Below are 288,358 nucleotides of genomic sequence, written 5' to 3'. Positions count from 1 at the left end.
ATGAATCCCATGAGATACGTCTATTCTGTGCTAATTACAAGCTTGCAAACTTATACAGAAAGCAGGCACACCTTATTTGTGAGCTATCAGCTTTTCTGCAGCCTTGGCACATAGCTGCACTAACCGCAAACCAAAGAGATTCAGCGTGAAATCTCAACATGAACATGCTTATAACAGCTATTTCTTTATTCAGTCAGCTATGTCCAGTGACACGGAACAAAAAGAGATAAAGCTAAAAGGAGAAAACTCTTAATTTGAGAAAGGAAACTCTCCCCATGCCTAGGTACAGGGTAGATCTGATGCCTTGAGAAGGAGAGCAGGAGGGCCAGGGACACTTGCCTGAGCTGGAAGTAGGACACTGAAGTTACAGTCCAATGATCTTTTCCATAAGGAAAACCCAGTGCTATTAAATTGATGTTCTAAGGACAGCAAATTGATTCACTGGGTTTTTCTGATGTTTCAGTAAGACAATACCCATCAATTTTTGACACCGTTCACAGCCCTGGAGATACACTGTTGAATGTATCATATGCTCTAGTATATGAGATGCCTGTGTACAAGCTGCAGCCTTCAAGAGGAGAACTTGTCATTAAGAAATTGCCCCACCTAAACCTGCCAATATTTGTACTATGGTGGCAGGAGAAGCAGCTCAAGTAACAGTGGCAGATACCGAAGGGACATCAGAGATTTAAAATTTGCCTGCTTCTGATTTTCTTACCTTTTTTTTTCCTTCAGGTAGCCTCAATGTTTGATGTATTTTAATGTTAGACCCTTATGGGGAAAGAAAAGAAAACGAGCCAGCAAGGCAATAAATTACACCCTCCGATGCAATTATAATGGCACTGAACACCACAGACTCGTTCTGCAGAGGTTAAGACTCAATTATTTAAGCAGAGAGATTGTAGAAAGACTCCAGTACTGAAAAAAATGCCTTTTTGCTCTTATGTGAATTAAGATGAATTAAAATGCCTAGCTGACAGAATATCAGTCAGAAGTAGCTGAAAGAAGATCACATTCATTTCTTTCGTGTTAAAGCCATTAGCTTAAAACAGACTCTAATTGGTTTTAGTCTGATGGTGAAAGCAGGGCTGCTATTTTTTTCAGCGGGCAGTGTCAATTCAGCAAGAATACCTCCAGTCGGGGCCAGACTCTGAGAGAATCAGTCAGGATGAGTTTCTCTGCTAGACAGGTACTCGGCCATTCATGCATGGAATTCCATTCTTCAAGTATCCAGAATTCATCAGAGTTAAAATCGCCGAACACCAGAAACAAAACAGAAGAGTTGCAGCCAGACCTAAGTTCAGCACTGGAAAAAAACGATGTCTCAAACACTAGTGAAAGGGCTCAATAGCTTCCAACTACTGTGACTTGCAAAGAAGAATATGCAACAGTTCCCCACGCTATGAAAATTACTTTTCCTCCATGGCTGGTGGCTAAAGATTCACGTTACAAATCAGTGCTGTTTCACCCATCTGTTTGTACTTCATGAGAACATGATAGCTTGGATTTCATGGGAGCTTACTGAAATTAGAGGACCTGAATCAAGCCCGCAGGATCAGGGTTTATTAACACGCAAGAAAATGCTCAAAGACTAAAATAGGCAGAGTCAATTGATTTCTACATTATTAGGCTGTAGTATGATCCAGAAATAAAATACCCATTCCAGAGTAATTTCTGGGGAAAATCTAAACAGAGTCCTTATTATGAGAACACTGAATTGTGGTACCCAACTCGACAAATTTATCCATTTTCATTAGAAATTGCATTTCTATGTAATTTTATCCCAGCGGGTTTTCTGAGCCAGCCTCTGTCATTACGTATTCACAGACAGACAGCAAATGGAGACTGAGTAGTTTTTGAGTGATGGAATGACAGCGATTTTTGACAGATACGCAAGCAGTGGGAGAGCTATTTGGAAGTGTTATTAATAAATGGTCAACAAATAACTAGAATTAACAGTTGAGCTAATATGAATGCGTATTCACATGGATCTATTAGCACACATACATAGGCGTGCAAGAGACAGAACAGCAAGTTAGAGACCGTCTATATAAACATACTGGATTATAAATGAAGAGACATTGCAGAGCAACCCTCCCCATCACGAGGAGGAGGAGAAGAAGAAACTACTTGTATTCCCTCTCACTCATGATGCTTAAAGCACTTTTCTCTAAAGCAGGCAATGGTGGCTGCCCTCACACAGACTCCTGAAATGAGAACAGCTGCTATGAATGAGACAGGGTTAACTTTCAGCCCCTCAGGGGGGCACGTGCTAGGGAGCAGCAGCAGCAGGAACAGGGCAAACAACACAAATGAAAAAGATCTGGTAGGGTGGAGCTGTGCCAGCAAGCAGGAGCAGGAAAGAGATCACTGACAGTGAGGTGGGACAGCAACCCAGGCAATCAGTATGGGAACAAGACAGCAAAAGCCAGGAGAATCAGCTGGAGTTTCTCCAGACCTGACCCGGCACGCCTTGCTCTCCTCCACCTTCTGTAGGTGCTCAGGTAGTAAAGATGCCAGCTGGAAAGGCAACAGGGTTGAGTCACGCACATGGATAGCGATTTAAAGGAGGTTTTATAGCCATTTCCTTGGATACCCGCTGCCTTTCAGCTACCTTCCTGTGTCATTCAAGAAACATTGCCAGATTAGAGTCAGTGAGGGGGATAGCAAGACATGGTTTTCCTTGTGTTGAAAAAAGCTAGCCCTGTCCTCTGCCTGCAGTGAAGACCAACAGTTGTACACTTCCACAGCTCTCTGAAAGGATGAGTCATTCCAGAGTGCTGTTATTAATTCATCAAGTACGGATACATGTCCCAGGGACATCCTGTCAGGCTCACATACAAAATAATGCAAAGTGTAAACTATTAATTCAACTCTTACTCATACAATTTTGACTCTGAACAGCCTAAGGAGACAATAAACAAAAGCAAGGTTTTACAGGGCTCGGCATTTAAACACTTCTCCATCTTTTCATTTCTTCTTAGCTCACATGTTCTGTTTAGACACAACAAAAAGAGAGAAAAAACTGACTGGCCACTGTCCATTAGGGCTGGAATTCTCAGTAATCAGGAGTGATAACCAATCTAAAGTAAGACCTGTAGCTCTGATACGTACTGCAAGGTGGATGCAGATAACTGAAGCAATAAAATGGAAGGAGGGATATAAAAGGCTAAGGAAAAAACAACCAGTAGTGCTGTATAATTTTATATGCAGTTACAAGTCAGGATCATGTGAGAAGCAATTATTTTCTCTATAGTCAAAATCCTAGTGCTGGAGATTACTTCAGTACTACAGAGTATTTAAAAGAGAAAGGCTTGAAAGCCCAGAGGGTATAATAGCATTTGTACGATTTGAAGAGACGTGACAAACATGCTCATCAGGATTATTTTCACAAAACCCTAATTTTTAAAACATAAACCATGTGCCAAGTAAAACCCTCTCATATCTTCCCCATTCCTAAGAAAACCTGGCTGATGTTCACGTCCTCTCTGTATGCATTCATCCAATGCTTTAGGACAAGAGACAAAGGCTATTTTAGCCACCCTCACAGCTACAAGGCTGTGTAGGTCTAATGTACAGTACCGTAAGATCTCAGACCTGTTCAAACATGATAAGCAAACCACCCAAAATACTGAATATAACAAATAATTGTGCCTCTACTGAGGGAAAAGTATAACTGTATAAAGACTGTTTTTACCATTTTGTTAATTAAGCTTCGTAAACATATACACCTGAGAAAAAATAGATTTCATTACCTGCAATTATAGGCATCACATCCCATGTATACTTTTACCAATGTTTAAACATAGGTCCTTTGATCTTCAAGAGGGGTCTTTCTACAGCTTGAATTGAGCTTCAGCCTGCAACTTACCTAACTAAGCCAGCCATGACAGAGCACTTTGAAAGAAACTATACAAGACACAGCGGAGCCACGCTGTGGACCAGCAATCATGAATTCTATATCCTGGTATCAAAATCAAGGCCAAAACTAGGAAAAACACAGTGCCGTTCAGTATGACTGCACTCCTCTGTGCCATCAAGAGGCTCATCAGACATGACTTCCTACTGCTTTCTTGAGAACTTGGGCTTGCTCTATTCAGATGACCAGAGAAAAGTGCTCCAACCCGTCACGGGCAGGGTGACTTGCCTGGACAAGGACTACCCTTGGGTTATTCAGCCCTATTCAAGATGCCACTCTTCTATGCAAGCTCAAAGCCAGTTAGTGATGAGACAGGAACAGTCCTGTGGATTTTGAACTGAAACTCATATAACAACAGGGAGAGCAAAATAGGTCCTTATACTGAGGCAGCCATTCCTAGCATGGTCCCGCTGAAAACCTACTTGTGGTATGACCAGCTTAAGCTGCCTGGAGCAGAAAACTGGATGGATGTACAAACAATACATGAAGGATGCAGGTTTATAGGTCTGGAAAATTCTCCATCTGCCTTCTCAAGTGGTTCCAGCTTCTCACTCATATTAAACATAATTCTGAGCTGTGTTTCAACAGTACTGCTAAAACAAAGTGCTTTAGGGAGTAGATATCCACTTTCCCAACCTCTGCTTGATGCCCTGCAAAGAATAAGTGCAATGCTACTGCCAGTTCAGAAGCAGCAATGCTGTAAAGGAAATAATGTACCATTTTAATCTCCCAAACCCCTGGTTTTCTGCAGGTATTTATAATTCTAATACAAACTGCAGAAAATGCACTGTGTGTGCAGCTTGCTTTCCTGTGACCTCATGAGGCCCTTCTCATTATAATCATGGTAAAAGTGCTTTAACTACATTCACATAGATTCAGATGAGTCTGTATTAATATGCAGCAGCAAAATGGCAAAGCACAGGATTCTGTTTACCCAAGAGTGTTTGGCTGGAAGCAGGACCTGGTTTTGATAATGGAGTTGTGAGGCCGGTCCTTTATGGGGTTCACGCTTCTACATGCCAGCCTCGGTGTATGACTAAAACTGTTTGGACTGGAAAAGTCACTCTGTTTGCCCTCTGTGCTGCAGACAGTGATGACTAACAATATCATCGAATGAAAATACAGCGCTGATGCAATCACACCTGGAATACTGCACCCTGTGCCAACGCTGCCATTACCAACAAGCTATTAGCAGACCAGAAGGTGCTCAGAAGAAAGGGAAAAGATCATTAAAGAGGTGGTGCAATTGTCTTAGAGAGACTAGGAGAGCTAAGTGGTGTTCAGCTAGGTTAGCATGGAAGAAGGACAAGTTTATTGAAAGCTCTCATTTGAACTCTCCACTGTATTTAGAAGGCCTTTGCTGGGAGGGTGTCTCAGGGCAACAGTCTTCCAGGGGTGGCTGGAAGTGCACATGGATCTCATTTCCCAGAGAGACAGAGATGCCAGCAGTATTTCCCAGCAGCAATGAAAACTGATTCCTTCAATAGTAATTGGAAACACACCTAAGCAAAACGTTGAGGGCCTGAACCCAAAGCACCTCCTTAAATTATCTAGGAGCAATTGCTGGTGAAATCTGCAAGAGCTCAACACTTAAACAGCTCAGACATGGTTTACCAGTGTGACCGAAACACTTACAGAATAAACCTCATTGACTTCCATGGGACTTCCCATGCCGAGATGTAAATGGAACTGAGTTACTTTAAAATCTGAAGAGGCAGCTACCTACAATTCTGCACAGAAGGGAAGAAAGGCAGAAGTCACACACTGCAAAGTGCTGTAGCCACATTCTAGCTCAAATACTAAGAGCACTCAGGAAGAAAAGGGAACGACTTAAAAATAACTAGAGGGTCAGTACCAGCTACATTATAACTGCTTTATAAGCATAAAGCAGAAGAAACCCACTCCACCTGGGAGAAGGAGGGAGGATAATGATTGACAATAATTAGGACTGAAAACAAATACAATACACCTGAACTCCAAACAAGAAGCAGCCCTACCCACAGTTCCTTCAGGTAAAGACACACACACTGCTGCCAAGCTCAGGCTCACTTCAGTCCTTCTCCAGGGGACGTAGTCTGACTTTGACCACATTCTGAGTAAAACCACATAGTTCAGCTGCCCTGGACAAGACCTCCGAGCATCACCCTGTTTCTGAGGTGTTGGAAAGCAACAGGGCTGGATGATGCTGGAATTCAATAGCAGCCTTTTTCTTTTAGGATCTAGTGACAAGCATAAATATCTAAAGCAATTCAAACAGAAACTTCACCTTAACAAAGCATTATTTATCCCTTCAATACAATCATTAAAACCCAAGTACACAGCACCTAGTGCACAAAGTTAGCATAAAGAGTCCCTAAAATATGGTAGCTAGAACAAAAAAGACATAAAAATCAATCTGTGGGAGGAGCTTTACCATGTGTTTTACACAATCCCTCTGCGTCAGGCCATATGATCTAATGCTAGTGGTATGTCTGTTACATAAATCAGCATACATGCCATCCTGAAGAACATACTGTGAGTGCCAGCTGTCCTCATGGGGCGTGCAGCCACAACAGCAGGATGTGTAACAGGGTTTGAGGCAGGGCTTCTGCCTTCTGATGTCCTGCCGCTGCGCAAGAGGCTGGCCACTGCATTCAAATATGAGAGAAAATGACATTTCTCTTCATCTTTACATTTACTTCCCTCTCCTCCTATCTCTCCCTTTACATTTTTTCAAGATCCCTCACCTGGTATTTTTGCCAGGTGGTATACATGAGGCCTCCTTGCATTTCTTTTTCATGTGCCACTCAACTCTGACACTCCTTGGGCGGATCTTTCTTCCTCTCCTTCCCCCCAGCCTGGCATCCCTCTTTCTCAATGCTGGCTTCTTTATGCCCATTTGTAAGCTTTCACTTTTCATAACTTGCTAGCAGTCAAAAGTTTTATCACTTAATTTCTTTTTTGACAGTTCTTTCCCATTCTCCAATACAATATCCTCACCTTTAGCGTTAATTCCTGCTTGCCTGTCACTGGACAGATTCTTACATTCAGCCGGTTAATACTGTGTGGACATCCAGAGAGCAGATAATCTTTGGTTTTGAAGTAGGTATGTATTATGCATAACTCATTCCCCACAGTTATAATGAGCTCTTTCGTTTCTGGAAATGACTGCTCTTCTTATTCTGACTGCAAGGAACAAGATACATTACAACAGACTGCAAAACCAGCGCTGTATACCATGTACTGACAAACTTACAAGAAAGCCTTTAGGTTACTGGTACACACGATGTGCAAACAAGAGCAGTTTCCTCCAGCACAGTGCCCACCACTCTTGCTCTATTAAGAATGAAGCAGTTTGCAGTGTTTGGCTTCCATGGTTTCAAAAACAAAATAGCAGAACTAATACCAGCTGATTCTTATCCATAATTTATGTCCTCCATATGCAGACTGCCTGCCACTAAAAGGTTCGGAAGTAAGGTGTTGAAGCATCTGCATCTCAAGGGCTTACAGACATGGTGAGAGGCCATGTATGCAAACACCCGGCTGGGCACGGGCACAGGCACAGCAAGAGACATTTGGCCGCTGGCTTGCATGTGCCACGCTGACATGCCCGCAGGCCTTCTCATGTCAATGCAACAGCTTGCAGCTCTAAGCCTCTGGCTGTTCGCATGTCTGGCTCTCACGTTTGACTCTCTCCTCTAGCAGCCTTGCCTCTCGCTTCCAAAGGAAGTACTGGGATACCTCAATTCCCCAACAAACAATAATGCTACCCCCCAGAGGGGACAGTGCTACTAATGTGAAACTGTGACAGCTCCAGTCCCTCTTTCACCACTGAAACAGTTTTGATGCTGCATATATCTGGGACTCTTACCAATAGTGCACTTACATCACAGTAACACTGCCAGATGTTTTGCCAATATCAAACAAGCAAGCAGTCTTGCAGCATTAGTAATCACATTCTACAAAAAATGGGAATTCTTTCACCTAGTTACAGAGGATTTCACATGGGTCACCCCAGATTTGCACCAGGTAACCCAAAGATTCACAGAGCCATCTAAAAGCCTTCTATCATCAATCTCTAATCTGCTTTGGGACTAAAACTGCTGTAAATCCCCTATCCTAACTCAGTGGTAAGAATCACCCATAGGTTCTGCTCTCTTGCACCCCTGACCTGTGAATATGGCGATATGATCCTACCCTCCACTGCCACCATCATGCCCAAAGTGCTCATGGATTCTCATTCTTTACTCATGCAATCCAGGCATATTTACAAACAAATCAAACACAAAGGCTCTTTGTTGTGAAAGCTGCGTTTGTCCTCTGAACTGTATCCTTTCTAAGGAACTCCACCGTATTGTTCAGCCTCTGTCAGAACACATGAATCAAGCCTCATCAGTGCCTCAGCACAAAAAGCAGTGGAACACCACTGCTGTCACAGCTTGATGGGGTGCTTTATCCAGCCAAGCAGTCCCATGGAGAATTCTGAAAACTGTCTTGTTGAAGACAACGCAGCAGAGAACCATGGTTTAATGAAACAAATACACCAAGTTGCAGTCAAATGCATCTTCAGTCTGTGTCTGCTCTCCTCGGTAATTCCACCTACTTATTAGCTGTGACAATTCACACTAACCTCCCCTTAACCTGGAACTCTGAGAGCAGACACTATTAGATGTGATACAGGAAGGAATCCACAAGGTGATATAATACCATGTTTCCTGTACGTTTTCACTGCAGCATGATTTGGCCTCTCTTCTCCCCACTGGTTTCCCTAGATCTGACCAACTTAAAACCAAAAGAACTGCAGAACAGAGAACCCTCACATAGGATACTCCAGAGGAGGCAGGAAAACGTCAAAAGAAAGATCAACACGTTTGCCCAGAATACCACTTGGAGAATGACCCATTGATATATTTGGATAGCAGCTAATACCATACTGCACATAACTGCATCCTTACTATTCCCAGTAAATCAACAGGCTTTCTGCAGCATTTGTACTGGTCTCATATAAACCATTTTTCCTGTAGTAGTCATGGGTCTTATAAAAGAAACAACGTGAGGACAAAAATCTCCACAACCTGACTTGTACCTGAAACTGAGTTATTTAAAAGCTTCCTGGTTAAATAAGACTTCCCTATCAAAGTATTTAGTAGATGGACTCCAAGCAAAGCACAGATCCTCCTGCTATTGCCTCCTCCCCCTCCACAAAGGTTCTCAACCCTTTCAGCCTAGTTTCCCTTTCAGCTTCATTGCCTTACCAGTACGCATTGGCTACTAGCCAGTTTCCCTTTAACCACAGCTGTTCCTACTGAACCTGCCCTGTTCAAATGCTTCAGGCACCCATTTACTGTGAGACCTTGGGCTATCCCTTCAGTCCAGACTCCAACTTCTACATGCTATCTCTGAGCCAGCAGCAGCCAAAAGGTGTAATCTGTAACTCTGGACCACAAAGGGCAGCACCATGCAGTGTGATGTTAAGTCATAATCCTATAGAACCTAATGTCTAAATACAGATTTTGAGCTAAACTTCAGAGATTATGAATGTGGCCTTTGGAAGTGGTACATCTCTGCTAGACACTGTCAGGAAGCACCACCCTACATTTTAAAGCAAGAACTGGAGAGCCATCACTTTTTAAGTGGCAATTACCACTTGTTCAGAGAGAGGGAGATTGTTTGGTCCAGAGGTTATGGCACTGGCTGGTGCTGTGGCAATAAGCACCTTGAGAAACCCTGGGTAAGCCATTGGTCTGCATGGGTCTGGCTACACACATGCAAATACCCATGCAGCTGGAATGGAACAACATTGAGGAAAGGTAACAGAAGTGGTGGCTGATAATCCAAGTGCAATAGCTAAGTGCATTAGAAGTGAAAAGCTAAGGTGTATTTTAAAACCTGAATAGGTGCAATTTTATTAGATTTACAGGAAGACAAGAATACAATGGTTCCCAGAAGTCAATGCAGAACTGCAACAAAGCCAGTTTCAGATAAACACAACTCATTTTGTCCATACCAATGATCCATTTTCATATGGACATTATCAAAGGCTGAAGATGTAAGGGCAAATATCTTTATCATTAAATCAAAGAAGAAACAAACTTCTTGGATCTATTACATTAAATACAGAAGAATGTGCTAAAAAGGTTCTAACTGGCACTCATACTTTTCCTGAATTCTCAATTTACTTAAAGTTTTACTTACAATGTCTCAAAAACAACTGTAGAGGTTTTTATACTTGTCATATACGCAGTTCTTCATATCATGCAAGAACATATTCTCTCAATTTAGAGGTGCCAGGCATGTATGTAAAACAGAGGTGGCAGTCAAGAACAGATCAGACCTGAGCATCCCCACAGAAACTTCCTTCATCACCATCACTTTGCCTAACCACCAGATAAAGGTCCCTGCTTCCTTGACTGAACCTTCACTGAATTCCGCTGCCCCAGGTTGCCCCCCGCCTTCCTTCCTTGTGCTAGAATTGACTGCGAGTTGCAGAGAGGCAATTCCATGTGCTTGATGCAAAAGACCTTGGCCTGTGGTCTGTTTAAGTAATTGGCAGAGTATCGTGATGCAGAGAGCTGGCACGGCTTTTCTGCACGGTAGCCGAATTTCACTTGGGCAGAAGCCATCACCTCCCTCTGCAAAACCCTCTTTGAGGGCTTTAGGCAAATGTTTCCAGTTTGTACGCCCACAGGTTGCAACAGTTATGCTCATAATTATTAAAGAAAATTAACTTCTCTGTAAAGAGCAAATCATGGGAAAACCATGCTCTTTAGTGGGGTCAAACCCCACCTGGAGAGCAAAACATAAAAAGAAGAGGGAAAAAAAGCAAAAGCGTTCCTGAGATAACAGCAACAGCGAAGTGCTCTTTTATCCTAGGCTGTAATGTATTATTTCAGAAGGTGCTATCACTTGATGATTATGTTACTTTCATTGTATATAATGATTAATGGTAATTGCTTCTGTACTTCAGTGTTTTTCAGGGAACACTGTGGGTTCCAATGAATACATTAGTGCCTCCTTGTTGTAAACACACTCCTTACAACTTGGCCTGCAACACAGAGTTAGATAGGAAGCAGTTGAGATGAGTGGGTTTTGCCTTGTTTTGATTTTTCTGGGAGAGAAGGGTTTTTTCCTCTGAAGTGAAGGAGGAAATTATTCAAGAACTTCTACTTTAATCTAGCCACGAGTCTAAGTCTTCCTAATGCATCTACAATTCCAAGTCCCTCTTAGATTTGGTTTAGTGTTAGGCCTGTGATCAAAGAATACAATTTCTTTTGCATTCCCAGGCTTTCCTAATAGTGGAGAATGCCACCCCAACAACCCCATCTCCCCCTTTCTGTTTTTCTCAGGAACCATTTTATCCCTAGATCCCACACCATCCCACTATCCTCAGATATCCTTTAGGTAATGATCCACATAAAGAAAACATCTTATTTGTGCAAACCTCCCTCAGACTGGTTTATGAGTGTAACCCTTGCTCTCTCTTGTGGTGCCTCAATTCTCACGTATTTTTAAGTACCCTCCCACCCCTGCTGAAGTCCCACTGCAAGGACAGTGAAGTACTACAGCAGATTGCCTACGGAGGTGCTGGGTCTCCATCATCAGAGGCCTTTAAAAACAGATTAGACAGTATCTGCCAGAAACAGTTTATGTATTACTTATCCTGCCTTAAGGCAGAACAGACTAGATGATTTTCTGTCATGCTATGACTGTCAATGGGATTTTTGTACCTACATCACCTAAGGATTTATGAAATGAGTAATCTCATATTTTTCGGACCAAAGCATTAAGTTGATGAACTCTAAGATATTGCAGCAGTTCCCTTTACCACGCTACAGATAACACTAATACCTTGGTTACATCAGTGAAGCATTGTTTTATAAGAGTTAACTTTGATAACAACAGCTGCATAAGGCTGAAATGATCCTCTGCTCAAAGTGAATGAGCCATCTCAGCCCTATTTAAAGGTCTGCTAAAGGGCTAAAATGGGATTATAAGCGTCCCAAGACTTTCCCCTGATGATGTGATTTCCTTCTGCGTTGGCAGCCCACCAAGCCAAAGGCCTCCTTCAAAAGACTTGCATGGGACTGGTGGCATGTAACCTATACGGAGATCATCTGCAAGGTAAGGATTTTATATGAAGCATACTGGAGAGTAATTATTCTTCTATAATAGAATGTTGATGCTATATGATGCCACACAATTCATGTAAATGTATACAAATTAAATAATAGTCTTCCCATAGCAACCATATTAGCATAATCAGTTGTTGCTATTACAAAATATTACCACATGGTCATTGAGAAATAAAACCACTCTTCAATACAGCAGTGAAAAGCTGAGATTCCATCTTCAAATTCCCTACTTGCTTCAAGGCAAAATTCCAGAGGGATGTGATTCACGGAGCTGTTGGCTTGTTGCACATGAAATTATGCATGCAACCATGCTGAATTTTCATCATATGACAAAAAAGCTAAGAAAACATAGGTACAATGTTATTTATGTCATACACACATACTACGCAATATGGTTTTGCTGCTTCTTTACCAATAGAATGCCACACTATCATTTCATGCAAGGAAAATAAAAAGACCTTGGTTTAGATAGCAAGATTTCTTATCTGAAATTTCCACTGCAGGCAGAAATAGACTCAGATATTTGTGCCAAGCACACTTTTACAGGAGAGATCTCTAGTTTCTTTTTCAACCTCTAACAACTATGTAAAAGGTCAGAGTTGTAGGAAGTTTCTGGGTAACTCTGTGCAGATGGAAAGATATTCTCTGTACACCAAACAAACAGGACCCCAACACCAATCCTTTCAATCATAGTGCCTGAAGTTATTCAGAGTCCGAGATCCTGAAATGATCAAAGTTATGTGGGTCTGGTAGTAATGATTTATGCATTTAATTTCTGCTGGTCAGATAACATCCATCTGCTGAAATCTCTCAGAGTCAGGCACAAAAGGTTCTGACCAAGGATGTCTGTAAAAGTCATATCTGGGCCTTCAGTAGAAGAGTTTGGTCAGTGCCTCACCCTTTCCTTGCAGACTGGATCTTGGGGTCCTGGCTAACCTTCCACTGGATAGGGCTTCCCAAGTCAATAAAGGAAAACAATGAGAGCACGCCACAGCAGGGTAATTAATAGAGAAAATGAGGGATCACTTCTTCTCTGGTCCAGTTACATTTAAGCTCAAGCAGAGTACAAAGGTGGAAGCCACGGTGTGTGATGTTTAGGGCATTTAGGAGACTGTAATTCAAGATAAGACCGAAATCAGTGAGATCTGCGCTTCTTTCTATAACATGTGCCTAACTGCTAGCCAGTTTATTATTCTGTATTAATCTACATTTCCCAATTCTCAGATTTCACATATCTCTTCTCCTTTGTCATTACTCTTTATGTGAGTAACTTCAGAGGGTGTCCTTTTGGTTCTACCTCAAGAGACAAAGAGCTACACATTGACATTTCCTATGAAAGAGAATTCTTGTTTTCATGAACTCAAGACAATTTTAGATTTGAATTTAGGACCATACTCATGAATATTCACCAGTGCTTTAGTTACAGGGATAACTTTTAAATGCCTCTTTCATTTTGCTTTTTCAGATCCAAAGCTAGATAGACTGTACAGAATCCAATGTATCATGTTTGAAGGGTTGAAGGGTAGCTGGGATTTATTCCACAACAGCTAATTGGGATCTCTGCTTTTGGACTTCACCTGCATCCTTCTGCCAATATAATTCTTTATGTCATCCTGGTAAAGCCATCAGAATGTCAGGAGAGATTAATTTGATTCCCCAAGATTAAAGCAGTGAACACATCCATTTAATCCAGAATTTTGCAAGACAGTCTCTTAATCATCAACAAGGAAGAAGGGTTATGCACTAATAAGAATTTTATAATCACTAAGCAAAAGACAGGGCTTTCTAGTTGTTCTCTAGTTTGGCAGGTTTGCAAATAGCTCCTGATGAGAACAAACAAAGTGGTTTCACTGCTCTTCATCAGTGCTTCACTTCAACACATCAGCCTTGCTTTGTCAACAGGAATAATTCAGGTGAGCCTTGGAAATGTGACTCTGAATGCATAGAGCTCTACCAGGAAACCCTCTCCCAGTGCTTTATGACAGTAACCATATTGTTCTGGTGCTCTGTCAGGTAAATACATACGATATGAGAGCCTTGAACTTTGAACCAAACAGGTATCTGCTGCTGCCTCCGTGGGTTGATGACATGTTGCATTAGAATGGCAGGTTGGGAAAGGCAGGCTGCCAGGCTGGTGGCTTGCAGGAAGTCCTCTGACCCTGCTCCTCACCACTGTTTTGCAGGAGGGACAGATGGCCTATGATACAGAGGATATTCAGTACCATGGCATTAATCTATAGTAGTAGGGGAATGACTCTCAACATTTTGACAGTATCAAGCCTATATTTCCATTGTATTCTGTTAAGTTTATTCTTCCCTTCCCTATTCATACTGGTCACAAAAGTCCTTCCCTACCAAACCTGTCTTACACTTATTCCACTTTTTCACCCCACTGACATATTTACACCAGCAGCAAAAAAGACCACTCTCTGTGTACAACAGCATGGTAATGCCTGATGGCTCCTCTTCCTCCTCTCACCCACAGCACTGTCTTCATAACAGCCTGAGTGGCCTTTGAAGAGAAAAAAAAGTGCAAGCAGACTGTCCTTAATTTGTTTTCTGAACCGCCTCTGTACACCAAATTAATATTGACAGACGTTTTCACATCTGGGGGTTCTGTATTGGTTGGCCTATTCAATCAAAAACTTCAGTGATTTCTTTCCCCCCTTGGAGAGATTCTTTGATGTAACAGAAGCTGGGGCTTTCAAAATGAGGAGCCAGTCTAGAGCTCATGGAAGTTACAGATCAATAGGGGCGGCGTGAAGCAGCCTGGCACTGTGCAAAAGCACCAGCCTGCTCTGCTGCTGCATCTCAATTATGCTGTGTGACACACCTGCTGTCCTAGCCCTGCTTTTCCCTCGAGGCAAGCCTGCTAATGTGCTAATTTACATGGTGCATAACAGGGGATTTGGAATGGAGGCCTTAAGAGACTCATTTTCACCTGGTGCCTTATTAGGGATTTGAGCCCACCTCGCTGGAGATGAAAAGCCAATGAGTGCAAGTCATTTGCGTCATTTAGTTCTCAATAGGTAGCCAGTTAGTGAATAATGGACTTTCAATGACTTTGTGCAGGTCGTTCCCTTTAACAGATGCTCTTTTGTGAAGCTGCTATCCTGTAACAGTTTTGATGGTTTTCTTTGTGCATTAACTATACATTCAGGAGCTATTTATCCCTTTGTCATTAAACAAAATCAGATTAATGACATGTTAATAGTAAAAAACCAACAGTTACATATTTTGCATTTCTACCGTATTTGGTATCTTACTGCTTTCAGAGGCAGGCTGGCTGCAGAGGAGAGAGCTCTTACAGGTGTGTTAATGATAAAAAGAGACAAAGAAAGGTTTGGCTGCAGCTCTGCAAACTCCCAAACCTCTCTGGGACCACAGAACAACTGAAGCTAGCAGGGACATCAGGAGATTGTCTAGGCTGACTCTCCTGTCTCGACAAGCGTCAGCTGGAGCAGGCTGACCAAGGCCACGTCTAGCTGAGTTTCGAGTATCTCCAAGAACAGAAACTCCACAAACTCTCTGGAGAATCTGCTCCACAACACCAGAGAAAAAGCTTTCTTCTTATGTTTAAATGGAATTTCTTGTATTTCAGTTCATGATCCATCACTCTTTGTCCTTTCACTGAGAACCACTGACAGAGCCTGGCTTCATCTTCTTTACTCCCTCCCAAGAGGTAGTTAAGCACATTGGTAAGATACACAAGATTAAACAATGTCAACTTCTACAGCTTCTCTTCACACAACAGATACCACAGAGTCCCTTAATCATCTTAGTGGACTTGCTCCAGTACGTCCATGTCTCTGTAATGGGGAACCCACAATGGGCACATCACTCCAGATGTGGTCTCACCAGGGCTGGGTAGAGGGAAAGGATCACATCCTTCATCCTGCTGGTGACACTCTTCCTAATGCAGGCCACAATGCTGTTGGCAGCCCTTGCCACAAGGGCACATTGCACATCACCAGATTCAGCTTCAGGTGGGCTTTGACATTCCTTACCTGATCTCTGCACATTTGGACAATGCCTCTGTATTGCCCTCAAGGTCACCTGTTCCTGCTTCCAGTTCTGGTATGCTTCCATTTTATATTTTATATATTCTGAAATGCTGCCTATCATGAGATTTTAAGGAACTGTAGTAAGAATTAAAGGTATTTAGACAACATCACAGGGTAGATGCCTTAGCCTCTTGGGATGGGATTTATTCCATCCAGTTTTAATGATCAGAAAGACACATATTGAGTCCAAGTTAATCATCCCATAAAATTAATCTTACAGTGATGAACAATCTCCTGGAGGTGATTGTCTCTCCTGACTGAGTACAGAAGCCCTGACTACACACATACAGTTTAGCTCACATCTGATTTTCAGATGACTAAAACAAATCCCTTGCCTCAAACCCCACTGTCCATTTTGAGCAGACAGCAAGGGAAATAAGTGTGTCATACATATATGCGTTTATGTGTGTGTCCACTAACTTGCACACATGTACAGGTGCTGAAGAACTCAGCTCCAGAAAGGGAAAGCCCTTATTTCTGTGACCTTTGAAACAGTAAGCCCCCAGCCACAGTGTGTTGCCTGTACCAGAGATGGAGCCATAGACAGAATTCTTTTGTTTCTCCCTAGACAGAAGTTACAAGACCTCATAAAGCTACAACCGTCCACTGCATAGAAAGTGATTTCTGCTTAGTAATGATGAAAAATAGAGAGCATTGAAGCCAGGAAAAACAGAACTGACAGACAGGCTGCCAATGCATTACATGGGCTTTAGGCTGGTATATCTGCACCCTTCAGTTGGCTCTACATTTGAAGTTAAGGTGCTGTGCCTTCGTTTCTGCTTGCCCTTCATTTACAACCCACGCTCCCAAGTCAAGAGCACTGACAGAAATACAGCTACACAGGTACACAAGGATTTTGCAGGTAAGGCTGGGTTCACTCAGGAAACATGTAACAGGCTTCAAGAACCACATTACCCGAGTAGGCAGAACTTGCTGACAACTCCATACCTTTAGAAGCTGGCTCAGAATTACTTCAAAAGGTCATGTTCTGAGTCAGATGGAGAGCTTGTACCTTAATACCGGCGGTTCTGTGTAAAGCGCTTTGCTTCCCCTCTTGTACGGATAAATACATTGGTTGCTTGTATTTATTGCATTGTTCTCTGACCAGGAGGCCAGGCAACCATTCCTCACAGCACTTCGGAAGCAGCATCTATATCTTTTGTGATTTAGCTACCTATCAGGCAGCAGAAGGCTGGCAAAAAGCCCCATCGATGAACACTGCGTGGGATAGGGGAAGATATTGAGTCTATTTTGAGACCAATCTGCAACTGGTAAAAGTTTAACTGCTGCCCAAGGGAGAAGACATTCTTTATTATCAAAAGACGTGCTCACATTTCTTTCTTTGATGTAACATTTGAGTAACAAGCAGTTGAAACAAAAAAACTCTAATCGGTAGCAATTAAGTGATAATGAAACCACAGCGATTAAAACATTAAAGTTAGTCAGAATTCAAACGCGTCTGTCTGGATGCGTGGAGTTAGATGCTTTCAAAATCCCAAGCCCGGCAATCTGTATCGAAAATTAAACATTTTCATTAACTTTTGATTGTTCTTCTCCAAGGACCATTAACGCCGTGTATTTGGACAGTACGGGCTGGTGCCCACAGTTTAAACAACTCAAGAGCTTTCTTGAATAATCTCAATTTATCCAATCTGTTCCCCTTTGGTTTGAACCCCAGGGGTAACAACAGCCTTCAGGGCCCTGCTGTTAAGCACTGACACAAAACATTGAAGCCTGAGATTGTCTCTTCCGTATCTGTCAAATGTGTGAGCCTGACAAAGATCTTAATGGAGCAGGGATTTTGCATGTGCCACATTCTCCTGTCTGGAGAGGCAGATAATGCAGAAGTACAGCTTGAGCACCAGGCAGGGGCACAGCCGATTTCAGAGAAAACTGTAACAAATGAGGGCTTTAGCTTATCAATCCCCACAAGCTGTTGTGTTTAGCTGCTGCCGTTCAGGTCCTAAGGTCTGTGAAAGCACAACGCTGCCTTGATGACAGCCCGTCATTGTGCTCAGCAGCATAACATCACATCTACTGCAGCGATGCATCTCCTGAACTGAACTCGGGAGCCCAGACACTGAGCTGCAGCCAAGTGCCACTTTTAGGTATCCAGTTGCCCGGGACTGGGCTAAAGAGGTCAGGCAGCTGCCCTAGAGCAGACCTGTGAGGACCTGGCCTTGCTGGAGCCATGTCAGGCAGTGGGAAATAGAGGTCAGCAATGAATGCCGGGACCCAGCTTAAGTGAAGTGGGCAGCCACCCTAGCCTGCTCTGCAATGAGCTGAGAGGGGCAGGACCCTAAGGGAGCATGAACCTAACTAAATACCTAAGGAGAAGCCTTTCTCTCCTCGTTGACATCAGAGTGCTAACCCGGACTGGACTGTTGACCCGACACCTTAGCCTAGGGAGCAAAGTTAAGCTAACACCCCTTTAAGGACCTTGAGCAGGTCTGCAGAGCAATCCATTTCCCCACTCAAGTTTCAGAAATGCGTTTGGAAACGTCTGGTTTCCTATACTCAGGCAAGACAACGAAGCAGGGCTGAATTTCAGGGATTGCGTGCAAAAGGACACGACCAAGGCACCGAAAGCGAGTTTCAGATAAAATCCCAAGCATGCATGCAATACTGAAAACTGCTTTTCCCCATCTCGCGTCATTAATACCCAAACCCACACCTGCATGTTAAAATCACTGTTTCATATAATTGCTCTTTTACATAGGAGCGCAGATCGATACCTTACTGTGGAGCGCTTCAGTACCCCCTGCATTTCTGTACACTATGCATCTCCACATGGCTTTTCAACTGGCGGCAGTTTTGGATCCAGTCTGGTGGCAGTTTTGGATCCGATCTGGGGTTTTTGCTTCTCCCAGGGGACATTAGGGGAGGCAGTAGGGCTCGACTCACAGTTCAGCATTCCATGCCCATAGCTTGGCCTCTGAAAATTACAGACTGCAAAGCTGAGCTCCTCCCATCCCCTTTTTAAAACTCTCTGAATCCCACCCAGTAAGCTCAGCACTTTCTGAGAACTAAAATGTGTTAAATATCCTGTAGCAAACAAAGCCTGCTTCAGCGGTGATTGAAGTACTAGGCTGTCTAGACACTTGGAAGTAAATCCAATACATACTATTGATTAAAACACATGACTCCTAACATTAGGCAACACCTTTCAATGATCCCAGGGCATCTACCCATCACTACGCTTATGCTTATAGCAGTTAGGGGAGGCAGCTGAACAGGTCAAACAGATCATGAGTAGTCCTATATATTCCATGGAATAAAAGAGTCAGAAAAGAGGTGGGTGCAAGTTTACATGCAAACAGGGAGGGACATCAGAGAAAACAGCTAAAAGAAGATAAAACTGTTACTGGTGTACATGCTATTTTACATTGTCCTGCTTTTCACTTCTCCCTGCTTTTCTATTCCACACTATAAAAATTATGGCTCCTTACACCAGCCTTCTAATGAATTACCGCCAGGATCCAAACTCTCAGCAATACCCAATACACAGTGCTGCTGAAGTTCACCTCCACAGCCCTGGCACTCATTTAATACCAACATTACCCCGAGTGTAACTTAAATCTGCTCTAAATTAAACTGGCTGGCTGAGTTTGGGAAAAAAGTTAATTCCCTACAGTAGAAAGAACCAAAATATTGCTGCTGGCCAAGCCACCCACATACCCTTTTTTCAAAGTAAATGTTTTCACTGATGTCTTCTCTGAAGTGACCAAGCAACTGCTCGTTTAAATTTCCTAACTGTGGCTCTCTTGAGAGCACCATGGCATCCTCCGTTGTACATAGCTGCCTTCTGCGCTAGGACGTAATTCAACCCATGCATATGTCCCGCTCCCTCCCGAGCATGCTGCAGGCCAGCCGTCACGTTGGGACACAGCATTGGCAGGTGGCTTGGCACCTCTGAGCGCTGCAGGCTGGGGCCACTTCCCTACACATGGCCACAGCAACATTTCCTGCTGTCTTTACATGTAAAAGAAAAGGAAAGTTTTCCATTCTTGTTTTTTACTTCAACAAATGTGCGTATCTGCCTTAAAATGGTCTAAAGAAGTGGAAGCTATGTCCTTTATCAGAACTACCCCAAACCAAAGTTACAGTCTTCTGCCTGCCTTTATTTTTGGTTTTATTTTTGACAACCCAGGGATGCGAGTATTCATCTTTCTTATGCTTCCACAGTTCCCCTTACATTGGCAGCTCTTCTATCTTTCCATTAGAGGTCAGTGTTGAAATCAGTCTCTCTTAGGTATTTCTTCCTGTAGAGGTTAATTAAAAAAGACAAAGGGCCAGATACTCTACTGCCTTCTGTTTTGCACTGTCATTTGCAGACCTGGATCCATTAGCAACCCAACGTGCTGGATTCACAGCTCTTCCGCCACCCTCCAGTATGGACCATTAGGCTGTATTAATATGGAGTAGGATGGAGAAAACAGCTACTGAAGCAGTGCTTAAATATTTCAAGATTGATGCAAAGGTTTTGGCAGGCAGCCTGGTCACTGAAACAGGGCAGAGGAAGAAGGCATCCGAGCTCAGCAGTGGGTTTCAACTTTTGGGATTCATAGCTGTTGTAAATCCATTTCACTGAGGAAGGGAGCTGTGCCTATGAACTGTTCCTCCACAGCGACACAACCTACCTCTTATAAATCTGCCATTAAATTTACTGGGCAGAGCAAGGAAACGTTACCTGCTCTGAATCACTCTTTCATTTTGTATCAGTACTAGCATATCAAGCTAGGAAGTGTAAATGGCCATAAGGCTGAGTGGCAATAGAGAATCAAAATAAAACCCGTTTCACCCTCTCAAATTAATTTGGTTTTGCTTGTGTGGTTTCTCTGTCATTCTTCCAGTTCTCCAGTCATCCATAGACTCCGAGGTTAAACAAGACATGAATTATAAACACAGGATGCATATAGAAAAAAAGACTACTATAAATTCTTTAGATACAGTTTAAAGAAAGAAAATAAACAGGGCACAGGCCTGGGCTGGACAACATTTTTCCCCGGACTGCCTTTCCTGGAAAACTGCATTTTCAACTACATTAAATATTTCCACAGTCGAAAGCCTGAAAACCAAAATATTTTGCTTTGAAAATGCTTCCTGGTATCTCAAGCATAATGTAGTTCAGTTAGCCCATATCTTCATTCTTCCTATTTAACTGTGATGCACTGTATGTCTCAGCTTCAGTGACGTGAAAATCACCCTGGAAGCTTTCGACTGGCCAGGGAATTTGGTTTAGAGGAGGCAAAGAAGAGGTTGGTACCCAGGAATACAGCACCCAAGCATTCTGACAGTTTTTAAACCGAGATGAAGAGTACATTAAACCCACAAAGGTCTAGGACTTGAGTGTTTGCTTTCTCCTGTGGGTTACTGTTTTCTCAACTGCCTTGGAAGCACTATGTGTCCCTCAGTAGTGCTCTTTAGAAAGCACGGAAGGAGGAGCTGCAATCAGTAACACACATTTTCCCATCTTCATGAGTGAGTGATGAACAGCAGCTGAAATACAGACACAGTTCTATTCTCAGCATTGCCCTCACTGACTCATCACTTCATGTCTGTTATAAAGCTCAGGGAATTTCTCAAAGGGGTAATGTGAGGCTTGGTTAATTTTATAAACTGCTTTATGGCCACCATTACCTGGATGTTGCAGAAATTGAATGTAAAAGAGCTCAACCTTGAATGAAAGGTGAGGTAGAAGCATAAAATATGAGCGCTACAAGAGGAAAAAACATTTATAAAAGGAATCTTCCAATCACATGTCTGCCATCATACACTTATTCTCCACTTCTGTGGGTCAGATTCTGTATGTCTTACTTCTGCTGAATAGTAAATACAGCTACACGGGGAAGCATGACTTCCTGAGAGAGCTGAAGCCCACTGTGAGGGTGGGACAAACTTGTTTGTCATGATGAAAGAGCACCTTACTTTCTCCGAGAGCAAAAGTTATTCTAGAGTAGAGTAGAGGCCTCATCCCAAGTGAATATAACCCGACTGCAGCCGAATAAGGTACCAAGAGCAGTTTCAAAACCAGGATCAAATAACAAATGAAAAATCAAATGGAATCACTAATACCACTGGTTTTCATGATTTAAAACCTTTTGGCACCTGCAAGAAGAGACAGAACTGGCAATGCTGCCACGCTTGGGGTTTCTGGGGTAATACAGAACCATGGTTTCCAGATAAAATATATCAGACTTCACAAACAGTAATCTTAAAGCTCTTTGTAACAATTCAGTGTGTAATTCAAATGGCCTCTACACTACCAACATCTAACATATTTATGCTGGCAGGGCTGTCAGTGCATTTTTGTTAGAAGAAGCTTGGAGGTCTGCTACAAATAATCTCCAAAGAGTAACTCTAATTAGCGGCTAAAGTTGGCATATTTCCTGCTATCTGAAATTAGATCAGAGAGTTAGGCTGAGATGAAAAAGCCTTATTAACTCCCTAGGCTTCCAGTTCCTGTTTATGGGTGGAAATTAATGTTTTGAACTTTATCAGCTATTATCTAAAGAAGTCTGGAGTCAGTGGTAACAGAGAGACTGGAGAGAGACTTTGCTGCCAGTGGCTTCTGTTGAAGTACCATAGGCACTCTACATAAATATCCACAGGGAAACTTTATTTAACAGCTACATGCAACTGAACAGGAGTCAGGAAAGATGGACAAGTGGCCAGCACGGCTGCCTGGCAATTACAAGAAGTGGAAGGCATTCCTTGCTCCAAGGTACTATTTAATCATTTCTACATGACCTACAAAAAGTCACTCTTTGGGGGACAGTGAAACTGGGGGGGGGGGGGGGGGGAATTCACAAAAGGTTGGCTCCAGTTAAGCAAATCTTTGTTTTTCCTATAGCTTGTGGAACTGGAGCGGCTCCTCCAGACAAAGGAGCCCAGTTTTTTTGGTGGTCAGTGACCACAGTTTGCCTTTGTGTAGACATCTGTTTGTTTTCAAGTTGTCATCTCTATAACAGAGATAGCACTGCTCCACCTCATGGGAACGCTAGGCAGATGAATGCTTCCTGGAGACCTTGACCTACCCTGGACAGGCACATCAGAAGCAAACACCATAGCCCTCTCCCCGCATGTCTCTCCAGCTTCCCTGGGGCTTAGGGCCTTTCAGCCTGACTTCCACCCAACTTCAGCAGCATGAGGTTTGCCATGGCTCCACGTTCCTCCCCTTTTTAGCTCTGCACAACTTGGAAGACATTAAAACGCATCAGCTCCTTTTAGAGCTCAGGGACAGGCAGACAGGCAGTAGAAAGGAAGGCACAAGAAACCATCCTCCTGGGAAATATATTTAAACTTCAGTTCTCCGAGTTCCTAAACAAGGAGGAAATCTGTCAAGTTGTATTTTGCTCAAGTAAACACATAGGAAGGGAGGCAATTTTTACATCCTGGGCCTAAGCACAGAAAACCAATGTAATTCTAGAGTCAGCATGTAGACAAAGGAGGAAACATGTTATTAGGTCAGGCTACTCTTGTTTAGGCAGAACCATTGAGGATTTAGGCTTAATTTTAGTTCTGGTAATCAGCCTGAGCAGACAAATCAATGTCTTAAGCTCTTGATAGCTACAGAGAAAATAGTATAGTCAGGCTTGTATTTCCAAAGAAAACTGTGGTTTTAAAGCAATCCATTATCCCATCAGACACGGTGGAAATTTTCTGCAGAATCCATCTACCACAACACAAAGATGTACAATTTAATCAAATCCGCAATGGAAACCGAATCTTCACAGACAGAATGCCAGCGTATCTTCACCCTCTCCTCCACACCACACACAGACCCTTGCATTTATGGTTTGAGATCACTCTTCCGCACCTTTCATTTCTAGCATGAGTGCTTTTTAACGCTATCTCTCCAGTTTTATTCCTTAAGAGGACAGTCAGGCTCTGAATAAAAAGACCTTAAGGGAAACAGGAAGAATTTACCTGTTTGGGCTTGTCATCACAGCAAAATCAACATAACTGAACTGTTGTCCCAGGAATGGATCCCATCCAAACAAACAGCCTCTTTCCTAAAGCCTAACTATGTTCTAAAGCCAAGTTGGTGGCAGCAAAGAAGCCAGGGGTCAAAACTCAAGTGCTACCAAGCCAAACACCATACAGGAAGGAATACAGGCAGCACCTAGTTGCATACGAACAGAGCTGCAGTATCATCCTCAAGGTCTGTGCCCAAGACATTTAAGCAAGTTCTCTCAGTACCTTCCAGCAAGCTACAGCTGAGCATGGCAGAGAAAGCACCAGGTGCATCTCTGAAGTCTCAGGACTTAACACAGACATGTTCAGGGTGAACAACTCAAGTGGGCTGGGGTTCTAGGGCAGAAGCCTGCAGAAGCAGTCTCATATCTGTCACCATAACATTAGATGGCAAAAGCAAAGCTGCTTTACATCCCCAGCAGAGCGACTGGTGAATCAAATGAGCCTTCAGCAACTAAACTACAGTAAGAATTACACTGGCAGACTGCAGCAGCTTGCAGAAATGTCTTTGTACAGTCACTATGAGTTTCATGTGTCCCTGTGAATGCTATCTGAACCCTGTATTCTTAGGGAATTATACCATCCATTTGGTAGGAAGACCTAGACACTGGCAGGGTTGTCCAGGAATGGGAGCTCAGGCACTCAGGAATCCCTCACCTGCACTGCTGAAGTGAGCAATGGGCCATCAGCCAAGAGAATATGCCTGGCTTTGGATATGCTCTGCAATAACATGCTGAGGGTGAGGGCTTAAATATTTAGGCTGAGATAATACCAGTTAAAACAGGATCAAAGAGTGACAAAGGTGGTTTAACAAAGGGGAATTCTTCAGCCAAAAGGAGTCCATTTATTGCCAGAGGCCAACGTGGAGAGACCCTGTTTTTCCTGGGTACTTAAACCAACCTAGGGACAAGGCTCGGTGTGATGATTATTACAGATCTGTCATATTTTACATCTTAACTGTGTGAATGTTTCTTTTGCTAAGCCTGTCCCCTTAGTGTACTACCCTATTGCCCCCAGCAGGTCTAACTAGGTGAAAACCACCAACCAGCAAACTATGGACAGTTTGGGAGGCTGAAGAAGCAACCTCTGAAGCTGAATGAATGCCTACAAGATTCAGTGCTATGGGGATGTGTAATAAGGACACTTAGAACTATTAAAAAGGTGTATCTTCATGTAGACCCAGGGAAACCAATGTCTATGGGATAATGTACTTTGAACTAATCATAACAGTCTGGAGAACATTAAAAGAGAAGGGTAAGACCTGGTTTTAACACAGATATCATACGCTTTTGCTAAAGGACCTGTTAATATTCTGAACTAGTTTTCCAGCTGTGGTTAATATGCTCTGGCTTCAGATCCATCTGGGAGAACACAAGGCAGCTCGTTATGATTGCTCCACCCTAGAAATGGTTCCACTTTGGTCCACTCCCCACTATGTGCAGTAGCCCCAGGGGAATCTTCAGCTTACTGGACATTCCTGTTATCTGACCTCTGAGATTTGGTAGAGTGGCATAGAGGAGATGTGGCACCTTAAAGAAGCTGAAGCCTAGCATTCCCAGGACCAGGTCAAATGAAAGATGCTATCCTGTGCTCTCTGCACTGGGAAGGCTGATACACAATACTCCAAGACCTTTTCCTTTGTTGACCCTCTCCTGATGTCCTTGGCAAAAAAGCAGAGGCAGCATGCCCACACCTTGAGCACAGAGAAAGCTCACAAGAGCTTGTGGGCATTGCGTGCTCCGTGTCCTGACCATATGCGCACAGCCTGTGCAAGCATGCCCACAGATGAGCTAATACACACTCAGGCACCTGCTCTCTTGGGTGTGCTCCAGTCGTTCTTGTGCTGAACTGTATCAGTGAGAACTTCAAGCTGCCCTGGAATACAGCACGGACACAGCAAGCGTGTCAGCAGTTCCTAACGTCCCAGTGACAAACCTGCTGGGTTCTCGAACACCAAATGCACAATACCAACCAAAGACAAAGTAAGTGAGTGTCAAAGAGCCCCTTTAGCAAACAGTCACTGCTGCTTCCCTGTTCACACCACAGCAGCAAGGAAAGGGTTTCCGTTAGTATATTAAGCTAATGAAATGTTAATTCAGTGTTATAAATGGTCAGCTCATCCTCATCGGCTTTATAAAGTCGTGTGCAGTGTTGCTGTAATGTATATGCCATTACTTGTTAGAGAAGATAACATAAGGAAGTATACCTTATACATGGAGCAGAAGTGGCTGAGTCCTATGCACAGTGGTTTTAAAGTAACTTTCTTCCCTGCTTCTGGCAGCTGCATCAAGTATTCCTGAACCCTACTCATCCATAGAGTTTACTTTAAAAAAGCACAGGTCAGGATGTAAATCTACTGGATTTAGAGTCCAGTAAAAGCATAAACTGAGAAACTGCTGAAAATGCAGCAAAATAATATGACAGATTTCCAGTCTGGTATGTCACCTTCTTAAGTCTCTGCATGTCACCTTCTTAAGTCACAGTGAGTTCTATTCTGGTTGAGTGTGACTGTTGCTTTAAGCACACAGAGTGGTATCTACAATTTTCCGATCCTCTTATTGCTGAAGAGGAAGCACAGTGCATGTACCAACGCACCTGGTCATCCTTCACCGATCCTTGAAGTAATTATAGAGAGCTCTCCTGTAGTGCTGTGCTGACACACTATTCTGTACAACATTAAAAAAACCCAAGCTAAACCCAAGTTATTACAGACTGCACTAGACAAGACTTTGGGATAGTTGAAACAACTTGAAGGAATGTTAGGATTGCAGAAGAATGCTGAAGCTATTTCCTAAAACACTCAAGAATTAGGATGCAAGAAGAAGAAATAGGGGAGCCCCAAACTGTGATTTTATGGAAGGTGTGCATGAGAAATCACACATTTGGTTATGGTAAGCTGTCCATTTTTCTCTGTATAAACATTCAGTGGCCATGTTTTCAAGCACTGAGGAGTCACTAGAGACCAAGATAAATGGTGGCACTATTAATGGAGGGAGATGGTATCACCGGCATCAGAGTCGGTGCAGAAAGCTGCATAGCCACAGGCTGATGCAAGTGACACAAGTGGATTGCTTTTCTAAATTTAACTGTCAAAAATGACAGCAGTGCTGTCTCTTCATAGAATCATCTCCTCCATGTTTCAGCAGAGGGCTACAAATGAATAGAAGTAACGCGAATTATCTCCTGTGGATCTCAGTTTCCTGCAAAAGACCCATGAGAATCATCTCTGCCGGTAACGCAGGTGAAGTTCCCAGTTTGGTTTAAATCATGCATGCATCTGAAGAAGGGCATCGCCAAAGGAACTTCCCATTTTTGTGCACTACATATGTTGACCATTCTCAAGTTTGACAGCAAATCCAAGGTCAAGATCAACGCACACACATTCCACAGAGCAGCACAAGCAGAAATGAATGAAGTGTACCTTGTAACTGCTGCAGGTCAGGTCCAAATGAGGCATTTGCATTTGGCAAGAGGTGCTTTGTCCAGCACTGACTTCAGAAAGGTTTGCTACAGCAGAATTTTGCATGCTGTTTTCATGACAGAATACTTGTATCAACCTCATTGTTCAGTACCACTTTATACCACACATCTTTTATGATGCTCCTTATTATCCTGGATGATCCAAAATGCCTCTCTGTAGTCAGTCACAGTAACTTGCAGTGCTGTGAAACATTTCATGGATTATCTGTATAAAAGTGGTACCACATACCAACATGGCCCAGCACAAAGAAGTGCAGAATGCTGTCTCTCTGGTTCAATACCACTAAGACTAGAGCAATAGGTGGACTTATGGCTGTGGACGCTAGTCATTCTCCTATGCCCATATGCATGTCTTCTAAGAAAGCACAACAGTGAACTTCCCAGCGTTAATGTAAAGCTTGTGGAATGCAGTTACCTGACTGGTTTGGCAAGGTACTGGTACAATTCCATCAGCTTCCTCGCCTACAGCAGTTCTGATAAAATGGCATTTTAGCCAGCTACGTATAACTGCTGATGCTCAGTAAAGAAAATCACAAACGCAGGGTAAGAATGACCCAAGTCAACCCGAGGTATCCTCTCCAACTGACTGATCTCCTCCTTGAAAAGTAACATCTATACATTAATCTTATCCCAAAAGAGCAACATAGGATTGTCAGTTTACTATTGTAATGGCTGTCAGAACAAATCAGACCAGGTCACCTCAGTCAGTGAGGACTAGATGTGGCTTATCAGTACCTTTGCGAGAAAACAGTGAACTAAGAGGATGCTGATAAATATCTGTTACCCTTAACAACCCTAACCTCCACTGTAACACCATAACCAGTTGTCTCTGAGCTCAAGGATCCACTGTTGCACTTGAATATCCTTTCTCTCTGGTAGTGCAAATGTTAGAAGGGTAAGTATTAAGAGCTATTAGTGCCTCTGACCAGCTGCATGGGTGCTTCTATTGGGAAAATTCCTGCTTTCACGTGACTGCCTATTTTTGCTTCTGCTCTGTGCCACAAGTGTCACGTAAGACAAATAGAAAAGGGCCTAAGGACTGTACTGAGTCTTTCAAACTGCCAAAGTATTTAAATGCACTGCAACATCTGCACTTTCCCTGGATCAAACCTCTCCAATATTACAGAATCTGCTGCTGGAATTGGCTGAAAAGCCCAGCTGAAGAAGCCAGACCAGAACTCCAGACCACACTCCCAGATCGGCACGTTGGCTCAGCATTTTGACAGCACTGCAGAAAACCAGTGATTGCTTTTGCCATTAAAAGAAACACAGATGGTATATAGCTGGAGTACTGCTATCAGGTTCTAGCCTACAGCCCTTCTAATGAGCCAACCAGGAAACACCATGCCCCCACACTACTCAATAATAATTTTTTCTTTATACTACCCCAAATCCCATTCTGTTCCTTAAAACCTTTTGTTCAAGGACTCCATAACCAATTCAGCTAGGCAAACGCTAATTTCATCATAGCTGGTAAACAGAGGGCTCATTCAGATCTTAAAACTGGAAGCAGAACAAGATTTTGCCATCAGAAAGATGAAGGCATAGGACAAGCATCGGTCTGGCCTGTAATGGGAAGAGGAGGGTAAGGAACAGGCCTGGCCAGAGAGCCAAGCTGAGCATCTTGGAGAATGATGCTGTGAGTTTATTATGTAGGTGAGTACTAAAGTTTTCAACTGTGGTGGATTAACCCTGGCCAGAAGCCAAGCACCCAGGACACCTCTAACTCACCCCCACCCTGCTCTTTGGGATGCGGGGCAAAATAGGAAGAGCAAAAGCCAATAACTCACGGGCTGAGACAGTTTAATAGCTGAAGGAAAGAAGGAACAAAGAAGCGATGCAAAGGCATCATCACCAGCCCCCAGAAGCAGCCTGATGCCCAGCCAGGCTCTGAGCAATGAAAGAAAAATCCCTCATCTTCTTGTTTTACCCAGCTTTTATTGCTGAGCATGATGTTATATGGTACGGGATATCCCTTTGGTCAATCCAGGTCAGCTGTCCTGCTGTGTCCTCTCCTAACCCCCAGCCTACTCACTGGCAGAGGGGTTAGAGTGGGAAAAAGAAAGCTGTGACACTAGGCACACACTGCTCAGGAGTAGCCAAAACACTGGTGGGTTATCAACACTGGTTTAGCCACAAGCCCTAAACAGCACCATACAGACCAAACACATCAACTTAGGTAAAGAAAAGAAAACCAGCACTCCTCTTAACTTTCAGCTTGAATTAAAGGGAAAAAGTGATGTCTTCCTTGGCAAGACAGTGACTAAAGCTGTGTCCCAAGCAAACAGGCAATTTGGGAATGGTATCACCATAAAATTCATCAGATGGCTGGCATAGCATATTGAAGTGCTAATCCATCATTTCCTCACTGCATTAAGAAATCATAACTTTACTTAAGGTAGGCTTTATAGTTACCAACAAGTCTGAGCTTGGGATCAGATAGGAGTATGCTGTAAATAACTGATTCAGAAAATCAGAAGTTGTGTCCTCAAGAAGTCACTCACTCTAACGGGACACAATCAAGGACTGTCAATGTGTTCCTAACCAATGTAATTTTTATGGATGGCTGTGTGAAATATGACATCTAGAATGCAGGTAGCCTGGTTTGGCATTCACACCTCTGGATTATGCCTCTCCTGAGACAAAGCAGCATCACTTGCCAGTAAGTACAGTGACTTCAGATCTGTTCCTATGATAAACTGCACAGCACTGTACCATGGAAGTTGGTCTTCTGTGTTTTATACCAATTGTTGCTTATGAACCAAATTACTTAAGATGCCAATATAAAAACTGCTAAAATAAAGTACTTATGATTGTGGAATTACAGCTCTTCAGATCAAGAATGGGGACTCCTAAAAGGGAAAGAAGGGTGCCTCATAAAATACTGGTGACTGCAGTCAACCAAAAGGGAGGGGAAAAGTCATTAAATCATGGAATTCTGTTTCATTAGGCAGGATAATTAAAAGTGCAGACAAGGAGCTCCTGCTCTGTAGATTGCAAGATCACAGCCACGGGTGGTGGGTGAAGAAATACAAAATGTTTTCATATATATAATAAGGTATATAATGCCGGGGTGATACATATCTTAAAGTCATCAGAGGACCGGGAAGATGAGAGCAGACACCTGAAAACCGAACTTGACAGACAAGTCACTGGTAGATGATAAACCAAGGACTTTTTGATAGGAAGGATCTGACAGTAAAAACAACCTTTCTGTTACAGCACAGCCAGCTCAGGGCAACACAAAAGCATCATTACAGCTGCCCAGAAGGAAGATATTGAGGTCCCTTCTGCATCACCTGGGGAGAACTCAGGTATCCAGTTTTCTAATCTCAGTTCTGTTGTAGTTGTAACCCTGGCCAAATGATTACAGAGCAAAATCAAAGTTACAAAGCCCTTCCCAGGTAATCCAGGGCATTTTGCAATCTGCACAGATTTATAACTCACAAAAGCCATCATTAAGTGGCATTCTTCCCCAGCAGGAGCGAGCCTCCTCATGGTGGCAGCTCTTGCCCCTCTCCTGAGCAGGAGGTAGAAAGATAACATCAACATGACTGCTCTTGACACAGCATTTGACAATGGAGTCCATTGATCTGCTTGACACTGGGGTAAGATTCACTGGAGGACTTGAGGCCTGTGTTATGTCTAGAATAACTTTGAGAATATTCCAGTTGTTTCTGTGCATGACATATAACAGGCATCCCCAGGGATATGCCATAAATCCCGGGTAGATTCAGTGAACACACTGGGAAAACTGCAGGTGCAGCTGTTTTTCTAGAAATGATGATGACACTGATAGGAAAGGAGAAGCCTAATTCAGTGCTCTGCCTGTGGCCTTGCAAGCATGTCCTTCCATCTACTCCCACCCCAGCAACACAGGCTCCAAGCCTGTTTGTAGCAAACGAAGTTTTGCTCCCCATGTGTATGAGATTGCAAATGGAGTAGTTCATAGAATATCACAGAATGGTTTGGGTTGGAAAGAACCTTAAAGCCCATCCGGCTCCAACCCCTGCCACAGGCAGGGACACCTTCCGCTAGAGCAGGTTGCTCCAAGCCCGTGTGTCCAACCTGGCCTTGAACGCTGCCAGGGATGGGGCAGCCACAGCTTCTCTGGGCAGCCACAGCTTCTCTGGGCACCCTGTGCCAGCGCCTCAGCACCCTCACAGGGAAGAGCTTCTGCCTAAGAGCTCATCTCAGTCTCCCCTCTTTCAGTTCAAAGCCATTCCCCCTCATCCTGTCGCTACATGCCCTTGTAAAAAGTCCCTCTCCAGCTTTCTTGTAGGTCCCCTTTAGGTACTGGAAGGCTGATACAAGGTTTTCCTTGGAGCCTTCTCTTCTCCGGGCTGAACAAGCCCAACTCTCTCAGCCTGTTTTCATAGGAGAGGGGCTCCAGCTTCTGATCAGCTTTCATGGCACTGCATTGGACTCGCTCCAACAAGCTCCACATCCTTCTTATGTTGAGGACAGCATTGAACACAGTACTCCAGGTGGGATCTCATGAGAGTGGAGTAGAGGGGGAGAATCACCTCCTTTGACCTTCCAGTTTCCTCAGTCTTAACAGGAATTATAAAGGTTAAGAAAACCATTTTTAGGTTGGATGAAGTTATCAAAGCATTTTTCAGTGCTTTATTCAAAGACAAAGATGAAGGAAAAACGCTGGAAATGGAAGCAGGGCATCCCATGAGCTCAACTGAATAAAAGATCAAAAGGGGAAAAGCTGTGTGAAATAATTCTCCACCTAGGACTCAATCTGCATTGAAACTCAATTTACAAATGAATGAATGAACGATGGAGATCAGCTTAAGGGATGGGAGTTCCAATCTCCATCATTATTACTATATGAGAAATCGCAATCACAGCAGTCAAAATACTCACTAAAAATGGCACCTTCAGCCCAATTCTGCCTTTACAGTAATTCTATGTTTATGCAATTTCAGTTTGTAAAAGGTTCATTGATTTTCCTGACCATCTACAAAGAAAACAATATTTTATTTGAAGGACATGCTTGCATTTTAAGATCCAGGAAAACCACTGCTGATCCAGCAGAAGAGGGAGCTGGTTTGCTCCTGCAAATGTATTCAAACAAAAGGAACTCTTCCTTTGTCTACTTTCTATTCTGTTATTAGATTAAAAAATGCTATGCTTAGTGTCTAGGAAAAGCATAAACATACACAAGTAGTATTTTAATGATAACTAATCTATTTATTATTACAGAGCTGAAAAGTTCCTGGAAATAGGTATGAGACTGGGAACCCAGGGAAGTTAAAGCATAACATAAAATGCAGGTGAATGATGCAAAATACTTAATGCAAGTGAAGCTTTGATAACAATAAAGTCAAGTCTGCCATAACTGGTAACCAAGTCATACCAGAACAGAACAAGTCCCACACAAGGCAGTATTCCTCAGTGAAAAATCGAATACCTGGTCCCTGAAGCCAGAACACATGACAAGTCAACTAGTGAAACGACTGGAAGTTCTCAGCATTATCATTAAGTACAGGCCAAACCAATGTTCTTATTTTCTTGTAATTCTAAAGCATGTAGTACCTAGTGCTCAACAAAAATGACACACTTTGAATTAGTTATATTGCTGCAGACTTAAATGATACCCGGCTAGGTATTCAAAAAACCTGGCTGCCTTTCCATTTACATGTCAACAGTGCAAGCGATGCAATGAAACAGGATAATTTACAAATGCAGAGATACTGGCAAACTCATTCCTCCAGACTGCACAATGTATTCACTATTTACCATGAGCATTGCTCAGAAAGCATTCACAACTGGTCCCAGTAATTCACATCATGCGCTCATTGCAGCCACCAAGCCATCTGCTTCCTGACCGAATGACTCCCAGGCCACAAGCAGCCCTCCCCATGTTCTGATTCAAACATATAAATATTCACACCAGCATTCACAGATGGATATATGTTGGCAGGAGTATCTATAACACTTCCCTTCCTGAGAACTAAAGCTTTTTAGGAAATAAATCTGTGGTGGAAAGGGAAAAGAGGTCAGGCATTCTGTAAAGTACATGTATGTGGATGGATATTTGGAAACCTTTCTCAAATGATACTTGCTCACCTTTAATCACAGCCATTCCACCTAAAAGAGAAAAAAAGATACAGCAAAATCTTCTCCCTGTCATGTGCCTCTCCATCACATTTGTCACTCCCAAGGCTTTTCCACCTAATAATTCTCAAACCTATCCTCAAACAAATCATAAAGCCTAAACAGACAGAACAAGCTCATCTGTTTAAAACTAAAAGGCTGTAATACCAGAAGAGGCCTGTGCTGACCTAAGACCATACTGATGTTAAAAGCTGAGGCCACCCAAGGCCCCCAAGCCCAGAGCCTATTTATTTATAACAGTTATTGTGTTTCACATCACATTTGGCTCGTCCTTCATTTGCGTGTCAAATGCCTTTGACGAAAGAGGTAATTAAACATTTCCAAGGCTATTTAGTTAGTATTATGGTTTTAATGAAAATTAATAATGCAGTAACAAAACTCAACTGCCTGATTACCTCCCCCCCCGTTTTCTCTTTCTTGTTTTTCAGTTCTAAGTGCAAAGCAAAACTGGGAGGGGACTTTGCCCTTGAAAACCAGGTAATGTTTTACAGCATGTTTTGAATTCAGTTTGCACTCACAGCACACACACACGCAGCTGTCATCCCACTTTGATAGTGGGAGCGGACTAAGATTAGAGCAGCAAATGCCCATGACCTTGAGAATTATCACTACTGATATAACAAGCAGCTTATAGGCGTGTAGACACATACAGGAAGCCAAAGCACTCGAGTCAGATCCTCACAGCTATTGTTGCATCTCCTGGAAGACTTGAGAAAGGCTATTTTTAAAACTGTATGGCTTCAGGGTCAAAATGTTCTTGCTTGAATCTCGTTCCAGCTAATGGGTCTCCTCTCTTGCAAGTACTTAGTGACTTTCCTGGTTTTCTGCTACATAGAAAGGACTCAAATTACAATGATAGCCACGTAAAACCATAAACAGATGTACAATACTGAGCATGGTGGTCCACATATACTCTAACATAAATGGAAGTCTCAATTCTCAGGCAAGTCTGTACTCAGCCACTCTAGTAGGTACTATAGCAGAGATTCAAGGAAGCCCTTTTGAAAGCTTTATTCCTTCCTTTCAACTCCAATTCTATGTGCCCTGGGCCAAAGAACATGGAAAAAATTAAGTCTGAACAAGTAAAATTACTCTTGCATTCTAGGAGGAAGAGAGTGAAGGGAAAGGAACACATACATCCATAGGAAGCACAGGGGTATATTTAGCCAAAGTTCATGATAGGTCTTAATTTTCTCTAAACCTCAGCTTCTCCTGGACTTGTTTGTTTATTACCAACCTCATATCTAGCCGTTGAAAGAGTAGAGAATATCCTTAAAATATGAAGCAAACTACATAACCATAGCTCTTCCACTTTTCTCACAGCATTGCATATTTAATGTTCCTCCTTAGGCTGCAGATCCTGAGAGGATAGGGGAATGACAACGCAAGATTTTCCATTTTCATTAGAAATAGTTTCTTCTTATCATCGACAGTTGCAGAGAAAATGCATTCACAAATGTAATTCAGAAGCACTCTACAGGCTGCGAACCTGGAGAGGAAGGGAATCAAAAGTGTATTACCATAAATAAACCCAAGGTATGGGGCTGGGAGGGGAGGAATAAGCATTCTTACAGCGTCAGAAGTAATGGAGCTAGCAGTATGACCTGACTTTGAAGACCACCTACAAACAACAACCTAATGCTGCTTCAGATGCTAAAGATACTTCAGGTGGTGATGCTGCTTATGATGCCACTCCTGGGCAGAAAAAAGAGGGTTGACCACACAAGCAAGATTTATATCAGGCATTGTTTCTATCGTTCAAACCACCTGTACATCATTCACAGTGGTTCAGACTACCAAAGGTGGCACAGAAAGCTAGGATTTAAAACTACAAACCTTTTAAGCTATACAGCAAGGTTACAGCAGGTATAATTCCTTCTCTTTGGACAGGAAACTCAACTTTCATAAGCCTGGGGAACCAATAAGGCAAAAGTGATGCAAATAGATGTTACAGAAAAGAGGACAGAGATAGCTTGGGAGAGAGGCAAAGAAGGGACAGATGGCTGTAAAGGGCAAAGCTACTCTGTCTATATACAGAGGTGTTATTTGCTAGCAAATAGCTTTATTAATGGCACTATTAACCTCTCTTTGAACATAACATTTTTGCCACGATTTCCCACTCTCTCTGCCCTAACTGCATCAGGGACTGCTATGCTAAATTTGGGTGTCACACTGACATGCTTGGCACCGGATGAAATGTCTGTGCTGGAAGCTGCAAGTGGAGCTGTGCTCACATCTCCAGCTCCCAGCTGACGAAGCACACTAGGGCTGTAGGCAAGGCATCAAATCAAGCTGAACACGCTCTGCTGGGCTTGCTCACTTAGTCCCAGCAGCAGCACTGGCCAGGGCCAGCAGGAGAGTGGGAGAAAAAGCACTGGCAGCATCATGAGGACACTGGCTTGAAGAGGGCAAACCTGAACAGAGCAGAAGGTTGTGGCAGGCACAACTGTGAGTGTCCTTCTGAAAGCTTTGGGAAACAGCAGCCTATTCATTTATCCCCTTAGCTGCTATTGCTGGCAGGGCCGAATCAAGGGTAGCAACAGCGAGGAGTTTAGGCAGAAGTTTCCCAGCCTGAACAGCCCATGGTTCTATTATGTGTCTCTATAATGAAGTGTTTCACTGATGCCAAAACAGTTCAAAGAGCAGATACTCTGAAAATGGTATTCTCAGCTGCATTTTTCAGCACTCTGCCTCTTGAGCAAGACTGGCTCACAATTAGTTATGTTGGCAGCCAGCATTGCATTGCACCTAGTGAGACACACACAGTAACTGAATGTGACATGCCACCATAATGACAGATCAAACTAGGACATTTCAGAAGACAAAGTGCTCCAATACGAGAGGCTTAAAAAGGCACTAAAGAATTTATGGAGAATGAAATGCAACTTCAGGGAGGTTGATGAAATTATCAGCCTCACCGAGAGCAAACACAGAGCTAAATGGCAGGCTCACATAACCCCGTGCTACTGACAGCCTTGATGGGAGTCCCGCTACATTCGGGTTCTCAACTGAATGCGATCACATCAGTAGCATCAGACACACACAAAAAAATTAAAAATATTAAAAAAAAACAGAGAAGAAATTTAAAACTTTTTCAAGTGTTTAAACACTGATATTTTACATTAAGAATGAATGTTAAATGGAATTAGTGAGTAGGATCTGGTAGAAGGTTTTTATTGGCACTTTCTTTTTACTTGTCATTACAGGTATATTTTTAAAAGATGTTTGGTTTCCTTTAAGTATCTCCAAATTTTCACAAGGAAAAAAAAAAAAAGGTATTTTAGTATTTTAGAGGGGAAAAAAAAGTGCTTTCTACAAAGTCATTCTGCTCCCCTCCAAAAATCCCCACCAGTGTTCCCAGTAAAAGTTCAAATACACTTCATGGATTAAATACAACTCTCCTCTCCCTTCCCCATCACCACACACTGCCTTACTTCATGTTGCCCTCCTACTAAAAGGACCAAGAGTCTGATTCAGCCATGGCTGACTTAACGACAGCTGAAAGCACTCAGTTCTCTGTGGAAAGGAGTCAATGTCTCACAGTGTAAGTCCTTAAGATGTGGAGAGCAGCGGTGCCTTTATTCCAGCTTGCTACCTGCAGGCAGGTGGATGTATCGCTACCAGCGCTGGGTAACTCTTCATTTTCTGCATGAGGAGCAATGGCATTAGGGAGGACCTGGCAGGAACTGGGCAATGGGGCAGTTTTTGTTATGCAAGACCGATCCGGTAGAGCTCAGCCACCAAGTGAAGAAACCCCTGCCAGCTTCCTTGGCTCTGCGCTGGCAAACGCAGCCCATGCCTTTGGCATATGTAAATGTTCCCCTGCAACTCAGCAGAAACAGCTTCAGTTCCTCCCCCACAGAAGACTTTCTGTGAGACCCTGAGAAAGTCACATAAGGACAGGGTTTTAAAAATACCTAAGTATTTCCATTTTAATGTTTCTAAACCATACAGACGGGGCTCGTAGTTATCGATGTGTTAGGAGTATGATGCTTACACCAGCAATGAAAGGAATGTGTGACCAAGCTGCATAATACGAGTTGTGAGGTATCCGAGTAATATACTACATGGGCCGTAACAACCACACACAGGTTCTGAAGTGTAATTTGCATCCTCCTTAAAGAACAACCATAGCCTTTTCACAAGAAATGATCTTTTAAATACCTAAGCATCCTTACCTACTTCCTACAGGTTTGCACCTTCTGTTTGGGGCTCCTTCTCCAACCTGAGCCTCACATGTGCCCCATATTATACCCACCAGGCAAGAAATCCCATATGCTCTGGCTTATCTGTAGTTACATGCATACATATTGGCAGAGCAGAGTGTATGCACTAATTGATTAGCTAGCTTACGCAACTGTCCAGGTTCCATCTCATTTCCCACAGTATGGGCAGCACTTGGATAGATTTTCTCTTCCCCTGATGCCAGTTTACAAGCAGTTATCTTTAAGATAATTTCAAATATGCCTGGAATGGGGGGCAAATGCTCTAAACTTACAAGACACACAAAACAACTGTATAAACTTTACATATATATATATATAGGTAGACTACAACACTGCGCACCTAAACCACTTATCAAGGGATGCTAGATGGCACCCATTGGTATGTCTGATATGCAAATGCACTGCATTACATTTTGAAAGCCATGCAGGCTAGAAAGGAGGAAAGGAAAGCCACCTGCACCGCCTAACCCACATAAACAGAAGGCCATGGAATGTTGGCTTCCAGACGCCAAAATGTCTCAATGAAATCTGCATCTCCAGCACGCACAATGTCATGGCACAGCCAGCATCTCTACAAGAATAAAGCACTGTATTTGCACAGAAACCCAAGACATTATTGGAGATTACTTGAGCCTCCATTTTCAGTCTCAATGTCACAGGTGCTTCCAAACACCTTAAACGCTAATTTAGGGAAGGTACATTGGGACTGTACAGATTCTCCTTACTCACATGACATGGGCTGCATGGGAGTAACATGAGAGAAGAGGGACAGGAGAGGTTAAAGTAAAGCTGCTTAGTCCTTCCATGGTCCACTCTGTATCTTCCTAAAAGGTACTGACAGCCAGAAACCAGCCCTGGCCCTAAATGCAAACAGAAAGCATCAAGAGAGATTACATGCAAAAAGGAGAATTACCGGTTGGACACCAACAGAATGTACTCAGAACATCTTTAAAAACAGAAAACATACAGAGTACAAGACCTTATGTTCTTCCCTCATTAGGAAACTCACAGGCTTGAAAGAAGCCATAAGGAAGACACTATCCATTTTGAGCTGGCATAGGCTATCTCTCACAAGGAGGACTGCTTCAGCTCTCATAGAAGCACAGAGCTACACATTAAATTAATGCTTTCACCTCCTCTACTTTTCTTTGGGCCTGTGATGCTCTCTGTTAGAGAGCAAACCAGAGTATCTCCCATTGAAACTTCCCCAGTGCTGACCCGGAGCCTGAGCTTCCAGTGACCTCCTGCATACTGACACCCTCTGTTTAATTCAGGGAAGCTGGAGCACATAAGGCTCCCACTGGAGCTGAGGCCACTCAGTGTGCTGCAGGAGGCTTCCATGGCCCAGCTTCTATATGAAGCTGACAACAAAACCCAACTGCTCAGGCACAGCTGCGGCAGAAGGGCCCCTCTTACTGAACTTGCCTGTGATATGCCAAGCCCTGCTGAGGCTGTGGAAATCAGGTTTACAATAGCAGCTGCAGCCATTAGCTCCCTCTTTTGTGACTTCCAGCATTATTATGCTGTTTGCGAACCTTGCTTCAAATGACCAGACTATAGGCTGCGAGAGATGAGACTTAGCAAAAGAAGCACATGTACACACTGAACACACAAAGTGTGACCAACCCCAGTGGCAAGGTTGTGCTAACAGCTTGTTATTTAGCAACATAAAATCACTGCTAAGATAATAATACAGGCAGCCTAAAACTCCAGCAGCCCTTTGACTGAGAAAACAGAGAGACTTGGGAAAAAAGCCCTTTTCACGTCGTTCCGCATGGCGGTTAAATGGACACAGGATACAAAAACCTCGAAGAAAACAATTACCTTTCTGCCAGGAAAAAATACACCCATTTTGCTCCCGTATGATGCACAGGGGGCAAAAAGCACTCTTCTCACAGCAGAAAAAGGCTGAAGAATGGTTTGGAAAAGTTCTGCTGTAAATTGAACTTCTAAAAGCAGCTGTCCTTTATCCCCTTCCCTCTCCCATACAGAACAGCCTTCTACTTTCAGCCTGCGTCTTGACCAGGACATCAGAGAGCACAGCAGCAAAACTAAAACGAAATACATGTATTTAAAGGCCTGTTCCACGTTTGAAAGCTGAACAGACTGTGGTTACATAGTCACACATTAACTGATACAATCGTACTTGTGCAATTATCTATTGCAGACACAGATTTAGTGCTTCAAAGGCATGCTGCAGGCGCCCATGCATATGGAAACGGGGACTGTGCAGAGGATGCAGAGACCACTGAGGCAGTTTATGTCCAACATGGCTTATTGCTTCAGGCACCAGACTGTGTTTGTGTGGCCCTAACTGCACGCAGGGCTGGTGCAGGTGTGGTTGTGCTCATGTGGCAATGCACCTCTGAACACATGGAGCACAGTGCAGACATGCTACATTGCTCTGCCTGGAGCCAGCTCTGGTTCAGAGCTGATCCCACACAGCTGGTCATACAACACACACTCCAGAGCTCCTCAGCACACGCAGGGCTGCTTACCACATGTGCTCTGCATATCTATCCTGCTTCAAGGATGCAAGCTACCTCCAGGCATTTGTGCTTGTAAACCTTTCCAGATGGGAGCACACTGAGCAATACAAAGACACCAAAGTTGGTTTACATGAGCCCCTCTTCATTCAGAAACAAGAATATCAAAGCTTCCGTAATCCAGGATATCCTTGTTGCCCCTTGCCATATACAATGACAACCACGCAGGAGACATGCAGATGCCATTAATCCAGGCATATCCATGCTAAACGGCACAGCTGAAGAGGCACAGGCATCGCTGTCAGAGAAGCCGTGTTAATTTACATCATCTCGGGATCAGTATGCAAGGGACCACACCAGAGCAGAGGTGGCAAGGATAATTGCAGTCACAACCAATTTGTTCCTACTGAGCTGAAAGTACAATTTCTGATTTGGCAGGGCTAATAAGCAACTGACCCACTTACACCCCTTGTTTACAAGAGTTTGGCTCTGTGACCTAGGGAGGGAGACAACCCAGCATACAGCACGCTTCACTGTATGGCTGCTAATTGTCTTGGATAACCCTTTATTTAGATAAATAATTTACTGGGTGTACCCCGCCAAGAAGACACCTGAGCCCTACATAATCTGCCAATGCTGACTTTAATGATCCACGTCCAGCACATGGGCACCACCGTTCCCATCCTGCTCCGCGAGCACCCCAATAAGTCTTGGGCCCATCTGTGCAGAAGGACAGCTGAAATGACCTAGGACTAACAATGGCAAGGCCCAGGATGGAGCAACATCAGTCTGAACACAGCTCCTGTGGGATCTGATGGATGTCCCCAGGGAAGGCACTGCAGATGAGGCCTCACTACAGAGACCTATTATCCCTGGCCCCTGGTGCAAGTGGCTGAATTATTTGTAGTAAAACAATTGAGTCAACTTAGACACTTCTTTTGAGCCTTGAAATGTAAAATGAGTAGGATCAAATCTGTGAGTAAGTCTATTGTTCAGCTGGTTTCGGTGGGCAACAAATCTATTCTGATTTATGAAGCTGTTGGGATGCATTTAGCCATTCAAACGTAACATCAGCTATATACCTTTTGTAAGGGATGAACCTAAGCCTCAGTAAAACCCTCAGCTTTGAAAGTCTTAAAAACTCTCAAATTAGGCTGAAACCTAACCTTGTAAAAGGTGTGCATTTAGACCTGGTGCTTTTTAATCCATTACAAGTAACAGATGTTTTTGACTGATGTGTTTGTATCTTCTCAAAGTACCAGAATAGGCACTGTAAGCTCTGAATACAAATGGAAGAGATTTTATTCCCATCAGGAATATGACAGCTGCTTCGTACTCATTGCCTGACATACAATTTTAAAGGAAAACTGTGACAACTGAAATACTTAAAGTTTGTCAAAACGTAGTTTGACTGCTTCTGAAAAGCATATGCTTGTTGCCAGTGTACATTGCAGCAACTCCGTATCACGTAGCCCAGTAGTGCAAGAACATCCCTTTAGATTTCATAACACATTACTATCTATTAGTGAGATATTTATGCTGGTCTACACTTTATTATCTCAGACTCTAAATACTGCAACATTCTCTAAGTGCCCATTTCTTCAGCTATATCTATCAGTACCCTTTCCTTGCCTAGTTTGTCCCATTAAGACCTGTTGGTTTAATTTTAGGGGTAAAAGCTTGCAAGATGAAGCTAGATACAGTGATGACAACCCGCGCATGGAGAGCTCAGAATATTTACACAATAGCCCAAACTGAACATAGTCACAGTCAAATGTTTATCACTGCGAGAACAGAGAAGTGCATGCTATTGCTAATCCTCCTTGTTCTACAGCTGAACAGTTTTAGTCTCCAGGACAGCGAGTGAAGAAATGTTTACCAGCATTACATGTCTCCACCATACAACAGAGCTGTAAGCACATCACACAGAAAGACACCACATGTCAGTATTTCAGCCTCAAGCAAGTGCTTGCATTCAAAACCAAAGGTATTGGTAACCTTTCTGCCAGATGTATTTGTCAGAGAGCTCCATGTTCAAATGCAGGCTCCTCTAAATATTAACTAAGATCAGGGATGTAGAAAAACGTAAACAGCTTCCCTAGCCACTATAAGCAGATACTGCTCTCCCTTTTGTAAACACTGAGTGGGGATATAAAAGAAGAAAAACATTTTAGTATTAAAAAGATGGGAAGGCAGGGGGGGGAGAAGTACTACTGATGGTGAAAGAAAACCCCAATCCCAGTATCTTCATTTTTAAGTTTCAATACAAATGAACACCAAATACCTGCTATTCAAGTATTCCTGGCAGTATTCCCCAGCTTTAGCTCCCTCATGCATCTCTGGTTATTTCGTAAAGGCAAACACCTTTTTCATTTGCTACCATTCTTCCTTCACTGTATCCTCTATTTGCCAACCACCTCAGTTTGTTGGCAGAGAGCAGCAACATCCAAGCAAGTCAGGCAGGTGCAAGGCCAGGCGCCCAGAAAAGGTCTTGTCCCACATTTCTGGAGCATTTTATTGCTCTATGACATATGTACCACATAAAGCCAGAAGACAGGAGTCTGCACTCTCTGTAGTAGATAGCAAGCTGTCTCCTCCTTTAAATTCTTCCACTTTGTCCTACCTCACTACTCTCATGGATGTTGCCTTCACGTAGTCCTTCAATAAACTTTTCTATAAATGCTTCTACACCTCTCATCAGCTTCAACATCACTAGAGCCAGGTTTTCCTGCTCCTGACCACAACTTCCTGTAGCATGATCCAGATTCCTATCAGACGCCAGTTCTATCGTGATCAACAAGAAGGTTCATGAGCATTCATAATCACGGTAGACAGGTAATACCGTAGTTAATCAGTACTACACGTGGCTCACCCTTGATGCTTTAAAACACATAACAGAGATAACCTGATGCACATACCTTCATTCATAATGCTCTCAGTTCAATTATTATCACACACCAGGATTAATATTAGTCACAGTTTGTTCACCCAGATGCCTGAAACATATGGGATGTGCCACTCCAGCTACCAGATCACACGTAACATTTCTTCCTTCCATTTTGCAGCAGGTGGTGGAAGACAAACCCTTCTCAGTGGGCTCCAGACCACAGGCTTACACATGGCCATGACTGGGAAACTGAGTACCAGTTTAGCGAAGAGCACCAGTTTACCAGTAGCAATGCAGCCTTCTCATTAGACCGTGTATCAATGAACACTGCTTTAGACTCTCCATACATGATTTCACATTTCATGTGTGTGAAGCAGGCATTAGTACCCAATTTATAGCAAGAAAGCAGAAGTTGGGCAAACTTCCTAGTGGAGCAAGAAGTTCCCTGCTTCACCACTGTGAGAGCTGCTGATGCTAGAAATACCTGGAGAAATAAAAAGGGAAATAACTACTTTGTAAAGCAGATCCTCTGCCTAGAAACAGAGTGAGAGAATGAAGAGTTCAGATTTGGGAGCTTAAAAGATGCTGCCCCCAGAGATCCCCCACAACCTGGAACAAACTGGGGCATTTTCAGCTCATCTAGAGACAGACAGGATTGCACAGCTGTGTGTGCTGGGTATGTGTTTCTGCGCTGAAATCTCCACACTGTTTTGGATAGGAATAAGACCTTTCTCGATATTGGTAATTAGATCAACTCATTCTATAAGCTGAAAAGGTCAGCAGGCCCTGAGAGCCCTGAGCAGCTGAACTAATAAATGATATTAAGCATTAATATCCCAACAACACAGAAAGGTTAAGACATGCGGTTACCTTTTTGTTTCCAGTTTTCAACAAAGAACAATATGCCGTTTCTCACTTGGCAGTCATGAGTTACAACTCCTTAGTCATAAAGGAAAACCCAGTCCTTTATATTTTCCTGATGATTCAGGCAGACCCCTGTATATTTTTCTTCACATAAACGTTCTGACTGGTGATTTGATTCATCTCAATTTACAGCTTCTTCTTACCCTCCCAACAAAGCTCTAAAACTGGCATTAAGGCTAAAAAGCATGACAATTCATGAATACCGCTTCTTACTATTTGGTAAACGGCTCCTGTGTGTCTGCTTTTGCTTTTCTAGGGAGTCGTCATCTTTCACTGCTCTTGCATGTGTAGGTCCTGCAGCAGTACCTCTACTGCTGCCCATGCTACAGTCTCTATCAGTTTGTCATCCCTCCCATATGTAGTAGGCTGGTCTCCACTTTCTCCTCTAAGTGCCCAGTGACCCAGCATATGTTTTATTTGTGGATTTAATAAAAACGTTTCCCTCAGAATAAGGGAGATTCAGAAGATGTTGCTGCTGAGGTAACTATAGAGCCAAAGTAATGGGAATGCATTTCACTCGGATCTTGAAACAAACGAGAAACAAAGCCTGTACTGCAGTGAAGCCTCCATCACTACCCATCACCATGGAACGCTGCCTTCTAGGGACTACAGACCAATGTACCATAGGACACAGGGGAAGAGAAGAAGGTTGGTGTGCCAAGCCCAGCAGACCAGTGACTACCCAGGGTATCAGGAAACAAGATTATCTCTTTTCAGCCTGCCATGAACTTCCTTTCCAGCCCCAAAGCCACCCTCTGAGCTTCCACGTTTTAGGACCCCTTTTTAATAAAGCAAGTAGAGCTGTACCTTTGTGAAATGTTCTGGGTAGAAAGCACCAGATAGGTCTTCTCTAGAAGCCACACAACCTCTAGAGGCCACACAACCTCTAGAAGCCACACAACCTCTAGAAGCCACACAACCTCTAGAAGCCACACAACCTCTAGAAGCCACACAACCTCTAGAAGCCACACAACCTCTAGAAGCCACACAACCTCTAGAAGCCACACAACCTCTAGAAGCCACACAACCTCTAGAAGCCACACAACCTCTAGAAGCCACACAACCTCTAGAAGCCACACAACCTCTAGAAGCCACACAACCTCTAGAAGCCACACAACCTCTAGAAGCCACACAACCTCTAGAAGCCACACAACCTCTAGAAGCCACACAACCTCTAGAAGCCACACAACCTCTAGAAGCCACACAAGTTATCTGGTGTCCTTCCTTCTGACTTATTTATCAGACTGTTTTCTGTGGAGTGCAAAATCTGTATCAAAATGCACACTGAGGTATCAGCCAGTGGTGCCTTACAGGAAAGAGTGATTTTGCTGTGGGTACTCTGAAAATACAGCAGTGACCAGGTCTATGCAGACAGCTTGAGAAAAGTTCTGGCCTCAACCTCCTTCCATGACCTTCCATTGTTTCCAGAGGTTCTCACAAGGTTATCCTGACCTCTTAGGTGAAATGTTACATGATCCACAAGAATCTCAGTGTCATGCTCATTGGTGAATTCACAGAGCAAACGTACTTTATGTCAAGAACAGAGGATTCTGTCATCTGTCCCATTAATTACTCCCTTCTGAATTCAAGTCATAGCAACAGCTTTCAGCTCCCCACACTGACTTTCTTCATTCTGACCCATTTTTCCCTCCCTCAGGCACAACTCTTCATGGGAGCGGTATAAGGGATTCCTGGTTAGCATGGGAGATGCAGTCTCATTTTTCCCCATGCTGGTACTAATGGACCTCATCAGAGTGAATAATTTATCTTCTTCTTGATATATTTGGTCATGTCAACTCCAAGAATTATTCTGCCAGTCAGGTTAACGTTAACACCCCAGTATCAACTCTTCAAAGCTTTAACTAGATCAGGTATGATATAGGCATGTCATGGGGATAGTTTTCATCTATGTGACTCAGGGAAAAGTGAAAATCAGGTGTAGGGGGCTTTCTTTCTTCCCCTGTATTTGTCTCTCTCCATTCAGCCTCTCTCATATATTTTCACACAATCAGGGGTTACGCTGCAACAACTGGCATTGCATCCTCTTAGATCCTCCTTAAATTGTGGGATGTTTTAGTTTTGTCCCAGTACGTCCCATGCTATTCTCTTTAAAAGTGAATACACTTCGTGGCAGGAGTTGTATGAGTAAGAGGGAAAAGTATATATACTAAAAAAAGATTAATCCCTATTTTCCCTGTGCATAAGCATCCTTCTGTCCTATTATCTATGCTCCAAACATCTGGCTTTAGATCATTAGACTCCCAATGCAGTTATAGCTGGGGATGATGTATAGCGGAAAGAGGAAGAACAGCAGAAGCAAAATTCTCATAACACCTTCTGGGCCTGATTTAGAGAAGGCAGCAATCATGGGGAGCATCAGCTAGAACAAGCTGCTGCTTCAGTTAGCTACAGATACAAGGGGCAGTAAGATGAAGAGACAGGATTCATGCTTCAAGACAAAAGCCTGTGGAAAATGGCACACTTTGGTGGGTGCAGGACAGAGACCACGGAAAAGCACTTTTACAAATGAATGTAAGTATGATGCCCTTCTACACATCCCATTCCTGTCTCCCCATAGCAGCTCCTATCTCCCTTTTCCCACAAAGCAAGCTGGGGCCTGCAGACTGCAGGTATTTGATCACCCTTTAGGTAGCAACGCTGATTAAAAGACATCTCTCCCCTTCCCTGCTATCTTCTATCAGTTATTACCCTCTGTCGGAAACCACTTCCCCCGAGTTGGGAAGTGAATGTCACACAAACACACGCTGCTCTGCTGGGTGTGCTGCTCCACAGGAGCTCTCCCTCATACCCTTCAGAATAGAACAGCAGGTTAGTTTAAATTTTTAATTGGGTGGTTTGAGCAAACCTGGCTAATGTTCCCTAATGGGTGGTTTAGGGAGTGCTCACACTGATCACTGCGCTAGAGGCAGTAATTCCTCATTTTGTGGGTAATGATGAGACGCCCGAGGCAAAAACCATCTCCAGCTAGCTGGGCTGGAACTGAAAAGAGGTATATTTTTACTCCTGTCTTAAAGCAGATATAAGGTTTAACATCTTTGAGATACATCTAGCAGATCACCTAATACATTCTAATGTGAAAACATCAAACCCCGTCTGAGACAAACACAAAATGCTGTTTAAAAAGTCACTGATTAAAACACATAAGCTAACATACCACCTTCTTTATCTTGTCAAAGGTCAAGACTGCCTTCTCCACCAGATCCCAGGGTCCCACACACCCTCCCCAGCTGAATCTTGCACTAGAATCTTCCATCATTCTTCACACTACTTTGGCTAAGCACACAATGCATTGATCACATTAAATGTGCAGGTTATCTCAGTCTTATTGTGGTTCTTCCATCCTCATGAGGTTTTCCCCTTTCCAAGAGATACCAGTAGAAACAAGCTCGTGGAATGGAGTTGTTATTGTGATTTAAAAGGAAAACATAGATATCCCCAATTCAGAAAGATGCTAAAGGCTCTTGCAAACCACATTTGAGACTACTTCTCTTATAGTCACATCTTGCCCCCCATGAAGAAATAAGACATTGATCTTTTTACCAAAAGCAGCATTATAAATCAAGGACAGAGGTCTAGAAAGATCCTGTCCTGGATCACCCAGACACTGCTTTTACCACCAGAAGCCACGAAACATACATAAATGTCTGCAATTACTGAAAATTTTAACAAGAAAGAATAAACTTCCTGAAGTTAGAATTTTAGCCCCTGTAACACGTCCTGAAACCGTCTCCTCCATCACCTCGGCTGACACAAATTGTCCAAACTTTGGTGTCTGCCTCCATAAAAGGCAGTAGCACATCACTGTCTCCTGGGTCACCAGGACCTTGCCTAGCAGTGTGTAGTATCATCATCCCTTCTATATTAAGATGAGAACTAGAGCTGGTTTAGTGGTTGGTGAAGGTTGCTGAGAAAAGACTCCTGATTATGCTGCCCTGAAGGACACAGAAGTTTTTGTGGGAAGAAGAGGCCAATTCTATTTCAGTCTCCTACAGAACAAGCCACCACAGCTGCACTGTCATTACGCAGGGTAGGGTCCCAGCTTTAAATGACACTTTCAGTTAAATCCTTATTATTTCTTTAATTCCATCTCATCTAGTACAGGAAACGTCAAGAAAAGAAAACCTGCTTTAAAACTGAATTTTCTATTTTGGATATTGTGAAGTCAAAGCATTTTCTCAAACGGGCGAAAGAGGGATGAAGTCTTCCCTGCTCAGAACCTGTGCCCAGTTGTCCTGGTTTAAGCCCAGCCGGTAACTCAGAAGCGGTAGCCGGTAGCTCAGAACACAGCACTGCACCAGCTACTAAGGAGCAAAACCACTGCTACTGCTGAACCAAGGCCAGCACTGAAACATGGACTAGCAAAACCAAAGCATCTACAGCACTAAGAACTGGAACGAATTTCCAGGTTTGAGTTTCAGAAAAGCTCTCGACTGAAATAAAAAATTCTGTAGGAGAAAATGTTTGCAGGTAAACTGAACAGAAAACTAAACAGAAAACTAAACCTTGCAGGACAATTGCTGCCTCACTACTTACAAGGTTTTGGTGAGGGGATTTTGATTTGAAATGGGAAAATATTTTTTCTATTCATTGCATCAAAATGCACCCAGCATGAAAAGCACAGGACCGAAATCCACTCTGAGATCCAGGATTTTGGGGCCGGTTGAGACTGTGTTTGCTCAAGCCTTTTTCTCAGAGTTAGCTATTCCTAGGTAACTCTTTTCATACCTGAGATCTCCCAGTTGTCATGCCAGAGCTGTTGGTTCTGGGCAGAAGATCACTTACGAAGGACTGAATGGCAAAAGTAAGAGGTCAAATCAGCCTAGGTTACTGTTTCAAATGACTCTGGGGACACGCAGCTTTGAGACTAATTCCCTATTTGCGTCACATGGACCCTAATTTTGTATCTTCTAAGCACACGATAAGTCTCTGGTTTGTTCCTGGTATTTAGGGAAATTGCTTTTGCGATTGCAGTGTGGCAAAGACGTACATAAGACAGCTTTCAGCTAACCAGCTTATACCAAGCGGAAGGCGCTATCAGTCTATCACTTCTTGGTAGGCGGCTCCCAATACCTCTGCTATGTTTACCTTACCTTAAAGCACAATTCAAAGTGTAGACATGCTTTTCACATGTCTCAGCAGAAACAACCCTGGGCTACACCCTCAGGTGTGTACAGATGGATAGCGATAGGAGTGACAAGCCTGTAACACTCCTAGGTCTTTGCAGCGCAGAAACCTGATGGGAGGCTGGGCTGCTCTGGTTGCTGAAAGCCAGCCTGCATTAACTCTACCCTGTACAGGCAGAGTTCCAAAGGTTGCAGGAAGGGAGGTAATAGAGCTACATGAGGGATGCCCTCAGCTTACTACTGATAAAAAGGGAGGGCTGCCCAAACATGTGTTTGTCTAAAAGTTGTTTTCCTGACGCTGTGAAGGTAAAAAAAAGGAAAGAACCTAAAAAAGTTGTTTTCAAATGGACAGACGGTGAGACCTGAATAGCCAGGGATCAGTTTCAAGCAATGTTAGTATGCACTGGTGCTTTCAGCAGGGAAGTCACTGTTAACCACTACGTCTGGCCTGAACATGCGTGGGCAAAGCTTGGCTATTTTAATTACTTTATCGATTATTTCCTTAGGTCATCATTCTGAAATCTCAGAATGAAACACAATGAACTGGGGGAAAAAATGCAAAGCTTGTTCTTTGCAAGCAGAGCTGTATAGGAAATAACTGCCCTGAATATTCCAGCTCTAATGAGCACAGCTAGGTGCACATCTGTGCTTCTACCCACACGTGTTTTGGTTAATCTGTGCTCTTCACAAGCCTGTATTGTATGAAAATATTAAGTGCAATGAAGAATTGATATGGTGCAGTTATGAAACTTCTAGAATAGCACACATGGAGACTTAATATGCAGCTCAAGTAAAGCAGGCCCTGACCCAGCAAAGCACTCCAACACATGCTTTATGTTAAGTCTGAATATTGTCACTGAAAGCAAATGAGAGCACTTGTGTGCTCAAAGTGTTTTGCTGGATTAAAGCCTAAAGAAAGAGGGGAACTGCACAAAAGACTTTTTATGACAAGCAAGAGAGAATTCCCACCAGTGCTGTCAGAAACAAACAAATAGAAAAGACTGGACACCTTCTCCACTGGTTACTAGGACATCTAACTCCCATTTACCCATGCCACATAAACCTCAGATTCCCAGGAGTACAAAGAAAAACCCCCAAACCCTGAAACAAAACAAAAAGTTAAGGCTGAAAATCTACACAGTTAAGAGAAAAAGAGGGAAGCTGTTTTCCTTTTAACTTGTTTTCAATGTACCATTTTAGGTGCCTGGAAAACCATGACCTTACAGGAAAAACTCTCACCAGCTTCTAAAGCAAACGATCTTACGTGTTACTTCAGTAGCATACAGGCATCTTGGGAAAAACAAAAATGAGTCCATGGTCACACAGAAGTAGGTACATGCAAAAACCATCAGCCAGGGGAAGTTACCACTTAGAGATATACCAGAATGCTGAGCAGCCCTGCTGGGAAGAGCACATCACAGGGATGGAGCAAACTGGACATGATTTTATTTCACCCCAGGCCAGCAGAATGGTTCTGGCCCCCTGAAATGCAATCTCCCATCTCTTTTCTGCAGAGAGGTGTGCAGACCTGCACTGTCGCTCCCACTCTGAGACAGAGGTAGATGCCGGCAGCCAAGCAAAACAACGGATCAACATGGCTAACTGAAAAATGGGAAGCCAAGAGTGGAAAAAGATCAAACTTCATTTACTTCACCTTCTCTGTTACTGCTGCACCTCAGTCGCCTTGTGTGAACTGCAAGCGTGAGCATGACTGCGTGATTGATTGTACCTAAAGAAATGATTCTGCAAACAGTAGCCTTATGTCAATAGCTTTTAGATTTTCTGTGCTGAATCACAAAACCTTGGCCTGCAAACACGGCGAGGAAAGCAGCAGATACATCTCGCCCAATCTGATGATTAAGCCTCGGTGAAAAGTCACACATCCCAAACAGAATCATGCCAAACCACTCTCCCCTTGTCCTGTCAAAAAGCGTTCACCCACTGGACTGCTAATAGCTTACAGGTTTTGTGTAACTCTGCATAAATGCATTCGTATTTTATTTCTCTGCTTGGATTCAGGTAACAAAGTTGTTATCTATCATTTCAGACCCATGTAAAAGCCCCAGGCTGCTGTCAGAGTACCTCAGAGACTTAAACCTTTGACATGGAGGGAAGCAGTAGCTGGTGTAAAGTCAGCTCACCTTAACAGCATGCTTTCTGGGAACAGAATGCAGTCTCATCGAGAATGAAGAAAACTTGCATTTGAATTTGGAAAAAGAAAACCTGTATTTCCTTAACCAAAGCTAGTTTAGGAGGCTTTTTTCCCTCCTCACCTCATTTCCACAGCCTATCAGTAAGACTACTTTTAAAGAGGGGTTTTACTCAATTCTGTATCAGAATGCCTTCTTTACTTCAGTCAAACATTTTCAGACTATTAAGGAAGTGTGGCAATGAGTCATTTCCAGCAGTTCGAGATGCACATTTGGTACACCTCATGCACCTCTGACACTCATCTCACCCAGCTGAGGGCAGTCTCTTGCACACAATATGCACTCCTCATGCGAAACCCAACCACAGGCACATCTTGGCTCACGGTTTTGGGACGCTTTAAGCCTCAGACACCAGTCTCAGAACAATCATACTGAAAAAGACAACTTTCCCAGTGTCAAAGATTACTTCCCTTGAGGCTTCTTAGTTCCTTCTTCTCAGACCATTTTCCTTCCTTCATACTCATGTCTTCTTTCTTATCTACCTCTCCCCTGCTTCTTTTTCCAACCCAGTTGTCTCCTTTATTCTCTTCAGTCTTTATGTCCTTCCTCTGTCCCCCTGTACTTCACCCTTCAGTAAAAAGAAGAGAACCCATCTCCATTATTTGTGCATATGTCCCCAAACAGACATTTGTTTGGGACTTGATTCATGGATGTCTCTCTTAAAATTCATCCTGACACCCAAAAAAGAGCAATGCCTACAGCAGCAAAGCCGTTACAAACTTGTAAGGAAAGATCAAATATTCTCTGAAGGTCTTTCTCAGAGAATCACCATCTGCTCACTTTTTTTAACAGGGAGTTAGGGCACCAGTGAATTGGAAACATCTTAATCCCCGTTATGGAAAAAAAAACCCCGAATACCTTAACATTTCTGAGAGTAAACAGTGATCAAACTGAGTAAGGGTGGATAAACAAGATGCTTTGGGGTTTGTTTTGTACGTGTGTAAAATGGGTTCTCTTCTCTCAAGGACTGTTTTCTTATCATTGTTAATTTCCACGTGTTGTGTGAACTATTCTTCATTTGGGAGCTTTTGCACATCAGTTTGGCTTGAAGGAAGACATCAGACATACTTTACTGCTTAGCTATCCTGCTGAGTCCAAACAAATAGTTCCATTAGGTGACATCGCCCTTACTAACATCTAAGTCATTCCACCTACACCATGCTCCTTCAGCAGCACTTGCACACAATGAAATGGAACATGGAAAAAAAGAAATCGGAAAACGTTGCCAGCTGGGCTGAGTCATCTGCACTTGTGAACGTCTCATGAACTGCTCTGCAGCTCCAAGTTGAATCGAGACATTAAACGCTGCACATGTGTAAAACCGCACACAAACACTTAAATCTCTTCATATAGCTACATCCCTGCCCTCACAAAACCATCCTACCTGACTGCTGTAATGACTACCTCATAGAAAAACTGAACAAGTGGTGAAATGGCTGTGATCTCCTTATACATACAGATGATTAGAGAAGGCAGATCATTTCACATCTCTGTGAAGCGAATTACCTAGCTACTGCTCTACATACACAATACTGAAAAGGAAGATGAATACTCCACTCTGGTTTCTCACATCATAGCTGCTGGATGCTGGCATTTCCATCTGCCTGGGAGTTATCTGCTGGTTATTGTCAAACCATGTGCTCAAGAAGAGGGGCACATGCTCACCAAAACTGAGGTAGAAGGAGTTTATCCTTCTTTTGTCTTTGCCTTAGTGGGAAGCGTCTTTAGAAGACCCCTAAGAACACTCTTCTACTGCTGCAGTCGCTGTCTTTTCGGCAATCCCTATTTTTATAGCACTTAATAAATTACTATTAGTTAAATGAAGTCTAAATGAGACTTCAGTATTCTTTCACCTTTGAACAAACATGACTGGATACATTCCAACATAAAAACATGACCCTTTCTGTCCCTGCTCTTATGTTGGCTTCTTACACAAGAAATAAATCAATGCAGTAACTTTCCTTACTTTAAAGAAATTAAAATACAGGTGCTTTTCCTGAATCCTCTGCTGGTCTCTTGTTTGTTTTTTTTTTTTTTCCCCTAATATCATGTATGCTAGCTGTGGTGCTCTAGAACACTACTAAAGAAGAATAACACATAGATAAGAAATTGGTAGCTTCTGCACTCAAGAAATGATAGCCTTGAGATTAAAAAAAAACAACTTTCAAAATGAGGAAAAAAAGAAGCACTTTCAGGAGATTCTTCCTCATCTTTTGTCTCTTCTACATTTTGGTTTTTACCCCAGCAGATTTTAATACTTTTAGTACAGCTCTCCTAACATCATCTTTTGTCACTGGTCACCTGCTAGGACATCACAGTGACGGTCTTGCCACACCACTGGCTTGCTAAGCAGAGCACAGTGATGGCAGATATTCATGACCACAATTTCACTAGTGGGTTGTGTCAAGTTTTCCCTAATTCTCCAATCTCTGCTCACCTAGTAGCAGCCAGTTTGCAGGACTTTTATACATCTCTCATTTATGGAATATCTGAAAATCTAAATACCCACATTTACAGAGACAGTTATACCCCTACAGATGGAGATAGGGTGTTGGGGGTTTGTTTGGTTTCAGGGTTTTTTTAAAGTGTTTTACTTACCTAAATGAATATATATTTGCACATTTAGGCACTTCAGTCTGTTCCTATCCAGCCCTAAATAGTCTATGGAATAGCAACTTAAACAGATAACCGCTGCTTTTAAATCATTCTTAATTGGTCCAACCTCAACTGAAACACATCCTTGCATACCACATGTCAATGACTTTGAAAGTATTAAGCCATTATTTGTTAAGTTTGTATCTAAGGTTGGCACATGTCTTTGCAGTTTCTCAAGGCATCCTAATGGCCTCTAAGAGTATGTTTAACTGCAAGTCAAGCCCAAGTTTGAAGCTGTTCTCCAGGTTAAACCTGCTCACTCTCTTTGTTGCTTCTACACAAACATACACCCAGGTACAGACTGCGGACAAGCAGTCTCAGGAACACCCTGAGGTGGAGCCTGAACACTGACAGCAAGATAATACAGGTTGACCTCTGCTCCTGGTGATGGGGGCAAAACTTACACATCCAGGACCAAGCAGGTCTTATTCTATCCTAAGCTCTGCCTAAGCACAGCCTGAACATTTCAAGTCCAAGCCATGGCTAGTCTGTACACTTGGATTAAGAGCCAGCAACGTGGAACCACACAGACCACAGAAGTCACCATGATTAACTTGCTCTTAATTTCCTAACACATTCAAAACTAAACAACTGAAAGGGAAAAATAAATCAGGGCAAAGGTCCTTCAGCATCCTCACCAGAGTTTCAGATTTATACAGGACAAGGTTCAGGCAAAAGAGCTCATGCTTGGACAGAGAAGAGGACTTCCACAGAGAAAATTACCTGGCAAAAACTAAATCCATGGCGTGTCCTCCTTTTAAGTACACTGGCTTAAGTCCTCCCTGCACACACGCCTATAGAAAAGAGAGCAGAACTTGCCCCTTCCCCTGTTCTAAACCAGGCCCTTTACATTCCAACTTGTAACTGACCCTTGCATCAGTCCTCGTTAGCTGTTGGAACAGAGTTAAAATGCAAGAGGGGAGCAGTCAGTGTTCACCAGGAATACCTGTTTCCACTTACCCTGCCAGACACGTGAACCAGCACCAGCAGCTGTGCGAGATGCACCCAGCAGCCGCAAGGTCAGGGAGGAGCACATACACAGAGAGAGAGAACACCAAGCACGAGTTCATTAACCCACTCTTACTCGTCCTAGCACGAAATCCAATAGACAGAGCTTGAGGCACAGTGCCCTAAGTTTAACATCTTTAAAGGCAGACGGGAAAATCCAAGAACATTTATGGGGAATAAGAAAAATCAGGCATGTGCCCACTCTGGGAGGAAGCGAGATGCCTAATGGCAGTTACTGCACACTGCTTCATCTAAAGAGACTGCAGGAAAGGAAAAGATTAAACCAATTTTACTTCATCTTCCTTATTTCTAAAGCACGTGTAAAGGGCATGGGATGAGGTGCAAAATACTACTAATAAAATCCTCTCTCAAACTGCTTGGGTTCATAGGATGTTAAAAAAACCAACAAACGAATGCAACAAAACCAACTTAACACCACCCCCTCCCCATCTTTTCACCTGACCTTTTGATGAACGTCTTTGGCAGTGTTCTCAAGGCAAGGATCAATACCTATTTCCTAAGACATTTATTTAGGGCTTTAAGACTTCCAATTGGGCCCTGCTGGGGAAGTTGTTCCCCCTTCCCCCAACACCTTACTTTTTTACTTAAAAAAGAAAAGAAAAGGGGGGAAAGGAGGGAACGAAAAGGAGGGAACGAAAAGGAGGGAACGAAAAGGAGGGAACGAAAAGGAGGGAACGAAAAGGAGGGAACGAAAAGGAGGGAACGAAAAGGAGGGAACGAAAAGGAGGGAACGAAAAGGAGGGAACGAAAAGGAGGGAACGAAAAGGAGGGAACGAAAAGGAGGGAACGAAAAGGAGGGAACGAAAAGGAGGGAACGAAAAGGAGGGAACGAAAAGGAGGGAACGAAAAGGAGGGAACGAAAAGGAGGGAACGAAAAGGAGGGAACGAAAAGGAGGGAACGAAAAGGAGGGAACGAAAAGGAGGGAACGAAAAGGAGGGAACGAAAAGGAGGGAACGAAAAGGAGGGAACGAAAAGGAGGGAACGAAAAGGAGGGAACGAAAAGGAGGGAACAGAAGGAAAAAGGTCTTATTTTGATCGTATATTCCACCCACTCTCTCATCTATCACATTTCCTTTAATCTCACAGGTCTCCTCTGACAAACCCTCTCCTTATTGCAGTGCTGCAGTTCAGAGCCGCCTACCACAGCTGGGTTTCGAAGACCATCATCCATCAAGGTTCAGCACATTTTAGGAAGACATTCATTTCAGGCAAGCTGGGTTAATTGTGAGGCTGTATGCTTACAGTGCTATTCATTTCTTTCCAGAACATCCCATACATACAGTTTTCTGCTGGAGGGAGAAAGTCTGGAAAAGAGTATCCAGGTAATGCAGCACTGTTAGGAAAGGCTTAAGGCCAAGTATTGCTCTATTACTCCCATATAGCTACTGTTTTCAATAGGAAAACCACACAAACAGAATTTAACCCTCCGCTTTGCCCTTGCCAGGTTCTCTCCAGACTTGCATGACTGATGCTAGCCAGAGTCCTAGAGGTAATGTTTCTGATGCTAGATTTATTTGTTTAACTTTTCAGTGACCGCATGAACAGAATCCACATAATTCCAGGAAAAGAAACAAGTGCCTTCTGAAACTCATCAGAAATTGCTCATCTGTTAGTCACCACAATCATTACGACAGCAGGGTTTCCCAAAAAGCACTGCAGGAGCAGCAAAGAAGGAAAGCAAGCACACCTCTTCTAATTTTACTGGGATTTTAAGGAGCAAAATGTATTAGTTAAGTAAGTAGTACCAGATTTTATACTGTACAAAGGACACAGACATGTCTAGGTCCCTGTTTCTTGGGCATATACTCACGTTATCACAACTTGACAAGCACAGTAAGAATGTTGCATTAGGCTTCTACATAGCTGTTCAAGTGGGTTTGTAAATCAGCTGTGCCTTTTTCACCAGCGTGAACTTCAGAAAGGCTGGAAAGAGTAAGCATGGGCATTGCTAGACTGGCAATATCTCTCAGTGCTAGACCAAAGGTAAAAGGCATGGTAACTGGCAACAGGACATATTTTTACACAATCACTGTGTTGTATGACCTGTGTACATTGAGAACAGCTATTGAGCTAGACTGAGGAGAGAGTGGGTACCCATGGTGTTCTTTGGATTGATATCATTCTTCCCTCTTTTCCTATGACTTCTATACAATACTGGTTTGATTACCTTGGAAAAAGGTATTGCCTGTACCTACACAAAAGAAATTAAATCAGAAAGGAACGCTAGAAAAGTTGCAGACTTTTGTCATAGAAACGGCTCACCAGAGAGAAATCCACGTGGCACAAACTGAACCCTGCAATTTGAGAATGGTGCATTCAGTGACCCTGGATTAAGAGGGATAAAAACTGCCAACTTTACTGTCTGATCACTGGAACGAGATGGGAAGTAAATACAACTGGAAATCATTATGCCTTGTGATTTTATTTTTAGCTTCTCTTTGTTTGCTGAGTGCACTTGGCATAAATCTTACAGTTTAGAGATGGAACAACTCTTAATAGGCCCTCTAATACATCCTTCTACAGTTTCCTAATAGACCCCTGTGGAGCATTCACTGGTACACTGGCCTGTCTGTATGTTCTGTGGGGTTTCCAACATTTCCTTTGAAAACCATGCTACATCTAATACATAAATTATTCCACCTGGAAAAGGCTGGGTTGCAACCTGTCTGCCCTTCTGATTTGGTCTGCTCTCTTTTTCCAGCCTATTCCTCCCAGGAGAGGAGTCTGAGATGCTGGGAATTCCCAGTATGAAAAAGGCTGAGACTTGTTGATTACTAAGGGCTTTCCCTTTATAACACTGGCTGCTGTTTAGCCTAACTGCTTCCTACCTCTGGGTTTCTCCCATTTCACATGCCCACACTGATTCCTCTCATTTGTCTTCATCTGGCACGTGAACCATCTGAGGATGATCCTGTGCAACATTGGCCGCTGCTCAGCCAAGTTAGGTACATTACACGCTTTCAGTCTTTCCTTGTCAGCAATCATGCCAGCCCCCCTAATCATCTGGGTTGCTCTGTGCAGAATTTCCTCTGATTTGCCTGTATCTGAGCACCAGGAGCATTCAGAAACAGCATCTGGAACTGCTTCATAATCTTATGCAAGTTTTGAACTGCACTTGGACAAAGTATGGAACAAGGGAAGATGCAATTTAAATTCCAAGTGGCCAATTACCCCAAGAGCTGCATTCAAACTCCTTGCAATTCCATGCCACAACATGCTCTACCTTTCAGAGAAGAGCTAGGGAAAGCAGTGGGCAATGCAACACACACCATATGCTCAGGGTATTTTTTTACCAGTAAAAACCAGAGCCAAGACCTCCTTGATGTGGTCTTTAATCGGAAAGCTCTGACACATCAACAGATCTCAGCTGTTGCACTACCACCAGCAGTGAGTTGTACCAAAAAGGACGCAATCCATATTGGGTTTCACAGACCAGATAAAAGCCCTTTGAGCCGGACTTCTAAATAAACTGAAAGCTAATTTAGGTATCTGTCTCTCCACCCTGTAAGAGACAGAGCACTGCAAACAGGTTACCATCTCTCCTCTAAGTGTTGCTTCCAGTACGTCTTAGGTAGAAGGCAGGGCGAAGGAAGTCTCCTAATGCAAAAGCATGCTTCATTCTCTAAAGGTTGCAGCTGAGAAGAAAATGACTGGATCCTCTCCCACCAGTGAACCCTATCTCCAGCCTCCTTTTTAGGTGTCATTTGAAGACAAATAATTACATTAGTTAAAAACTCTGAAACTATAACACTGTGTTACTGAGAATGAAAGAGCATCTTAGCTGGTATATGATGGAAGGCGTGCACATACAATGAGAATGCTTTCCCCATCTCCAGACTGAAAATTAGTTTTAAAAACCTGCTTAAATTGAACACAAAAGGAGAGGAATCTTGTAGTTGTGAGCATTTACATGCTGTCCTCAGGAAACGCTCAGCTTGAATAATGAAACTGCAGCTCAGAGATGCCAATAAAAAAAAAGAACTGGCATATAAATCATGTTGCTTTATGGTAATAGCAGCTTTCTTGCCAAAAGGTGGCTCTTAATTTTCTGTTCTATTACACTTGTAAATGTGTTCACTTTTCCCAACAAGAAAGCACTAAACCAAAATGGGTGTCAGTGTTCCCTGCGAGGGACCACACCCCGAATCCTTGCTGATTTCCAACTGGCTTATGCTAGTGTAAATATGGGATAACAGTGCCAAACCAGGTCTCACAGCCAGATCCTCAGTGAATATAAACTAACACTTCAACCAACTGCTATGTCTGAGAATAGGCCTCTGTCTCTGACAGTAAACAACTTTCTATTATGCCTTACAGGGCTCTGCACAGAGCCTCACTAAGGCCGTAGTTAACATGGGGTTTTATTCTCCCTACCTGTGGAAGACGCTTATCAGCACGAAGCAAAGCAATTATACGAATGGACGTCAGCCACTTAGTGTTTATTATTCAATGGCATGACAAGGAACACGAGGTTTGTACAGCTCTGGCTGGAACTGCTTTACCACCAGAGAAGGGATCAAGCGATAAGCTAGACTGGAACTAATCTGACAGTACTATTGCCGATGTCATATCTGTTCATTGGCTACATGATCGTGTGAGCTTCACAGTTAACACCAGTTCTGATCCATTCTGAGGTAGTCTTACACAAGAGCTACCGTGTTCCAACACATTCTGATACTACAGTGTTTTTTTTCATGCAACTGTAATGCCATTTATTGCATTTTTCTTGGAAAAGAGAAAAGGGAAGTGAACTTTACGGAGGGCCTGCCAGACTGCCATAGGGACAGCGCCCAATGGAAACATCTATCAGCTCAACGATAGCCAAGATACAATGGAAAGCTGACCCACTGCACCATTTCTTTCAGAGAAACACAGTACCTTCAGCGTACACATCCAAAAGATCTTTAATTTAGTCTTCTTAACATGATCTTCGTCAGACACAGCAAGCAGAGAAGGCACCTCTTCCAGCCCCTCTGCTCCCTGGGGGTTCCCAAGGAGAAAATAACTATCAGGGACTGTAACACCTTTTCCATGGAAAGCTTTTCCTGCTGGTGGTCCTCCCTTTGGGAAAGCTCTCTCTCTGTACTGTAGAGGAGCATCCCTAGGATTTGCAGCAGTTGTGTTAAGGGTCCGGGGCATGGCTCCGTGAAAGCTTCCTGGGACTCCCCAGGCCTGGGAAGGTGGAAGAGGACCTCCCTCAAGTTGTCCTGTGGGTGAGCAGCCACAAACCACATGGGCTCTGATTCATACAGACACACCTCGTCCAGGGACACCACAGGCTGCCCCTCACCACCTACCTCTTTCCCTGTGTCCTGCCACATCAGATGGCAACAACCTTTGGTGAAGGATTTGGGGCCTGAGATGATACAGGAGTGCTTTCTGATTGCTTCCCATTGTGCTTGGTTTTCCCAGCATTTTTTATCTGCACTCCTCTCAGGATTTACCTTGCACCCTTTCTTCTCTCTGTTTACAGGATAGCCTGATTACAGCAAATTACCAGCTTTACAATGAATTTATGATTTGGATCATGCAGAATGATTTTAAGAGCAGAAAATACATATTATGTTAGTTTTCCTATGAAGTTTCCAGGTTTTCTACTATTCTGGGGAAGAGGGGGTAGAGAATAAATAATGTTTGACTAGTGGTGAGTTTTAAACTTTGCCCTGTGCTATTCAGTGGGGCCTGACTAACAGGGAAGAGACTGAGAAGTGGAAAGACAGCCTGAGGGACTTCAGCATCCTTCTGTGGCCTCTGAGGATCAGCCAGACCAAGAGACCTGATGCCTGGCATGGATGCTGTGCCTTCAGAGATCAGCTCCTTGGGTTCTCTCTTTAGCACTGTCAGACACAGTCTCATTTCTGATTTTTCACACACACACACAGAGCTTTCCTTATATTTCCCTTCACTTCACACCACTGCTCAATGATACCCAAGATCCCCTTGTCTTCAACCAGAGGTGAGCAGCTTTCTCCCAAGGCTTTCTCCTCAGCACAGCTAACAGTCTTCTCAATTCAGCATTGCTCTGAAGCCTCTGCACCCTTTAAAAAAGGCTAAACATTTTTGCTTGCCAAAGGCTCTGTGAGTCATAGGGAACATGACTCCTGCGGTATAAACAAAGTTCAAGACTGAGGTTACACAGTCTATAAGAGGAAAGCTCTCCGGCAGTGGAAACAATAGCAGGTCCAGATGCCAGACCTCCCTCAGCAGATGCTGTCCCAAAGCCCCTGCATGCAAAAGAAAGGTCACATTACAGCCCCCTGATCTGAAGACACCGTGGTTCAATTTATATGGCTATACAGCTCTTCCCTCAGATGTAAATGTAAACTAATGAGTTTACTTTTTATTAGCCAAGTAGTTAATCATGGGAGCAATTTTTGGTTTACTGCATATTTTATACATTCAAGGCACATCATGGCTGCATGGGCTGCTCTTGGGAGGCAGTGGAAGTCAATGGGAATATCAATAGGAGTATCAAGGGAGGTATTGTCTTTTTGTTACATAAATACATGTGATAAGATCACACCATCTGTTTACTGTCAGGATCACTTCCAGCATGGGGCCCTTACTGCGGCCGTTAAGAGATGTGGTTGCTCCTAAGAGAAATTTTTCAAGACAAAACCAAAATGCAATAGTGCATTTTGCCACCAGAAATACCAAAACGTTTTTATTTTCCCAAAAAGGTTTCCTCAACATCAGCAGGAAAATATGAGCTCAAGTATTGGGTTGGTTATGATGCACTTTACACGTTTTAGTGAAGATAGTTTTCTGTGGATGTATTTTAATCTTGCAACCAACAGATTATGCTTATTTGGGCATACACCAAAAATAAACAAAAGAGATCAGATTAACCATGTAACTCTTTTCCAGTAAGCTTTAAACTCGTTTCCTCAATGATATAATTTTAACATCCTTTGGGGGTAAACGCCAGTGAGATACTTTCAGAGAAAGCTTCAAAGGCAGATGAGCATAATGTCACTGCTGGATATGCCACATTTAAAACTGTACTTCAGGAAAGGGTGTGGAAAAAAGAAAGATCAATGGGAATGCTTCAGGAGATCCCACTCTGTTCTCCCTAACCCAAAAAGGCCCCCCAAAGCCCCCATCCCTATTGCAAAGCATAGCCTTTCGCACCAGCAACGTGGATGAAGACTAAACGGCTTTGTTCTGAACACTCCCTTGTATGTCGCATGGACATGGCTGAAGCAGTGACATGGCAATTACGGCTACACAAAGCCCATTCTGTAAACTGCAGAAGCTATGATAATTCTGGTCCCCAGGCCTGTCTGTGGGACTGCCAGAGCAGATGGGATGTGAACGGCACCAGTTAAATCATTCTCCAGATTAACATGCGAGTGCTTTGTGGCATCTCTTGTGGACACAGCAGATCTGTTTCTCTCTCACCAGTTTGCTATGGGGCAAAGCTCTGCCATTCACTTTTGCTCTGCTTTTATCAGGGAGCAGGACCGGCAGCTTGGTAGACCGTATGGGTTTCTGGTGGTGGTGGTGTTTTCCCCTCCTATAACTTAAGGGGAAAGCTAGACAAGATGCAACTTTTCTCTAAATTGGAACCATGGGCTAGCCATATTACAGGCTCCATTCTCTCTTTTTCCAACAGGCCTCTCCACTCCTCTGCTCCCTTCAACGTATTTTTGCCCAGTTTAACTATTTATTAAATAGCACTAATTAGATTCAGATAGTATCTCTCATGGTAATCTTATGTTGAAAAATTGCTTTGATGTAACAAAGAAGTTGTATTTTTTTTCCCCTTGTTGCCATGCCAAGCAACAGGCAATTGCTACAGTCATTTACAAGAATAACGATACAAGTGAACTTAAAGACAACTGATTAGTCCCAAATGCAGCTTAACTTCACTTTTCTCGTATGCTTGCCTGACCTGTTCTTAAAAGCCTCCAACGACAAAGACTTCATAACCTCTGCAGATGATTTATTCTGGCGATTCACTTGTTGGAAGTTTTTCTCCACAGCTATCCTTAATTTCTCATACTGCAATTGAAGCCTGTTATATCCTGCTCTACCTGGAGTGAACTACAGGACAAAAACCTTCCTTTTCACTTCCCAGCAGCATATATGAAAAGTTATTTTGCCCCCATCCTTCTTGACATAGTATTTTTTCCTCTAGACTAAATTACTCCATTCTTTCAAACTCTTTCAAACATAGGTCATTTCTCCAAGCAGAAAAGGTGTTGGAAAGTATCAACTGCTGGACACCTGACAATTGGAAATGCTTTAGCTAAACACCTGTTCAGTTAGCAAGCATAACTGCTTTCAACAAAATTAGCAAATGACTGGAGCCATCAGCAAGACTCATCCACATGGGAATACAAAGTCTCCACCAGCAAGTACATGGTTGAACTAGTTACTCTTCATCTTTTGTCTGTAAAGACAGCTTCAGAATGAGCACTTATCAACAGATTTCTTGCATTTATCAGTAATTCAGTTTCCAAAATAGAAGTAAAACAAAGACACAGTTTTTAGACTTGCTCAGTCTGCTAGATTTGGCATCTTCCTATCCCAGTGACTAAGCACAGCCATGTTACTGCTTGACTTAATTACGTATCTGATAGCAGTAACTCTACAATATGGAAAAAGCAAGAGTTTTTAGAGCTTCACAGCACGAAAATACCAATACTACATCAATCTCCAGCTTAGAAGTAGTCCTGGATTCTTCAGAAAATAAGAAGTTTGATCTTGGCAGCACCTATGAATAACACTTTCTACAATCTCCAGTTGGCTGGAGACTCAACCCTATCCTGGATAATGCTGATCTGGCTTTGTCACTTATCTCAATTCTAACACAGTGATCTGGCATGAATCCTCAGCCCTTGAGAAACTCCAGCTAAGAAGAGATCATCCCATGCCTCTCCAGGAATACTGCTGCCAAGAGCACATCAAACCTCCAACGTTCTGCCCTATGGAGCCATGCCAAGTTCAAAGTTTCCATCTTTATCTTTGAAGCGGTCCATAGCCTGGCCTGTACACTTGGAAATTTTAGAGCAAAACAAAAGGTACAGGATAATTTGGCATGCTTTTATGTGTGTGTATACATGTACACCATTCCTTCAACAGGCTACAGTGACCCTGAGGAACTAAAAAAAACCCCAAAACTTCTCCACTTTATATGCTGGGTATGTTTAACACTTTAAAAGTAAAGGAATCCCAGTTTCCTATCTATACATAGCACCTTAAGCCCGTTGCAGTTTTATTTTAACTGAAAGGAGGACAGCAGAATCTCTTCATGAGTTTTTGATATATCACAATCCCAACTTTTGAAGCTGAGATAAAAGGAAGGTGGCTTCTCAAGAGTTTCCATAAGGCTTAAAATAAACTATTTATAAACAAATAGCATCTGAACATTATTTAGGTAATATTGCACAGCAACATTAAGAAAGCCACAAAAAGTTGTTTACCTTTGGCATTAAACCCTGTTTACCTGCTATGGCTGATAAACAAAAGGGTAGCTCTGACGCAGTCAGGAGTAAGCACGTAAAGTGAAGTTCTTCTCCCAAGGAACTTCCACCACTGACTTCACCCATCTCATTTACTTCTTGACCGCAGTGATTTTCCTGGCTTATGTCAGTGTAACATTCTGTTCTTTGGAGGGATGTCCTGCACTTCACTGACTGCACAACAACACAAGTATACCGGTTACCCTAAAAGTGGCTCTTCAACTAACCAAAGTAGATTTCCACTCTTCCCCACTTAGATTAGTTGGCGACTGCATGTATTTCCATCAGCCTGCTAGCAAGTACATTTCTGATCTCTCCAGCTCCAGTAGGTTGCCATGTATAATCTCAATCCGTTAGAGCAGCATTGAAGGTAACTGTGTACCTTCACCTTCCCATGGCAATCAACATAAATATCCCCTTCTTTCTCTTACAGCGATACTGGGTGGCTACTATATGCTTTCTCCTTGTGGAAACTAACATAACCATAGTATTTAGATGCAGAAATTAAACAGGTGGCTAGCTATAAAGTTTTAAAATGCCTTTCAGTAAGGTACAATTACTGGCTGATTACCTTTTAAGTGATGTCTTAAACTTGTACTTCTCAATTGATCTTTCTGTTATGGACACAAGACAGAGCAAAGTAAGAAAAAACATTGACTTCACCTATTTATTTCCTGCAGGAAGCTCTCACTTTGCTCCTGGACTCCTTCAGGAGCAAGTGCTTCTGCTAAAACAACCTGCCTAAAGAAGCAATCTTGATGAAGAATACTGGAAACTAATCTAAAAGATTTAGTTGGGAAACTAAAAGGAAAAAAAAAAATCATTCTGGCTTATCTTATTTTTTGGACAAAGACGCCAATAAAACTGCGATCTCACCATGAAGCACATTCCAAAGGGTTCTGCTAAGCTTGGGCATGCCTCAAAGGGACTCTGATGCCTCTTGGAAAATATTCTGGTTTAGAACAATTACAGTTCTATATTTTTCCTGGGTTTCTCTTCTTTTTCTTCTCTGCCACGAAAAATCCCAAGGTTTTACTTGAATGAAACCAGCTGCTCCTGTGGCTTAAAGAATACCTGAAGTTATAATGCTTGGATTATGAAAAAGCTATCACTTAGTTGGTAGTTGCACTTAAAAACACACTTTGGGCTCTCTAACAGTCAGTAAGTCCCCAAAATGGAAGATGTTCAGGGCTCACGAAGTGACTTTCAGCCTGGTATAAGCACCTAAATTTCCCAGGCATCACATGGAATTTGTGGTTGGCAGCACTTGCTTGACATGCAAAAGCCCAGCAAAAAGGAACAGTTAATATACCTAACATCCCATCTCCTGTAAGTCTATTTGGAACAGGAAAGGCAGTGCTCCTAGTACCTACTCTTCTTTCCTGGCAAGTCTTTTGTGGATCACAATGCTACTAGCAAAGTTTGGTAAAGCAACTTCACATTTCACTCTTTGGGTTCATTATTCCATTGCAAAGTCAACCACCCTTTGGCTCTGTCTTCTCTCTAGAGGCCTACATAGAAAAGAGCTTCATCCTCTCTTACAGAAGGCTGCAAAAGAAAGGAGGTTTTATTTATTTATCCATGTATTAAAAGGTTGTTTTTGTAGTTTGTCTTTCTTGTGGAGAGAAGCAGAGTATGTCAATCAATTGTAACTATCCATCAGCATGCAGAGCACTGCACAATAGACCAGAACTCCTATTCTTAGGGTTACCAGCATGCCTACAGTAACGTAAAAACATAGTTGCAGAGGCAAGATTAGAACAAGTAAATATCTACTGCATAAGAACATTTGTAATAATATATTCTGTTAAATCATTTCTATTAATAAGGCTTAGTGAAATGCTTACAAATTATATACTTGGTACGATTAAAAATGTCCCTTCTCTTTTTTGAGCTCGAGAGATTAGTAAGGAGCAAAGCAGGGCACAACAGATGATCATGTTTCTGCCTTCACAGGAACATGCTGTCTTGGAACTGTAAGACCTCAGATCTCCCACTTTCTTCTATCCTAAATGAAATCAGTTGGTAATGAGCCTTCTTTCTCCACATTACAGCTATTAGAGTTTGTAACCAGAGGGACACAAACTTGCTTGATAAATTCTTGATTACATACCCTCTGGCTAAGCTTTTCACAAGGTGAGCCTGCACTTCAGGGACTGCAGTAACAAGATGTTGCTAACTTTAGAGTAATTAGCTCAGGAGCTTAGCATTGTAGCCATGGCAGAGTGAGCTACAGGCTTAAAACCCAAGTTCAATTAACCTATGCAGTGTTCCATGCCACCGCGTCAAATATGCGTAGCATGGTAACAGAAAGCTATTTTGAGTAGATCTATACTACTCCCAAACTTACTAGTACAGATCAGACACATTCTGGACTAGCCTTAATTGTTCCCAAGCACATGGTCCTTAAATAAGACTGGAAAGCATACAATTTATAATTTAATTACGTATCTGAGGAGGTCACACAGAACCCAAGCACTCCTTTTACGTAGCTGCAGAGGGAAATCTCAGTTAATAATTTAATGGTGGGGTTTATCAAGCTCTTCCACATATATAAAGACCTCTATTGATCCAGAATGGAACTACAAGATATGGCGTGTATACGTCTCCACATGTCTCCTCCAACAGCTTTCAAGTGCTGGCAAGGAGATGTAAGCTCATCTCCTCACCCCCTCAGACGATGTTATGTTGTCACAGCAGGAAGCAGATGGGAGCTCTAGTGAATTTTTTAGGGGTCAGTGCCTGAAAATACAGTTCCTGAGCAAACTCTTTAGCATAACAACGTGCAGCAATCATGCCTGAGTCTGCTGTTAGCAAGGCTGGGATCTAACTGGAGAGTTAAGCTAGGCTTTGATTGTTCCTGCAGTTTCTTAAGTTTACATGCTTTGGCAGCTATCACCCAGCTCAACCTGGGAAAGCTCAGAAGGAAAGGGTCCCCCCCCCACACTTGTTTGCTCTCGTGCTCTCTGGGCAAGCTCTTACAAAATCATGGTTCTAAATGAAAGTGATTTTCAAGGCTGTGGGACTCAGCAGACTCATTTGAAACAATTCGCAATGAAAAACCACCTCAGACAAACATTAATTGAAATGTTCAGGAACAAGATTAAGGCAGGGGGAACCAATTGGCTGGATCCTGAGTTCTTACAGCTCCTAGGAAAGAGTCCAATTTAAAAGACCTTGGAAAAATACGCTTTAAGCAAAGCCAAAGGCCCATGCCAGCCATGAAGCAAGTGCTCAAAACACAACCATTATCTGGTTAGATCACCATTATTTTCATTGAAAAAAGGAATCCATAAAGGTAAAACAACCAAATGAAGAACATGTTAAACGTCAGGAAGAGGGATGGGGGCAGAAGTCTCTATTTACATGAAGCTGTCCTTGATTTCAATGTACCACATGAAGGTTGAGACAACTACTTGGAGAAGAACTACAGACTATAACTGCACCTGCAGGGCCAGACCCGAACCCCACACATTTTCTCCTCTATGTTACTTCAGTGTCTTAGAGCAAGGGTGGAGTTTTCCTGCAACACTGGGACCCTCAAGCAGTACAAAAAGAACAAAGGTCCTACCTAAGAGCAAGAGGTACACTTCTCACAGGCTGTAGTAGGGGATGGAGAACAGTTAGAACATGGAACATTTGACAGTAGAGCACACGGAGCTGTGCCAACTGATGCAAGCTAAAGCTTACCCTTTGGATTCTCTAAAATATGCCAAGAACTGATGCAATCTCAGTGCTGTCCTAGGAAGAGAACAGAAAGATACCCCCTCTCTAGACTACACCAGCTCTAGTGCCATGCTTCATAAGCCATGATATTTGGTTCAAGTCTATATAAGAAATGCAGGTGTGTCCCGATATATCCTACTGCTAACATTGGAAAATATCAATTTATCAGGTAGTGTCATTTAAGGTGGTCTTGTGATTTGCAGCCATAGGGATCCCAAGGGTTTAGCGTAGTATGCAGCCTCGCACAATGCTGCCTGTGGTGATGCTTTCTACAATAAGGGCCAAAGTCTCAAAAGCTCAACTGATCCTTAAAATAGAAATTAGAATCACTCTCATAAAATGAAGAGCTTTTTCCCCTTAACTGAGCCAATTCAAATGAAATGACAGTATCTCGCAGTGTTTCTTCTAGACTTTCAACTTTTTGGATCATACAGCCTAAAAAGTCTCTTCTGTGTGAGGAAATGAGACTCGTGCTTTTGTCTGCGATGCCTTTGACGGCAGCATTCAAAGCCATGTTCTAAAGCTCACTAGCAAAGATGATTAAGGAGATCATAGTCCATGTTTGATTTTTTTGTGAGGAAAGGGAAATCTAGACTCAAATGGGTATTTCTGCCATTATTTAACAGAGAAACCTTGCTAACGTTGGCTTCTGTGTATCCCAAGCGCAGACAGCAATCTCACCTTAAGGCTGAGGACAGAATACAATGCCCCAGCAATAACTGCTCTGCAAACACTATGCACCTCCCAGTTTTTTCTCCACCCAGAGCAGTCACAGGTTGCTGTGGCAAGTTCTTCAGTGCTTTTTAATACACTGATACAGTATTATTAATTACACTGATACAGTGTATTAAAATACAATGCTTTTTACAAACACTGATGTTGTCCTGCTTCCAGGTTTAGCCTGACCAAAGGCTCTTGTCCAAGGTGAGCAGCGATGCTTTCTGGTACAGGGACAAGCACCAAGAGCACCCTTTCCTTCTGCCCACATGCACAGAGAGACAGAAGCACAAAACCCTTGGGGGAAAAGGCAAACTCTACATTGGAACCTGCTTGCCCAAAGAGCAGAAGGCCAGTTAGCCTTCCTTGCAGCTTGTCAGTGTCTCCATAGATGGAAAAGAAGAGATTCTTGGAAAGGGAATTGCTGAGAGCAAGGATTTAACCCAAATTTCAGGGAGGAGCTTGGGTAGGTAATAGTGCTGTTTACCCCACATTTGCTTCTAGAGTTTCACCCTGGGCAGAAGCAAAATGTGAATACACTGGTAAGTTCCTACACAGTGTGACACTTCCAGAAAGACTGAATTTTATATTAGATGAACACACCTGCAATCAGTAAATGGGGACAGTGCCAGCAACAGCTAATACAAATGTATGTCTCTGAAACAAAAGCATCCATATGCAATAATAACAGGTTAGATAGCCCCAGCGTGCCTTTGCAAAGGTAAGAACAGGCAGATGAAGGACAGCAAAATACAACTTCCCAGACTCCCAAAACCTCAGCTGCCTCTTTTCTACCAGTATGCAGACACCAACAGCTCTTTGAGCTGCACGCACACTCACTCACACAAACAGTTAACCTCTGAAAATCACCCTCTCATTTGATTAAAAGACCCTCCATCTCAATGTCCTTTTTGCTTCTTGTTTTGGTGCATCTGCGTTCCCTGGGTGAGGTGATCTTGGCAGGGCTGCTGTCCCACAGAACCAAATACCTTCTTTTGTAACAAAGCTCACCAAGAGACTTCCTTCCCATTTAAAATTCCTTTTACATGGTCAAGTAGCCATAAAACCATCTACAGGGCCCACCACCACCTGAGACAAAGCTATACAAGGGCCACACAAGAGGGCAGAAAGCAAAACAGCAGAACACCAGAGCAGAGGACACACAAAAGGAGAAGAAAGCAGCAGGAAGTCAAAGTATTGCATGATTTACGTGAGGAAGTAAGAAAGATGCAGCTCCTGTCCCCATTTCTCAACCCTCACCATTACTTCTACTGGTGCTCCTTGCTGCTAGCCTGATCCAAGCTGTGACTGTTTCTGGTCCTCAGGAAGACAGCCAACACACACTCAGGAAATGTGCCCCTGAGAGCATCTGCTGGGGAGGGAAAAAACCCCAAACAGATACACACACACACTTCTGATAGGGGCTGGCTAGAAATCAGACTGAATTATGAGCAAAGCCACTATGAACATTCCTTGTTAGTAAGCAGGATTACATGTAAGGAAATGCCTGACTTCTAGCATAAACTCTTCCTATTCCACCTTGCTGTGGATTTTGACAAACTGCCTAGCTCAAAATGGGTTAGATCATTTCTCTTTTTATTACAGGAATTCTGTATGCTTCTTGAACCAAGATCTACATTTTCACAAGCCCAAATTTCTCAGAAGAGAACCCGCTTCAACTAATTTATATACAATTTCTGCCTCACCAATATGCCACCCTGCACTCTTCCCTCACTCCACAGCATAGTCTTGGTTATACTGATAGTTCTCCAAGAGCAGAAGCAGCTATTTACAGCACGTGAGCTCTTATGCAGACCCATCCATACCACTCTACCTACCAACTGGATGGCAATAAAAGGTAAACAGTAGAAAGAAATGAGATAGCTGGCAAAGCTGTAAGCAATAGTTTGAGAAAGATCTTTTCCATCTGCATGCATCTGACCTCACTGGTATTCACAACTGATTAATATCAACTGCCATGGTCAACACTTAACTCGCACAGAAAGCTGCTGCTAGTTTAACTTCATTACCATTGACATGTGAACCGTGTAGTTACAGTGGATGACTATTAAGAATTATTTATGGCCAGCGATTTGCACAGAGCATGCCTGTCTAATGCTGGGAGTCGGGGAATGAATCTCTGATAACACTTCACAAGCTGTCCACCTCTGCAATGAGCTGCTTTACCTCTTCCCTCTCTTGCACGGCCACCACTCACGCTTGTCCTACCACGGGTGCAATGTGTTCTCACATGTAAAACTCAGGCTTCTTTCACACTTGTGGGTAGGGTAGGAAGCTGCAACAGGATCATGCTTCTTGTTTGATGAGAAATGCCAGGGAAGGTGAGAAAAGCTAGATGAAAAAGGTGAAGGCGCTGGAAGCAAAGGAAAATGCACTGGTGCAATGTGTTTTATTACTCTAGGCTTCTGGCTCAGAAAGACACCTAGGAGTCCAGCTCGTCTCAGACGCCTAAAGAGCAAATTCCACTTTGCCTCTGCAATTACAGGTGCAGCTATTGAAGTTTTATGTAGTGGACAAAGCCCTTAACCTCCTCCTCTGGCACTGAGTAGAGCTGTAAACTTAACTTCATACACATGCTGATGTGTTAGGCTGGGTTAAGGCCACAGCACTAGGTAACTTTCAGCATCAGCTCAGCATGCATCATGAAACAGCTCCAATCTACCACTGCACAAGGCTCCCATGAGCAACCACCTCTGAGTGACTAATGAAGAACCACAGAATCATGGAATGGTTTGGATTGGAAGGGACCTTCAGAGGTCTTCTGGTCCAGCCCCCTGCAATAAGCAAGGACATCTTCAACTAGATCAGGTTGCTCAGAACCATATCCAGCCTGGCCTTGAATGTCTCCAGGGGTGGTGCATCCACCACCTCCCTGGGCAACCTGGGCCAGTGCTTTATCTCCCTCATTGTAAAAACTTTCTTCCTCACATCTAGCCTGAATCTCTCCTCTTTTAGTTGGGTAAAAGGCTAAACCCACTACCCCTCGTCCTATTGCAGCAGGCCCTGCTAAAAAGTCCCTCTCCATCTTTCTTACAGGCCCCTTCAAGAACTAAAAGGCCACAATAAGGTCTCCCCAGAGCCTTCTCCAGGCTGAACAACCCCAACTCTCTCAGCCTATCATCATACAGGAGGTGCTCCATCCCTCTCATCATTTTTGTGGCCTCCTCTGGACCCACTCCAACAGGTCCATGTCTTTCCCATACCGAGGACTCCAGAGCTGGATGCAGTGCTCCAGGTGGGGTGTCATAAGAGCAGAGTAGAGGGGCAGAATCACCTTCCATGTCCTGCTGGACCTGCTGCTTTGAATGCAGTCAAAGATACAATGGGCATTCCTGGCTGCAAGTGGAAGGAATTAGACATGCTTCTAGACGGAGCACTGAACAACGAGGCCCTGCATGGCCGTAACTGTTAATTGTGGTAGCAATCAGAAACTAAAACTGTGGTCTACAGGAAATTCCAACTTTCTGAAATTCATTTTTCTGCTGTATCTGAAAGAAAACCAGATTTTTCTCATGAAATCTAAATTGAACCCCTCTGGGCTTTTCAATAAGTTCTTTGCTCAGATTCAGAAGTTTTTTCTTATTGTTTTTTCTTATTTTATAATACAATGCAAAATACATGTAAAACAAAGCCAAATGCCTAGGCAAACAATCTTACTGATACTTGATTTTCAATTTCTTTACATGCATCTGCACTGAAAATGCCATGTTCCAGTACAAATATCTGTGTTTCAGTGAAATAGCATTTCCCAAGAGGAAATGTCTTTTCAATTAATTTTCCAGCGTCTCAGTTCCTTTCATGATACCCATCTTGGATGACAAGGAAAGTAATTTACTGCAAGTTTGAAAAAGGGGAGGCTAAATTCCGTCTTCTTGCCTCTGTGTCTCTGTCTGCTCGCAGGAGGGGAGCTGCTTCAGAATCACAGTGTTTTTAGAAGCCAGAATTAACTCTTCCTCCACCACATCACAAGAAATGAAATCTGGTTTCCTATCACTCTTCTTCTTCTGGTTGGGTTTTCTTGTAACTACGGAGGTGAAAACTGAAGAGTTTCCTGCCATTTCCCCGTCTCTATCATGGCATCTCATAGCAATTGGGAAACATTGCAGCGTTTCCCTCAGTTGAAACAGCAATTGACCCTTTTTCCTGTATTTAGTCTTCTATTTCCCTCAAAATTTAAAGAAATTTGAATCCTTTGGACATCACTATCATATTTGTCTGGGAATGCTCTGACATTACAGGCAGGCAGGCATGGCATGGTCACAGAAGCATCATCTCTTACGGACGCAGTAGAAAAAGAACATTGCAATAGCTGCCTGTATGTGCGATTCTTGGAAAGATCCCCCTGCTCTTTTGCAGCCCCATTCAGGCAAGGAGCTGTCTGTTATGAGATAATTAGCAGTGTGATGAGCAATTCGCATATGAAAAGTGTTACATAAATCCCAATATCATTATAGCTAAGAACAGGGTGATAATTACAGCGAAGATTGCCTGAAGAGTTTCACTTCTAGTTCGGGGGATTATTATTTTTTCCCCAAGCACTCATAACTCTACTTAGCCCAGTCCAACTCTCTTTGCTCCAGTGAAGTCAACTTCAGTGAGACCACTGATGCAGTGTATTTTCCCCCTGCTGTCTGCCTGGAGCTGGTCTTCTGGAAGACTCAATTAAAGGAACGCAGCTGCTGTTGAGAGCAGTTTGCTGTGGTGGGTGCAGCAGAGAGCTATACGTTTGGATTTAAGAAGAGCTTTGACTTTCACTGATAATCACAGAACCAACTAGTTTGGAAAATACCCTTAAGACCATCAAGTCCAAACATTACCCCGGCACTGCCAAGACCACCATTAAACCATATCTCTGAGGGCATCATCTACACAAGTTTTAAACACTTGCAGGGATGGTGATTCCACCGCTTCCCTGGGCAGCCTGTTCCAATGCCTCAGCACCCTTTTGGTGAAGAAATTGTTCCTAACATCCAATGTCTTAAGCGTTCCTCCAGCACTTGAGCCGCTTGCATTCCCACACACAAAATTCAGGTTATAGGTTCATTGGATCCCTGCCATGTGCGCAAGGTACCATACACCAGCAGCTGGTTAGTAACCAACCACGTAGGCTTTTAGCTGTAGCACGTCAATGGTCCCCTAACTTCTGCCCAGGCAGGGCCAGAGTGGCCCAATTCTCTTTCACTTCCTTCGTATTTATATATAAGAAAAAACAGAAGTATCACTCAGACTCTCCCTTAATGATTTTGTCCATCATTAGGAAGCCAACTCAAAGCTCTGGCATTGCTTAGGCCTGAAAACAAAGTGGTACAAGAAGAAACAACACCGTGACATTTAGGATTACTTCAGTGTAATGGGTCTTAAGAGTGGCACTGGCCTTCCCTCAGGCAGACAGTCTGTCAGATCTGTTCTGAGCCTTGTGAAGTCCCTGCCTGGTTGCTGAGATTCACCAGCAAAATCATTCTGGGGCATTAAGGCTGGACAAGAGATGAGTTCTTCATCAGAACAGAAAGAAAACTATGCTTTGTGAGGTCCCATCAACAAAGCTTAAAGCAAGTTTAGAGGTCAGTGTAATAAATAGTGCATTTACATTTGCAAATAGACTAGCACACAAAATGTAGAGGAAGGGTGGTGGTTTGCTACTTGATTTTAAAGCCAGTTTCAGAGACCTCAATGAAACCATGTATTTGATTAACTCATTCTTACAATCTAAACAGAGCTAGCTGGAGAACGACTGACAATTGTATTTCAGTCCATTTTTGCCAATGAAAGGATGAAGCACGCATAGGGCTGCTATCCCACGCCTTCACCTACTGCCATTATGGTAATACACAAACAAAGAAAACAAAAAGCTTTCTGAACCCTGCTTCTGCAAACGTCTGACCAGAAGCAGAATGTGTCAGCTGCCTTCCCCAAAGCAAAACATGCCATTTCTCTAAGTATGGCCACAAAGGCAAGGATAGAATCATAGAATAGTTAGGGTCCTTTCCAACCCTATTCTATGATCCTATCTGTGCCTTTGTGTCCATACTTACAGAAGGATCCTTGTGTGCTCTGCAAACCTGTAAAACACAAATAAAAATACTTGCCCCAGCCAAGTCCTCTCAAAAATAAGGTAGAGAAAACACTTCAGTAACATCTCGCTGCATGTGGGTATTTCAGACTCACAACACGCTATTTGGCCAAAGACCCAAGAGGAGGAGTTAGTTATCCCCCTGCCTAAAAAGCCAAACTTTGTCTAGCATGGGAAAAGCAGAGGAGGAGACAGATAATTTTCAGAGAACAGCCATGATGACTTTCCAAGGTTGTAATTATTATTCTACTGCTCAGTTTTAATTCTTTTGAGTAAACATATTGATTTTTGTCTTTTTCATATCAAAACTTTTCAATCCATATTCTAAGGTCATGTGCCAACCTGAGGCTTAACCTCCAACACCAAAGGCAGACAAATTAACACTGGCACTGTTGATTTGAAGTGTCATAAGAAGTTTACAAAGTTTAATATAGAGAAGATTGTGACACCCAAGGGACACTAGGGAAGAACCACAAACTGTGACCTTCAGGATGTCTGACTTTGCAGACACAGTTCTTTCACTGTTGGGTTTTTTTTCTCTTTCACGCCTTCAGTTTTTGGCTGTAGGGTTGCGTTTGGGTGGTTTTGGTTTGGTGGTTTGGGGTTTTTTTGTCTGCTCCTGTCTGAAATTCTAATTAAGACAAGGTTCCCAAATGCTACTGCTTGGAGCTCACAGGGGAGCCCCTCGAGAACGCTTCACATAGCTCACAGTAATAGTTTTATGCACAACATGAAAGCAGGCTTATACAACATTCTGCAGCCAACTGCGGCTATTCAAGACTCCTTGATAGATATGATGGCCATCCGTAACCTTGTATTCTACCACTTAGTATCAATGCTCTTCTCAGAGACGACAGGAAGTATTGCTTAACAGTGCTCAGCAAGTCAGCCTTACTTCTCTATTTTAATGTTTTATTATGGGTTTTGCTTATGTATCTTAGCTCAGCCCCGGGTCTTGCTGCCCAACTTCTCCACAAGCAGGTTTTTCACTGCCTCTTTCCACAGTTCACTTGCTGTTATAAAGTTGCCATGATTTTACCTCCGTAACTAGAAGACACACCTGAAAGCAGCACAGCCTAGAAGAGCCAAAGAAAACGAAGCAGTGAAACGGTGGATTAAATATTCAAATCGACTGCCTTCTTGCCCTGTTTCTATGCATGACCGTAACTTCCTTTTACTGAATGGAGAATGTTACTTCTGAGCAGTGCTCACACTGAAAGGTCCCCAGCCACCCAGCAAGGAAAACTCTGAGGGTTGTCCTCTCCACCCCACTGTCACCATGCTAACCAGGAACCCTGTCCTATGTGCTCTCCTACTTAGGCCAAACGCTTGCAAGTCAGCTTTGCAGATACGACACGACTGCCTCCAGGGATGACACTACCAATGGACTGAGCCTGGGATTTCCTTGGAGAAACAAGAATGAAACTCCTAGCAAGTCTGGAGCACACAAATACACAAACACAGAGCATTTGGAGCAAATCTCATAGGTATCACCCCAGAAACTCGAGTTCTTGCTAGCCAGCAGAGAAAATTAAAATGCCGATGAGGACATGAGGCAATACAGAATAGAAGCCACCACAGCAACTCTCAATACATTTATTTCTTACTGATAATTTCGATGGGGATTGCCATTTTGGTGCATTTTACTGAAAAGTGGGTTCCACAGTATGCTAAGCAACTCTGGCTTTTAGATATTATGCCTAGCACTTTTCTCCATCTAAGCTTCGATGAAATCCACTGAGCTTGAACACGGTCTTAAGTGCATTACTGCCCAGGACAAGAACGTTTAGCATTCCTTTCTTTAAGAGATGCAAATTTGTACTTGTCTGCTGTTTGTGGATTATCTCCCTCAGCTTGCAAATGACCAACAAGAAAGTGATGAAGTGAGGAAACTGAACTTGCTCTTCATTCAGTGTAAACCCTTTGCAAAGCTACAGCTTCACCATTTCCTTTCCTTGGGTAAATAATCTGAAATGGCGTAAGCAGTCATAGTGGGTGACTGGAAACAGAAACCCTCAAAGTCCAGGACGATTGAAAGATACCACGAGTGATGACATATTTTCTGCTAAATCCACTCATCTATTTTCAGACACTTCTGTTTGTGTTGGCTTGCCAACAGCTTACTAAAAAGCAATGAGATATATGCAACATCTGTGCAAGTAATACAACTACCACACAGGCTAAAATACTAGTACGGCTGTATACGTGTACATAAACCAAAAACAGTAATGTGCACGCTACCCTAATCCAAATCTTTATATAGATGTGCCTCTGATCAATGGATGTCTGTGAGGTTTTGATTTAAATCACACTTAAAACCTGAAGAAGAAGAGAGTGGAAATGTCTGGCACAGTGGGTTACAATGCAACAACAGATAACTTTCTCGGAGCATGGCTCCCCGTGGCAATGTTCGGATTCATGAGGCAAAAACTGTGTCCTAACAGTCCCTGACATAGCTGAGGATTCACCCCAAAATGCTGGATATTGAGGAAGGTTGGACCATAGAAAGCCCTGATTTCTGCTCTAGTTTATGTTTTGTAAGGTGCTGTATCCCTTTGGCTGAGCTCCTGTAGGTGGTAGTGTTGGTATAACACACAAAATTACCTCTTGGGACACTGCCCAACCCTCCAGTAGACTTCATTCTTTAAGGCAATGTTGGCTTACTGCCAGGTTATGCTTCCTCTAAGAATGGTACTCCTTATTCTTAGGCTCTATAAACAAATCATTAAATTACACTAATATCCCTATTTGCTCCAGAAACAGTAGCACCTGTGGTGTCAGAACAGCAACCCAGGAGAGCATACACCAGCACCTCTGGCTAAGGGGTGGCTTCACTGCAAGGATCTGAGTTCAGCTTGATGCAGCTCTCTCAGTTTCTCTTGTCATACCCAATGACAGCAACTCAGCACTGCTAAAGCCCCAGCAAGGGCAACAGGCCACTCCACCTCTCTTTCCTTACCTTGATGACATCCATGGTCCTGCTGCTTACTCTCTTTAGCAGTGCAAGTAGTAGTGGCTGCTGTATCTTGGCAATGACTTGTTCCACCTCAAAGCTGTGTTTTAATTCAGCAAGAAACCCCATTTTAGTTCCCTCTCCCCCTTCTCTGGGCAAATTTAAATGAACTGTTAATGTCAAACACGGTAAAGATGAGGCAGATCCACTGAACGACAGAATGAATCAAACGCTTTAGTTGCAAAAGAGTAGGCTGGCAAGTCTCTGTTAAAAAGCCCACGCAGTAAATTCAGATCTGCTCTTTCCCCCTACTAATGAAATCGGCTCTTTGACAGCGTAATATCTGTGTCAGAATAGTCCAAGAAGAAAGAACTGCCCTTGCATACACTTCCATGAGATCTGAAGATTCACAGGACAAAAATGAAGATACAGCTGAATAACTAGAGGAAGCAGTAAATCTTTATTTTAGGGAGTATTAAGCAGCTGCTAGATTTCCAGACCTCTGCTTCACACAGGGTCCATCCCTTGCAGCTCACCCATGGCTTTCAAAAATCTCATCCTTGCACTTTATCTGACAGAGCATAGCACAAAAAATGCAAATCCGGAAGGAAAGTGAGCTTAGCTGTTAGAATTATGCACATATCTCTGCCCTCTGAATAAGGTTCGATGCTGAGGATCTCTGCAACTTTTGCATGCGTATCAGGAGCAAGCACTCCCCTTGCTTAGAAGTGACACATTCCTAATTTTAAGTACGGCATACAAAACCTCATCCTCTTTAATCAACCGTTCAGCCCCGATTGGTGGCAATTCAAAATAACCTCTTTCTGACAGTGTTTTCATAGTGAGCATGAAATAATTCAGTCTGGTGCTCAGAGACCTGACACACACATCACAAATGGTACGTGTTAGCTGAGCCACCGTGTCTTAACTACCCTTCTGCATTACTGGCAGAGCTCCTCCACCAGAAGCAGAAAAGAACAGGAAGAGAAAGGCTGTTTTGTGCTTACCCTGAAGGTTACTGATATAGCAAGTTTCACAAGCCTGAAGTTCAGATATACAAAAGGGAGTCTCCTGAAGTGAATTGCTATTAAGGAAATACCACAGAGTCTCTGCTGGAAAAGCAAGACTTCGATGGCCATTCCTTGAGATCCATTGTAATGAATTCCGTTCACCCTAGACTGACGTACTGCCTAGGAAAGATTCTGAAGCACATGGCTGCCACTATTACTACTGAACTGCTGATCTCCAAGACTTTCTGGGAAGCTTTAGCCTACCCATTGCAAGCAAAGCTTTCAGCAATTCCTCTTTCGCAACCTTAGTCTTCTAAAGGATCAAATTAAATGATAGCTCAAATATAAGCCAAACAAATCACTTGAAACCTGAACCAAAGAAGATCATGCTTCTATCACCAAAGCTGTTAGGTATTTACCACTGTCCTTCTGTCTCACTTTGCTCTGTAACATAAGACTACATGAAATTCTAAGAATAGCAGAACAACGGGAAAATAATACCCAGAGACAGACTCATGCATTCCCAGATGTAATTTATTCTGGCCTCTTTTATTCCCCTCTCACTATTTTTCCAGGAACTTGAAGACGAGTGGTTACTACTCATGGAAACACTGAGCTTCTCTTATTTGCAGAAATACTCACAGACTGTGTGTGGAAAGAAGTTCTGCCTAAAGAAGACAATGTGCTATTAAACATACTAAACATACCTCCAGGTAAGTAAGAAACTCGGTCTGGTTTGTCGGGCAACCAAACTTGAGTGTGGGTGACCACAAGGTTTATTGAACAAACAATCCATCCTTACTGATTCACAGGTACAATAAATAAACTGCTGCTTGCAAACGCAGCAGATTCCACTTAGCAGGATCACTTACTGAGAATTAAACCAGAAGGGGGCTGGGTGTCAAGAGGGAAAACCAAAAAAGCCCTGGTTTTTAACCAGAGATGCCTACGTAGAAAACGTTTCCAGCAGACAATTTTCATACCCAATTGCTCGGTTGCTAAACAAGTAGTGTCTGCTTCATACATATTCATTCAGCCACAAACACCCTGCGTTACAAACCTAATTAAGTCTAGGAAAGAGAATGCAAGAGTTGAAAGAATGAAGGGAACTAGTAAAGGAAAGCAAATCACTTCGGCTCTGGTCTGCTGTTTTGAATCCAATTCATATTAGTACATATGAGGTTGTAACCTTCTGGTGTCTGATTGTGAATTGGCCCATGTGAAACGAGTTGGCACACTTTACCCTGTCCTGCTAAATGTAATGCTTGGCAACTTCCTCCTCTCCTCCTCTTTTGCACAGACATGCACACCCTTCTCAAAACCAGATACCATTGGCAATCATAAAGATAGAGCAAAGCTTACGAATGCCTGTACGTAATTGACTTCTGAGCTCTTAGACAGCATGAATGCAGGGAACAGAAGCATGACAGTGAAGTATAAGCATCCACAACCATTTTCCTCAAGGATGTAATCTGTTTCTCACTACAGAATTTTCTTGCCTGGTCTGACCATCATTTTTCTGTTACTACAGAGTTGCTGTCATGCATTGAATGCTAACAGCTGGCCAGTTTCTGATTAGAGAACCCAAATAATAATATCCTCTCAATTTCAGATGCCTTAAAGCTAAAAAGCTGAACTAAAGAAAGATTTTATGTTCTCCCATGCATAAAAATGAAGTTATAATAAGAAAGATCTAGAACTTGTCCAACAGAAAGAATGTTATAATTTTTTGTACTAACAGATTGAAATAAGCTTTTTTTTTCCCTTCAAGCCAATAAAGTGTTAACTGGCTACAGTTTTCATAAGCTTCATGAACATATTTGTGGAGCTTGGATTCAGTTTTGAAATAGCTATAAATCACTATAATTTGGCACCAATATTTCATAAAGACAGAGGATATGTAGAAAAATTTTATTTGCTGCAACAATCAGTCAAGATTATCTTACTTAAATAGCACCTGTAATCTAAAACCTACAGGTTTGATATTAAAGTCACCTGCCAAGTACAGTCTGAATTTGCCTTCACAGGTGCTGTGAGCCAGGAAAGCTCTACATGAGGTATGACCTGGTTTTGATGTCCTTCAAGCACTAAAGAGCAGAGCATGTTTAGTGCTACCAGCCCTCATCACTTCAGCCTTGACTAAGGCAGAGGCAGTAAACTATAGTTTTGATATAACTCAGTATTTCTTGACACTTTGGAGCAAAACATCAAGATCTGCTTTCAAAGAGAAAAGATGGGGATGCAGAATTAGCAGCAACCACTTGCAAACCAATTTTCCCAGTTTCCTGCTGAAACAAAACAGCAGCAATGACAAAATGCCCTTGCATTCTGCTTAGTCCCACCTGTTTGCAAAGCAGGCTTTCCTGGCATGCCGGGAGGACAAACAGAAACAAACCTCACTGTTCCAGTGCCAGCTGAACTGAAGCCACTGAGCTGAACACAAAGTTATTCTTACTTGCTTTGTCTTCTCTCAGGATCACCCTTTACTGTGGAGGAAAAGACCCCAGGCAAGTCAGTGATGTACCTAAACACGTGTGAACAACGTAGTTAGAGAGCAATTCAGCCCCAAAGCATCTGGATTATGCTCCACCAGAGGTTGTTCAACAGTGAGATTCACGTGGCTGAAGAGGAACGGTTCCTGTAGCAGAGGCATGGGTACGTCAGGGTGCTGGGGGGGGGGTTGGGGTTTTATTTCACTTTGTTTTTCTCAGGGAAATCGTTAGAGTCCATTTTGAGGCTCAACCTTCACCTTAACATGCATAAGCCCCCAAGTGAGGTTCAGGGCTGCAAGACAGGTTAAGAGCTCCAAGTCCAAGTCGGCCCCCAGGTCCTGCTGAGCACAGGTCCCAGCATCAACAGCTTCCTCCCCTTTTTACCCTGGACAGGGAATGCAGACACAGGCTGCAAACTAAAGAGCTCTTTGCAAAATGATTTAGTCTACAACAGTATTTGACAAGCTCATAGAAACCAAGACAGTTCAGGGCCCTCCTGCAGAGCCCTCACAATCAATTTTTAGTGTCGTACAATTGATGGTGGCTGAAGCTAAGATGCCAACAGAACTTACAGTGATTAAAGACAGTCCTACAAGTGCTCTCCAGCACCAATAGTCTCTAAACTAATTTAGCCACATCAGTAGCACTTACACATTGGTAGTGGCTGGCCTTGTTTACACATTATCACTTCTAAAGCAACAGCTGAATTCAACAGCTTGTAAGCCTCCCTCCCACGAAAATCTCACCGTGTAGGTGTGGAGGCCTCAGAGGTGCAAAGGCAGGAAGGAGCTGTCAATACCACTGCGTGATGGCTATGGCAGAACGACACACACAGACTACGCGCAACAGTCTCTCACTGCTCCCTTACTTGAATAGCACGCTTCTGCTCACAGAGGTCTGCAAGAGCAGCATATATAGCATCAAGATGTAAATACATTAAAATGATTGCTCCATCACCCGACATCACAGGAAACATTCAGCCTAACTGTATAGATTCAAGTGCTTTGAAATGTGCCACGAGGGGCTCTGAGGCTAAAAAGAATCCAAGTGCCAAGCCATCCGAGTTTGTGTTTGGTTGGGGCTTTTTCCTCTCCTTTTATGTTCTTTAACATACATGTTTAATTGCTTGAATCTGTGCCTTGCAGAAAGTGCCTGAAGTGGCACGAAGCCTGTGTGCGGAAGGGGAAGATGAACTGTAGGGGCACCAAATTTGTGCCTGGAGCTGGAACATGCTAGGCTGAAGATGGCAGGATTGGTGGGGAACACATGGCCATTGGGCGAGGAGATGCTTTTCTATTAGCTGAGGTGTGGGAGAGCTCAAAACCAGCCTCAGCATTTCAAACACAGAACAATGCTGACGCAGTCTGGGTTCAGTGCTGGACTAAAAATGGTTTTAGCTCGTCCTGCAAAAAATGCAGTGAGCACAGTTGGAGGATGGGAATGCTGCTGCCAGTGCTGGAAGAGCTGAGGAACTTCCTGAATACTTCTGTCTAAAACAAACAAGAGGCTTTCCAGGAAGTTCTGAGTAACCATCTGACCTTGTGCGTAGCTCAACAGCTACAGAGGGAAGAAACTATCCCGAGACGGAGAGACAAGGATTTAAACGAACCAGAACTCCCAAAACTAACACAATTCAGGAGTTCACAGACACCTGAAGGGCCTTCCCTCCCCCCCAGAGTTTAAAGTTCTCCCTGTCTTCACATGGGCCTCTTACTGCTTTCTTCAACTAAAACAGCTTCTGTCTTTGGAGAGGATGGGAGCATCTGTTCTCTACAAGAGATCACTGTATCTCTAAGCATCATAACACAGAAGAATTAAGAGACCTTGCAGCCTACGTGGTTTGGACAGGGATCCCCACCCATAGACACAGAACCAGCTCCCGATACCAACACTACTCTGTGAGCAGCTCTTCCACCCAAACCACATTAACCAGAAGTAAAAATGCCATGACCTTTCCAGCCAGGCAATGCTTTTTATGCTTTGGATTTGGATGCTCCTGCACTAGGAAGCTTCAAAGGGACTAAAATAAGGAGACAAAACTGAAGGAAAAGGAGATGAACAGACCTGAGAAAATGAGCTTTGCCATGCCTACAAATGGACACTGCAGGAATCTTGACACTGAATATCTCTCTAATTTAATTATGAGTACAACACTGTGTTTATTTTATGAATATGCACATACATAAATACATGTAAACAACTCTCTATTCATGTGCTACAGCTGCCCGCCTCAGGTCTTAATAGTGGTTGCCTTTATGGCTGTGTAAACACCTCTAGGCACCAGAGGAAATGGAATTAAATCCCTGGAAATTCAAAGGGGGCCACAAACAAACACATACACCCACCCCCACTGCATCACTGGTCTCTGCTGTTGCTGTCACTACATAAATCACAACAGCAATGCTGTAGGTTAGCAACAGCTCTAGGGTCACAGATATGCATCTAGTGTGTTCTCAAGCCATGTCTACCATTCACCCTTAGCTATGGGTATTTCCATGTAGACCCCACGGTAGAAACCTTAACTAATGTCATACATAGACCACAGGTCATTGGGTTGCTCTGCAAAAGGTTTGCCATGCTTTAAGCTAATTTCACCTTGTGTGCAAAAACACCCTAAGCGCGCACCCTGTCTCTGAGATAACCTTCTTTAACCTTTCATATCAGCACAGAAGCATTTCAGTGGTTTCTCACATCCAACTCAATCCTCTGAAGGATCAGAACAAGACATGAAAGAAAAGGTGGATTACAAAGGGGAAATTAAACAGCAGTGTTCTGGCCTGTCAGAAATGAGCAGTTTTAGGTTGTGCAGATGACAAAAATGCATCTTTTTATTTCAAAGTGGCAAACACCAGCACTGATTTTTTTTTTTTCCCAGTCTGCACTATTTTTGAAGACAAACTGATTCTGAAGTGTACATTGCCCCTTACTGCAGAGTTCGGGTGGGCTGCAGGGCTTGTTCACCTTCAGACATTTCAGGCTAGGATTGCAAGCAGATGCATGGATGACTACCCTACCCCCCTCCTTTCCTGCAGGAGAAAACGAAACAGCCAAGGGTGATGATTTCTTTAGAGCACGCACCAAAACACTCAAGACAATGGGAGTTTCATTTCAGACTCCTAAACCAGGGCAACACTTGCAACCTGCAAACTTTCAGTCCTGATGTGCTCAGGAGGAGGAAAGGACAGCTGCGTGTCAGCATCAATCTCCTCTGTGAAAACACAAACCGAACTCTGCGCCCTTTGATCTGACGGTGACAGACAGTGGAATGACTCAAGACACCACTTGTTTCCACTACAGCTTCAAGAAAAAATGAAGCAGAAAGTAGTTACAACTTGCACGAATGCTGACACCTTAGCAGACGCAAGCATTTGCTAAATGCAACGCTGGTCTTTCTCTGCCTTCCGTTTCTGCAGTTGTATTTGTGTTTACGTCCACACAAACACCCTCCTTTTGCACACGTCAGATTCCAGCTGCAGGCTGGAAAATAAACTTCAGATGGAAAAGTAGGCCTGATTTTGATCTTACAAATGCTGGTATTACGTAGGAGATTAACAAACCCCGTGATGGTACTCCAATGCAAAACCGGACTCTGACTGGACATCTCCCTTCTGACTCTTATGCTCTGTGGTTTATGCCACTAATTTGACAAACTGGCTGCTACCCAGGTACTCAAGACTATGCTTAAAGTTACAAGTAAAGGAATAAGATTTTTTTTTTAAGGACTCTCAACAGATATAATGCATTTTTATTATTAATACATTTCTGTATAAAACCTTCACTGCTGATACTGCAAAAGGAAGAAATCCCATTGAAACAGATTGGAAAACAATACTAAGATACTTACCTTCTTTGTCTCCAGCTCTGGATTTGGGATACCAACACCTGTGATACCACAATTGGAGCACATTATGACTCACCCACAGCAAATAGCTTCCACAAAGCATGCAGGGAACAGGAGCTCATGAGATTGGCTCAGTGTTTGAGGGACTTCAAGCCACACTCAGTGCCAGGGCAGGGCAAGGCAATGCTGTTCAATGTAACTCCGTGAATCCCTAACTTGCAGTTCATCTCCACGTGACAATGAGGATGAAAGCAGGGGCAGTGTCCTGGTCTACGTACCACTAACATACAGAGCTTCCTTGAAAAAAGCAGTCCCATGATTATTTGTGGGAGTGGAGACTGGGGGAGTCTCTGAAGAACCAGTTCATCAAAGGTTTTGATAGAGTAAATAAAACCTGGTTTGGTTTGGAGGGTTTGGTTTTGTATGGATGGATGTTTGTTTGTTTCCTCTGGCAACTCTGACATTCAGGGATCATGAAGCATTCCTGTATGCTAACCATACACTGCAGCACCTCTGCAAACTGTAAGGCACGACTATGTCCATTGTACAGGACGAAAACCAGATCCAGAGAAGATACAGGCAACATTCTCAAGAACGTCTATTAATTTTGGAAACCTTGGGAATTAAGGGCATTCTAACTGCCAATCTCTCCATAAGTGAAGTACCAGGTGCTCAAATAACAGTCTGAAAAGTTCACAGCACTTCAAAGGAAAAAAGACCAGATCTTGGTCTCAGATGTTAAGAACTTCAAAACGAATGGTCCTTCTTTGAAGCATTAACCTTATAACTGCACTAAGAGTCTATGCCGAGTCAGTGACAGAGCTGGAAACAGTTTCTGCATCCTCACTGCTTAGGAAACTAGGTAGTTGTGCTTTCCCCCTTCCAACACTTTGGTGAGCATATGGATTTCATCTGTTATCCAAGCTGACCAACCCTGTAACCCAGCAGCTGACCTCCAGCCAGAAGGCAAACGTGGAGGCCACATTAGAAACCGCATCCATACTTTCGGCATTCTGACCGTGTGTTCATATAGAACATGGATAATACTACTTTGTTTTTCTTCTTCTCAAATCTATTTCATGCCTCTCAAACATACATTTACGAAGCCCCTGCACAGTAAGTGCATGTCTGCAACAGAGGCCATTTCCAGCGTCTGGCTTGGGCTTTTCACTTTTACTGCCTTAGACATCCACTTCTATTAGACCTATGAACAAGGCTATGAACTGAGTAGAAATGCACAGGTTAGCAGACAGTCCTCCACAGCCCAAGGAAAAACGTGCTGTTAAATAAAATGCTGCTACAGAGTGCACAAGACAAAGTTTAATGTTAATTCCTGAAAATGAGCTTGCAGGTCTTACATTTAAACGGATGCTTTTACCAGAGCATGAGTGGCAAACACAACCTGCAGCAATAATGAATATGCCCACGGTACATTAGGAAGGAATGGCCAATGTGTATTCTTTCCCCCATTTATATTCTGATCCTTTCTAACCACACATAACTAAGTTAGGGATGAATTTATTAGGACAGTGTGAGAATTTTGTACAATGAGTGAGTACCCCATGGGACTATTCCTTCCCATAAATGAGTCCAACCCTGATGAAAATGAACCCTGACAACTGTGCTCTATGCTCTGAAGAAAGGGTCTGGGACAAAGCTGCGTTAAGAAAAAGCAGGACACCTGGTAACACAAGTTCAATCACTTTACCCTGACCAGAACCTGTGTATGTACTGAAAGAGCAGAGGCATGCAACCTAAGGGACCTCTCCATCATACACTGGCCATTCGTACAAGGTTAGGTCCTCCTGAAAAATGCTTTCTGATTGATATTTACCCTGAAAATCAGAATAGCACATGGAGTATTTCAATGGCAAATAGTTAGTAAAGAGCCTCCCTGTCTATCCTAATTACTTTAAAAGCAGAAAACACTGCTTTCACCCACGCTCCTTTGCCTTTGCGTCATTTACACTTGAGCTTCAGGCCTCAATGCTTCAAAGGCACAGAGCAGTTTCTCATTAGGGTTAGGGTTGGTAAGGGGGATTTAGCTAATGGGAAATCCCATGTGCAGAACTCCTTCCATCACCTGTGGTTCTGCTGGAGGGCAATGATTAACTGGGAAGTATCTGGACTGTGAGCATGAGCAGAATTCCTTTACAGGGGGTGAGAGAAAAGCCAATGCTAAAGTTGGGTGGAAGCTGTCCTGTAGCAGACAGCCCTATCTCTACCCTAACGGTCCTGGGGGAAATGGAAACCATAGAGTGTGGGTAGGGATTGGGGTCCCTGTAGGATTCCCTGAAGGCTCTTGGGAATACCAACTGCCAAGAGTCCCAGATGCTCTCCTCACAGCCAGGCAGGGGCCAGCCTCTTGCAGTCAAAGCACTGCAAGTCACATACAGCTCATCCCCCACAACTTGTGTTAAACAGCATTTTGTCACTAGTGTCACCCAGCTGGGGCAGTCCTGAGAGAACAGAACATTTCCTACCGAGGGGCTCGTTCCTGTCTCCCCTGGGTGACCTGTCATCCGAAACAGATGAAGTTAAATTCAGTTTAACAGCTGACAAAAATCACAGCCTGTAGCAGTAAGGCTGCAAAGGCACTAAGTAACTGAATAGCAGGATAACATGGTACGATTGCATCCTCACATTTCTTGTTTCCTGTGCGGTAAGCATGCTGCAGAACTAAAATCTCACCCTACACTTCAAATATGAAACACTGCTCCCCGAATGCCCTGCACGTCCCCTTATTATTTACATGAAACTGGGGAAAGGCTCACTAAAACGTTAGATTTCCTCATTAATTGTCATTTGGTTGAATTTGGTATCTTCGTGCAAACATCAACAGCTACAGAAGGCTGCAGAAAATGGAGATCCTCCTACAGCAGTTATTTAGATTGCAAGCTCTCATATGCAGAGCTAGCAGAGCTTTTGTGCAAAGTGCAGCACCCAGCCCAGCAGCGCTCAGATCCAGAGGTACAACTCCAGTAAGCATAAATTTATGCAGAATTAGACAAAAGCTGTAAAGAAAAGGAGGGGAACTATAGGCAGTATTTCATCTTCAAAATACACCACAAGCAATACCCTAACGTAATACAAGAGCAGCCAGTATAACTGAATACATTCAGCTTGGCTAGGCCAGGCACTTAAAAAGCCACCCATTTTCAAAGAGTTTTCAAAGCCAATAACCTATTCAAGACAGCTGGGCTTCCATAGTCCTGAGCTTCATTTCATACATCTCTCCTCCATGATCCTGCCTGCTCTGCTACTGGCCTCCAGAATCCACCATCTGCTTCTAAAGTGGTAAATGGAATCTGAAAACTGAAATAAACCAAGATATGCTCAAGTTTGGAGTCTATCCTGCCCTGTATCACTGACCAAGTTTTTCCCACTTCCTACAGCACTATCCACCTTAATGATGTGCTTTACATGAATAAAAAGATGAGGAAAACTGTCAATTTAACCAAAACATACCTGGGGGCAGCAGCTGAGGGTCAAGAAAGATTTAATCATCCTTGGTCCAGTCATTTTGAATCTCACTCTATGCTGAAGAAGAAACTGAGATACCCTTGTACGTATTTTCCACTCCCAATAGTGTGAATAAACTCATTGAAATTCACTATACACAAAACTGCAAAACCCAATTTTGTTGTCTAAAGTATGCAGTTAAAAATAAGTGTTCAATCAGCTCTAAGAGTGGAGGATTTAAATGTTCTGTCAATACTGAATGGAGTTTCATACTTCGCATCAGAACAGGGGTACCATTTTACTAAGCGTGCTTTGACTGCTTTCTCCAGACTAGATGTGTAGCGTGTATCTGACACGCCATCTCAGAGAGTCAGAAACATTGAGTTATCATCTACATTTAAATAATGGATCATATCCAGAAACTCAAACAGCAGTTTTAGAGATGTGCATAGCAATCCTCATTTCACATTACGGGAAACGGAGACACAATGACGTTAAGTCACCCAGTGAAGGTCACCCAGCACATTAGCTGCATCCCCTCCTACTCATCCTTTTGATCACACTGAAGCACAGCTGAACAACAGTCTAGGTCACAGTGCCTGACCTGTCTGAAAACTCGCCTCCTACAACACACGCTTCAACTGAGGCATCTGGGATCTTCGCCCTTGGTGATAAGCACTCTCTCCTGACAGGAAGCATGGGGTGGGGGAGAATGAAACGACCCAGGCTCTAGTCCAGACTTCTCAGCCTGCAGCTCATCAAATCACTGCACATCCTGTCTCACCAGTGTCCTTGAGAACCCACCCTTACCTTCAGGGGGCCAGGCCTGAGCCCTTCATCTGCCACATACATGCACTGGCACTTTTCTATCATCACATAACGCTTTCAAACTGGAGCACAGAATGCAAACTACCACTACCTTGGCACAAACAAACGCAATCATTTCAGCTAGTCAGAGAAGAAAATCATTGATCCTGATGTGGACCGCATGCCATATCCATCATACAAATCCCACCAAAAACTCTTAGCAAGAATTAAGTCTTCTACATCTGTTTTATTCACTGAGAATTTCTCTGACAATCGTGATAAATACACCAGCCAGGTGGAGCAATATAGTGGTAACTTGTTGAAATAGTTCTACACTGCTAATTAGTTACAGTAGTGTCCTCTTTCATTGCTTCCTCTGTGATGCTTAGATGCTATCTTTCTGAGCAACAATCCTTTACATATGTACATGGTTCTGCACCCAGACTGGACCATGCTTTACTTTCACCCAAGTCAAGTATGGTTGCAAATTGTCAAACACCGTTATCAGTTGTCCAAAGGGGCAAAGTGAAAGTAGAAGAGTGCTCAAGTCAGTAATTTCTATCAAGGAATACGCGTGGCTGCATCCAATGAGCTTTGATTTTCTTGTCTGACTTACGAAATATCATAACAAGGGGCAGATGCCCTGCAAAGGCTACGATTATCTTCACCATCTGAGGATCTGACTCAGGAGAAGAAATTTAATAAAGCAGGGTTGAAGCCAATACATCACAAGCACCTCTACTCCACAGAAACATGACCATGCAGTGACCCTGCTCTTGTCTGTACACTGCAAACTATTACCATGAAAGTCTGCCAAGAAAACATGATAGGAATAATGTACTTATCTGCTGGGTTTTGTCAATGCTGAAAGTATTTTCTGGCTACTTTCTTGCCCTCCATGACACACAAAAACTTTCAACTATGGATGCTGTGGCTCTTGGATTTGTGTGTGCGCTTGTTGAAACTGAAAAACAGATTTCTCAGGGCATTCTGGCTCTAGACCCTTGTAAAGCCAGTATTTCTTTTAGAGATCAAGTGTTAGAGTGATGCTGAAAAAATACAGATGCTAACATTAAACACTTCTTGCTCAAAGACTGCTATACATCCTTCCTGTCATAACCGCCCAACTGAATGGGCTTTGCTGCAGATGAGGGACACAAACCCTCAAAAAACAACCCAAAAGAGGCTACTTCCACATATTTTTTAATGACCTTTAATGTAATGAGAATCATGCACAAGACACTTCCCTCATCATGCTTCTTTTCCAAGGAAAGCCATCCGGAAGTCCTTGCGTTCATAGCGATCTCCTAGCAGACCACAGTGTTTATTTGTTAACACTCAGGATGTTCCAGGAAGAGATTATCGGTATTTCTGAGCTGGTTATAGTTATTCATAATGCAGCAAAGGAATGGAAAATGAGAACGGGCAGCTGGCTGCCTGCTGCCATTGAGGGCCTCTCCCTTTTAGTCAAAAGGTACAAAATGAGATGAAGCAGCAAAGAAGGAAGAGGAAGAATGTTTCTAACAAACTCAGTGACTGGACCTGCAATTCGGGTAGCACAGCTTCGTCTGTCCTCATTTCTTCCCGCAAATTCAGCTCTGATGCAAACTTCGACACAAGTTCCTTGTTGCTCCCAACTCACTCAAAGTCTTTTCAGCGCAGCACTGTCTTTGATTAACAGTCTTCCCATTTGGCCATTGAGGCTTTCCTGATTCAAGAGGGTCTTCATCAGGACCTGCTGTGTTCACCTCCGTACTCTTTGTTAAATCCTTCTTGCAAATTCCTAATTCCCAAGACACTTTCTTCTCCCTAAAAGCCCACAAGACGTTTTGGGGATGTTTCCTTTCATTTTGACAGGGGTGAGTTTCTTGGTTTTGTTTCACTTTTGACTTTTTTAAAAGTCTATTGCTGAAACAAACGAGGGGAGGTGTCTCCAGGGCAGCATCTGCCAGCACCACTTGGTGCTCAGGATCACAGAGCATCCCCTAAGTGAGACTTGAGTCACCAAAGCTAGAGCTGTGCTCTGGGCAGTGCTACGCTCCAGGTTCCGTCAGGCTGAGCTCCACGCCATGTGTTCAACCCCTCTGGTTTCATCATCCATACCCCCTGTTGTCATTCACAGTGCCTGAGGGCCCGAGGGTTCAGGAAAATTGGCAGCACTCCTGTCAATAAAGCAAGGTTTAGTGTCCGACATTTCAGGAGATAGCTTTGAAGGGAAAACCCATATTAACTATTTGAAGATAATACTACATTCTTCCGTGTTCCTGTAATTCATCACGCAGCACAGGAAGCCTGAGAGCAGCACTGCTTTACGAGGGGACACCCTCTTTCTTAGCGGTGACCATAACCACGATGTGTCTGCAGCAAGTTTGTGTGTGGAAATTGCACAGGCATGACATAAATCACCTCAGATTTCCTAGCAATAACATGACCCCAAGGCAACATATTAAGTACATTAAAAATGAATTACATGGTGGCCTGACGCAACGTCAGCAGACCCCATGTCAGACCTACCCTGAGGGGGGAATGTGCCCTCCAGCTTTTCCATAACAACTGTCTTTTTACAGTGAGTTAATTACCTACAGATCCTGTGTGTTTAGAAGACAAATAACAAGACCAGCTGATTTCAAAACAACTTAAAACAGACATGAAAATGCATCTCTAGAGCCTCATTTGCACTGGTGCACAGTATATAAGTCTAGGTAACATAGAATCACAAAAGAGTTAGGGCTGGAAGGGTCCTTAAGATCATCCAGTTCCAACCCCCCTGCCATGGGCAGGGACACCTCACACTAAACCATCTCACCCAAGGCCTCGTCCAGCCTGGCCCTGAACACTGGCAGGGATGGAGCATTCACAGCTTCCTTGGGCAACCCATTCCAGTGCCTCACCACCCTAACAGTAAAATCACTGCTTACAGCAGATGAGGGGACACACAGGTTGGTGCTGTAAAATCTCTCAGGAGCTTGGGGATGGTCACATTAGAGCTCACAAAGGAGGTGACATGCAGGAACACTCCCAGCCAGACTCACCAGCTGTGTATACCCCATTTGTCCTCAATTACAACTGCATGGTGGGGCTTTCTGAGACTCTGCGCTTCCCCAGACAGAGCTCCCACCTCCCAAAGCAGTGTGCAGGGTTCTGCATCTGCATCTTTATGCTAAAGAGATGGATGGTGAACTTAATCAACCAGTCATTAAAGATGAGCTTCCTATAAGCCTGATGCTACTCAATTAGTCCATTAGAATGGAGATTACGAATCCTGACAGAGAATTTAAAATCATAGCGTTCATGTTTCTATAATATTCAAGGCCAAACTCCCATAACTTCAACTAATTTGGGTCAGAATGTTGGTTTTGATCCTGTGCATTACAAAATAAGCTCTGCTTTCTATACATGCAGATCCAACAAGCCATAAAGACCACAAATTCCCTTTGCAGTAAAATTGAGGAAGTTTGGACTTTTGAGCTGTCAAATGTGGGCGCTCAGTTCATTTCCATATCTGGTTTCTCAAATGGGTCAGACCTTCCTCAAAAGTAGGCGTCACACGTAATACAGATGCTTGGACTGTGGAACTGAGATTTGATGCAAAGTCTGCCCATAGCACTGTTCCTTCTTCTCATGCTTGCAGCTGGGCAGAAAAAACCTACAAATCACCAGCATCCACCTACTCACCTTTCCTATGCACGTACAAATGGACAGCAGTATTTGGTTTTCATAGAAAACTAAGAAAACAAAGGATCATAAATTCATCTGCTTACATTCTTCTTTATCTAAGATAGCTAACAGAGGTCCAAGAGAGTACATCTCTATCTCCTAATGAGTGCTGGGGTGGTGTGGTAGTTTCTACAAAGGTGAAAATGATGGGGAAAAACAAGTAAGGTTCACTGTCCTCAGAACAAGGTAGATGCCAGCTCCAATTCTTGCTTATTTACTTAAACTTCCCTTAAAAATTCTTATGAATGACTTTTGCAAATGTGCTGCTGCTCTCCATTTCCAAGCCTTTGCAACAGCATCTAAATTTAAAGGGATCACATTCAACGTACATGCTTTATTTTGTAAAAGGGCCTAACTGATGCACCTAAGGAAGGGGTTTTTCATTATCCCCATGCCAGGTATTACATACATGGCAAACCAAAACACTCTTATCTTAAAAATGTAGCTCACCTGTCCTCTGAAAATGCTCTATTAATTCTTCTTCTTATTGTCCCTATACTCGAGCTGCCAACATACATGTCAATTAGTAATTTATATTGCTTTCCACCCTTTTTGTTAACTGTCAATCTTCATTTTCCTCATTAAACCTTATCGAATGGTGGGGATGAAGTCCTCCTCGGGTCATACTCTTGAAACATCCTTTTAGCTGACCTGCGTTTAGTGCGAGCACCATGTCGTATGAAATCTCTTTTCAGGAAATGGAGACCAAAACCGTATGTGCAAAAGTGCACGTGGGTTCTTCAATACAGTGAAAAGTGGCAAAAATCACCTCCCAGCCCCAGAAGAAATTGCTTTGTATCTGTACCCTATAATACAATCAGACACCTTTTGAAATACCACTGAACTGAGAACTCATTCAGTTTAAGCAGTAATTGTCCCCTTCTTTTTCTTTCAGGCTAGTCCCCAGAGGAGTCTCTGATCTGCTTGTACTGTGTTTGGACCCTTCATCACAGCACCTAAGTTTATTCTGTCCTGTGTTCTCTATACACCTGCTCCTCAAGCCTCTCTGGTGCTTCCGCAGGGTTCTCTTCGTAGGCACACATCTCACACCAAACCCACTAGCCCAAGTGTATCAAATATTCTGAGTTTATCCTGTGTCCTGTTGTTGCATTCTCAAGGCACAAGTGAAATTCAGCCCCCCTTCTGAGGGGATGCTGTAGGTATTTGAGCCCTCAAAGAAACATTATAACAGGAGAAGAAACTGTGAGAAATACACCTTGAAATGCAGTGGCATAAGATGCCTATCGGGTCAGCAAGGTATATGCACAGGTTAGGCAAGTCATTGGGTTTGACCCAACCTCCTGATGTAAAAACTGCTACAATTCTTAGGACCCAAGATTTAAATTCCCCATGAAAACAACTGAGAAAGCTGGCAAACTGTTTCAGCTCAGATCTGGAGAACCCCTCTTCCTTCTGACCAGTGTTTAAATGCAATGGTAGGAAGAGTACCCAAAAACAGGCTTTATACAAGCCACGTGCAGAAAGATCACAAATAGGACAGGAAATCCCTATTGATAGGATACACACCCCAAACTTACATTATCAAATCAAGCCTATGAGTCAATTCAATTCAAATGGTCCTGAGGGGAGGAACCCATCAAGCCCACAAGTATAAAGCTTGGAAGTGAAGCCTACAAATAAAAGTTACAGCAACAAAACAGCTGACAGTGCTGTGGCTCCTCCAATGAGCATGAACTCATAAAACTCTAAAATCTAGGATGAGCAGTGTAGTTCGGAGCCTTTGCTATGAGCAAAAAGCAATTTTCCACTACTTGGCCAAAGCAGGAGAAAAATCAAAATGGGAAAATTTGACTTTCTACACGAGTGGGCTCAAATCAATGCTTAGCTCCTCTGTCAACAGTTTTTAGAGGTGTTTGAAGGAGGACGGGGAATTAGGGGCCATGAAACCAATAAGAGGGAGGAAATGGTTACCAGAAGCTGCAAGCTGTAAGGAGAACTTGCTTAGGAGTTTATTTTCAGGTTGATCAATTCCAGATACTAAACAAAATATATATAATAAAATAATAATAAAAATAAATAAAATAATAATTAATAATAAAATAAATAAGATAATAAATAAAATAAAAATAATAAAAAAAAAAGCCCAAACAAAAAAGGCTTTCTTTGTTGAAGGAAGGAGCAGTGGGGTTTGGCTGCCTAAGCTCCTTGCAAGTGAATTAGACCAAGCAGGCAACGAACCTGTAAGGATACCATGCTCTGGCCATCCCCTAGTGAACGGTTAGTGACACCCCACACTGACTCCAGCTCTCTCCTGAGTGCAACACTGCCTGATGCTAGGTTTTGGCAGAAGGCAGTTCTGCAGTGAGCATTTTCAAGTGCACCTCATTTTGACTGATTTTTGTTATTTTCTTTTCAAATCCCTTCCTCACAAGCCATTGCACTTTGTTTTCCTGCCTGGCCACGTGCCTCAGCATCTACCTGTCCTTCATTCCTTCTCGCCACCCCTGAAAGAAAGGAAGGAATTCTTTCCTCTGTATTACTATGGCAACGCCTTGGCACTGGAATTAGAATCCTTTGCATGAAGTGCTGGGCAAACAAGTATTTCCCCAGAGTCTCTCAGGAGAGCCGGCCCACAAAAGTTATTATAGCAAGAGAGTTATGCCAGGAACTGGACTTCAGGCCATAACTATGTCTGACTTACTGCTTTACCGGGCCCCTCTCCAACCGAGCAGCAGGATTTAAGCGTCTGCTTGAAAAGCTCTCTCCCCCAAACACCTGGAAACACGGACTGCGGTCAGGCAGAATAAAGCGTAGCAGAGAAATGGAAGAGTGAAACGCCTGGAGAAGCCGTGAGTTCTCAGCCACACCAAAGTCCCTCTGAAATCCAGGCATGTGGAGAAGCCATAAGAAGCCAGTCAGTTTGCCTGCTTCTTCTGCAGTTTAGTGAACTTAATGGGCAGGGCTAGCTTAGGTTATCAGAGCAAGAGCCCCGATGGAGTCTGATGCCTCCGGGAAGCTGCCTGCGTGGATGGGTGCTCTGCCTGAAGAGACAGGCAAGAGAGCTTAAAAATGAACTAGAACTGGGCTGCCTGATGTGGCAGCTGGCCTTAAGTCCTCCCTCAGACACACACCAACAGGATTTTCCATCTGTGAGAGGACCAGCTTTCTGCCCAAGCGGGAAAGTGTCAGCAGGCTGCATCTGCAAGAGGAGGAAAAGAGAAGGAAAAGGAAGAAAAGGGAGTTTGAGTCAGCAGGAATCACTGCTCTTCTTCCTATGGCTTTGCACTGGCAGAGGAGTCGATGTGTCTGCACACTGCCACAGATGAACCAGTCACACCTACAGCCGCTCTGGTGCTGATGGATTATTGCCTGTTGGCACAGTGTCTCCCCTGTCCCAGTTAAGATCACTACAATAAGCCCATCTCTCCTGCACTTGTAGCTCTGTACTAACCCCTGTGGGGTCTTGCAGTCTTTATGAATGGGGGCTCTGCAAGGTACAAATTAACTTTACAGTGCTTTAACTTCACACGGTGCAGCCCCTATCCCTGGCTTTCCTGCACAGACTTATTACCTGAGGCAACAGAGAGGCTGGTCTCAACCCCAACAGGAGACCTCAGTGATTTCATTTTAACAGCCTGAAGCCTAAAGAAAGCTTTTGCAGAGTCCCACTGAACTCAGGCAGGGCTTTCAGAGGACTATCATCTCATCCAAAGTCACTTGCATGTCATGACATTAAGAAGGCAGCAAGTATATTCTTTCTTTCCATGCCCTTCAAGCAAACTGGCTGTTCTCAGAGCAGTCAGCTCTGGAAATGGCTTCTTTTCAAACAACTGGGGTGATCTGAGAGTAGGTGTTTCCTCCAGGAAAACCAGTGAAGAGTACACGGCAACAAGTCATGACTTTGACATTCTTACTTTCTTTTTAGGTTTTGAATGCTGGGGAATGGAGGAAACCTTTGTCTCCAGCTCCTGCGTGGGCTGGAGTATCAGTATCTGAAAGAAGATGAGAGATTCCCGGCCTGTAACAACAGTTTGGAGACATGAGGCTTCATGCAAACCACCCCAAAAATCTGAAGACCTGAAAACATTTCTGCTTCACACAGCTGAATGGTGCTCCACAATGCCTATTAACTAGCCTTCAGCAGAGGCAGTGGTAGCTTCCACAAAGACATAGTCATGAAGAGTGCAAAGGCCCTGCTCTTCTGTGCCCAAGACAGGCTTCTTTTTGGGGGGGTTTGGATTGTTTTGGGGTTTTGGGGAAGGGAAGGCTTCAGTTATTTCAGAAACAGGAGAGAGAAATTAATGGAAAATTAAACGTCTCAAGTTTTGCTGTATGAGCTGAAGTCAGTGCATCTGTTTTAGGTGTATTCTTCTCTATTATTAAGTTACCTTACTTCTTAAAACAACTCCAAACATTCTTTATTTGTTCAACTAAGATGGAAAACCCCAACTCAAACGTGCTGAGAATGAGGCTGCCTTGCATTAGGCATCTCCATGATGCAGGCACGAGTGAATGTCTCCCATTACAGCTCAGAGGCAAGTTATGTCTAGGCTGTAAGCTAGGCAAAACAAGTCTGTATCACATTTTTGTATCCATCACCTGGTAGCATGTAAACTGTACATTCAGTGAATTGCATCCTTTCATCAGGAATAACGTTTTATGCACCTATGGTCTGGGCCATTCTCATTGTAGTGACATAATACAGAGAGAATATAAACATAGAGAGGGGTTAACAGCTTGATGCGTCAAGTAAGGGGACAGTCAAGGCTAACTTGATTGTTAACATGCTGAGGATGCTACATGGAGATCTTGGGGGTAAAAATGGAGAGCCAAGACAAGCCTCTAGCACATAAGCACTTGGCCTGGAAAGCAGAAATGGAGGGCATAACTACTTGTAATGTTATTTAGGACCCATGGTTATATCCTGTCGATACTGTGCTGAAAGAAGCCAGCTCCTGGAAGAAAGAAGAATTCCACACCCTAAGTAACCTGATTGGTTTTAGATGTCAAACTCTGTGGTATCGATCACATCCTTGACTGCAAATTAAAGTAACACCTACTGAGCAGCTCTTTCAGGTGGCAGATAAAAGGAGAGATTAAAGGTCTGTTTCTGTTAGCCTTAATGTAGCATGTGTGTGACATTCCACTGGTGCATGTGGTATGTGGTGATAAACCAACGTGCAATAGTGGAAAATGAGTCCACGAAACAGCTCAGGAAAGCAGTATCCCAACAAGAAGACACGGCTCTGGGGAACCCTTTGTGAAACACTCACTTGATCCAGCTGCTCTTCTCTGAAATCCTAAATAGTCAAGAGAATTCTGGAATAGCAGCTTAAGGTTAAAGAAAAGTTCTAGGACACATGAGTGACAGATAATTCCATCCTCTGGGTGAGGAGATAACAGAGCTTGTTTTTCTGTTTCACCTTTTTTTCCCCAAACTTCTTCCCTCCCCTCTAATAGCTTCCATTTCATCCATTTTCATACATAGTCCCTCAGTATGCCAATGACATTCATGGTACTCTTCGCTGGGCTTGGGCAGCATGTGGCATATTGCACAGGCATGCTCATTCAGCCCTGCAGCACATAGGGAACAGTTGGCAAAGACGATTTCCCTGTATTACTGACAGTTCGGACACAATGCCTATGGTCCCACTTAAAACACATCACAGCTGATGTAGGTCCCACCCATAAAAGTCAGTGAGGATGCATCACTGTCTACAAAGCTGACTTGGGCTTAGCTGACAACAGTATCTGTTGGAGGACTAGAAGAAAACCAACACATATGGACAAAGAAAAAGGATCTTGATTTTAGTATTGCCTTAGTCCTAACATCACTACTGACAGAGGCATTCATTTCATTTACAAGCAAGATTAGCCCTAGAATTGATGGACTAGGCTGTAGCCCAGATTCATAAACCACTGTGTACTGAAACTTGGTCATGCTTCCATGGCCTTTACTTGTGTAAAACACCAAACTTGTGGCTGCCATCCAGCAAGAAGAGTCTGTATGTGAGGCAATGGAAAATGCTGAGGGAAAGAGCTCTTCTCCCTCTAGCACTACTTAATAGCTTCACCATACCACCTTCAAGGCAACAGCAGTAAGCCTTCCTCTCTGTTCCAGCTATTCTATTTCTTGCTTACCATTCCTTTCTATTGCAAGAGCCGCTTTATCTTTGTGGCAGTGAAATTAAATGTTGCCTATATGGCTGAAAGCTTTAAGCCATCTGTTAATACCTTTGTGAATTACACACAGTGATGGTATTCTGCTTTGAATGTTGTTAAAAAAGAACATGCCACAGAGGTGGAACAAGGTCACTCACAAACTTCATGAGCCAGGGAAAAATTCCAACCCCGTGCAGACCAAAGGACACAGCATTAAAAAAAGGAATCAGGCAAAAGGAGAACCTACTGGTAGGTCCTCTCTTTCACATCAAAAAGTGCACAAGCCTCCAAATGCTGCAGCACAATACAGACTGTATCACCATTTCCCTTCTACAGTGACAAGTCCAGGGGAAAGCGGAAGATTTAGCTTCCTGAAACTAGCCACAGAATTTCTGGGAAATAAGAGGAAGAACATTCAATCCATCTAAGTTCACTGAACAATGGGGTAAGAAAAGATCTTCCCTAAAGTACGGACCTCAGAGTTGCTACTTGCTGAACCAAAAGACAGAGTGGCAACCCTGATTCAATCAGGGATTCATCAATGAGAAGTATAAAGGCTGCAAAAGCCAGCAGTATTTTTCAGCAGCTATAAGGTCAACTGGTCAGTTAATAGTCACCAAGATACCAGCAGTATACAGACACGTCACAGGTCTCTATTATCATCTATCACTAAGATGACCTGGTACTTAAATAAATGAAACCAAACATGCCACAGGATGACTGCTCTTATTTTTGACGGGTACTTCACTTTTCTTCTGGCCATCCAGACACAATGAAGAAAACTGAGCAGAAACCCGAGCATTAATGACAGAAGAAAAGCTGGCAATGCTGGATGAAATTTAGCAGATTTGTCTAAGTCAACTGAAAAGCTTCTCTTGCTCTTTACAAGCTATTAAAACGTAGTATTTTGCCACCAGGATTGAGTCAAAGCAGTAAACTCCTCCACCGGTACTTAGTGAATGCATCATTCATTAGAAACACTAAAAACAGCAAAACTGCCATTATTTCATAGAAAAGAAGAGTGCATTAAGAACCCTCTTAAAAAGCAAGAGTCCATTCTGTGAATATCTGCCAACCATGACATCTTCCACAGTTCAGTGCATAGTCTTATCCAGGAGCAAGTCTCCCCTTGGAACACAAGCCATCCTCTTTCCCAAAAAGCACACATGGATATCTAGGATGTCAATAAGCCAGGGCACCAAAGAGCTTTTTCCAATCACCTCTCAAAATGAATTATTGTGGCTCTGCTGAAAATAAGTCTCTGTGCTCATATAGAATAGGACGCTTATTTGTATTTTGCTTTGGAAAACATAGTTCACTCCAATGTTGGTTCCATTCCCAATTCAAAACCTCTCCCGAAATGGAACCGCCACCCTTCACACGTTTCTAATGTGTGACCACTACAGAACAACACTTCCACACTGCAGTTTCATTTTCCCTGTGGCTGCACTAGTGCCTGTAGCCTTTTTCTTCGCTAACTTCTGAAGGATCTAAACCACGTGTTAAAATGATGTGCTGAAATAAGGCCAGCGAGAATAAGTAATTACCAGTGTCTTCTTCCCTCCCATTTTGCCACTGTATTATTAACATGTAATTAGGAGTCTAATTTTTAGTTAGGTGTTTAAAAAACCTTGAAGCAGAGAGTTTTAAATTATTAATGAGCCATTTTTTAAAAGGCAAACTGTAATAAGCGCACCCTCTCCTTCACATATTTAATGATCATAATGGTTTAACACATTATTCTTCAATTACTAAGGACAGGTTTGCAGAGAAAGGCAGTATTTTCTCTAATTGGAGGTACTAAATTTCCCTTATAGCCATGATGGGGTCTCAAGCTATGAAAACTACGTTCAAAGTGTCAGGCTAAAAATGCATAGGGGAGATAATATTTCAAACACCGGAAGGTATTGCTATATCTGTATAGATGCCTTTTCACTGCCAGAGATGCTTCTTGTTGGAAAGATACTGCTATCAAATACTTACTTGGTAAGGCAGCTATTAACCAAAAATGTGAGAGAAACACGGGTCTGTAACAATAGACAATCACAGAACAATAAGGGGCTGTTGCTTGTTTGATACCCTGTAACCCGTTTGACAGCTAGCTCCTCTTTAGATTCTAAAGGCAGCAGGGAATTTCATCATCAGGAGAGGGCCTACAAAGTCAACCGATGCCTGCTCAGCATACCACTGCCCACTAAGGACAGTGATCCCTGAAGTGCAAAGTATTCCAGCCCTTGAGCGCAACACAGGGTTGTGAGCTGCAGGACTTCCTACACTCAGAAGGTTCAGTATTCGCTTGCAGCATGTGACCCTTCTTTCTCTCAATCCATCCAAACCTATGCAAGTGGGTCTTCTTGCAAAGAGCCACCAGCTTGGGTGAGGTTAATGAAAGCTCACTTCTTCATGAGGGCACCACTTGCAGATGCAGAGCACAGCATTCATTAACAGGAGTTATAGGCCATTTAACAAAATGCAGAATAACCCCTTTCTAATTAATTTTCCATACATTTTGAGGCTGAGACTGTTACAAGGCTGAATCCACTCACACAGCTTGTTCTGCACCCTGACACCATACTCAAACATACCTAGAAGGTAAACCAGAAAGTCTCTGCTTTTTCCAGCATCTCTTCAGATTTACATCTGGACATCACCTTGGGTACCAGACTTCTGAATGTACCAAAATATCAGCTTTCAGTTAAGAAGTGAGATGTTAGCAGAAAGAGAAGGAAAAGTCTGAAGTCTGCTGATGCAACAGTGTCAGCATGTATAAAGTATACGCAGGTGGGTATACTGCTGGTTACAGGCCAGCCAGAGTGTTGTTAACCCTGGAAATGGAAGCATGAATAAAGCACAGTGTACACATTCAAACTGGCTGGACACAGCCAGCCTGGGTCCAGATCCTGGTAGTCACATGGCACTAAGTCCAGTCTAATAGATGAAATTTGCAGCGCTGCTTTCAGACCCTAACTGGTAGCTCCACGGCACGATACTGGGGGGGGCTGACAAGATGAGATGTCCTCTGCCTTGAGGAATATGCTATACCTCCTTTTGCAGCATCTGCATGACTCCTGGCAGCCCTCGTACAATACCTTGGCTCCTTGCTTAAGTTCTGCAAGGGGATTATTCCGTATCCACTTCCCTGAGGCCCCTGACAATACATCCCTGAGAGTTTCTCTAAGTACGACAGTAAGAAAATGGAAAACGGCATCTATTCTATCCATAACAATTACAGGAACTTACTGAAAAACAGCAATTAACATGAAGACCCCTACTAAGGCAAGGGGAAGATCCCTCTGTAAAACAACTATTCCGAGGTCAGAGCAGATCTATGCCACTGAAGCAGGGTCATGAACGTTTCTATCACGAGCAGCCCCTGGGACCAGACGAGCATAAATCAGCCTAGTTTTCTTACCATCTGGAATGCAGCATGTATAATTGCAGATATTAGGGGATTTTCTGATTTTATTGTCATGGTTGCAGATAGCAGCACGCGTCTTCATGTGTTCTCTCCACTTACAGTGCTCTATAAACCAAAACACTTGCTAATAACCCTAAAGCTGTTTGAGTTCTTAGCAAAAGCAAACCAAAGTAAACTTCTTCACACAAGCAAACTCAAGAACAAATTGTTAAGGTAGTATGTTATGCCACAAAATTCATGAGGAAACCACACAGAGTTTCCAACACATTATAAAAAGTCATTTCAAAAGGTTTATTAGCCAAGATACGTACTTCGTTGTGGGAAATGATTTTGAGACCATCTTTGGATTACCCACCATCAGGTTCCACAAAAGCCTATCCTAAGTACAGGACTATTTGATGCTTTCCTTAATAAACTGGCTGATGAAAAAGGCAGCAAGATTAATTTTGCAGGTACATCAAGCTGGGAGTGACTGCCAATCTGCTGGAGGATACAATGAGAATTCAAAATGATCCCAACAAAAAGCGAACGAGAGGTCTGAAAAAAACAAGGAAGCAATTCAACCAGTAAAATGCAGTAAAAATCCAACTAGCATGCTGAGGCAAAGGTTCTAGGCATATGCTGAGTGGGAATAAATGGGTCAAAAGGGCACTGATATATAAATTCCTGAGCAAAAGCATCTCAAGCTCCAGATGGGTCAGAACTCCTAACACACTCTTCTATAATGCCATAAGCTGTCAGCAACAAGCTAAACCCCCAAGCAAGCAACATAGGGTAGATCAGTAGTCCCCCCTACCTGCTCGATTACGCTCTAAAGCATTAGGCTGTCAACGTGATCAGGCGTGTGAAATCCCCTAAGTTACAGACCTTGGTTTGGAAATATTCAGAGATTAAAACAATTGCTCCTGATTTCTCCAGGAATACAGTGCAAAAACCTTTGCTAGCAATCAAGGCTTCAAAGAGCAATTCATCTCTAAGCCCCACAGATGCCATAATGAAAGAGAAAGCTCTAACGTATGTAAGAGGAATAAGGAAACGATGGCCAGCGTACACATCTCTTCTGGATCTGGACCTACTAAGACAGCTAGGCATGGGACAAAAAGATGAGGTGCTACATAAGGTCAGGGTTTCTTCCATTATTTTTTTTCTTCCAACTGTGTTTAAAACAATAAAAAATGACTAGCAATTTTGCTTATCACCTTCTGTATTAAAGAAATGTACCGTAAGTAAAGCGACCTGATTTGCATACTGATTTAGTTTGTATGTTGACACAACTCCAGCAAAGAACTGGGATTCCTAGTAAACAGGAATTAAGGATGGAGTGATGATCTATTCATCTAATTGCGTGGGAGTTTGAGAGCAGTACCAGATGTCATCTTTCCCCTGCTCCCATACTTCAGCACCATGCAGCATACCAAGGACGAACTTTAACACTCCCTCTCTCCCCGCTGGCTCCTGGAAAAACAGCTCATTCCTCAAGCACGTCTTAAACCTTGTTCTTGGAAAGACGAGCTGGTAAAATATGAAGCATTAATCAGCAGACATTTTAATTCTCTCTCTTGCTCTCACACAGTATCACAGTATGCTAGAGATTGGAAGGGACCTCAAAAGATCATCTAGTCCAATCCCCCTGCCATGGGCAGGGACACCTCACACTAAACCATCTCACCCAAGGCCTCATCCAACCTGGCCTTGAACACTGCCAGGGATGGAGCATTCACAGCCTCCCTGGGCAACCCATTCCAGTGCCTCACCACCCTAACAGGAAAGAATTTCCTCCTTATATCCAATCTAAACTTCCCCTGTTTAAGTTTTAACCCGTTACCCCTTGTCCTGTCACTACAGTCCCTAATGAAGAGTCCCTCCCCAGCATCTCTATAGGCCCCCTTCAGGTATCAGTTCACTCCACTGTAAAACATCTCCAGAAACACTATTTTTTGCTTCATTTTCCCCTTAAGCAAATGCCAGGAAATAGAGTCAATATCTTTTCAGAAGTCTGGATTTCAAAATCACACTTATCACTCCTCACAAAGAATTATTCTTCCTGTAATCGGTGCCAAGCAATTCCTAGGCACATTAGTACAGCAGCTCATTGGGATTCATATGTGAAAGTAATGCAATGTTTAATAATTTACTTAGAGAACACTGTCATCTCTCTAAATGTTTCCTGAAGCCGTCAGGATTAACATTTATGTTGGTGCAATTGACGACGAACATTCTTGAGGGTTTTGCCAACATAAATATGACCTGTTTAAGCCAACTGCTCTCCAAAAGCACAGATTTCAGCGGTGGGTTTTTGTCCTGCAGAGGTTTTATCTTGGCACTGGTCAACCACTCCCCATTTTCTGCCAGCTTCAGTGATGCAGAGCATCTGCTCTCAGGTTTTGGCACAGGCACAAATGGATAACTGGGAATCACAAAACTGTGTTACCAGCTTTGAAAGGTTAGACAGTGAGGTCAAAATAATCTGTTGTTCCAGAAGCTGAAGGTATGCCACTATTCCGGGATGTTGCTTTGGGCTTACCCCACCTCAGATGAACCTGATTTTTATTCCAGGGAATAGTTCCTTGTATGAAGGAAATGCAGCTATCTAAATAAATTCAACAAAATCATGCAATTAAGGGTGAGGAAATGCTCACGCCTTTTCAGGATTGCAGCAGCTACACATGCTTATCCAAGCTCATGTTTCCGGCTATCTAGGGACAAGAAGTATAACCTATACGTGTACACCCGTGGGCAAAAGAGAGGGCGAGGTTTATTATAATGGTTACTAAAGTTCATTGTTCTTCTACAAACTATGACTCATGCTTTAAGCTGAATTTTATTACAGACATTAGTCTAGTCAAATAGTAAAAGCTATAATGCAAGCCAACTATTTGACTTTCACTGATTTTAATATTACAAAGTAGGGAGGGAAAAGCCGATTTGCCCAGAACAGTGGTGCTTAACAGCATCATAGACATCGCTAGAGATTCTTAGGTAGGGGCCCCAGCCCTTCTGTGATTTCAAGTCCTAGGACAATTTTAAGAGAAGAAGCATCAGGCACAACATTTGGACCCAAATAGATGTGTTGGAAAACGGACATTATCCTTATTCCATTGACTGGCACATGCAAAGAAACAACACAGCTGGACCTTCAGCTCTCAAAAAAATGCTATAATTTACCTCTAATCAGATAAATTCTGAGAGTTTACTATAGCCAAAAACTGGCATCTGAAGTAAATTCACAGCAATATAACACCAAGTCACTCAAACATGGAGATCAAGTCATTAAAAGGCCCACAGCCCTTCTACGCATGATGCCAACAAGTCAACAGTCCTTTCATCTTCACCACCACCATCAAAAAAGCATCTTTGTTTGTAGAAACAGCATAAGTACATAAATATAAACTGGAATACTTAAAGACAAGAAAGCATCTTTTTCAAGCGCACAGGCTTAGCATCCAACCTGCTGTCAATTATTAAGGCCAGGCTCTGTTCTGAAGAACACCAGGGAGCTGTTAACTACAATGAAACTACAGATGGATTTAACAGATAAGCTCTAGCAAATTGTGCTGTTGCACTTTATAACCTTGTTTTACCCTGCAGCTCACCCACCCTTCCATCCTTAGAGGACCAAGAGGAAGGAATATATGCATGCATCTCAATGGTTTAAGTGAAACAGGAGCAAGCCACCAGCCTCTGACATAATCATCACAGGAGTGGTTCTCAGCCAGAAAGTAAATGTGATTTTGCCTCACTGCTGCTCTATCCTCTCCTTGTTTGTGCTGCTGCCACCCTGCATGCTCAGCATGAATAAGTCATTATAAGAAACTTGCACACAAACTTAACTCATTAAATGAGAAACTTGTCACCCCAAACTTCAGCTGTGTCTTAGTTATTGCTGCATTCTCCAGTAAAAATATTTGGGTATTACTGATCAGAGAATAATTAGTACCATTACTGCACATCAAATTCCTTCAAAGGGAAGTACTGCTGTAAGATTTCATCTTTCACAGCTAAACCCAGCAGTTTACCTGCTATAGTCACTGAATTTCCCAAGAAACCTCTTACAGATAATGCTTTTCTGAATATTTAAATATGCACTTTCCTTTGCATCTCAACACAGCCTATAAAAGTTCAGTATTTCAACACTGCTTGGGACTCAGCTTGTCATTAAACAGTTTGGAATTGTATACCCCATTGTAACACTGTACTCCAAAAAAACATGTTATTTTAAGTCCATCTGTCATTATGCGCATTCAGCAACATGCACTTCCTAGGTGGCCACTGCAGAGCTTCGTGCTTGGATCCAAGTAACTGATACAGTTTAATAATGCAATGTATCCTGCTGCTTATGTGCTCAGCTTGATGTTCAAAATACAAGCGAATGCAGAGAGGAAAAATGAGCACAGCTGCTTAGGCAAAACACAGAAATAACTCTGGGGGTTGTGTTTGGCCTTAGACAGCAACCAAACCTTGGAGGTTCGAGTACATTTTGTTCATCATCTCTGTCCCAGCATCCATGGCTTACTTTCATGCATCTCTGTATCTGCTGACTCAAGTGGAGGAAGGAAGTGAAACCTCCCAATGGGAGAACCTGCACATATGGGATTATGTCCCAGTTGCCACTCTGCCTGCTCTGATTCTTTCCAGTTGTTCTGCACTCTTTACCCAAGCTGGTATGTTGGTTACCACAGGCGCTGCAATACCTACCTTAATATTCCAAGAGACCACAACTAAGAGTTTGAGTGCAGTACTTTAGAAAGAGAGCCTAAACACAGGAGCCTAGCTGCACAAAGATTTAGCCATCAGAAGAGTTAATGATACAGTCGCTACATTTGTCTGACATAGGAAGGAAGTTCACATAAAATGAGTGTACATCTCTTCATGACGCACGACACAAATAACATTACACTCACTTCTTAGTCACATTTGTAAGATTCCTTGCGTTAGGAGAAGATTTCATGGCTTGCCAACAACAGACATTCCCAAAGGGTCTCTCCTCCCGAGTACCAGACGCATACAGACACACACACTCAGAATTGAGCAATTCATCCAGTGATGTTTCTCATTAATTCAATCTTAAAAACGGCTCATGAGAAAACACATTGGAGCGGAACGCGAGAGTTACAGCTGTGAGGAACATCCTGAAGCTCATGACAAATTCATAGGCTATACTCAGAACCTGCTGATGGGAAGTGCAACTACCCTTTTAAGGAAAGGGACAGAAGACAAGACAGTCACGTGTAGCCACATCACTGTGTGTATATGTATTTCTAGAAATGTTTAAAAATAGAAAGTGAGAAACTAACAAAAATGGTTGGGCAGTTGCATAACACCATTAAAGCGCTGGTGTATGGAGAGGGTGAATGAAAAAGTCAACAAGAGGGAAACTAACAAAGAATTGATGTGAATGTTGGGAGACTCCAGTCAGCACTGGCTGAGAATCCTATCTGTTGTCCTTTCAATTCTGGAAACCTATTACGGGTACTCTTAAGACCCTCAAGATTTACCACATAGCCACTAGTGCTGTAATTGAATGTACGAATCCAATGCCCTGTGCTTGCTCAAACCCTGGTGAAACAGCTAGAGATGAAATCCACTGCAAAGCTTTGCTTTTGTCCCATTAGAAATTGTAAGATTCTTTTCTTAACCAGAATGTAAACCTGAAATAATGATGAAATAAAAAGTGAAAATTCCTATTTCTGGACTTGCATAAAGATACTGTGACATTTCAGAAGTGACTGCCACAACTTCGTGAAATCAATCAGAAAATATCTGTTTTGAGCTAACACCACAAAACTCTCTCCTCCAAACCTACAGCGGTAGGTCTGGAAACTGTAGTTTGACACTACTTGCCCACTCCTCCTGTCTGACTCAGAGCCAGTAGACAAGGACTACACAGGGCTTTGGTGTATCCAATGAAAGTGCAGATGGGAGCAAGGCAAAGGTAGGACAAAACGCATCACACATGCAGTAGTTCAGAGAGAAAGCCCAAACTGTGAGGCTAGCAGGACATTCAAGAGAATAAAATTCTTCTCTGTGTACTGCAGACAGCTCTAAAGCTCTCAATCTGGAGACCGGTTTGGTACCAAACTCTGCTTTTCAGTGATTTGTGAAGCTAAATGTTCAAGCTTCAGCCAGACCAATACATTTCTTTTCAGTTTTCATAGCACCAAATTAGAGAAAATCATTACTAAATATTTTCTCCAGCTGCAAATTTTCATTATACAACAACTGTCAGAAATTTTCCAGCCAACTATAAATTGAAGTTACAGTATTTAAGCCACAATAACTTCAAAAATGGTAATGTAAATGAAGGGAAATCCATAAAAATTGTCCTTCTATTCTAAAAGCAACAGTTGTAAGAATATTAAAGTTTAAATTATAATTAATGTTGCAAGAAATACAGACAATTTTATAGCTCATCTAAACTTTACCAGATCTTTTACAGTGAGTTAATGGGCTGTTAGTGAATCTCTTCAACATGAATTTGATCATAAAAATGATGCTTTTCACAAGATCTGAAGCTATTCAAGCTTATTCTAATTAACATAAGATCTCGTTGAAGTTTCTGCCATGCAAAACCCTTTACAGTTTCTTGCAGTTGATGTTGTTTTAAATGGAGTGACTGAAGACTAGAAAAGGGAGAACATGAAATCTGTGAGAATCTATTTATCACGGGACTGGGATATTTGCATTCAATCTCACAATCTCTGGCCTTGGGCTAATTGCTTCATTGCTTTGGACTGCCAGAATTCCTTTTCATCCACGTCAATGTACTCATCAACCTACAGCTCATACACAGACAGGGATATAACCAGGAGTCAGGATGTGATTGTATGACATTTAACAGCTCCTGCAAGGTTTTGTGTTCCTTCCATTTGGCTTTACTCCATGGTAATCTCACTTGATCATGCCTCACCTTCACTGTGATATAAATCCTCAGTAAGCTGGCATACTAACTGAGATGTCTACTGAAACAGTCAAGAATTTAACTGTTGGAAGAAGGCTTCAAAGCTGATTTTCTTTTGAATGGCATGTTGGAAGTCCCCAGGTACCATCTGTAGTCCAATGGAACCAGTCCGTCACTCAAATGTGAAAGCTATCTGGGTTATTCATATCCAGGAAGTGATCTTTCTTCTCCTTGACAGTTGCCTTGCAAAACAAGGGGCATTAAACTTAAGTTAGGGCCTCAAAATACTGCTGTAACATCACATATAACAAGTGCTACAAGTTCTTCCTCACCCCATCTTCCTGACCCATCTACAGTATTCCTCCAGAAATCAGCAACCTTGAGGCGTTCTGCATATGTTTGTAGTGACTGTCATCACAACTTCTTTAGCAACAACTTATAGACACTGTATGAAGTTTAAATCATTAAATCAGGAAACAAAAACAGATGACCAAACCCAAGCACTTCAATAAAGAACTGAATTTCCACTATGAATAGCTCAATCAGAAAGTATTGGTTGTATGATTCCAAATTACTAGCATTTCAGAAGCTAGCCCAGATAAGGGACTCAAATCTCCTGCACTGTTTGCAGTTAAAAGCAATAAATAAAAAGCTCTAGATTTTTGCTCTTTATTCAAGAGTTCCACTGTGGAAAAGAATAGGCTGGGGGATACAGATTTCAGTAAAACTGAATATAAGTCTTCAACAGAGAAACAGTATGGAGAGAAAAAAACAGTATGATTAAACACTGCAATATCAGTTTCAGATAGGATCCAAAGCTAACTGAAAAACAGCAGAAAGATCCACCTTATGGGAACCTTCTTTTCCTTTTGATCTCAAATGGAACAAATCTATTTGATTTAATTATGCAGCTGAAAGCTCACGATCGCAAAGTATATGGTTTATAGCCCAAATTCCCAAGCCTCTAACAGATTTGAGAAGTATTATCAACCTTGGCTACTGTTTCTATTCATTCATTAGTTTGTTTGATGTGGCAACTTGTATGCAGCTACTAAGAAAAAGCACCAGATGCTCTGGAAGTGGCATCCAGACAAAAACAGAGGTTAGAAATCACTGGTATATATGAAGCCTGTGCATAAAGCATCGCTATGAGAGAAGGTGTGAAGTGATAGAAAAGCATTCATATACAACATTCATGAAGGCAGTGTCCTAAAAAGGACAAAGAAAGTAATTCATCTTGGTAAAACCATGAAGCAAGAAGAATGTAAAATAAATATCCATAAACTAAACTGTGATCACAAAAACTGGACCTTGGAAAATAACCTGCTTGAGAAATAAAGTACATCAAGAGCATGACTCCTGTTAAAATCTAGAATCAAGAATTACAAATCAGTCATATAAATCAGTACATTTTTCCTAATAAAATAGATATTTACATCCAAAGGATAAAGTATTGAGTTTCAAACCATCTGTATGACAGTAATGCTACTTATAAATCAGGTACATGAACTATCCATTATTCCTGCACTTATAAATCAGACATATTCACAAAGCAGGTGCCTGACTGGGAAATCATTTTCTTGATTAATAAAGCAGGTGCCACCAGACCCATAAATTACTGATATGAATCATAAATCTTTCGACCACTAGGCACATTTCATAAATCAGAAACTCAGTATATACCAAACGTTCATAAATGTTCAATTATGAACGATTTAGCAAACCAACATCAATACAGAATCCCCTAATACACACAAAACTGTGAAGCCATAGAGACAAGATTTGCTTGTTGGGTTTGGGTTTTTTGTTTGTTGGGCTTTTTGGTTGGTTTTTGGTTTGTTTGCTTCTAAAGCTAAAGCTTCACTGGGTCCCCTTTGTAATATATTAAGTATTTGTTTACTCAAAACTAGAGAGCAATTTAATGCTTTGAGGGTTGATGAATGGCGGTAGGCAGAGAAAGGAAATACTTAAACCAGTTCTTGGCCCCGCTTTTTCATACTTCATGTAAAAATTAAAAGTAAAAAACTCTTCATTCTAAAACCTATTTTGCCCTCATCCCCCCCTTGTCTGTTGTATTAAATGTATTTACAACTATTTTAATTGCCATTGTAAATGCATTATGTCACTAGAAGTCATCATTTAGCAAATGCTGCATTATAAAACATTCATTTCAAAAAGTAAAAATAGGGTGAATAAGCTTCTCTAAGGTAAGAGGAGGATATGGTATGGCAAACTGTACTTTTATGAGGTTCTCTCAGCAGAAAGGTGAAAAACAGCTCTGAAATTGAGAAGAGCCTCTGTTACACCGCATCCATTCAGCAGAATGCAGCCTTTATTGGGACCAAGTGATTTCTAAAGAGTGCATAAATATGCCTGTGATGGCGAGTGTCTAAACACTTGCAACAAGACAGAATAATAAAGCCGAGTAAGTGCTGTATTTGATATATTACAGAAATAAGTAAAACTGTCACCTGAAGATGTCAATTTGAAGTTTGCCATAGCAATTCACACCATTTAGAAGATAATTCCAACAGGAAAAAGAAGTGAGACTTCTACACATCTAAATGCTGTGTTCTAAAAACTGAAACAGAATCTCTAATAAACAAAAAATGGGAAGAAATATATATTATGCAACTTGGGGGGGCAGAACCCCACAACATTTTAGTTTGAGGTAAATAGTATGCTTTGGTTGACTTGAAACTATTTTCTTTCAAACCAATTTGGCCACTAAACTGGGTAACGTATTATTCATCCAGGTTTATTATCATACTGATAGCCTCCAGATGAAAGGCATGGATGTTGTTATAGTTACTGGAATAAGTAAACCAGAGCTGCTCTGTGCTAGAGGCACAGCTAACAATCAGGTTTTTGCATTTTTAGCATTTACTGCTGCAAGAATGAACTAATGTGTTGGGGGCCATTAAATGGAGATGCTCCCGCAGGTGTCACCTCTGCAAACAGAGTACGAAGCAACTTCTGGTGCCTATGTTATGCCATCTGTAGGCTGCAGAATCCTGTGTTATGCCCTCCGTAGGTTACAGAACCTAGCACTAAATCCATAGACAGTGGGAATACAGGTAGGCGACAGATTAGATGGGAAACAGGTATCTGAGAAATAGGGTCCATGAAAGAGCTGCCCATTAAGAACAACCAGTGTGTGTACGTCCGGTTTCTCAGATTCAGGGAAAACACCTGCATACCATGGAACAGAAAAGCTATTTCACAGCAGGCTGCAGTAAAATAAACTCCAAACTTAACCAGGTACCAGCTGGCACTAATAATAGTTAGTAATTAACTAATGCATTTCTGTGAAGTGCTCAAGAGTAACAGCTGAGGTTATGCACAGAGATCGAGCTGTTAGTATAATGGCCCAGGAAGAAGTGTTTTCCACGCTAATAGCCAAGATTAGGACCAGTGCAAGGTAGTCCACACTACAGACAAACTGCATTTTACTTCACAAGTATAAGGGAAGCCATGGGCCTCTCTGCACCGGGCCCGGCCAGCCAGGAGGGAGGGGATCACAGCAGCCAGGCAGAAAACAGCTTCCCTCCGGTTTCTTCCCTGACCAACACCCCTGAACAATGTCAGCAAGATCACGAAGAGGGCACAGTGTGGAGGCACAGGGAGGACAGAGCCACAGCAATTACACAGTATCCATCTGTGCTGGTATAGAAAGGATTTCAATCTCTTGGCCTGTACCTCTGAGGGGGTGAGCCTGTCTGAGCTCCCTGTCATCAGCCATACAGCGACAGGGTGCCTGCCTTGAGGAACAATCTGTCTGTGACTGCAAAGTGGAATCATCTCGCCTTCAGAGGTAAGGACAACCCTTGTAACAGCCTCATTCTTGAGGGGAAGAAAACAACGGAATCCTTCTTCTGGTACTCTTCCTTAAGGCTATGATTTTACTGGAGCCAAGAGTTGGCTGTCATAAGTACCTCTCTACTTCGTCTACACGTAAAGGCCTACACTTGAAGTAAGCTGATTTTTGTGGGTTTTTTTGATTATCTCTCTCCCATCCCACCCCCAGGCTCTATTATAACCATGACACAACAAAAACCTCTGACAATTTTAGGGAAACCCTCATTAGTACATGAATAGTTTTGAGGCTGAATCAACATTAATGCGAGTAAATGTTACACCACCTATTTCCTGGTAGCCCAACATCAGTAATAGTCTCTCAACAGTTTTGCATCAGTTTCTTTGGGTATTTTACTTAAAAGTATGTATTAAATCATTAACATTTTTGGAAGAATGCAGGACAAAATAAGTGTGGGCTTCTGTGGGTTCAGATTCAGCCACTGGCTCTAGATAGATGCTTAAGACTACAGAACAAGACAATACACTCTAATCCTGAGCCAAACACCTTTGTTTTATAACACCTTCAATTATTCTAGACAGGATGCAAGTTTCTGGCCAATACATAACTGCAGCTTCATTTGCTTACATAGGTGTTGCAGTTCAAACTCATTATTACAAGGCATTCTGTAGCACATTGAATACAAAAGGCAATAGATAAGCAATTCTCTCCTAGTGCACATGACAGAAATACTGCCTCCGAGCAACTGAACTTTTCCCCCCTAACAGGCAATTTCCATCACTTCTTCTAAGCTAGTCTAGACCTATCCAGGCACAAATCCCATTCCTTCCTTTCTTCAGCACTTTGAAGTTTTTGTTCATACTCTGCTGATAAGAGGGGAAAGGATTCGGACACCTGAGGGAGAAAGATCTATAAAATTTTCTGTATAGACATCTGGATGATAATAATAGGGACCAAAGTACTGGAGAGTCTATGACCCTCCCAACTTCACCCTGGGCAGCAGGCTGAACTTACTGAATCATCAGTGTTGCAGATCTAAATACAAAGCAGCTCCCACTGTTGCTCTCCAACAGGCCAGAAACAGCATCCTATCACAGGTCACCTGAGAAGCTGCTCACAAGTTCAACAATTACAGCCTAACAGCAAGAGACTTGACCTAAAGGCCATAGCTCAAAAGATTTCAGCTATGAAAAACATTCCAGTCCATTGCCATGGTGTTTCTTCCAAGTGCTATTCAAAACCATGAATGTAAGCCTGTAGGTCAGACTTCATCCTTGCCATGTTGAAAGTCTTGCACCTACCACAGATTACAGTATCATTTAGAGCTAGAAGTATAGAAAGATCAAGAGGAACATTCAACATTCAGTTAATAAATCTTCTTTCCCCCTAAAAGCCAGCACACAGCTACTGCGTTTCTTGAACACCATCCTTCCTCCTACCCTAAGTTAATGACACTTAAAGGTTCAACAGGAGACTGCATGGTTTGCCTGCACAGAAATGATTTTCACCTTTGTGAAAACATCTACAAATACTGACAGAAGAAAAATATGAAATGCTCCATCCCTGGCAGTGCTCAAGACCAGGCTGGACAGAGCCTTGGGTGACACAGTCTAGTGTGTGGTGTCCCTGCCCATGGCAGGGGGGCTGGAACTAGATGATCTTAAGGTCCTTTCCAACCCTAACTATTCTGTGATTCTATTGGAAGAAGCGATAACTAATCACTCTCAGGTGCTTTCAGAGTGGGGCATCTATAAAATTCACTTTTATATTTCTCCTCTAGAAGCTCAGTAAGCTGAAACATACAACAGTGACTGAGGAAATTGAGCAACAACGCAAAAATACTACTGATGGGATTCAGAAAGAGTTGAGCAACAGCATCCTTACTTCCAAACAGTATTGGGTCAGAAATCTGAATCACACAGTGAGGCATCAAGAACTGCTGCTAGAACAGTTCACTTGGTCCTGTATCATCTTCTAAGACAGCAGAAGATTACACAGGACCAAGTGATAGGATCCTCATGGCTGCTGGTCACAAAGTCTTTAATCAGCTGGATTGTAATAGATGTGGTGGATGGCAACTGGGGTCAGACAAATTTACTGGCTGGACTTTTACTACTATTCTGCCACCTGTTCCTAGGAGAAAGATGTCCTAAGGCTTCAGCAATCAGTATGAATTAATATCTTAAAAAAAAAAATCATACTTCCCCAAGTTTAGTTCTGCCAATGGATGAAGAGGGAAGAGATGTCATTTCAACTATATGACAACTCTACTACTATTCAATCTTATAGTATCTGTTCATTCATATCCAGAAATAGCATGCCTTTCAAATAAAAAAAGTTAACAGAATAATAAAGCTTTTAAGTATTTACTAAATTTAGTAAATGACCACATTAGGGTAAGATTTGCACGTGGACAAGTATCCAGTTGGTAACAGGACAATCTTGTACAAAAAGGAGTCCATTCTGGACTGCTACTAGAAAGATCAAAGCAGATGAAGAAAACAAAAAGCCAAAAGTTCTCCCAAGAAAAGTGATTTCACTGTTCCACATCCTAGAAGCATCTATCAGTTCTATTCCAAACACCCCACTTTCTCTGTCAGTACTGTAAAAAGGAGCAAATCCCCCCTCTGTTCTTCAAGTACAGCCTATACATGCTTATTAATAGTTCCCATACCCTTTGAAACAACTGCCCCTTGACCTCTTTGTGGGATGCTTCAAATGGTTAAAGCTTGATTTTGCTCCAACAAAGTAATCAGATTTGCTATTGAATTGAAGAATCGAGGCTTTAGGAGATTTCCAAACGTGAACATGGCAGCAAGACATCCAAGCCACCTCTGGCTTCTGGGAGCATCATACATACTTGTTTCTTTTAATCTTCTTCTCTTCCAGCTGGACTGTGCCCAAATCCACTTTATCTTCTTTTATCCCACATGCTTTGTTTCCTAAAGCTGTTCTATAGCATAGCTGCCTTTCACCACTTTTACTGGAGTCCTTAAATTTCCTGCACTGAACATGTATCAGGTAAAGCAAATTAAAGCCATTAAGCTAAAGAAGGTTCAGACCAACGAGGCGCTGTTAAAGCTCAAGCCGATGCTTTTGAATTTTAAAATCAATGCAGAATGATCAAGCATATTGAATACTTTACACTAATCTATAGCAGCTGTATAAAATATTTAAAAGCCTGAATTAATGGCCTGATAAAACTCATTCGTTAATTTAAGTAAGATTGGAGTTGCAGGGTGATTTAGTGAACATGTGGGATTTTAAAGAACATAAACCACTGTGCAGAATGATTCAGCAATTTCAGTAAGAGTCAGTCATGGCCAGTGCTGGAAACCCTGCCAAACAATCTGTGCTTCCTTTATACGATTTAGAAGTGGTGGATGTTTCTTGGAACTAATAATGGGATATATATTTTCACCTCTTATTCATTAGTTCAAGCCTCTCTTCGTTCATTAATAAGAGGGGGAAAAGTAATAGTCTGAACTACCTTTTGATGAGCTAGAGGGCTTTAAAATTATTAGTCAATTAATTCTTACAATAAACCTAAGAGATTTGGTAACCATTATCATCCTTTACCTACTGCAAATGGAGAAAGCAGAAGTGGAAGGACTTATCGAAGGTCACACACTAACTGCGTGAGGCAATGAGAGACTTCTTCAACCACATCTTCGACAGACCAAAGCTCAAACAGTCATTTCCAAGTATTAATCTATTCTCTCCCGAATTCAGCAGGAATCTTGACATTAAATCCAAACCAAAGTGCCCATTCTCAACTGCAGGGCTAGGTAAAGGCTCAGGTCCATCTATTCCAACTACCCAAAATCCAGAAACACTTGAGGCCCATATGATTAAGTGATGCAAACTGTCACAGCTACACAGACTTGCAGTGAAGCTACAATTTGAGTATGAGCTTTCTAAATTGTGTGTGTTTTACTTGAAAACAAAAGGCTGTAGACAAGACAAAAATCAATATTAGACTCTATTAAAAACTGCACTGAGGGCATGGGGGAAGTAGGAGAATGGGTTCATTAAGCAAAGCACACCTAATGTTAATAGAATTTCAGACTGAATAGTTTGGCAAACCAGGACGTTTCCACTGTTATTGCAAAAATAGTGTGGGAACTTCAATAAGCACAACTAGTAGGAAGGATTCTGGTTCACGCTTCATACAAAGACAGTTTGTCATCAGCAGGAATTTCTTTAGCAGCCAGAAAAAAATGAATCCAGTAAACTGACACAACGTTCAGAAAAGTGGGATCCTCTTGTTAAGTGAGACAATGGTGGCATTCCATAGAAAAATGGTACTTCCAGTAGGTTCCCAATCATTTATTTAAATGTTTGTGGAAATTTCATCCAGGCTGCAAATGAAGTTCCAGAGGGGTTTTTTTTTGGTTTAAAATATTCAAATTTCAAATACTCACAGAATTTTGTATCTCTGCTTTAGGTAAGAGAAAAAAAACCTCTATTCTAAAGCAATCCCCACACTTTTGAAGTTTTACTGTCCTCAGGAAAGAATTTTTGTAAAGCTACTTAAAGATGCCTAGAATTGGTGAGAACTCTCAGCTGAATCTTCCTGAACTTTGTTTGCATGTTGAATTCATCAAAATATACCAAGAAAGGTTTTGAAACCTGGAGAACAGCTTTTATTAGAACAATACGTTCAAAATATGTTATAAAAATAGACGTAAGATCTCGGCGCAGAATTACTGTAACCAAATATGCCTGCCTGATGGTAGGAAGGATACTTTATTTTTTTATTGGTTTTCCATGCTGCAGCAAACTCTGCAAATTCCTCTTGGTGACTGTGAAAAATACCTTTTTTTTTAACCGAGGCCTGATTTTTACTCCCCTTGCTGTTCTTCCATCAGCCTCCCTGCTCCTGATGCCAGCTCTGAGACGGGTATATATGTGTGAGAGACAGGCACAGCTTTCCTACCTCTTTTGTTTGGCTTCTCATGCCCTAAAGGTGCATTTCTTTCCCCAAAAGGCTTGTTGGACCCTAGGGAATGAGACATCTCCCTTCCTTACAGAATATTCCACCCAATCCCAGAGGAATAGCCACAGCAAAGCAAAGGGGACTCACATACAACCTCACTACAGTGTTGCCCAGCAATGTCATCTTTTATTTAAAAGGAAATGTGGCTTAGCAGTGTATGATCACTGGTAAACAAACCATATCCCATCTGCCACAGTGAGAAACAAAGACTTTAATCCTGTACATTGTTTCTGCTATGCATATCCTTGCTATAGACTTAGGTCAGGCTTCACGCAGCCATATGTGGTGTACATAAATCCCATGGCCAGGTTAACCTAAGATAATTAAAGATAAGAGTGTTTAGCACAGTGCTGCCAATAGGTTCTTCCAGAACAGATACTTCTGACTAAAGGCATGAGAGCATTTTCTGGCTGCCAGAGAAACACAGAGGAATTCTTCCAGCAACAGGTACCGGAGGACATACCAGAGCGTTGAAGCAGCTGTGAGACTGCTTGCATGGGAGGGTGATGAGCAGGCAAAGAGCTACAAAGAGTGAACTCTACCTCCTTTGCATGGATTATTAAACAGGAACTAGGCTGTCATACCCCTCTCAGCAGAAGAAGCCTAAGCCTGCACAGTAAAGAGTTCCAATCACACAAGCTGTACCTCCCTTAGGTATGACACAAGCCTCAGGAGATTTGCATTATAATCTGTTCTAAAGCAGGAGATACAAAGAGGTGCATGGCTGGAGTCACATTTAGGCCACCAGTAGGGAAGAAATAATTCCAGTGAAAGGAAAGGGGGGATGGTTTTACTATGCCAAAATAGAGGTAATGGGCATAGGTGGGAGCTGAGCTCCATGCTACCAATTTCTTGAAACTGGTATAGCTTGTAGCAATACAGTTAAAAGGGTCAGATCAACATGGCTTTATTTGTACCCAGTAAGATGTTCCAGAACATTTGCAGGAAAGGCAGGGAAAGCATCACAGAAAGCACTATAAAGGCATTCACACCGCTCCTTAAAGTCCTTTGTAACTGAGTAAGCAGGAAACCTTTTTGTGTGCTCTTAAAAACATACATCCTCTTCTCCCACCACTGTAATTTGAAGCAAAACAGTCCTAGCATTTATGCAGCCGTGTTTTATCCACGGGTTTTTGAGAACGTTATGGAAAAGTGGGTATGCATCATTACCAGACTATTGCTACATTATGAATCAAGCTTAAACATAACAGAAGCTTCATCGCCAAACCACATTTGGTTTAACCAGTGTATTTGGATAATGTGGAGTTCAAATGATCAGCAGTCAAAAGAAGGAACTGCAGAGACTGTTTATAAATTGAGGTTTTGATAACTGGGAATTTACTATATGCAACCATGCATTTGGCACACAGTGTTACTAAATATACAAGTCCACTCTACCACATAGTAGTTCTGTAAAACCAGATGTGGGCAGGATAGGTGTCCCCTCAGACTTGAACACGTTTTGCCTTTCCAGCTGATCAGTTGCCAGAACAACAAATAGCAAGAATTAATCAAATCAATAGCCAGATGAGTCAATAGCAAGGAAAACCAAGTTTGCATTAACACTAAAACTTGCTGTTGGGGATGAAATTGCTCAGAGCCAACGTATTGGTGACAGTGTTAGAGGCATAGAGGAAAAGCATAGAACTTTTCTTATGACACGAGGCATACACTGCCCATTTTCCCCCTTTTACCTCAGATCTATAGAAAGTTTCAAATTAGGAAGATGTTCAGGAAGGGAATACAAGATCATATTTTTGAGAGGCGGAAGATGTGAAGCTGAAATTCTGCATCAGAAGGAAGCAAATATGAACACCCTAAATTTCTTAGTGCATGCTCTCACGTATCTAAAGCCCATTCCAAAACATGGATATTACCATTTCCAGATGTTTGAAAAAACAAAACACCACAAACAAACCAACCAGTGGGCCCTGCTCAAACACAGAAGAATCCCACTGTTAAAGGGGTCCAGCAGACAAGAGTAGAGTTTCATTTTGATACTTTGCAGGCAATGTTTTCATGGAATCATACAGAAGAGGTCTGCCTCCAATACCACTTGCTTTCCCGCTCCTGACCCCCACTGATGCAGAAAAGTCTCTGTCTACATGTGGCCAAGCACATAAAACCCAGTAGTATGGGCTAGCTGCCCAAGTAACCATTTCCTACCACCTAGAAGGAAAACTATATGCACCCAGGGACTAGACCAAGACAAGCATTACTAGCTTGATTATGCTGACTGAAATATTAGCATGTCAGTTGATATTAGCTTGCCATGTGCATGCCACAAACAGTTCTTAGTACAAAATTAGCACAAAATATACCTGTATTTAAAAAGAAGCCAAGCACTTAACATTTTAAAAGTCATTTTGTTGCCCACTGTGCTATACATTGTTTTAACCACTTCTAATTTTTTTCTCTTGCTATCCTCAAAGAACCTATAATAAGAATTTCTACCTTGTAGCTACCAGTTAGATTAAAGGTCTCTCTGATGTAGGCAGGATGTCTCTGATGAGGTGGGAGTTTTAATCTCTTTTCTTTAAACTGGTTGAAATGCTGGCCACTCTGCAACCTCTGTTCATGGTCCACCCACAGTCAGGCACTGGAACTCAGCTACTGAACAGAAAGAACTGGATGCTCATTCATTTGCAAAAGTATGGAAAACCCATCACTTAGTTGTATTTCTAATTTCAAGTTAAAACATTATAACTTAGTATCATTTCCATGATGCTTCCCCCTTGGTCAAAGAGCAATCCAAAGTAAGGCTGCTCAAGATGAAGTCTAACTACACACAGAACATCTCCAAGCATGGACACTTCACAAACTAACTGGGAAGCAAGCAAGTGGAAAAGGAACTAGCTGTGTTGCAGTTCATACCAATTGCCTCTTGGCCTTTCACAGACTACCACTGAGAAGAGTCTGGTTCCATCATCTTTACCATTCTTGAACTTGGAGGAGGTGAGCCTTATGAAGAAAACAACAACAAAAACAACCCAAACGGCTCTCTTGGACTGTATCCCACAGCATTCTTCCAAGAAGACTCTTAAACAAGACACAATCTACCCTTCTGAAGTCCAGGAACTGTGATCCTGCTATTTGCTGCGTTTCTCAGGATCGTGAAGTCTGGCATCCCACAACCAGTGCAGCCAAGGTCAGCCCTACCTTCATATTCCTGGTAAGTTCTTCCTCATTTGTAAGTATCGGGCCCAGCAGAGTGCTTCCCTTTGTCCGGTCCTTCACTAGGTCCTGCATTAGGAAGTTACCATCAATGCACTCCCCAGAAACCTTCGGGACTGCTTGGGCCCTTCTGCATTAAGTTTTCAGGTTAAAGTTCTAGAAAGACCTGAATAAGTGAGGCTTGTTGTAGCTGTCTGAAGAAGGCCTCTTCTATTACTTCTGACAACTTCCAGAACATTTGTGCAGGTGAAAAATGCAGGCATTTTCATTGCCAGGCAAGCAATATAGTATTCAGTACTGAAAAGGTCCTTTGCTTTACATCTTCAGCACCTTTCACCTGTGGTTCACAGAACACTCCCCATGCCTTATACAGGCATTTCCAAGTATTAGTATTCAGACTTTGGGCAGAGCACAGAGAGTATCTTCTAGTAACTAATCTCTAAGTACATTGAGTAGAAATCATGGCAGGGAGGGAGAGGACTGCATACCTTGTGGGAAGCAGCTATTGAACTAGCCTCGCTGATGATGACCTTTCAATGAATACAGCGCTCGAAACATGTACATGGCTTTAAGGTGTGAAAAATTAACTAGGTGGCACGTCAGTCAAGTGTCTCTCCCACCTCACCTGCTGCTCTCACTTTCATTTTTAAACAGCAGAAGCTGTCCCACCGTGGGTGGGGAAAATAACTTGTACAAAGAAAATTGTGTTTCCTATCATGAATCTTTAAGTTATGTTAAAGATGTTAACTTATGTTAATCTATATTCATGCCTTTTTGAAAGTTTCTAGTAGTCAGCCTTTATGAGCACCCCAAGACACCTGCTGCTTTGGAGCAGCCGAGAGACTGGCTGTCAGAGTCTTCTGCCAGATGAACAGACGTAGGAGTGCGCCACTATCATACTTTCCTCCCCTGGCTCTAGCTGTATTTCGCTTCTGAAGCAGTTGGGTAACTGTCATATTGGCTACAAAGAAGTGACAGGACAAGGGAGTGGGGAGACCATGAGGAATGCGGATTGACACATTGTCCACAGACAACAGCAAGCTCTCCTTCCTCCACCCACCCTCGTTAGTTCCCACTAGCTTTCTAAGGCATTCATCTTGGAAACAAGCGTCTACAGCAGAGGTTGCATCAACACCTCCCCAAACTTTAGTATCAGTCTGTTCCCATCCTTCCTCCCCCCCCCCCCCCCCCCGCTCTAGGCTACAAAGCATTCATTCACTTTCTGCTGTGTCTTGTTCCCCTTTTAACAGCAGAGCCTGCAGGACAACTACCACCTCTGAATACCTGAAGCCTTCTTCTTCAGTTTCCCGAGGGCAGGACCCTTCTTCGTTCAAGACCTCTTCAGAATCACACATGGTTTGATTTGATGTCAAGCCTCACACAGACTACAAGGTTGAATAACATCCTTAAATCGTTACTTTAACAGATTCAAATTAGGTTTCATTCACTTGGGTGCCTTGGAGGAAAATCTTCCCAATTCCACTGCCTGCTTATTTTCATTTGATCTGAATGTCAAACTGGTTCTCCAATTCACGTATCACCTACTTGGGTGCTATCCTTTACTGCACTCTAAGCTCACCAGCTCTCGCTTGCATCCCAGCACTGGACACACTGAAAATTTCAGCAGTATTACCCAATTGCACAGGCACTGCCCTGAAAGACTTCAGCGGTGCACGGAGTGAGCAAACCAAGATTACTCTTGCCTAGCACTGCCAATATCAGGAGCATTACAGCCAAGGGAATAAAGTCTTTCATTTTCCAAAGTTATAACTCTGCAAGAGCAAAGGGAGCAGAATATTCCCGCCACCTGCTCCCCCATCCTTACCAAACTGTAGTAGCAAAACTGAATATTAAGCCCCTGGGCTGTTATATAGTTTATATAGTCTCTCCTCTTACTGCTGACAGCAGAGATATACTCTAAAAGACAATTCTGCTTTGCTGGCAGATGTTACAATCGCTTGTGTGATACCAAGCGAGCACCCACTGCTTCATTCTAGAACTTTCCAGAATTCATTACCTTGTGCTAACTATTCAGTCATATCCTGTGTCATATACATGCAATGACAGCAATAAATAACAGCATGACTTTTAATGCCCCGATACCTAAAGTTTGGCTATTACATGCATTTCAGGTATCTAATGATAGGGAATAACTACAGGAATACCACTTTTAAAAGTCTCAGCTTGTAATAGGATTTTGGCTGTCTATGGATAATACATCCATATGATGCGAGAGGCTGCACAACAAGCATCCGCTGCAAGTTTGTGTAATCTTGATTTCTAGCATCGTCACAAGTACATATTCCTCCACGGAAGAGGGGTAAAAACCCATTAAATCTGTAGAGATCATAGAGATGTTAATTTCTCTACATGTACAAACGTAGATGTGGTAGAGAAATCCAGAGCTTGTAGGCTTGGATTTAGACACATAGGTAAGTCAGCTTAATGGACTGCTTCATTTAAGCCAAGAGGTGCTGCCCTATCTTCTGTGTGGTGCATTAGGTCTCAATTAAAACAGAATGACCTATAGAGCAGACATGGGATGATCTCAAAATTGATGCTTATTTGGCAGTGGTAATCAGCTGCTTTATTCTCATGTGCTTTTCTTAGTTAGGAAGAAATCAGAGTGGTAGGGAGCCCAAAGGAGATGCAAGTGTGGCAGGGCAGATGTGCTATACGCACAATTGCATGACACAGGCTTGTAATTTCAAAGCTGCTCTCAGTTTTGAATAACTCAGCTAAGCACGTGTTGAGCACAGCCTCCCTCAGAGGGCAATTTGTCTCAAACATCCTCAAATGGCATACTCACGTCTTCCCTCCTCCCCCCAGGCTTTCCCTCTCTGCCTTTTCTTCTCTGCTGTTGCATGAATTGCACTTTCTTCCCTCCATCACCCTGTCAGGAGCCTTGTTAAAAGCTCTGCCAGAGCTCTTAAAACAGTATGCAAATCAGACAGCAAGGTCAGAAACAGTAGTAGCTTTGGACATACCCAGTATTTCTCTCCTCAGAGAGTGAGGAAATTCAGATGCTCTGGTACTGCATTCCTGTGTCTATTACGTCAGCGATACCCCACCAGCCTTGTGCTGCACGAGGACAATGTGAGTGCTCCCCATCTCCCAGTGCCTTTCCCATTCCAGTTACGGTCAGCACTGCGGATGGCTCAGCTCCTGCCAGGAACTGCTCCAGTGTGGGCTTCCCATGGGATCACAACTTCCTTTGGGCATTCCCCTACTCCACCTGGGGTCCTCCATGGGCTGCAGGCGGGGATCTGCTCCTCCATGGACCTCCATGGGCTGCAGCAAAATCTCTGCTCCAGAGCCTGGAGCACATCCTCCCCTCCTTCTTCATTGACCATGGTGCCTGCAGGGCTGTTTGTTCACTCCTCTTCCCAGCTGCTGTTGAAAAGGTTCTTTTCCTACACCCTTTTTAAATACATTATCCCAGAGGTGCTACCGCTGTCACTGATGGGCTCATCAGAGAGAAGCTGTCTGGCATTGGCTCTATCAGACTCAGGGGAAGCTTCTAACAGCTTCTCACAGAAGCATCCCTGAGCCCCCTGCTACCAAAACCTTGCCAGGCAAACCAAACACAGTTTTGGGTTTGGTTTTTAGTGTTTTGGTTTTGGTCATCTTTTTTTCTTTTACAAGCAATTCAGAAGGCACAGATCCTGAAGCTAATGATGAAATTGCTTTTTGCCATCCTGCTCCTCTGCATTGCACAACCCAGGACGTTACACATACTTCCCAAATACTTGAAAAGACAGACATAACCGGGCAGCTCTGATACACAGCTTCCCACACTATTGTGCACATACTGAGCAGCATACAAGTAGAAAACAAAGAGCTCCACGTGGCATCAAAGGCCACACAGCATACCTGAAATAACTATATGTGGCTTTGAAAAAAGCCACCACTCAACAAGTATATTGATGCACACAAGCAGTGAGTATCACACTTTTCTCTGCCTGATGCCTGTATATCTTCTTACTGCCTAAGCTGCTTTAACTTGTTTTCCTGTTCTTCCTTGAGGCTTTCACGTCACCATCTCTTAAGACTTCTGTTGCTTAAAGCTGAATTACGACAGGTATCCAACAGGAACCAAAACGCAAACCCCTGTAATGACCTAGTTGCAGCTGCTACTAAATCCACCATCTTTGTTGTTTCTTGCCATCCCACCCCTCCTCCTTGCCTTAGTAAAACCAATTTCGGATTCTGTAAGGTATTAAGTGCTATACTGCAGTATGTTGAGTTAGGAGAATCAAAGGCAGAAATAGCCAGTGGCGCAACGAAGAAATAAAACTGTCAAGTCAAGCAAGGAAATACAGAGTTATCAAAATGATTTCTGAATCTTTTTGAAGAGATTCTTTTTCCATCTCCAAGTCATGCTGCCTTAGGCACCCCACTGGCTTCTAAAGGTGGAATCAAATGCTCAACCTGCTTTGACTGTCAGAAGCAAACACAACATCATCCTTACCACCCAAAGTTCTTCACCTTGTAAAGTACAGGCAGACAAAAAAGGCACAAAACAAGACCACATCTGGGGGTTTGTAAAGTTTTTTCTTAATTATCTGCTTTATGGTGACATGGAAATTGGGAATAATTTACTCTTCATTCCAATCTACAGCTCAGCATTAAAACTGCTAATAAACAGACAACCCTTAGATTTTATCCATTTAAAGCACATGTTTCTTTTTTGACATTAAAGGGGACAAATTTTGCTCTCTAATATACCAGTGAAAATTACACATTACCCCATTGATACACTGAATTCCAACTGCACAAAGAACAGAATTTGACCATGTATCTTTACAAATCTCCTCAACATAAGAAAACCAAAAGAAAATACTAAAATACAGTTTGCCCCATGAAAAAAATACAGAGCTGATACTGTTGCTGCTAGAAGGACATTAGCAAAAGACACATTTGATGCTACGCTTTCATTTCTGAGCACAATTTAGAACACATTTATTATAGAATGTACAGTGCCTTTGTTCCACTCCTATCTTTATAATCTGTTTATTAAATAGCCTCAGGCAAAATGCTGGTAATTGGATCCAATTCATTCTAAAAGCAGTACAGACCCTCCCCATTGGCTTTAGTAGAGATAGCTTGGGCTTGATTCCTCTTTTGGCTTCAGTTTATTGATCAATAAAATAGGTAAATCCATGCCCACACAGCAAAATAAAGGGCTAGGTAAAATTCCCACTCATCATTATAGCCACATGTAGTGTCTGTACGTGCTCTGAAAACGACAAAGGAGAGAGGCATTTGCACGGCAGAGTGTTAGTAAATAACTCACTCTAATTTCAGGTGTATATAATTTGTGATTATACATCTGTTCATAAAACCGGAACAGATCCCTGCTGATCCTGCAGATTTACTATAGGTGATAGAATCTCATGGCCTGGTTCTTCTTCATTTCAGGTAGAGAGAAAGGGGCATGGAAGAGCTGTATTGTTGCTATATCCCATCAGTGAAATAACTTAAAAGAGCATAACCTGTTTTGATACCTTATCCTTTAAAAGGACAGTAGGAGGACAGAAGGAAAGGAAACAAAACCCAGAGCCAATGCTTCCAAGTGCTAAGAGCTGGATAATGCTGTTTCAACTACTAGTGTCTGTGTTGTGTAGAAACTCCAGGAGAAACCTTGCGATCATACCCTCTAGCTCTTTTGGTTTTACCAGGGCAGTCTGAAATGGGTGAAGTGGGACAGGCTATAGGCAATTAGAGGGGAACAAATGCCTTAAAAGCCCAAGGACACTCGTTCAAACAAAATGCATTGGTTTTGTCACCTGCAATTGTTCAGAAGCATTTTTCAGGAGCTCGTCAGCCAGTAACGTCTGTTTCAAAGTTTATATGAACGCCAGATACATCCAAGAAATAGACAGTTGAGGGTGGCAGTGTCATTGCTCTCACCTACTGCTTTGTTGCAAGATACATGGCACAGCAGGAAGCGTCATAGAAACAAAATGGTTTGGGTTGGAAGGGCCCTTAAGGTTCATCTGGTTCCAATCCCCTGCCATGGTCAGGGACATCTGCTTGCCCAAAGCCCCATCCAGCTTGGCCTTGAACACTGTCATGGATGGGGCATCCACAACCTGTTCCAGTGCCTCCCCGCCTTCACAGTACATACCTCATTACCAGTAAATCTGTGTCTGACTAGCTGACCTGGTACGTTGCCTATATTATTCCACACTGTAAATCTGAAAATGATTTCTTCCTTTCCTTCACACTCTAGGTACATGCAAGTCAAGCTCTGGCCCAAACCTTTGAGGTCTTCCACCTAAAGACTTCCCTAAGCAGGAGCAAAAACCTTCACAGCCTAAAAATCCATCTCAGGAATTCTCTTCGGAAGCGAGCCCTGCAGATTTGAAGCCTCAAGCTGAGAATTGACACTTGGCTGAAGTGGAAGACGGGTTTTGCCAAAGATAAGCAGACAATACATAAATCCTTAGCTCTTGATGGCAACCAGGAGAAAGAGAACAAGGAGAAAGCACCCCCCCCCCCCCCCCCCACCATCAGCAGGCAGTTTCAGAGAGGGCTTTCTCTTATGTATTAAGTAAGAAATCTTAATACAGTACATACTTTATTTCCAATAGAAAATATAGGTGCTATCATAACATGACTCATAAGAGCAAGCAGGACAAAAGTTCAAAAGATACTGCATGAATTTGTAATGGAAGAAATAAGTATAAGGTTACCCTGGCTAGTCTACCCTTTATTAGAAGTAACACAATATTCAGCAAATCTTCACCAAATCACGCAGCTAAAATGAACGTTTTAGTATGCTTACAAATAAAGTAGAAGGAATTCTAGGCCCTCTGGAGAAAAACTTGAAGTCATAAACGTAATACAGGCAAAAAGACAGTCAAAAGCCATTGTTTATTGACCTGCTTCTTTCTCAACCTACGTTTTGTGAACTTATGAAGTTTATTACTGCAGTGATTTACCCTATATACCTACTGCAGTGGGGCTTTTGTGTTATTTTCATTCAAACAAGTGAAATTGGGTGAGAATGTACTGTTGGTAAGTTACTACTGCTTTCCCAATATATAAATCAAAAGCCTACAAATTAGTAGAAGTCACAGTTCCAAGAAGATGACTTTAAAAGAAACATGAGTAACTAAGGTTAAATACTGACCTAGCCAGGCTCCCCTGAAAGTCCAAGAGTTTTACCACTGACTTTCCCAGGGGCAAGCTTTGAGGAATAGCAAATGATTTCTGCAAATACCTTAAAGCCCATGGACACTCCTTCAAACAAAGGAATGCAGAGAGAACTCTTCTGCACTCAGAAAACTACACTATTCCTGTTCAGATGTCAATATGCCCAAAGCTCAAGGCGATTTGATGCCTGTGACTATTCCTCCCTATCTTTCATGAGGCTGACCACACGAGAAGGAAACAATGGCAGAGCTCTGTCCACAAAATAAAGCAGGGAATATGCTTTGGGAGCTATACTGTCATTTCATGAATACTTGTCATGAAGTGTTCCCTTTAGAATGCACATGGGACTGGAGAGGGAAAATGGACACGTTAAACATTCATTAGTAGAACCAGCTACAATCTTGTCACAGCCAGCAGAAACAATAGGAATATGAACAATAATCCCCCCCCATCCCCTCTGCAAGATGCACACATACGTATACACATGCAAAAATAATGTCCCTTTCAGTTTCATACCAAACCCACCCATTTGTATCCAGTGCTAGGTACAAGTTCAGTGGATGACGGAATTTCTTAGGGGAGAATAATCGCTAGACACACTTCACAAAATCCTCACAAATCAATTACTAGCTCTAAAGGACAGCTTGCCTTCCAGGCTTAAAACTAATGTAAGAAGGAGAAATTAAAAGAGAATGATTAGAAATGCATCTAATAAGTCTAAAAATTCCAGGTTCCCCTGGCAGTTCTGGTGAACCCACCATCAGATATGTATATTCTAAGACCACTGGTTCAATTATAGTTTACAATTGAGACTGGGAGTATGCACTCAGCACCAAAGACAAAGCACAGTGAACAGGTTTACATCCCGGTGAGGGGAAAAATCCCATGTCAGGATTAAGTATGCAACCGTATTTCCTATATCCATTATTTTCTTAAACTGGAAAGCTGTTCCACTAAACTCAGTATTCATCTGTGGGGGTTTTGCTTGGATGGGGTCTTTTTTCCTTTCATTTTCTTCAAGGAAATGAACAAAAAACCAAAGCATCTTATTAGAGATAATCTTGTTGCCTAGTACCGAACGTACTTTTAAATCAACACTATAACACTACACACTACTACCACGACCAGCTTCAAAAGCAAAGGCTGCTATATCTGAATTTTAACAGGTTGGGAACAAGATAATATGGAAAGCACGGTCTACATCATCAGAGTAGTGGGTTTTGACAGAACAGCAGTGGTGGGAAGCAGAAGCTGCTGGAGGTGTTTTTAAAGCATAGTTGATCTACTTATCACAGTCTTAAGCAGCTGGTTCTATTCAGCTGGCCCAGGCACAGCCCTTCTAAGTGCCCAAGAACAGGTTCCAAATTCTGCTCCTGCCACTAACTGTAATTATACGAATCTATCACCCCATTATGGCTAGTCAATGTTTTGAAATATGTGATACCCTGGGACTAATGCACCTATGTGCTGGAAGCACAGAATAGTGCATTACAGAGTGTATTACTGGTCTGCAATCCCGCTTGGATTTACTATTGATAGTTTTCCCAGACTAAAGAAAAAGTGTTTTAAAGGATGCACATCCCGATTTATTCCCTCTGCTTAGCACCTCAGATCTGCTTCTGCTGTAGTAAATCACACTAAGGACAATAAATGAAAATAGGTTGTAGCTGGTGTTCAACACAACAAGCACGGATATTACTGGCTCATGTTCTGCAAAGAAAGAAATGGTATCCCTTTAAATGGCACCTTTCTACCAGGCTCCTTCCTCCCTTTCTGTTTGACAAGACCCCTGGGACTTTGCTTATCAAGGAGAGTAAATCTTAGCTAAGGTCACACACACAGAGACTCACTCAGAAACTTGTTCCTAAATTGTATCCTCAAGAATATAAAATTAAACAAAATACAAGAACAAATTCATTTCTACTTGCCAGGATTTGCACATACACAGTAATTCCTAAAAACTCCTTTAGAAATTAACCACAAATTCTTTATGCATGAGCACTCCTTGAGGCTGAGTACTCTCAAAGTAAAGGGCTCTAAAAAAGAAGCCCTTCAATGTCTAGAATATGCATTGACACAACAGATCAAGCTAAACACAGAAGACACTGATTATTAAATTAAAATTATGTTAATTAAGCAACATTAACTGAAGCCAATATGCATTCTCACAGTTTGATGTAACAAAACCGCTGTATTTTTCCCCAAGTGTGTATTCATTCATACAGTGACAAATCCTTTCTCTGAAACCCCTTGGAAGTCAGTCATTTCCACATCGCTCCAGTTACCACCCTTTTGCTTGGGCTTTGGGTTTTCTTCAGTGGCAAGTTTGGGGTATTTTTTTTACAAACGCAGACTGGACCTTCTATCAGAACAGAAATTAAGTAGCCAGGTAAAACCTACCTCATGTTCCAGGAGCACTGCTGCTCACAGCTCAAACTGCACTTGGTGACAGTCTTGCTTGCCTTTATGATACTTAAGGGGGCTGAATCCCCCCCACCCTCAAATCTGTGAAAACTCCTTATAAAGACAATGAAACCAGTTTGGCTACTAATGAAGAAACTGCTGTGGTGTGAGAAATGCACCCTGGTACATACACAGCTATCTGTTACTTACAGACTAAGGATAAATTCTAGGATGCTCTCTCTTCTACATTCTACTATTGAAAAATTGCCAAGAGCATCACCAGCAGTGACAGTGACTTCTTTCAACACCAATCATTTTTTGCTAGAATTTTGAAATAAAGTTTTAACATAAAGTCCAAATTTGTAACTTAAAACTAGCTCATTCCAGCATTGACAAGGGACAAGAAAAACAATAGAGCAGCATTTAAAGTTTAAGAATGAAGATGTTTAAAGATAAAAATCTTTAAAAACGACACATCTGTCACTTTTGAAGGTATTACTTCAAATGGCCACTTTTTTTGGCCATATGCTCTACACTTCCTGTATGATTTCAAAGAGGAGTATTTTAGAATTGCCAAAACGGAAAGGTGATAATCCTGCTTGGCATTGCTCCAAACAATGAAGTACTTTGTAAGCCTTAACTAGTGCACATGTACAAAGAGAAAGACAGGGGAAACAGAAATGTACCAATTCATTTTCCTTTGCGAGGGAGAGCTTTTCAACGACATTATGAAAATAGCAACCACTGAGTTCAGAAAACAAATGACAAAGAACATGAGAAAAAAATAATCAGCGTTTTATAAATTGCTGAATTTGCTCTACATTTTTCCCTACTCGCTTGCGCTCCCCTCCTCCAACCCAACATTGCTGGTTTTCTCCTCATTCCCTGCAGTGATTTAGCTGCACAAGTTGATAGGCACGTCTCACATAAATAAGAAGATATTACTCTAAAAATGCATTCAAGCTCAAGGACAGGTCCAAATACTTGGTTCAGCCACAAGGAAAAACTTGAATTCACATCAAGGTACGCTCTTCACACAAGCTGCTGTGTTAAATCCTAAACACTTGAGAGTGTTCTCCTGGATCAAGCCTACCCATAGGCACTTAAGTGTTTTTTATGAGGTAAAAAGAAATACAAGGGAGCTCAGAATCAATCTAAATCATTTCAATGAAAATAGAGAAGGTGAAGCAAGTCTGTACTCTTCACCAACAACTGCAGAACACAGGAATACTTACTTGTCAGCTTCCAAACTTCAGTCACTTCCAGCAAGTTCTCAGTTTGTACAGTGAAGTGGCACCAGCAGGGTCTTGCTGCATTTGGAAGGCAAAGATCTTTCACGCATAATGTAACTCTAAAGCTATTGCACAGAGGCTACAGAAAGCTCGAGAAAAGGGCAAACCACCAGTACCATTTCACTGGAGTAGGAAAGCACCCCACAAGACAAGTAACTTGAGCCTCAGATTCCATCGGTATTAACAATCCCCACATTCTCACATTTCCTGTATAGCTTCCTATGTGGCAAAGGTCAGATGACCCAGTCCCAGTAGACTTCATTTAACAAGGGTAGAGCCAAGAGACCTTGTGGAATGGGTTCATCAACTTGGTTTCAAGGTATCCAAGGCTGATTGACTGCTTTCTGCCACCAACAGCAATAACCCCGAGAAGGTACTTGGGGGTTAGAGTTAGACCTAATTAATTCGCTCCAAAAAGGTTCAAGAGTCATATTTCTGCTGGTCATTCTAGGAGGAATGATTTGCATTGAGCCTGAACTTTGTGGTGAATAAGTGACCTTAAAGGCAAAGTTTTCATAATGGATTTTAATTTGTCTAGTAATAACAGATAAAGACGACAGCAATCAGAATTACTTTTCTTGACACTAGTGGTACTTAGATTTGCTTTTTGGAGATCTCTGCCCTGAGACTTGGAATACTGGCATTTGCAGACATAGAGATCTACTGGGGAGTAAAATAAAACAGCGAGGCACAATGAAGAAGGTTTTAGGCAAAGTGTTTCACTTCAGTCAGCAACGAAAAAGGTCTGAAAGATCAAACAGTTATTCTGTAGAAATACGATACAAATCTATTTACATGAATTACTAAGCTTGAGCATGGGGTAGGTTCAACCAAGGAATACAGGAGTAAGTGGCAGGTTACTGCAAATGCCATTCATTCTAGGCCAATTGTGCAAAAGAATAATGACTCTCACCTTAATATAGCAGCCTGCTTAAGCTTTTTACAGCTCTTCTGATTAGGGGAGTATATCATTAAACATATTAAAATCCACTTTGCTGCTGAAATACCTGAAAAGACAGATGGTAGTTTGAATGTTCTTTCACCAAAATTACCTCAGCAAAAGATGGAGCCAAGGGGTGATCTATACCTCCAAGACGTAAAATTTGGTTACATGCTCTGTGCCAATGAACCTTATTTTGGATTTTCTTCCAAGAGAAGAATTAATATTTGCATGAATTTGAGAAGCATTTATACTGCTTCTGAACTGTTTCAAATACATGATGAAAATATACGGCTAGGAGGAGGTACTTCAAGAACTTCTCCAGTGCAGCTCTCTCCACAAGCCTTCCTCTCTGCCTTGTGGCCAGAATCTACGGGATAATTCTGTTGTTATTATATTACATTACCTAAAACAGTTTGCACAGTAAGTACTTTGCCTATGTACCTTCCAGAACAGCAACCCAGAGCGAAAAGAGGAGTAACATTGCATCTGACTGCTTCTCTGCCTTCTGCAGCGACCCCACATGAAAGTCATCGTTGTTGCATGACTTCTAGGCAATTTTCAGTTTTAAACCAGCAAAGCTGCAGTGCTTTTAACAAGGCGGCAGAGTGTGTATAGAAATGTGCTGCGATATGGTAGACAATGTTTCTGGTTTGGAAAGGAGAGGCTAGATCTTCAGCTGACACACTGATTATAGAGGCTTCATTCACTGATGTTGAACTATGGATGTTTTTACAAATTATCAAACAAGATGTAGGTCTCAGAAAAATGCAGCATCAACATTAGCCAAGAAACCAAAGCAAAAGAGATGGAAAAATGCTATTAAAAAGTCAATCTTTTTTGTTGTTGTTTTGGTTTGGGTTTGTTTTTCCAGAGAAGAACATCAAGGAAATCAGAAACAGCATAAAGGTCTCAAGCTGATTTGAATTTTTAAAGCTTTTGCATGGTAATGAACAAAGGCATCTGCAGTTTCATTCTCCTTAGTGATTTAATGACTACTTGGAGAATGAATACAATACTTTAAGTTTCTTGGCTTTTGTCTTTAATGAAGTTAGCCAAAAAGTGAACAGCTCTGCAAAGAAAAAGGAGGTAGCTTTGATTTTGTCAAGAGAGACCAATTCTTTTTTAGTAAGCTTTACACAAATCAGACATACTAGCTTACTTTTTACTTAAGAAGCTGTGCTGCCAATACTGTCTGTACAGACTTCTTAAAATCGTGCCACACGCAGAAAACTTAGAAGGATTCAACTTCTGAGCAAAACGACAGGTTTACCCAAGTCTCCTCCATATAGTAATCAATAAAAGGATGTCAGTGAGTAATAACTGTCGTTTGAGACAAAACTAAGTTTAAGCCTGCCTAACAGAGAAATGTATTTTCTTGCCTTCCAGTAATTTGACTCTTAAATGCACATTAAAAAGGTGAAAAAATCCATTCTGCTATGGTTTTGGTGAACTTCACTGCCTTGTGTATTTAGAAAGGCTATATTGAATTGTTATCGTTTTAATGACACAGATTCAACCTCCTACTATGTAACACCGCCTTCCATGCTGAATAATCAAGTTTGGTACAGTAATGTACAAAACACTTTACACTGCTTTTAACCTACTGTATGCTCATTGCTTTCTACAAAGGTTCATATTTTTTCTAGCATCCAATCAAGCTGCATGGTGAACTAAACAATTTGAGGTTTGGCTATCTCTTCTTTGACTATCCCTTTTGGTACATAAACACACCGAGTTTATGTGCCAGAATCATCATCTGTCTCAGCATTTCATTTTCTATTGGCAGGCAAAATTAATTTGACCTGAAAATGAACAGAGAAGGAGTTCAATGGCTCCTAAAAGCTAAGTTTTAGATCCATAGATATAGAATGTCAAATTCTGATCTCTTAGCGCTCCCCTTGGGAAGTGAACATAGCAGTTCCTATTCCATATGTGCAGTAACAGAATGTACTGGTTTGGTACAATTAATGGTTTTCACTGCAAAGTGTTCTACTTTAAATTTCCAAATGTATGAATTCAAATAGTTTCACATTCCTTTCTGAAATCTGCTTAATGTTTTTTGTTACTATTTTGTGCTAGTGACTGCCAACGCCACTCAACTGTTTGCCTTACATCAGCATTCCCAACCAAATGTCCCTAATGTGTGGTAAAGTAAATGTTAGCTCTTTGGTTTCTAAAGGTGAAGGCGAGCATCTGTGTCCAGATTCTCCGTGGTATCTGTGCACCACTTTCCAAGGGAGTTGGGTGAATGAACACCTCCGATGAATTGTGACAGTGACCTTTCAAAATCTGACCCTATGACTTCTGACTATGCTATATACTTAGGTTGCATATGAAATGTACACATAAAGACATAAACCCCTGGGTCCTGATGCACTCTTCACTCAGGTCAAGAACTTGGCTAAAAGTTATGGTTTTAATTTGGTTATGTGCATGCATTTCTGTTTTGCCAGGTCAGGGGAAGATTGGCTGGCTTGGGGGAGCTTGTGCGCACCTGGCTCTTAGACTGCAGCCGAACTGTTTCTCGTCCCTCTACATCAGAGGGTTGAGGTGCTCAGGGTCTCCAAGTTCAGATACAGCTTCATATTACTCTGCCCAAACCTATTTTTCTGTCTTCACACTGGCTGTTCTTTCTCCTCCTCCTCAGATACAAAGCCATGCATCTCTTTCACATTTCTTCACTGGTAAGCAAGCCAGGATAAATTAAAGCCCTTTTCTTGAAGTCGGCAAGACTCCTGCCTGTGGTTTCAGTGACAAATACAGACCCTATCAACCAGAGGTAAGCAGCATTCCTTCTTCATAGTGTAATTTCATTTCCCTTTTGAAGCTTTACAAGGAAGCAATAAGAAAAGCAAAGGCATAAAACAGTACCTGAGGAATAGGCTACTTCTGAGCCTGCAGCATACTATAGGTATGAAGGTATAATTTCAAACCACTATAATATACATAATGTGAAATGTTCCAGTATGCTCTCCATATCCAATTGCCCACAATACCCTGCGATCTGCCAGAGGCCAGAAAAGTCTGACCTTCATTTTGAGACTGTATGGCAAAAAAGGAGGGGGAGAGGGGAAGAAGAAGAAAAACATTAAGAGAAGGAACGTTTCTACTACCTAAGTTTTACAGGTCTGCAATTCCTTCTAGTGTCCATAAGGTACTGTAACAAAAGATGCTGCAGAGGTAGACCTGGACTGGTCTTCCTAACACTGAAGTACAGCAGAGCCCATAAAGTGCATAGAAAACAGGCAAGAAAAAATATATTTACAAGTTAATATGACATATTAGCATTATTTAGCTGGTCTGGTGTTCAGTACTTCATCTGGTTTTGGGAGAACACACAACACAATGAATGGTTGGCTGGATGACTGACAACATAACTTTACAAGTTTGAGCAGTGTAGAACCACGATACAGAACAGTACATTCTCCCCAAGGAAAACATAGGTTTAACTTTTTTCTTGTGTATATATCAATATTTTCCTCTCTAGTTTCTGAGTGAGGATGCAACATGTTTCATTACAGCCTTAGATTTAATGCACATTTAGAGAGCAAATAGAAGCAAGTGAGGCCTCCCTGCTTTGAATGAGATGCAGGTAGCAAACATGTAAATGAGGAAAACAAACCAAGACAAATGCTTTCAAAGTAATCCTCATTGCCCAAAAGCTTTAAATGATTTGAATTCTTAAGAGTTAGTCAAGGTAAACTCAGGTTGCATCACTGAATTTGAAGTAGGGACACGGGCTTGGATCATTTGAGACCCTCAGTCATGGTTTATATATGCAATGTCTCTAAATTAGCAAGCGTGGAAGAGAGAGGCATACCTTTCTACTTAGTTTCTGGCTTAGGGCAAGGAATGTCACCGAAAGGAATTTTTCCTTTTGGCTGTTACTCCTGGATGGCACTATGACAGCACAAAGCAAAAGCCTTGGAAATAGTTTTGTATGCCTACATGGGTGTGAATGAATTACGCTAACACAGACTAAGCACAGAGCAGCTGCAGGCAGAGGTTTCCTAGCTGTGTTGACAGTGAGGGGTAGGAAGAGACTTTCTGTTACACAAAAATTTATGATATCCCTTAAAATAGTTTCCCTTTTTGTCTTCCAAAGGACCAAACCTTTCTTGCCTGTTAGGCCTTCACAGGTACACAAGCACAAGCATCCACCTTGAACCCAGCCAGCTACACAGAGCAGTTCTGTCCATCTAGAGAAGAGCTGTCTGAAATCCTGTCAGACACTGGAAGGGGAGGATGTTGTATTGTGAGAAATTACATCCAATTTGCTTTTCTTGTTTTTCTGGGTTTATTGAAAGCAGCAACGTCTTTTTTTATCCTCATTTCAAGAAGGCTTTCTTCATACCCAAGCTTTTGACGGGGCTCAAGACTACGCTGGTCATAACTTTCTGCAACCTTCACTCCATTTACAGTTAAATATAAAGTAGTATAGGGGCTTTCACAGTCCAGTCATACCGAGGACAGAAAACTCCTTCAGTGGCTCTAATTTGAAGAGCTGGGTTATGAACTACTCAACAACTTCAACTGTTGAGTCCCTGAAGGAAGCACGGATGCATCTTAACCTCAGTAGATACCATTACTGTGGATAAAAAAGGACAGTTTTTGGTTCATCCAGCACCAAAATTTTGGTATGATTAGTACCTTAGCTCCTGCACCTTTCTTATTCTCTAAGAATATCTTTCCCTGGTCATTTTGCATTCTCTCTAGGCATGCAAAGTTTCCCTTGCCTCTAATAAAAGTAACTCTGAAATCACAAAAAAGAAAAGCCATAGCTTATGCTCTTTCCTGTGAATTCTCTCTTCAGATCCCTTTATTCTTTACGAGTCATCATTACTTATTACTTCAGTTGCCCTACAGCTCCTGGAATTCATGCAAGAACTTCCCAAAGTTACACTTAGGTCATTTGCTGATATCACAGATGCTTTAACAACCACTTCAAGTGCCAATTCACTTGACCTAATATGTATATCAAAATAAAACAGGGTTTTTTATTTCTATGATTTACAAGGAAGAAGATGATTAAGAAGGCAACTGACAGAAGTACTCAAAGCCTACAACAATTTAAATGCCTGAGACCATTTAGCCCTGTGACAGCAAAATGGATCTCCACATCATTTAAGGGAAACACAGTCACTCTCAAAACATGACAGCCTGCGGTACAGTACTGAAAGTCTTAAGACCAGGTAGCACTGAACTCAACTGAGAAGCAAGGAGGGTGAGTCTCACTAGATAATCATGTAACACATCTGGCCACAGCAAGGATCCCCCAGGCTCCTTCAAGAAAGGAAACTCAGGCCTTAGCCTGAAGCAAGCTGCTGTAGAGGCAAACCGGGAGCTAGTTTTTATCCCGCAGTCCATTTTAACAACTTTAAAGCTAAAGAAATGGTTAACTGCTCTCTTGAATCACAAGCCAGGAGGAAACCCCCTTGATTATGTTAAAATAAAATTAAATAAAAAATCGTAAAAGACTAAGTAAAACCCAACAAACTTCATGCTTCTCTCAATTAAGAGGGGGAGGGAAGACAGGAGGCTGTACAAATATAAAACGTGACCCAACAGCATGCATTTGCAGCCCAAAAGCCAACCGATTGCTGGCCTGCATCAAAAGGAGCATGGGCAGCAGGTCGAGGGAGGGGATTCCTACTGGTCAAATGTGTTCAATTACATTCTTTTATTATATAAATTAGGTATGCACATAGTACCATAGGTATATATACCACTTCACTATCTATTTAGGACCAGATTCTGACTAAGATACTGCACTTCAATGAAAGTGAAATAGTATGGCTTAAAGTGTATAAAAATAAGCCAATATCTATACAAATGTTTAAATATCTCCCAGTCCTCAACAGCTTACAGCTGAAGTGACTGTACCTTTACTGACTGAAGGAGTTAAAGTGATGATTGATAAGTAGGTACAGATAGGTAATGAGTGACTTCTTTATGCTGTCTCTTCATTCACAAGGAAGAGACTTGTAGAGTGCATATATTTAGGAGGATTAACCTACTTTTGACTTCCTTGTTAGAATTCAGAAAACTAAATCTATGAGCCCAGCTCCCCATCTCACTTGAGAGAAACAGACACCTAATTTAACTGTCAAAATTAAGCATGAAATTACCTCCCTACACTGCCACCACCAATTATACTCTAATAAAATTAGCTTTTAGCTAAGCACATCAATACCAGCACACCAAGCATTTCTACCCAGAGGTCACGAGCTCAAACCCGCATGAGTCTGAAAGGAAAAGCTGCTGTATGTTACAGCGGTGGCCAGTGCTCAGTTTCAAGTCAGTGGTGGTTGCTATGACAATGCTGTCACGACGTTTTGCATGAACCTTAGAGAAGAGTCCAAGGATTGAATAAATACTGACACCAAGTTCTCCACTTCCCCAAATAAGTGGTCCCCAAAGGTCAGGCAGAAGTCTTACTTGTGACCAGTCTCAAGAGAACGCAACTGCAGCTGTCTGTTGTATCAGCTCTGTGAATAACCTGAGGTTGAATTTCAGCACCCAAGTCTGTCAGCAGCATTAAAAATCATACTGCAGCAAAACAAAAGGAAGCCCTTTATAAGCAGCTTCATGAAGAGCACTAAACACTGAACACAGATATTAAAATGCCTTGATGTTTGGCTTGCTAGCTTAAGAAGGACATGCAATGATGCTTCAAGTTCCCATCCCCATGGAGGAAACAGTTCTCCCCTGCTGTCATTTTGATGCCAGCTACAGAATTAAAAAGAACAAAGGGAGGTGAAGGAGGAAAGGAAGGTTTTGCAGTTAATTCTGTACATGTATACAAACATGTACGTCTCTTCCTGCTTAAATTTGGAAGGAAGTCCTTTTATACACAGAATGCTTCCTCACAGCATTCCCAAAGAAGAGACAATTTTATTGCAAAGGAATCAGCTATGTTTTCTAGGTCCTGTTATGCTGAAGGTGACACTGGAGCAATAAATACTCCTTGAAGGAAGCAAGGCCTTGGCAACAGAAACGACTATTGCAGTGCTGCAGTTGGATTGGGTGTGGTGGGACAGGCTGCAAAGTTCCTTCACTCACCTCTCATCAGAACAAGACAGACATGCTTTGTTTTACTGGATGACCAAGAGAGACTAGCAGCACTCACAATGACACATACATCTTTAACAGGAGCTACCCAGCAAAGAGCTAGAACTACATTCACCACATGTTCCCAATTTCCTTGTTTCCTATAGATGTCAATCCTGCAAACACACCGATGCTTACCTGCATGTAAGTGGTCCAGCCTAGGCTTTTGCACACAGTTGCAGTATATCATACGAAATGGTTTTATAAGGTTAGCTTGTAACACCCACTCATGAATTACTATAAATAACGTAGCAAAAAGACTCAACAAGGGCTTCTATCTCCTTTTTGTAAAGGGAACTTGTGTCCCCAAAAGTTTAATTCACTCTTGAAAGCTAACCACAGACATCGTTCAAAATCTGAGTCAAGATCTTCATAAAGCCACATTGAGCTCCCTAAGAGACTGATGAAATTCATTGCATCATGAATGCACAACGACTGCAATCTTTATTAGGGGTACAGAGCAATGTACGTGGTTAAAGAAACTGTAACATTTCCCCAGCTGTCAGAGATTCCAAGTTTCTCTGAGTCTGAAATATACTATTTATATATAATTTCTATATATTGCAAAATATGAGCTACCCTTACTTTCAGTATATTACTACTACAACTTTCTACCATTCAAGATCACAAGTAATTCACATTCAGAGTATTAAGATTTCCAAATGAAGTAAAAGTAATAGCTTCTAAGTATTTGCCTGATAAGTTCTACATACACCTATCCTGAAAATGATGCATTCCATGAAGAAGTATCTTCTATCAGGCAAGAGTCTGACCCAAATACCTGGTGGCTCAACTCATGGAGAAAACCATGCACAAGCTCATTCCAAAACCAGGTAAATAAATTATAGACATCAAAAAGCAAGCGGAAAAACATATCTGGGTATTGAAAGTGTGGTTTGAACCCACGGTAGAATAAAAGTATGTTCCTATTCAGCTGCTACCATTTCCTGCTTCTGAAAACAATTCCTTCACCCTGTGTAATCTATGTAATGCAAGCATCTCAGAATCCAGAGCCTACCTGAAAGTTGACTGGCCAGATCGCAGTCAAAAACTGATACCTGAGGTGTTTGCCAAATGTATGTTACAGTGGTAAATGTCCCCAAAATAGGAAGAGAGTGAATGGACCCTGCTGCTGGTTGGTGCAGACCCTTACTCAGTTGAACAGACAGTATGAGCTCAGGCGTAGAGACAGTCTGTTAACAACATAAACAGCAATAACATAGAAAATAAACTATTAAAAATGGCTTTCCAAAGGAATATACTCTGTTAAATTAATATATTTCTGAATACCCAGTTAAAAATATATTCCTTCATACAGTGCACCTCTTTTCAACCGACCCATGTTCATGGTTTATGCTTTGCTCACCACAGCCCTTGCAAACCGGTTAGTTATCTGTCAGAAAAAGTTCTTATTTATAGATGATAATTATTTGTTATTAGTGAACTTTCTGTCAATTGCCCTTGATATTTCTGCTTACACTTGGAGATTCGCTATGCTGGCCTGCAAATCAAATGCAACATAGTTGAAATGAGAAGGAAAAAAAAAAACTCAAACCACGCAAGATAAAAAGACGACTTGGTTTCTCCTCCTGGGTTTAGTTCTGTTTCCACACCTTTCATGTAGCTGTCTTAGGAGATTTTTATGGCTTATGGTAAAAAAACCCCAAACCAAACCACTTTCAACGGCATGCTACATTAGGTGCTTAAGAAAAGCTTTTCTGCAAATGCTAGCAGCTACTTGGTTGGAAATGCCAACTTTCATTGCAGAAGGTAACTAGGGGATGGCCAGCATCACCCAAAGCAAACTTGCCAAAAATGCATACACACAGAGAAGCCCCCTCAGAACAACATCAACTACACAAAACCCACTACAAAACCCCAAGACAAACCAACCCTTCCACCCCCACACCAATAACAGAAACGCAAACAAAACAGTAGAATGAAAAAAACAAAAACCAAACAACAAAATCAGGTCTTGCATCCTCCAAGAGGTATATACACAAGTATCTTAAAGCAAATAAAGGTCAGTCTGTCCCAAGATGGAAAGGCAGGAAATTGTATGTAACAGAGACAACTGACCAACGCAGTGCAAAGATAATGCACTGAAAACTTGTTACCATCAGCAAAAGTGCTGATCTTTTGTTAGCGATCAGATTAAAAGGCTGCTTCTTTGAAAGCTTTCATTAAATGCCATACAGATGTGACACCTATCTACAAAACAGGGCTCTATACATGTAGACATTGCACTGCATTTACAGAAGCTAATTTTGCTCTGCGATTTCTAATAGCTATCTCTTTTGGTCTCTATACCTTAAGAACTTGGTAACTGCCACCTACTTCTTTTGAGCCACTTCAGTGGGGGTCACTGGTGAGCAGGCTCTATTTACTTACTGCACAATTTCTTGCATGCTGATGCTGATGCCACCTAAGAGTCTAGCTACTGCTTCAGGAAGACAAGCCTTGAAGGTGAGAAGTCCTGAATGAATGCTGAATTCAGGAAGACCTTCTCTCAACCTAGCAGAAGACCCCGAAGGATTGTTTGCCAAGCAATACCAAACCTTTCAACCAGAAAGAACTGACTCTAAGAGTTAAGTGTTTAAAAAGCATAACTGCTGCAGGTTTTATTACTAAATGCTTGCACGGATATTCAGCTACTTATAAAGGGAAAGAGCAGGTCCCGTATCCTGAATCTGCAAATTTAAACAGGATGTTTTCATATGCAAAAAGTTAATGTGCAATGAAACGGCAATAGGGTTTCATATGGAAGCACTGGGATGTGGGGTGAAGGGGAAATAGTGACTGCTTATCAAACAATGAATAAGCTGTTCAAAAGGAAAAACCTGCCACGGAGGTATTCTCTTAACCTGTATTTTGAACAGCAGCCAAATTCAGGTTTGATGCTGAAACAGGATTAGAGTTGGTTCAGATCTGCCAGGGCCAAGCTCTTACACTGTCATTACTACAGACTGGGTTATCTGATAAAATTAATTATTTTTTTTTATTTTTAAAGCTTTCTGCTCTCTTAACCTGACTCAAAAACCAGATCCGTAAGAAATGCCTCTTAATTCTGGCTTCCTCTCAAATTTATATGTCTGTGTACCGTTTACAATCCAGCCCATGCTGAATTTTAAGGAACCAAAACTTGTATAGGATTCCCTGATTCTGTTCCAGTGTTCTCATAAAGCAATAGGCGCTTAGCATTTTAACACCTGTACTTCTTGTCCCAGTATTCCCCTGCTTGAAACAGGTTGGGGTTAATAAAAGGAAAGCAAAGCAAAGCTTCTGCACAAGGTCTGTTAGCCATGTTATGTATGCTACGCTTTATTGCAAGTATGTTTAATGAAAATGTAAATCTCTAAGAAGCTCGGCAGCTGCACTTCTGAACATTTAAGTCTGTCACTGTTCAAACAAAATCATCTTTGCCATATTTACTTTCTGTGAGTAGAACAGTTGCAAGGCTGGAATGAAACGTGGCAAAAGAAAATGATCAGAAGTGGATGTTCCTCCTGCTGCTTGGGGCTGTCCCCGTCACATCTGAATAAGCCTTCTAAAACTTGACAATTGCTTGTTTGTAGCAAAGGAAGTGATCGAGTTAACCACAGACCATTTGTTGCTCCTGTTGTTAACTCATTTCTTACTCATGTCTTAATATATTGTAGGGTGGGTTGTTGGGTTTTTTTCTTACTTGTTAGAAATTGCCGTCTGCATGTCTAAGGAGGTATCTTACCGTTACAATTATCAATGCAAAGATGTATTTTTTCTTCCTAAATTGTCTCTTATTTCAGATAAGCAACATGAAATGTCTCAGCAGAACAGGTAATTTGGAACTTCTGTCACACCCTTCAGAGGAACCAAGGCAGACAAGCAAGAAGTGAAGCACCAAAACAAAAGGATCATGTCAGGGGAAAAAAAATGAACAGACAGGGTAGGCAGTTCTAAGAGGAGGTGAAAATCAATAGCAAATTGTGCACTGGAAAGTAAAAGTTTAACCAACAACACAGTCAGCAGCAGGACTGCCTGTGAAACAAGAGGAAAGAAAACTGATTTGAATAAACCACACAGCTATCCCCCAGAGAAGCAGCTTGTGTAAGAGTCTGCATTGCACCTGAGAAACATCATGACCTTTGATTTTCTTCAGTCCAGTTCCTGTTGATGTAGCTTGTGACTTGGTTACTTACCAGTGCAGTGAAAAAGTCCCTTTATAATTCTTTCATTTTTTTACTGTTTACCCAAATTTTGTGCTCAAGCACTGAGGAACAGAAGACTTTTCTGTTTGCCCTCTTTTCAGAGTAGATGGATTGGAAGAGGACAGTAAGAAACAGCTTTATTTCACTTCCATTGCCTGCGCAGATCAAGTGAGACTACGCAGAGATTGAGAACAGCGGCAGAGGTTCCAGCTGGAATAAGAGGCAAATTACTACTAGTAGGCAGCAGGAAGGAAGCAAGAGGAATTCTGAGTCACAGGTGTGTCTGAGTCAGTGTTTCTTGTGACGACAGCGTGGAGAGGTGGTAAAATTATGCATTTCCCTTTGCTGGGGCTATGATTTCAAAACACAGCCAGTTGTGAACGGACATCAGCATTACCATGTCTCTCCCCCAGCTGCAGCAGGAAGCACCAGGACTGCATTCCAAATACTTTACAAAAGTGTAGGACAGAAGGATAAACAAAGCCCTTCCTCCAAGCCCTCTATTTACCATTTAAAATTCAGTGGAAGGAAAACCTAATGTTAACATTATTTATGCACAACAGCCCATAGTCATAGTTTCCAGTTGTAAAGCAGACCCACCCCATTTTCACTGCTTTTGCATCTCAAATGACTTCCCAATTACTGCTTCACACCCAACATATCTCTTAGATTCTAAATTTCAGTCACAAGAGCGAGTGTGCTTCTTTCACAGAAGTAATTAAATCCACATGCATTGCAAGGCCAGTTCTCTCTGAAGGGAACCATCTATAAGTTTGGGAAGCTTGCTGAACCAAGTCATTTCCATTCCTGGTATGCACTACCTATAGCACAGCCTTATCTTCTGGCTGTAGCTGAAAGTGGAGCTTTAAATATTACTGTGAGGGATTCCTGTAGTCTTTCGTAGAGAACAGGATTTCAAGAACCTACAGCTTCCTCTCTGAAGCTCTTTGGAGACTAACAAAGAAGTTCTACTACAACAGTAAAAGCCAAGTGATTACAATCCTTACACCCCATTTACTACACACACACATACAGAGTTAAACTGTGCACACTACAATAGAGATGTTCTACATTTTAACAGTCAGATCCTCCTGAAAAATTAAGGAACACTTTCTTGTTACTAATGACCTCCAAGTAGTTCAAATTTGATCCAGAAGTATTATACACTAAAAACCTTTTACAGCATCTTTTAAAGCCTCACAAGGAAAAGAAGTTTGGGGCCAATCATTACAAAGGTTTTCTGTCATCAAAGGGGCACAAGTGCATCCTGAATATCAGATACTTTCTGGTCACTTGGGATTTATCTTTGATTGACAAGTGGCCAAGGACATTCTCAATGCTTTGTGACTGTTAAGCAGAATAACTTTGACCTTCCTCCTTTCCCCTGTATAATAACATGTGAGACAACCAAAGTATTGTTGGGTACCGTTACAGTAGGGAACTGCCTCTTAAAAGTTTCTGGAGCTGGTTCCTAAAGGGAAAGCCACCCTTCCCTTTGGTGATATTTGGGGAGGGAGGGGGGAAATTGGGTTGTTTGCGGGGGGGATCTGGAGCAAATGAAGAGAAAGGATCTGCTCCTGGAACTGGGCCTGATGCCAAAACAAAACACAACACCAGAACTTGAACCGAGGATCTGAGAACAAAGAAGGAGCAGAGATGTCCATAACCCTAGTATTAGGTGCTCACCCTGTAAGAAGCAGCACTTCATTCTTAGAAGTGATGTTACTTTCATGCTGAAGAATGACAGTTAACCTGAACACTCAAAAGCACTTTTTACCTACTTACTTTTTCACACAGTCTGACCAAAAGATAAGAAGACTTCAGAGCCAAATGAACCACCAGACTACACACAGTAAGACATAAAATAAGGATACCATAAAAATCATACTGTGGAGAAGAACTCTACAGACAAGAAAACAGCAGATGCTGATGAGCTGAGCTTTACCAGTAACTATTAGTGATGTATTACAAAACAGCTGCATTGGGACATTTAAGCTACCTTCCCCCCCCTCCTCATTGCTAGTTGTCTGTCACTAGCTGGAAAGAGACTCAGTTCTACTTTCCTGCTTGGCATTTAGCACCATTCCCCACCCACACAGCCTACTCAAAATGGCACCAACACTGGAAATTCTCAACTTCTATTTTCCATCTGTATCAAATTCCACAACATTCCAGCTCCAATTCCAGAAGTCAACTAAGTTCGTTGTCTTAATGCCTAGGCTGCTGTTCACTCTTGCTCTCCTTTCTGTTCTCTTGCCTTCCTGTTATGCCAGTTGGGCAGTTTAAACTCTAGCATGGTTTTAACCCATGCAGGTTAAAAGCTAAACAGGTATTATCCAACATGCAATATCTGAAGGAGCAAGTAAAGAGAGCAAAAGCAACCGAAGAAAGGAATTTGGGTTAGCTCCTGCCTTGAGCTTTTACTGAAGTTGAGATTTGATGAGGTACGTGTCCCAGAGCATTTAAGAATGTTTACTGCTCTGGAGCAAGCACTGCAGAATTCCTCTAATTCAGCAGTGACTTTATCCTATAGGTGTCATAAAAAAAGAACAAGAAGATAACTGAAATCAAAGACACTTTAATTTGCAAGAAAAAGCAGCTCTCTCAGGACCACCCTCTGCTCTTCCTGCATCAACTGGCAGAGACAATGCTGCTAAAAACCAAAACTGAGCATCTCCTTCCTTCCCTGCTGCCTGCCTGTATCTGGTGCCAACTCCCCATCAGGGATAGCATCTTCCACAGTTGCTTTACAGGGGCATCCAGTTGAAAGCGCACCGCTGCAGTTACCAATCCAAGTGCTGCCTTTCTGGGCACAGAAGTAAGCCACCCATGCACCTGCCTTTGTTACAGAGCAGCAGAGCTGAGGAGAGAAGCTTCAGAAACCATTTGTTAGCCAGAAGGAAGACAGCAAAGACTCTCTTGGAAGCGATGTTTGTCACAGCTAAGTGACGAGAAGGCACTAATGCATTTCAAAGATGCAGGCACAGAAACACAGCAGAGTAGCAATAGGACACTGAAGTATCCGGGCTTTCTACGTTTTCATTATAAGCTATCGTTTGGTCAAAAATCCATCACCCGTAAAATAAACAGATGAATTTTGAACTGAGCAAAGCAGCTTTGTTCCAGGAAATACTGAACTCATGCTGGTGAAGGATTACAAAGAGTTTTAGAGGAACAGTTCCCTGGAGCATTTCTCAACGGACAAGGCTGTGCTGGCCTTGGAGGGGGACACAATGCAGATACAAACAAATGTGAGAGCCCTTTTCTGCTGCTGTCTTTCAACTATTCGTAGGGTTACAACCAAACTGCCCAGTGACGTCAACAAGAATAACAACACACAAACAGCCCAGCTCGGGCAACCTATTTACAAGCTCTTTCAAAGTCATGCAGCCAGGAAATGGAGACAGACCTGTTTGAAAACAGCTCAGAAATAGCATGACTCTACATTTCTATTAATAACTACATGTGTTAATGTGGTTACATTAGATGAATTTCAATAGGCCTTGCCTTCAACATGAAGGTAATTAGTTAATTCACTTTCTGGACTCCACCAGATGTTTTGCTGTAACAGTTTGGATTCATGTTTATAGCATCTTTTTCCAGTACCTAAATGCCTAGTAAACAGGCTCAAAGCCAGAGAGTGGTACCTCCAGCCTCACACAATAACAAGGAACTGCCTCATCACAATCCATAGTGGCCATGCTGTATTAGGCCTTCCAGCAGACTCCCATGGTTCCAGATACTTCTGGATGAAGAAACACCTCAGCTCTGCACATTCAATTCCATGGAAGTATCTTCCATAGAGTTGAAAGAGGACTCTTGGTGCTTCTGAAGCTGAAGCATTTACAGGTTAAATTTCCATCACACTGTATAGCCAGTCGTCAAACACCCAACTGATCTGAAACAATCAGAGATGGCAAGTTTTTGCACAGCGAAGTTCTCGCACCATAACTGAGCATCACTGCTTGTCAGTCCACTACCAGCATGCATTCTAGCAGCTACATGCCCACAGCAGTGCTATGCCCAAGAAATGTGCTCCAGATGAATGCTCTGTAGAAAAGAGAGCTCAGTTCTACTGTTTATTCTTCTTTCCATTGGACATACTGCTATGGAATCCAAAGTCCTATGAAGATACAGCACCAAGTCCATCCACAGAAACTCCCTTAGTCATATTTCAGTCTCTTTTTTCCTCTTCAACTATATGAATACAGCACCTCCTATTCAGCAGGTGTGTAACTGCATAATCTAGTTCAGTGAACAGAAAGCTCTGCACTCCTGCCTGCATTTGACATGGGAGATGAGAGGGACTAGGCAGGAAGACAACATCTTACCCAGAACACTCCTGCAGAAAACATCAGTGGGAACCTGGCAGGGCCCATTTCAACTCCTGAACCTGTTTTTGGGGATGAACTGTCCTTTCTATCACCCCTGAAACAGGGAAAAACAGAAGCTCAAAAGGGTACATACATTTCTATTTTATTTGTCCTTCCAAGCTTCCCAGTTACCAACACGCATGGTTAAGAGAAGAGAGTTCATGGATCTATGTGGGCAGGAGGAGGCAAGATTACAACTACTGTATTTGCTTTTTCGTGATACACGCAACGTCAGTAACGCATTGTAAGCGAAGGCCTCTGGGGAGCCAAGAAGAAAAGGGCATAGAAGAAAAAAGTACAAACAGCGACAGAAACAAAGGGCAGACCTTCCCCCATGCCACTTCCAATACTTCAAAGTGGATTTAGAACGTTATTGAAGATCTCTTCTAAATAGTTTAACTTTTTATTGGTGAATCTAACTGAATTTTTAACAAAACAAGGCATGATCCTGTAATTGAGGAAGTCATTATGGAGAAGACCAGGAAAATATAGCATCCTTGGGATACAAGTAAGCCTCCTCACCTCAGAAACAGACGGTAAAACTGTGTACAGTGATGATTTCCATTCTTACATGATCTGTGTATTTATAATACAGGTTTACTCATCTCTTAGCATTTCAAAAGGTTGCAATGATTTGATGTTGCACCTGATAAGGGTGTGGGTTTTTTTAATTTCATTTTAATGGTGAATTCATAGACTCAAGTTATCCCAGTCATCATGCATGTATCATGTAGAGCAAGGTCAGGATGTAGGGCACTGCCACTATGAGTTTCTTATAAATATATGGCTTTTGTGTCACGGCTGAAGTAATTTTCTCTTTACTGTAAGTTATCACACTACTAGTCATCATTGGCCTAGACTTTTTACCAATTAATTTCTTTCATCTTCCACCCCATTCCCCCTTTTGCAATAACTATGACTGTCATGACTATTGAAAAAGACCATTTTTTTTCCACCACATCAGCTGTACATGGAGAAGTTAAACTGACTCACTTGTGAGTTAAGTTTTAACTCACAAAGAGAAAAAAACTCACAGAAATTGAGGCAGTTTTCTTTTTAGGCAGCCCCTGGTGCCCACTTTAAAGTCCTTTGAGAATTACAACCAGGCAGACAACAAAGTTGCTTTAAGCAAGCTGATCTATGGAAGCCAGATGTATCCACTTTGCTCAGGATAAAGTTCTGCCCGTATGAGTAAGATTTTACAAGTTGCCTAGGTTTATTTCTTTAGTCATCACACACATACATACACACACACATGCATACAGAGAGGGAGAGGGAGCCCGAACAACGGAGAATCTTCTGTACAAGTCAGGCGCATTTTGCAAACATCAGTGAGCGCAAGAGTCAAGTTTCTTGCAGAAGAAGTTGAACTATAAACTGACAGATAAGCTATGTAAGTAATTGGGACTAAATCAAGGCTATTTGCATAAACAGTGAAGAAGAGTGCATGTTTCCTTCCTACCATATTGATTTTGATAAGATTTTTGCTATTTAAAACTGTAAAATACCAGATATTTAAAAAAAAAAAAAAGGCAAAACAAAACCCCAAACCCAAACAGAATAACAGAAAGGAGAAAACTAAATACTGCCACAACAGGCTTATAAGCCAGTATAGCCGGGTTTACATTTACTATCAAGTGACTGGTAGCTAAACAAAAGTAATACACTAGGAAACAGACTGGGTGGAGATATGGGATGGGGGGGAAGCACCACAGAGCAACCCACCACAAAACCACAAACAAAATAAACCCACATTCTCAGCAATTAAAGCTGCTTTTGTGCTGTTTGATACAAGAGTGACAATGTGCTGCTGGACACTTTCTGACTGCCTAAACAATGGGGGCATCCATGTAGAACTGGATACACTGAAAACTAGACAGGAAGATGACAGAAACTCAGCAGAAAAGGTTAATTCAAGCTTCACTTCATTATTAACTTTACTTTGACCTCTTTATATTTCATTTGACACAACATGCCTTAATCTGAAAATTAATGGAAACAGGCACTATACTCTTCCATACAATAGAATAAAATAATGAAAAAGCACATTTTGATGTAGTATTCACTGTTATTCAAAATATAGCTGCTTAATGTGTTAAAATGAACATTTCAGAAAGGAAAAAAAAAAAAAAATCACTTATTTCTCTCCATAGAAGTCCGATTCGTTATGTTTCATTTTCCTCTTATAATGAAGCAGTCTTGTAATGAAGTAGAAAAATACAATCACCAATTGCACTATGCAGAATGAGCAACTGATGCAAAAAGTCTTGTAAACTCAGTCTGGGGACAACTGAACGCTCTGAAGCATTCAGCAAATAATTACAAGTATCAAATGCATTCAGTTTGTGTTTGCAAACAACCCATGCAAAAGGTCAAAAATTACTCAGTTCTATTAAAGCAGTGACTTGCTTTGATGGGGTTTTGAGCAACCTCATCCTAGTGGAAATTGCCCCAGCCCATGACAGGGGGATTGGAATTAGATGATCTTTAAGGTCCCTTCCAACCTAAATCATTCTGATTCCATAAACATACGGTTTACTTTCAATTTTAAAAGAAACACCCCAAAACTACCAAAAAACCCAACTTATCTTAAATGAAGGTAAGTAAGGGGGGAAAAGAAGAAAAAAACCAATGTGTTTAATACAAAGATAAAAGGTTCCTGTCTTTGCTCACAAACAAAAACACTAACAGAACTTGGAGCATGCAGGAAACACAAGATACACCACAAATTCAGAGTCAAGGAGTCAAGCAGATTATAGCACAAAAAGTTGTCCTCTTTTAGAAGGATGGGCAGAACACGAGAAGCTACAACATAGGGTGGCACAGAAGAAGAAATTCAAGCAAATAAATTGTAACGCTTGAGTTATGATTTCCTAGCACTGCATGATTGCTATTTACCTACAAGACTACCTTACTGAACTGAAAACACTGCTGCTTGCTGAAAACAAGTCTAGATGACAGTGTCTCATTCGAGTATTTCAATTAAAGCTTCTAGTAATATAACTCAAATCTCCACTAAGTGAGGTTAGTTCAACTTGCAGAAGCACAGAGGAAGTCTTCTATGCTAAAGTGTGTTCAATAGACAGAGGCTTGTTTCCGGTCAAAGTGCAACTGCTACTCCAGACCAAGATGGCAGTGGAAGTCCCTAGGCATATTTTACAACCACTTACCACAATTTGAAGATCTTAGAAATTTTGGTGAAAGCTGAGATATTTGAATGGAAAAAGAACAAAAGCTGCTAATTCTCAAGTCAAACAAGAAATCTCAGTTGTATTTGGGCAGGACATTAAATAGGATGCTGGAGTTAAATACTGCTGCTATTGTTTTATCAGACTGAGCTTAGGAAGAATTAAGATCATGGCACTTAGCAGGAAAAAGGAAAAAAAGAAAGGAAGATATTGACATTGATTATTTTAAGGCTGTCACACAGATGGAGCAAATTCAGAAGGTAGGGCTGAAACGACAGGACTTAGTTAAAGCCTTTGCACCTGCTCTGGCAGATGGATGCAATTAAGAACAGAAAAGAACCAGAAGAACTCAAGTAAAATTGCTCCCTGAGGGTTAGATTGTGTTAAAATTAAGCTGACACGCTTTTTTTCATACAATATATTAGGGTGGAGATGTGTTTTGAAGCGGGCTGTCTAGTTTACAGCAAAAGGGAACTTATTAGTGAGGTGTACAGACAAACACAGGCCTGGCCCCGCAATTAATTCTCACGTTCATTCTGCAAACAGACAATGTATTTTCTAATTGCTCACAGTCAAGCAAATGGTTCTGGTGTGTTCTGCATGGGAAACAATCTCAGACTTCGGTTGGTTTCCCTAGTGTAAATGAAAGATTTGGAAAGACAAACCTAAGAGCAACAGTCAGAAGAAGTCTTGCCAACGTACTTCCAATGTGCCTTTTAAGGGGTTTACCCTTCAAGGAGCCAGCTGAATGTAATTTCATTACGTGAACTCCAACCGAAATTAACAAAGATGAAAGGCCCCATATTAACAGTGTATGTGTGTGCACATGTGTGTATTTGTACCTATGCACACACACACTCAAACTCTATCGGTATGCAGTTACTACAGACACAGTGACCTAGGTGCGTGACTCTCTGTGGTGGTGAATTATTAGGATACTCCCTAGTATTTTGGCCCATGGCAGGTTGAGTTGACCCAAACAAATCCCTGGGAGGTTCAGGGATAGCACAGGTCAGGGATCACACCACACCTGCAGCTATTTTGGGTGTGGGGATGGTGGTGCTGCTGTAATTTTACTAAGGACGGTGGCAACCAGCCCTATCTTTCCATGCTGCCGTGCCTCAGGGCCTGAGAACAGTGACTAGCCCATTCTGTTTACAGATACAGACCCAAATTTAGCTTGTCCTTCCAAATCAAGGATAAAAAGAGGACTTGAATCCTCAGCTGAGAGACCTCATGCAGCAACGCTGTATTACCATCAGCTGCACTGCAACAGCCTACTGGATTAATGATGGATTGCAACAGTGCACAGAAACTTTGAAAAGCAGCCTTTCTTTTTTACTCAATGACCATGACAAACATGATCTAAATAAACAGAGGAAGAGTTAAAGGTAACTGAATTAACTAGATAATAATATAACATCAAACCACCACTGTTATCACCAATTTTCTCTAAGTAATTACCCACTAAGGCAGAGAAAGTATCTATCATTACAAAATTAGTAGTAGAATTCTGAGTGCCCCGGGTGATTGCTTTTGCTTTCTGTCTCTGAGTTGGCTACAATAGAAAAGCTCAATATGTTGCAATCTACTTTAAAAGTTACCCACAAAGGTGGCTTGCACCTTCACAACCATCAAAATAGTGACTAAATGGCCTTTTTTACTTTGGTGGATCTGAAGAACCTAGCATCCTTGAGGGCACTGTAAAATAACAACATGAAAGGATTTTCCATTTACTCACTTTAATATTCTTAACAGCTATTACAGGTGGCTATGTAACAATTGGATCCTGGGGGAAGAAGGGAGATGCGTTAAGACATTGTGCAGTTCTACAATGGGCTAATTAAAACGTGTCTAAAGTTCCAGGCCTGTTTGCTTAAAGGTATCTGTTGTTACAACAGTTATCATTTCTCTTTTTTTTGTTTGGGTTGTGGTGTGGGTTTTGTTCTGCTTGGCATTTTCACAGAACAGATGGATGTAGGGCACCAAAACAGTGGGCTCTAGTGGCCTTTACAGACCCAGCTTCCCTGCAGAGGGACCAGCTGCTTTGTGCTGCGACACTGCACGCTCTGTGAAGAGTGTGACCTTGTGAGGGCTCAGCCACTAAACCTCTGCCTGAGAGTGCACTGCAGAGTGCTACACCACTATGAACAGTTGCCTTTTCATAACATTGCACATACCCAGTCCAAGCACCAAGTGTACATATTCAGTCAAAACACCAAGAGCTTACATTTAAAGATTAAGGATGCTAGGATAACCAGGGTATTATTGCTTTACAATTAGCAAGAAGGCACTTCACGTTCAACTTTCAAAACAGCTGACTTAAGCTTTTACAAGCATTGCTACTGTATCACTTAACTCAGCATATTGTATACTGTAATAACCTTTACAAATTACACCCTACATGAGGGCAATACCTTATCTTAGTTACATAGCTATAAATAAAACCTACATCTGACCTCTTCATTGTTCTTGTGCTTCAGCATATTGGGGAAAAAAGTCACTTGTACCACAACAAAAAACCCACACATGAAAACAGCTTCCAAACCACATACATTGACTGACTGCAGAAAATCAATAATATTTTAGCAAACAAAGAAAACCAAAACATCTCTCTTGCTTCCCACTACTGTGAATGGCTCTTTGAGGGAATCCATTCAAGAGCAGCAACATAAAGTTTCATTCACAAGGCTGTCTTACAACTCTAACAGCTCCAGAGAATGAGAGCCACCAGCAATGCAAAAAAAACCAACCCCAAAACCCAACAAAACAAAACCAAAACCTGTTAACAGACAGGAAAATACTGCAATGCATAAATCTCTTAGTTTCATTTTACACTCTTGTGTCTGATTTTTCCCTATCAAGCAGCTGTGTTTTTCAAAAAGTTGCACAATTTTGCCTTTCAATAAAATGCTCATATCTAAAATCTTTATGTTTCAAAGGGATGCAGGAGGTCAAAACAAGGAGTCTTTCACACTGCCTTGATGCCCTTATCATACCCTGACTCATAGCCACCTTCGCTCCACAATTTTTAATACAGGATTCCACCAAATCCTCACAGCAGCTTACCCAGACACCATTACATGACTGGTTAGTACTTTAACTAGGCTGAGAACCACTCTCATGTAACACAGAATACACAAACTTGACATCTCATATTTACCTCATTTCCATCCTGTAGTGTTTTCATACAGTGATTAAAACACTTATAAAGAGCAGATCCAAACTCTCACATTCTTTAGTACAACAACAAGTAAAATAAATATTAAATCAGACAGCTTATGAGTAAGAGAGCTCTGTGGAGCCATTTTAATTGCATATACATAACTTGGGAGCCTTAATTAGACATCAAACTTACCTTATGCACTTTCCGCAGAGCCGAAACAGAAAGGCTAGAAAGATGCTCTTTCCCACAGAGAATCAAAGTACCTGACTTAGGTTTCTGCTTTGAATCACCCTGTGGTCTCTCAACGGACCTTTACATAGCAGGCTATCCATAACTTCTTAATTCAGGTTATGAGCATGAAGTTAGACAGTGTGAAGATCCTCTCACACGTGCCTCTAGACTGCCACACTAACACACTGCTGCTGGCCTCGACCAAAATACTGCAAGTGGCCAGTGCCTTCTGCCCTTTCAAGGACCTTTTAACCTCACACACCTGTAGACCCAGTGGGCAAGGCCTTATGTTCTCCACCGCTAACAACACACACCTGCTGTTTGCTCCTCCTCTCTCAGCCTTACCTCTCAGGTGCCTTCTATCAAACAGTCTGTTCACTCTGCATGCTTGAAACCACAAAACCAAATCAGTGCCTTCTAGTGCTTTCATAGCATAGCACACAAGAGCTTGACCCATCTTTAACACCCTTGATACTGAAGCCAGTAGGGGTACCAAAGCCCATCAGGCTTGCTTCCAATGTACAGTCATATGAATCTCTGAGGACTGTAATTCCCAGAATACCTGCACTTACTGTACAACATAGGCAATGCAGTAAGGGTCTGAAAACCACTCTCCTTCCCCAGAGAGGTGGCTATTTCTTAACAACACAACACAACGCATACACAGGGATGCAGGAAACCAAGCTGCTCTCTCCTGCTGGCTCTGCACTCAGATGAACTGCAAGACAACATGACTCAGCCCCAGACAGCTACCAAGTGCAGCTCACAGATCATAGCTCTTGGCAGTGTGGAGAATACAAAGAGAATGACATAACAACAATGAAAACAAAACAACTGAGAAGAAGAACCAAAGATTTAACAAGCTCAAAACCAATGTCGGATCCTTTGCTTATCCACAGCGAAACAAGGTTTCAGAAGAGCATGCAGTCACTACCAACCTATCTTACGCAAGCTGGGCTCCAAAGCAACCACAGGGAGAGCTGCCACAGGAGAGTTTAAAACATTTAAAACAACACAGGGAAAAGAATAATTTTCAGGCAATAGAGGAACAACGACCTTTGAGGAATGCATTACTGATATGATTTTATGTAGTATAGTTGCATGTGTGCCCAGAGGAGTAAAGACACATTATAAATCAATGGGAAGATACCTGCATCAAAAATACCTATCAATGAAAATATACATAGAAGGAACACTGAAACACTGTGCAACTTTTTGTTGTTTGGGGTTTGGTACTTGTTTTGGTTTCTTTTTTTGTTCTTGTGGGTTTTTTGGTTGCTTTTTTTTCAGTTTGTTTGGGTTTTTTTTAGGGTTTTTTAATCTTACCAAGGAAACTGCTATGGAAAACACACTCACTGATATTCAAAAAACCAAAACTCAAAACCAGCCCTCCAATACAACTGTCCTCAGAAAACAGCCTCAAAGGTTTTGAGTGCTGCATGTTTGTTTCCTTCTATGATACTCAATTATAATAGTAACACTTGCAAAACACAATTAGCTCATGGAACATCTTCAAAAGACTCTGATGTCAAATGTCTTGTACCTTGTGCAGGTAAGCTTCTGTCTTTCCTCTCCAGCATTCATGGGAAAAATACAAGTCTGAGAGGAAAACTTGGCCTAAAACGAAAACATAACAGAGTGATGTTTTATTTACCGTACTCTACGGGAAGGTCTATTGAAAAAAATTAACAGAAAAATTTGTTTTTAATTCGGAAGTGCTCATGTATTTGCCCTGCACCTTTCAGAGCAGCAGTACCGCTTTATGCGGCTCTCCAACCCCTTTCCAACACAAATCTCAGTACTTAACAACAAACCTCACCCTGAAAACATGAGAAACCAGACGTACAGAAGGAAAAGCTCCCGTTCTTCGTGGCCACACAAAGCCCAAGCAGCTCCCTAAGGCACGGAGGGGAGGAGGAAGGCAAAACACCCAAGAACGGGGCAACAAGTACTGATTTTTAACACAAACCACGTGCGCCAGCAGGGTGGGACACCGCAACTTCACCCAAGAGTGATGGACACGCTGGCACGGCCCCAAGCTGCTCCTTACCCCCTGTAAACCCCTCGATAGCCTGGAACACTTTGGGGGTCTCCCCGGGGGCTGCGGATCACCCCTAAGCAGGCGGGCAGCAGCACTGAGGTAGGACCGGAAGCTCCGCCTCCTGCCGCCGGAGCGCAGCCACTGGTCACCGCTCCTATCACTCTCCGCGCCGCCCGCCCCGTCTCCCTCTCCCTCTCCCGCAGCCGCCCCCCTCCGCGCTCCGGTCCCCGCACTTATTCGCTGGCGCTCCCGTCACTTAAGCGCTGTTTCTCCTCCCGATTGCCCGCTCCCGCCCGGGAGCAGGGGGCTCGGTCCCTCCCCGCGCGCATGCGTTGCCCTGGCGGAGCGTGGGGCCGGGGGTGGGCATGTTCCGCGGAGAGGAGCGGCCGACAGAGCGCCGCGGGGAGGGGGCGGGCGCGGAGCCGCCGTCGAGCCGGGCTCACTTCCTAGGAGCGAGGGGGGACCGGAGCGTGCCGCGGGCTGCGGACGGACCAGTGCGTGTGCATCTCTCTCTGCCCTCTCTCTCGCATGTGCCTCTAGGGCTCTTCCCGCGTACGCGCGCACATCCCCACCCGCCGGGCTGCGCTCCGGGCAGGGCGATGCGGGCGGCGGGGCGGTAGCTCCCCGTGCTTCCCTGCGGGGCAGCGGCCGCTTGCCCCCGCCACCAGCGCCGCAGAGCAGAGCCCCGCGGGGCGCTCGGGACGGGTGGCGGGGCGCGCTCCGCCTGCCTCCCGGGGCGGTGAATCCCGCCGCGCCGGAGGGAGGAGAGCCTCGCTCGGCAGACGCCTCGCCTGCGCGCCGCTCCTCCGCCGCCGCCCCGGGCTGAGGACGGGGTAAGCGGCCTCCGCGGGGGTCTGAGGAGCCTTTCCCACCCCACTTCCCCTTCGCCTGCTCCTGGCTTTCCTCGGCGGCTCCTCTGGCTGCCGCACCGAGCCGCGCGGGGCTGCTCATCTGTACGTATGCCTGCGCCGGGAGCGAGCTCCGTGCCTGCCCCTGCTCCCGCTGCCCGGGCGCTCTCCTCCTCCTCCCTCGCGGACCTTTGCTGCTCTGTTTGCTTCCCCCCCCCCCCCCCCAAGCCCTCTCCGCTCCGCTTTTGTTGTGCGGTGCCGGGGTGTGCTCGCTGCCCGCCGCCGCGGTGGGGTCCGCGGAGGGGCGCGGAGCAGGCCGGGCCCTGGGGCGGCCGCGGCCGGGTATCGGCGGGTGGGTTCTCCCCTCCCGCGGGTTGGCGGTGATAAATCCGGGAGCGCTTCTGCCAGCGTAAACTGGGGCCCGGTGGGTTTGCGCTGTTTGTCGTGGAAAGTTCAACTTGCTCCTCAGCATGCCCTGCTCTTGCCCTTTCCTGCCCGTGACGAAGGAAGTGTTGCCTCGCTGGCTGCGTGCGGGGAGCTCGGTGGCGAGGTGTTTTCGGAGCACCTTGTGAGCGTGTGTTTTTCTCTGTCGTTGCGGCCAGCTTGGCTCCCAGATGGCCAATTCCCTCAACGGCCGGAACCCGCGCAAGGGACGGATCCTGGGCTTCATTGATGCCATTCAGGATGCTGTGGGCCCCCCTAAGCAGGCAGCTGCCGACCGGAGGACTGTGGAAAAGACCTGGAAGCTTATGGACAAAGTGGTGAGTGTCTCTGTACGCGCGGTGAAGAATGGGGCTATTTAAATAGGCTCACATAGGGAAACGGTGTCTTCCTGCATCTCAAACTGCTGTGCGCTGTGTGCCTCGGGAAGTAAGGGGACTTATGGTTTAGGTTATTTGAGCACTATTCGTCTCTTTTTTTTTTTTTTTTTCTTTTTCCTATGGCTTCTGGCTACGTGTTTTGGGTCTTTTTAATCTTGGTTTGTGAAGGGAAAACAAATGTGTGTGTTTGCCTTAGGCTATTGTTATTTTCAGAGCCTTTAAAATGACTCAAACTTGAAGAGCTGTCCTAACGAGAAGCTGCTTAACTTAAACTTGTAATCACATATTCTGTGTGTTTCGTGTTGGATCACATTGTTAGTCTGCAAACGAGACCTCTGAAGTATGAAACTCAAGTTCAGCTAATCGTCCTGTGAGACATGCCCATGATGGCAACATAGATATGTTTGTGCTTTTAGGAATGTGCGTGGGGACTGGGGGATGTCACTCCTGTCAGTTTAGTAAACAGATTAGTATGGCACGCCTATCTTTTAAGCATGTGTTCTGCATTTTAATGATTTTTAAGTACTTCTGCTCTTCATTTTGAAACTGGAAATACACTGTACTGAAACGCATTTTTCAGGAAGTGGGGGATAGACTGTGTTTTTTCACATCTTATGGTTCTCTGCACCAGCCTGGTAGATTTTGTTCAGTATTGCACAAAGTGTCAGCTTGTATGATGCTAGATAAACTAAGAGAGTTTCTTACCAATGGTAGGAACAGTTTAATTGTAACACGGAAAACCGTTTAGGAGGTTCAGGCAGGCACCCTGTAAGAGGTGCTGCTTGAGACTTGCCTCTTGAAACTGCTGGGGAGTGAGGGATGCTACCTGTTAGCCTTGGGTCTGTATGGCAAGAAAGTTGTGACTTTAAGGAAAAAAGTTATAACTGGGTGATTCTTTGCTGCAGCTGTTTGCTTTCCGCGTGGCTCTTGCAAAATGCAGATGTTTACCATTTCTTGAAGTTCATAGTAGTTATACTGACACTGGGGATTATTTCATGTAATATGCTGTGACAAGTGGTAATTCTGAAGTATCTGATTGAGTCCTTGAATGCTTTCCTTTTTGATGTTTTAAGAGTAGCATTTGTATTTCCACCAGCATTTCTGATTATGTTTATGAACTTGGAAAACAGCCTTGATAGAAATGGGTACTGTCACAAGGACTTTGTTGACATTTCCCTGTTAATGATCAGGATGCTGTAAACAGTGAGCATCTTGTAGTAGGAACTGCTGTTACAAATACTTGGAAGCAGGCGCTCTTCAGTAGAAGAAGTTTTCAGCTTGGAAACCAGGAATCCAGTTTGTTGTTGTTGAAACCACGTGGGGAATGTACTACTTAATTCCTCCCCCCAGCCCTGTGCCAGGCCATTTACAAATCTATATGGCAAGGTTGTCCACTGATGGGCTTCTGTATTCATGGCTACCCCACTGCTTGGACCTGTGGATTGCTTTTATTCAGCTAATAGAGGGTAACTATTACTATTTGTATAACTGTCTCTGTTACAGCAGAGCTTTGGAACAACCAGTAAAGTCTGTTCTGTAGGCTTGATGTTGGGATGAGCTTTCTTTTTCATTTTAGTGGATAAGTGTCCTCAATTTGGATCTTTAATGTATCCTCTTTAAGCTGCTCTCAGTTAATCAAATTGTATTTCCAAATGATATTAAAGTATACCAGACAGGATGATGTCATAGTGTGAAGAATGCTGTAGCTTGCTGCTTGAGTTTTTAGCATTTGGTGCTTATAGTGGAAGGATGTGTTTGAGCAAATTTAATATGTTGGCAAACAAATCCAAGTCTCTTAGCCTTATGTGGCAGTAGGCACAGGAAGGTCATTTTCTCCTCTGCCTAGATCAAAACCAGGGATTAAAATCAGAAATAGAAACCTGCTTGATCAACTCTCATTTCAAATCCCATTTCTGGAGCGTGTTCTGTGTCTCATTTCTCTGGTGGGTCACTGATCAAATTAATACCTAGTGAAGGCAGTAGGCTCTGGGGTGTCCCCCATGGTAACATTGTGGCTTTGAGGCCTATTTCCCTTGCTGTAATAATAGTCATTACCCTTGTTTATTCTTTAACTATAGTAGCTGTGATAACCATCTTTTTGTTGCAACCAGGTAGCTGAAGTTTTCTCCTAAAGGTGTTAGGAAAAGGGAGAATGAAAATAAAGCAAAACTATTATCCTGTCCAAAAGACGAGAAAAGAGAGGCCTTAAAAACTAGGGGCAGAGCTCAAATTTTCTGGTTTACATTTCTTTCTTGCTTAAAATTATCGTTCTTTACTTTTCCTTCATTTCTTTGTGTAACTTCCTTCTTTGGCAAATGAAATTTTCTGCATGAATGATTTGTTCGCAACAAAAAGGGATTAGCCAGTTCTATAAATATGCCTACTCTATAAGACCTATAATATGAAAGTGGTTTTATGGTGTATGTGAAAGTTCTGGCTACTTGGATACTATGCAGACTTCTTTCTGTAGAATTGATTGTGCAGCATGCTTTGGAGTTGTTCAGATTTCATGGTAATGCTTATTTTCCATGGGCTGGTACTTCAGCTGTTAGAATAGGCAGAAGCTTGCGGTTCTGAAGAAGTGTCTTGTCTCTAAACTTCTGTTACCAGTGTGAAAAAATCAAGGGTTTTGAAAGAGTTCCTTAGCAGGACAGAACTGGAGTCGTTGGGGTAGTTCTCCTGGTAAGAGCCCTGTCTGCAGGGACTAGTAGTAATTATATATTAAAAAGAAAAGAAAATCTTCTAAATAATCAGTGAATAGGGATTGTTATTTGTCTGCATGTGCTGTATGCTTCATCTGCATCTTCCCTTGTATACTTCAGCCACTGGGATCTGTGCTGAGGTTTACTGTTGTGTCCTGTTTTATATGAATTCACAATTTCAAATGCATTATTAAAAGAACGTAAACTGTTTGCATCAATGTCCAGTTTCCCTGCTGCTTTTCTCATGGGTGAGCAGTAGCTTTACCATTAAGAACCCAAAACAGTTTTGTAAGTTCCTTTGCAGTGCAAAAGATAATATTCCTTTTATGGTTTTGAAGGCAAGCCTCCTTTCTAGTGCTAGCATCATGTAGGCAAGTTGACCATTTATCTCGTAAATTTCTAGGAAGCAAATTACTGGTTTTGAAACATGCCATGTGTTCTGGAAAGCTCACATCCTGTAAATAAATAAATAAAAGCATTGTTAACAAACAACTCCAAGTCTTCCTTTAAACTCTGTGTAAATTACATGGGATGTCTTTATTTTCTGCTGAGATTCTAAACTAATGATTTTAGAGCCTGGAAACTAGCTGTGTATTACCATTAGAGAGTAATTATTATCTTGAGGAAAAACTTTGGGAGAGGAAGCCTATTACATTCCCAGGGGAGCAGTTAATTTACTGCTCTGGCTATGTAGAGTTGGCAGTACTATTTGTGCACACTTCACTCTTACGGGTTTCAAGACGATAAAATCGTGATGCATTCTGAAGAGGATTTTTCTTAAACAGGAGTATTTCAGCAGCTTTTAATCACTCTGCAGTACTCTCATGCAGTGGGCCTGGGAATGATTGTATTTTCTTCTGTGAAGTTCAACACTATTGTCTAAACCGTTTGGGCGCTCTCTCATGGCCCACCCAGTTGTTTTGACTCTGACTATATAAATGGGGATGGCAGTTTGACTTGCTATTTAATAACTGTCTAAGAGCAAATTAGAGTGTGTCTAATACTGTTGACTTAGAGGTAATACAGCTTTTACTAACTTAGTAATGTGGTTTTCTTTAAATTAACATTTGCAGACATCAAAGTTCTCAACAGCATCTAAGTGAGTTCACAGAGCACAGTAGCTCAAAGTATGTTGGTTGTTCTTTGCAACACTTTCTGTAATAGCTACACGAATGTGTAAACTTCCCCATCAATCGCATGTCATTGCTCCACAAGGGATCTAGAAAAGACCAAAGACCGTGGTCAATTCTAACTATGGTGTTTCTTAGTGTATCACCTGGTCAAAAGTGATAGGAAGTTTTATGTCCTGTATACACTGTGGAAAAAGAATAAACATTAAAACAAAGAATTCAAAGCTTCTCTCTTTCTAATCATAAGAAAGTATAAATGGCCATACAAAATCAGCCGTCCTTGTGCATATGTTGTATCAGTGTTATTAGTGCTTGTTCAAGTTTGGGAACATATGGCTCAGTTGCAATGTGGTAGGTGTTGAATCAGCACTTGCAATATTCTCAGCTGAGAAGATCAGTAATCGGTCACCTCTGTGTTTTGATGAGAAGGCTCTTTCAGAAAGAAACCCATCTCTCTGTGGAAAATGAAATACATTGCAGATAAGCTAACTTTTGGCAGGAAGAAATATGATGGAGCAGATTTCATCAGTTTTCCTGGTTGGCACCTTCCTGGTTAAGTTCTTCAGAATTTGTTGTTGGTAGCATCGTGTGTTGTAGCTTTCTGGGGAATTGTTATGGTTTCTGACTGCAGAGCTATCTTTGTGCTGCCTGTGGTGTGTCAAAGTGTTTACTTTGTCTTTTTTGGCCTGCCTGGCAGAAAATCCGTGGTCAGTAGACCGTTCTGAAGTGTGCAAGCACTGCTGCTCTGATGGAGTCCGCTCACTGTGGCTGACAACAGTGTTTAGCAGATGTCCTACTCATTACATACCCTGTTTTAGCTGTTCCTTGTATTGTCTTTGACTAGCATTAGGTGCTTAAACAGGTTGTGTTAGGGCTTCTGTATGTTGCTTGAGCAAAAGTTCTTTTGTCAAATGAGTCCAGGACTTTCAATGTAATTATTTGCTTTAAAAAGTGGATAGAAGATACAAATTTCTGGGGAAAAGTCATTGTCTACATACAATAGGCATCCATTACTCTCATCTCTGAAGAGGCCATGGAATTAATGCCATACAATTTAAGTGAATTATCTTCAAAGATGTTATGAGTAGTGTATTTATTTTGGGGGGGGGGGGGACGACAGGGGGACGACACTGGCGAGGTGATGGAAAGGGAGTTGTGTTTTACCTCCATAGACATTACAGTAAGTTTGTCTGGAAGTTACCAAGTTAGCAGTTTCAAAATCTGTTTCTGGGAGGTTGGGATAATGTCTTAGCTCTTCACAGTTAGGATTGCACTCTATTGCTTCTGTGATTCTGGAGTAAGTACTCGGTTTTACCCTGAGTGAGGTAGTGAAAGGAGCATAGATTTGTTTCTGTTTACCTCAATGAGAGAGAGATTTCTTAGTAACTTGCTGACTGCGTTTCATGTTTTTTCTTAGGCTGAATGCTTGCTAAATATATACATGCTTACTTCCAGTCATAACAATGCACAAATCACACAGTGATATGATTCATGTCCGCTCCTAAAGGGTTGCTGAGGGATGCTTTGGAAAGTGCAATATAGAGGTCTTTATTTTTGGTTGGGGTTTTTTTTTCCCTTTTGAATCCTGTGTTCTTTTGAAGAAAGGTATGTGTGCCACTTCTGGTGTATTGGTAAATCTTTTGCGTCAGCAGATGTCATTTCTTACTGCTTACTTTTAATTGTGAACTGCTGTGGTATGTGTCAGGACATCCTGACTCTGGAAACCATATGGTTTACCAGCCATCTCTTTACAAACTTACTTCCTTTGGACTCAAGCCTTGTGTACTCTGTAAAGTGGAGGAAAGCCTTGTACTGCTTCACAGGATCGCTGACTTGAACTAAATATTAGCATTTTTTCAGGCAGAATGCATCAGCTTGAGTTGTACTATAGAAGAAATGTTGTATTACTGTTTTAGAGGCTTCTTCCAAGGTGAAGGTTCTAGTACTGTGCTGTGTTTATGTCTGTAAACTGAGCAGGTGAAGTCTTGTAAGGCACGATAACCACAGGATCCTGTTTTGATGTCTGTGTGACTATGTAGTGATACTGAACTGAGGAAGACTGTAGAACATCTGTAAGAGAAACTAATTCTTTATTACTGGATGTTCTTTTTTTGTGGAGTTGAATGGGCCATCTGTTGAAAATACAGCAACCAGCATAAACAACTTGCTTTTCCCTGTTGTTTTTGTATCTTTAATGGCATGTCTGATATATGAAACAGCTTACAGTCTGCATGTTGGCATATCTGATTCAAAAGATAGACTCTCAGAAAGAGAATTAATTCTTTGTTCATGAGATTTAAGTTAAATAAGCAATGCAAATGACTGCAGCCTTCTCTGCTTGTGGTCTGTTCTCGTTGCTGACATTTTTTTTTGCCCCTGAATATATGTTTCCCTCTCTTCAGATTTCTTTTATTTCCTTTTCCCCTGTGCTTGTTGGTCCAGAAAGCTGCAGTGCCTGATCAGTGCTATGGATTTGTGTCACCCAGAGTTGGCTTTGGGAAGAGCGTCCATCTTGTTCCAAGCTTTCACTAAATCAGAAATTACAGAGAACAAAAGTTCAGGTGAAGAATATGTGTTTTTCATAAAGGTTTTCCCTTGGGATTCCTGTTCTTGTAACTCTTCTGCAAAAAGAAATTCGCGTGTGTCTCTGCATGGGTGGTTTTCATATCTGCACATGAAAAACAAAATTCTTTCCTCGTGTTTCTGAAATCTCCTGGAGTTCTGTCTGTCAGCTGAACTTCAGCATAACTAAAAGAAAACATTTCATCTCCTTAAGTCCCTGCTAGGACCTTTGGTCTTCATCCTGCCTTCACTCAGACAATTTCACTTGAACTGCTGTTATAGAAGTTGTGTCTGAATCCTTCAGATCAATCCATTCACCTAAATCTCTCATTGAGGCCTTGCTATTTTTGTGTATCGGTAAGTTCAGCTTGTTTTTCTGACCTTGGAAGAATGCCATCGCATCCAGCCTTCACTCTTTGAGAATGCTGCTTCAGGCATCTCCTAACCCACAACTTGAACCTTGTTGTCTTTGTCTTTGTCTTGATAAAGAGCATCTTTATCACATGAAATATAAACAGGTTATTTTCAGAGTCTCTTACTGTCTCGCTCTTGCAGTTATAGAGTGCGGTTCCAGACTTTGTCACCTGATGAAGAGATGAGCAAACATCTTTGTGCTTTACTTTTTTTTTTCCCTATTGTTGTTTCCTCCCAGCTTCTTCCTCAACCTGGGCATAATTCTTTTGTGAGCCACTGAATTATTTTAGAGTTAGAGCTTGCCTTGAAACTTTGGTGTTTATATCTAGAAATGCTTAACTGCTGCTGCCCTGAACCGCTTTAGCATGTTGAACTGTGTTATGCTCATGTATGCATGTTTGCCAGCATCTATCTGCTGTGCTTTCTGTTTCCTACTGAGAGTGTAAATTTCTCTGTGGGAAGGACTGTGTGTTGTACAACACATCAGAAGGGTGTTCCTCATCCATTGCTTGGGCGAGCAGTTGAAAGAATAATGCAGATTACTGAAGTGACCAGTGATCAGTGAAATGAGGGGAGCTGTTGTAAAAGTCATGACTAGACTTCTTACTTTGTAAAACTTGGTAGGGCTTTTGTCCGCTCTTCTATATCTGTTTCTCCATTTGTGACCCCCATTAACCTAAATCTAACTGCCTGGTGTGTTTTCGTGCTTGTTTCTGAAGGGAAAAAGAATGTGTTTGCTTTGCTGATTGTGGTACGTGAAGGTCTGCTAGTGGCAACTGTATTAAGACAGTGAATTTCATAATGGTTTAGATCTAGAAATTGAAGGACGGGTCAGCAATATTGATACAGCTTTAAGTTTAGATGTGAATGTTATAGGAGACAAGTCTGTGTCTGTCCTTTCCCTCCCTCCACCCCAGAATGCTCAAGACTGCACTCTTTTGAAGTTGATACACTAGTAGGAATAGGGATCTGCTTTTAGCAGTATTAAGATGTTTTTGCAGCCTCCTTAGTTATGTCAAAAGAATGTCAAAGTCACTGATACATAACGTGGCAATCCCCAAATGATACCTGTGAAACTTTAATACCGTAAGGACTTAATTTTGTCAAAAGTATTTGCACGTGTACAGCTGCACACACATCTAGAACGTGTCCCTCTGCAGAGTTTTAGTGAGCATAGATAGTTCAGTGCAGTAGCACTCAAAACCTACCTGTTAGCTTTGATCTCTTTTGCTTTCTAGAACAGAGCATCAAAGAACAAACTACCAGAGAATCTAGGTAGCCAGGTGATGATTACTCTAACCTTGTTTTTAGGAAACAGAAACAGTACCACCTTCTTCCATAAACATTATAGCGGAGAGTAGATTCAAATAAAGGTGTTCAGTTCATCTGAAGCTTATTCTTTAATATATATAATCTTTATTATATATATAATTTTATATCTATAATATATAAATTAATTTTTGTGCTGTTTAGAAGCATAATGATTCCAAGTCCATTAAGTTGTTATCTTTTATTACAGCCATGAATGGGAAAACACTGGGTGTATAATGTTTTGTTTCCTGGTTTATAATACTTGTTTGTGAGTGGCTTAAGTTCTGTGTGTCATAACTACCATCTTTTGAATCAGTGGAATAGTTCAGACCACTTTCATTTGTGTAGACCTTTCAAACTTAAAATTCCTATAGGTTCCAAGAGGTTATATTGTTGGATAAAGAGAGAGCCAGCAGGTGACAAGGTCAGTTCTTAATAGACATTTCAACATCCATAGGGAAGTTCACCTGTAGCAAACAGATCCATAGGAAAGTACTGTTCATGGCATTAGTTGCATACTCTGTTTTGATAATATGCTCCTTAGCATATAATAGGCAGGCAAATACAATCTTGCTTTAAATGCAGAGCCCACAGCTATGTAAGCTTATTGGCTTTTTGTAGATGTGAAAGAATTAAGTTAAACTTTACGTCCTTTGACATTAGAGACTATGTTGGGGCTTTGTGCAATGTAAATGAAGTAGCATTTAGCTGTTTGTGCTTGAAGGTTAGTGAAGATGCTTACATCTGTTAAGATGTCAGATCAGTTTTTGCCTCGACGTATCTTTTACGTTCTCTTGTTTTCATTTGTAGGTAAGATTGTGCCAAAACCCGAAGCTTCAACTGAAGAACAGCCCACCTTACATACTTGACATTTTACCTGACACTTACCAACATTTACGACTTATCCTGAGCAAATATGATGACAACCAGAAACTTGCCCAGCTCAGTGAGAATGAGTATTTTAAAATCTACATCGACAGCCTCATGAAGAAATCTAAACGGGCTATAAGACTCTTCAAAGAAGGGAAGGAAAGAATGTACGAGGAGCAGTCACAGGACAGGTAGGTGAAATATTTGAGTATGGAGTAGATTGTCTGGCTTGTCTGCATTCTTAACACTGTTTATCTGCAGCCATTGTGTTTTGACATTATTAATTCTTTAAAGAGCAGAAATATTTATGGTTTGGATTCATTGACCCTGCAGGTCAGTCAGTCATTTGCTGGGTTTGTTCCACTGTGTGCTCTTATCTGTCGCTTTGTGACCTTAAAACCAAGTGCATTTCCTCCATAAAACATTCACTTTGTTGTAATTACTTATTCACAGCGCCTTACAGTATGTAGTTTTCCCTCTGGCAGGGAGTGACTGTTACTTGGATTGAGCTTGATCTCCCTACTCCAGTTCTTAGAACTGTGGGAGCCATGATGAGTATTGACTTACAGTTTATACAAGCTATGAAATGGAGCAAAGCAATATTCACATTTCTGAGATATTATGTGATGTTGGCATAAGGTGATGATAATGTTAGTTTGGTGCAGAAAAGCCTTTTCAGAAACCTAATGGATTCCTGATCTGCAGTGGTTCCGTTTTAATAACAGGGATTAATGTCCACTTTGTGTACTCTTGGTGGTGAGTGAGGAGGGTTTTAATACTTGATTTTGTTGCCTGACATTTAAAAAATGGTATTTCTAGAACCTTTGCAAAATCTGCAGTTCCATTTTAGAAGGGGTGCAGTAGTATTGTGGCAATTAGACTCTGTCATGCATGGCATAGCTTTAAATCTGTTAAAGCAAAAGATATGACGCTGTTTCCAGAGTCTCCCCATTTTAAAGGAGATAGTGAAGGGTGGGAGATAGAGAGGAAGCGGAGGGAGGATTGAATGCCTGCCATTCTGTCTGCACCTGAGCTCAGAGGCAGGGTTGCAGTATAGTTTTACAGCTGGTGAAAGCGTTGGCAGAAGCAGTGAAATGCCTACATTCTTGTAAATGTCACTGCTGTTATGTTTGATTTATACATATGCTCCTGACAGATTTCTAGCCATGATTATAGCTATTCAGTATATTCTGGTAGTCTCCTGTGCTTGATGGGGTGGCTGAAGCTTGCCTAATGTCAAAGGATTTTTCTTTCAAGTATGTAAAGACTGTCCAATTGCAAATACACTTGCAGCAGTTTGCCTAGGAGGAGCAAAATACACTGTTTGAATTATGTTAGCGATAAGACTTCTGCTTGGGTTCATAAGGAAGACTTGTCCCTGTAGATGTGTTCTTTCCAGAACCCCTGGAAAAATTGCTCAGCACTGAGCCTATGGGTTCTTTTTTTATCACCCCATTTCTTGTATGTGCAGAAGTCATTGTGTTGCAGAGGAAATCGGAGCTTTTTACGGTAAGGGAAATTTGACATAAACGGTTGCATTATGTAAACAGGTTTTATTTTGACTTCCTTATGTTGTATGAAACCCAGATTTACTTATGGTTTTGCTTACAGTTAGCAATAAATTAAAGCCAGTTTCTGTGTCAGTTTTTCAAAACAGTCTGCTATATACTGAGTACAGTCACTCAAACTGTCTGAGAAACTCTATCTGGTTGGTCAAGCTGCTCTTTTCTTTGCAGTTACCCGCTTCATTTCCTGCATAAAGGTAACAGTGGTGATATAAGGATGTCTTCTGTGAAGCAGACTGGTTTTGAAGAAGGTGCAGTTAGCGTATTTACTGTCATTTATTTGCGAGATGATTGGAGAGGAGGGATTTTAAAACATAGTAATGAAGTGCACTGAGTCGCAGTAACTACTTCAGGCGCTCTAAATTGGTATCTCAGAAGGTGACAACTCTTATTTTGCCTGTCAGGTGGATTTCGAAGCTTGAGGAAAGGAGTACAATAGAACTGTTTCTGCTGTGCTGAAACTGCTGTGTTTCCTACAGAATCTGCATTCTGTCTCTCAAAATGCTTAAACAAACAAAAAGAGTAAGCACTGTTTCAGCACTTCATGTGTCATGCCATTGTTAAGTTGAAGTCTACACCTTTGAACTTCAGGGCACCATCCTTCATCTACTGGTGGTGTTTTATCACCAGAGTGTGTACCCTAGTTGGAAGCTCAATGAAAGAGTGCTTGCTTGCTGAGCCCTATGCCTAGGCGATTGTTTGCTCAGCAGTGCTTCAACATACATCATCATGTTAATGTTTGGGAAGTGAGTAAAAGAAGCTGTTAAATGTTTTTAGCTTCGTTGTTTCCAAATACATCTGAGTAATGCTATTTAGGGTTATGATGCAAATTGCTTAAATAAATGTTTTTGCAGATGGTTTTAAAATGAATGTCCAAATGGATGTGCAGTCAGCTTTCAGAAAAGGCAAACCCAAAACCTTTCATGTTGACACCTGGCCCGTATCTGTGGTTTTCAGTCTTACATTTCTGTTTTGTTTTGTGTTTGTCTCTAGTTTCTAGATTAAAAAGTCATCGTGAAAAGGAGAGGCTTTCTTATTTTCAGGCTGCATTTGAAAGCGTTCTCTCTCTGTATTTCATTGGTATACTTTTAACCTTATTAGGGTTATTGAATAATCTTTAACTTCTATAGTGATGGTACTTTTAGGAACCAGTGCCAAAGTAAACGTGATTTTATTTGCCTGATGATGACACAAAAATTGCTCTATTGTGAAGAACTTGCCATGAATTTTAATTCCTAAAGATCCTGCGGATGAACCAAGATAAGTCAGATCATGTAGAAATGGCATATACAGCAAACAAAAGTTTATACTGTGATGGTGTCGCCTCTCTGTGTTCCATGTCAGACACACATGATGTTTAAGAGTAGTTGGTGCTTTCATTCTGTAATCTTGGGTGATTCTTGCTAAGCAGAGAAAATACAGCTTGCAAGCTTATTCATAGAATGATAGAATAGTTAGGGCTGGAAAGGACCTTTGCCTCCAGCTGTGTCAGGGGTGGTTTAGGTTAGATAGCAGGTTAAAACTTCTTCACCGAAAGGGCTGACAAGTGTTAGAACAGGCTGCCTGGGGAAGTGGTTGAATCGGTACCCCCGGAGACATTTAAAAAAGCTTATTGTTTATGAATTGCATCTACCTTCAGGGTATGGTGTCTGGTATCAACTTACGTCCTCCCATAGTCCTCTTGCTTAGTGAAGTAAGGGATGGTGTTTAATAAATGTGGTAAACTGTGCTAGATTTAGGCTGAGCTTCAGTTTTTCTAAGTATGAAGTATTTTAAAGCTGTTTTTTTGGGTCACACATTTTACTTTTTAAAGGTTATTAGTACAGGCTTGTTAAATTTTCAGATTCAGGTACATCTGCTTTTCTTAAAAGTCTTTCTGTGTCTTTGAGGGTCTGGGATTTTGGTTGTGATTCTTTTTTTTCCCCGTCTCCTTTGTTGTTTATTGGGAAGTGGACTAAAGCTGGAAAACGTCATTTCTGTCAAGTCCAAACTTCCCTTTTTTCTTGCTGCATTCCAGAATTATGCATCCAGGAAAAAAAAAATCAAAACTCTGTAGACTGGTAGTTTTTTCAAACAAATATGTTAGCCAGGTGTAGAAACCAAGCACTTAAGTTACAGTAATGGCTAGAGAAGGAGTAAAGTAGCAATGGGGAGTGTACATATAGATTCATTCAAGATGCTGGACATCGTCTTCAGGGCTAACACAACCATTTCTTAGTAATGGAGACAAATGTGAGAGTTTTCTTGTGCTTGCCTGTAAATTGTGTCTGTGGACAAATATGTTTTGGGATGGAACTTGTTCGTTTCAGCATTCTCTGCCTTCTGCTATGTGCTCTGTGTGTGCAGAGAAGAGGAAAGTGTTAAACCAGGGTGGATATTTATTTTTAGTAATCAGTTAAATGCTTCTTGGTTCAGCCAGAATTGGTTGGCTGTGTGCGTTCAAGTGCCATTGCAGAAGTGGGAGAGGAAGATAACGGGAGAAATGGGTATTTCTTCAATAGTGGGCAGAACAGATGAAGATTGGAAGAGCTGAGGTGTTCCGGGGCTTGATGTGCAGAGAGGTGTGTATGTAGGGAAAGCCAGAGTCAAGGAAGCCTCTCAAGGGGATCACAAAACCACTCCTGTTCCTGTACAGAAAGTCTTGCTAAATTCTCTTGCATATCTGGCCATTTGGTGTTTTGATTCAAATTGCATGTTTCTAGACTTTACAGCTTGGTTTAGTGTATTGATAGGGTGGAATTCTTATATTCTATATGTCTTCTAGGGAGGTCTTACACCTGTGGTTCAAGTGACAAATCAGGTTCTTCTTTGTTCCTGTTGATTAGTGGATTTATAATGTATTCCATTTCTCTGCCTTAAGTCTGTGTTGACAGCTGAAGATCAGTTAGTGGTTCTTGAATCAAGTCCCAAATTGGCACATGAAAAGGACACAGCATTGTTGGTAGGGACCCTTCTACTGTTGAAGTTCCAGCCTATTCCCTCTTTATTCTCAAAGTACAGGCTTGATAAGAAGTTACAAGGGTAAGCATCAGGATTGATTTCAGTTATGTCAGCTGCCACCCAGTAGCAGTACTCCTGTCCTGTGTTAAGTGAGAAGTAGCTTACCCTACTTTGAATAACCTCATCTTACACCACAACTTGGTGTTTTGTTTCCAGGAAGTTAGGAAGTTTATAACTTAGCTAGCCTTGTCACTTGCTTGTGTCTCCAGAAAGAGGAGATTTTGTTGATCAAGAGAAGGATCACAAGTGTACATTGTTAATTCAGGATGATTTTATTTGGATAGGTTAAGATAGCTTTGGCCTGCCTTCATAGAGGAGAGGTGCTCCAGCATCGTCTGTGTGACCCTCCTCTGGGCTCGCTCTAACAGGGCCACATCTTGCGTTGGGAGCCCCTGAGCTGGATGCAGTGCTTCAGGTGAGGTCTCACATGGGCAGAGTAGAAGGGGAGAATCCCCTCCCTCAACCTGCTGGCCATGCTCCTTTTGATGCAGGCCAGCAATCGGCTGGCTTTTGGGCTGTGAGTGCACACTGCCGGCTCACGTTGAGCTTTTTGTCAACCAACACCCCCAAGTCCTCCTCAGGGCTGCTCTCAGTCTGTATTTGTGCTTGGGATTGCCCTGAGCCACGTGCAAGACCTTGGAATTAAGCAAGGAATGTTATACAAACACACCTTTCAGACAAAGAGCCTTGTTGCAAAGGGCATGTGAGAACATGTGGAGGTTACCAATGGTTGTGGTGGCTTGTTTTCACCATTAATGCAAACAGGCAGTGGGATTGCTGTTGCGAAGTGATCTTTAATTTTGTTAGATGTGTTTGATCATCTTCACTGCTGGGGGGGGGTACCAAATGAGAACAAAGGAAGTATTGGTACCAAAATAACTGAAAAGCAAGTGTTTATTCAGATTGCAGAGGAGGACAAGGAGTTTAAAACCACAGAAAATCCTAAATGAAGGAATAATGGTTTGTAAATTCTTCTGATTGATTTAGATCCTTGATTCATATCTAGTTTGGTAGAAGAGGGGTGCGCTTCATTTGTCTTCCGCATTGAACTCTTATAAAATGGGGCAGCATTTTCTATGTTAATGCAAGGTCTCTTTCAGACATTTTCTGACAAGTAATGTGATGTTGACAGTCACATCTGAGCAGGGTTCAGCTTGTTGTGAAGGGAAATATGCGGTCTCATCTTTCCCTTGTTGCACTTTGCATTATCATTTATACCTGTAGAAAGTGCATGTGATGATGCTGCCGAATTAAGACGCTGTAACATTTATATCTGCGTAGGTGTGAAAGCTCTCAAAAAGCACAGGTAGGTGAATCAGTCTTGCAGACTTTACATGTGTTTATATATTCATTTCCTTTGTGAGAAACCTAATGACAGCTCTGTCTCTAGGGTTCTGCAGTATGACTGATGCAGTGTCTGTACTGACACATTGGTTTTTTACACTGTTCTGCTTCACTTCAGAAGGCAATATAGGATGACAAAATGAACAGGGAAGAATAGGTGGTCATTAAAAGTGGTGACAGTCTCTGTAAAGGACATCTGCTTGCCTAATATACCAGCAATAAAGGAGCGGTCCATGTTATCTTTTTTTTTTTATTCTTATTTCCAAGTATTTGTTTTTAAAATATTAGGGGGGAAAAAACAGACCAAAACCCTAGTGCTTTTGTAATGAAATGCTCTAAGTTTCAGCTTTTAAACACTAAAATGTGAAAAGCACGCATTCAGTCACTAGGTCATCTCGATAACACCGAGTGGGTCATCATCAGAAGGCTGTGTTGGTATTTTTCTTAGAACAGAGTTTGGACACCTATGATTTATTTCTAATTAGGTTACTTTTTCCTGGTTACCTCAGTCATCATAGGTCACGCAATGTCTAAGTATTATGGCATTCAGTTCATAGTGCAGCACTTTTGGGTTGTCCTGGAATAAAGAGTAGTATTTAGGGCTACTACTCACAGCTGTATTATGCTTTTTGGCTATATAGTAGCAGAGTAATGGTGGATGACAGGAGCATCGAGAAAAGCTTGTGTATGTTCTAAATTCATTTGAATTTTTAAGCACTTCATAACTGTGTCTTACTGACAGCTCATTCCCAGTGGCCAATGCTTCAGTGTTTTTACAACTTAATGGTACATGTTCTGTGCTGCAATTGGGAAAATACAGAAAATGTGGCATATATAGTCAATTTGTTTTGTCTAGCTGAGGAAGTCATATGTCAGCAGGCTGAAATCCTCTCTCCCTGTATGCTTTTTAAATGAGCTTCTTTAGGATCATAGACTTGGAAGACTGTATTGTATTATTTTGTTCAGAGCTCTGCATCTCCTTCCTATTCCTTAATTCATAGCTGTAGCAAATAGACAAAGATTCAAAGCAAGTAAAAAGTATGTAACATCCTGTTCATGTGTTTCCTTTTACTGGTAATCCCCATAATTAATGCCCTACGAGGAACGGGCCTCAAATCGCTTACAGAGCCCTGTAATGTGAAAAGACAGAGCTCATCTGGGAGGTGTTCGGTAGTATGGGTCACGGGTGACCCAGTTGGTACGCAGCTGCTCTTCACTCTACGCATATGTGGTTTCATTATCTACACGCCTGTCTGTCTGACAGATGATTGTCTAAAAGGAACCTTCCCTTATGAAATTGTCTTAAGTGTCACTGAGGAAGAGTTGTTTGTTTTGTCTCCTTTTTCTGCTTCCGTCGGGATGGAGCAAAAAATGGGGTAGGGAAGCTGTGAAGGTGAGGATCATGGATCCTGACAGTCACTTTGTCTTTAGTGAAGCCACATGCATGGAAGAGGCATGTTTGAGCACCATGGACCAGTTTTTTAGTGGCTTAAAGGAAGCACCCATAGAAGTGCTCTTCTGAAAGGGCTGAGTGTTTTTAAGAGTTTTCATTTGTTTGTTGTATGAATTCATTGTTACTAATGCTGAACTGGAATGGGCGACATAAAAGATAACTCATAGTTTGTTAGAATATTAAAATGAATTTTCAATGGACTTAGAGGGTATCTGGGTATTTGTTTTAAAAATCAGTGCTTTATTAAATCCGTGATTCTGGGAATGCAGTTTGTTATTTGAGTGGATGACTGGAAGGCGGTCTGCCATAGGCGCTGTCTTGAATCCCCTAAGCCCAACCCACCCAGCTCCCGAAAAGGTGATAGCTACTGAAGAAATGAGTCTTTAAAATATTACAGAAATCAATTCGCTTATGTTTAGTCAATAAAAACGAAGTAAAAAAAGTCAGCACCCTTCTCCTATTATCTATCTTAACATGGTAAAAGTTTCTAGTGGTTAAATCCCTCATTTATAATGGAACAGAAGAATCCTGTCTGCTACAGCAGTTTGTAAACAGCTGTCAGGAAAAAGAAGGGTAAATGTACCATTCCTCTGTTTACTTGTGCTGCTTTCTCAGGTAATCCTCTGCTCTGCAGGAAGGCTTTCCAAGGCAGTCTTTTCCTTGGGCAGTTACTGGTTCACGCTTGCTTTAAGACTGCTGGGGAGCTCTGACTGCCTTAAGCTTGAAGTGCATAAATAAGGTGGGGTGATGATGACAAGTAAGCCTTACAGTGAAATCAGCTGACAGCTGTGAAGACATTAAGTTATGGATATCCATGGAGGTGGTATTTAAGATACCTGTCACATCCTTCTGTACCCTTGTGGAGCACGAGTTCCATAAATGCCAGCCATTTGCTGTGTGACACAGGAGGCAGAATATTTGGCAGTGGAATCTGGTCTATAGATTAGAATTGCCAAGAGGAATAGGATTTCTCAAAGGACATGTCATGTCACACTTCACCCTGTGCATTCATGCCTGGAAGCTCTTACAGCTTTCCTGCGGGGCAGCAGTTTTGTTTGTGCTTGTTTTTAAAAGCTTTGCAAAGACAAGAATCTGGTGTGAAACAAAAAGGGAAGGTAATGGTGATTTTAGGAGAACTCGCATATACTCTATTCCTGGAGTTGCAATTTGCAGCAGATGGTCCATCTATTGTTTCATTACTCTTTGGGGAGTTCGACCCTTTCTTGTGGGTGTATGCTTTAGCAAAAAAAGGCAACTAAAATATGCTTTTTTGTAGTGGATGCAGCTCAATTTATTAAACTGTGTTGATTACTTCAAATTCTAGCTTTTAAGATTTGTTTTCATTTAAACATTTAATATGATGTCTAAGTTCAGTCAACAAGGTAGGGGTTTTTCGCTGAAGTATCATGGGTAGTTTCGATTTGAAAGGATTGCTCACTGTCATAAGTGCTGTTTTGTGAAGCAGCATAATTTTACCATATGCCTTGGGTTTCATTTGAGGTATTATGAATAAGCAGGATGAGTGCTTTCAAAGAGGCATTCCTGCTGTCCCACATCAACCATGTGGGCTTTCAGTTAAGCTTCCCAGGAAGACAGCAACATATGTGTACACAATGTGTGTATTATATTGGCGCCCACTCATGGTGTTAAGGATGTGTCAGCGTTTCCAGAATTAATTCCCTATTTTAAGAGCTTTGGTTTCGCCTGTGTATCAAAGTTGTCTCTGTGTTGGAACTTCACACGTGGTCTCAGCCATTGTAGTTTTCAAGTGTGAGTTTTTGCCAGGTGAACATAAGCCAAATTAAAGCACCATATTGCAAACTGAGTGGAAGATCTCCAGAGGCATGGTGTCATGATAGACTCTTCTTACTTTTCCAACACTGAAGCAGTACCTCACCCTGAAGTGAAATGAAGCTATAGTGGATGCCACTGGTTTTGAAGGATTGTAAGAGATTTTTAGTACAATAAAGTGGCCTTGTGCTTGGCCTTGTGTCTGTTTCCTACTCTAAAAAGTGATATTTTTTATAATACTTACACAGATTCGTACAGAATGGTTGAGGCTGGAAGACACCACTGGGGATAATCTAGTCTAACTTCCCTGCTCAAGCAAACTGTGTGGCAGGACATGCAGATTGCATAGTATGGGAGTGACTACATAGAGATTGGATTTTGAAATACTCAGACTTCTAGCATGGAGTTTATGTGCTTGAACAGTAACTTGGTAGTATAGTTTCAAATCTGCATGCCATAACCAAAATGTTGTCAATTTATAAGCCTGGGATTTACTTAGGTGTGATTATTGACAATTAACAATAATGGGAGATGTTTCTTTTCTGTTCCGAGCCCCCTGTTAATGTCCCACCAAAGGACCAAACCCCTGCACCTACAAAATTCAGAGAACCTTCTGGAACTTGAAACTTGGACTGCAGAGAACTGTGAGCCCAGATTTTGTAAGAGCTTAGCCTCCTCTGCGAGCTTAAATCCTGAAGCAAACAGTAGTGTACCCTTTTGGCCCCTTTTTCAGGTGGGTGGAGGTTGCAGGGGGAAGAATGATCTGGGTGATGACCTGGACTCGGATGTAATCAGGTGAGCAGAGCTCAGGGCACGTTATTTTTTGCGTACACAATCCATCTGCCCTTCTGATTAGATAAATCAGCATCATCTGAGTTCCTTTTAATGTTAGTCCAAGAAAATAGCATGGCTGTGGTGTAGTCTGCAGGTCACTAAGGTGTTAAGTGTTGTGTAAAGCTCTAATTTAGAGTGCAGGAAATATGCATAGATTGTTAGTAGCTGTTGTGTTCTTCAGTAATACCCTGATGGTTATAGCTGTCACTGGAGGATTCGGTCCATATCCAGATTTTATCCATCTGCCGAATGTGATCCTTTACTGAAGTTATTCATGGTTCTGTTTCTGTCTTTTTAGCATAGGACTGATGTCTAAATTCCTATGTCTCATGCCTGAGCTCATATTTACATGTTTCTTCTGAATACTCCGCATCAAGGATGGGAGCAACTTTAGTAACCTCCTTTAGTGTTTCTCAAGTTACCATTTAATAGTATTGGAACAGGGATGGGTGCATATGCAAATGTGAGTGCTTGAAAAGATTCTGGGTGTTTGCGAGTTATTTACGTGCTATATAGATTTGATTCTGCTTAACAAATTGTAGTTGCCAACGTACTGGTTTTGTGTATCCTTCTGGCATTTTTCATGAACACCATACGTTTTCTGGGTTTATATTACAAAAATACCTTTTTCTTTATGCCAGCATACTCCATGCAAGTGTAACTGCCTGCATGGTAAAATACACCCTTGTCATGGTAACGAAAAAAGGGTGTTCAGGTAGCTTTGGATTGGTCATACTTCTTATTTTGCTATTACTTTTGTTTCTGTATGGCCTAAATGCCCTGGAGCTGCCACGCTAATTGTTCTGCCTCATTTTTGTGATTAGCCTTCCCTCCCTACCACGCTGTTGCTAAAATGTCCTCAGGGTTTCTTCTTCTACAAGGCTTGATAGCCCTATGAATTTAAGATAAATGTATGGCCCCTGGGGAGGAAAAATAATGTAGTCAGCAAATACAGCTGTCTGTGATGGCAATGTTACAGGGTAGTTTTACACTGGCAGTTGAGATTTTACATACCTTTTAAGTTGCAGTGGAGAGAAATAGGTAGCTAATAGCCCCTGTCCTGTCAGGGGCTATTCAAGCAATCACATGCATTTAAATAGGTATTCTTTCATCTTTAAATAATTAGAATACACTTCTGTTTTGCTAGTCTAGCAAGTGTTCACCAGACCTTCACAGAAAGCTTTTTGATGTTCTTTTTGATGATGCTGATCTGAGTGGCAGTTTTATTTGCATGGTGCTTTACCTCTTCCAAGTGGTGTTACAAAGGGTAGTTAGATTTTTATGTTCAGAGAGTTTTGTTTTTAAACAGTTGCCCTTTAGCTGTTTTAACTTAGACTCTTGATAGCACTGGGAGCTTTGCTTTACTTCCGAGTTCAATATTTGCCCTGTCTAGTATAATTTGCTTGGAGAAATCTGCAAATGAACCACTAGAGGATAACGACCTGATGCAGCCTACATTTGTGCTTTCCAGATTAAATAGCTGAAACCTTTTCTCACTGTTCTGGTCCTAACAAAATAGTACTAAGATATTAACGCTTCAAATTGATTAGAAAGTCTGTGAAGTGTGGGACAAAGCAGTGTCATAGAGATGAGTGCTAAAAACAGACTGGCTTAGTTCTACCTAGTAAGTAAGTGGACTGAATTTGGTGCAACTTGGGATATATTGCATTTGGCTTTGTGCTGCTTTTTTGAGTTTTAGAAGGTGTTAAGCACGGTCAGTGTCAGAGCATAAAAGCTTGTAAGGAAAGAGTGAAGGAGGAGAAAAGTATATGAAATCCTGACTGCCCCGCACTTGAATCTGGTAACTTTGTGGCCTTTGACTTTCTGGCAAAACAGTAAACATGGAGCAGCATTATTCTGCTTTCTGTTTTAAGGTTATGTATTTAGTATCCCACAACGGGTTCTTTAGTTTGTAATAAAAGCAAATAGTGCCTTAGACTCCCTTCTCTCTGAGTCTCTTTTTATGGATAGAGGCTCAGTCACTTAGAATACTTTATCTAATTCATGAACAGAGTTCACAAGGAGGATACAAAATGCTGTCTGTGTGACTGGACATGTCTTGGTTTCCCCTTGCTGTATGTGACCTCAGTGCTTTGTTACTGAAAAATCAACATTCACATTCAGTATCTCTCTGAGGAGTGTTTCAGTATGTGTAATTTAATTTGATTCCATTTGGCTTGTGGTATCTATTTAAGTTGTAATTTGTGGCTAAATCGGCGAATGAACTAAGTTTATCCACCTCTGCTAAGTCAAAGCCAGTTGAAAGGTTTGAGTGTTCTACAGAGTGAAGAACTAAATAAGATTTATTAGACAGCTGAATGTCCATTCAAATCTAATGTACCCACGACTACAGTTCTAATTTGTCACGTGTTCTGTTTATAACTTAAATGAAGTGGCATCACTGTACTGCTTCGCTTTCATTTTCTGCATCCCACACCGCAAGTTTTAAGGGGAATGCTAGACAATGGTTGTCCAGGTATCTTCTGACCACTAAGTTCCTGCCTGTCAGAGCTGCTGCCTCTGCTGCTTCTGCCACCGTTCCATCCAGAGGCCGTTGTTAGGGCACACTTCCGAGAATCGGTGCATTTTCTGGTTTGCAGGATAAAATAGGCTTGTTTTCAGGGCAGAGGTGACCTCAGTAACATATCTGATGAATATACGCATCACAATCCAGCAACGCACGCTTTTGCAGAGCACTGCAACAGGCTGCCCAGGGAGTTTGTGGAGTCTCCCTCTCCAGAGACATTCAAAACCTGCCTGGACGTGTTCCTGTGTAACATGTTCTAGGTGGCCCTGTCTTGGCAGGGGTGTTGGACCAGATGATCTCCAGAGGCCCCTTCCAGCATTAATGATTCTGTGAAAGATGGCATTATCCCAGTGTATTTAAATTAGCAAAGTTCTACCCCATCTGTAGTATTGACTGAGGTCATATTAAGAATGAAAGAAATGGAGGTTTTGCTTTTTTTCTCACTTAACTGGTTTGGATTGGAGGGTGTGGGGAAACCACTTCAGCTAATACAAATATACGTAACAGCTGCATTCTAGGGTTCTTGGTTTATGTTACTTAGCTTACTATTGGAGATGCAGTTGCTCTGAATTTCAAATTTGACTTGGCAAAATAGTTTTCTAGGCTTAAGGAGGGGGGTTTGGTGTTTGGTTGCTTGGATGCCTTCAAAACCCCTCAAATTCCCATTTAAACTTGGCGTAATTGTTTCAGTTAAGTTTAGTGAAGGATTACTTTGTGCTTATCAAAGTTGCGTATGTGTCGTCGCTGTCTAAAACTTGATGAAAAATGCACATGCAGGCTTATTTTTAAATAGTATTTTTAATTGTTGCATTATATTTCTGCAAGTTGATACATGATCATATCTATTAGTGTCCAACATGCAGACAAGGATTCTGAGGCATTTGATTCCTATCCTCAGCCCCTAGTAGCTGATACACATTGCACAAAGGTCCACCTGTTAGTATTATGTGTGAAATAAGCAGAAGCAGGATTTTGACCCTATTTCCACCTTTTATACAGTATTTAATTCTTACATTTAAAAGCTTTTTGGTGTTTTCTTCAGCTAGAAATCTTAGAAATTGCGATAGAGAGGTGTGAAGGTAATTTTTCTAGGATTATATAGCTTATTCATTGCACTGCAAGGAACAGCCTCTCCAGACCTTCAGGCTCCTGCTATGATTTCTGTATTACAGTGTTATGTTACAGTTTTTTGCTGCTTCCATATGTTGATAAGGGGAAGATACACAGAAGACACTTGACTTTATTGAACCCCTTCCAGCTCTAGGGATTTGCTGTAAAGATCAGGGCAGTCTTTTCTGGAGGAGCTAGCACATTAAACATAGTTACTGGGACAGATTTGTTTTTCATGTGGGTGGTTGCCAAGATGAATTAAAAACTCTTTTGGAGATTACCTGGCATCATGCATACACATAGTAGATATAATGTATAATAGTAGAATAAAATTTATAACTAAATTTTCACCAAAAGTTAGATTTTTTATGATTTATTTTTTTTTCTTGAACAGAGCAAGTGGATTTAATCAATTGTAAACATTTGGTTTTTAACTGCTTGAAAACAGGAGAATAATCTTAATGTCTGCTACAGTAACTGGAAATAGAGCATTTGCGGGTTAATTACATGTAGTAGAGGCAAGAAACAATTTTTTGACAGCATGTGGAAAAGGCGCCAAGTTGAGCAGTAGGCGTTAATGACTCATTCAGGATTAAACCTGTGTCTCTACTACTGCTCTTAGATAGAAGTATTCAAATATCTCTGAAGGCGCAGTGAAGGTTGTAGAGCTAAATTGAAGAGGTCTTGATTTTTTTTAAAGCTTTTTTTTATAATGTAATTTTTGTTTCCGAAGGTCACACTGAGTTTTGTCTTCAGCAGTACTGAACGAAGAGATGCTCTTCTCAAAACCAACATTGCCCTAAGAAATGCCTATCCCCGTGTTGGCTGTTGTTGCTGACACAGGGAGGGCCTCTCCTTATGAGTGTCTTCATTTTCAGTGGAGAGATGCTCCCAGCTGAACTGTGGAGCCTGAACAGATAGTACTTTGGGGCAAAGTGGGGGATACACAGGAACTCGTTTCAGACTTTGATTCACGCAGCTCATGAATCAAATCTCATAGGAATCTGATTAATATTTGACTCCTTTTTGAGTTGATAGTCATCTAGTTACCTTTCTGTAATGGAAATTCAGTCTCTTTCTATAAAAGCAATTGTTGCTAGTATTGGAGAGTCAATTCTTTAATTTTACATCTTGTCGTGCTTGCATTTCCAGTGGACATGCTGATCGTAGGGCTGAGATAACCGGGAATCAGAATGCTTGAGAAGGTACCTCCAGAGAGCATCTGGTTCAACCCTCCTGCTAGAGCAGGGCCAACTGCAGCCAGTTGCTTGGGGACTAGAAGTGGGGGGAAGGAAAAAGGAAAGGGAAGAAGAAAACCCAAAACATTGTTTTCCTCTCACATTAAGGGGAAGGCCCATTGCCTGCCTTGTATTTGGGTTCTTACAGGGAGCAGTCACAGCTACATATAAATAACTGTCCTCCAAATATTATCTATTTTAGTGTTGTAGCAGCTGGCATCAGATAGAAGACTTCTTTTTTTATAGGCTCTGGTTTCAGTTTAACACTTACTGAGTGTATGTATCACATAGACTCATGTGAGTGAAGTTAACAGGATGTTGTCTATTGATAACAGAGATTTCCTGTCCCTTTACACCAGCCTCCCACCCCTCCCTTTTTTCCTCCTGTGGGGAGTTTGGGGGTGGGAGATCTGATGCTCTCTTCACTGAGCAATGATCCATTGTGTGTGTTTAATAGATATCAGCTGGAGGATAGTAGAGCTGAAAGCATGGACTGGGTAAAGCTCACCTAACTACACAGAAATGTAGGCTTCCCTTTGAAATGACTTGGGAAACCTTCTGGCAACCTTGAGTTTGGGTGATGTGTCTTATGGGAAATGAGTGATGTCTGAACAGAGAAAACTGACTGTGGGGAATAAAATGTTCACTGGTGATGAGCAAGTGGCTCAGGCAGCATGACTTCTGTTCAGCCTTAAAGCTGCAGAAGTTGTTGAGCTGACAATACCATGGGCTATAGGGGCTGCTTAGCCTAAAATCAGCCTGTGGCTTTCAAAATGAAAGGACAGAGCAAGATGGTTGAGATACAGTAACATAGCTTTCTCACCACTAGTTTGAATAGGAGAAATGATGAATGCAACCCTTAGTCTAGATGTGTTTCAAGCGAGAGCATTGTTAATAAAATTTAACCTATGTAAGAATAGGTGGAGTTATAGAAAGCTTGAAGAAATCCTATGACCCTTTGTGGAAGGGTATGTCTGAAGGTAGTAGAGCTGATGGTACTGATACTGTCCTTCACTGTAAGTAGCCTGTCCATGTTAAAGATAACTGTGACCCTTATAGAGCGGTACTTCAGAACTCATCAGCCTTGCAGTTTTCTAAGCTGCAGGATTTAGTTATGCTTGGAAGAGCAGGATATAAATTTGCCAGACTATAAATATAATGCAGTGAGAGACTGACATTTTAAAGCTTGGGATGTACTCTAATGTGCAAGACATGCCTTTACTGAAGTCAAGTCTCAAGTTCATATGTACTTTTACTGATTTGGAGTAGCTCAGAATATGTTCTTGACCAGTCCTGTGTTACTGTCTTTGCTCCCAGGAGTTTGGTTTCTCACATTGTGTTCTGAAGGGAAGTACATAAACCCTCAGCGAGGAAAGGTGATCAGTGAGGACGAGCTACCTGAGCTGCTCTATCTATGCCTGCTGACAACAAGTGGTTGCAGTCCACTCTATTACGAATAGTGCGATGGTAACCTCAGTGGTGCTGTTTACATTAGCTAGTTTGTTAACAAGATGTGTATTTGTCAATAAGGTACTGAAATGCTGGCTTTAAATTTAGGAAGGCACATATGGATGTAAATTTCTGAGGTACTTCTCTTCCTCTGTGTGTCTTACTGTCCCGGCTTCAGCTGTAACAGTTATTTTTCTTCTTAGCAGCTAGTGCAGTGCTGTGTTTCAGCTTTAGTCTGGGAATAAAGCTGCTAACACACTGATGTTTTAGTTGCTCTTCAGTAGCACTTGCCTTGATCAAGAACTTTTCAGTCTCTGATGCTGTGCCAGTAAGGAGAGGCACAAGAAGCCATGAGAGAGCAGAGCCAAAGGGGTATTCTGTACCACAGCAGATCATGCCCACTGTAAAAATTGGGGGGTAGTTGCTTGGAAGGGACTGATCGCTGCTTGGGTCGGGCTGGGTATCAGTTAATGGGTGCTGAGCAATTGTATTATGTGTCACTTGTGTTTTCTGAGCTTTCATTTCTTTTGTTTCCTATTGTTATCACACACTGTGATTAAGTAAGTGGAAGTTTTTATTGCTCCTGCACCTCCCAGACCACTGCATTTTTATATCAGTAGCTCCTTCACTGAATTTGCTTGCTGTCTGAGCCATGTGAATAATCATGGTTGTTCGTAGAGCAGCCTTCTGAAAGGGCTTTCCCCAAAGGCTACAGTAAGCAGACCGATCTCAGAAGCAGGCTGTGAGGGAATTCATGCTTTACATAAGGTAAATTTGAACAGTGAGGAGTGATCTGCATCTGTCAGTGCCACAGAGCAAGAGGCTATGGGAGCTGGAGTGCTGCAACTGAAGGGCTGGTTCATCACCCACCACTGCAGAAAGATTATGTGTGCCTTCTGGACACGGTTTTGTGTCATTTTAACATCCTCCACAGCATCTTCTCCATCAGTGTTTACCTTACATTCATGTTTAATGCATTTTCACCCTTTATTACACTTTGATGGCAAACAGTTTGCCATTAATGTTTTGGGCTATGAAAGGCATGTAGTCAGTTTATAGAATCCATAACAGTTACACCCTTCAGCCTAGAGAGAATGCCAGCTTTCATGAGATTGGAAAGTCAGCTTTATAGACTCCGAAGTTATGCCAAGCAGCAGCACAGAGCAAGTCAGTTCAACAGCTTCTGCTGTCAGAGAGGTCATACAGCTCAAAGAATAACTGTCCCCCTGCTTCTGCTGAAAATAGTAGGCAGGTTTGTACTGCACTGTAACAGCTGTTCCTCTCTATGTATAGTGCCAGCAAAAAGAAATATTTGTCATGGTCTGCTTCCTCCCCGCGAGATGTTTGGATGATTTCTGCTAGCACAGCAGTCTGGACTACATTTCAAACACTGTTGATTAAATCTTGCCTTGACAGGGGCAGCCCTTTATTGAGCTGTTACTGAGTATGTGCTGAGCGGCAGCCCCTCCAAACTTCCTCTCCTCCAGTAGACCTGCAAGACAAAGGTCAATGGACTGCAGTGTATGGCAAGGTATTCAGGGTGCTGTTGCGTTACAGAAGTCTTGCACAGGGAGAAATTTCATAGGTTTCTAACTGGTTTTTAAAGAGCTCTTTAAGCTTTAATTAGCAAAACACCTCTGTAAGACTTCCAAGTGTATTTTTACCCTTGCCAACAGCAGTATAAAACTTTATAAGCTGTGAAAGTTTAACCTTTTGCTCCTCCTTTCACTGCTAGAGCAGTTCTCCGTGTCTGTAAAGCTGATCAGGTTTTGTCTGTGTCTATAAGGCAGCATTATTGTAATCTGTGACTGTATCTTGAGTATTCTGTAGTCAGGATCTTTGTGTCTGTGCCTGACTAGCCTGTTTGAGGCATTAGACACACAACCAGGCGAGTCCTTATATAAACGGTCACTTCCAAAAGGAATGTTTCTGTTTTGCTTTTTAAGTTAAGGATGTGCCTTGCTAAATCTAGTGTTTAAAGGGAGTAAGGATTGGTGTAAATTGACATACCCATCATATGACATATACGGACAAAGACTGAGCTGTTAATTGAGAGTACTCGGGCATGGGGTTAAGTTTATAATATTAAATGACAATCAAAGTGAACACTGGTGAAAAGTTCCTACATGCTCTTACTTTGCTTTTTTTGCATTGTTCTCTACTCCTCTCCTACTCTCAAATGTTTATTATAAATTAATATATATATATTCATACTTCCACCAATTCCTTCTTACAGTAACCCAGGATAGTCACATGGTCACCTAAAATACCAATAGATACATATACCTTATCAAATTAAGGATAACCTTTTTGGTATTGCGTCCGTTTTGTTAGATTACTGTCAGAGTGTGATACTACTAAAGATGCCTTAATTCCTAGAATTAATGAGTTGGAGGATTCCTTATGCAATTTATGTGTTGAATAAAGTTGGTAAAATAAAGGAGGATCACAGAATTGTAGACTTATAGAACAGTTGAGGTTGGAAGGGACTTCTGGAGGTCATGTGGTTCAACCCCTCTGGTCAAGTAGGTCAACTTATAGCCAGTTGCCCAGCTCCATGTCCATACAGTGAAAAAAAGCCTGGCTCCATCATCTTTGCACCCTCCCTTCAGGTATTTACACATGTTGATGGGATCCCCTGAGCCTTCTGTTCTTCAGACTAAATAATCCTAGCTATCTCAGGTGTGAAATTCCCCAGTCTGTTAATCATTTTCACAGCCCTTTGCTAGACTTTCTGCAGTAGCTCTGTTTCTCTCTTGTAATTTGGGGTGTACGTGGGGAGCCGAGGACTGGACCCAGTACCTGGGGTATGGAAGTAAGGAAGCATGAGAAACAAAAGGTGCTTCAGCTGCTGTAAGTTGCATTTCCTTATTACAGTAGTCTAAAGCATAAGGAGTTGTACAGTATGCCCTGAAATTCAGTGGTGGTTGTGTTGCCTGAGAACAGGACTGGCTCTTTACCTATGCCAGTTGACTGCGGGAGAGAGTAGCACTGATTTCATAATAGCTATCTTTGCTGTAGTCTGTATGCTAACAGCACTTTCAGCATAGTCACTGACATCTTTTCTGCTGTTGGTGCTGCTGGCTGCTGGGGAGTGACTTGGTTTCCCTTCCAGTTCAGGCAGTGCTTTGAAAGTCTGTTTTCCAACTGACTTTTCCCCAATGCTGATTTTTTTTATTTTTTTTTTTGGCTTCTGGAAGGGAAACTTCAAGCTGCCTGAGCAGTTGAACAGTTAAAGTTTTATGGCTGTTTGATACTACTCTCCATGTTAATATAGTCACAGACAACTGTTACTGATTATTTCTAGTGGTCTTACTAGGAGCTGTATCGTGAAGTGTGCTGAATTTTTAACATCAGAAGGGAGGATCAATCTGGGAAGTTAATACAAAATACTGTGCCTAAATAGGGAGAAGGGAAGCTTTATTCTACTGTTTCTAACAAATGTGGTACGTGCAGAGAGAGAATGCTTTCACAGTTCCAGAGAAGCGAAGCTTCTCACATGTATCATGTCTGCTCTTTAGTAGCTTACTGGCTATCTTCTAAGAATTGTATTTAAAGTATGTTTGTGTAGGAGGTTCTATTTTGGTATGATCTAGCTTTTAATTTGCCAGGCAAAGAAATCTTCAGTGTTCCTCTTCTGTGTCTACTTACTGGTCACAAAATGAATGAGTTTATGCTTTTAGAGGCAAAGTCAGCGATGAATAGTTCTTTGAAATAGTTATAAAGGGGAAGAAAAGATTTATCATTTGGATTAATAGAAAAAAATAATCTAGTTGACTACTTTAAATTGAAGAGAAATAGCTTCAAAGAACCCAAAGCATTGAATAAAAACCCAAATAACTTGCTTTTCATATTTCTATCAGATTAATTCTCAAATGGGATATATTGTAGTAATTATCATATCACTAAACGAAAAGATACGGCCCGTTTGTTAGACAGCCTTTGCTGTCTCCATTCTCTGTCTTGCAGAAATTCTGAACTAGTGTATTATAAGGGTGAAGTTTTGAATTCCTCATCAGGGTTTGTTTTTAAAAATCACAATTAAAATCCTTTTATCATTCTCCAAAAATTAATTCTAGCCAAAAGCGAGATGGAGCTGACATCCTTCTATGTCTAAAGGTGTAATTTGGAGTGAAAACCAAGCCCCATCCTGAGGTATGAAAATGTCAAACGTAATATAAGATGTAGGCAAAAAAGAATCCTAGACCTTGGATGTGTTCTTGGGAAAAGATGCTTGCTACTGCTGCCATGAATAATGGACTTGATCATTGTAGGGAAATAAAGTAATTGGGAAGAAAACATACAGACTTGTTTGCATGCAGCATCTAAATTACTGAATCAACCAAGGGGTGGGTGGTATTTCCGAGGGGCTCCCAGGAGCAGAGCGATTGACTAGCATTGTCAGCTTTGAAATGTATCATCGGGAAAGGAGGGGGTCGGGAGAAAAAAGGCAAGTTCTTTGTGGGAAAGAAAAGCACGTCTATTGAAGTGGACATGTGAAGCACCCAAGAGATGTCATAATGATCTTAACGTATTGTGAAATAACCTAACTGTTACAAAAATAGTTTTGGACCTGTGACCGGTAGCCAGTAGTTTTTGCTGCCTTGACTTACTTTGAAGTGGGGTAGAAACACTCAGCACTATGATGTGGAAAGAAAGAAAACAACTGTAACCAAGTGTTACAGTCAATGCACAATAAAGTATTTTTAGAGTGATGATAGTATTGTGATTAACTTCTTACGATCTTTAATGCCTCAAAGCTGGCAAATAGCTTTTAAGAATGTGTGAAACAATTGATGGTGAATTGTCTGACACAGGCTGTTGCTTCAGGAAGCCATTTATATGGTTGTATCGTTGAAAATGGAAATGTGTGTTCATTGGTTTCATGCTTGTATCTATCATCTGGATGGAAAAAAAAAGCCCTGATCATTTCAAGCAGTGACTTTACAAAGTATTCTTCGGAGTTCCCTTGTCAAAGTGAGAAGTCTTTCATTTTCTCAGCCAAATTTTGGAAAAAATCTCAAAATAAGGATTTACACATATAAGAAACTTTCTAATGCTAATGAAAAGCTTAGTGCTCTATATGAAAATTAATTCTGTGCTTATGGTATGGTTTTTAAAATGTTTGTGGTGTGGTTGGTTTATAAAACGGTTTACTTGGCGAAAACAAGCTACACCAAACCAGATGCAGGCAAGGAACAAGTTCAGCCATGTCAAGATATCATTTCTGTAATGTAGTGATATTAGAAATAGATATTTTTGCATAGTGAGTATAAACCAGCCATGACTATGTTGACTTCTTGGTGTTTTCTCTTTTGCCTCTCCTCCCCACTCTAATCTCCTACTGTAGTCATAAACGTATGTGAACTGTGAGCTGATGGTATGTTACATCTCAGCAAAAAGAGTGAAGTTCCAGTGTTTGATATTAGTTGGCAGGGTGTTGCTCCAGCAGCTTTAATCTGTGTTTCAGCAGTAGCAATGGTCCTTTGGTAGCTTTACTTGAGTCACAAAAGGGAGTTAATTAACCTAACTTGGATTAATTACTTCACAGATTTAATGAGATGAGTGTAGACTGTGGAATTATATACTCTGCACAGTCTTTCATATTTAGTTTCTCATCTGATTTGGCTTAAACAGGAGCAGGGATCTTCACTTTGAAGTATCTTGCATAGGAAAAAAATACATAGAAATTTAGAGGTAGTTTTAACCATTTCCATGGAAGAACAACTTATATTTGTAGAGACAGGACATTGGTAGGATATCTTGAGGTCTTAGTATTTCTGCGCATTCATTAAGATGAATACTATCAGTATTTGTAAGTATGTTTTTGTACTTCATGAATAGCAAACAAGGAAAAATCATGGTCAGAAATTGCTTAGGTGCAAATCGCTGAAGCTCTGATGTTGTATGTGAGAAGTGTGAGCTCTGGATGTGAAGCAACTGTGGTCTGATTTGGAAGGTGACCTTTGATGCTATGCTTACTGTAGTATTTAGGCAACACAAAGGCAATAGTGTATATTCATGTAACGTATTAATCGTATCTAACATAGTGCAGCTTTTGTAAGTTCATTGTTCTAAAACTTCTTGTAGGCACTTCTAAACTTGGGATTTGGCTGAATGTTCCCATTTTTTTTCAAGTGAACTGTCATCCTCAGGGCTCTGAAGGGCTGTTTTAAGAAATGGTTATGTTTTGTACATGATTATATTTGCTTACAGAACAGTGCACTGGTTCTGGTTATGTGCTGTTTACTGTTTCACAGTGTGGCTAATTAATCGGTATTTGGAAAGCAAGACTAAGTGGTGTTCATCCATGTGTTGAGAGAAGCTTCGCTACTTGGGTGATTGAAGTTGTGGGCATTTCTGACAGTGTAGGCTGACTTCACGGTCATTGCACTGGAATGGAGAAATAGAGTAATGATTTGAGCTGCTGGAAAAGATAATAACCAGTTAAAACAAGAGGCACAGAGAGAAAGAAGTTATTCAGGAAAGCTTTACTCTCTAGACAGTACAGAGTGTGGAAACTAATAAATAACAACAAAATAATTGAAATGTTAGGGGAAAAACAATCAAAATATTGTCACAGACATAGAAAATGTCTCCTTACAGAAGTATTTGAACAAAAAGGATTTAATTAAACTGATGGAGTGTTTTATCTCCTGTGTGTAACTTGTCTCAGTGCCCTTCTTGGTGTGTGTTACCTCCTCCTCTGTTTGCCCTGCCCATTCTATCAGATTGGGTAATCCTTCTTCATGCCTGTGGGCAAGCCTTCATTCCCAAGGGGCCTAGAAGCTAATTCCTTCATTAACTGCTTCTTGGTTGCTGAATACAGTCCTTAAGGTGTCACTTATAAAGACTTTACCTGCTTTTCTCTTTCCCCTTACTTGGTGACTGTCAAGCTGCATGGCAGGGTAGCAAAAAGCGACCACGTAACTTATGTGGCATTTTAATTAACTGGCTTTGATTCTGCTAGCTTGTACTTCAGCAGAATGGAAAGGTAGTTATCCCTTTGAAGGAGCGCTCTGTGATGTTCTGGTTGACCTTTTGTTTTCATGTATGTAAGGTCTGTGGTCATTATCATTGAATAAGAAATAATCTGACAAAACATTTGCAAGTGTTAGTCCATACCTGCCTTGCTCAAGAGAATCTGTGCATTGATGCCCTAGACCTATTTTAGTGGTTATTATTCACTAACACCCCTGCAGAACACAGAAAAGAGCATCTTGGGTATCTTGTGGTCTGTCGTCCTTATCATTCAATTTCATGGTGGTACATGTTGAGGACAGAATGGAGTCTGGGCCTTACTTTTTCAGCATCTATAGAGAAAGCTTGTACCTGGAGCTGAAAAGCTTCTGAGCTGTTTTGGTAATGGTCCTGACTTGGATAGGTGGGTTTCCTTGCCCTCAGATTTCATTAATTCTTTCTCTTTGAGCTCAAGCCAAGCCACAAACCCAAGCTTGGGCTCTCTGCCCATTTCAGGCTTTACCTTAATGATGTTGAATTTCAAGAAGATTTTGTAGTTGTGGAACAGATTGCGCTTTGTAAGTAGAATGGAAAAATGAAAATATGTGAAACGGTTTAAATACATGAAATCAGAACTTAAAAATTTATCTAAAATGACAAGTAGGGCTATCAAAAACAGGCTCAGTTGTTATTAAAGAACTTGAAGCTGTTGAAGCAAATAGGTGGGGAAGGATCTAAGTTATGTGAGCAATATGCTGTGTTAGAGTCAGACCAAGAGCGGTGACTTCGTTTATGGAAAGGTCTTTGGTAAGTGCGTGGGCATTTACTTCTGCCACAGCAGTATAGCTTAAACGAAGGTATGGTTTGGCAATGGGGGAGAAGCTTATACAGAAAGGATGAGAACTTCAGCTTTCTTACACTGCTGCGCAAGTACCAGTGGTGGGGTCTGGTGCAAACAGCAGGGCAGGTGTCTTTTTCTTCCCTAGCTGATGCTTTCCAATGGGTAGAGAAAAGGCCTGGAACCTATGTTCCTATGTGGAAATTCCGTATAGTTTCATATCAGCCTCTTAGACCGCTTTGGGTAAACTCAGTTTGATTTCCTGTTGCTTGGTTTAGTTTATAAGATAAGGATCCTGGCAGGGCCACGTTTGTGTATTCAGCAGAGGATACTGACAGAACTAGCTCTCATAGTATGAGTTTTTGTTTCTTGACTATGAATGTGGTATAGGTAACCATGGAACATATCATGCATCGTGCTAATTGATTTTTATCTAGAGAATACAGTTTCCACTTGCTTCATTTACAGTATGTAATTTACAGATAATGATATACTTGTTTCTTAAAGCAGCTAAATGAAACACATTGTTTTAGGATTGACTGGAATTTAGAAGGCCTTTGTGGGCTTGTATGGATCATGTACAGTAGTACTTTGCTACTTTATTTTCATTATAGGAATGAGGACCTACAAAACATGTATTTCTAAGTGTTCCATCTCCTATTGCAACCTGAAAATGCCTCGGGAATTATTAGCTCCGGATATTCTGGGAAGTACTCTGTTTATTAAAGTAGACCTGAGTAAAGCTGCTTTCTGTATCAGGTGGTGTAGGGTAACATTGTACCACTTTGGCAAAATAGTTCTGCTCCTGATGATGATGATGGTTTCATTCCTGTTCAGGGATGAGGAAATCGGAGAGTCTTGTAAACTTTAGTGCGTGGTAAGTTGAAGGGAGTGGGGTGAGATGAAATGGAGTGTTGAAGCTTTTGGTTTTGCTGGTTTGGTTTTGTTTCCAGACAGGAAGGGAGAACAGTGGGAAATGATATTCGGGCAGGACTGTGTATTTTCAGTACCTCTGTTTCAGTGGTGAGATAAAGCTTCCAAGCAGTTTTCCATTTGTTGTGTGTTTGGGTTTTTTTTAATTGTTAAACTTTACACCTGGTTGAAAAGCTGGATCCCATCCAGAGCTTTCTAAGCATCAGATTTTCAGTTTATTCACTTTGTCTCCACTCTCTGCTTTTATGAAAAGTAAACCCGATGATTGAAACCTCTGTTCTCGATATGGTCACTGCTTAGCGAAGGTAAACTCTGAAACTTCCCTATTTGCTGCATAGCTGCTCAGTCATTTGTGTAAGACAAGTGCTCACACCTACCTTACTCTGAGTGTAAATGACCACCTTAAGATGCATGAGAGTATGTATGTAGTGTTAGAGGGATGCCAGTCTTTATTTATGGAAGTTGAAAAGGCAACTAGGCGTTCTTTGCTTCAATTTTAATTATCCAGACAGAAAGACAAAATAAAGCTAATTTTCCACTAGACTTGATTGTTACAGAAGTGAATTCTAAGCAAATATTATAGTGTTAGTGCAAGAGCCAAGAATATGAGCAGGAAGATATTTGCTTTCTGTGACTTGCTAACTCTCCAAAAGACATTTAAACCACAATACTGTTTTTGGCACCTAAGATGTAACTATACGCATCTATAAATCAGATGGCTTAGGGTGGCCAAATAGGCCTTGCAAACCTGTCTTCTCCATTACTTCAAGTAGCTCTTTACATATGTCCAAAGTGGTTTCTGCTTGCTCTTTTCGCTTGCCACTTTGGTTTGGCAGTGTTCTATGTGCACTGGATGCAAAGCAATTAAATGCTAAACACCTGACTTTTCTTAGCTGTAAGAAAATGCATTCAATTATTTTTGCTTAAAATAGAAATGAAAAACCCGTCCAAAACCCCACAGTTGTCCACATTTCAACAGCCTCTAAAAGACAAGGACATATCAGTGATTTTAAACAGAGAGAAAAAAGGGATTAAGCAGGAAAATCTCTCATGCATGAAAAAGTAAAAGGCCTTTAAATGGAAAGAACTTGCACAAACCGGCGCTGGCTGTAGAGGTTCTAAGCAAGCATGTGTCAAAATTGCCATTAGATAGCTATGTTTTGAGAAGTTTTGCAGCACAGTAGTTAAATTGCAGGGGAAAACAATTTGCTCCTATTTTAGCTGAAAAAAAAGGTGTAAAAGGGAAACCTTAATTTGGTGTTCTGCTGCTTGGGGGGGCAAACCCAAACCAATCCCAAACCAATCCCCACCCCACAACACAAAACCCCCCTGAAACCAACCATCCCAAAGACCTTTATTCCTAGTAAGATCTGTGGTTGGGATATTACCTTATTCCCTAGCCTATCCTGACATTTTTCTGTTGGAAGTTTAGGGCAGGAGGAGGAAAAGAAAAGTCATGATTTGGCTAGAGAAATAAACCCTTGCTCTTTTCCCCCCTGCTTTGCTAAATCACCTCTTTGAGGTGTGTGATAGCGTGGCTATGGGAGGAACAGCACTGGGGAAGGGGACTGTCAGTATGAGCAAGGGAAGGTATATTGGGAAGTGATCCATTTGAGCATCAGCTTGGACTTCAGAGGAGCTGAATTATGAACCCACACCTTTAAGTATAATCACATTAAATAATTTCCAGCATGGCATATGCCAAAGGAAAGCTACAGGTAGATTTTAACATTCTGTTTCAAAGCTTTTAAAATACTACCTGATAGATCATGCCTGGTGCAATCATTATAGGGAGTTTTGGTGCATTTTTCTGGTGAATTTGTGAAGGTTCTCCATGCAGAAAACTGTCTAGCAATTGTACGCTTACTCTTCATGAAGAGTATGTGTGTCCCACCAGCTCAAATTCTGATAGCATGGAACTGTATAGAAATTGCTGTGGGTTCACTAGGGCACCCGATTTTCAGTATGGGAACTGCTGTTGATTTTTAAAACAGGATGGTTTGGGAGAGGATGCTCACAAGGAAATTGAACACAACTCTCACTTTGGGGCAATTCTTCGGTTTTGTCACTTTCAGAGGACAGATTTTCCTTGGAAGTTTAATTTGATCAAAAATCTGTTGCTAGTGATGTGAGAGAGTTCAGCACAGGCAAGGAGATGAAAAAATCCGCAGCTTAAAATAGGATCTTCTGGGTTTTTCTACCAAGCGGTCTCAACAAATGTTGGGTAGCAGAAGAATAAACAACTAACAAGCCTTCGTAAGGTTGCTTTCAAACTACAGGTGATCTTAGAGTATGTAGCATTGTGCCTTAATATCTGGGTTCTGTTGTTCTTGTAAGATGTTAGGTTCAACTGTAAATAAAATATGCAACTTTTTAAGTATAGGCAGAGGAGAAATTCTTTCCTTCTCGTGTTTTTATATATTTGACTATATATAAAAACAATGAGAGGACTGGAAATTCAAGTGGACTTCGTGAAGTTTAACATTTCTCCCTTTTTAGGCTAGGAATTGGTCTGTCTTGATTTAGAGCAAAATTTAATGCCATATAAATCCCAGAATATCTCAACCTTTATAGAAACCCAATGTTTTCCTTCTGGTTTTGATGTTCTCATGCATAACATCTGATTACTTTAGATTAAAACTACAGATGTAATTGTATTTATAGTTCTGTATATTTGTGTCATAGTTACAGTCTGAGATAATGCCGGGTTTTCAGCAGACACTGAAATGGCTTTTTGCTTTTGAGAGTGAATGTTCAGGGTTTAACACTGTAAAATTTCTGGTACGTTTTTATTAGGAAAGGTGCATGCCAAGTTATTTCTTGCCCTCTATTTAAAACCGCAATCTGTTCTTGCCTGACTCTCCCGCTTGCTTTCAGTTGCTCGCATTCACAATTGAAATACTTTCTTCAACAGAAAGCATCATTACAGAAGTTTGGGTTGAATCACCGCTTTAATAGGTTAGCTCAGAAACCTTTAGGTTTTCTTTTTAATCACTTTTTAAGTCACTTAGGCATTTGTTGAAGTTCATTCTTGTGTGTGAGCCTTAAGTGTGTTCCACAATTAGATTCCCGGTTACCACTCTCCCTAGATGTCTTTTCCATTCTATAACTGGTAGACGTTTTTGTGCTTATCCATAAAATGCGCTAACATTCATTGTGTGATCCTTGAGGGTAACAGTGCTTATGACATCGATGTCTAGGAGGACGTGCCTTTCTCTCAAGACGGGGAGACTTGATCCATATGGCCTACTGGGAACAGTCCGTCATTGGAGCTGTAACCCATATGATAGCTAATTGTCCTGAGGCAGAGTCATGCCAAGGCAACTTGCAAGCAGGGAAATGGTAGGGTCTGCAAGTAGGGAGGACTCATGCCCTTGCCTTGTTTTGTCTTGTAATACCTATAGCCAGGGTGGTCAGGGCTGTTGAACACTTGATAAAAACATATCTTTGTCTTCCTCAATTTTTCCTAAAACTGAGGAAGCAAACATTAGCTATGTATTCACTTCGGGATACAGCAAAACCTGTTCGAACTGTTCATTTTAACACCCTCGTTAAAACTATTTGAGCCATCCTGAAAACATCAAAGGGAAGTGTGGGGCCCGCAGCAGTACTCAGGGAGAATGTTTAGGCTGAAGAGTCTAAAAACCACTAGAGTCTGAAAAAACACTTCAGGGTTTTTTTTCCAGTGTTGAGGAAGTAGCTTACTGTTATCTTCAGCCTCTTCAGCTGCCAATTGCACATGCATATATATATATATGGATATATATGCAGAAGGGAGTGTATGTGTGTATATGCATGCACACACTGATATATATATGCAGAAGAGAGTGTATGTGTATATATACATACACACACTGATATATATATATAAAAAAATATATATGTGTGTGTATAATTCAGTAATCTCTAACACCAAGAGGCATCCAGGAAAGAATAGTTTATTGGTTATATAGATTGCTGATGCTTGCTTCCCTCCTACTCATAGCTGAAAAATACATTTTAAGTCACCTGAATAAATGTTTAAATGAATACAAGTAACCTGCAGAAAATCCTGAAGGGCAGAGGTGCATGTGGTAGGCTAGGAAGGTCATACGAAGTTAGAAACAAAGACAATGTTATTTTTATATATAATGTGGTAATGTGACATTTACCACATGGAAGCAGCATGCTGGTTCTGTGACATGGGTAGCAGGTAAATCCCACCATGTATTGCATAATTTCTTGGTATTACGATTTGCATGGCTTCCGTAATAAAAGGGTCACCTATTCCTGTGTCATGAAGGATGACCAACCTCACAGGCTTTGGTTCTCTGTTGAAGGGACTTTTTTGCCAAGCTGCCTGGTCTCCAGAGGGCAAGTGATGGTGGAGAAGAGGGCAGTAAGTGCCCCCGAGGGTATCCCAGTGCACACACACTGGTTCTGATGGAGTTTCAGGAAGCCAGCATGTATGAGCAGCAAAGGATTAGGTGGGCAATTCTGAAATTGAAGAACTGAAATACTCTGTGGTCAGCAGAGCTGGCACAGAGACCAGTTTGATCCCCAGACTGTTTTCTAGTTGCTGTTTTCTAGTTCTAAAGGTAACCACATCTGTGCTGTTGACTTTTGTTGCCTGTTTGGCAATAGTTACACAAGACCAAGCCATCTGTATGCGGCCATCCACCTTGAATCAAAACCTGCTTGCATGTTTTGGCTTTCCTGTATCTTTACAGGGACCTTGTTACTCTTTCAGTTGACTATAATGGAAGCTAATAACTATAAAAGTCAGGAGTAAAGGGTTAGTAATTAGGATAAGGTTTTATTACTTGTCAGAAGGTGGATAATCTGTGAAGTGATCTCTTTCTTTACTTTTAATCCCTACTGTGTAAGAGAGACACTGGGGCAAGATTTCAGTTGATAGTACCATTCATGAAAAAAGGCCTTTGTTTGAATCTACGTATATAGCTTTGCTGTTGAGAAAGATGGTAGGGACTGCTAATGAAACTGAAGAAAAGATGAGGTGAGATACTCACTTCACATAAAGCTCTGGTAGAGGCAGGGTATCTGCAAAGTTCTTTGTTAGACAAAATGAGCATTATAATCCTTGCCTGAGGTTGACTCAATTAATCTCAGCAAGATAAAGAGATCTCTATGTGTATTGGGAATTCATAATAGAATAACTAATGCTAATTAACTCGTGGATACAAGGCACACTCTTGTAGCATTGAAGATGAAGCCTTTGTCCCTTTGCACTTAATCTGTCAGACTCACAGCTCTTGTGGCCCCCGTTAAAGCCGTAAGTGTCCCTTTGAGTTGTTGGATATGGGAATAAGTCCTCAGTCTGATCCTGACTGATTGCATTTTGACTAATGCTTCAATGATGTATATTGGTGTTCGGAAGTTGTTGTCACAGCAAGTTGTGCAGTGCACAGTGCAGTTGTGCAGTTTCTCTTCTGTACCTTTCCATTATTTCAGGGTCTTCCTGAATTTGTAGGCTGAAAGAGTCTTTTGGGTTAATGTGGAGAGAGAGATGGAGTATATGGTGTCAACTATAAGTCACATTCCATAAACTTTTGTAAAGGCCCCTTTTCAGTGATTTCCTCACAAATATTTGTCCGGAAACTTTTGCAAATCTTCAGTTTTGGGGCAAAAGTCATTAAAGTCTTTTTGTTTTAACAGAGGAAGTTTTGTTTGTTTTTTAATCCCTAGTGGAAGTACTCGCAGTTCTGTAGGTTTACTGTGACGCAGTAACTCATCAGAAGTGTGTAAGTAGACTGCTACTAGAAAACGTGCTCTGAAAGCAAGCATGAATGTCTATGGTTTTAAAGCAAGAGAATTCTTGTTAAGACATCCCTAATACCTGGGCAAAGGCATAATTTTATATTAGAAGGGATTTTGTGCTGCTTTTTTAGTCCCATGTCCTCGGTGAACCTTGCTTTGTGAGTTTTCAAAAATCAGCATTTTGCTCACTAATAGCAAGCTAGGTAGAATTTAGGCCATCTGAATACAGCACCAGATTTACAGTGGGGCGAACTTCGTTTTCAGCCAGCGCTTGTTTACAGCAGAATCCATTGAGCTGTATGAATTGACTGTGAAATTACTTCAGTGCAGCTTGAAAGCGGGCTTAAGTTCCCCGTGTGCAAATGGGATGGATGTTTTTATTGAGTGCTTCCAGGATCTCCCCGTTCAGCTCCCCCCACAGAGCCTTGATGATAAAAATAACCATTGTAAGTATTTAAATACCCATTGTGGAGGGTTGGCTGTGGGCTGCATGACAAAGAGGTGGTGGTATGCGGTCATGGCATTAAACATGTTGGCCCTGAGTCACAGGGAGGCTGCACCTGTGCACTTACTGCAGCTGCACAGGGTTGGAATTGGTGTTTCACACTTGGTGGTGCAAGTGTGGAAAGCTAGAACCTCATGTGCTGTACTCCAGTCCCCAGCCTGCAGCGGTATGGCTGTGTCCCTCCATCCCTGGCTCAGAGGTCACTGGTGTACTCTAGGGAGACCCTCTGCAGTGTTAATGTTCGCTGTTCTGACTGGTTAAACTTTGTTGTTGGGGACTCAACTTTCTTCCGCAGGAAAGGTTATCCCTCCCTTGAACACATTCCTACCGCTTCATCTCCATTCAAACCTACTGTTAAGTGAGCTGACAGTTTAGATTAGCTATGACTTAAGTAGGGTTGTTTCTTCTTCCAAAAGGAGCTATGTTTTGGTTAAATGTGCTATAAAAAACATGTCAGTGAAGCTGGAGTAGGCTGTTCAAAATTAAATACGTAGAAAGCAGTTTCTGATTTCCAGGCTGTGATTATTCCATTAAATACAGATTGAAACTGCTGCTTAGCACAGTCTTAATTCAAAATTAGTTACATTATTCCTAACCTATACTAAGAGGTTGCTTTTGGGAGTAAGTACCTTTCATATTCTCCAAGGGGGTTTACAGCTAGTGTGAGATATCGACAAACTGCTCAGTGTAGTGCATTGGTGCTGTTATTAGCAGACTACTTGCAGCCACACTGTAGAAGGGGCAAGAAATGGAAAAATCAAATCAAGAGTTACTCTTCACATACCCATACGCTTTGACTGAAATAAATCTGTCAAGAATACAGAGGTCTGTCTTAGCTATTGAATTCAGAACTGGCTTTGCTTTGTTAGTCATGTATCTTCTGGTACGAGCGAGTGAGTCGGTTGTGAATCATATGTGCAATTAAGGTGACTAAACTTGGAGGAAAATGTGAACTGTAAAGTTCTAAAGGAAGAACCAGGAGCGTATATTTTCCACTTTTCTACCTTTTTATCCTTCTCTCATTTTTCAGCTTTCAGGGGGTTTTTTATAGTATCCTTCTTTACTCCCTACCTTTTAAACACTATTAATGTCTCTCTCAATTCCTTTTGCCATTTTCCTTACGATACTTTCTCTAGATCTCTTTACCTTTCAACTAACATAGCTCATGGCAAAAGAAAAGTTTCTTCTGGCTGGTTAATCTTTTAATACGCTGGAGTTAAGCAGTGAGTCACTGTGACGTACCAGCCAGGCCTTTAATCCTCAGGCTTTTTGGAGAAGTCCTCAGGAATTTTATATCTTCAGGGTATTAACACGAAGTACGGTTCTCTCCCTTCCCAAATGTTTACTGTGATCTGGTGGGATTTAGGCTGGAATGAGAGCACCTCAGTGCGACACACTGGATGTTTCATGGTTTGCTTCACTCTTTTCCATGGAAGAGAACGCTCTATGCTGGATAGTGTTTTATCTTCCATGCTAAAGAAGGGGCTCTCCCTTGTGGAGCTGAGGAATGTGGTTTGGTGGGTGGAAAGCAAGAAGCCCCAGGAGAAAACTCTTTGGCCTTTGCTTCCTCTGTTCCCCCTTTCCTGTCTGTCTGCCACTCTCTTTCCTCCCTTCTCTCTGGGAGCCAGATGAAAAATTCCCTTTCAGCCATTAGGGAATAGGAGGAGTGAATGAGGACTATGGGACTGCTGGTAGAAACCGGTGTACAAGGCCTTGCTTATTCCTGGGAAGCTGGCCAGGGGCAGGGCAGGCTGTGCAGGGAGCTGGGGCACGAGAACTCCCCAGAAGGCTGTCTTTTTGCTGATGGAGATTGAGATGTTGTTAAAGTTGGCTGCACAAGCTTCTTCAGGATAGAACTGTTACAGGCTGCTGTAATAGTTCTTATTTTGGTAACGACTTCTTTCAGTCCTCTTAGCAGATAAAGGCTTTGTAATTTGTTTGACTAGAACCACAAATGCTAGCTATTGATCACAAGTATTTGTTATAGTAACCTATGTATGACTTAACAACAGCGATAGTATCTATGTCAGCAGTTCATGTCAGAAGTCATTCATACAAGGTGAAAACTGATAGTATGAGTGGAAGTGGGTTTCCAACACCAAGTACGCCACACCAGGTGGAGCTTTTGGTCATGGGTATTTTGGAGCGTGCCAAACCTCAGCACCGTCTGCCATGGTAGCAGGTGCTACCATGAGGTTCCCAGAGGTGGAAGGAAGGAAGTCTTATTTTCCTTGGTTCTGTTTCCCCTCACTTCAGGTCTAAACAGTCTTCCTATTTCTCATAGTATAAAAGGGCCATTAAATACATGGTACTCTTTGAGAATGAATGCTCCTTTCCTACCCCAAGATGACCATCTGAAAACCGGAATTGGGAATACGTGTTTGGCCGTGAATATTTTAGCCTGCTGATTTTTCAGAATAGAAGCTTTTTTCGAATTTAGCTACAGCATTCAGGTAATTAGAGAAATTGAAATGTTGGGTCTGCAAACTAAAGATAGTATATAGAATTTTGTATCATCTTAATAGAAGTATTTTCAGGTGGTGAGAGCATGCCAGAATACGTAATGGAGTTATAAGATGGTTGATGAAAAAAGTGATTAGAAACTTGCAGCTGGATTTCTTAGTATGCAGAGATTTTTGTTTGCTTGCTTGTTTCAACTTACGGTGTTAATTCTGTATCTTGTCATTTTCTCTGCTCTTACTTGCTTTGGTAGCAGGAACTGGAATGCTTCTGTGTTCTAGAGAAGAATAGTACTTGTTTTAGTGTCACGTTCCTGTTTCAAAGTATGTTCTTTTCTTTCAGAGGCTGGTTGATCATTCCAGGAATCCATAATCACAGAAGGTGTTTACTTTTGCAAGTAGCAATGTAAACTGCATTGCTAGGCAAAACTGCACAAGTGTTTAGTTCCAGGGGAGTAAGAGTTGGGTGTGACTCTTAGAACCTTCATGCCTTAAAAAGGATTTTCCTGGAAGGAACTGTGGTCTATGTCATTTCCAGTTGTGATTGTGTTCATGTGTATTGTTTTAATAGCTTGCATGTGAAGAGATCTAGCAGTGAGTCAAATGTACAGATTTTCATGTTGCTTCTCAGAATTTTGATGTTTCCACTCCAGCTGTGGTGTAGTAACCTTTCCTCATCCTCTTTGGACTCCTGCCCTCTATGAGCCTCTTGATCTAATTTTAGGAGCACTATCTGACTTGGCTCTCATTATTAAAGTTAATTATCTTGGAAGACATCTGTGATTTGACTTCACTGTCGGCTCTCTTGCCGACACTGGAGGGGTAGTGTTAGGTATCCTTCTAGGTTCTCCTTGCATCTGTCATTTTAAAGCACAGCGTAGTACTCTGCTTTTGCATGACCCTAATAATTCTCTTGATCTTTGCCTAGCACAGTGTGGCATCATAGCCTGCACTTTCCTACTGCCAGGCTTTGGCAGGCCACCCTCCTGGTGGAACACACAGCCACACTCATGATACAGTCTGTGTTTGGGCAACTTCCACTTTTCAGTCCCAGGCTGAAAAAGAATGATTGTCATGTTGTGGGATGCCTTCATTCACCAAAATAAGTTTTTAAGTTAGAAGGTATTAAGTGTTGTTCAGTCAAATTGTCTGAAGACTGAAGTAAGTAAACATAAGAACACAGGGTACCATAAGTTCCTGTGTACTGTGTCTTAAGTCCTTAAGACAGACCCTTACTCTGAATCAGTATGGCTGTTCTTGTTTTCCATGGTGACTGTAAGCACATACCTAAGAAAGACTAAATGGGGCAAATATGATTAATATAGTCCGTTCCCCGTGTCCTCTGTCTTCAGCCGTTTTTAGCGGGGGGGTTTCCTGAGCCTGTTGTGCTTTGTTACTTTAGCAGCCTTCAGTGAAGCCGCTCTTCCTGGTGTTTTTCTAGTCTCCCTTCAAAGCCTATTTAAACCTGCCTCCACAGTATCCTTAGGCATCAACTTCTGTGGATCAGGGAGTTTTTGAGCTTGCGTCCTGTCAGCTTCATTAAATGGTCTAGTTACTGTCAGTCCCTATCCATCCTCCTTATGCCACTCAGTTTGCAGTCCAGATTTCTTCTGTGGGTCATCCAAGGTCAAGAGTGCCAGCATACTTAGTGCCTCCCCAGTTTGAAGCCGTTTCTTATCTTCATTAATCTTTGTCTGTTAATGTATCTCATATCTGGATCTTGCGTATCTCTTCTTACATGTCTGGTTTGATAAGAGGTGACTGTGATTCTGAATGGCACCATAATTACGTTTTCTGCTTTGCTCTTTATTCCTTTGGTAATACTTCATGCTATTTGGTTTGTGTGTTTATTGCTGGTGAGCCCTGAGCTGATACTGTCATGGAGTTACCTATCACAATCCAAAATCCTGCTTCTCGGGGGCAGTGGTCAGCTCAGAGCCTGCCTTCAGTACACGCATCGTTTTGCCTTCATCTGCCTACTTTTGAACAGGTACATTGAGCAGGTCTGTTGAACTTCATCTGCCGTTTCTGTTGTCCAGTCACTGCAGCTATTTGCAGTTATATGTCAGCCTCATCGCCTTTGAGAAGCTTTATGTGATCAGCCAACTTTGTCACCTTGCTGTTCTCCCTTGGATGTGCTGAAGAGCAGATCCCTGTATCACTCATCTGGTACTTCCCTCCATTTAGAGCACAAACTCTTAATGCTTACTGTTTGCTTCCGTTTTTTCTAAGACCAATTACTTATTCATGCCAGACCATACTTCTTAAGCCATGGCTGCATAGCTTTCTTTAAAATGCTTGATCGTCTCCCATATTGAAGTGTCCACGTATGAAAATGGCATCACTGGTTGAAAGCAGTGGGAGATGACCCATATCCATAAATGTAGTCAAAGAAATAGGATAAGCTTATCAATGTTGAAAGGGGAGGGATCTGGTAAGCAGGTCAGAGTACACATTTCTTCATTGATCACTGTACTTTAGACTGAAAAATAGTTTCCATGGAGAACTTTTCAATCTTGCTCATTTTGTTCCCTTCCTTTGCTCCCCTTGGGAGGTGAGGGGTGAAGAAAGCAGAATGCTTTAGTTTGGTTTGTACAGACAGCTTCTGCTCTGAAATTTGACATCAGTGCTTCCTGAAGGTAAAGATTCTGCCTCCGTTTTTATGACAAATACATCTGTCTGTCTAGCTGTATCCCTGCATTTTTAGTGCCAGCTTTTACTCAATCCAAATCATTGATGAGAATATTTCAGCCAGGTTATTTTTTCTAGTTAGCATGAAATCACACACCTTGTTATAAAGAGGAAATCTCTAAGACTTTTCCCAGGTCTGTGCTGTACTCACAGTTGGTGCCAGATTGTTCCCAGCTGTCCTGTTCAGATGTCTGCTGGCCTGATCCTCATGGGCTGTAAGTAGGTGTAGCAGCATGAAACTATTTCATGTAACAATTAAAAACCAAGTATTTGATTTTACTTTCCTTGCTATTCTGCATGGATAAAGTTCCTAACCCAACCTGGCAGCGACGTATCTGGTTCTAAGGGGTTTGGAGGTGCTTCTGATAGTAACAGGAGACTAATTGCTTCCGGGTATGTATGAAAGTGAAGAGAGTACATTTGTATTGTTTAGTGCTTTTTGGTAACTTTCTTCTTTGAATGAAAGTCATTTTCTGTTCAGTAAATAAACACAGTGATTCTCCTAAGACCCAGAACCACATACAGTTTCAGTACTTCATATATCTTATTGGGTATATTTCTGTGCCATATGCATTTGTGTGACACTGCTTAGCTATGCAACACAGTTTTTTAACTGAATATTGCAAACAAGCTGCATCTCAGCACTAAGTAATGTTTAAATCATTTTCAGGTGGTTTTGATTAAAGTGCATCTGAGGAAGTGAGAGATTTTATTACACGTTTGATAGGAATTTAATAACTTTAGCTCTAGGAATTACTGGAGATGGGGTTTGAAGGCTGATTATTTCATTTTGGTGGGTTGTTCAGCTCTCATTTGGACTTTCATTTCGGTAAATATCGTGTGTTTTTGACCATGTGAAAAGCAACCCTTTGAATGCTTTAATGACAGTTCGTAGAAGGCTGTAATGCAAGTAGCTGTCTACATGGTGTCTTATTTCAGTGCTTAGGGTAAGAATTCTTACTTTCACGTATTTGAAGGTCTGTGAAAAAATATATCTGTGAATATAGGTTCCACGGCTCATTTAATGATGACACTTTTAACAGCAAAATACATGGGATTGAAAGGGCTAGTGTATGTAGAACAAGGAACTCTGCTTTTGATGAGAGACTCCTACCACTGCCACAGAACAAATGCATAGAAGCAGTGATGTACAAGAGGCTCAAAAACCAAAATCTGAGGACTGCAGAAAATGCTGAATTCCAGGGCAAAAATTGCAGCTCCCCCCCCCCAATTAAATTACAGCATTTTAAAATTGAAGAGGTAAGATCTCAAAAGAATTGCCAGAAATAAGGTTTTTGTGTACGACTCTGGTCCCTTGCATTGTGATAGTCTCTAAATCCAGTATGAAATGTTCTTGTTCCATGGAACTGTTGCCCGGGTAGATGCTCGCTAAGGAAGCAACCTTAAAATACGTACTTTTGTTCCTGATGTTTAACACATCTCCTTACAGTTTTGTTTTTGTCTTTGACTTTTCCCATGCTGTTCAGATTCTTTTCCAAAAGTGATGACATTTTCTCATGGGCTTTCCTATGCTGCTATGCGTTATTATACCTTTAAATTGAAACTTCACCGAGCTTGATGTTGCCATCTATTTCTTTCTGTCTCCCTTTTCTAGCCTCTGTCTTCTCTGCCCTTAAATCAGACGGCTTTTCTTCCTTACCTAGTTTGCTGAAAGAAATGGAGAAGAATTTCCTTATCCTATCCTCTTTGGTTTTGAAGGCTCACTGCCTTAGAGTTGTCCCCACAGCTGCAAGCCGACTCGGGCCGAGTTGTTGCCTGCGGATGTTTCATATGTAGCTTGGTCAACAGTAGGAGCTGAGAATCTTTAGCCTTTTTGAGTTTTCAAGTGAGTACTGAGAGGCACAGGCAACCCAAAGGCCATTTCCTGTTAAATACCGAAACCTGCTTTTTGGTGCTCAAGAATGCTATATCTGCGTTATCAGTTTGTGAGAACTTCTTGATGTCGGTCCTGCTTTCAGGAATGGCTAGGTTGTGTTGCGGGTTCTTTTCCACAGGCATTGGATGAGAGCAGGATGCCCGACAAGATTTAGATGAACTGTTTAACAATCGGAAAGGTTTGCCTGTATGAGAAACTGTTCTGTTGCAGGATTCAGGCGGTTTTGACTTTAAATGCAAGTACTTTCTGTTGCCTGTCGCTAAGGGTGGTCATTTCTATTGAGTCATGTCTAAAGTTATTTCACTTAGAAACCATACTAACAGCATGTTTTGAGGAGAGGGGGTAGTCTGAATGAAAAATTCCGAAACAGCAAGCCTGCAGTATATGTTCTGTGCTATTTCCGTGTAAGAAAACAGCACTCCGCAACCCAGAAAGGTGAAACGTGATCAATTGTCTGCTATTCAAATAACGGCCAGACTTGGATACCAAGAGCTTTACTCAGGGTGCTGTATGGCACGTGTGCTCTGTCGATGTTAACACCTCAGAACCACTGAGTTCCCTGGTGCTGTGTGACAGCAAACTAGATGACGCACAGCACAGAGCTTTCCTCAGTTCATGCTAGATTGCTGTCAAGCAGATAAAGCTGTTTGTCACATCAGTACCTCCTCCTGCCATCCTTGGTCTTTGGGCTGCTGCTGTTGGCCATGGCAGGATTTGTTCCAGACTCAGCCTTGTATCCCTTCTGGAGTCACTCGAGTTGCTCCCCATACGCTGCTCCGCAGGGCCCCTTTTTGCATGCAGCTTTGCTTGGGCTGACATGGATGTGCTTTAACCATGGCATGGATAATCTCCAAACCACATAATCCTCACAAGGATTACGAGGGTGATGATTATGTGGGGAAAGGCTAACACCTGCTGATGCTATCAGTTATACTTCTAGCACATGGGTAGTATGAATTATAGTAGTGACCTCACTTTGCAGTGAAATTCAAGATATTTACTGTCCTAATCAGGTACTAAAACACTACACTGCCCACACCTTTGCCTTTAACAGGCTGCTTATTTTGGCTCAGAGTTCTTCTGAATATTCCTTCTACTTGAAGAAAGCTTTGGAAGATGGTGAAAGCATGCTAATTGCATCTTCCTTAAGGCTTTCTTCAGGTATTCAGTGACTTAATTCAACTTTTCAAAAGTGGGATTTACCCTGGTTCCTGGGGATTTCTGTGATAACTTCAGTTTTGTTTATAGATGCAGATATTTGGCTTTACACCTAAGTCAGTGTTCAGTTAATAACATTAGATCTTGGCAAAGACATCTACAGGTGGATGGAGGAAGCAGAACAGTGCTTAAATAACATGAGTAGAACCATAGTTCAAAACCAACTGCCTGTTAAAAAGTAGTAAATAAAACTAAAAAGCCACTGCCCAGCTCCTTTTTAAAACATCCTCTCTCTATAGGATTAAGTATGTTGGATCATGGGTTTTGTAAGGATAATATAGTAGCTCAATCAAAAGCTTGATAGTAAAATCAGTAACTGTTAGCTTTTTGTTTGCTTACAGTGTCCTAGTAAGTATTAACATTGGTTTGATCCAAATTCCTTCCTGTGAGTAGCATTCTGTAGCGGTTTGGATTTTTTTGTTACCTCTGTCCTTTTCCATAATTGGACATTATAACTGTGGGGAGAAGCATTCAGTTTTCAGCTGGACAACACGCCTGTCTTCATTTCTGACAACTCACGTTGTACTTACCCAGACTGTATTTCCTTTGTTACTTCAACTCCTGTTTACACCATATGTCTTTTCATTTCATGGATGTATTAACTCGTATACCTGAGTACGAGTGAGAAAAGAGGTTGAATTGCTTTAGGAGTACCTCAAGGCATTCATCCGTGCTGAATTAACTATCCTTGGGACAGAACCAGAAGTAGTGAATTTCTCTGTGGGCTGTAAAGCCCAGATGACAAGAGCTAGTCATAATTCTTCTGTATGGAGTATTTGTTTATGAACCCCCTAATATAATCCTTGGATAGAACTTAAGAGGTGTTGGTAGGCACAGTGACATGCCATTTCATGAATGAAAGATAGTAGAGAGTAGTGAGGAGACAGATTGACTTGCACAATGCTCCTGTCTGTCAAGCAAAGCTGATGGAGACACATTCAAGGAAGGGTATTGCTTTCCTGCTCACGATACAAGCTGAGTTCTTCTAGGATCCAAGGGCAAGCAGTAGTAGAAACAGCTGGTTTCTTAAGACTTTACACTTGCTTTTCATGTTTAGCATATGATGAATGTAATTATTGGCTGAACCTCACCATATTTAAGGCAGTCTTTTTTTTTTTCCCCTGGTCTTACACATAAGGAATGCTAAAGCACAGCAAAATTAAGTTACTTCTCTGTGTTCCTTCTATGAGTCAGCGGCACAAGTAGGAAATAAAGCTCACAGCTATTCTTAGTCCCAGGAATATTTCATTCAAACAACAGGCCCGTACACTTTGGACCATGGACAATACACTGTCCTTATATAGCTTTTGAAAATAATAATTGCACAGATCCAGAGTTGAGCTGATGGCCAGATGTGATGGGAGACAGGTTTCTTTCCCCCGCAGGCATGTTGACGGGAACCTTTGGTTTCCTTTCCTTCCTCTGAAGTATTAAGTAGAGCTCCATTGTTCAGACTGTGTGACTGTGTCCTACACCTGTGCTTTCCTAAACCAGCAGTGTTGGGAGGTTTTTATTGTCCTTTTTTTTTGTTCTTTTATTTATTTTGTCTGTTTACTGTCTGCAGAAGGGGAAGTCCTAGAAGAGGAAGGGGGATAAATGATTCAGGGCTATACTGAATTGTCAAGAGTCAACTCGGAGAGCAGAGTGGAAGAGCTTGGACCATGAGTGTCCACGTCCCTCTTTTGTACCTAAATCACAAGGCTTTATTCTGTCCCTTCAAATTAGTAACATGTAGGATCCCTGTGTTTTACTGCAACTCAAGCATATGGATCAGCAATCTGTTTTGAATATAACTAATTATGTGAAATGAGCTCTGTACGTATGCTTTGGATTTTGAAACTTTAATATTTGGGGGGATGGATTTTTAGAAGTCAAACAATTCACCTTATGAAGGCGTTTCACACTTCCTTTTGTCTTGGTTCCTAAGCAGTTACGTCTGCAGTTTTGCCAGCTAAACAGCTGTCTTTGTACAATTAATTTACTGTAGTGACAGGACAAGGGGTAACGGGCTCAAACTTAAACAGGGGAAGTTTAGATTCTATATAAGGAGGAAATTCTTTCCTGTGAGGGTGGTGAGGCACTGGAATGGGTTGCCCAGGGAGGTTGTGAATGCTCCATCCCTGGCAGTGTTCAAGGCCAGGTTGGACAAGGCCTTGGGTGAGATGGTTTAGTGTGAGGTGTCCCTGCCCATGGCAGGGCAGTTGGAACTGGATGATCTTAAGGTCCTTTCCAACCCTGACTGTTCTGTGATACTATGAGAAATAAGAATAATTGGAAGAATTGTCTGCTATTTAGTAATAGTTCAGTATACTTTTGTTCAGATCTGTCTGGAGATATATTCTTAATTACCAAATGGATTTTACTTTAGCTCTAAAGGCTTTTGTGCCAGGGGATTAAGTTATATGTAATGAGCTTGGAAAGCTGAAGTGTGCATTGCAGCAGGTTGTTGTTTGACAAAGTATATCTGCGTGGATGCAGATAGATTAAATGCTTACTTGATGCAGTGAAGGAGGAAACCCAGCAGTAACCTAATTTCTGGAATGACATAACTGTAAAGATATACAGTCCAACTTCCATTCTACACGGTTTTGGTTTTCTTCTAGAAATACACATAGTTGTAAACCAAAAAGAATGGTTTTGCATGGGAGATAGTAATATAGAAGCATGAAAGTAGAAATTATATACGCATGTGGAATGGAAGCAGGTTTATGATTTTCAAGTTGCTGCATGGGTTACAAGTACATATTGCTAAACTGACTTTGTCTTGGTTATTGCCTGTGAAATCCAGTATTATGAAGGATCAGCGCACAGATGTATGCTTTGCTTTAAATACTTATGTACATGCTGATTCTGCCAAGCATATCTGTTTGGAGCTGTCCAAGTTTGGAGCTCTCTGAGTATTTTACTCCATTCATCTGCATACTCAAGCAGTAAATGCAGGACACAGGTGTTCTTCCCACCTCATCAGTCAGGCCAGTGGCAGAAAGGAAGGGATATTGCCTGATTCCGTATCCAGTTTGCTGGACCATATTGCTTTCCAAAAAGTAAAATTGGCTTTCATACCGTGAGTACAAAAACTTAGAAAATGGGGTTATCCTAACTTAGAAAATGGAGTTATCCTAACTTAGAAAATGGAGCTGCACAGACTACCAGGTGGATAACGTGGAGTATGTGCTGCTAGCGATGCCTTGGGAAAGCCCTTTTTAAGATAGCAAAAGTACATGTGTTAAAATGGATAGGTGTTGTCAGAAGAGTGAAATGGCCAAGTAGGGAGAATCACTGGCCCACCCTGATGGTATCATCTCTGCCTCTTGCATGGTTCTCTAAAACCATTTCCGAAATCATTGAGCTTTTTATGTCTGTCTCAAGAAGTTACTGAGATCTGGCATCACAAAAGCATATGTAAGGAGAAATGGTGCGACCTGTGCTTTTCAATTCTAAAGAAAAAATACACGAGTGAAAAGTTAATACATGATTACCATGATGATTTGATACCAGAGGAAAACATGACTCAATCACCTGGTACAGCAATTGTCAAAGCTCAGGAGGAAACTCACCATATAAAGGATGACGAATTTGCTATTTTCTGCTGTGCATACGTGCTGTGATGTATGTTTGGGCACAGATAAGCTTCTCTTTGTTTTCAGGCTTTGGCTTTGCAGTCAGATATTAGTTTGCTATTAAAACTTTTTTTTTCTTATTTATACAAATACAAACAAAAGTAACTTGACTTTTTACTTTATTTTAACCAACTCGTACAACAAAAGTATATTGATGAACTGAGTTTGATGGTGCTGTTCAAAGAGGGAAGGAACAGGCTTTGTGATTTAGATACAGCCACTTGGATGCATGTCTGTAACTGCATTTGCAGACTGGTTCCTGACAGTTTTTGGCTCTGGTCACGTACTTACTATGCAGTATGCCTAACAGGCAAGGTGTGTTCATGGACATGTGCATGCAGACATACCTGTGCTCCCCTCCAGGCAAGGAAGTGCCCCAGATAGCACCTATACATGATTTCATCCTTTAGTTCATGACAGGGCTCAAGCCTCATGAATCCACCGAGCTCACTAGGTGTATTTGCCCCTGAAAAGATCCCCTGCAGCCCAGTACATTTCTAATGTAGCCAGATACACAGTGTACCAGGCAAGGGAGAGCTCGTTCGAACTTGCACTGCGTCATGTTCCCATCTGTCCTGAGTACAGAAGGCTTCTTGCTCAATCGTGGGTCTAGGGCAGGCTGAGAAAGCAACATTAAAATAGCTGTTGCTTGCTGTCTGCATCAGGGTTGAGTTTCTGAGGAGTAAAATAATAACACGTGCGTGTAATTCAAGTACAAAGGAAATAGGAAGGGGGATAGCAAGGAACAAATCCAGAAAACAAGGAACAGTTGGGCATCATAATTACAGACATCTGATTATGCTGGAGGAATTAAAGGGCTCCAAAAGAATTATCCTTTCAACCATTCTGAAACTGGAGGGGAGGGAGCGTATTCAGCAGGGGGTCGGTTGGTGGTTTTAAGTTATGTGTTCAAAATAACCACCTTTATCACAGGTTGCTTGGTAGCAAAATCTGCAGCACAGCTCCCGCAGGAGTCTCCTCAGTTACTCACAAACTCGGATGAAATGATCGCTGCTTCAGTACTAAGTTGAGCTTTCGTTTCGGAAGACCCCGGGAAATGTGTTCAGAGGAGTAGTGGCTAGGGGTTTTTCTGAGATTTTGAGCATTCTGAAAACTGTTTAGTAGGCACGTGTCAAAATCTATCTAAATCTTTCCATGCTGCTGGGGACTTATGAGTAAGTGTAAATGCATAGAAAATACTGTCTATAAGGAGTTTAAAATGACAGAAGTGATAAGCATTTTATTATGCTTTTCAATAGCTTATTTGAGGCACTAGCAAGTAGTACCTGAGATGGTGAAAGGTGAATGGGCTTCGACACAGGACACTCCTAACTCATTAAAATACGTAAGAATACAAATTCTTCATCAGAAACTGCGCAGTTTACTGGCTGGTCTCTTATCCCACTTACCAGGTGGGAAAATATCCTTTACTTTTTAATGCAAGGATCATCCAAGAAATCTCCAGAAGGAAACTTGCATAAAAGTTGCTTCACCCTTTTTCCCTCTTTTCCTCAGAATCTCCCACAGATTTCCCATACAAAAGGATTATTTGCATTTAAAGATGCTATGTTCTTCGCGCTATACTAAATGGGAGTTCTGTGCCCAAACGAAATAGTGTTTAACTGATACAAATCTGGAAGGCTTATGGAAGTGATCTGGTAGTAAAGAAGCTTGATCTTTGGTTCTAACATGCCACTGAGAACTGAAAGCAACTTTTAACTAAAGAGAAGGCATTTAGAAAGAAATCGGGAAGTAGCTGCAGTAAGGGCAAGCTGAAAAGAATAAAAAGAAGCAAACTGCCATAGGAAGAAACCAGTAATCTTAGCTGTGTATATACACAGTTGTGCTGTGGGTTTATTTCTAGAAACCTGGAATGAAATAGGTTTGATGTCACATATGAGATGGCATTTTGAGAGTTTTGGTATGGTGGTGTTTGTCTAGGGGTTTTTGTTACTTACGTGTGTTAGCTGTCTGATTAATATAAATGCCTACTTCTGCAATGATTAAATGAAGTAGAAATGCACAAGCTTAAGGATCAGGAACATATTGGAATATGCAGTTGGGAAGTCTGTTCTGTTGCTGAACAAATGACTTTATATGCATGGAGACTTATGATAAATATGTCCTCAGAAGTGTGTGGAGACATAAATCAGTGGTTTGTATTTCTTTGTGTTTTCAGTTGAAAGCTCAGTGTTTTTCTAGTGTCAGTGGTGATTACACAAATAAGCAGAATATACAAGGTACTGAAAGATTGATTTAATTTATTCAGTTTTAAGGACTTGATGTAACTTATTTGTTTCTTCCTGTTACGTCTGCAGGAGAAATCTCACGAAGCTGTCCCTCATCTTCAGCCACATGCTAGCAGAAATCAAGGCTATCTTTCCAAATGGCCAGTTCCAGGGTGATAACTTTCGTATCACCAAAGCTGATGCTGCGGATTTCTGGAGAAAATTCTTTGGAGATAAGTAAGTATTAGTATTTTGAAAGAATGCTAATTTCTTTCTAGTCATAAACATGAAAAAGAATCATGTTTTCAAATAATGGTTCTAAGTGTATGAGTGAAAGTTTTAAAGGCAATTTCTTGTCCAAGTCTTTAAATAGGCTGAAATTGCTGAAGTCTTCATTAACAATTTTCTCAATTCTTTTTAATATTTTGATTTACTTAAAGGACGAATGTAAATGTATGGACAGTTCTGTCAAGAGCCCTGACACTCAATCAGAAACCAGACTAATACTGTATGAAGTTTATTGCTTTCATTGTACGGTGAAGAGAGTACTTTGTTTTCGCAATGTCCATGGCAAAAATCATGACCTTTCACATTTCTTGCATGTATGTTTTTACAAATGATAACTCTAAAGTCTGAATTAGGAACTTGATAGTGGTCTCATGAGTTGTGTGTTTCCTTATGCCATCATTAACCTTCTAACCACTGCCATGTTTAGCAGGTTTTAAGTAATTGAAATAATGATTTTTATCCCTTATAATCAACACTTTTTGTTTTCTACAACCATAGTATCTATAACATGGTCACAGGGACTAACGTTTTCTTTTGTTCAGGTTCTGTTACAGAAGGAGGTGGAATAACTGGAGATATGTCAGAAGATTTAATCAAAAGCAGGTTTTAGAGAAGCTTATTTTTCAAGAACGGGTCATGAAATGCCTGCTAACTGTAGAAATGTGATTAAATCCTCATAGCAAGTGCAATAGTGAAAAGGTAGAGGTAGGCAGGGGTGGGTGTGGGGGGTTTTGTTCCTGAGAAACAGTTCTCTTTATGATACAGATGCAGGCTAACAGACCACGCATAGCTTCATCACTTTCTCATATGGAATGTAACAGTGATGTAAGAGGGAAGGAGGCAAGACGCTTGTATATTTTACAGTGTAATGGAGCACTCATTGTGGTCATCAAGTCTCATGTCTTGCACAAAGTAGTCCTTAGCAAGTCACAGAAAAATTCCTTTAACAATGTTAACGTTTTCTGAGCAAGAGCAGCTCTTTAAAACGCATCCTTCGTTCTTTGTTTAGAACACCAGCATAGTAGGTTGGCGCTTGTGCAAATTAACATGGTGCAGTGTGAATTTGCAATAGTTTTGCTTCCTTTTTTTGCTAGTCTAAACACATCTACTGCTAGCTTCCAGCTTTCTGATCTCATTATAGTGTTATCTGGTAGCTTCAGTCTTCTAACAAATTTCTTTCCCATGTAGATAATGGTAAGAGTGTGATTAAGTTGCGTTATCAATCTTTTTTTGTTGTTGGAGGAAAGGAATCTGACCACGTTTTGTGTTACCCATTTAATGTGAAGATGTTCTCCAAAATACCTGAAGAAGTTCAGATAAAGTTATCTGACGGATTAATCTATGTGACTTATAGGGGTCTCTATCAGATGAGGCTTTTAAAAAGCATGTCAGTCAAAAGAAGAGAAAGGGGATCTTAGAAGGAGTGGCTAATGATCATCCTTGTTCAGCATTTCTGTTTTCTCTTCTGCTCTTTCTCCCCTTTGCTTAGCAAATCAGAATTTAAATGTCCTCATGGTCCTTCCCTTCTCCTGTTGGGCTCTGTCCCTGAAGGACCCTTACCAGCTGTCTTGATTGCAGATTGCATCTCTGTCATTGGGATTTACAGATCTCTTCTGCAAGCTGCTGTCTCTGTTGTTTCATCTCAACCAGTTTCATCAGCTTCCCTATTGACCATCCTGTTCCTTTTGTCTTTCTCCATTTGTGTACTTTCTGTCAGAGATACCAGTGCTTCCCTTCTAATTTCCTTCCAACTGACTCCTGTCAGTTTCTTTTTGGAGATGGCAGAATAGGATAGGTGCTTGGGGTGTCAGATAGTAGGATGCTGTGGCGTAGTAATAAGTGTTTATCAAAACAAGGTTGGTAACAAGAATTTTTCAACTGCATCAGTCCATCTGAACAGCAGGGCTCTACCCTTGTGATTCTCTTGTTCATACTTGACTCCTGTTTCCTGACTCATCCTCTGGAGTGCTATTTTCTAATCCTTTTCAGGTACCTGGAGTTCTTGCCATGCCATATACTTTGATAGGAATTTTTTTTTGGGGGGGGGGGGGGGGGATTGTGAGGTGGTAGTATTTTTTTGGGGTTGGCTTTTTGTTAAAGCATCCATGCATCAAAAATATCTAGGAACTGAGGGAATTTTGGGACATCCAGATCATTAAATGCATAACCTCGGTCATCTTGTATAGCCTGGAAGGCTTTTGAGTTGTCTTGTCAAGTGCTGTACTTTCAGCCTAGGTAAACAACCAGTGATGAGTTGTTTCCAGTGATTTTCTAATGAACTGAAGCTGGTTTAGTTGCCTGTCTTCTAAGCAGTGAGCAGTTGATCTGTGCTTGGCAGCCTTGCCGCTATCTCAGGTTTAGTTAATTGTGCTGAAGTAAGTGTAAAGCGTGTAACAACATGTGTATCAAACAGATGAGAAAAAGGTTTATTTGGCATTATTTTTAATCTCTTTGTTAAACAAAGTGCCTGGAGCTTTTTAAACATCAATTATTTTCTAATCCATTTAGAAATACATGGCGGGTATGCCTGTGAGCCATGTCTTTTACAGTGGGCCTGCTATGACAAATTAGTTTGCAAATATGCTAGCATCACTTCCCTGGAAGCAGAGCCTATGTGAGGATTTTGGGCACTGCAAGCAACAGATAAAATCTGTTTCTAACCTGATCACCTGAAGACAGGCCCCTGGGACTATCTGAAACCTCTAACTATGATTAGGTGTGCAGTGCAATGAAGGAGTGCAGGGAGGAACTATACTGTTTGTTCCCTGTCTGCATCTCTGTTTTACAGGGCAAGCCTGGACTCCTCACTTGCTTGCAAAAAGCAGCCCTTCCTCTGAGGTCACTAAGTAAGGCTGCCTAAGGTTAGAGCATAAATAAAAAGTAAGTTGTGGTGGATCTTGGCTTCTGATGCGTGAACTGTGCAGTTCTGGTGTCCTCAATATAAAAAGGACATGGAACTGTTGGAACAAGTCCAGAGGAGGCCACAAGGATGATCAGGGGACTGGAGCACCTCCTGTATGAAGACAGGCTGAGGAAGTTGGGGCTGTTCAGCCTGGAGAAGAGAAGGCTGCGTGGAGACCTCATAGCAGCCTTCCAGTATCTGAAGGGGGGCTGTAGGGATGCTGGAGAGGGACTCTTCATTAGGGACTGTAGTGACAGGACAAGGGGTAACGGGTTAAAACTTAAACAGGGAAAGTTTAGATTGGGTATAAGGAGGAAGTTCTTTACTGTGAGGGTGGTGAGGCACTGGAATGGGAATTTGATGATCTTAAGGTCCTTTCCAACCCTAACTATTCTATGATTCTGTGATTTCTTTCTGAAATTTTGTCTTTTCCAACTTGAAAAAAAAAAAAACAACCCTAAAAAAAAAACCAAAATCATTTTAAAAAGCAAGAAAGAGGTCAATAGCTGGTTATGCTTCTATGTTAACTCTTTGGCTTTCAGTTTTGCTAAATGTCACCTACGCTTCCATTTACCGAAAGCTGCAAGTTGTAATCCACCAAGGAATAAAATCCAAAAGGTCCCGTTCCCAATAGTTCACTTTGCTGTTAAAAAAAATAGGTCTGTATCTGATTCATTTACTGCTCTTCCCTAATGAATGGGGAACTTCTGATTGTGCTACGTTTGTCTGTGTGAGCACTTGCTGCAAAACTTGCTGCAGCTGTAACTAAGTTATTCATCCTGTTGTTAGTATCATAGGATGCAGCCATTCTTTTTGTGTTTAAAGCTAGTCAGGTGTGTGTTTGCATGACTCAGACTCCTTAGCAAAATAAATAGCTGGGCTAACTATTTCTGATGAGCACCTATCCAGTTGCTCTTTAAATTTCTGTAGAAAACACAGAAGTAGAACTCAGCAGGCAATCTGAATGCTACATCAGAGCAAGGTGCTGAGATAACTTCACACGTTCGTGGCCTTCAAATACCTCCTCAGCTTCTGCATTTCTGGTACACCTCTGCAAAACTTCTAGATAATAATGTCAGTAGCTAGAGAAGCTTGAATGGGAGAGAATGCTTGTGAGAGCAGCAGGTATGATGATACTGGGAATCATCAGCCCTCGCATAGGCAGAAGGTCGAAAAGAGGAAAGTGGCCAGAGCCTTTACGATTTACCAGTATCATACGTTTCAGAGGAGAAGGGGAAACCTTGGAAGTGATACCATGCTTGCAAAGAATCTAGAGACGCTAATGTGGTGTTTAGGAATGTATAGGTAGGATTGATAAATCAAGGTAATGAGATTTTGATTATGTGGGGGGAAGGAGAACATGGACAATAGCAGTTTGAAGGTTGAAATAGAGGAGTTGATTTCTCTGGAAAGGCAGAATATGTGTCCAAATTATGGGGTAAGATGTTCAGTAGAGTCAAAAAGAAAGCACAGGATGGTTTTGGTGTATTGACTTTGTCAAGGAAGCCGACAGAGGAAAGCTATCAGGGAGATGAGAGAATAGAGAGAATTTTGGATTTGCTTTGTGAAAACACAGGAATGAGGGAGAACTTTCCAAAGGCCAAGTGAGTGGAGTGCACTGATGTGGAGCTTTTTGGCATATTCACAGGCTATGAGGAGAAAAAGAGCAGATTATATAAAGGAGCTTGCTGAAGAAGATCTAAGAAATAAATTGACTTGAACTTTACACCATGATCATGGTCAAGATTTTAGGTTAAGGTCTATACCAAGAAAGAGCTTGATAGATTCAAAAGCAGGAAAGTGGAAAATACAGGTGTGATTTTAGACTCTGTACTGATTATTGGAATACGACAGCAAGTGGTTTTAGTGGGGTGAATCTTTACCCATGGTTTACCATGATAGCTGTGCTGAAATGATAGTTAAACGCACAGCTAAAGAGTAATGTTAAATGGAACCGTGAAATTATAAAGCATGTAATCAGCAGTTAACATTTGTTTACTTCAACAACCCCCAGTGGGTTATCAATACGCGTGTAAAACGTAATCTGAAAGCATCTTTAGTATCCTCATTTTATCACTGTATAGATCTTGATGTTAATTAGCCCTGACTCCTTGCTCATTTTTAATGGCACCTTACATCTTTTGCTAGTTTTGTTCTGAGCAAGACCATGCTAAATACCCCTGGGGGTGATCCTGAACCGAGGCAGTGGGTGAGATGACCCAACAGATTTTTCCCAGCCTCTGAATCTGAATGCTACAGTGAAGTTATGCAGAGCTTTGTATCTACTGAGATTTGGGATTTGTGGCAGTCTTTGCATTGCAGAATCAGCAGCAAAACGGAAATGTCCTTACATTTGTCAGTTCTCCATCATTCTGCCGTTTATTTTAATTTAAGGTTCTGTTCTTCATGTTGACACCTTAAAAAACTGAAAGCATTTCTGTTATTGTTCTCAGATAAATTGATTTCCCTCTGCCTTTTAGTTTCTGAGGAAGTAGAAATCCTTCCACTACTAGGGTCAAACACATTACTATTTTAATGCTGTGATGCTTCCCCCCCACACACACCTCCAGCTAAGGCTTGAAATGTATTTACTTTTTTATTGGAATTTAGGAAAAAGTATGGCTATTGATTTGTCAGTAGCAGTTGGGCAGATTAATGTTCTAAATTTGGAGTAGTTGTGGTTCTGCTGTGGTCAGTGCTTTTGGGCTCAGGGTAGAACTGATATAGCCTCTGTGGCTTGGGTTCAGAGGAAAAGCAGTAAAACAGGCAGGCCACAATGCACAGCTTTAGTTGAAAACATTTAGCTGTCAAAGTGAATCATCAGATAAGCTAGGTTTAAACACCTTGTTGATCCCCTTTATTTATTACTTGATTTCCTGTTCTTTCTACTGATAGTGCCCAACAGCCCTACCATTGCCTGAATCACTGTAAAAGTATCAACTGAAGAGGTGGTCCTGGGCCAGAGAGCTTCAAGCATGAGTTAAGGGAAGCCAAAGATAGAGATGAAAGAAGCAAGACAGTGATGTGAGTGCTGTTGCCTTCATCACCATCAAGGCAGGTCTTCTGCCAAACAAACTTAACAGGGAATGGGGCTTTTAGAGAATGATTCCTTCCTTGGGTGACGTGGCAATACGAGAAACAGGCTTATTGGTACCCTTGCTTAAAACTCTGAGCTAGAGGCAGAAGGTACCATTTCCTGGGTGCTAGTGAGATATAAATCTTACAAGATCTTTTCTGTACAAATGTGAGATAAGTTTGAACAAGAACATAGGTGATGCTATAGAGAAGAGCTAGTGAAGGGAAGGTTGCAAGATAGGATTAATAAACAAAAGGACAATGGTCTTCATGGCTATTCTGGGTGGCCAAGAAGGTAAAATGGCACGAAGGATAGAGAAAAGAAAGATGTAATAGTTAGCACACAAGATTGTGAGACAGGAGAACAGATTCTCAGTGGCGAGGCAGCCTTTTAAGTATAAAAGGACGTGCAAAAGCGTAAGTGTGCTTTGCATTTGGGGTTAGAGATCAGAGCTGGAAATACACATGTAAGCGTATCCCTTTGGGGACACTTCAGGAAACGCGGTCTTCCTGTGTCCCTTAAGGAAGTACTGACTTGCTGTCTCTCCAGCAATGTCCAGTTATGTGGCTTTGGAAGTGGATATTTTTTGTGATATGTTTTCCATTTCATAAGGCTCATTTCTCTCTTTTACCTTTTCTGTTCTCATGTTAGATTCATCTATACTTGCTCTGCTTGATGTCACTAATGATTGTACTGGCACGATATGGCAGCATTCCTTTTTTCCCTTAGGACTGAACTTCTCAAGCCTTTTGTGTGTCAATTGTTTATTCTGCAGCTCAGAAGCAGTGAAAAGATGTTGCCTTTCACTTGAAACTGAAGCAGCAGTCTTAAGAGAAGGCTCTGGTCAGTGGTGATAAACCAAAACCCACATTGCTCACTGCAGACTTGCAAAGGATGTTGTTTCTCTCTGGGTCAGTATTTGCTCTGGACACAGCAGTGCCCTTTTCACGTTACATTTTCTGGCAGCGTTTGAGAGAGGTTTCACAGACAGAAATGTTCACTGTAAGTTCCACAGGTTCATGTTTACCTTCTTAGACATACTTGTGGTCTGCACTGCTTCAAACGGAGCAGGGTCACTTGACATTCCAGAATAGCTTCATCTCTCCGGTTCTGCTGAAGTGCTGCACTCTGCACTCAGAAAAGATTTGCTTCCTTTCCAGGTTTTTTATAATAATATAATTTTCAATATATTTATAATAATATAATTTTTAATAATGCAGCAACATCAGGAAGTTTCATAAGATCCCATGTACACGTGATCAGGACAGGAGGGAAGTCAAGACCTAAATTCCTCTGATAAATTGCTTCAAAATTACATGTTGGTCACTAATCCTTCTCCCTTAGGCACACAGAAGTTGTGTGGGTGATGTTTAAAACACTTTTCAAGATCATAGGGTAACACTTCACTTTGTGCGGCAGTGATAGTAAGTAGATACCACCCTATATAGAAGTATTATTTTAAAAGCTCATCCTTCAGTCAGAAGTTTTTTGACTTCACCATTCTTCAGTTTTATTGTTGCAGAAGAAGTGATGAGCAGTGGTATCATTTTGAGGGGTTTGGGGGAGAATGGCTTGTTTTAGGATTGTTGACAGGACTCTTAAATAAGCAGGCAACATTTGAGGGAAGTCCAGTCACTGTGCAGTACCACCCTCTCACCTGAGATGCTCCCCAGAACATTGTCTCTGTGGGAGTCATGTGCACCCTACTGCAAGGAATAGCTTATGTAAGTACAATTACATACGTGGAATACTGAGACACTGCGCTTCCTTAACCTAATTCTGTGGAGAACTAATGTTACCAGGATGTCAAATCTCATCTTTCTGATGAGCTGTAGCAGAGCTGACTAACTCATCTCCTAAACAAGTGTCCGCAAGTCAGCCTAATCGCATGAGGCATGTGCAGACTACCTGCCAGCATCTAGTGCAGGGTATCATTAGGGCAGGATGCAACAAATATCACAAGGACTAAGATCACTGAAGGTATTCACAGGAGATACCTTCTATCGTTCGGGAACTGAATGCTGCAGGCAGTATTTCACTGCAAAACAGCATCTGATCTTTCCTTTCTAGTAAGGTTGTTGGCTTTTGGGGGGCTGTATTGTTTGGGTTTGTTGTGGGTTTTTTGGGTTTTATTTTGGGTTTTTTTTTGTTTGTTTTTTTCATGTTTAAAAGAAAGAAGTCTGTATTTAAACCCAGTCTAAGCATATGCTGTTAACTAGGATGGTCCAGGTCTCAACCTTGCTTCGGTTAATCCCATAACTAACTCTTTGGATGTGAATAATGAAAAGGTGCCTTCAAAAGCTGTATATGTCCTAAAACACAAGAAAGCAACACCAGTGAAACATTAACTCAAACAGAAACTTGGCTCACCAGCCACCTACGAAAGCCTCTTTCGCACCCTCGTCACTGTGGGAGGCGTTCTGCGTGCTCTCCTCCTAGACCTCTGCCTGAGGAGGGTGTTTCTCAGTGTGCCTGAAAGGTCACTGCATCTCAGTGCTGTGGGAGCAGGAGGAGAGGATGTTTCGGATTCCTTCACTTTGTGAAATCTCAGTAACACCCTCATATTGAGTGAGTGTGTTCTGCCCGCAATGAGAGACGCTGGGGGAGAAATGACCCCTGGCTGATGCTGTTTCAAAGTATTTAGGAATGATAGCTGCATAAAAGTAATATAGGATAGTACTAGCATAGTACTTTTATAGTAGTATAAAAGTAGCTACTGAGAAATAGGAGTTGATGTGTTCCAACAACCAATTCTCACCTTTATTTAAGAAAATGAAAAAGGAAAGACCTATTGCATGAAGCTGCAGCAAATACCTGCTGAAGTTAGTGAACTTTAAATGGGAGCTGCCATCTTTTCAGTCGCTTGTTCTTGGAGAAGTCCCACAGAATAAATGTCTGTGTTATTTCATTAGCTCATTGCTCATTTCCCAACATCTGGCTTTTGTTTTAGCCAAAGTATTAGCCAACAGGGCTCTAAAAACATATTCTTCTGAAGGTACTTGTTTTGGGTTTTGTTGGTGGCATTTTGGGCGTGCAGGCTATTACTGAATATCAAAAAATCCTACGTCTTAATTGCATGTAATGATCATGTTTTCATTAAGCTGTCTCAGGCGGGGCATGGAAAACAAGTTCTTAAGGTATAGTGCGGCTATAACCATTCCTGATAGAGGTTCTGCTGGCTTTTATTTAAGGGGTATTGTTTTAACTGTTTAAAAAAAGCCCCCAAAAACAAACCTACCCCCCAGCCCTGCCTTCCCCCCTCAAAAAGCAAGTCAAACAACAAAAAAAAACCCAACCCACAAAGAAAACCCAGTTGCATTTTCTAGCTCAATTTCAGCATCCCCCCAGCGCTGTTACCATTTAGGGTGGTTTGCAATGGGAATCAGAAAACACTTCAGAGCCACAGTTACAGGAACTACATAAGCAGTGAGCACTTGCACTAAAACAACTCTAACACCGCAGCAGCACTGATGTTTCCCAACTTTGTTCTCTGAACTCAGTGCTGTGTTCCATTCTCTCTTTACCATAATCAAAATTTGATGTGCATTCTTTCTCAAAGGGCATCTGATGTGGGATCTCTCTTCAGCGCTTTGTGGTTTCCTGTTTTTCGTACACAGATGAAAGTATCTGCTGGGATCTATTAAACTTCATATTTTATCATTTGACTTTCTCATTATAAGCCTTCCAGTAGCAAGTAGATCTCTTTGCACTTACAAATGTGGTAGAAATACAGGAGCCTGTCTTTAGTGCTGAACTTCACATGACTACTTGTTTAAATTCATGTTAACGGCGTAATATTTATTCTGCAGGAGCAGCTTAATCTAGTCAGATACTTAATGCAGTCAGTGGGTCTTGTCCCCCCACTCCTCATACTGTACTACCAAGTAATATGCATTTCCACGTACGAAAATTGTAAGGAAAACTGGAACAAAATATTTTAGCTCTTTGAAGAATAGGGCAATGTGAACTAACAAAAATTGCAGAAAACATTGAGTTTGTGAGGCCTGTTCCTTTTGGTATTTTAGCAGTTACTAACAAAATATTGCTATGACTGTGTGAGATGTTAAGTCCTGAAAATAGTTGTAGAGTGGTTAAGAGTTGCTTATTGGTTGTATTTTGGTTAATTAAAATGCCTTAAAAATAGCATAGAATCTGCTCTCAATGGGAAGCAGAACTTGTTAAAAAGAAGGTGTTACAGCTTTGCAGAAATTGGATCTGACCCTAATGACAGGAGAAGAAGAATTGCTATTGAACAATTTCTCATAGTTTTGAGTAACAAAATGGAGCGTTTTCAAGTGATCATTCTCATGACAGATTCCACATACAAGCACTTGGTTGGCAAAATAACTAACCTGCGTTATCTCTATGTAAATAGAAACTGAATTTGGCAGAACGTGGCTTTGTGTTAGAGAGGAAGTGATCCTGCCCCTCTGCTCTGCTCTTGTGAGACCTCACCTGGAGCATTGTGTGCAGTTCTGGTGTCCTCAACATAAAAAGGACATGGAGCTGTTTGAACAAGTGCAGAGGAGGCCACAAGGACGATCAGCGGCTGGAGCACCTCCTGTATGAACACAGGCTGAGGAAGTTGGGGCTGTTCAGCCTGTAGAAGAGAAGGCTGCGTGGAGACTTCATAGCAGCCTTCCAGTATCTGAAGGGGGCCTATAGGGATGCTGGGGAGGGACTCTTCATTAGGGACTGTAGTGACAGGACAAGGGGTAACGGGTTAAAACTGAAACAGGGAAAGTTTAGATTGGATATAAGGAGGAAATTCTTTCCAGTGAGGGTGGTGAGGCACTGGAATGGGTTGCCCAGGGAGGTTGTGAATGCTCCATCCCTGGCAGTGTTCAAGGCCAGGTTGGACAGAGCCTTGGGTGCCATGGTTTAGTGTGAGGTGTCCCTGCCCATGGCAGGGGGGTTGGAACTGGATGATCTTAAGGTCCTTTCCAACCCAAACTATTCTGTGATTCTAGGATAATTTTCATTTCTTTCTCTTCTGATTTCCGATCTTTTCCCTCATTCAGTACTGTCTGAAAATACTCCCCATGTATATGTGAAGGTGAATATCTGAGAAGATGTGTCTTCTAATAGTCATGTAACTGTCATGGGCTGTGACAGGCCTTGGATCGGTATCAGTGGTCTCTGGTTGGTTGATGTTGTGTTACTTGACCAGTGTTTGAGCTTTAGCTATTAAAAAACGTTATTGCAGTAGGTACTAAATTGATGCTCATCATTCTGAGAGAAGAGATTGTGAAGAAGGGAGCTTCTTCCGAAGCATGGAGCTGATCCTTACATGATCTTTAAGAAGGTGTGAGATTGGCTCCTACCTGCTTGGTGTGGGGCATTTCAGTTTCTGCAGTGTTCTTTTTATTGTCCTCCTAAGGAAGCTTCGATATTTATCATTGTAAAATAACTGACACTCTGTTTGACCAAACTGTTCTTTCATTTACTTGGGCTGCTTTCAGAGAACTTGTGGATTTTGTTGTGTGTTGCTGGGGGTTTAAAGGTTTTTTTTTGTGTGTGTCTGTAGGGAAACCAAATCAGTGTCTGTTTCTGAAAAGTTCACTTCTGATGTCTAAATAAGCTATCCTCTTACATATGTGGTTTTATTAATTTTATTATTTCCACCCCTGTCACAGGACTATAGTGCCATGGAAAGTGTTCAGGCAGTGCCTTCATGAAGTTCATCAGATAAGCTCTGGTTTGGAAGCAATGGCCCTTAAATCAACTATTGATTTGACCTGCAATGACTACATTTCGATTTTTGAATTTGATATCTTCACTAGGTTATTTCAGGTAAGATCTGCTTGGGGCATCAACACCTACACCTGAAAAAGTAAAAACGTTTAGCAACATCCCCCTCATTTCTGCACGTATTTAGCATGATTACAGTATCTTTGTTCTCTGCTTACTTATTTTTCATTGTTCATAAAAGCATTCCTAGAAACTCTGTCCTGAAGGTACTTATCTAAGTTTTACTTGTGTTTTCATTGTGCTTTCTTACCTATATATAGTTACAAGAAGTTTATCTACAACCACGTAAGAAAAGCTGAATGTGACTTTCAGGCTAAATGTAGGTCTGACCTTTTTTTGTGAACATTTTGTTGCCCTTAAGGGACTATCTTTGAGAATAGCATTAATTGTATAATCGTTACTAGGTAATGCTTACCTGAAATAAACTTGTATGTATGTTACATGCCTCTGTTAACTTCGTGTCCCCTCTACAGAACATACATGGATATAGAAGGCTATGGTGATGTGCATTTGTATTAGATGTATTGAGTCTGAATTTGACTCTTTTGGGTATAGAAATCTGTGAGGTATACAGCCATTTATCTGAGCATTTGCTGTCTTTACGGTGTACAGTGATAAACTGATGCGCAGCCTCAAGTTGCACCAGCGTAGTTTTAGATTGGATATTAGGAAAAATATCTTCACTGAAAGGGTTGTCAGTGTGGTTTAGTGTGAACTTTGCAGGGCTAGGTTAACAGTTGGACTTGATCTTAAAGGTCTTCTCCAACCTAAATGATTCTATGATTCAGTGATTGTTCTTTAGCCTGCTGGAGATAGATACTAATTTAATGCCAAAGCCTGGGCCATGTGTTTGTTTTGCTTTCCATGTTATTCTCTGATCACCTCTGTTTAGGTTTCTTGGTGTTGCTATTACGGAAAAGGGTGCCATTTATGAAGCTGACATTAAGATTTTGCAGGCGGTGATTAATGGGTTTAGTTTAGAATTTTGATATCATCTCCATTCTGAGTCAAAACCATATCGCATTTGAAAATGTTATGGTGCAAGTAATCTCTCTGTGTAATTTAACCACAAACATTAGTCACTTACTAGAACACACAGGTTATGCTGGTTTGAACAAAACTCTAGGGGTTCTTTTAGATTCAATTATAAACTAGAGAATACAGATCATTGTACTTTATGCTGGTTTAGCAAAACCCCTTTATGTGGAGCTTGATATGATGAAGCATTCCTGTCTGAACATTGCTGCCTTGGGATCAATCCCTACTCTGTCAAACTTTCTCCTTCTTTATTTAGTATCTGGCAAACTAATACGGTAGTCAGGTTAGTAATGAAGCCCAAATCTTTATCTCAGACTTGCCTGCGAAATGTCTGAGGCCCGTTGGCTGCAACATACCTCACTCTGGAATGAACTGAAGATTGTTTCTGGAGGATTTATTCCCCAACTCCAAGCATCCTGCTTACAAATAACAACAGGGGTGGCTTGGTTGGTTGGTTTTCTTTAACTCTGTACGTCAAATATAAAATTGAGAAGTCAGTGATCTGAGAAATAACAGTTTGTTCTGACCCTATGTGGGGTCCTATAGGTTGAGCTAAATGTCAAGACAGACGACACAAATGAGATCTGTTTTCCTTGCTATGTAAGGCAGTGAATGTCTGCATGAGTTTATTTGTGAGGCTGTTGTGAGTTTGTTCATTACCATGACTTGTGCTAGCAATAGTATATCAGCAGTACTGATGCATGTAAGGAGGGAAGACTGGTTAGGCTTAACTTCTGATTGAACAAAGAAGCAGAGAGAGACTTCTTGCTAAGCAGACTGCCCACTGGTGTGAAGCTGCCTAACTGTTGAAGTGAACTTGCACTGAACTTGGTCTGAGAGCCTCTCCCAGAGGGAACATTTTACTTCTCTAGCTTTACAGCTTCTGTGACTACGTGCGCGTACGCCCACGGAGAGACGATCCCAGTTGTTTTAAGTAATCAGAATACTGTTTTGCCAACTGTGGGTTGTGTTACAGAAAAGCTACGTTTATAATGATGCTTACTCACAGAAGGCGGCAAAGCTACTCTTTACAGAGATCCTGTAAAAGTGAAGTTGCTCCCCCTGCCTCCCCGCTGTATGCATGCGCAGCTCTTAAGTGCTGGGTTCTAAGATGAGAGATAAAGTTAGCATGGCATAATATGTAGATGCTTTGAAGGAGAGGAACTTCATTCTGTCACTGTTAACATGTTCAGTTAGGTTGGTCTTTTGTGCAAAGCTATTTCCATAGAAGAGAAAGAGTACAAATCTTTTCCCATTTAACTAATGTGCTTTTGTAATACTCTTATTGTTTGTGTGCACAATGCAAGCTATGAGCTCTTGCCCTGTGATTTTTACTTGTACTGTCATATCATTTTCTAGGCATGGCAGTAGTGTAATACTCTAGAGAGAGTCCAAGCATTTGAGGAAGATACTGGCTGCTGACAACTTAGAAGCTTGATGATTGTGATTAACCAAAAAATTTGCACACTACTTGAATTTATTTTATAACATGTTGTAGCAAGCCTTTATATTACCATGTTGCAGCTAAACATCAAAATACCAACTGTTTGATCACCCTTTTTGATTTAGAACTGTATACTTAAGGAGAAAGAACATTGAGGTTTTGTGAAGGAAGTGTCAGTGGTGGTATAGTGAAAGGGGCAGAGCTCAGCCCCATTTTGATCTAGTTAGGGCAACCGTTCAGAGGCAGTTTCTTGCCTCTTCAAATGCTGGCAGTGAACACCTAATATGCTAGAAATTGCTAGCTATTCCAATGCTAGGAAGTGGTATTAATCTACCACTAAAAAAACACCATTTACAGTAAGGGACTGTTCTTTCTGTATTCTTCAAAGTGATAGCATATCAGGCACATCTCACTGGGTTTTCTGAAGCATTTGCTATTCAAGTCAGCAAAGACTATTGTGAAGCGCTGTCAATATTTGTTCTGTTTCTGGCTCTAATACCATTATGGTAACTGAAGAAATTAAGAAGTAGAGAATAAGAGAAGGAACGACATCTCAAATTAGTTGCTTTATTAGGTTTCATTTGATAGTGTTACTTATAATTAACTTCAAAAGTGCCTCAGGACCTCTCAAGGATAGGCTTATTTGTGGTTTTATGAAATCATCAGTGGAGCCGTACTCTAGGTTTGAACTACACATGATGTCTAATGTTCTGTATAGCCTCAAAGTGGAGATCCCTTAAATTTAAGGTGTTCAAACTCTTTATCCAGAAATTTACGTTTGATGTTCTTGGAGTAATCCTTCTGAAGGAGCCCTTGTAGCAAAGCTTGGATGCAGTGCAATCTTCAGACCTTAACCAAAAGTGTGTATTTTTCAGCTGAAGCTGAGGCACTGTAAGCCTCTGACAAACTGACTTGAGTTTTATTAGAAATACATAATTACCTGGCTGCATCTTCTTAACTGCTTGTCTTCTCTTTCTAGCCATGGGGTTCAATCTTAAGGAATTGGAACTTCTTGGCTGTGACGCATCCTGGGTACATGGCATTCCTCACATACGATGAAGTGAAAGCCAGGTTGCAGAAATACAGCACTAAGCCTGGGAGGTGAGAGGGTTTGCTGGTTATTGCTTTACAAATTAACTTGCTGTCTCAGAAACTACATAATTATTCTAGGTTCATGCTTCTATATTGCATGATGCTTACACTCCCTGGTTACAAGAGAGAAATTTGTAACCATGTAATCATAATTCTTCTACAATGCTAGGAAGCAAAAAAAAAAAAGATATTAGGACATGGAAGTCTAAGTGCAATTAAACAGAAAAAAATGAAATTCCATTGCTTTTCCTTCCTTCTGAATTAGTTACAAGCAGCAATGCATTCTTGAAAAGCATGTTAGAAAATTTTCTTTTCAACAATTATCTTGAATTGTTGCTTAGTAGTGAAGTAGAGAACATATTACATCTTTCATGGTAGCACACTTACATTATTAATTTAATTGGTGCTTATGTGCTCCTTTTATGTTCCCTTGTTTATCTTTACCAGTAATGTTTCTATATCACAAACTGCCTCTAGAAGAAAAAAAAGTCAGATTAAATATCATGACATGTATTGGGTTTGAGTAATTTCTGTGTGGTGCTATGCATACTGAATTATTTAAACTGAACTTTTACCCCTTATGCCACTTCTTTTGTCCTGTTTTTTTCTTCACTTAGATCAGAGAAATAAAAATGTATTAGTGTATTTAATCCTATAACTTTTATTTTGATAGTTTTCCCCTTTAGTTACAATGCTTTTTTCTCTGATGCCTGGTAGTCTAACTTTGCTGCAGGATCACATGTTAACATAGTTAAAAGTGGATCGTTGGAGAAGTCTAGCAACAGTTATACTTGTATTCTGTACTTGGTTTCTTTTGCTTTTTAGCAAACAATATATTGTCTCTTGTTAAGTTACCCGATGGATCAAGTGTATGTTTACAAGTATCCTGTGGTTCCAGTAGAGTAACACTGATTTTTAGTTTGGTATTCATGAACACTACAATGGAAATCGGATAACTAGGTGGATTTTGAGAGTGGTTGCTATACTTAGCATTTTCTCTACTATTGATTCTGATTCTGTCATTATAAGAGAAATGATAGAGAAATTATACAAAGTTGCCTTTATGTTCCTTGTAAATGGAGAGTTACTTTTAAGATAGCTTTCTATTGAATATCAGAAGATTGCTTTCTGAATGGCTCAGGTGAAATGCTGGAGTGTGAAAGAGGAGATAGGAAGCGAAATTGCTTTTTTTTTAATCTGTCTAAAACATCCTGGAAATTACAAGATTCTGTTCAAATGAACAGTTACTACTTCAGTGTAATGTTTGCCTTATTAAAGGTTGTAAGAGCTGTACCAGACTTCAGGGAGGCTAAGATTTCTCATTTTAAACAGTTTGGAAGGAAATAAATAATGGATACATAATTAAGAAAAGCTGCTCTTTCTAATAAACAAATGGATTTTGTGGTATTTCACTGTGGGATTATTTTCTGAGTGAGGTTTTTGCATATAAGGTGGTGTCTGACATGAAAGGGATTACAGTTTTCAGCAAGAAGAACTAAATCTGCGCTCCATACTATTGCCTATAATCTTCCTTTTCCTCCTTCTGTGCTCTCTGCCTGCGTTATGTATACTGCCAGCTACCACCTGTAATACACAGAACTATGTAAGTTCCAAGACCAGTTAGGCTGGTATTATCTGGTATTTTTTGACGTGGGAGTGATATTTCTTCCGTCTTGTTAACCTCCTTTGGTACACACAAAATTAACCTCGCTACTAGAGCAGTTTTTATTATTCACCATTCACATTTGTGTTGCACCTAAAAACGTTTTAGGTTTCCCCTTTGCTCGTTGAGGCTATTGGCCTGCGTATGCACAATAGGCATATGTTGTAGCTGTAGAGACTTGATAATATGATACACTGTTCTTGGAAAGGTTTATGGCATGCCGAAAGGTATATAATGGGACTGTTCACAGTGAACATGCAGCTGTCACTTTGAGAACCAAAAAGCAAGCAAATTAAAAGCTGGGGGTAGGGTGCTAGTGTTGCCTTATTTCTGCCCATGAGAAACTTGCAGAGTAAAAGATGTAGGTTTATATAAGGTTACACAAAGACCAAGCAGCAGAGACCTAATTCAGTGTCTTCGCCACAGGCCAGCCTTGCTTTCTTCACTGTTTTGTGGAACTCTGATCAACACTGACTTCTTATTCATCCTGTTTTTATCAAGCTACATTTTCAGACTGAGCTGCACTCGCCTGGGACAGTGGGCCATTGGATATGTGACTGGTGATGGGAACATATTGCAGACCATACCTCACAATAAGCCTCTGTTTCAAGCTTTGATTGATGGCAGCCGGGAAGGATTGTAAGTACAAATTCCTATAGTCACCTTAGATAAGAAATCCTGATATCCTTGTTCTTCTAATGCTCATATGGTTATATATTAAAGATCTTTAAAATAGAGGACCTGGATATGGTGTCTAGCATTCCTTTGAAGTTTAAGGACTATCCCTTTCATTTGAAAAAACACTTGTTTCCAGTTAACCAAAGTTAATGAAAGTTAACCAAAGCCATATCTCATAGCAGGTAAATTCCAGGAGAAAATTAATGCCAGTCAGCTGTCACACTGATTCCTCCCTTCTGCCCCTTCCACCTCTCCCACCCTCCTCCCATAAGAGTCCCAAGTGCACTTAAACTTAGTGAACTATTACTTCTACCAGTTACTCATATGTCTAACTCTGGACAATAATCTGAAAGCTATGTAATAGCTTTTTTATATATTGTACACCCAGAACGTTTTCCAGGTACCAGTAGCTTACTAAAGAGATTTATAATTTTAAGAGTCTAAGCTTATATGGAGAAGTAGTACATTCTTCCTAGGTTGGCTGAAGTAACAGACAAATTCTGGTTGTCAGAATCTTTTCGCTAGGATACATGTTTTGATATATCCACATCATCATAATGGGGGAAGAAAAAGTGGGGAGGGGAAATTGATCAGTTCTCAAGAAAAGATTGAGAAACCCTTTACAATCTTGCAATTTTCCCCAGTCCTGCATGGTCCAGTAGTGTTTTTCCAGGCATGATGATTTCATACCGGTAACAACAAACACACTTATGGCAGTGCTTCTACTTGACAGAAACCAAGCAAACGAAAACTAGAGCTGAGAATATTTATTCAGAGTATAGTTTTCATATCCGATGTAAATATAACTTTCTCACTGTGTTACTTAACAAAATGACTTTCAAGTCAGAGGTAACAAAGATCTGGATAGAGAACAACTTAGTGTCTCTGGTTTCTCACAGGGTTGAAATGCTCACATTGGTTCTTGGTCTGCATCTTGGATCTTCAGTGTAGATTCTTGTCATAATATGCAGATATAGACATATGTAATATTTTTTACAGATACATGTTTTTATATGTATCATACTACATACAGCTGTACAAAAATGTGTGTTACCTTCTGTTCTGCTCCATTACTTGAAATAGTCTGTAGAGACGCCGAGCATCATGCTTTCAGTGGAGAGGCCACTATGAACATGTGCAAGTATAAGCTTGCTGTGAAGACCTAAAATAGTGCTACCTCCAGAAAGCTATCTGCTAATCAAAGCTCAGATGCATGCTGGTGCTGTCTGTGAATTTGATTCCAAAATCTTGCCTGTGCTTTTGCGAATGGACTTGAGCCTGTAGCAGAATGTAGCAATTCAGTTGCACCCAAAAGGTGATAAAGATGGCTGAGGAAAGCTAATGTGTTTTAGTTAATGCCTACTGTAACTTATTCTGCCCCTTCAAATTTTCATAGGTAGTATTTGGCTAATAAAGGTAAAGCAACGTGCATATTTATAACAATCTTCTTGTGATGCAGCTATCTGTTCCCTGATGGACGAAGTTATAATCCTGATTTGACGGGATTATGTGAACCCACGCCCCATGACCACATAAAAGTCACGCAGGTATGTCGCAGAGTTTTTCAGTCATTTTTTAATCATCACTTCCCTTAGTATCCCATCTAGCAGTGATAATAAGATTTTATTAAAATGTGAGAAACAAATTCATAAGAGTGAAAATATGTTGCTGATGCAGGGTCTTAGATGAAGAAAAGGGCAATAGCTCTTTAAACTCTAGAGCTGATGGTGATGCAGATGGCATGTCTTGGAAAGTTTGGTTATTATAAGCTTCTTCCAAGTGAGAAATGTGTTGTCAGAAAAATCTTTAATAACTGTTATTGATGCTGCAGGTTTGTGTAGCTTGGTGTTACCTTGCTAATAGCAGATGGGAATACAGAAATAAAATCAAGATCAAAAGGTAGTTTTGAAACCTGAATAGCAGTGGTAGTTGGACATCTCCAGGAGGAAAAGTATAGTTCATTTATTCACAAAGATACTGGTTCCAGCATCTCTCGCCTGTCTTCTCTGTCTATTGTGCAAATTAAAAGAGAGATCGGGGAGAAGCAACAGAAAAAAAACTATCTGTCTAAAGGGAGCCACTTTGCAGAGAATATTAGGATACCTAGATGTCTTTGTTGTCTTGTTAAATGATGATCTGATCAACTAATGTGCACGTGTTTGATGCTCAAGTAATAGGAGGTAGCCACCCCAAGACAAATGCTTGATGAAAAATGGTGCTGAAATTAACCCTAGTAGGCTGCGGTATGCTGTGTAGGACATTTTTCGTGACAAAAGCACCTCGAAGACTTGAGGTTATGGTCAGGGAAAGACATCAGACTAGACCGAAGCCATACTGTTTCACATGGCCTTCTGTTTCTTCAGAGCAGACTGGATGACCTGCTGAATCTTGTGTAATTCTGAGTGCTCTACATACATTTCATCTCCAGAAATATTTTAGGAAAGAAGTATTTGTTATCATCTCTGGCATTAGCACAAATACCATCATGAAAATATCTGTTTCCTAAGTAAGAGAGGTCTTAAAAAGAATTACCTGAAGGAAATCTGGGTACTTCTATTTCTCCGACTACTTTTTCCTCCAGTCTTAAAATAGTAATGAAAGAGTAATGCAGAGATATCAGATGTTTGTGTTGCATAATTTTCTAGCCCCATATCCTTACTTTCCCTCAAGGAGAGGAAAAGCAGCTTAGACAGTCTCAGTGATTACCTTGTTCTTCCCAAGCCAATCATCTTGTGCTTTGAATTCACGGAATGACTCCAGCTGCCTCTGAACTTGTAGTTGTGAGCACACCATTAGTTAATTCTCATGGTAATTCAACTGTCTGAACTACATGAATGCTGTCTTAGATAACATAGAGCTGCAGTAGTTTAAAGCTGTTGCTAGAGCTGCTTAAGTTACGAAAAGATGATATAAAAGTGGCTGCAGGGCTAGTTTGCTGCGGATGGATTCTTTGTGAGAGCTCTACCATAAGCAGTACAGACTGACTACAGCTGCAGATATGAGCTGTCTCTTTTCTTTTCTCTTTTTCTTAGCCTCATATCCTCTCCCTTTACTCAGCAGTAGCTGTTTATTTTCCTGTAACCTGGATTCTACTTATTTTAAGCTTTCCAATGTTATTTTTGTTTTCCAAGACTAAAAAAACTGGGTTTCTACACAAATGCATTTAATTGGCAGTTCCTCAACAATACCTAGTTCTAGAAAACTATTCTGGACTCGAGTTTTATCTATTATTTATTTCTCCTGAAGGTATTCTTGTATCTTCCTGTTGATCTTGTAAGGATACAAAGTGCTGAATGCTGTTGCCAAGTTATCCTGAGGGGTATTGCCATACTTGCTTCACAGATGTTGTTTACTTCAGTTAACTATACTACCGTACTGCATATTTGATGTAGGTAGAAAGCCCTCTTGCTTGTCTGCTTTCAATTCAATAACTTTTACTAGTCTGAAACTTGTACCTAGAAAAGGAAATCCCAGTTTTGTTCCCATTTATCCCTTAATTTCTCACAGCCATTTGTTAGTTATCTTATTCTTAACTGCAACCAAGGAAAAGCAGGATAACTGCTACACAAGGCATACACGTGAGAAGTTTGTAGAAAACCTAATAAGCACAGATATTATAAACTTCCTTTTGTAGAATGTATTGTGGTATATCACAGGTTTAAAGAAGCAAAATAGTAAGCTGTTTCAGTAACCTTAGTGTGGCTTTTAAATAGATCAGTAGCAACAGTTTCCTTGACTAATGAGTAAAGTGGAATGGAAAACAGGGGTCTCAGAAATGTTTGTCACTACTGGTGCTTAAGTATATTCTTTGTGAACAAATCAGGGGAAAAGAATAACCATGACTTTTTTTGTTACAGGAGCAGTATGAATTGTACTGTGAAATGGGTTCCACTTTCCAGCTGTGTAAAATCTGTGCAGAGAATGACAAGGATGTGAAGATAGAGCCTTGTGGACACCTTATGTGCACTTCTTGTCTTACAGCGTGGCAGGTACTGTCGTAGTTCAGTTAGTGGAGAAGAGGGTGTATTTCTGCTACATCCTCTTTACAGTGTGGGTATGTGTTTACTTTTCCAGGTACTCAGTGAGAGGGTTCAAGGACATATATATTTAAAATTACAAGCTTTTTATTTTGTGGACCAAAATCTGTAAAAAGTAAAGTTCCAGGAGTGGTTAAAATCTGGACTTTTATGCTTGCCAAGGCCATTTGCTGATAGCTGTTAAGTGGATTTCCTGAGTGCAGTATCCCCTCAGACAGTGAAAGCTGGGCATTTGGTGCCAATTCAGTGACCAGGTCACTTCATGATAGATTCAAAAGGCACAGGTAGCAGCTGGGAGTGGTTAACTTTAACTGAGACAGTGTTTTATAAGGAGGTAAGATGTCTTTGGTGAGAGGATTCGGTCAGTAGCGCAGGTAAAGAAATGACCTGTGGCAAAACAAGCTTAGGATTCTTGCATTTCATGTTAGCAATACATAAAGCACTAAACCACCTAGTTTTAGCCAGTTGTTGGGGTAAGAGATTGAATAGAGGGGAAACTCTGATCTCTGGATGTGATTTACAGAATATCCTAAGAAACCACAGACTTCCTGGTGACACAGGTTGGTGTGTTTTGTTCATCCTGCTCATGGACATACTGGTCTGGGAAAAGGGAGGACTGGTGCCTTTAGGTCAGTGCAGTTAACAAGTGCTTGGCTTAAAAATGAAAGTAAAGAGGAATGCCTCCTGCTTTTTACAATTTCTGACTTCCCCTTAATAGGTGCTTCTAAATTGAATCAATTCTGCCACCTCCTCCCTTGCCCCTTTCTTCTTCCTATCTGTATTTTGTGGGGAGAAGAAAGGATCGTTCCATTCTCAGGCAGGATTCTGGTTTTCCATTAGCACTAAAGCTTGCCAGAAAAGGAGTGTTATTAGTTTCCAATTTTGTGTTCTTTATGAAAGTGGAGTTTGATGCTCCAAACACAAATCTTTCAAGTTGCCCACAGATCGGAAATTCTGAGGAAATTTCATTTTAGACATACCCAAATAAGAATGTCTGTTTCAGTGCTCAGCAGCTGCTGCGCTGGAACAGTATTTCTCATTTCAGGAGTATCCTTTCTCTGTTCTTACCAGTTTCATTCTGATTGTCAGACTGAAACCTTTTTACTTTTGATTGCTGGATGTCTCACTGCATGATAGCAGCATGTTCCAGTGTTGAGACAGTGATGTGCTCTGATTCTGGAGACTTGAGACGCTAAGGTCCTCAGTACTTTGGCTAATAGCTAAGGATCCAGGAAGAGGACACAACAAAGCATTTTAGGCTCAGAGAACTGTTGTTCAAAAACATCAAGCTTCATGAAAACATCGCAACCAGGTGTAATAGATCAGGTACCTTTTGGGCTATGTTACAGATTTAGCTTTTATATAATTACTGAGGCAATGGAGAAATATTACACTGTAAGAGCATCAGCTGTTGCAAGCTTCTGGTGGGCTAGTGTTTAATTGGCAGCATAATTGCTCATTAGATATGCCTCAAGAGGTCCTATACAGATGTTTTCACTAAGCAGAAAAAATTGAGTAAGCAACATTAGATCTGCCATAGACTCCTAAGGCGGATTGAGTTGTTCACCTGTGTGGAGATCAGTCTCTCAAGTAAGACTTGGTTTAGCTGTTTACTCTTTGCATTATGCAATAGCAGTAAAATGTAATTTCCTTCCACAGAAGTCTGTGCTTGTCTAAAAACTGCATGTCGGGACTTCATTCTAAAAGCATATGGGCATGTGTGCTGCATTGTGAGGTTCGTAATAGCTACTCTGTCAGTGTCCTCAATAATCGTTCTGTGGGCATGGACAAACGTGTGTTCACATAGACATCTCGGAGCTCAGGTTTAATTTCGCAGTTGTATTCATACTGTGGAACTCAAGTCTCTTCTGCTGTGATTGGTTACCCAGTGTATTGGGGGGAACAGTGTTCTTCAGAAGAAAGGAAGGAAGCTGCTAGTACAGAACTATTTGACAACACAGATAGAAGAAAGCCTTGAACATTAAAAGCTCTATTCCTCATCTTAAGGCTCATTGTAGAAAACGAAACTGTAAGGAATTCTTTGAGTAAGGGAGGACTTCCGTTACATATAACTTGGAGGAGACACTCTTTGAAGTATTAAGGGGTGTTGACAAGGCTGTGTAATTAGGGTGCAAGGCTGTTAAAAGTAGATTACATACATCTCTTCATACAAAATGAAAATCCAGAGCTAACCATGCAAATAGACGTGACTGTTGTCAGGAGACACCATTTATAGCTCTCTGGCCTTGGGATACGGTTCTTGCACAAACTGGAAAATCATCTGTCAGTTTAGTAAGACTGGCAAGTATCAAGATAAAAATAATGCTAGAAAAAGAAAATCAAAGCTGTTCCTATATCTGAGAAAACAAAAAGCTGTGCTTGCTTGGTGATATTTCAGGAGAGGTAGCTTATTTAGAATTAATTCTGGTGTTTGTATCTTTCTAGCTGTCTCTCTGACTATAAATATGACATGCTGTGATATCTGAATTCAGATTGAATTATCTTGATCCCTCAAAACTTCAGGGCTTTTTTTTTAATTCAAATCTGTGTCATGCCTCTTGATGGGAAAAGATCTTTCTTAGTGCTTGAAAGACTTCTCTGATATTTTTGTTCATTATAGGCTGAAATCTACTTTAAAGGCTTTTTGATTACTTCTGATGAGGAAAAAATACCTCTGAAATGAGTAAAAGGAATGGAAATACGGCTGCTTGGAAACCATTTAGCACATTATATCACTTAGAAGTTAAAATTCAAACGATTCTTTTTCCTGATAACATGTGAAAATAGCTCCTTGTTTTACCTAATTTACTGGAAATGTGGTAAAGTCCTGGTTTGTTACTTAAACACGTCAAAAATGTTTGTAGTGTGAGATGTTCTGTATGGGTATTGCTGAGTGATGGTAATGTTGCAGCTGTGATGCGCTGTATACATGTTCTTCAGTGAATGCACTGCATGCCTTAAAGCTCATCTGCATTTTCTAGATTAAAATGCAAAAGAAATACTTCAGTCTAAAAGATAATGTAATAAAATGCATTATCTCTGACTACACACCTCACCTTCTTTCCTCTAAGGGAATAGGAAACTTGTAATCCTAAAAGGCAAGGTGTTCCTTCCTGACATGTAATAAGAAGACAATTACCATTTTGGTGCTCTGTAGAGGTAATGGTTGCATTTTGATTAGTTACTTTTAAGTGAAGCTTAATCTTTTGATGACAGCTTTAAAAATGCAGTTGTTTTGCCATTTACTGTAGTGAAATACCTATGAATCTGTTTCCTGTTTATTTCCATGCTTCTTTACAAGCTCTTAGAGACCTGTTAAGGGACTTTTTTTTTGTAAAAAGATTTAAGACCTGCTTTTAAAATCACTTCTCTTTTTTACTTTTCAACACTTTTTCTTTTCTCTTGCTTGTAGGAATCTGATGGCCAAGGCTGCCCTTTCTGCCGCTGTGAAATCAAAGGAACTGAACCAATCATTGTGGATCCCTTTGATCCAAGGGATGAAAACTCCAGGTGCTGCAGTATTATTGACAGCTTTAGTATGCCCATGCTGGACTTGGATGACGATGATGATAGAGAAGAGTCTTTAATGATGAACCGTTTGGCTTCAGTCCGAAAGGTGAGTTTTTCAGATACGGTACAACAGATAAAGCTGTGTGTTTGTAAATGGAGCTGCTCGTAACCTCAAACAATGAGAGGTTGCACTGCGTGCTCTGGTTTTCCCCAGCTCACTGAAGAGTTCTTGGGTTGAGAAAACCAGGTGAAGCAATACTGCAGCAGTAATGCTGGAGATGAATAGGAGGAAAAAGAAAATTGCAGGTTCTTAGCTGATACTGTGTTAACTCTGTTTATAATGGGGGTAGCATGAGTTTGCACCACCTGAAACTCTTGTCCAAACTATTCTGTATGGACAAGTGCCTGAACTGTTATTTGTAGGTAACCAAGAATTTCATACATACAGGGTATATTACTAGTTTTTTGCAAATGTTTGTATTCACATACACAGAATGTTTTGTGATTAAACTTGCATTTCCAAAGAGATTATAAATATTATTGCTTTGTAAGGGTAACTTGTAACTGAATTTGTATTGCTTTTAATGATGTTTCATGTGAGTTGTCCGTGACTTTCCACACCACCACCTACCTTCGGTGGTGGGTTCTTTTAGTGGAAAAAGCTTATCTGAGATTATTCCTAGTGACTTTGTCCTTTGGGGTGGTTTTGTTCTGCAAGGGCTCTGTGTTAAATTCTGGGATCTTCTTTCTTTGGTCATGGGAGATTTTCTCTCTGATAAATGAGTGTTGTCAATAACAAAAGTTTATGTTGTTAGTTTTTTACTTTAGTCTGGAATACACGTTGACATAGGCCATGCAACACTGAATTTTACACTGTATTTTCTGTATTTTCCCTTTTAATAAGGCCATCTAAATTGAATAGTTGCCTTGGAATTAATTCAGTAACATTTTCCTTTTCCATTGCGTTATCATTGTATTTTGGTTTTTTTTTGAGGGGGGAGAGGGGAGTGTTTCACCCTCATATCTGAGAACATCTCTCCGTTGATACAGTTGATATACATACTTCTGATATCTTTCCTGAACTCTTAAGTCATATGAATCATTTTTGTGTTGTCTGTGCAATACAACATGGCCTACTCTAGGGAGCAGTTCATCCTTCCTTCCTGGACTTAAATTGCAGTCTGCAGCCCGACCTCTGTAAGATAGCCTTGAATTGATGGGCTTTTATAGCACTATCGCTTCCATGATAAGGCAAAAATGCATTATGCTTTTATCAAAAGGAGGAGCAACAGGCTTTACTACAAGGCTTGTTTTTAGTATCTCTACCAAGTGCTTGAGTGCTTCGGTCCTTGCTATTTTTATGTCATTGATTTCATTGTTCAGTGAGAGAAACCTGCTTAATTATCCCTGAAGTTTAGGGACAGCATTCTTCACATTTTGCTAGCCTCTTGAAGCCCCTACTTAAATATGCTGATTTATCAACTCATTTGGTGATTTTTCAGCTACTGCATTCTTCTTAGAACTGTCGCCAGCGGTTGTACAGCGATGCTCTTAACTGCACCACTGACGCTGTTAATATGAACATGGTACTTGCGTAATGGCTGTGTTGTATCCATTTTATTTGTTAAGTGATGGACATTAGGTGACAGTAATTTAGGTCTTGCAGCCAACTGCTGATACTGTTGTTACTTTGTGGTTCCAATGGACAAACTTTTCAGTTCTTATTTTATTGGAAGAAATGTTACATGCTTTCTCAACGTGAAGATGCTAATCCTTGAAAATCATAAAGGCTGATTTTGTTTTACATTACCTGGCTAGACCATGTAGGTGTTGCTGAGAAAATCTTGTTGTTTGTGTCAACATCTGGCTATAGTAGTATGCTGGGGTGTTAAACTTGCCAGAAGAGGAAAGTAGCAGGGACATGGAAGTCCTGATGAAAGTGACTGTGGGGCTTTGACGTGTTGCAGAAATATTCAGATGAACCCTTATTGTCCTGAAATCCTTGTGGGCTGGGCAATGTTAAATTGCTTTGAAGCTGTTACTACCAATTTAATTTTCAAGCTTTGGAACTTGTACTTGGAAATATATTCATATAGGAAAGAAGAGGTGGAGTAAGCTCATTTTAGAATCGCACACACTCAGGTAGATCACTGATGAAGGGGCCTGGGTGGATTTCTAAGTGAGCTCTTCTTGACAGGATGAAAAACACTTTTTGGAATTGTCATTAAAGTGTAAATAAGATACAGTATTTTATCACCTGCTATACCTGTCTGCATTATAAGTTGGATATCAAAAATACCAGTTCTGCAGTTTATCACTGTCTCTGAAGCCTACTCATAAACTGAGAGGTACCTGAATTAAGTCCCTGAGGGACCTCAGACTAGAAAATGCTTTAAGGAAAAGAATAACCACAGTTCTTTAATGGAATGAGTAAATGGATACACTTATGAGAAAAATGAATCATTCTTGTTAGGTGTTGTGAGTCAGCAGCAGCAGCACATCAGCTGTAACAGAGGCTTTAGAGAAATGCACTGCAATTAGTCTGTGTATCTGCCTCATCAAGCAGCCTATTTGTTTTAATTTCCGAATTGTCTGCAGCTATTTCTTTATGAAAGAAAGATGAAAATTGGTGCCAAAATCTCTTAATGGTCTCAGCGCTGAGAAACTTCCAGCCCCATGGTACCAGATTAGCTAATGCAGTTGTTGCTTGAAGGGTTCCTTCTCTCAGCTCTGTACCATTTGTGCTAGCTAAGCACAAGGTTAAGAAATGCACACGAAAGAAATGCTCAGATTACAGGCTCAGGTAAATATTAAAAACTAATTTCTTTGGGTTTTTTTGAAGAGGGCATTTGAGTCTCTAGTAGCCTATGTTTATTATCCCATCATGTTTAATATTCTGTTGTCCCAGTGGATTTAGTTCTGTTACTGTACCTTGTATAAAATGTAATTTAATACATGTCTTTTTAAGAGAAATGAAATAAGGAAAACGTATAGTGCAGGGGTTCTTGTTAAAAGCAAATAATTTTGAATTCAGAAGTGTTAAGATACTTGCTTGCTTTAAATAATATTACATGGAAACATAGAGGAAGGCCCTAGCAGTAGAAGAGACTGAGGCTGTCAACAGCTTAAAGTGAGTTATCGTTCTTTAAGAAACACTTTATTCTAAAGCTAACTGAGGTTACCTTGTCTGGGGAGGTACCGTCTTCCCTGCAGTGAATTTCCTATCTGTCTGAATGCACCAAAACCTGACTTCAGTTCACACTGTTGCTTCAAAACAGCTACAGGAAACTGTCAAAGCTGAAAGCCACTGTTTGTCATGATTAAGCTTCTTCCAGCAGATAAGGCAAACTTAACAAAAGACCCTGGTTCCCTAAGTACAGGAGGTCACTGTTTTTTACTCCTCCACATCATGTCCATGTTATTAAATTGACTTTTTTCTGGTAATGTAAAAAGGAATGTATTACAAGACTTCGAATATGTATCCAGGTATTCCCTTCAGCTGTACATCCCGAACTCATGCATAGGCATCACTTCCTTCTTAACGGTACACCTAGTTTGTGGGAATTTGTTAAAATTATGCCATACAACAAGAGAGTCCCTCACTGCTTAATTATTAGGCTTTGAAAGAGGCATAAACGCTGAGAGACGGTGTGCCTCCCTTGGTTAAAACGTATTTTACTGATTCCCTTAGGCAGTGTGGTGCTGACTCTCACAGCCGTAACTGCATCTCCCTTCTTCACATGCATTTTCTTGGGTCAGCAAAGGACAGATCAAATAAAGAACAAACCCGTCTATGTAAAAAACGTTTACATCCACCAGTTTTAAGTGGGGTACCTTTATATCCTTGTGAAAACGTTTAAATCCAGATTATACTGAACTATGTCACAATTTATCCTAACAAGAAATAACGAATCTGTGAGTTACTCCGTTTATAAGTAAAAGAACTTTAGGGAACTACTTGGAAATGAAAAGTCCATTTCTGCTATAGGTCTGCTTGGACCTTCTTAGATATCTTATTATGAAATTTATGAATTACTGAGTTTGGTCCAGCAGGACACTAGCAATCAGGGTAATATTCCTCTGTGACTCACTTGTTAGGGTTTGTGTTAAGTATGCTTGTCCTGTGTGCCTATTTGACAGGCATTTGAAGTTAAAGCTCTAGATTTAATAGCCTCACTGTTAATATCTCCATCAGAAAAACCTTCACTAGACATCGTAATCAATGTCAGAAACAGGCTTGTTCTTGAGCTCGCAACAACTACAGGCAAACTGGGATACACCAGTATATCCCAGTAATACATCTGATTAAATAACACATATGATTCACTTTGCAGTACAGTTGTGCGGGAAGGCACTGCTGCTTTTCCCTTGGCAGCAGTCATGCCAGCCAGATGAAGTCCATATTGTTACAAAGGAGTCTGTGTTCTTTTCCTTAATTACGTCTTTATTGCCCAGGTCTGTGGTGTTGCAGCAGAGCCCCTTTGTGCACTGAAGGTCTGTCTTCTGTCACTGCCAGTTCATTTGTATTAGTCTGTGCTTTAATCACTCACTTGTTTTATCTTTCTGTCACTGTGCTGCTCTTATTGCTCCTTTATTTCCAGTCAATAGAAAACGCACAGAAATCTCCAGTAGGTGACAAAGATCTTAAATCTCTTCCTCCTTAGGGAGTCTGCCAAAAAGAGTAGGTATCCTGTACATCTGTTAATGCTCTGGTACCCACATGAAATGCAACCATCTTGCTGGCATAGCTGTCAACAAACATCAAACGATGTAGCTAGACAGGGTGGACAGGAAAAACATGGGTTTTTTTTTTATAATGGGAATATGATGGAAATCTGATACTGAATGCTGAAGAAAACATGTTTGTTGCTGTGGAATATTTAGATCAGTAGATCTAAATAAGGAATCATAATGTTGTGATAGCATTACGGCTGTAAGCAATTGTGGTTCAGGGGTATGAAAGATTATTTTGCTATTTTGAAGGAAGACATTGATATAAGCTTAAATTGAAGTCTTCTTTCAAAGTAGTAAGTGTGTGAAAATTTCCATTTCATTTTGGCAGTTGTGATATACTATCCACGGAATATGGTGGGTAGAGATAGGTAAATACTAAATATATATTGAACCAGAAGTTTATCACATAAAGGCTCTTGCTTCAGTGGGCTTAAAGAACATGTCAGGTTTTAAGAATCATTGAAATTTTTGGTGAATTTTCATATTCTATATTTTGTTGCTGCCTACCACATGTAAGGTACATCTTTTAGCCCCTTGTTTCCATAAATCTGAAAATAGCATCAGACCTCATTGGGTTTTCAATGTGAGCATTTTCATGATTGCTGTCTCTGCTGGAGCTGGACTTTTACGGCAGGAGAAAAAAAGTCTGGCCTGGATGGGGGACCAGTGGGCTTACTAAGGAATGAGCATGTCATTTTGTCCAGAGTAGAACTGTGTAAGGGGAGGTTGCCATATAGAAAGAGTGATGGATAGTCTTAAATGCTGTTACTACAGTGTTGTTCATTTAGCTGTGAGTTCATATCACTACATGCAGTGTGACATTAGCTACTGTTAGGTTGCTCTCCGAGGAAGTTGTGTTAATTCATGTGGTGGTACAAGAATTAGTACATCTGAAAATCCAAACAAATGTTACCTATCCAATACTCTGTTTTCAGTATTTCCTATTTCTCTCATTCTTTTTTCCAACTCCTGTTACATACGGGATAATTTCTTAGTTCTTCTGGAGCAACTCCCTGCTGACTGAGACGCAGCATGTTATGCAACACCGTAAAATGTAGTCACTTACTACAACACTTCCATTTATTTTGAATAATTGTATCTTTTTTGGAGGTGTGACCTGCTTGTTTGGTTCTAGTTCAGATAATTTGGGAAATAAATTCACTTTCTGTCTGCTGAAGCTAAAGCATTGAGTATATTATATTGCATACATGGCTCTTGGCTTTCAGGAATGCTTGGTGGAGGCTTAACTACACTTTGAAAACGGAAGCTACTAAATGATACAATGCTTATTATGCTATTTAACTGATAGATGCTTTCTGTTGGAAACAAATTGACATTCAGTTTATAGTCATTGTATAATGAGGGTTGCTCATGCATGCTTGTGAGGTACGCATCTAGCTTAGTTATTCAACTTTCCATTATGTTCAGAGAGGCTAAGCACCTCAGTCGTCCAAGTGTTTATCCTCGTGGTGATCCACTCCAGGTCAGGGGCATCCACCCGTTAAAGGAAATGAAGAAAAATTAAGGACTGTATTCAAGCCATTTAATAAGAACATTGTGACCACTTTATTGAACCCTAAGTACGTGGGTCATTAGTTCAGTATTTGCTAAAATGATAAACTGAGTTTTCCTGAAGTGATCATTTTTTTTTTAATCGGCAAGTAAATGTGGAATGAATTAAATTCTTTGCCTACTGGTTTGCTGCTGATTTTGAGACGCATACATTCTATTTTCTATCAAAGTGTGATCCAAAAATGGGCTCTAGTTAACAGACAATATAATAGACATCCAGCTTTTTAAAGTACTCTCTCTCTTGATAAAAAAGGTTATCAAGAGCAGCAGTGCTACAATAGAATCTCTGTCTTTGTGGTTTCCTTTTATTTGGCAGTGATTGCTTGTTTGTTACATTACTGGGATAAACGTTGATTTTCATCACAGGTTAACCTGCATCTTAGTTTTGTGGTAGAATGACTTGTAGACTTCTTTTTCAGTAACTGTAAGATGAGCACCTGTACTATTATTTAAAAGACCAGCAGGCTCTCCATTGTGATAAATGACTTCTAGTAAATACCTGACGAGTATCAAATGCTTTAGTCATGGAATGGAAGTTGTATATTTGCCTGCTAAATAGCGTAAATAAATAGTAAATAGTAATTTTAGGCTTTTCCCTGTCTTGAAGTGCAATGAGAGGCAGAATTCACCAGTGACTTCCCCAGGATCTTCTCCTCTTGCACAAAGAAGAAAACCGCTTCCAGACCCCCTGCAAATCCCACACCTTAGTCTTCCACCCGTACCTCCTCGCCTGGATCTTATTCAGAAGGGAGTAGCACGGTCACCATGTGCCAGCCCAACTGGGTCACCAAAGGTAGGTCTTTTTGACCCATTATTTCTTTATCTGCGAATATTGCTAAATTGTGTTTGGTTGTTTTCAAGGTGAGCTTGCTTGTTTGTCTTGGAAGATTGGATATTCTGAATTTTCCCATGTGTGTATTTTCTTTTTGGGGATTTTGCTCTGTCCAAAAGAACTTTTAATTCCTTGTAGCTTGGAAACTTTAGATTAGATCCACATGAAGTCCTTTAGTAGACTTTGGTGAGTGCCTGTCCCTTTGCGTAATACCTTACATGGTCAGATGTTCACAGCTACGTGAGCTGGTCAGATGTGACCTCTCTTTGTCTGATGATTATGTTGTACTTGGTTATAGTCAGAATTTTAAAGACGTCGCTGTAATGGATCACTTCTGTAATAAACCTCGATTAATGAAAATAAATAGAAATGCAAGTTTCCTGAAAACAGATTTAAAGGTCATTATCTCATTAAAATTATATGTTGTGCTCTGATGATGATTGATACTCAATTTCCTCAGTCTCCTTACAAGAAAAATATGTGCAAATAACACTGCTTTCAAAACCTTAAATGGCATATATTGGCATGAAAGTTTCAAGGAAAATAATAAAGACTCTATAGCTAATAAATTGTAGCTGTGTTTTGTGAAACTAATGATAATAAAGATTTAAAGATATTTTTTGAGTTGATAAGCATGAAAAAGAACGAATACTGTGTTCTTTGCTCTCTATTATGAGCTGATCATTTTGTTGTAATTGCTGTATACAGAAGGGGGAATAGATTTAAAATTTTCATTTTTAGATGATGAATTAAACTTCAAGTTCAAAACATGGCTTTAATCCTCTGTCCTTATAATAATCCAGTATGAATTACCCTATTGATTTTGTCTGCTTTTTACTCCAAGCTTGAAAATCAAGCTCTTAAGATTCTAACAGTCTATAATTTAGACCAAAAAATAGAAGTTTGAATAGTTTATTTAATTTTCTTTCATCACTTTTTATATTATACAAGGGAATTTACTGTACATTGAGAATAGATGCTAAACAAATAGCACATTCATTAAGATTAATTTTTTAGTGTATTTTTACAAAGTTCATGTCTTTGAAAAGCCGCAAAATCTGAAATACCAGTAATATTGCTTTAATTTTTTTGGTAACATTATTTTGAAAACTCTAGGTTTTCCTAGAAAGTTTCCATGGAAAAAAAAGAAAGGGGGGGGGGGGGGGGGGGCTGCAAAGCAAATAAGATGAGGGCAACACAGAATAATTGAATACTTCAAAAAAATTCATATTAAAAAATGAGGACGGTTTAGTCCTGCCAGGACTACAACTTCAGTCAAAAAACTCTTCTGTCTTTCTTCAGTGGAAAATTATAACTATAATTAGAACTGTAAGCTATAACCAGAAATTTGGAACCAGCCATTACGTTCTTGCCTTGACAGTGAAAATAACTGTTTTTCTTACGTGGCAACTGAATTAAACACATCCGTGATAGATTATTTATACGGATAGGCATGTAGGTAGAATAACTTCTGTTATTTTCTTTGTAACGTGTTGAGTTGCTGCTCAGAGAATAATGGTGGGCTAACGTGAAGTGAAGGCGAATGCTATTCTTACTTTAAAACTTATGTGACCCCCATCTCTTCAAGAGGTAATAGTGTGCAGGCTCACCTGAGTCCATGAAAACTGCACTGTACAAGGGAAATAATCTTCCCTGTGTTTCTTATGGTAGCTGGTGGCAAGAGAAAAACATTTCGTGAGGACCTGTATCAAGTGTTATTTTGTAAAATGCTCTTGTGAGCATCCTAATGAAAACAGTGCATGTCATGTAAGCAGTGGAGCCATCCTTATGTGTATGGTTAAAAATCAAGTATTTTCTTCTTGTTCCCTAGTCATTGCCTTTTTGTGCTCATTTGCTGTCACTAAGTCATTTCCCTTTGGATGTGGGGTTTATTTTGTTTGGAGTTTTTTTCCCTGCATCAGGAAGTCTGTTTTTTCCAAATATTCCTCCAAATTCCTTTCAGCAGCTTAATAAGTGATTCAAGGGCTCAAAGTAAAGGATTCTGGGAAAAAAATATGAGTCAGGTTTATCTGCCTCAGTTGTCTTTTCTCCCTTCCACTGCCTCCATGGGTTTCTTATGCAACAGCAGAAACGGGGGCATGCTTTCTGAAGAGGCCAGGTTGTCTGCAGAGTGCAAAGCAAGACTGCTATTTCACCTACTAGTAACTACTGATGCGATTCAGTTAGAAATGGTAAAACCATACTTAATTGTGAGAAATACATGTGTCTTGAAGTAACTTTTCTTCTTCTTTTTAACTTGCTGTGTTGTTTAGTCTTCTCCGTGTATGGTGAGGAAACAAGACAAGCCTTTGCCAGCACCACCACCTCCCCTGCGTGATCCTCCACCGCCCCCCCCAGAGAGGCCCCCCCCCATTCCACCAGACAACAGGATAAGCAGACACCTGCATCACCCAGAAAGTGTGCCTTCCAGAGACCAGCCGATGCCCCTTGAAGGCTGGTGTCCCCGAGATGTGTTTGGGACAAGTCAGCTGGTAGGATGTCGAATAGGGAATGAGGCTTCTCCCAAACCAGGACTGACTGCAATTTCAAACGTAAATGGAAGGCACAACCGCATAAGCTCTGATCCAGGATTTATGAGGAAACATAGACGTCATGAACTGCCCTCGGAAGGTGCCAAGGTAGGAAATGAGCTGAATGTGTTCAGTCCTAATTTGATGCCCTACTACAGCATTGTCTTGCATTGGCTGAGGTACTGCTTATATTGATCAGTGTTGATCTACTGTTTCTGAATATAACCTGTTGATGCTTATTAAGATAGCCAAAAATAAATGGTTTGTTAAATACAGTAATTTGTAAGGCAACAGTATGTGAGGATCTAAGTTACAATTTTAACGTGAAGCCTTAAAAAAATGGCTTGGAGAGAAAATTCTAGATTTGTTATATTCCTTCAGCAAATGATCCATACAGTTGATGCATAATAATAATTATAATATTTCACTATGTGCTGTCGTATAGTTACATGGCATCTCAGGATTATGGAAATATCTTTTGTCAAAATTGGGTAGGTATTTGCTGATGGCATAGTAAATGTTCCAGTTACCTCTATCACAGGGGAGGTGAGGACTTGGCAACCTCTTCAACCTGTAATGTATCCACATATACTTACATTGTCAGATATATTGTGTGCATTAACATAAGCTAAATACTCTATAAAGGTTAGATGTGTTGTTTTCAAAAGAGCATTGAATTAGTCGTGGTGTTCAGTACACTCGAATTTAGCCTGCCTTCACCCTAAGAAAGAGGAAACAAATACATCCAGAGCCAAGCTAAATGTAGAATCATTTCTTTTATCTCATCAGTAGCTATATGGGTAGCAGCCTTGAAAGTGCTTAATGGCACAACCCCAGTATTGCATTGTTAGATTTCGTTATTATCATCAGTACTGTAAATGGTAGCATTGCTACTCCTTTTGTCTGTTGTTTACAGTAATACACATTTTTAGCTGAATTTTTCCTCCTTTGTACTTAAATCAGAGCTTCAGCTGCTGGAGTTGTACATTGTTGTAATTTGTCCCTAGCAGCTTCTGACTTCTCTAGGACAAATGTCCAGTGTAATGTCCAGTAATCCGTTTCCAGTGCTGAGTGTGTTCGGAGTTGCCACTTGCAAGCTTTCCACTGCTGGTCTAGCTTGGTTTTCCTAGGGGTCATCTGCTTGTTACCCACCAGAGAAGTAAGCTTTCTTGTCCTCGTTTGCAGTGAATAGTACATATGTCTGTAACTATGGTGTGTCTTTCCTAAGAAAGAAAAAGAAGAAATGATCATTTCTCTCTTCTGTTTGAAGATACCTGGGGAGCAGAGTGTGGAGGGAGCAGTTCTGGCATTAGGCAGCTTCAGATAACTTGCAAGACTCTGTACGGTTGGGGGAGGCGTACGTTTGAAAAGATCAAGTGGCGATGCCCTAAGAAAACCTCCTAATTCTGCTCTAATCGGTTCTATCAAAGCAGCTCAGCAATTTCTTCATAGAGCAGATTATTATCTCAAAGCTGCTCTTTTTTCTTTTCTTTTTTTTTTGCTTGAAGACTACATTACTTGTGCTAAAAAGTAGCTCAAAATCATAACTTTTTCTCTCTGTTGGCTTTTCACTTGGCCACAAGCTGTTTAACCTTTCTATCTTCATTTAATTTGTCTTCTTATATGGATGTTTTGGTTATTTTGAAAGTACACTACTGAAATTCAGTTAGTATCAGTAAAGAACATAAGCATATATGATGAAAGGTGCTTAAGAAGTCCATGATGTTATATAAATCAGAGCATCCTTTTATCAGCATCAGGGCAAAATACCACAGTTTTACTCACAACTGAGCAATTGTTTAAAATGCTATAGCTTTTCATCTGGTTTTCAAAGGATACTGTGTTTGTATCTTTAATTGCACCTACATACAGCATTTCAGTTGTGGTTTGGCACTGCATTGAAGCAGTTGGAATAAATACTTCTCAAATCAGAATAACCACTCATCGTATAAGTGCTGGTGGTATAGTCTGTATATATATATGTATTTCTTTAACCAAATGCTGTTTGAACTGTCATCTTCAGGTAATGTATCTAAGCCATTTGGTTAAATTGAGCAACTGACAACTCTGAATTACGATTTCAAGCTGTATATGCATTCACAAGGGAAGCATCTAATGAATTTTCATTTCTGATGTGTGTATCGTCATATAATCTTTTTGCTGTCAGTAAAAGCCAAGAGTCAGGAAGACAGTCCTGTGGGTAGGGCATGGATTTTGGCAGGCACTGTATCACAGAGTACGTTTAGCATGCTGGACCTGTTGTTTTCCCACTGTACTTCATCTCTCTCACTTTGATCGATTTGCAATCTTGAAATCTTAATTTGCCCCCAAGCAGTTCAGCTGTAACCGAGTACTCCATCTAGTAACTGCAATGTGGAACTTCCTCTTTTGGCAAAGTTTTAAGCTAACGTGTTCTGCAGCTCCCAGATGGGGTGAGCTGAAATGGGTATGGACAGAGTCACTTCAGATAACAGACTTCACTCATGGTCTTCTCAAGGTCTCTTTTGTAACACCTACCTGATGAACATCTGTGATGATAAGCATGCATTGTAACTCTTGTGTGATTTTTAGGTCTTTTCAAATGGTCATCCGATAAATGAAGAATATGATGTCCCTCCGCGGCTTTCACCCCCTCTTCCGGCTGCCTCCGTCATCCCTAGTTTAAAGTAAGTTAGCTTTATCTGCAGAAGAAATGGGCTAATTAATGTTAATAACACTGATTCGCTGGTGCTAAAAGAAAAATGGAGAAAAATAAAATTAACTGATATGAATTGGTGATATCTTATCTGTAAACTTTAATGTGATTTTACAAAGGAAACATAAATTGCATTGATTCAGTGGGAGCAGTTCTGATGTTAATTGAACATACTACATTTTTATGGGAAGAGAGAATAAATTGTGGCAGATCTTGCTCACAGGCATTTGGCAGTGGGAGCACATACTGCCTGGTTTTGCTTCTACTTACTACTACAGGAGAAGTGTCCTTAGAACTATTTGTCACAGGAGGTAAGAGAATGTAGGGAAACTGTTAAGGGTAAAGAGCATAATTTGCATGTGTTCTGCCCCTGATCTAGTCATGCTTTTGGAACATGGAGCTTTATCCAGGGTTCACACCAGCACCTTTTCGTTGTTATGGCTAAAAAACAAACAAAAGCATATAATATAATGTTAAATTGGGTCAGGCTCCCTGACTTCCAGATTATGGTTAGGGGAGTTTTGTCATTTTAAGTTTCAGCCTGCTTTTAGTCTTCCATTAACACGACTGTTTATTTGGTACCAAGATGTTGCCCTGCTTAGCAAGAATCTTTGAGCTGTGAATCACACAGGATCTTCTATAGAACAGGAGATACATGGTTAAGAAGTTCAAATTATCTCATTTACAACTACCAAAATGTCACATGAAATGGCTGTTAAAAATTGCTCCTTGTATTGTTTCTTGAAACGCTAATACGCACTAATACATCCACTTTACAAAGTAAAGTACTAATACGTACTAATATGTAAAGTACTAATATGTACTAATACACACTAATATGTCTACAAATCTAAATTGATTTCAAATAAAGTTTTTGTTACCACTAGAAAATATCCTAATAATCTATAGTATTGTGTGGCACTGTGCAGGTTCAAAAACTGGGTAAAATCTTCAAAACCAGAAAGTTTAATAATTGTGATATTTCCAGTAACCATAATAATTGCTTTCAAAACAGCGGCTTAAGTCATGTATAATATGGAATGTCAGAGAGAGCGTTCTTTCTCCTGATAAATTGACTGCACTGAGCCTTTATAAATACATTTAACTTTACATGATCAAAAATCTCCTGCTTTCTACAACTGTGCAGTCAATCCGGTGCAAGTTTGTCATTGTTTTCCTACTCTCCAATCTCTGCAGAGTTGTGGCTTGAAAGCCAGCTTATTTCTTACAGCTCCAAGGCATGTTATTCTTCCTGGTTATTAGCATACGTCTGTAATTTCAAAGGTTTGACTGCAGGATACATGGGCCATGCATGAAATGTCTTAGTCAGAACCATAAGGAGGCAAAATGACCCTTAGCTGAAACTTTGCAATTCTAAAACGTCCCTACTTGTTTGATCACTTTTTTACTGAATTCTAATATTGCAAAACCAACTTGTTTCTTTCTTCACAAAGTTACATGAATAGGAAAGCTCTGGTGTATTTTTTCTGGAAACAGTGCTGATTTATTTTCATTTTACTAAATTGGTCATTATTAACCATACTTGAATAATGAAATGTTGGACTCTGATTAACCAAGAATCTGATTTTTCTTTTCTGCTCAGCCACTGTGTTGCAGACCCTGCATGTGAAAAGAGTTATTCTTTCATCAGACTGCTGTTATTTATGTTAGATTATTTTTAGCAGCTTTTGATCAAATTGGTTTATTCTTGGGGAAAAAAATCCCCAAAAACCACACAAAACTTTTATGTCAAAGATACAGAGCTGTTATTCACCAAAACTTTGAAAATTTCAAGTTAATTAGTGTTTGTTTTATTCCTGTGAGTCGTCTCCGTTCTGCTACATCAATAGAAAATTAGCCTCTTTTTCTCTGTACTTTATACCACCACAATGATGTTTTCTGTGTCTAATTTGGAGTATGTAATGCAACATCTAACTCCAAGTACTTTTTGTCGTCTACACAGTCTTTTAGGAGTATCTAGTTGCTTTGAGGCAGTTGAGGGAAAAATTAGCATTGGAAGGTATTTTCTCCTCTTGCTATCGCTTCTGTCTTGCTAACAAAGTTTGAAGGTGAAATCGATACTTCCACTAAAGGCAACTGTGGCTTGGAAATCCTGGCTCCATCCTTTGGCATGGCGCTTCCCAGTGGCATTAGAAGGAGCGCTGCTGACACACAGGTTCCAAACATCAAAGAGATGATGCTTTGGAGGACACAACGTGTCCTTAGCTCATAGCTTGGCAGGGCAGTGAGTTTGGATGTACCAGCTGTTTTGTGGTAATTCTTGTTGCATTGCAGGCTTAAGTTGTGACAAATGGAAAGTTGTGTCCTCCTGTATGAATGAAGGTGAGCTGCTTTATATGTGGTTTGGTTTTAAGGTAACTCGAGGGCAGTTGCCGTGAGCAGCTGACAAGTGTTGACTTGACCATGTCTTCCATAGAACTTAACACTTATTTTGCTGAAACAGTTTCCTTGAGGCCTTGCAAGATCACAACTTTTGTTATAGTAAAGTAGTAAAGATTGTTACTTTAGAGCACTAGCAAGTAGTACTCTGCATAGGACAAAACAGTTGATAGTAAGGATCTGCTGTCTTCATTGTATGTGTTGCAGGGTAGCAGTTCAACTGGCTGTGTTATCTTGTACCATGAATTTGAACAGTCTGTAGCAATCAGAACATAGTAGAGGTACACTTGGAAGTGTCATGTATTTTAGTTTAATCTGAAAGGTATTCAAGTTCTGCACTCCTCAATACAAATCAAAGCATAGTAAGTGAAGAGATTAAAGGGATTCATACCCAAAGCATAGCCCTGATCCAGACTGAAATACATGGACTGCAAGTTCATAGTGTCCTAAGTTCTGTGAATCAGTTTACCAGTAAATGGTGGAATGGGAACCTTTCCCTGAAATACTTCTAAATGAGTGTGAGATGTTGGTTTCCCTGGAGTTCGGTTTACAGCTTAGCTGGACATTAAGTGGCTTGATGAAAATGAATTCTCAAACCTTTTTCTGTTTGCCTTTGGCCCTCGGTGCTCAGAAGGATAATAAAGATTGGCATCTCGCCTTCTGTTCAACAAGCTAGAGAAGACAAAGTCATCACTTACTGGAATGTAATTCTGACTTTCCGTTTTCAAACCTTTCCACTTAAGGAGTAGGAAAGGGAACTAAAGCATGTCTAAATACAGTGTTCTGATCGGGTTTGTATTTCTTTGTAACAGTAAGGATTTTTTTTAAAGTGTAATTATAGGAAATTTCACCAGCTTGATGAACAGATGCCTCAGTGTTTCATGTCTTACTTTATGATTACAATGTTCATCTGTTTAGTTACAAAAACCAGTAAAATATTTGTCTGTTTATCTTACTAGGTGGTTTTGTGTAGGACAATAGAGTTAGTGTTAGAACAATAGAGGTTTAATAAAATAATTTGATCTTGAAGGAATTTCAATAGCGATGGAGAAAATGGGATAGGCATCTAGCAGAACAATGCAGAAGAACTTTGAAATCAAGTATTACAGCTGGGTGAAATTAGAAGAGCAATATGTTTTACAAATATGAATTCTGGAATATGAATACAATTTAAGTATAGGACAATTTTAGGGCCCTAATGGAGAGTATGTTAGCTATATATATTAATATTCCCGCTCTTATACTGCCTTACAAATGAAAAGTACATTTAAATATTAATAATTTAATATTTACAACCTGGAAATATTTTCCTTACTTTAAAGGTAGGGAGAGACTTTACAAGTGTGAAAGACTTGTTTAAAGCAACATGTCACTTGGAAGCAAGAGACTTGGAGCTTATGTCTTTAATAATAGCTCCAAACTAGTAACCATTTCTCAACAGGCTTTTGCTTGGTTTTTTCCCAACAATAGCTTGTGAAGAGGGCTTAAAACAGTACTACCAACCTTGTTTGGTCCGTATTGGACATTTGGTATTGGTCAGTATCAGACATTTCTGGTCTAGATAGTTATATTTCAAAGACATTGCTATCTGCAGAAGCCAGAAATTCAATTTCTGATTATTTATAAAAACCCAGAGGCATATATATATATCTATATATCTATATATATCTCTCTATATATATCTATCTATATATATAAAGCATCTCGGGAACACGGATTGCCATGTAAGAATGATTTAATGTCCACAGAAATTAGAAAATTTATTCTTTGTTGGCTTTTCAACTGTCTACATGAGAATGTTACGTTGTTCGTATTGTCCCATTACATTTTTACCCTCTGTTCTTTAAATGGGCATGCAGCAGTGATGCAAACCTCTTGTCCATCTAAGGCATCAAGGATGGAAAAAGCAACTTCACACTGTGTTGCTGTTTGAAATGTTGCTCCCTCTACAGAAAGCGGTTGAAAACTTGAATATAGAGTTTGAAGTTCAGTGCCATAAGTCTTCATTCCCCTGTCTTTGACTCGTATGTCTTTGCAGAAGAAGTTGGATCCCCATTTTTAATGAGCTTGTTTCCGAAGTCAGAAAATATACTACTGATTGAAGTTAAAGTAGCTAGAGAGATCTAAGCTTTGAATATATTCAAACAAAAGTAGCACATCTGCCCCCTTCTTTCTGTGTTCTTTTTCCTCCCCCTTCCTGTTATTTTTTTTTTTATAAATATTCTTTATTTAGTAAATATTAATTACATGACTGGCTACTTAGTTATTTGGTTTTGTTCAGAGAGTACCTCGACGTTCTGAAGTGATGTGGCACCATCTTCAACAGCGAAAGACGTTTTTCCCTTGTGAAGAAGTATGCTGTGTTAGGTGCTGTTTGTGTTTTAAAAATGAGGAGATAGGCCTGGTCTTTAGCTCTTAACCTCAAGGTAAAATCAAATTAGACCATAGTAAGACAAAGTATGTACACTCCCTTCTTGTATTTGCTTATAGTCCTTAAGAACTTCCCGAAATGATGTATGAAGTAGATGGATCTTTTAATGTAGCATGTAGCTCAGCTCAGGGACCGTTAGCCATACTTCCAAGCCGCATATCAGAATAGCTGTAGATGCCTTGCACATCTTTATTCAAGTTCCTCCAGCTGTTGGCTTTTTTACATGTCAAAGAAAGGTGCCATTTGCTGCATAATACAATATCCAGATGATTTCTGAAGTTATACACTTACTGCTTCTCATGTTCAAGTAGTTAGAGTCAAATTTCTGTTTGTGGTTTTCATATATGGTCAAGCTGAAGTCCTTAATGTGAGCTTTTGTATTTCATGTGTTTTGCAAGTTTCTTATTTATCTTAATGCATTGGAATGATTGTTATAAATGAAGGAGCTCTATGTATTAAAGAATAGAAGATGTTGATTTACTAGGCCTGTAACCAAGCTAGCTATATTTTATGAGAGCCAAAAGATGCTGAGCTTGTTGATACCTAACAAAATTACTTTCCCCAGACTGCTCACTACAATGAATTTTTTCCCCATAATTTTGTTAACACTCATATAACAGAAAACCAGATAGTAGAAGTTCGGTTTTCATTTGAAAAGAAATCTGGTGCCCAGCAGGTATTCTTCATGATGGAACTTGTTACCTGCAAGTGAAGATTGTAAAGTCTACCTACTTTCTGGTCTTCCACCGCTTTCAGGAAGCGATATAGACCACTGACTGGGAGGACAGTTAAGGACAAATGTTTGAAGTAAAAAGAATCATGTAAAATACAGGCGAATTCTGGGAGTTTGATAGCATTGTGGTGGCACTGAAAGACTTCAGTGAAAGGATGAATGTCTGCTGCCTTGCTGAGCCCTGCTAAGTTCTATTTGCCCTGAATTAACTTTTGTTTAGTACTTTTGATAAGTGCAAACAGGTTAAGCTTTTTAAGTGCCTATTTAGTACTCTAATTCTTTGCAATCTCTTCTATGTTATGCTTGCTTAAAGTAGCTATTTAACTCTTGGAAAGTCAGCTGCCCTTTTCTCTATGCATTCTCAGTGACAAAAAAGCCAGTAACCATACAAGTTTTAGTTTGACATGGTGTTTTTGTTACCTTATATACAACAGCCATGTATCGGGGATGTTTAGGCTAAAGAGTATTTTCTGTCTTATATCAAGGTTGAGTATGCAACAGTTAAAGGCAAAACTGATCTTTTTCTTATATCCTTAGGTGTCCTGTTCCTTCAGCAAATTCTCTGTCTGATAAATCAAGGGATCACACAGATGATGATGATGAATACAAAGTTCCTTCTTCACATCCTGTAATACTGAGCTCACAACCACCTCATGGTCATAATATAAAACCTCTTGCTCGGTAAGGTCATTTAGCAGCATAGAAGGCAGCTTAATTACAAAAACTCTGCTTTTTCCAAAATTCTAGCTGTATTCAGCCCTTATAAATGATGATGAAGCTTGCCTGCCTTCTAAAATGACTTGGTTTTTCAAGCTCGGATTACTCGATGCTTCTGTTTCATTTGACCACCACAGTCACAAACCTGTGATGTTCACTTTATTGTATCTGTTGTGTAAGAACTGGGTAGTTTCTGCTTTTTTTTGAATACCATTTCTGCAGTTGATTCTTTTTTTTCCCTTAGGATGAGGTTTTCAGAACTGACCAGGAGCTTGAACCCCACAACTCTTGCACATTTAATTCGAATGATAATTGTGTGACTGAAATTCCCAAAGGCAGCTTTGAAAATCTTAAACTTTCATATTGCATATAATTCATTTAAAGAAGCAGTGCAGTACTCAAATATGTGAATTGGCAGCTGGATCTACATGCTTTAATTTCTTTTCCCTCATGTATACTATGTCTTTTTAGCTTTTTGACCCTGTTTCACAGCATATTTTCTTTCTGCTTGTTAGGAAGAGAATGTATCTTTCTTTGCTTCAAACATATTCCAAAATAGTATCTCCAAAATTGCACAGTTCTGAATTATTAATGGATTATGGCAAGGAGATTTAGAGCCCAGAGACATGGCAACTGAAGGCTGTGCCATTCTCAGTGAACTTCTTGGGCTTTGGTTCGTGAAAAACCTGAGTGTCTAGAATTAAGAGAATTAGTCTTGGGAAGAAGAAGGGCCACTTCTTTACTGATCTTGTAGGTCAAAAGTGTGATAGTAACACCAAGTATTGATCTAAATAGTTCAGACTCTTCTGCCATTGAAAACCACAGTGGCATATTGCTTTTTTTTCCTCTCTGTCAGAAAGCAATGTCAAGGACCCACCATCAGTAAAGCTTGATCTGTCAGCCTAAAATTAGCCAATTACAATTTGTAGACCTCTTTAACCAGAATTTAGAACAGGTGGAATAAAGACCATACTCTCATCACTCCTTGCATGCAGGTTAAGACTTCTTTATTAGAAATGTTGATCCAACCTTCACTGCATAGATGTGAATATTGCACAGTTGTCTGAGCTTTATGATCTTGAGTACTTAAATTCGTATCTACTATATGAGACTTTCAAAAAGGAAAAAAAAGGAATGATGACTAAAACTCTTAATGTTATCCAAGGGAAAAAAAATGGAAAAATAAAAATACAAGGTCCTAATCCTTCTTACCTATGCCATTTTTTATCTGTTGTTGTGCTTCTGCATGCAAAGTCTAATAGAGGCTGAGTCACTTGTGTGACTAGAGTTACACAGGATGTAACCTTTCTTGGACAGGAATGCCTCAATGTAAGAGTATGTATGTTGGTTTAGCAGCTTCTGAGGCCTGTGTCTGGGTTAATAAGTAGCGTGGTGCAATAGGAGTAAGTCTGTAGAGGCGATCAACTGACTCCAAAGACCTCACATGCACACTTTGTTTTGGGAAGTTTTGCATGCAGACTAGTCCTAACATGATCCTGTGGCTGGAGTACCCTTTAGTAATTACAGCACATTGGATGGGCTCCAGCAGGACACCGTTTGAGTTAATATCATTCAGAAGCAACCGAGTCTGCATGCTCTGAGATCTCTGCAATGTAAAGCAGAGCGCTGTGAGGATGACTTGTGGAGATTTGTTTGAGTTCATACACCTGACCTGAACTAAAATGCAGCTAGCTAGATGCACTCCAAAAGATTCTTGAGAAAACTAGAAACTTACTATTTTCTGGTATCCTCCTTTTTGTAGAGAAGAGTTGAGTGCTTTCAATTGGCTAGTATAGGATTTTACTGGGCCATTAGAACTGTTAATAGAGGCTGTAGATGGAAACCTGATTTCAAAGTTTTTCCTAGTGTTTGGCTTCTTTTTTAGCTAAGGTCTTGCACTTATTTGGTTTTTTTTTGACATTAATCCAGGGCTTGCTACAGACAAAATACCTCAGATTGAAATTCAGGTTGCTCTGTGATAAAACCCACCAACTCTCCCTTTTATTTATTCTGATAAGAATTTTAACTGTAATCAAGCCATTCTCCTAAGCATTAAAAAAGGGAAAATCCTTTTAAATATTTGTGTATAAACATATACGGTGTTCCATCTACTTAAAATGTCTCTTTTAGCTACTGTGACTGCTTAGATGTGAAAGCTTGAGATAAAGCTTTCAAAAAGAAGGTTGATTCTGCTTGATGCTGTATTATTTTAATGTACTTATTTTAATTTCATGGGAAGTGTCAAGAAAAGCTAAAAACCTTTCAGTGTTGTTCAGCAAAATTGTTAATAATTTTTCTTTCTTTTTTTTTTTTTAGTTGTCATAGTTTTGTAGCGTTTTCAGTTCTATCCCCAGGGACAGCTTCTCCTGTCTCTTTGCTAAGTGTTGCTTCCTCAGTTCTTGGGTAGTACCTAGGGTGTTCAGTAAACTAAATTTCTTCCAGATGTTTTGTAATTTAGGACCTATGTAATTCTTCCATCCTAATCCCAATTTTTTTATTGCCTCTAAGACTTTTTGCTCCTTCACCAGCAGGTATGACAGTGCTAAAAATATTGCCAGGCTAATACAAAGAATGGTTCACAGTCTTTATTTTCTGTTATCTGGTTTGTTAGAGCTGATCATCTCTTCCCACGTGGAGGGGAAGTTCAGCAATATGAAATAGAGGGAAAGGATTTCAGCTCTACTAATTAGGCTACTATTAGAAGAATGCTACATTATTACATTTGCTATCTTTTCCTAATGAAGATTTTCCACAAGGAAAAGGATAGGAGGCTTGCTGTTAGTACTGATTTGTTGCCTGCCTTTCTGGTGTTTACTGTTGATGTAAGCAGGTATTTCAGTGTGATTTGTACACTGATCGCTTTACTGGGCTGATTATGACCTGAACACTTCTAAGTGGTGCCATGCTAAGTTATCTTGCTGCCCATGGCTGACTAGATTATTGAAAATGAAGAATAGACTCAAGTTAAAGTAGAGAATGTTGGTAGTTATTTAATGTATATGCTGAGGAGTGAAAGGAAGTATTGCATCCACTGCATTTGAGAGATTGAACCAATCTTATTTCAAAGTTAGAAGCAACACTTCCTCTCCTACTTCCCTGGGGAAATCAATTCATAAAAAACAAAACAAAAAAACACCCTAATGGCAAGAGCTATTTTGTTAAGTCTTGTAATTATTCTTGTATTTATTCCATTACTCCTTGTTATAACTCTTGAGACCACAAACACAATTTCACTTCCTTTTTCCTGTTTATGTATTTTAAATGATTCCAGACCTTTCTTCATTCCTCCTTTCCATATGGCCAACGCTGATAGGTCTGTAAATGTTCAGGCTATGGGTAAAAACCCAAGATCTGGAATTTTAGCTGTACATAGCTCTGGCAGATTTGACAGAATTTAGTAATAATGGTGCATGGTGGGTTGGGAATTTTATTTTGAAGCTGGAATTGCTTAGCACGGTGGCCTTTTTCCAAAGGAGCTCTCTGGTGCTGTCTGAATAGGCAGGGGCCACAGTTCCAATGGCAGGAGGCGTTTCCCAGTTAGTTCACGTTTATTTTAGCAATATTTAATGTTACGAAAAGGCTTTTGTTCTGCTCTTTTCCCTGCCATATTTGAACAGAGGCGTCTTACAAAACACTCCTCAGTATTTTACTGACAAGTTTGTAGGCGACTTTGGACTGTTTGGCTTAGATTATTTTCATATTTAATTTAATACTGTTTAACTTTGCAGGCATAATATGCTTCTATTAAAAAAGTAAACTCTGGTAGAAGTGTCAGTGAGACTCAGCTGTTTGAATAGGTACCTGCAAAACTGCTTTGGCTGGTTCCATCTCTTTTCAGTGTTCTTGTTAGTGATGTGGTCTGTTTGTGGGGGAGTTTGTTGTTATTGCTTTGTTTTATTCTGTGTATTGACTACTCTGTTACCTCAGTGCTAATGACCAAAGTCCACATTTCCCTTTTTCATGTTTCTGCTAGGGAAAGTTCTATAGGTGGGAAGGGGAAATAGGACTGGATCTGTGTCTTAACTGTGTGAATAAACTAATGACCTGAGCTCTGAAGCGAGGGCTGTGTTTAATATTAGTTCTTCTTCTATCTTGTATTGTGGCCTTGAGTAACTTATTTAAGCCATGTCAGTACCCCACTGACAAAGCACTATGACCCTTCAGAGCAGTTTCATTGGCCGTTAACCAGTATATGCTCTCAATAGGAAACCCAAAGCATTTAAAATGGATGCAGCTTGTCATCTTTCATTTGTTTCCACATAACAAGCTGCCAGCTCGGGTACTTGGTCATTTTGGGAATTCATACTTGGATAGCTGGTTGACTGTTCCCTACTTAATGTATGTTTTCAGGGTATGCGAGAATGGTCAATGTGCTGGAGTAACAAATGGAACGCACAGTGCTGCTTCCGAGATGAAGAAATCAAAACATCCAGAGCTAGGTATGCTTTTATTTTCCACTGTTTAGCAAGAACCTTTACTCTGTGCTGTTCTAGGGGTACAGCAAGAAAACATTCACTTCTTGTGATTGTGTCATTCAGGAGATGTCTGTGATGCACCTACTGTTCCAGTACCTTTGCCACCTGCACGACCTCCTACCAGAGACAACCCAAAACACAGCTCTTTGCTCAACAGGACACCCTCCGATTATGATCTTCTGGTGCCCCCTTTAGGTTGCAGACTTTTTGCTGATTACATTTAAATTTAATGGTTAACATTGCCTAGATGAACCAAATGACATGTTTACTGAAAAACAACCAATGTTGACTATGTTAGGAGTACCAGAGAAGCTATGAGCTAAATATTACAGCTGTAAAGTCAGTATTTGTGTCAATGACCTGTGCTTGGTATCTGTCAGCCCATGCAAGACAGATGAAAAGGCATGCTAAATCTTTATTGTAGCTATAAAGAAAACCAAACCTGTTTTCCCTAAAATACATTATAATTTTTTTGTCCCTTACTGTGAAGTTTGAGCATAGCAATTGAGTGCAAGAGTGGAGGGTTTTTCCTATTGGAGCTTAAATAATTTCATTTCTTTTATCACATATAAAGAAGACTGCTGAAGAGGTGCTATTTAAGTCAAAGAAAACTAAAAACTAATAAGTGTATTTCCGGGTTTCTTCCACTGTCAAGGGACAGTTCAAAACTCACTGCTGCCTACAGTCACCAACCCCCATTTCTGTGCTGCTCTCCTACATACAAGTCAGTGAGCTGGGGCTGTGCTTGGCCCCCACACACACCTTCTTTGACAAGCTCAGCTGCATTACTGTGTCAGTGTGTATGTGTCACCATTCGGTTTTCTGGTTCCATAAAACCTTTTGAACATTTTCCATGTTTCTGTGCTATACTCTCTCTGCTCCCTGAAGTATTCCCGAGTTGCAAAGGGTACATAGCGTTGATGGCAGAAGAACACCCAAAAATCACGCTGCTTGGTAATTCCGGTCCTGTCTGTACCACCTTGTGTAAGGGGTGCATTCTTCTGCCAAGCCCTAGAAAATTCAGTTTATATATGCTGTCAGAGCTTTAAAACAGCAGATAAAGATAACGGGCAGTATAAATGTAGCAGATTCAATGTAGTCAGCATTGGTGTTCGAATATAAATAATTTGTTTAGCCACTGAAATATAGCTATTATTCTGCAACGATATTCAGTGACACTTTCGTTATAATACACTCATTGCAATTAAGCCACTAAAAGAAACCTGTCCTCTCATCCCAGAAAAGAAACTGAGCACTGCCGAGGTCATTTGGAGCATGTTTTAGCAGAGGATTGTGCATAGTGAGTCAGGTTTGCAGTTTCATTACTGGAGTCACTGAACTGCTTGATGAACCCTTGGAGTAAAGACCTCAGCAGCCAGAGGAAAATCAAGTTTAAGCTTCACTCTTTATCCTACAGCTCCTTATGAAGCTTTGCTCATCTAATAATTCTTTTCTAAAATGCAGGTGAAGATGCATTTGATAACTCACCCCCTTCACTACCACCACCGCCACCGCCTGCTCGGCACAGCATGATTGAACACACGAAACCTGCTGGCTCAGGAAGCCGACCTTCTTCAGGACATGAACTGTTCCTTCATTCTGGTAGGAATACAAAGGAAACAATGGATTTTATTTCATTTTCTTTTATTTCAGAAGCTTGTCTGTTCTGTGATAAAGTTGCCATCAGGCTTCAGAAGCCTGTTTTATCTATACTTCATTATATAAAATATTAAAAAATACAGGGTTTTTTTAATGGTGGAGATGAAACAACTCAGAATATCAGAAGACTTAACTTCTCATTATCAGAACGTAATGAAATAAGGACGGTAGTTCTGTACCAGGCTAGACACTTTGGCAAATTGTACTTCCTGCTTCTTATTTGTGAAGCCCCAAGTTTCCTGTTGTAGTCTGTAATTCTAGTCTGAATCCTGTCAACTCCATGGTTTCCCAAAGTGAAACTTAATTCATGGAGTTCACGTTCAAGTTGGAACTTGAGGAAAAGCTAGAAACTAAGGGAAAAGAGCATCCTGCGTTGTTAAAACTGTTGTAAAATTTTGCTGCAAAGCTATATTAATTTTAACCGCAGTTGCAAACATCTGTTATTCATAACTTTTTCAGTAAGTCAAGTTTTCACCTCTCTCTCTCCATAAATTACAGTGACACTTTTTCAGTCTCATATTTTGCTTTTAAAAGGCATAAAATCTGTGTTAACAATATGCAGATTTTGTCTTTGAGTTGAAAAGTATTTGATTATCAGATTAATGAAGTTGAATACATTTGCTTCCAAAGCTTGTTGGCATCTTAAATTTACCTGTCTCAGGAATATTTTCAGTGGTGATCTGCCTTGTGGTGCTGTGGGTAGATGCCTTCCTCTCTGTTTTTCTTGGAGGCTGTATGGAGAGGGGTAACTTGAAATGTTTTGGCTATAATATCCGGAAGGCCAGAATGTAGCTGACAAGCAGTCATGTGCAACTCCAATGGCCTGACAGCTTGTCAGGCGTTTGGCTGACCTTTGTGAATGATCCTAGCTGTGGGTTGAAAGCGAGCTAGGTTAGGTTGAACTGCAGTGACCTTTCATGGAATGTTTTTCTTACGGGGTTTTTTTGCAACCAGCCAAGGCCTGACGTTGTGCAAGTTGCCAAAACTGTGTGTGTTTATAATGTGTGTTCAGCTCCGTGCATTACTTTTTCTTACAACGGATGCATCCAGGTAAAAAGCCTCAGCATGTTGCAGGAGGTAAAGGTTGATCTTCAGAAATGTAGGGCCAGGAATGAATTTATTTTCTGTACTTGAAAATAAAGATAGTATGATCTTCAGCAGACCAGTCTGCATGCAGAAACACACACTGCCCCATTCAGTTCTAACGGTAATGGAGAGGGAAAACAGAAACTGTCACACACAGACCCACGCAAGCTCTGTTTGCAGTTCTCAGCAACATGAAGTGTTTTAAATGTTTAAGTGTTATTTCCAAAAAGAAATCTAAATCATCAGTGATAATTTTAACAACATTTAATAGCTTTTAAGTACAAATTTGGAAAATGTGTCTATAATCATGTATTGTTGTCATAGTTGCATAGTGAATGCAGTCTTACAGCAGCAGTTTTAATTAATCTTAGAAGTGTATGCATCTGCTTGGGCACACGTAGCTGTGTGCATTGGTCTTTCTATTCATACGGTATTTCTAAAGCTGTATTACTCACTTTGCGTCTTGTCAAATAAACTGCTGTAGATGATTTATGATGAGGTTTTGATGATGGGTTTCCATGCAAGTCTTGGGTGTGATTTTCCAGCTATCCATCAAAGTCTGTCAGATTAGAATAATAATTCCATCATCAACAACAGCAAAAAATTGCACTCACATACCAAGCACACTTCTGAGTCCAGAGCAGAAACCAAGTCCAGGATGCTGTTAACACGTGCTCAGCTGCATCCTCAATAGCCAAAGAGAAAAAAGGAGGGCACAATATGCCAGGACTATATATTTAATTTTTTAAATACTGCTCCTGTAATCATTCATCAGAGACAACTGGAAAGCCTGCTCCCAGCCTTTACCAGGCTCTAGTATTCACTCTGATATTTACCTGGGACTGCATGGATAAGAAATCTGCCCTGCGGTCTTTGCCAACTGCAAAGCCTGGAAGTGCTATGGAGCTGTAACCAGACTGAGTAACTGGTGTCCTTTCCCTGTGGCAGGGGTGTTGGAACTAGATGATCTTTAAAGCTTCTTCCAACCCAAACCATGTTATGATTTTGTACTTTCCATTGTGCTGCTGAGGCTTTGCAACATCTTCTGTGCTTTGCCATCTACAATCCTAACAGTGTCAGAGTTGGTAATTGAAAGTTACGTCATGGATGTAAGCAGAAAAGCTATGGTCAGTGCAGCATAGATCACCTTTGAGCTGTGCTCTCGTTTGTCACTTCAAGGCACAGTTGTGTGTCTACTATGGTAATGTTGATTTTGTATGCATATCTGCATATGCACGTGCTTTGGCGCACATGCGTATCCAAACCTGTGTTTCTAGCTTCTGTGCATCAGCCTTCCCCCAAATAATAACCCTAATCATTCTAAGACACCTTTTTGGTTCTGTTATTACAGATCCCCACTTTGATCCGATAACTGGTCATGTTCCTTTGCCACCTGCTCGTAGAGTAACTGGAGAAAATGTCAAAACAAATAGGACATCTCAAGACTATGATCAGCTTCCTCCCTCTTCAGGTAAGGTAGAAGACTGTTCTTGTAGAAAATTGCAACTTCCTGAAGCAAATAACTTCCATCCATGAAGTCCAGTGAGGTTTTTGTCATTCCAGGCAATAAATGGCCATGGTTAATATTGCTTTCAAAATCATCAAAGGGTAATGGAGATTAAAGTTCTGCAATAAAGGTAGAAGTGGCTACCTGTTGTCTGTAGCTGTAGATATTAATGGCATCAATTTCACTAGCTGCCAAACGAAATGCTTATGCAAGTTCTAGTGTTCTTTAGTTTTTGAGAAAGGCAGAGCTTTTCCTGCCGCCTGTAAAGCTCACAGGAGATCAGGAATGCTGCTGCAGGGACCACAAGCAACTCACTTCCATTTTTTGTTTAACAACAAACAAAGAAAAGGAAAAAAAAAGCCCAACTGCTTTGTGAGAAAACACCAAGAACCAGAACCAAATAAAATTCAGACTTCTGTTTGCCACAGGACAGGTACAGTAGAAGTAATTCCTCTGCCATAGATATTTTGCTCATGGTTTTCAGGCCGTACAAATAGTATTTAAAGGAAAGCTACTCTGGTTAATTGAAATAATAACAGTATTACCTGTATTTCAGAGTACTTTGACCATTTTTTAGATGGATTTTCGTTTCTTTAGATGTGTGTGGTATACGAGGCAGGGGGAGGATTGCCCCACCTACCTCACTTGTTGTGTGGAGAGAGCACACATAGAAAAAGCCAAGGGATGCTTTGAATTATTGTCTGTTCATGAAAAATCTTTTCTAATGCATGAAGAAAGGGTTTTCATTCTCAAATCTTTCGGTTGTAGTGGTAAGCAGTGTTTAATTGCAACAATCAGAAGTGGGAAAAAATCATTTTGTTCTTAAGAGAAATTATATCTCTCCTTCTCAGGAATACATAGCTTCATTCATTCACTCTGCTGGTTGTAGGGAAGAATGTATTTTTCCAACTTAAAGTATCAGGGGAAATCAAGCAAGCCTGAAGAGTGCTACAGAATTTTTAATGAATAGCACTGTTGAGAATTAGTGTGATGCTCTGGTAAATAATAGCACTTTTGAGAGGATACCTCTACTTATATAACAGTGTTTCTCTCCCCCCCCCCCCCCCCTTCCCCCGTTGCTAGGAAAAAAATGTTTTATATTGTTTTATATGTGGCACTGTGAGGGATCTGTTTGTCTTACAACGTTAACCTGATTTATTTGGGGCATTTTAACTTCTTTTCTAGTACAAACTATGCCCTTTTAAAGCTACAGAGTTTTCCTGCAATTCTTGCACTTCTGTGCTAGAGCAATTTTGAATTTTCCTATATTGCAGCAGGATGCTTGCTACTTAAGATCTTGGAGCTTTCTGATGTCACATAATAAATACTTTTCTATCTGTATGTTTCCCACAGCCATCTAAAACACTCGCGTGTTGGCCTTTGCCATAAATACTATTGTAAATCAGCATGATGTGCAGCAAAGTATTGCATTAGCTCTCACTTAAATGAAAGCTGTGTGATAGATCATGCCAAACTCCTAATTGGAAAGCTGTTTTTTACAGTAGCAGTAATTCCATAGAACAGAACTGATGAGCTTCGGGATGAAGAGATGCACCTTCATCTATGTTTTAAAAAGACAATGTAGAGAGTGTAACAGTATTCAGAACCCTTGTTTTTGCATTTATTCTGGACATTTATTCTGAAAGGTAATTCTTTATTTCAGCCCTTTTGTATGGTGATTCTTTGAACTAGCTGGAAAAGAAGTGTAGTTCGCTCTCAAATCTAATTAGAATTTAGCCACTGGCTCCCTAGAACAGCATGGGGAATCCTTTAACCTCTGTGCTTCAGTTTGACTGTTTTAAGATTGTTCTCATGATGTTTAACTGAACTGTTAAATGGGAAATTTATTCTAATTCAGCAGCGTATTCAGTATTGAACACTTAAGTAATAGCTCTCAGCTATGCACCCAACTATCCCAAAGGCGTGTTTTTCAAACGTCTGAAGTACGACATTTAAAACCTATTACAATCAAAGCAAAAGAAGGAGATATTGCTAGTAGTTAGCATAGTTTACCTAAGCACAGGCAATGATATTTGGAAAAGGTAGAAGAAAATTAGGCCTCTTACACAGATGTCTGCTGCCTGTTCACTCACCTGGCCTTATTAAAGCACTTGGATGCAAATTTAAATTCCTTTGCATGGCAATTTTAGGGGAGGGTGTTCCCTATCATTTCAGAGTTCATTTGAATTAAGCTGGGGGGGAATAATATGCCACAGTAATACAAAATATGAAGATCATGGAATCATAGAATGGTTTGGGTTGGAAGAGACCTTAAAGACCATCTAGTTACAACAACCCTACCATGGGTAGGGACACCTTCTGCTAGAGCAGCTTGCTCAAAGCCCATCCAACCTGGCTTTGAACTCTGCCACGGATGGGGCAGCCACAGGTTCTCTGGGCAAACTGTAGCTTAAGGGATGAATATGTGCAGTTATTCCTTTCTCACTTTGCCCCTGCTCTCTCTGCCCCTTAGTATAGATGTCCCCTGGGGATGCTTTGTTCCTGTTACTCCAGTTAGATTAGATGCAGCTGCTTGCCTCTGCTGCAGAGAGGGCCTTGGTCAACAAGCCTTCATCATGTGGTTCTCTGATGCTTCTCCATCTGTTGGTGGAAGCCCATGGAACATACAAGAGGAACAGCAAGGGTAGCATAGAGGAGGGCCATTTCACAGCAGAGAGGAACAGATAGTTGGCATTGTTACAAACATTCTCTTCCTAGTCTGCCACAGAGCATTCACCTTACAATTTTTTACATGCTTCTCACTTATTAAGTGAGCCTGTTTCTGCCTTTATATTGACCTGTTATCCAAGGGTTAAATGTGGTGCTGAATTACAGAAATGTGAGGGATAGAGGAAACTCCTTGCTATAGAAACTGTTAGTTGAATTACACAGTTAGAAAATCTATTCAAATTTATAGTTAGGCATCCACAGTGACTGAAATATCAGAGGATGGGAGGTTGGGAAGGGAAGTCTTGCTTAAATACCTCTATATCTCAGTGTCCAGGTGGACAGGCAGCTTAGGCTTAGTATCTTTAAGCTCAGGATCCAGTGTGATACCCAGCTTCAGCTAAAATTGTATATGGATGTGAAGATACTGAAAAAGATGACAGTGCTTAAAAAAATAATAATGGGAATTGAGTTAAAGAGGCCTGAAGATCTTAAAGCATCTGTGCTATAGAGAGATCTCACTGCAGTGAGAATAAAATGCCTATGCTGCAAATCTGCTGACAGAATTAAAAGTGACCTTTCTTAGTGACGGGATCGCTTAGTAGAGTTTGTTTGGAAACTTGAGCAAAGTGGAGGTTTTACGCAAGAAATAAGATTTAAGCCTGTATTAGACTGGGCATAGCAAAAAATAACTTGCGGAACACAGAAGGATCTGATATATGCTTAAGGAATTTCTTCTGTACTTCAGGCCCGGGGAATATGTAAAGTCTGCAGATTAATTTTGTTCCATCCTCTACAGGAAGGCAATCCATAACAAAATGTCCGTATTAAAAGCTTGAAATGTTTGTGAAAGGAAACTGATTGTTTTTAACACGATAGATCATTGTTTAAAGAACATTCTTCTGTTAAAGGCTCGAGTTGTCTAAAATAAGTGACATAAGGAATTTGAACTTGGCTTTGATTTAGTTGTAGCGATTGCATTTCCTGAGCTATGCTTAATTCCTCAAACCAGTGTGTTTCATGGATCTTCCACACCTTCATAGCAGGTTTGGGCCTGCTTCAGGCCCTGTGTTTAGTAGAATTTTTAGCATTTATGTAAGTATTTTTATCTTCAGGGAGAAAAAAAAAATCATTACATATATGAAATAGCCCTTAGAGCCTGTCGGCTGTGCATAACCATTTGCAAGGAAAATAGGCAATGAAATTAGAACACAGTTAATTTTAGCCCCTTACTGTAAATTTTTAATGAAATTTTCCCATCCATTTGTAATATGAATATCACCATCTTGCTAAAAGTACTGTTTGCTTATCTTCTCTGAATCAAGAAATAGGATTCAAATGTCTAGCAACACTCTCATGTGAATGCATGGAAACTTGAGAAGAATACACCTTGGTTAGTCTTGCACTAATGTCAACCATTTTCATTCATCCTGACTGTTTCTATCAGTTGAATTACAGTTCTATTTCAGTGTTACAATAAGGTAGCATGTTGTAACAGCAATACTAGAGCTGCAGCATTCTTTCATCACTAAAAAACTATCTCTGAAGTACTTCACATTGCAAAATGCTCTTGCTGTCAGTGTAAATAAATAGCAAGCATTGCAGCCAGAAACTCCTCTAATTTATCTATCAAAGTCACTGTCGATGCAACTTTTTAGAATCCTTTTTGAAGGATTAAAGACTTTATTATTTTTTTTTAAATACTTTGCTCTTGAAAGTGTTTTCCACTCTGTCCATGCTTGTATTTAAGCTTCTTATTGTGGAATCAGTGAGGATGAAGGGGTTTCATTAAAGTGCCAAGTTTACTTGAGCACAGAACTCTTGACTCAGAAGATTAGCAAGTTTGTATGTTTGCTTTTTACATCATGATCCTTAGCACCAGCATTAACGGTGAAAGTAACCTTTCCATGGAAGAGAAGGAAAGGGGAGGTATTGCCAAAGGGGGGCTGGAGAGGAAGGGTTGTGTTCTGTTCTGGCCACTGAAAATAATTGGGCTGGAGGGGTTTCTTGAGAACCCAGTTATTTCTGTACTTCTGCTAGCTGCTATGCATGAACTGAGCTGCAATTGACTGCAGAGAATCTGCAAGATGTACCAGTAAGAAGAGGAATTTTTTCCCTCAGGCAGATTTGGCTGGCTTCCTCTTCTGCACAACTTGCGATCGCGAATAAAGTTGTGATGCAGTTGGTTTGGTTTGTGGGTTGTAGTTTTGGGGGGGTTTCTAACAGACTAAGAAGTTCTCAAACTGGGGCTTGGCAGTGGAGAGCCTTTAAAGGTTTGACCGGCTAATTTCAGCCTAGTTACATACTTTCTTCCAGCTTTGGATAATTCAGATTGTAACTTGCATGTTCCTGCCTTATCATTAAAATAGTGGTTTTTTGCATTATTTCCATTTTGGATGTTCTTGAGGAATTCAGCTTCTGCCCAGATTTTCAAATGAGAGGTAGCATTGAATGAAATCACAGAATCATAGAATAGTTAGGGTTTGAAAGGACCTTAAGATCATCCAGTTCCAACCCCCGTGCCATGGGCAGGGACACCTCACACTAAACCAGTGTTACCCAAGGCTCTGTCCAGCCTGGCCTTGAGCGCTGCCAGGGATGGAGCATTCACAACCTCCCTGGGCAACCCATTCCAGTGCCTCACCACCCTCACAGTAAAGAACTTCCTCCTTAGATCCAATCTGAACTTTCCCTGTTTCAGTTTTAACCCGTTACCCCTTGTCCTGTCACTACAGTCCCTAATGAAGAGTCCCTCCCCAGCAGCCTTATAGGCCCCCTTCAGATACTGGAAGCTGCTATGAGGTCTCCACGCAGCCTTCTCTTCTCCAGGCTGAACAGCCCCAACTTCCTCAGCCTGTCTTCATACAGGAGGTGCTCCAGTCCCCTGAGCATCCTCGTGGCCTCCTCTGGACTTGTTCCAACAGTTCCATGTTCTCTTTATGTTGAGGACACCAGAACTGCACACAATGCTCCAGGTGAGGTCTGACAAGAGCAGAGCAGAGGGGCAGGATCACCTCCTTCGCCCTGCTGGTCACGCTCCTTTTGATGCAGCCCAGGATACGGTTGGCTTTCTGGGCTGTGAGCACACACTGAAGCCGGCTCATGTTCATTTTCTCATCGACCAGCACCCCCAAGTCCTTCTCCTTGGGCTGCTCTGAATCTCTTCTCTGCCCAGCCTGTAGCTGTGCCAGGTGTAGGACCTTGCACTTGGCGTGGTTAAACTTCATGAGGTTGGCATCAGCCCATCACCCTCTGGATGGCATTCCTTCCCTCCAGGGTATCAACCGAACCACACAGCTTGGTGTCATCGGCAAACTCGCTGAGGGCGCACTCAGTCCCACCGTCTAAAACATCTTTTCATGTTTCTTTAGAACTTTATTTTGTAGACCTCTTCATGAGGTCAACCTATATCGCAGTTTTAAGCCAATTTATGGTGATTTTTATCTCCTTTATTTGAAACAGATGGTTCGCAAGCACCAGCCAGGCCCCCTAAGCCACTTCCTCGGAGGACTGCACCGGAAATACACCACAGGAAAGCATACAGCTCTGACAGTTCAATGGAAAATGTGGATGCAAAAATTGCCAAACTCATGGGAGAGGGCTATTCCTTTGAAGAAGTCAAGAGGGCACTTGAAATCGCTCAGAATAATGTTGACGTGGCCCGTAGTATTTTAAGAGAGTTTGTCTGTTTTCCTCCACCGGTCTCCCCACGTCTCAATCTATAGCAGCATCAAGATTCCCTCGGAGCATGGGAATTCTACATGTACACGTGTGGATTGGGGAATGAGAGAAAGAAGAGAACGGAGTATTTTTCTTTCATCCTTAGCAGAAGGGTGTTTGTTTCCAGCCGTTTATCCAAGGCTCATGGCTGCTCTGATCAAGACTTATAAATACGCTGAGGCTTATGTATTTTTGCTAGCCATACTTTTTTAAATCAGGGTTGAACTGACAAAATAATTTAAAGAAGTTTACTTCCCTAGAACTTTTAATCTGTGAAATGCTTTTTCTTGTTTACAAGTTGACAAGTTACAGTTTTTCTAGTTGGTGCCTGTACCATGTTCCTGTTCCTATTTCCTTGTACTTGTGGTCAGTTCTGCTGTAGCATTCCCATCAGTTTCCATGCTGACCACCCCATCAACTTAATAATCACTTTCCAGCAGTTCTGTGTTTGGTTTTTGTTTGATTTTCATTTTTGGTTTGTTTTTTTTTTGTCTTACAAGATGCTTTAATTTTTTTTTGCATTTCAGCTCATCAAATGCAAAAGTATGTGGCCTTCACTACTGATATATTTGTTTTTCCTTCTGAGATGACTGCTTTTGAGAGAGGAAATACCTGAATGTAAAATGCATTATTCTGTTAATGAACTGTCTTCTTAACGGTGTTTTGACAGTAATGTTGGGCAGCTTTCTGTTTAACGCGATCTCCATGACCTGTAGTCCTCTAGGGCTTTTATACAGTTTCCATAAAAAAATCCCAACCGACAAATAAAACACTTCCTGCAGCGGTGATACTGAGTTCTGGCATGTAAAAGCTTTCAGATTTGAGTACTTGATTGCAAAGGTTCACAAAAGCCAAATGCACGTGATAATACCGTGTTTTGATTACGCACCACTGGCACCAGCTCTCTATGGCCTGTGTAAAGTGGGGCATGCCAGACTAGAAGGAATCCTTTTGCATCTTCTGAATGATATTCAGGTAAATTCCAGTTCTAGCTTCTGTAAAGTAGGATGTGGTTAATTTCTTGTTTGAGCGATTATCCTGTGGTTCATTGTGGCTTGGATCAGTTAGTATTAAGGTGGAAACTTTAAATCTGTGATGCACTGTTAATTTCTAATGCTACTGTAGCAATATTTTTCTGCCAAGTTCATAACCTTTTCATCTGTACACTTTATCATTTTCAAGTATGTGTCTAATACCCAAGTTCATTCCCTCTCTTTCCAGCTGCTTAGTCAGAAATACATTTTTGCTTTGCTTGGTTCGTGGTACTCCAGGCTTTGACATTTTATTTTTTGAGCCCAGATTGATGCAGGCCAAATTAAAAATCTTCCCAAATTTAGAAGAGATAGAGAGAGAAAGCACCTCTGTTCTCAGTACACTCAAAGTTAAGAGTCCAAATATTTCCAGAATAATTCTTAAGATTGCTGCTTTCTTGGTGTTTTTATTATCAGGAATCTTTGAAATCTTCTTTACTTTTATTGCTATTGAAAAGAGAAAATCATGAGGTAGTTAGACTATTAATCACATTCGAGATGTGACCAGTGTACAAGACTTCTCACAGCGTGCTAAGATGGTTGTGAGGTGTGTATTTATTGTTCCCTATCAGCTGTTGGTGTTCTCCTTCACACAGAGCAAATGGGAAAGGTTATATCACTTACAGGATCAGATCTCAGCAGCCGATGCATTTGTTTTAAAGATGTTTTGACCAATAGCAAATGGCTGAATTGCAGGATCCAAAATAACTGGAAATACCCAGTGGAAATTACTGTGATACCCAGTGCCATCATTTCATTAAAAAAACCTTATTGTGAAATTATTTTGTAGCATCACGAAGCAGAGTATGGGTATAATTTATCTGCTTCAGTAATTAAAGATGATCAGGAGAAATGTGGGCATAGGGCAGAGCTTCTGTTCCATTTCGATTGAAGCGAATGATTCTGAGTTTGTTTTAGAAAAGGGCATTTGCACCATCCTTTAAATGTTCATTCAGCTTTCATTCAGCTTTTCCTACAGCGTATGAAAAGTTGTGATTGAAGTTATGGTCTGTGCTTTCAGTTCAAGTTCATCTTTCCTCTGTTCTGTGGAAAAGTTTTGCATAGCTTGAACCTTCTTGTTCCTTTGGTTTGTTTACAGCATCACTGTAGCATTTCAGCGAACTGTAAATTCAAAATGATTCATGCTATGAAATACTCTGGTTGTACTGGAATGGCTTAAATGAGGCTGTAGCATAACTGCCAGAATAGCAATGACAGCACTTCCCAAGGATGAGAAAACAATCTGCAGATCGACTTTTGAAAGCCTCCATTGTAATGTGGAGGTAATTTTCTCCCTTTTATGCAGCAGCTTAGTATAAATTACAGGCTTATATTTCAGTTAGTGCCTGCAACTCCTGCCTGATAGAGTAAAGGTTTTAATTTTTACCTCATTTCTGGTTGTGATCACCAATGACACTTTTTCATTTAGTATATGCTTAAAAAAGGCTTGATGAGCAATATTCAGAGTGGTAACTTGAAGAGAGTTCCATTAATCTTTAAATGAGCGTGCTAATAATACTTCTAAATAGTGGGACGTGAAGATTATTTCAACCCCATTTTGGTTGATAGTTTTAAAGTCAAACGGAGCAAAATTGCTTTGCCTGAGTGTTGATGTTTACTCAGCAGGAATTAATAGGCTTAAAATAAATTAATCTGGCTTCAGCCTAGTTCTCTGAACACACAGTTCTCTAAACATCTTTTAACCTTTGAAAGATGTCAGGGTTTGAGCCTGGCAGTGTGTTATGCACATATATAACTTTCAGGAAGACTGACTTCAGTGGAAGTGCTTGAATGAATAAAGTTGGTTAAACTCAGAAATGTGCCATCATGTTTCTTCCAGTTATATGTCATTGCAGGCTTTAAAACATCCTTGTGATGTCTGGCCTCACTTTTGATCTCCTTTTTTGCTGAATTACTGCATTTTAAGCAAATTGATGGAACCAAAAGTTGAGCAGAGTGAGGGGACATCAGCAGCGTGTATCTCTTCCAAAGACCGACTAGAAAAAGATTGGAATTGTGTTGAATGATTAGCTATGTTAATGGCGTGCCTGGAACCCTGAAATGGCCACTAGTTAAATCTGTTCATGTTCTGTATCTCAAGAGTGCATCTGGCACGGTGTTTCTCATAATGTGAATTTAGCAAGTTTTGTACCAGGATCATTTCTTCTGTTATGTTTCTCTCGTTTTCAGCTTGAAGCTTTACATTGCACTGACGACTCTGTCCTGAAAGCATTTAAATTTGTGTCGTAATGCTTGACCAATTTTGAAGCAAAAGAGCACCATATTCTAAGCAAATTCAGGTACTGCCTGTTGTTGACCTGGAATCTAGCGCTTTTAGGAATGACTTCTTGGAAAAGGACTTCAGTAGTTTCCATTTTGAAGGATTTTCTTTCTTTCAAATAACTTTTTTATCTGAAAATGCCTTTTATAAACTTGTCTAACATGTGGCAAACTTAGTGATGTGTTCAATTAATTTATATTTTATTCCACATTCTTTTTAAATTTTGGTTTTTATGTATGCTCAAGTTCTTTATCTGTTCATGTAAGGTATTTTATAAAATTAATGTTAACAGAACGTTGGGTTGGTGCATGATTTCTCAAGACTCTTGACTCTCGTTATTGACCATCACCACTTTTCCTATGCTGCTTTAGAAACTCGGCCTATCATACATAGGGGTCTGACAAGTCATCGTTCTGTAAGCCACAAAAATGAGGCCTTGCTCTAAAATAAGGTGGCTCATTGCATCGAGACATTTGCGTTGTATCCCCATACGTGACTTGGTGTCTACATTTCAGTAGTAAAAATATATAAATCAGCTGTAATTTAAGAATGTGGATGTAACAGTTGCATGTCAGAAAGGTGATAATCATGAAATACTTGGAATCCAATGCGGTTAACATAATGCAACTGTACGTTAATCTACAGGAATCTTTTGCTGAAGAAAACTGCAATAAGCTGACACTACTATTTCTTTACTATCCTGTGCATTTACATTCTCAAGCATTGTACTCCTCATGCAAAAAGAAGTATTTGGGGAGTGTAAAACATCTTTTTTTGCTATTGTATTTCAGCATTCTGAAAGAAAGCTTAGGAAATCTACCCCCTCCACTATGCATGCCAATGCAACTGTTACTGTTCAAAGCCCAGCACCATTCCCTGCAGAGCTTCAGTGATAGGATTTTTGTAATTCACACTTCAGTCTGTGTTAAATCCTTGTCCATTGCATAGGTCACTAGTCATTGGTAAGTAGGGAAGTTAACTGTTTGTTATACTTGTCCATAGTACTATACCTGCTTGTTTCTTTCACTTTCACTTATCTGATGTGGAAGTCAGACTTTCACTTTATTGTGTTGAAATCGAACTTTTTGGGTGCTCTAGGAGTTGTTCAGTCATTTTTGTTTGATAGACCCAGTCATTAATTCTGTCCAAGATCTCTGCCTCCATTGATCAGTTGCAGTGAGTCTCCATCAGGCAAATGATAAATTTGGATTTTAAAAGTCTGTTACTTTAGCACCTGAAGATTTTGTTTGGTTTTAGGTGATTTCATGTCCAGCAGGGAAATTCTTATTCAAAAGAAATCCTAAATCTCTTAAATCAAAAATAAATCTTAAATTTGTGAAATTTAATCCCATACTCTTCCTGAACATCATAAGGAATTTAAAGGCCTCAGAATAATACGAATCATGACAACATTCTTGCTGCCTAGACCTGCTAGAAACAAAAGCACAAACCCATTGAATGCTGGTCTTTTGACTGTGAAGGTTCTTGCATCTGCCTTTGTGATCTGTGAAGGAGTCAGCCTGTGTAACTACATGAATGCTTCTTCAAAAAGAAGTCAGCTTTACTTATTGCAGTAACTGCCACGGTAGCCAGCAAGATGGGAGAGGAGCAAAGACCTGCACAGAAGATAATTCTGTCCTAACAGTCCTTTCCAACCCTAACTATTCTGTGGTTCAATGTAGCTGTTTTAAACTGCCCAGGTGTCTAGTGCAAATGAAGGGAGTATTTGTTCAGATTACTCCAGTCTTCAAGTACTGTGTCCTTCTTGGAGAAGGTCTTTAGAAGACATGCTGTTTTGCAACAGGATGCCAGGGTCTTAGCAGCAGAGGGAAATGTGAAGTACCACTCTGCTCAGCTTGGTTTGTGATGCTAGCAAAACAACCAAAAGCTTCATAAGGATTTATGTGCAAGCATCTCTGTTTTAAAGCTCATCATCTTGCTTTTTGAATGGCATTTATATGTACATGCTAGTCTCTGAAGCATGGAGAAGAGAGTATTCCAGCTGAAAAAAACCTGTGGAGTCCAGAACTAGGCTGTAGTACTCACACCTGCAAAATGCCTTCTATTTTTGGATAGCTGAACTGAATCTGTAGAATCATCAAGCTACTATAGTCATCCATGTTTTAAAAGGCAAGTTTCATTCCCTAGATGGCTGGGGAGGTGCATGTATTTACTCCAAAAGAGATAGCTTTCTTCTATGTGTCTGTGTAATTATTAGGGCACTTAAAATAATAAATGATCCCTAGTTATCATCAGACCACAATGCAGTAAGTGCCCTAAGGAGAGTCTTTTATTAATTTGCTAATTGAATATAGAATCATAGAATTATAGAACAGTTTGGGTTGGAAAGGACCTTAAGATCATCCAGTTCCAGCCCCCCTGCCATGGGCAGGGACACCTCACACTAAACCATCTCACCCAAGGCTCTGTCCAACCTGGCCTTGAACACTGCCAGGGATGGAGCATTCACAACCTCCCTGGGCAACCCATTCCAGTGCCTCACCACCCTCACAGTAAAGAACTTCTTCCTTAGATCCAATCTAAACTTCCCCTGTTTCAGTTTGAACCCGTTACCCCTTGTCCTGTCACTGCAGTCCCTAATGAAGAGTCCCTCCCCAGCATCCCTATAGGCCCCCTTCAGATACTGGAAGGCTGCTCTGAGGTCTCCACGCAGCCTTCTCTTCTCCAGGCTGAACAGCCCCAACTTCCTCAGCCTGTCTTCATACGGGAGGTGCTCCAGTCCCCTGAGCATCCTCGTGGCCTCCTCTGGACTTGTTCCAGCAGCTCCATGTCCATTTTATGTTGAGGACACCAGAACTGCACACAATAATCCAGGGGAGGTCTGACGAGAGCAGAGGGTCCTTTGACCTGCTGGTCACGCTCCTTTTGATGCAGCCCAGGATACGGTTGCTTTCTGGGCTGCAAGCGCACACTGAAGCCAGCTCATGTTCATTTTCTCATTGACCAACACCCCCAAGTCATTCTCCTTGGGCTGCTCTGAATCTCTTCCCTGCCCAGCCTGTAGCTGTGCCTGAAAATACTCTGAAATACGCCTCTGTTTCAGGATCTTTAGATGGGTAAGTGAGTCTCTGTGATCAGCTATTCCAGAATACCTCAAGTTAGTGGCTGGCATCGTTTGCTGAAGCTGTTACCTTGCTTGAACATGTGACTTCCAGCTGTTTCCTCTTGCAGTTCACATCTTTATTGCCGATTCAGTACAGTCCCTGTAAAGTTCTTGCACCATTGTTTCAGATTTTTTACTCTCTGCACTTTTCCCTATGGCTGTTATCAGCAGTACCTTTATGACACTGAAACTCAAATTGTCCTGCTCTCACCCATCACAGCTTGAGCCACGTTTAGTGCTGCCTCTGTCCCGCAACAGATGCATCATTCTGCTTGCATCCTCATCTGCTCCCCACAAAGATCTCTTCGCAGTGACATCAACCACCGGTGCACTAATGACAGGCACTTGACAATTTCCCATCTCAGCTTGCAACCACATCCGTATTTTCTTCTGTAATTCCACGTATGTGTTCTGCTAGTTTTACCTGTCTCAATCATACAGATCTTTCGTGCCATATCTGAATGGCCCCTGAGAGCACAGTTGTCCAAATGGGATTCAGAATTCAGCGAGAAAGCCTGTTTTCTTACGACGTATTTTTCCTATTGCCTTCAAAGCCTGGAAATCCACTCTTGTGTTTCGTGATTTGTCAGAGATGGAGATGAAATCCTCTTCTTATTTCAGCAGCCCCCTCTTCTGTTCCTGAGATGTGGAGAGAAACCAATAAAGACATTTTCTCCTAATAACCATCCTTGTGTTTGAAATGGCTTGTGTCTCAGTACAACAGTTAAGAGGTTTGGCTAACAGATGTGGTTTGTAGCTTGGAAAGTCACAGTTCTGTCTGTTAACTTCGTGTCCTGAGTGAGGTGCAGGTTGAAGGAACAGATTCTATGTGTCACTGACGTTGGGAGGTCACTTGCAGATGAAGCTAACTGATTACCGTGAGTGGCTCGGATAAAAGATTGCCTCTGTGCCTTAATGTAAAAGAAAGTTCTCACACAGCCAAGGTAAAAATGCGACACCTGAATGATTCCACCAGTGGCTCCCAGAAGACCTTTATTCTTCATTTGTCAGATAATCTTGCCCAGAGGCTGGTTGTGATCATGATAACTTTGTGGCTTTTTAGATGAACCAGTATTTGTGAGCATGACTGTAGATACAGGTCCTGGTTTCACATGCTGCTGACTGGGGGTTATGCATTGTAGTTCTCCCAAAATCTAACAGAAATGGATGGCTTACTGTAGGTATTATACAAAAGGAGAGTACCCACCCAGAAGGGATCCTCCAGAGAGGAGGATGCTGATGGAAGGGTCGAGAACGTACAAGTTGAGCGAGCAAGGATGCCGTGAAGGTAGTGTGTTAGAACCATGATTTATCTTGGGAAGAGCAGGAATAGTGTAATGGGAAGAGGAGGGACAGAATGGGGATGAAGGGAAATAGAGGAAAGCATGGAATGAAGTCAGGTGAGAGTAGATGGGTGGAAGTTTGGCACAAGCAGCAAAAAGCAGAAGGAAGAAGTCTCGCATCTTAGAAATGTGTTCCAGAGTGTGGGTGGAGGAGGACATTTGTGTTGTAGTGTTCAAGGGTGCACTGATGTGGGGAAAATCTTGTTTGAGGCACAGCATAGCCGTGTGAAAAGAGCGTTAGGTGCCTGCACCATAGTACCCTTGTTTTAGTGTTCGCCCTTCCACTAATGCTCTTCACCCCACCTTGCTGTGGTCTCTGGCACAGCTCTGAAATTGAGCAGGAAACTGCTCAGTCAGTTCTCAGAGCAGCATTGTTTTACCAGTGCTTTACCATGTGGTGGTTTCCAGGCCCTTAAAGGCTTTCCTGTATGTTTTGGGGTTTAGTTTTAGCAAGAAGAGTATTAGCAAATAAACAAGGCTGGCTTGGGTTAAACAGATTTGTCTTCAGGCATTGGATTCCTTTCCTTTGATGTGTTGGTGTTGCTGAGTAAACAGTCTCCAGCATTATTAGGAGAGGCAGCGTCTTAATTGTGCCTCTGTTTTTATGATGTTAAGATACTGGCTGACGGGGGCACTGCTGCAGGCTGTGAACCTGCCATCGGGCTGGCTCCTGGTTCCCTTTTAACCACATCCCATAACAATTTGTAAGGGCCTGAGTCCAAGTTAAAATTGTCTGTGGCTTCATTCAAAAGGGTTGTGGGGATGCTTTTCACTTTGTTGTGGCTGTGTAACCTGCTGTGCTCACGTGTTCCCGTGAGCATGCTGCTGTGGGATTCAGCCGATCCTGAAACCCATGTCTTTTCCATGCTTATTTCGTGGTTGCTGTAATTCTCCTTCTGAAGTACGCAAGGTTCCTGTGATGGGGTGCACAGGACAAGAGTTAATTTCTTTCTAGCGATGAGCGCAGCGGTGTGGGCCAGCAGCAGATACACAGAGGCTCCCGTTGATGCACAAACTGTCTTAGCAATGAGGATTGATTTTTCTTGGTTGGTTGCGCTGAAATTATTTTTCAGTGATGTGCCCTTATGGGACCTTGTATTGTTTGTACTGTATCATCCTTGTATTTGAGCTTTCTCCATTGCAGTAAGATCCATGCCTGGTCTTCTCCCTTTGAAGACTGTAGCAGAGTCTGTCGAGATGATAGCTGTATGAGATGTGCGGAGGAGACTGGTTGGATGATTTGTTAGTAGCATTGTTTGTAGGATAAAAGGGATTTTGGGAGAAGCATTGATTTTATGTTTTTTCTTTAAGAGAACAGTTTCTATGGTGGAAAAGCTTTTCAGTCTGGGGAAGCTATTGCACATGCCTGTCAAGAAAGGAAGATGCTGCTGCTCTTCTTCCTTGTTTTTCAAGGTATGTGTTGAACAGCAGCTTTAAGGAGCCACATCCTCTTTTTTTTTTTTCTCCTTGGTTAATCAACAAGTAAGGAAACTTCTGCTATTTATATAGTGTCTGAAATGATGTCTACCTACTGATGCTTGTTCAGCAGTTACGTTGTTTGAACAAGACATTGTTATCTCTCTCGGTAGTGAGTCAGTGACCGCAGGGTGGAAAGATGTACAAGAAGAAACAGGGGAAGGATGGATGTGACAGAGGTACCTGCAGAGGGAGAAAGTGAAAAAAGGTGAAGAAAATAGTCTTAAGAAAAAAAGAAAGAAAATGGTTCATTTGATCAACATTTTCTTCACCAGAAGTAAATGAGGACTGTAAATAACATCATTAGTTAAAACACAAATAATGGTAGATAATGACTTCATAATTCTACTTAATACTGCTTTAAATTACCAACAAGTCTCAGACGGAAAGAATGAGCCTTTCATTTGTTATTCATAACAAATATATATTTAGTCAACATCTCCCAAACTCAGAAAATATTTATAACATTAAGTGGGTTTGAAACTGATAGTGAGGAAGTTCACCTGATCTTGCAAATGAATGCCCAAGCAAAGCAAACCTCATTTGTCATTGAGCAGTTTTGTATCAGAGCCCAGTTTGGAGAACCTGCTAAACCTAGAAAACATTGAGACCTTACTGCAGCAGAGGGCTTCCTCTCAAGTCTTGGGAAGGCTCATAATGCATGTAAGTAGCAGGGTGTATTTAATTTGGGTTTGGAATTGTGTTAAAGCAGTGCCAATTTGAGCCTTACCCAGCCATATAATTCCCACAATAGGAAGGGTTATACTTTATCTGTTATGGAGTGCCAGCAGCCTGTAGTTACACATTCATTTTTCTCTATGGAGAGCTTGCAACAGGTTATTCTTTAAAATGGAAGGGTTTTTTTCTCAGCATCAAATTCCGGGTTTTACTTTTCTGTGCAGTAGTGGAAATGATTTTCCAGCTACAGAGCAGTTGTGCTGTGATTGTTCTTTATGCTCATCATTGGCAGTAAATCTTACAGCCATCAGGCATGGGGAAAACTGTTGTTGCACAAATACAATGGTATTATTGGGGGGGCAGTCGGGATGCTTCACTTTCAGGTGTTTTCAGAAGTGACTTCCTGATCCCCCTGCGCATTTGAAGCTTTCTCCGTTAGCACACTGAAATTGTCTGTGCACCCAAAGTCAGTAGCTGCTTTTGGTATCACAATTTAAACATATTTACCTAGAGAAACTCTGTTGTGTACTCTTGGTAGGTGTCCCAGTGTTTAAAAGGGAGAGAGGGGAGGGACATGCCCTCTTTCTAGTTCTGTGTTGTAAATATTACGTCTGTAATATTTAACCTCTCTAAGGTAGAGGTTTAGAGAGATGTCTCCACACTGCAGGGGGGGTATTTTCTGTGGTACTGCACAGCCAGTGTGAGTTACGTTGCCGAAATGTTATTTATGTGTATTTCGCTCAGTTTTAACACGGAAACACCCACGGAGCCCGCAGAAACGTGTGTGCCAGGCCTGTGGGGTAGTTTAGGGCTGTACAAAGGCGAGCACTCCTTCTGCATTTGTGTGAGAAACTTGGGAACAAGTCAGACAATGCTTCATTTGCATGTCCACTGAAAACATGGAGAGAGAGGGAGGCTCCCGGAAAAAACAGCCTCTAATAAGCTTAGAAATGCTTGCTTCATCTCTGGGCTGCCTGTCAGCTAATTTGAAGCTGCAAGGACAGTGGGCTTTCTTGGGTTACAGAGTAAGAAAGAAGGGGAAAGTCCTTCAGGCTGTGGCACTTGTTTGCATTCCACGTTTGCCCAATGATTCAGGCCTTATTCCAACTTGAACTCTGTTGAGTAAAAGCCATGGTTTCTGAGGTGTTTGGCTGTTCCCTTCCCCATTGGTTACGGGGTCCTGGTTTATTTATGAAAGCTCTATCAGAGTAGTTTGATGGAGCAGTTCCACAACACCTGATGCATGTGGTTCTCAAAATGCTTTGAAGGCTATTTTGGGAGTGATGGTACCAGAATTCACATATATAGAAGAAGGCATCCTTTGGGTGTAAAGCAGTGTCCCTGTGAAGAGCAGTAAGAAGTCTATGAAGATGGTTTATGTCTCTAAGAACCCATCTCAGTAATTCTGCTGATGTTTTGTTTATGCTGTAAGAGCATACTGTTTCTTGAGAAGTGCAGTTGTGGCTTAATTGTATGATAATTGGAATTTAAATACACATCATAAGTGTAGCTCATTTATTTGCACCTCTGAAAGTGGAGGTTGGCATTGTGCGTGATGCTGAGGAAGGAAACCTGGAAGCTGCAGAACACCTCTTCCTTGTTCTGTCTGGAGAATAAGAAATCTGTCCTTTCTACAATTGCATTGTGATCAAAGGGAGATAGGCCAGGTTGTAAATGATGAACAAAGCATTGCAGAGTCAGTTTTGTTGTTTCTCCAAGATCTCTTGTTGGTGATTTTTTGGTCATTTTGCAAAGACAAATATTTGATTAGCTCAGTTTAAAGGGAGATTCGGACATCATGGGTTCAGCAGGAGATGCCATGAGAAGTTCCAAGGGTAAGTGAAAATAATGGCATTTGCCTTCCTGTGCTGGGAGGACAAAATTCACATGGGCCCAGGGACAGGTGGTGGGATATAGAGTCTCAGAAACTAGGTTCCTTGTAGAAACTGCGTGTTCTCACCCTTGCTGGCTGTTGCAGCCTAAGTACCACAGCTGATGGGAGCTTGTGCCCCTCTCGTCAACATCCTGACGTGTCACACTGTGATATTCCTCCTCCTCTACAATTTCCACTGCCAAGGAGCATTGAGCAGCAGCAATGCTTTGCTGCTTTCTTGCCCCTTCTTCTTCCACAGTAGCTGTCATGCCATTAGAAGCTCTTCATTACTGGTTCTTTAGCTATTTGCCATTCTGAGGCACCTGGATTCCTTGAGCTGCCCGGCCAGCTCTGGAAGCATTGTTTTAACTGCACTTGTTTCATGTCTGAGCAGTCAAATAGCAGTGCAATGTTGAGGACCTTAAGCTTTTAAACGTGTCAGTGGTTTGTCTCTCTGTTATTATTTGGCAGTGATAATCATACTTGTCTGTATGTTTCTATAGTGCTGTCATCTTTACAGTGTTCTCCATGATGCTGAATGGTAGCTCCTAATTTATAGGCAAAATGCTCAATTACAGGAGTCTCAGGCTGTGAACATGTGGAATCTCTCAAGTTAAATAGACTCTTAGGGGAGTCTCGGGAAGGAGACATGCTGCGGCTTGTGGTATGATACGAACAGTGATGTGTGGTATGAACAGTGGTGTAGCTGCTGAGGGTGCGTGCAGCACAGCTGCAATGGATCAGGTCATCACTGCTCTGCGTTGACTCCAGATGAAGGCTGCTGTAAAAGGCAACACTAATGTGACTGCTTTTATCAGCTTGAGATGTCCTGTTGCCCTATCAAATGAAGGGAAGCTGTGAAGGTGGGGGGAAGTGGAATTGATGGCTGGGCAAGAAATCCCATACTGGTCATTTTATCGACAACCTACTACTAATGACAAGCAGTTTCACTTTAAACAGGAGCCCAGCAAACTGGACCTATGACAAACAGCTCAGTTGTGTGAGAGGTTGCAGTAGTGCAGAGAAAAGATGTTAAAGAGAAGGGACCAAATTTATAGAGTGGCAAAATAATGGTGGGGTTTTTTTCTACATGGGACTTTTTTCCTACTTTCTTTTTACCCAAATAAAGCAAAGTTGAAGATGGAATGGAGCTAGAATTGCAGCAGCAGTGAAGATAAAGGATAAAATTATGACAAATATATAAAGCTGGAGGGAGATATTTATAGCCATTGAGATGTTTTGAAGGGAATTTAATGACAGGCAACAAAAGACTTTTGCTGGAAGACTGATTCTTTTTGCTTCACTTCCCATCAAGAGAAAAGCTACCTGGAGGGGGGCTTTCTAGGGTGGAGATGAGACGGAAGATAAACAGGTAGGAGGCAGAGGGAGGGGGAAAGTAGAAAGAGCCTTCCTTGTGGTTGCTTTGGTTAATGAAAGTAGAAAAACAAGCAAAGAGAGTCCACAAACTGGTTGGCAGGTGGATGCACAGCTCTTATGAAGACAGTTTAGCACCGAAGTATGGACTGTCTGGGGGCACTTCACCTTATCCAAAGGCAAAGGGTCTCCAATTATAGAAGGAAGCTTGATTTCTAAGTGACTGCCGCACATTTCAGTACGTGTTTTGTGAGCCTAAATCAAGGTTGTGTGGATTAAACTGTCCCTCTGAGTTTTTATTGGAGGGTGTTGCTCAATTTCAAAGTCTTTTACAGCCTGCAAAACATCATTGTCATTTATTCAAATGTCTTTGAAATCCTCACCCATTATCAGAGCATTTTGCAGAAGGCACAATTACGTCCCGAAGTATGGTTGAACAGGCTGCATTAAATGGATGACAACTTCCAATCCTCTTCAGTAAGTAACGGTTCCATTTCCCTGAGGTTTGGATTTTTTCCCTTTCCATTTGATATTGCAGGCCAGAGAGCAGTACACATTGCTACCAATCTGCATTTAAATGAAGCAGACAGCCAGCTTTGATTTGCTTCTGTTCCTTCCCGTCTACACAAACGGGCTTGCATTAATCATATTAATAAAAATGGCATTAAAATTACCAAGTTTTAAAAAGGCACATGACAGTGATATTCCCCACCAAGTTATAAGTCATTGTGCATGCATATTAATTAAAAATAGTCCAAGATTTTAGTAAAAGCTCAAAGGAATGACATTTTTTCCTGTATGTTGCTTTTAATTTGGAAAGCTCCCTTGTAATGCAAGATGTATCCTGTCCTAATGCAGTTCTCTAATCACAGTGTGCTTTAATTTTGATAGATGACCCCCAAATGCTTTAAATCCACTAAGATTTGCAGTAATTAGAGTGATTCTTTTAATACTTTCTCCCTGCGCTACCCCTGGTGACATCCATCCATCATCAGATGGATTTGTTTACTCATTCCCCTTCCAAAAAAATGACAAATCGAGTAATTTGTGTTGAGAGCTTCTCCTTGTTGCTACGTAGAGGGAGCATGCGATCATTCATCTCAGTCCGGTCCCTGCTCGTTTGCTTGGGGGATTGGGCTCCCTAGAAGAGCATGTTCTTGAGAGACGTTCACAGTTCTTCCCCTTCTTCCCCCAGTCTTCAAGCAGGAGCACTGCCCGAACAGGAGTGCAAAAAGAGTCACCTCATCCATCCGGGCGCCTGCCAGTGGGAATTTGAAGCATGCAGTAGAATTAACTAGGCACGTTCCATGTTTCCCGCTGCATTTTCATTGTGATGCTTCCTTGCACACACACAAACCTAGTTTATGTCTTCAGTACAGAATATTTAGGAACAGTGGTTGTACAAAACAAGAAAAAGCATTGAGGATGCCTATCTCCTGTCGCCTCCCCAAACCCGGTCCTTGTCTGTCCTCATCTCTCTCCTTGCCTGTCCTCGCTAGAGCAGCCCGTCCTTTCTCAGTAATTTCTCTGCCTTGCTGATGATTGCCGCTCTTCACCCAGCCACTTCCCCTGTCCTGTGCTGCTTTCTCTTTCACCAGCCTCCCTTATTCTTTCTGGTCCGAATTGGCCTGTTTAGCCTGCTTTCTCAGGCATTTGCTCTCTCCTCTCCTCTCCTGCTCCTCAGCTGCTCCGCAGGTTTTCGGTATCTCCCTTACTTTCTAGAATACATTTCCCCCTCCTTTGCTATTTGTCACCTGCCCCTCTCTGCTCCCTGATGTGTCCGATGGTGTTGCTCTATAGCATTTCCTCCTATCTC

The 288,358-nt window shown here is 41.3% G+C and overlaps 1 protein-coding gene across 3 annotated transcripts; it reads left to right on the top strand.

The window, feature by feature from the left end:
* The first annotated feature begins 158,679 nt into the window (after positions 1-158,679).
* CBLB (Cbl proto-oncogene B) lies at positions 158,680-276,786 on the top strand. Of its 3 annotated transcripts, XM_062623894.1 has the most exons (19): positions 158,680-158,882; positions 159,500-159,658; positions 168,648-168,898; positions 214,215-214,361; positions 226,027-226,183; positions 229,603-229,724; positions 231,880-232,017; positions 233,516-233,603; positions 235,914-236,045; positions 239,506-239,709; positions 246,517-246,702; positions 249,015-249,380; positions 251,844-251,938; positions 258,069-258,212; positions 262,599-262,687; positions 262,787-262,918; positions 264,188-264,325; positions 266,820-266,939; positions 273,105-276,786. In XM_062623894.1, exons 2-19 carry the CDS (start codon positions 159,512-159,514, stop codon positions 273,365-273,367), a joined length of 2,919 nt encoding a protein of 972 aa, XP_062479878.1. In that variant the 5' UTR covers positions 158,680-158,882; positions 159,500-159,511; the 3' UTR covers positions 273,368-276,786. The 3 variants fall into 3 exon arrangements, with proteins under 3 accessions (XP_062479878.1, XP_062479880.1, XP_062479879.1); XM_062623896.1 differs by lacking the exon at positions 258,069-258,212; XM_062623895.1 differs by lacking the exon at positions 262,787-262,918.
* Positions 276,787-288,358: the final 11,572 nt, after the last annotated feature.

Source organism: Pezoporus occidentalis, unplaced genomic scaffold (genome assembly GCF_034315485.1).
Source record: "Pezoporus occidentalis ecotype Australia unplaced genomic scaffold, CSIRO_AGI_Poc_V1 ctg26, whole genome shotgun sequence".
Classification (NCBI taxonomy): domain Eukaryota; kingdom Metazoa; phylum Chordata; class Aves; order Psittaciformes; family Psittacidae; genus Pezoporus; species Pezoporus occidentalis.
Note: the sequence above shows the minus strand (reverse complement) of the source record. Positions and strands in the feature narration are given on the sequence as shown.

What these genes read in the sequence shown, in the direction of transcription:
- CBLB (XM_062623894.1), top strand. Translation starts at nt 159,512, where the DNA reads ATGGCCAATTCCCTCAACGGCCGGAACCCGCGCAAGGGACGGATCCTG. An exon ending in GCCCAACTGGGTCACCAAAG is followed by an intron (nt 246,703 to 249,014) that starts GTAGGTCTTTTT and finishes TGTGTTGTTTAG; the next exon opens with TCTTCTCCGTGTATGGTGAG. An exon ending in TCTTCTGGTGCCCCCTTTAG is followed by an intron (nt 262,919 to 264,187) that starts GTTGCAGACTTT and finishes TCTAAAATGCAG; the next exon opens with GTGAAGATGCATTTGATAAC.